Source organism: Balaenoptera ricei, chromosome 11 (genome assembly GCF_028023285.1).
Source record: "Balaenoptera ricei isolate mBalRic1 chromosome 11, mBalRic1.hap2, whole genome shotgun sequence".
Lineage (NCBI taxonomy): Eukaryota > Metazoa > Chordata > Mammalia > Artiodactyla > Balaenopteridae > Balaenoptera > Balaenoptera ricei.
The window spans coordinates 86184540-86472897 of NC_082649.1; the positions used below are offsets into that span (position 1 = coordinate 86184540).

Here is a 288358-nt window from a genome sequence, read left to right on the forward strand (position 1 = left end):
CAATAATTATAATCTCTAGCCATTGCCTTTGTGCTTTTAACAGGCATGGTCCTTGGTTGAAATGTATGGAGCTATTGATCTTTATCACCTTTTTAAAAGAAGAGGCATCTACTCCTAGGGTTTAATTCACTAATGAAGAGGGATTACAGGGGTCATCTGCCAGGAGCCATCCCCAACTTTTTGTTACATGAATTAATGGTATGGAAGTCCACAGAAAACTGTCCATTAAATGGAGTAAAAGGTTTTTAAGGTAATTACTCAAAGCTCTTTTGGTTGCAAGTGACAGAAGCGTAAACCAAAACAGTTCCACCAAAAAGAAAAAAAAATTTTGGTTCATATATCTGAAAAGTCCAAGGATATCTGGCTTCAGGTATGGTTGGAACAGGGAGCTGAAACAATGTTATTGTTGTTTTCTATTTCTCAGTTTTGCTTGTTTCCGCTTCTCTTTGATTGTTGATCATGTCTCATTCTGTCTCATTTTTGATCAGCTTCCCTTTGGGGCCATAAGTAATAAGCTCTAGCTTTCCTTCCATCCACCACTGTGCTTCCAAGAATCAGACAGTCTTCTCCAGTTGCCCCAGAAGAAAAGTCCCAAGGAGGACTTCTAGTCATGTTAGGGTACTGTGTCCATCCCTAAAGGAATCACCATGGCTAGGAAAATGGACCCATTGATGGGTCAGGACTAGTCACATATCCACTCCCACTAGGTAGTGATGGCACTGTCATGAATAACCCTACTATAGGTAATGGAAGAGTAGGACGAACCAAGAGTAGGATGAGATCAGAAGAAAAGGTGTTTGGGAAAAAATGACAGCTATCTCTGTGTACCTCCAGGCAAGCTTACTTAGTTGGAGCTAAGTTCAGGTGTGTTAGCTTTTCTGACAGTTTTTTCCCCTTTGGGTTTGGTCCCTTAGGTCTAGCAGGTCACTACTGGATATAATGACAAAATGGACTGTTTCATTATAGTTCTAAAGAGCTTATAAACTACAGTTCTAACTGAAGTCCTTGATAGCCTTTAAAGGTCAACAGACCAAAATTATGCACAAGAATCTTGTTTTCATCTACATTTTCTGGGGAGAGGGTCCATAGCTTTCCTCACATTAAAAGACTTCTGGTGAACCAAAAGAGTAAGAAGACTCCAGTGTTTCTCAACGCGGGTACCAATGATATTTGGACAAGACAGTTTGTCATTGTGCAAGATGTATAGCATCTCTGGCCCATACCCCTTAAATGCCTGTAATACCCCAAAGTTATTATGATAATCAACCCCTTCTACCACATTCCAGCCACCTACAGTTGAGAAACAAGATGAGACTAGGAGTCTAGACTCAATGTTTCCTGCATGTTTTACATTTCCTCTCCCTTCTGGCAGAGAATAACACTTTTTTTTTTTTTAACTTTTAACATCTAATTTCTAGCAGTCTCTATCATGGAATCTGGGATCCCATATTCATGAGCACAAAAAGCCTATTTTTCTTAGGAAGGTTCAGGTTCTGTCATATTTTAATGGTATGGACCTAATGTGAACTTAAAAATGCCTCATGTGAGGCAAACTAGCAAACAGCCAACTCCTGGGAGGTGCCCATCATAAGTCTAGCCTCCGTAGAGTTTTCTCACAGGGTGATCATTTAATTTATTACTTTTGAAAGGACAAATTCACAGATGAAGTGTTAGTCTGAAAGGAATATCTTCAAGATCTAATAAATAAAACAATGACCATTGAGCAGCATTTTTATAGATTACAAATCACTCTCTTGCATTTGACCTTGCAACAGCTTCAAAAAACAAGTTTGCCAATCTCCTCCTTTACAGATGAAGAAATTGAGGCTTCTAGGAATCAAGTGACAAGCTGACGATTACACAGCACTGTAGAGAAGGACTCGGGATTTCAACTGTGGGTCTTAGAACTTTAAAAGCCACCCTCTAACTCTCTACTTCCTCCCTGATGCCTCAAAACACTTTTAAAAGGAGGAAAACACCCTACTGGAACTAATCAGAGGGAAAGACTGGAAGTTCAAACGAGCCATAACAGAGCCTGTTAATCTGTTACCTAAATGAGTGCCGGGAAGGTGGGGTGGGGGTGGGGGGTTGACGCTTGTACATTTCATGCGCCCCACAACTGCACTTCTGAAATGTCAGGACAATCTCATTTGAACTCCCAGTCAACTGAGAAATTAAAAGCAGTCAGTGACGACGCTGTTTTGTAACTTCGTGCGTTTTAAAATTAACCACACCTTTCAAGTACCGCTTTAGATTAGAAGTGGCTAATTGGATAAAGGGGAGAGTCATCCAGATGGATGAACAGTATTGTAAAAGCCCAGATTGAGTTAGTTACGGAAAAGGAACGCGCAAGAACACTTTCTACAGTTCTGTTTTACTTACAAAGTGAAGGAAAGTTCCTCCACTCAGTTCCAAACCGAGGACAAGTTCATTTGTTGCAGCAGCGCTGGGAAGCATGTAGCCTGATATAAAGTCTGGTTATTTTAAGGGAGGCTTGAAGGCTGAAACTTTTCAGTGTCAAAACCCTTTTTTTAAAAAAATAAGGACTTGGCGTGCCCTCGCGAATGTGTGAGCTGGGAGGAGGAGTGATGGTAGGAGAGCAGGGCTGAGTCCGTTCTTATTAATATTAAATAGCCACGTCTGTACCCTTGAAGCAAGTAGCGAGAGAGGAGGGACAGGAGCTGCTGACATTGACAATGAATCCAAACAGGAGTTGCACTAGCGGTGTCTACCACGTTGCCTCTGCCCTCGCTTGGCCTTCTGGGAATTGTAGTTTTCGGGGCAGCGGCTTTCCTGGCAAGCCGGGAGTGCCCCGCCCGGCCGGGACTACAGATCCCAGGCGGCGCCGGGCAGCCGCCCCTCCCGCCCGGGTGGGAGTGTAAACTCCGGGCGCCTGGGCTGGCGGCCGCGCGCGGGCCAGCGGGCTGAGCTCTGCACTGCGCGGGGGCGCACCGCTCGGGGACCCAGGCCCCGCCACCTCCCCTCCGCCCCCAGGCTCGGTTCTTACTTTGGAGCAGTGGGACAACGGGAAGCGGGAGCCATGCAGTCGGAATCGGGGATCGTGCCGGATTTCGAAGTCGGGGAGGAGTTTCACGAAGAGCCCAAAACCTATTACGAACTCAAGAGTCAACCCCTGAAGAGCAGGTGAGTGGTGACAGCTGGAGGGAGGCGCGGCCGGCGGCTAGGGAACCCTGCGCCTCCCACCCTGGGGCGAGGAAAGCCGCTCGCCGGGGCTCTGGGACAAGGACCCCGTGCCCTTGCCCCGGGGCAGAGGGCGAACTGATCCCCGCAGTTGGGGGCCGTGACCGCTGGGCCGGTGCGCCAACGGGGTTCTCCGCCCAGGCGCACTTTGGGGGTGCGGCGGGCAGCCCGGGACGGGCCGCGCGGACGAGGGGACCCTCGGTTGGGGATACCAGCTGCTGAGAGCTGTTGGGGGCTGGGGAGTGCCGCGGCGCGGAGGTGGGGGAGGAGGAGCGCCGGGCCCGGACGCTGTCCGGGTGGGAAGGAGGAAAGAGTTTCGAGTGAACCCTTTTCCTGAAGATCCCAGCGGGCTGAGCACTTGGAGAGGGAGAGCTTGGGGTGGATCGAGCGGGATGTTAGAGGGAAGCAATTAGCTCCTGTGTCGTTGCCTCTTAGGAGTCCGATCCCTCTGGGAAAACCCGCCCCAGGCGGCCTCCAGGTGAGGTTTCCCAAGGCCCGCCCCTCACCTTCCCGGCCGCTGCACCCCAGCGCGGGAGGGGCGGGGGATGGCGAGCAGCGGTGGGGGGGGGCCGGGGGCGGGGGGGGCGGGGGGGGGCGGGGGGCGTGTCTCCTCGTCCAGCTTGAACTCCCCGGGCTATAGGGTCCCGTTCAAATGCAGGCCTTCCCTGTAGGGGAAGAAGCTTTCAGATGGAGGGTTTGGGGAGTGTCCCCTGTTGGGCAGCGACAAGTGTTTAATTCTCTGGGGATTTCAAAAACTTTTTGGGAGAGGAATGAAGACACCTGCTGCTCTGGCGCCCCACCACCCCTAGTGCCCACTTCCTATGCTGCCTCCATTTCCACTCATCCGTCGGAACGGGTTGGGTGTCTTCCTTTCTCTCTGCCCTGTGGCTACTCAGGACATTTCCAATGTTTACTAAGAGGGAGATGGTCATTTGAGGCCGTGAGTAGAGAGGGTTTAGTTCCACTTCTCTCTGTTGTGAGGTAAGATGAGGCTGTAACTGGAAGGTTCTGCAGTGCTTCTGCACCCTTCTCAGACCTCCCTTCCCGCCCCTCTCGGTGGGTAGGGCCTGGGTGAAGGGGCCTGGCTGGCAGAGGGGAGGAGGGCCCAGAAATCAGGGTGAATGAAGAGAGACAGCTGAATCAGGAGTGAGGTGGTGTGATCTTAGCTGCTGGGGCACATGGGTCTGGTACTTGATCCAGTGTAAAGTGTAGCCAGGTTTGCTTCTTTCAGGGCTGTGTGAGACTCTGAATCCAGTTCGGGGAAGAAAATGTGGGAACAGCGCACCCACTGGGTGGCTGAAGCAGCCTCTTGGCAGACGCTTAACAGAGATTGGAAGGAAACCTCCTATGCAGTTAGTTGCCTAAAACCAGCCTTTAGTTGATGGTTTCTCTTCATAATGGCTGTTTTGTGTGTGAGCCTAGATTGTGTGCATTGGGGGTTGGGGGTGTGGAGTAATAGTGTGTAAAGGGTATTGTTGGTTATGCTCATTGGGGCTTTATCTGCATTCGGCTGAAGGGACCAGTGTTTTACCGAGCAGTCTCTGCTTTTGCTTCTATAAGCAAATGCTTACATGGCCAGAATGAGGGTGTGTGTGTGTGTGTGTGTGTGTGTAGTCCTGAAAGAAATGAATTAACCGGACTGTTTGGAACGTTTTTGATGGTAGCTGATAAATAATATAAATGAGTTTCAGAGAGTGAGGAAAATACCATCTGGAAAAACCCAAATGAATGTCATGAAATTCACGTTGGAGGATTTGGGGCCTGTTCTTTTTCAGAGTCGGCAAAAAAAAAAAAAAAAAAAAAAGACTTGCAAGGGTTGAACGTCCTCAGGAGCTAGCTTGCATGTGTAAGGAAGAATTCGGGGATGTGGGAAGCTCTAGCTTCACACGTTGAAGCTGGAAACAGGTGCGGGACAGAACTGGTGTGCAGAGGAAGGCTAAATTAAAAACGCTGTAAAACTTGTCTGTGGAGCAGACACATGCTCTTTGAAATAAACCAGTGAAATAAAATCTGTGAATAAATATATGGGGTTGGCAAAATTTCCGTATAGTACTGTTTTCCACAGTTGTCTAATGCACTGTCATCAACATCTGTTGTATGACTTTACAAGGGCTGCACGTTCAGGGCCTCCTCGTGGCTTTTTGTCCTTAAGTCTTTGCCGAGGCATCTCCCTTCTTTGAATTTTGCTTGGAAAAAGTTGAAATTGGAAGGTGAAGACTGCTGCAACTATTTTGTCTCTCAGTTTCATTTTCTGGATTGTCTCTTGGAGTTGAAAATATGTCTAGAATCTGCCCACTTGTCACCAACTCCTCTGTCTCCGCTTTGGTTCAAACTGCCGCCCACCCTCACCTGGGTGACTGTCTCTTACCTGGTCTCCTGCCTTCATCCTTACCGGCTTTCAGTGGTTTTTTCACACAGGAGCCAAAATGTTCCTGTTAAAACTGGTGTTCAACCTAGGGCTGATTTGCCCCCCAGGGGTCATTTGGCAATGTCTGGAGACATTTTTGGTTGCCACAATGGATGGGGGTTGCTACTGGCCTCTAGTAAGTAGAGGCCAGAGATGCTGCTAAACATTCTCCAGTACTCAGGACAGCCCCACAATGAAGAATTATCTGACCCCAAATTGTCACTGCTGAGGTTGAGAAACCCCCTGTTAAAATGTGTTACATCACGTCATTCTCTCCTCAGAACCCTCAAAACACTCCAGTAGCTCCTAAAATCAGTAAAACTCGAGACCCTTAAAATGGTACCAGGCAGATTGTATGGGAAAGCTTCTGTCTGCTCTCATTGTATCTCTTGCTGCCACTCTCCTGGCTTCCTCTGCTCCAGCGGTCTCCTCACCTTTCCCGGAATACTCCACACCCTTCCACCTCTGGGCCTTTGTATGTTGCACTTGCTGACCCCTCTTTCTCTCTTTGTCCAGAGAGCAATAGCATTCGTTCCTTCCCCAGCCAACTTCACATCTTCCTTTAAATGTCATTCCCACCAACCCTACCTGACCACGCTCTACGCAGTGGCTGTCCCTCCAAACTCGCAGTCTTCCTTGGCCTGCTCTGTTTTTTTCCATAGTACTTACATTATAACCTAGTCTATACTTTTCTGATGTGTTACATTTATGATATGTTTCTCCACACTAGACTGCAGGGCCCAAGGGGGCAGGGATTTCTGTCTCTTCCTTGTTTACTGTGGTGTCCCCAGAGCCTAGAACAGAGTTTCTCAACCTCAGTGCTGTTGACATTTTGGACTGGATCGCTCTTTGATGTGGGGCTGTCCTGGGCATTGCAGGATATTTAACAGCATCCCTGGCCTCTGCCTGCTAGAGGCCAGTAGCTCCCCTCCCTCAGCTGTGACAACCAAATTCGTCTCCAGACACCACCAATGTCCACGGGGGACAGACTCACCCCTGTTGCAGGTTGACTGGCCTAGGACAATGCCTGGCACAATAGTGTTTTGTCGTTTGAATATGTGTTGCTTTCTCCCTTTGCATCCCACTCAGGATGGGGTGTTTGGTTCTGGTTTCTTTTAAAATAGCTATCCACCAGGGTCTGTCCAAAGAGGAGTTTTATATTCTTCATTTGGGCTAAGCTCAGATGTGCAGGTGTTTGATGAGGAGAGACAGTTTCATTCCTAACCCAGACCTCCTGGCCTTTAGGAGTGTGAAGCTGATGGATTTAGATGATGGGAACCCCGTTTTGCTCACAGTGACTGGCAAAGCTGTGTCGTACGTTGGAAGACACACACTATGAGAAAAGGTTCTCATGAAGAACTGTTTGCAGTTTGGTTCCTCCCCAAAGGTTTTTGAAACGTTTGTGTGTTCTTCTGGGAATGAGCCCTGAATGGTGGGTGGCAGAGGAAGAGTGCCGAATATGAGGGGGTGAACCCAGAATTCACACGTTGGCACAGTCAGGTCAGGGTCAGATGTGGAACTGTTGAATGGGCTCCTAGCAGGGAAGGGACTCTCTGTAGGGCTTTGGGTCCTGGAAAAAAAACATTAAAAAATATGGTAGCATCTTTCAGGTTCATGGTTCTTTTGTTTCATTTATGCGGTGCTAAATTCTGTGATTTTGTAGCTGCTAATGCCCTTTTCCTGGGCAGACTTCAGAATTGGCTTAATCTAATTCCAGTTTCTCCTCTACTCAAAGTTTTAATAATGGTTTAGATAATGGTTATTTAACTTCCCACAAATAAGAAATGGGAATGAAAGTGAGTATTAGGTTTATAATGGCAGGACGAGATACAGCAGTGGTTCCCAAATGCTGATTCAAAGAGGTGTGTGTGAAGCTGTCACAGGTTTGTGTCGAAATGAGAAAGAAAAAGACTGTTGTGTCACATGTACACTCACACATGTATTTCTGTGTAAGGCTACTGTCATTTCTTGGACTTATTCTGAGATTTTTCCCTCCTGTCTTCCTACTAAACATACCCTTTCGTTTATGAAATGATAATCCTTTCTTGGCAGGACAAAAGTGTCCATCTTTTATTGATTTCTGAAAGTTTTCTTGATTTTTTTATCTGTCCAATCTGCAGGGAACTGCTTTGCATGGAGATTAAGAGCATTGTTCTGGCATTTCTGTCTGTCCCTAATAAGCTGGGTGACCTTGGGGAGGCTGGGTGACCTTTAACCTCAGTTTCCTCATCTGGCAAGTGGGGGGCCTGCCTCCTAGGGGTCTTAAGGACATTAACTGTGTTATTGACTATGGAAAAGTATTAGCATGGTGCTGGGCACATGGCAAGTGCTCGGTAAATGTTAGCAGATGTTGTTCTTGTTGTTATTTCTTTATTACTTAGCAGAGAGTCCTGACCTTCCAGAAAGTGTTCACGTTTGGTTGACTCTGGCTTTCTTCTCTAAGGCCAGTGTTTTTATGCAATAAAATTACCCCAAGTTTGGTAAAACCCTTTTTGCTTTCCTCCTAATGAGGTGCTGCAGATAAATCTTTCGCATTTTATAATTTTGATCCGGTCCTTAACAGTTCCTTTATGCTGGTTAAAAAAAAAAAACAGTTGTGGTGTCAGCACATACATACAAATTCATATTCAACATATATCTATTGAGTACATGCAAATTAATACCAATAAACCCAACTAACATTAACTGAGGCCACACTGTGTGCCAGCCTCTGTTCTAAGTGTTTTTATGTGTGTTAATCTTGCAAAACCCACATCAAATGATAATAATAAATGAGAAAAATAGTGTTGTTAATTATAATTTTGAAAACAGGTAAAACTTATGCAGTGCTTACTACATGCCAGGAATGATTCTGAATATTTTACTTCTATTAACGCAGTTAATTCTCACTTCAACCTTTGGTGTATGTATTTTTATTATTCTCATTTTACAGAGAAGGAAACTAAGGCATAGCAAGTAGATGGGCCTGGATCTGGCTCTGGGCCCGTGCTCTCATGAGCTAGGCTGTGCTGCCATGTGCAAGGCGCGGGGCCTGCCCATGGGGAATCAGGCTGCACCTTCTCCAAAACTTGCCTCAGTGGCGTGAGGGAAAGAGAACATGTAGATCCAGCCAAACAGACAGGATGGGGTGTGATCACCGTGGGGCGTGGGCATCAGCAACGGGAATTTAATACAGGAAGGGAAATTGAGGCTCAGTCTTGTCAGTGAATAAGGGTATTCAATTAGGCCTTGAAGGTCGAGCAATACTCAAATATATTTCTTTATAACATTAAATAAAACGTTAGATGCCTTGGAAGGCATAAGCTTAAAACAGACTTCTAGGATTTCTGGTTGCCTTTTATATGTCTAACCAGAATCCCAGCTCTTCCTTGTGGTCTTTGGGCACCTGGGGTGGCAGAGACTGGATGCATGTGGACAGGTTCAGAAGTAGCTGTGCTTAAGTGCTGTGCCCACGGCTTTGCCACTTAACTCCCGTGTCTGCGTTCAAGACAAGACGCTTAGCCTCTTCGAGTCTCGATTTCTTTACCTGTAAAGTGGGATCAGTAGAAGCATCCTCTTAGGGTTGGTGAAGTTTTTTTTTTTTTTTTTTTTTTAAGCACTTTTCTTTTTTATAGCTACTTTATTTATTTATTTAATTTAATTTTTTTTTTTTTTGGCTGTGTTGGGTCTTCGGTTCATGCGAGGGCTTTCTCTAGTTGAGGCAAGTGGGGGCCACTCTTCATCGCGGTGCGGGGACCGCTCTTCATCGCGGTGCGCGGGCCTCTCACTATCGCGGCCCCTCCCGTCGCGGGGCACAGGCTCCAGACGCGCAGGCTCAGTAGTTGTGGCTCACGGGCCCAGCTGCTCCGTGGCATGTGGGATCTTCCCAGACCAGGGCTCGAACCCGTGTCCCCTGCATTAGCAGGCAGATTCTCAACCACTGCGCCACCAGGGAAGCCCGGGTTGGTGAAGTTTTAAATGTGAGAAAACACATGTAAAAGTGCTTTGCAGGGTGCCTAGCACATGTTAGTAAGTAATATCAGTTCCTTCTCTTCTACTTTACCATGATTGCAATTTTCCCCCTCCTCATAACAACAATAAAGCATGTACAGAATTACGTATCTGAAGCAAAATAGACAAGATTGGGGTGCCTTAACTTGGCAGATGTTCAGATCTTATTATGCAAATTGCTTGTGTGGTATGATTAGATGGAAAACTTGATTAAAGTGGAATTCTAAGTGTTGGTTTTGTGTGTTATTGGAGATTTCCTTTTCCTGAGTACTGCTATTTATAGAATTATTTAAGTGTATGTATGTGTGTGTGTTTTTAATTCCCTTTGAGTTCTGCAGGGCAGTTTGCACAGGCTGATGTTTATATCTGCTCCAGTTGTGCAAGAAGTGGAAAATATCCTTTTTTTAGAACAGGTCACATGTGCTTACTGTCAGGAATAGGACCTCAGTGTAAAAAAATGTATCTTGGGACAAATCAAAGTTACTAAATTTCTGCTTCCAACTGCTCTGTTTCAGAACTGGCGGTATTAGGATAAATAATAGGGGAAAAAAAAACTCTGGCTAAATGTTTTTTGTCATTTTTCAAGGACAGTAAGCAAGAGTTTCATTTGTTTTGTGTGTGTGTTTTAAGTATAAAACGTACTTTGCTGTTAGGTCTGTCTCATCGAACTAAATTATAAAAATATGTTTGACTCATCTCCAAATATGCATTATTTGAAGAAAATAGTCCAGAAGGCGGGTCAAAGATAGTTAATGTAGTCACTACAGGCTTTTGATATTGTAAAGACAAATGTGAAGTTTATAAGGAGGACTTTGTGAGTCTGGTGAACACTGTGTCCTTGAGGGCAAGGAATTAAAGCAAGCCATGAAGTCTGCATCTTTCCTGAGGCAGCTGAGGGCTGAGGGTGAGAGGACCTGCAGGCAGGTCTGGGATCTCTGTTGAAACTCCCACACCTCTTTCTGTTCCTGAGGACTTGGGCAGGAGGACCAGGCTCCTCATTTCTCTAGGTTGGGTCTTAAACATGGCTTCCTTCTTTCTTTGCTGCGTCTTTCCTTCTGTGACCTTTCTTGCACATCATGAAGAATAAAGACGTACACCTTTGGAGTGTTTACACAGAAGTTGAACCCAGGGCAGGCTGAGAGAGATGCAGTGCTTTGGGGAGTGGTGATACTGGTGAGAGAAAGACACACAAGGATATAAATGGTACCTCAAAGTCGTGAGCCCCTGTTGTCTTCCCTAAGTCATTTCTAAAACGTCCCTCAGTCACTTTCAGCAAAGGCAGTATCACTTTGGGGTCAGAAGGACCTGGATTTGTTTGTTTTTCTTCTCTTCCTTCCCTTCCTCCTTTCTTTCCCTCCTTACAACATTTATTTATTAAGTGCCTATCGTGTGACAGCTTTTCACCAGCTGTAGGGAATCAAAAGTAGAACCAGACAGAGTAGGTTCCTGCTAGTATGGTGCTCCTGTCTTGGAGGTGGGGGCATAGCTAATAATGAACTAAATAGATGAACAAGATAAGTTTTGGTGCTATGAAAACTAAATAGAATGTTACTGATAGAGTGTGACTGGGAAAGAAGGGGCTTTATTGGGTGGGTCTTTAGGAATGACCTCATGGAGGAAGTGATTTTGAGGCACTGAATGTCTGAGTTAAATGTGCAGATCTTGGTGCTGTCACTCATTAGCTGTGTGACTTAGGACAAGTTGGCCAACCTCTCTGAACCTGAGTTCCCTCCTCTGTAAAATGGAGCAATAGCTACCTTGCAAGGGTGCTGTGAAGATGAAAGGTAATGCGTGTAAAGAGTTAACAGTAGGCTTGACCTTATAGTTGCTCAGGAAGACACATAGGACTGGTTTAAGGTAATTTTAAGGTAATATATGAATAGTAGAAGAAGAAATGCAGACATTAATCTTCCCCATAAGTGTTTATAACTTGGTCTTAAGTGTTTTCCTGATGTCAAGTGAGTCAGAGATATATACTTGTCTTCATAAATCTACCCCTGGACTAAACGTGGAGATGGGTCTTGTTATTTTTATTATCCTTTCTTTCCTCCAGGATCATCTTACTCGAATTGTCCCCTTGCTCATCTCACTGTTGTTGCATTGAGATCATTCAGGTCTGAGCATACTTCCCTTATGTTTAGTTTAGGAATGATTTTTGGCTGCATTTTGAATTACTTTTTGGCACAAAGGAGAGGTCCAAGTCATCTAGGATTAAACAGTAAAACCTGAGATTGATTTCCCCAAAGACGCACACCACAAACAAATGACCCATGTAGAACTCCTGACTCCCAGTCCTGTGTTTCAGCCTCTAGATCACACGCTTCCTGTCTACACTGATGTGAAAATGTCAGCGTTGGTGCAGAAAGGAAAAGAAGCCTCTTCTCCCACACACCACTTCGACCTTTCACTAACATTGACATCCACAGGCAATGGTGTGTTTTTAATTCGACCCTTTACGAAAGAAATCTTCAAAACATTCGAATTTCAGTAGCTGTGTTCTTTGATTGAAGTGCCCACGGAGTGGTGACTTTCCAAAGGAAAAAATCCTGGGTCATGTGGGAACAAATATTTAAAATCCAAACGTAGTGAGTTGTAGGTTTAGGGAAGGCACTGGTAGAATCATGTCTTTCTATAAGAAAATTGTGGGTTATTGAGCAATTTCAGGAAGGCATCCGTGGCCTGGGCCCTCCCCGCCCCCTTCCCAGAGTGGGATAACTTGCTGACTCATTAACACACACATTCCCCTATTTTCCCACGTGGTCAAGGGCAGATGGGAAAGGTGCTTGTCCCCACTGGTGGGAACATGTGTAGCTGTTGTTTGTAGGATAGGTTTTCCTTCTGGGAAGCTTAACTTGCTTCCATGGGAAGAAGATTTGAGGCAGAGAAGATTTATTTAGCCTGATGGTTAAGGGTGTATGTGAGATAAGGATAAAACAGACAGACAGGAATGCTCTATTTACTTCGGTACCTTTATTGTGATATGTTCCTAAATATTAACTGGTTCTAAAAAGTATGTTTTTCAAAACATACATTTATTTTTATAACTGGTGATTTGAAACTTGGTATAGGGAAGAGCACACAGAAATCCTAAAGATGATTTTCCTGTTTAATTTGGAATCTAGTGCAATCTCCATATAGTCTACCTGGGCACCTCAGTGAGCTGTGGCCACCTTGTTCCTCTTGCATGAGTCTGTCCCAGACAGCTGGAGATAGTATTCACAGACACACCAATATTGTACAATCCCTTCTCCATCAAAAGGACTGGGTATATTTTTGTTCTATTTTTTTTGCATTTGAAGTTTTTCACCAATGATGAAAAGGTATTATTTCAGGGTCAGCTTTGCTCTGTGGTATTGCTAAGCCTGCATAATCACACCACCTAAATTTAGAATATTGGCACCTCAGCCAATAGAACACTTTGCAACAAATTTATAATACTTGGGGCAGAGAATGACTATGAATAAACATTAAAATAGTATTGGCCAGTTAGGGTCATTTACTTTCAAGGGAAAAGGATGACATCAACTATGCATTCTTGAAAATTCTATTTATTTTTCAAGGTAGAGTTTACAGTAGCTTATGTAAAACAGTCTCTAAAAATATAAGCAACTGGCACTCTTCCTGGTGACATTCCAAATAAAAGTTGGCCCGTTTGCTGCAAAGAAATGTGCTTGGAGAGTAACTTGGAGAGATTGGCCACTGGCTTGTGGTGTATTGATAATCGGTGGGTAGACTTTTTGGAACCACATCTTGCATCACCTTGGCATGGTCATTAATCCACTGGTCTTTAGGTGGATAAACACTAATCATGTCTTATCTAGATAAAGGCTAGATGTATAAATGCTAAACGATGGGGTCTTGGAATGCAGTTCTAATGATACTGATTGTGTGTGGATGCTTTAAATCCTTGTTGATTCAGAAATGAATGAGAGAGAGGATTTGATGGTGCTTGCTTGGTCATAGTATCATAGTCACTAAAATGCATGCTTTAATGGTAGGGGGCTGAGTGGCAAGCACAATTAATTGGGATTTGTTTCTGGGGTCAGCGATGCACAGGTCACTCTGCTGGCTTAGGGTATCCCTCTTTCTCACTCTTGGGTTCATATACCTGACATCTTTCTAATCAGATCTCACTGGCAGCCAGCTTCCCTTTCCTTATGCATTTCCCCTAGTGGACAGTAGAGGAAATGTATTTTGCCTGCCTGTAATCACTTTTCCAAATTCTTACAACAACCCCTTCCCACACGCTTAGCCCACGTGCTTGAGTGTCATGGCTTTGGGGTGGAGAATTTGACACAGACTTAGCCACTCTTCTGTATCACAGGGGTTGCTTTCAGGGAGTTACACATTGACTATGTCACGCATCCCAGGGATTTGCTTGGGTGCTAACAGAAAGAGAGTCTCCCTTTATTTCCGTTGATCTTGAACTTGGGAAGGTGTTGTGCTCGAGAATAAAGCCTTATCTTGGAGGCAGAGAAAAACAAAGTCCTTGTATTGGGTTAATGTTAGTTGCTATAACAAAGTGGCAGGCGATAGTCACATAGGTAGTAGTTCCTGGTTGGCAGACAGCTTTCCTCCGTATGACAAATCAAGAACCCAGGCTCCTTCTATCTTCTGGTTCTGCCACTGCCTAGAACCCTGGCATCTTTTGTGTCTGCTGGTGGAAAGGAAGAGGAGAAGGCACAACTAAGGTCCCAAAGTGACAGGCATCACTTTTGCTCACATTCTTCCGGCAAGGACCAGGTTCATACCGAGATCTGGATGCAGGGGTGGAAACTGGGGAATAGAGACCCCAGCTGGACATCAACACCACTGTCCTAGAAAAGAGAACACCCTTCTGGTGGATAGCTAACCATCATTGCCATGGTCCTAGTAGTAGGGTTTTGGCTTCTGGATCAAGTTGTGCCTATCTTTGGTTAGGTTTATCTTTGGAATTTTCTGTTATTTTATCAATAAATTCTTTTTCTGAGTAAATTCGGTTAATTTGGATTTTCTGCCACCTGAGTGGGGGCTGCCCAAGCTGATCCGTTCTCAGAATCCCACCTCTATGCAGTGCTTCCTGTTCCAAGTTCATGGATTAAATCACTGCCTCACTTCCCAACAGCAACAATACATCCGTCACTACCACCACCACCTTAGAGCAATGGTTTTCAAAATGTGGCCCGCAGACCAGCAGCTTCAGTGTCACTTAGAAACTTGTTTGAAATGCACATTCTCGGACCCTACTCCAATGCCTCCTGAATCGGAAACTGTTGGTGGGGAGTCCCAGCAGTCTGTGTCTTTTAGCAAAAGCCCTCCAGGAGATGCTGATGCACACTCAAGTTTGCAAACTACTTCCCTAATGCTTTTACCATAAATCCTTTGTCTCCACATTAAATTGTTCCTGTTTTGGAATGAAAAATATCCTGGATTGTAGTGCATTTCGTAAAAAATGGCGTGTTGCTTGTTATGGTCAGGCTAGAGATGATCATTGATAATAATCACTCACTGATTAAAAAAAAAAAAAAAAAAAAAGGAAAATCCCCTCTAGAAAGTTAGCTATCAGATTTAGGTTAATGAAACCAGGTAGGATGCTTGGTTGTCCAGACGTGATCTCTAAGAGACTTGGAGTTAAGCTAGCTGTACTACCATAAGGAGCCCTGGCCCAGATCTTGGAGGGTTGTAGTTTAATGGAGACTCACAAAGTGTGAAACTTGAAGCACACTGCAGTCACTTGACTGAATGATTTGGTGGAGAAACAGGGTAATGGTGGTTATGAGCGTGCCCACATGACCAAATTGTTTTTCACAAAACTTCTGCTGAATAAAATTTGAAATACGACTGTCAGCCTGTTTTCCCTTCTTAATGAATTCCAGACAGTTTGTAGAGTGTGGGAGCTTCCAAAACAGAGGGGCGGGGTGACTGCGACCAGGCAGCCTCTGTTTTGTCACATGTTAGGGTGTCCTGACATAACAGATCGTCCCCCTCATCCTGAATCTCACCAGGCCATCCTCATTTCAGGTGGAGAGGGAAGGGCAGGGTCAATGTTGTATCAGACAAGTAGGACCTATAGGGCAATTCTGGACTCCTTACTTACCAGGAAATTCAGCCTACTCTTATTTTTAATCCACTAAAACCCAAGCATTTTTATTTTTTTATTTTTTTCCCTTTTGCTGCATGCTGACCTTCTCCAGACAAAAAGCCCTGATGCTTTTTGGCAAAGAATCTGTTCTTATTGTAAACTGGTTAAGAGCTCTAACCAGTCTAAGAAGTCTAGAGTTCTGGGTTTAACCTTCAGAGAGAAGAAGGATTTTTAACTTAAATTTCAATTTGACCACTTACTAGCTTTTTTCTCTTTGGACAAGTTATTCTTGTAGCCTCTATTTCAACAGAGGACTAAGTGGGGTGAGTGGATAATAGTATGATCTAAGTTGTAGTTAATTGTGTGGATTGAAAGAAATACTTGAGTAAAATCCTCAGCCCGAAGCCTTGGCTCTTGTGCTCATAACCGGGCCCTCATTCTGGTTCCGTCTTTGCCCACAGCACCAACAAGGTTTTTGACTTGAAATGACTTTTTAGTTTTAGACACTGTCATTAAGAGAAAACAGCTCAAAGGCAATCAGCAGGAAACAAGAGGGTCCATAGAAGAGAAGGGAAGTAGGGCCAGATCATCCCTTGCTTGGATGATCAACATCAGGACCTTTGGGAGTGGATGCAGATCAGATAGTGGTGAACTTTGGGATGCCTAACAGGGAGGTATTTAAAGACAGCATGTGCTATTTACAGGTAAGGCATTACTTTTGTTGCCAGAACAGTCTTTGTCTTTATCAACATGTTTCCTTTCATCGTAATGATAGACTATAGCTAGGTGGAGGAATAAATAATAAGATGCACTACCTGGGGTTTCACAACACCGTGCAGGGTGGAAGCCGAGCTCCACGGCTGTGTCCACACGGGCATCTGTCATTCCTAACTGTCACATTTAAACTTGGCCTGTAGTGAGTTCCTGCTTTATCTTTTCACATTTCACAAGACAGCCTCATTATACAGTTACCTCTATCCAGTATAAGCCATAATACCCTGTGTTCTTGAATCTCAAAATCTTTATATCTTTCACCCTTCTAGGATTTTTCCCTCCTAGTAGCACTGCGTAGCGAGGCTAGGTACCCACACCAACACGATAGCTTGCTCTGCTTTGCTTTTTTCCAACTTTATTGAGGTATGATTGACAGATAAGAACTGTGTATATTTCAGGTGTATAACTTGATGCTTTGGTATACATATACATTGTGAAACGATCACCGCAATCAGATGACATGCTTTGCTTGAGCTTCACAAAATTTCTCCCCCAAACCTGTGGCTAAACCGATCCCTGGAAAGCAGAAAGGGGGATTAGCTTGAAGAGCCACAATCTTTCTTAGAAGGAAAATTCCCATTATCTTGCACACATAAGTGGATGTCTTCATCAGTTACAGCTTAAGACGCGTTACCTCGGTAACGAGGGTCCCTGCCTCATTGGCTGGCTGGAAAGATTCAGTGAGGTAATGAGAGTACTATCTGTAGTTAAGGGCGCAGTAGATGCTGCTGCCCCAATTACCGCTCCACCTGCTGCTGTACCTGCATTACTGCTGCTCTCTGCCTGCTACTGTACCCAGGGGCTACTCCTGGGGTCATTGCCATTAGAATTCAGGGGTTTACGTAGAATGAAAGAAGTGGTTCATCTGTGTAGGTGCTGCTGACTCTACCATTGTTTTGTCACTCTTAAGTACATATAGTCAGTTCTCACATGTTTGGGATTTATGCAGTGAGTTTTCAAACCTGGACTTGGACTTGGCTGTCACCCAGCAGTCTTCCAGACCACTTCCTCCAGCTCTCAGCTGTTGTGTGCAGAGGGATGGGAACTAGTTTGATTACCAATTAATGGGAGACATTTTCTACCAGAAACCATACATATATTCATACAAGCACATACAGGATTCTCAAAACAGTATTTTTCAGAGTATCTTCAGCTTTTCTGTGGTATTGTCCTGACTAATTGAAATTTGGTTCTTGACTAAACAGTTCCTTTCCTGAGTTTTATAACGAAACAGGGAAAATGACAGTTTCCCTCTTTCCATGTAATTGAAACACCTCTGCTTCCTCCACACCCCCCTAACCACACACCCCCACACACACAGAGGTGAAAGATGCGTAGAGTTAGATGCTTTAGGGTGAGATCCAGTGTGCTTGGGGAACTCAGGAGCACAGGACAGAAGGAAGCCTGAGAAGGATGGTCAGAAACCACCCAGTGTGATGGGTTTCTGAGCTCTGTGTTTTTGTGAGAGAAGAGGATCAATCAGCTGTGCAGGCTGGAGTTAGAATGAAGATACCCATAGCTCAGGGAAGAGGAAATGGACAAGGCAGTTTGGGGAGTTTTCAGAGTAGATTTATTTCTTGGATGTCTCAAGAGGTGGACGTGAAGAGATCTAACTCTCCCTCTTATTTTTTCAGTCATGGTTTGGGAACTATTTGGAAGATCCTTCGGTAAATTTTCCTTGCCTATGAAGTAAAATGATATTCAGTAAATATTTATTGAGTCTACTGTGGAGTCAGGAGATAATGGTGAACAAAAAGGGTCAACCGTAAACTGCCATTGCTTTTGGCAGATGGGTGGCTGCCAAGGGCTGGCACGGAACCCAGATCAGGTCATCAAAGGCTAGAGGAGCTCTTTCTGGGGGAAGAAAAGAGCCCACTTGGTTGTCACATCAGTTACCCTGTGAAAGAAATACATTTAAGTGATTTATTTATTTATTAAATAAGAGTAGTATGTTATTTAATCCAATACATCCAAAATAATTCCAAGTCAAAATGTAATCAGTATAAAAATTATTATTATTTTTATGGAGGTGTAATTGACTTATAACATTATATTAGTTTCAAGTACACAATGTAGTGATTCAATATTTGTATATTGTATACTTATATATTGTCATGTATATTGGGAGATGATCACCACAATAAATCTAGTTAATATCGGTCACCATAGTTACAAAATTTTTTCTTCTTGTGATGAGAACTTTTTAAAGATTTATTCTCTTGGCACCTTTCAAATATGCAATACAGGATTTTTTGTTTTCTTCTGATTTTTATTTAAAAAATTATTTTTTAAAAATTGAAGTATAGGTGATTTACAATATTATATTAGTTTCAGGTGTATAGTATTGTGATTCAGTATTTCTACAGATTATAGTCCATTAAAAGTTATTGCAAGATAATGGCTATAATTCCCTGTGCTATGCAGTATATCCTTGTTGCTTACTGCAATACACTATTATTAACTATAGTCACCATGCTGATTACATTCTCATGACTTATTTATCTTATAACTGGAATTTTGTATCATTTGAGTGCCTTCAGTCTTTTGCCCACCCCTAGTCCCTGCCTCTGGCAATCACCATTCTGTTTTCTGTATCTATGAATCTATGAGGTCCTTTTTTTTTTCTTTTTTTTTTTAGATTCCACATATAAGTGAGATCATATATAATGTAAGAGATCATGTATAGTATATGTGAGAACATATTTTAAACTGATATTCACTGAATACAGCCTTTAGCTCTTACCTTGTTTTATGTGTGTTTCTGTTTAAAGACACTTTATTTAATAATTACTGACTCATTAACATTGAACTCATGGCCAACAGTACTGTAAGTCATGTCTGAGGGAGCTTATCTGACACTTGCGCTTTTCTCCGTAAGGCACCTCGCAGCCGTCTCATGCCCAGCAACACTAGACTGCACTTCAGCACTAGGTAGGCTTGGAGGTCGTCAGTAAAGTCACCAACAAAAAATACAGAGATGCAAAAAGCATAGCACTAAATGGACCCCCCCCCGCCAGAGGACACTTGTTTACCATGTGAAAACTGAAACAAGGAGACACAGGATCGCCTTGTTTGACCTCGGTTGGGAATGCATGTTGTGGGTGGCTCAGATTTCTCACTTCTCTGTCCACAAATGACTGTAAAAATGCTGCATATATTAATTTTGGGGTTACAAATACATTTTAGTGATAGGTAAATTTGAAAATAGGGAGTCCACGAATAATGAGGGTTGACTGTATTCAAAATTGTTTTCTTGTGCCTGTCTTTCTCTGGCAATTCTTTGTCTGAGCTAAAAAACATGCTCACTGGGGAAAACATTTTTAAACACCGTCTGCGTCAACATTGTTGTGGACTATACATGAAGCCACAATAATCAAGCTTTTCCAGATACCCAGTCTTCTATTTTTACGAGTTTATTTGCCAATAAAAATGACCCATTAAAAAAAAAAAAAAAAAAAAAAGGCCCATCACTTCCAGATCTTTAAAGTTGAATGGGGCTGTTCAGATATGTTACTCTTTATTTTGGCATAATTTCTACTGTTCTTTAGAAGGTGGAGAGTGAGAATGGGGACCTGGGGAAAGAGCACAGAGAAATTGTGGGGATCACTGCTGAAGAATCCAGCAGAAAGCAGTAAAATGGCTTAGAAATTCTGGTGCAGGCAGTTTTTGAAGTAACCAGGCTCAACTTACTCATGGCCTAGAAGATAAAGGTGATGTTTTTGACTTCTCAGTGTATTGAAAATTAGCATATTATAATTATAAGCCTAGTCATTATTGTAAACATTAACTGAGTACTTCTTTAGAGTGCTTGGAATTCTTTTAGGAAGGAAGGAAGAAAAGAATTGTTTTCAGTAGGTCCAGTAGTTTCGAGTGACATAGCAGATAGATCACACAATTTAATAACAACAAAGAAACACAAACAACAACAATAATAACAGCAGCACCTAGCATTTCAGAGTCCTTACTACAGGCTGTGTCTTGTGTTAGTGCTTTAATTTCTTCTGCATTTTGGAAACCGAAACCCACTGGGGTTAAAGTGATGAAAATTATAGAACATTGGAGTTAACGTATTGAAAGTTGCGTCTTTTTCTGCCTTGCATCTGTACCTTTTGCATTTTCATAACGTATCCTTGTGTATTATAAAAAGAATGGCTTCTTCATTTGAAGCAACATGGATGGACCCTAGAGATTGTCATACTGAGTGATGTAAGTCAGACAGAGAAAGGAGAAAGATTGTATGATATCGCTTATATGCGGAATCTAAAAAGAAATGATACAAATGAACGTATTTACAAAACAGAAACAGACTCACAGACTTAGAGGACAAACTTATGGTTACCAGTGGGGAAGGGTAGACGGAAGGGATAGTTATAGAGTTTGGGATTGACATGTACACACTATTATATTTAAAAAGGATAACCAACAAGGACCTACTATATAGCATGGGGAGCTCTGCTCAATGTTATGTGGCAGCCTGGATGGGACGGGAGTCTGGGGGAGAATGGATACCTGTATATGTATGGCTGAGTCGCTTTGCTGTGCACCTGAAACTATCACAACATTGTTAATCGGCTAAACTCCAATATAAAATAAAAAGTTAAAAAAAATAAAAAGAATGGCTTCTTTACTTTGTATGTGTATGTATATATGCATGTGTGTGTGTGTGTGTGTGTGTCTGTCTGTCCATCTGTCTTAGTCCTGGGATAAGGAGGGTACCTATGTAATTTTTTTTTCAGATTTTTCTTGTGTTAGAAAAGTCAAGAAGCTGAAACAGCAGGAATGAATAACTCAGATCTAGTTGAATTACAAACATATTAAGACATGTACTAGGTACATTTCAAATGCTTTGTATATTTAATTCTGTGAGGTAGGTAGGATCCCATTTTAAAAGAAACTGAGGCTGCGCCATCTTAAGTCACTTGCCTAAGGTCATTCAAATAAGGGTGGAACCAAGACTTAAACTGGAGGACTGTCTAACTTCAAAGCTTACCCTCTTATCTGCCCTGCTGAAGTGGTTACTGTATATATTGGGGCATGGAAGGGGGAGGCAGGATAGGAAGAGATCAGGGGCAACAACTCATGTTAATTTTGGAATAGAAAGAGGACTAGGTGTCTGATGAAGTAAAGGGAGACTCTGGGTATGGTTGAACATCTTAATCCAAGATAAATAGATCTATTAAAGGTGCTCACAGAGTGCTTGGCTGAATAGTCCTTTGTTTTCAAAGCTGTTTCTGATGATTTAAAGGAGGTAGGCTGTGAAGGCTTCAAGAAAGGTAGCAAAAGATGGGATGGTGGATGCTTAATTATTCACAAGGGTGTGGTATTAAGTTGCAGATTTTCCTCATTCCTCATTAAAGATCTTTGAATGGCCCTAGTTGGTGACATCAAGAAGTCTTGTCTACATACCCATCCTTGTGGGCTACCATTGAACATGTAGCTCCTAACATCTTGATGTTTTCCATTCATCTCTCTATTTTTCCCCTCTAACCTGAGTTGTTAATTGCTTTCCCTGTATGTCTTTATGAAGTCGTAGCCAGTCTATTACGTTCTGGACTGTTTATCTTTGAATGCCAAAGGTCTTGAAACATCATAATGTTGTGTAATGAACATAACTTCTGCCTTGACACGTGGGCGTTAAGAACATTAGTCATTGCAAAGTATTGAGTTAAATATTTTCAATAATAGGATATAATGATCTAATAGAGAAGGAGAAGTTATAAAAATACTAGATGGTGGCTTTAACGATGAGTCGTATATATACTCAGTGGGTTCCAGCAGTGATAGGTTAGACATTCACCGAATGAATGTAAAGGCATTCTTACTTTTTATTAGTGGGAAAGGAGAAAGACCAACACTTAAAAAAAAGAAAACACTTAATTCTCATGCATACTAAGAAAAATGTAAACCATTTGAGTTTTCAATGCTTCTGCTCCTGATTTACTACCTCACATGCATCTTTAACTGCCACGAGAAAAGTTGGAGATTTCCATGAGATATTATCAATAGGGACTCCTGGGCTGCGTCTTGTCAGGAAGCCCTTAGTCTTTCAATGATCTGTTTTTTGTAGACCATCAGGTAGGTCATCCTCTGCAACACCATCAGAAAGCCAGGGATTTCCTGAGTGAATGAACGAGGTGGGTCTTTACTTGTGGAGTTGATTTTATGAAGAATTTTGGTCAGCATTAGTCGTTATGAAACTATGTGCCTGCTGCCCTGGTTTATCTCTCTAGACATCTCCCCATGGCAGAAGATGGAATCCTCGTCTCTCCATGTCTCTGGGCATCTAAAGATGTTAGAGCTTCATTGGTCTATTTCTTGCTAGGGAGTGTTCAGTAGATACTGGTCTTCTCTGAGGGAATATTGTCTAGTTGAGTGTTTGGTAATCAGTACTCTTATTTCTTGGGGTTGGGAGGTCTAAACTGGAGATACTGGGTGCTAACTGTCCTCTACCTTGCCAGAAATCTTCAGTCATACCGGTAAAAAACTTCTGAGCTAAATACCTTTTCTTTCCTAGAGAGGTTACAACCAAGAAATTGTTTTAATTTCAGACTAGAGAGCGTAAACTGTGCCTGTGGCTGCTGTTAAAAGTTTCTTAACAGCCTGGTTATTTTCAAAGGATGTCCAAGTCAAATATATCACTTATGGGAAAAATGTTCTTTTCCAGTATGACATCATGTACAAGTTGATAGTTATCTTCATGATCAATGTATGACATTTTGGGTGTTGGAGAGTGTGTGGAAGGGAAATCAGGGAAATCTGTGGTAATACTTCTGGAAGGATTATTGATCTCTTAGTCCTCCTGTATGTGATTTTCAATTTATTTGCTCTCATTATTAACTGAATGTGTAGATAAAGAGGTAGTTTTGAATGGGAGCCAAGTAACCTGTTGATGTAAGTCTTTTTTACCTTTTATGATTCCCATTGTTAGCACCTCCCTCTTTGCTGGCTGGATTCTCTGTCATTTTAAGTAGGCAGCAATTACTGGTTTGTTCAAGAAGCTGGCTCCTGCTGCCAAGAATCCTATTAATTATCACTCCATCTCTCATTTAGTCTTCCTAGTGTTGAGAGAAGGTGCATGTAAGCGTGTGGCAGAGCAGCTACAATCGCATCTTTGTAATCATCTCCTTTCTGAGACGGTTTAGTGTACTCAATGTTCAGCCAAAGGGCTGAGGCAGCCATGGTGAGTCTTTTCAACTCTTCTATAGGTTGTTTGGTCAGTCAGGTTTGGTGTGGTTTTCTTCTCCCTCTGACTCTGACATGAGTAAAAGGTAATGGTTGGCATTTATATTGGGAGTTCAGACCTGTTCCAGGTCCATCTGTGAACTCAGATGGGACACCTTGAAATTACTGCAATGGTTTTTTCACGAGCTGTTTTCTCTCTCTGGGGAAAAGGAGACCATGGAATTGACTGTCTTCAAGAAGGTAATGCAAGTAATAACCAAAGTAACTCAGTTTTTACAGGTTCTCGTATAGCATATGTTTTTTTGAAGAGTGACAATCTTTGTATAATATTGAATCTTTGGTTCTTGTCATTTACAAATGGTTAGATTGCTTTCTGTCTGTTTTCAGAAATGTTTACTTCACTTATTTCAGCGACATTCTTTTTTTCAGACGTTCCACTGGGTCATTTGATTAGGTTTGGGGTGCTTATGCTTCCTTTTCCACTTTTTCTGTTTTTTTTTTGGCAGCGTTGGTGTTTGAAGCTGTTGAAGTGATTCACTGCAAAGTGAATTAATTTTCCACGTCTTCAGATGTGTTTTCCAGTTGCCCCCAAGTTTCTTTTCCCCCCTCTCATATGATTCTGCATTCGTAGTTCTGTCATTCTTGCTGGATCCAGTATAAACGCTGATGTCACTGAATTTCTTAAATTACAGCTGGTGGGGATTAACAGAAATTGTAAGAGAATACCACTTCCTCATTTTGCTGTTTTCTTGACTAATTATTGTCCTTTCAAGTTCTGTAGGAGGATGGGGGTTTGGAAGTAAGTTCTCTGTCTTGAAGTTAAAACAGCACTTTTCTGTTAATGTTATTCTTCAAAAATAATTTGGTTTTCACGATGCTACCCTAATGTGCTCTTTAATAACCTCGGATATACTTACCCCACTTAGGATTTTGCACATCGAGTTGTCTTCTGTCCTGGGTGAAGGGTTTTGAATACTTCCCTTAAGTTTCCTTATATAGAATATTTTTACTCAACAGCCCTTCGCCAGCTCCAGGCTGTTAATGGTAGTAGGTGAAGTGTTGTGATTCATTTACGTTTTTCTCCAGAGCCTTTTGTTCTTTAAGGAATGCCTACCTCTGTCCCCATTGTTTTCTTATTTAGAATCTGAATGTTCTTGGTGAGGGTTCTGGTTGCTCGACACCTTCAAAGATTAATTTTTCTGGATTTCCAGTGCTTGTTCTAGCAGTTGGAGTCTCGGGTCCAGACTTTCTTGTCACTCTCTCTGTGGCTTGATTGATGGCTCCCTGAACCTTGTCTGGGAGTTCTCTGGGCTCTCTGGGTGGGACATTGGAGGCCACCTGGAAGTGTGCATAAATGGCGGCAGAGCTCTGCAGGCGGCGGTATTGATTGAATTGCAGTCCATGGAAACAGAAATAGAAAGGGTTCAGCATTTGCACTTTCCTCTGGTGGTGTTTTTGCTTATTTTGTGTATTTGGAAAAGGCAGCCGTATGCAAACTGCTGACTTACTATTTTCCCTGGAATGGAAACCATTTGGATTATTTCAATGAGTTTTAGCTAAGATTTGTTTGCTCACAGTATTAGTTTTGTTTTCTGGTGTCCTCTTTAGAATAAGGCCAGAATGTGTCTTTTTACTCTATGGAAATAAGTGTTCCTTGGTGCCTCGGGATTTTGCAGACCATGAATTTGAAAAATCATGTGTTTACTCCAGAGTCAAAATGGAAACTCCTTAGTGAAAATTATAGGTACATAAATATATCTTTTTGGGTCAGTTACTTTCTTCGAAAAAAAAATTTTTTTTGGCTAAATTATTTAAGATTTCAGAGCAGTCCCTTTTCCTGCTTACTTTTCCCACAAATTATTTTTTCTCATTTAAAAAAGAAATTTATTTATTTTATTTTTGGCTGTACTGGGTCTTTGTTGCCGCACCCGGGCTTTTCTCTAGTTGAGGCGAGCAGGGGCCACTCTTCACCGCGGTGCTCGGGCTTCTCATTGCGGCGGCCTCTCCCGTTGTGGAGCACAGGCTCTAGAGCGCAGGCTCAGTAGTTGTGGCGCACGGGCTTAGTTGCTCTGCGGCATGTGGGATCTTCCAGGCCCAGGGCTCGAACCCACGTCCCCTGCATTGGCAGGCGGACTCCCAACCCCTGCGCCACCACGGAAGCCCTTTTTCTCATTTTTAAAGAGAAAAAGATGAAACTGAAGAATTGCAGACCAAAAGCATATGTACTCCACTATTTGATGTAAGATGGTGACTGGTTCTTTTCTGTTGTCTTTGATGATGCAGTGGATTTAGTTGAACTTTTAGTGGTAAGATTCGGATTAGGTTTAAAACTAGAATTTCCTTGCTGTAAGAACTATTAAGCACTCGTTTGAGTTCCTCAGTATAAAGATGATTGTTCAACCTCTGGAAAATGTGAACTATAGGGTCTCTATAAGCTTAGCTAACACTTCCTTCTAACTTTGTGATAAGTTCTTTGATGATAAGATCTGGGAATGATATAGCTATCTGAAAAAAATTTCAAATATCACTGTGGAGTTATTGGTTAAATGTGAGTTTTTAAAAGTTTGGATAAATAGAATGGGGGGGAAGAATAGTTATGAATTGGTTGAATTGTTTGGAATTCGGTATTTTTTTAAAAACAGTTTTTTTTTTTTTCTGGGCAATGTCACTACATATAATAAAATGGGAGTTTTATAGTGGGGAGGTGGGAGTTGGAGACATTATGAGGTAGTAGGAGGAGCTATGGATTAGGCATTGAGGAAACTGAATTTCACTAGGTTGATGACCATGAATATTTTTGTTCATCATTTTATCTCAGCATATGGCACTATGCAGGACCTAATAGTCACTCAGTAAATGTTGAATGAATGCACGTATTGGCCAGCTGTGCCACTCACTAATCATGTGACCCTCAGCTAACCATTTCTGAGGTCTCTCTCCTCTTATGTTCAGTGAAGGGGAGGGACTAGATCAAGGTGACTGTGTGGTACTCTACTGCTTCTTCCCCCAGCTACACCACTGTAGATATTGCCTACAGTCATCTCCCTTTGTTCTGTAAACCCAGGAGGAGCCTTGGGCCCTTCTGAATTCATTGCTCCAGGCTTCCACGTCTCACCATGGACATTAGAGGCAAAACTTATTTGCTATCTCAGAAGTATCTTCTTTCTGAGGTCCCTTACCATGGGTCCTTGATTTTGGGTCCTTTTGTTTTTGATACCTCAATCCCAATTACAAGTAGGCAATATTCTATGAAGTTTCTTGCTCAGCAGGTGTTCACAATAGCAACAACAACAGGACACACCATTGTCCCTCCTTTCATTAATTTTTCTGGTAGATAGCAGATAAATATAGAACTTAATGAATGGGTCCAGACAATATTCCTCCAGCGCAGTAAGAGATCAAGAAATGATTAGCTTACCAAAGTTTTCCACTTTTATTTTCCAAAACCCACTTATCCATCAAGGAAGGGATTATTCAACACCTACTACATGCCAGACACTGCTAGTGATAAAATGGCCAGTCCATAATACATGCGCTCTGCCTTCTTGTAACTCACAGTGACATGAATGTGATGCTAGGTCTGTAATTACACCTTTAGGGTGAAAAGATGGAGGGGTTGGTTCCTCTGAGGGGAGAAGGGAAGAGTAAGGTCTCATAGAAAAATAAAGTTTGAGTTCATTATCGAAAGACGATTGCCAAGCAAATGAGAGGAGAGCCTTCGGGGTAGACGGGAGCCTTGGAAGTACAGCACAGTATGGTGCCTTTGGGACAGTGTAAGCTTTTGAGTGTGGCTGGAGCACCAGGGAGCATGGCTGGATTTAAGCAGAGGAATAGTACTCTGGCTGCCAAATGAAGAACAGGTTGGAAGATGGCCAAGGTCTAGTGTCACAGAGGCCAGTTAGGAGGGTGCCAGCTTAATAGTCTTTGTGAGAAATGATGATACACATGCACTATTCAGCCCTGAAGGGAGGTTGGGATTGCAAGAGGATACAAGTCTTGGTTACAGATTTTAAGGGCAATGAGGCCAAAAGTAAGATTGTGTGCACACTGCTTACTGGTGGCAGTAGTGGTTGCTCATTCATTCATTCATCCTATCACTGGGTGCCTGTTTTGTACCATACACCAGGGAAGCGCAATGGTGAATACAACAGGTATGGTCCCTGCTCTCAAGAAGCCTATATTCTCATGGGAGACACAGTCAAGACAGTTTTAGATTACTACGTAGTTATAAGTTACATGAGAAAAATTCTTTGTGTCCATTCTATCCACAGATAACCCCCTCCTTTTCTTGCAGCTAACTCATGTTCTGAGCAACATGCCCTCTGCTCCCTATAGGAAATTTTGAGGGGAAAGTCACGTAAGCATTGTATTGTATGTGCCTTGTATTGCACATGCTTAAACACACACTCCCTCTCATTCTCTCTCTCTCTCTCACTCTCTTTCTCTCTCTGATTAAAGACATCTGTCTTCATTCCAGAGGTAGACAAACACCTAAAATAACACATATGAGGGTTCCCGTAGGCAAGTCTGCTCCAGGTAAAGTTCTGGATAGCTTCTGATATTTTCTGAACTCTGATGTTTTACATGCAGTAATGCTGGTTGTTTAGTTCCAGATCCATGCAGAAAAATCTTCGCTCTTGTGATCTTTTCACACATAATTGGATCTTGAAGGTGGCTTTGGTGGCCGGTTCAAATTGGCCTTCCTGTCTGTGTTCCAGGTTGTAGCCAGTGTTTGGGATTCATGTGCAGGAAGAAGAATTTGTCTCCAGGCAACAAGACTGGTAGGCATCAGATAAGTGGCTTATTTGAAAGAGATGTTTGGTACAGAAACGACAGCAACAACAAATTCTTCCCCCAAATAGAACTCTTCTCCACATTCCCCATCTAACTCAGGATAACCTTTAGATTATAAGGAGTCGAAATTCAGCTGGATGGATCTGATAAGAATTCCGAGGAGGCCATTCTAGGTTCAAGCACTGTTCTTTGAAGATGAAGCATTCTGACTTATGACAATGGTAATCGCAGCTGGTTTAGGTGGGAAAGGGACTTTCCCCACTTGGCATGACTTGCAGAGGTGATGTATTGTTGGGACTAAGACTCTGGATTCAGACTCTCCTAGGTTTGAATCCCAGCTGCACTGATGAGCAGCTGTGTGTCTGGGCAAAATGCTAAGATTCTCAATTTCTTCACCTGTAAAATGTGGTAGCCGTTAAGCACGTTAAGCCCTTTTGTTAAACCTGCCTGGGTTTGACTCTCCACTCTACTAGTCTGTGACATTGCGCAACTTGTTCACCTTGTATCTTGCTTTCTTTGATAATAATAATAATAGTAATAGTAATAATAAAAGTTCCTACCTCATGAGGATGGGCTAAGAATTAAATGAGATAAGGGTTTGGAATAGTACCCAGCACATAGTTAGTTTAGTACTCAGTGTACTTCACTTTCTGTTTTTCTTGCAGTCATTATATCGAGCTTTCTGAAATGTTCTATAATGCTATAGATGACTTATTGTATTCTTTCTGAAAATTAAACCTTCACAAAATGCATTCATTGCTCTGTGCTTTCTTTTTTCTTTCTTTCTTTCTTTTTTTTTTTTTTTTTGTAAATACAATTTCTGGGTTTGGAGTAGTGTCGGCAGATAAAATACTGGATGTCCAGGTAAGTTTGAATTGCACACAAAGAATAAGTTTTTAGTTATACTAGAAAATACGTGCCTCGAATATTTCATGGGGTGCTTATACTAAAAAAATTATTCTTTGATCATCTGAATTTACATTTAACTGGGCATTCTATATTTTTATTTGGTAGATCTGGCAATCCTAGTTTTGGGGTAATACCCCTTTACCCTCTGATCCTTTTTTTTTTTTTTTTTTAACTCACTGAGAAGTATGTGGATGCTTATGCAAACACAGTGAATGAAATCCTTGGAACATGAGCATAGTAATAGTTACACAAATTTGATGGGACATTTCTTAGTGTCTCTAGTAAATATGTCTCCTAATTCATTGTGAGCAGTGGGGCCATCACATTGAGATTATGTTGACACCTGAGTACTATGTAATGAGGAGTTGCTTGAAAATTCTGAAGTGCTCTAGTGTCATTTCTACCCAAAGTGAACTGGGTATTAATAATGACACATTAATGGGGAGGTGTGCATTCCAGAGAATCCTGAAAATCTCATCATCTTTGAAGGAGATTACCTCATTATTCTTAGAGTTGCCTATCTAGGGATGGTCATACCCAGTGGCTGGCCTGTTTTTCCAAACTAGGAAAATAAACACATCGAGTGGTTAAGTTAATTACTTAGAGTGATTTCATTGTACTTAAAACTTAAGTTAATTTTTAAGTAGGTTTGGTTCTTAAGCTGTTAGACTAGTTGGAGACGTTCAGAGAATTAAATACAAGACTGAGATTCTTTCCATTCAACCAGTATTTATTTAGAGTATCTCTTGGGTGTAAAGCAACTGCATAGAGGTAGAGAGGAATTGAAAGGATAGTTCTGGTCCCCCAAATCCTTAGTGTTAAGTGGAGCAGTAAAGCAAGAAGCCATTATGACACAAGACAAAATAAATAAAGTCAGGGTCTAAGGCAGGTAAAGCCAGGTCCCAGATGGCTGAATGTAGGAAGTGATTAAATCTGAAGAACAGATGGAGTAGGAATGGATTACACTGTATTAAGAAGGGCTTCTTGGAGGGTCGTACTGGAGAGAATTTTTCAAAGATGAGAATGATTTCATTGGGGAAATGAAGTGTTCTGGGTGTAGTCTTAGCCTGAAGGTGGCCACATTTTGAAATGAATATGATATTTAGACCTGACGAAAATATACGTAGCACCATCACTGCCTGTGACCTCTTCTCTCCTGTGTGACTGTTCATGGTCTAGAATTTCCAGATCAGGAACTTGACTTTATGTAGGAGGAGCTGGGCTCATTCCATGCTGGCTTCCTAAATATTTTTTCATGCACCTGCTGTTGCTATGTGTGAGGCGGCCCGAGAGACCTGGGCAACCTTCAGAGACTCTTCGTTAGTCACTTCAAACCCACTGAAAGTCACTCCATTGAAATGTGGGTTTTTCCTGAAATGAACATTTCCAGTGATCTCTGATTTAAATTGGGCAAAATCAACAGCAGAAGAATTTAATGAGAGGCTTTTTGTGAGGTACTCTGACCATGGGAATATTTGCTTAAATGACTTTGAAGGCTAGCTTAACTCATTTCCTTTTGGGATGACACTTGTTTATTAGACTTGACCCAAGTCAGAGTTTATAGCCTTAATAGTTTGGAATGGTCCCCAATGTTTCTCCAGCTGTGTGCCATTAGCAAGTGGGGAGGTTTCTACAGATGGCATATAATACACAAACATCTGCTTCAGCCGTTGTAGTTTTAAGAGAAGAGCTATCCCCATCTTAGATTTAGCTATGGAAACATGGAGTACTGGAAAGTTAGAGTTACCATTGCAGTAAATGCTAGAATATTTTTCAACAGCCTTTGGCTCCAGCATTTGAAACTTGTAGAGATCACCCCAAATTCTCCAGGAAATGAATTAAAATGTAACAGGGAGTTCACATTGGTCAATGGATAATAAGGCATGTCATGAGGAGTATTGGATTGGGTAGCATGTCCATTGCATGGGAGGGACCACTGATAGTGGGAATGGAAAACTCTAGTTTTCAATTTGTCTATTTGTTGGGCTGTCAAGGTCTAAATTAGACTAGAAATTAGCAAGGCATTTAGAGTTCCCTGGTATTTCCTGTTTGTAAATTAGGCCTAGCTTGTGTCTTTCAAGTTCAGACAGGTAGCTCTTTGTGGATGTTTTTGCTATTTCAGGTGCTGGTGGGGTGAGATATAGCCTGGATGTAAACCTTCATTGGGTTCTTAGACATGAAAGACCATAAACTGCTTATGTTAGTTTGGGTCTGTCTGAATGTTGTTGTTGTTGTTTTTTTTTCCTTGATGACTGGGCCAAATATTACGTAGTTTTAATATCTGCCCTTGGTTCCTACTGCCTTGTTTTTGGCTACTCTTAGTATCTTCCTTTATATATCTGTCACTAAGGTATAATTGAAGCTTGGTGTTTTATGTTTAGAACGATGCATGGAGGTTCAGCTGTGCCAGCCATTCAGGCTTCATAGCAAATGTGGGTTCATGCCAGTTTTTGAAAAGTTTTTGAAATCTCGTCTCTTTTTTGGGATGTCCAATTTGAGCAAACCATCCCCTTCTACTTAAGCTGAAGGGCACAGGGAAGCAATTCAGAAGTGATTTCTGCATCTGGACATGTAAGAGGCATCTTGTTGCTGATAAAAAATATTGGCTTGCTAGTTGCCTCTCTAACCAAGAGTCATGAAGCCTCAAACAGGATTGCTTTGACAAGTCTTCATATCACTTCATTCCTTAGTTTACTGTCTTTCACCCAGAGTATCAGTGAATGCCAGTTCTGGAGTGGGCACATAGTGATGGTAGATGACACCCAGGCCACAGGCTGTTTCTCAGGGGCTGCCAGACTCTGTCAGACATTTCACAGCTCTTAAATTCTCTGGATTTGAGCCACTTTTGAACTCCATCCATCAATCCATATAACTAGTTATTCAACTTATATTTACGAGGTTTTACTGTGGGCCAGGCATTCATCTAGTTTCGAAGAACAGAGCAGTGAACCAGATGGTTGAAAATCCTTGTATTCATGGAGCATACGTGGTGGGGAAGGAGAGAGTTGTAGAAATAAATATATAAATAAGTAAAATATACAGTATGTTAAATGGCAATGTGTGCTATAGAGAAAATAAAGCGTGGATGGGTTTGGGGTGACATGTGACTTAAAATTGAGTGGACAAGGAAGGCCTCACTGAGAAAATGACATTGGAGGAAAAATCTGAAGGAGATGAGAGAGTGGGTCATGCCAGTATTTGGGGGAAAGGCTCAGCAGACGGAGGGAAGGATTAGGACATAGGCCCTGGGCAGGAGTGTGCCTGATTCAAGAACAGCACAATTACCACAGTGGCTGGGACAAGCTGAGCAAAGGGATAAGTGGTAGAAAAGGCATGAAAAGAAATGGGATCCAAGTGGAGGAAAACCCTGTAGGGGTTTGTACACACTTTGCCATTTACTCATGAAAAATGGAGAACCTTTGCGGATTTCCAACTACAGGAGTAACATGATGTGACTAATTCAGGTGGCAGCCCAGTGTGGTGGGGAAAACAATGATCTAAGAACATGGAGATCATTTAAGTCATGGTTTTGTCACCAGGTAGAGGCATATTAGTTCAGCATTCTGAGCTTCAATTTTTTTCCACCTTATAAAGCAAAGCTGGTGGAGTAGATAATTTTAAATGACCTTCCAGGGTTTGATACGGCCTCTCTGCATTCACTGATTCCCCCCCCCACCGAATCTCAATGTGTTTGAGTATTTCATATTTGTGGCTGATTTCATTTCTGTGTGTATTCAGAGCAGGACCTCAGGTGTATGAAATCTCATACTGCACTTTAATTTTTTGTAATTTTCCATAAACATCTCACACTGAAAACCTTGCAAACTATGAAGTAATTTTATGTATTGATGTTAAAGGTTGCTCGCAGACTTATTGGTCTAGATCAACACAGATTATAAAGCTTTTGTCTTATAGTCTTAATACTAGTTTTTGATTATCTGACATAGAGCTAATTTATCGATAGCTCACTGCTACAGTGAGCTATCAATTGGGATAGAGTGGTAAACAAGACACAGCTTCTGCCCTCAAGGAGTTGAGTAGGAGGAGACAGGTCTGGTTAAGAAAGTACCACACGAGGCAGTGTTCATGGCAGGAAAGAGGGCAGGAAGTCATGGCCAGCCTGAGGCCCGTGGGAGTCCTAGGCAGATTAATCAGGTGAACTTTCACACCAGTATTCTTTAAGTATGTTTGCACCATCCATTTAGACCTAGTGCTATGCAAGGTGTGAGGTGTCAGGAGCGCGGCAGCCTCTCTTCTACAGCCCCGAGCAATTTGGCTCTGCCCCAAACTTGCATCACACTGTTTAGTACATCAAGGTCCTGCAATTAACCCTCTTGAGGAGGCAGTGTAGGGACCATCTTTTATTACTTGAGAATGTCCTTTGGGCATCTCAATCCTCTCCCTTCCATCAGAATGTTTCTTCTGCTTCTTTTGACGTTTCAGTGCCGCATACAGACTGGTGCCCCTGGGAGGTGCACGGCTGGTCAGTTCCTCTATCTCCCTTGTGGAGAAGTATTGCCCTACCTTTGCCTTATCTCAGGCCTTCCATGTGAACTCTTTTGTCAGGAGTCAGTTGGAGCTCCAGTCATTTTACCCACTGACATAATGTATTCCTCGTGTTCTATTAACTGGCCTTGTCTTGGGCAGCCTAGAGATGTCATAAGTTTCCAGGTGGATGATTCTGGACACAGCTTCCCAGGAGGTAGCAGGGCTGCCACTTGGCTAGAAACCTTTCCTCCTTCACGGCTCCTTCCCACTGGCGCAGGTCCCGTCCCTATTCTTTTGTCTCTGTTATTTCTTTTTTCTTTTACCCTACCCAAGTACGTGGGGATTTTCTTGCCTTTTGGGAGGTCTGACGTCTTCTGCCAGCGTTCAGTGGGTGTTCTGTAGGAGCAGTTCCACGTGTAGATGTATTTCTACTGTATCTGTGGGAAGGAAGGTGATCTCCGCGTCTTACTCTTCCGCCATCTTGCCCCTACTTGCCACTTGGCTAGACTGGCCCTTCCACCGAGTCTCCTGGCATGTTTTGGGGAGTGGGGTGCTGGAGGCACTGCTGCTAGTGGGAGTTACTATGGTTCCCGCCGCCACGACTCTGAGAAGAATGAGGCCAGCCCTTTAGCACTTAAGCTGTCCTTGTGGCAACACTTAGGAGGCCATTGACTGTGCCAATGAGTGCTGTTGGAGCTGGAGGGGAAACTGAGGCCTAGAAAGGTTGAAGGACTTTCCCAGGTTAGTGGTTGAGCTGGAAATAGAGCCAGGAGTTCTTGACTCCCATGGCATTGCCTCCTTTTAATCCTTTTCTACCTTAGGCCTTTGCACACATTCTTTCTGCCATCTTGAACGCTTTCTGAGCACTCTTTTGTCTACTATCTACTCCATCTTTCAGTCTCAATTTAAAGGTTGCTCCTTGCCCCCTCATCTGAATTAGCTTGCTGTGCTATTCTTTTATGGTTTCCTGATCTTTTCCTTCATACTAGTTACTTACATACTCAATTACTTACATAATTATCCTATATTCATCTATGTCTTCACTGTCTGTCTCCCAACTCCATGAAGTCAGAGAGTGTGGCTATTTTGTTCATCATTGTGTTCCCAGAGATTAGCCCACAGATAGACACTGTATAAATATTTGTTGATTAAATGAGTCTGTAAATGAAAGAATGATTAAAAGGCAGACTCTGCATTTTCTCTTGTCTATTCATATTAAATGTCTGTGCCTATCCTGGCCAAGGGTAACAACTGTTACTGACTTTGTATATTATTGTGGATGCTGAAGATGTGATTTTTGTCTCCATATGACTCTGTGGCCTTGTGGAATTCTATTAAAGTTGTCTCTGCAAGAACCAAAACCCAGTGACACACACCAATCAGCATTCTTTAGTTGGTGTGGGCCTGACATGTTAGGCTTTGATTTATCAATTTATTTTGCTGTAGTTGCATTTTTTATTTCTTAATACTGTTTCCAGAAGTGAGCTTTAATTCTTTTTTAGATCTTACCCATTTCTTTTTATTAAAAATGAATAAAGAAACAATTGCTTTTTCTTAACAAGATTCATAATGCCTTTTTGGAGAGATTTGTTTAGGTTTAAATAATGGGACTTTTAAGTGGATAGGAGTAGAAAACTGAGAGGAACTTTCTCTAGAAGAAAGAGTAAAGTTTCATACTGTGTATGAAAAAGAAAAGCAACAACAGTGGACTTTCTTTTTAAAACTAAATTGTCCTAAGTGTTCATATTGCACAGATGGTCTTTTCCCAAGCTGGGTTGGCGTGTTTAATCTATAGAGAAAGCATGCATTGTTCTGAAGTGTGCATTGTGGTTGCACTGGCTCCCAGTAGATTAACTGAAAGGTATCTATGAATAGTTACACCCTAAATTACACGAACTGAATGGTTTTACAGAGGTGGAAAGTCTGATGCATGCTGTTTCCCAGCCACTCATGCCTCAGGAAAGGAATTGGGGAGGTAGGGAGCGAAACCCTACTGTTGCTCTTTATATTTTCCAATGTGGCACTTGGCTGTGTGACCCTGGGCAAGTGACTTAACTTCTCTGAGCCACAGACCCTCCATCTGTAAAGTGGAGATAAAAATACCACCTACTTCAGAGTTATTCGAGGATTTCATGAGGTAATGTATGGAAAGTTTCACAATGCCCAGCACATGATAAATGCCCTAGAGATGTTATTACTTGGGGGATAGTACAGTGGATAGGGCGGTAGTTTAAAGGTACATACTCTGGAGGTGCTGGCCTCGGGGTACATCCTGGATCTGCAGCTTACTCTCTGGACCATTTTGACCTCGTAACTTGACCTTTCCATGTTGGAGTTTCCTCATATGTAAAATGAGAATAGTAATAATACCTGCTATGTAGCGTTGTTGTGAAGATTAACTGAGTGTCAAATCCTGGTACATGATAAATGCTATGTGGATGTTTGCACTTGTGATTAAGAAGCCTGGGTTCTGCAGAGGGATGGCCTGGGATCATAAATCAGTTTCCATTATGTACCAGATGTGTGACCATGAAGAAATTGCTAACTTCTTTTAGCCTCAGTTTCTTCTTTTTGTAATATGGGGATGATTCTAGTTGTAGTGCCAGGTTCTGTGAGAGTTCAGTGAGGTAATGCATATGCATAGTGCTTAGCATAGGACCTGGACCATGGAAAATACTCAGTAAGTCATAGCTACAGCAAAGACTTTTGTTGTCATTGTTATTACCATCACTAGGATTGTTTCCGTTTAAAAAATTTTACTGATAGTATGTCTCTGTCTTATATAGAATGTATATTCTAAGATGGATTCCACAAACCCTCTTTGGAAATCAACATGATTAATATGTGGAAAATGATGTTGAGGTCCATTGTTACAGTTGATATATTTATATAAATGGAGCTATTTCAGCAAATTGAAAATACTCAGTAAAAGCTTTATAATCATGCATTTACAATTTTCTGTGTTGCAAAAGATCAAAGTTAGTCAGGGTCAATGTTAGGTGGACAGTTTTATATTCATGGAAAATGACTCATAGGAAACGTCAGGAACTAAACTTTCCAAAATAAAAAAATAAAAAGCCATCACATGAACCATGTTTAAATCAAGTCTGTGTCTATTTCATATCTTAACGGGCATTGTGTTCATGAAGTTTTGACATTGTTTGAATTTCTGCTGTTAAATCTCATTTAGGACTAACAACCATGCATCATGACCACACATCACCGGAAATGGATAAGCACTGATTCCAGTGTTAGTAACATTTTCCACTTCAGTCATCTGGGTCACTGGGTCTACAATATCCATATTTAAACCTTTATGTTGTTTTGCAATATATCTTTAAGTTCAACTTCCTTTTTTTAAAAGGAGAAAAAACCCAAAAAAGGTAGGGAAGCAACAACAGCGATTGTAATCCAGAGCTATAAATGGCGTTTGAGAAAAGCCGGGTTTTGTCTTGTGATTGACCCGGGAATCCCCTGTGTTTTAATGGAAGGTGGGAACTTGCACTGAGCCATTGGGTGTGCAGAGAAGTGCAAATGGTCGTACCTGGGTTGTAGAAACTCACAATTCAAAATATGGAAGTGCTGATGGAATTCCTAGATTATATGTCATCCTGGAAGGATGAGTAAAGCTATTCAATCAAAAATATGTGGGAGAACTTCCTCCAGGCATGTGCAGATATCTGCGGAGATGTGGGTTGGTTTGAAGGCTGGAGCTTGGAGAGAAAGTTAATTTGAGTTCAGTGTCAATGGAGGACCTTTTCAGCCATGATTAGGAGGGCAGGCTTTATTCAAAGGCCAATAAGAAGCATGGAAAAGTTTTAAATAGGAGCCGAAGGATCCTGTTTGTGTTTCTGAAAGATCACTGTGGCAGGGGCACAGAGAATGGATTGCAGAAGGTGGTGGCAAAGAAGACCAATGAGGAGCAGTGCAGGTAGGAGCTGATGCCCTCCTGGACTTGCATGGTGGTTGTAGAGATGGATGGGACTGAGAAATACTGGGGATGAAGAAGCACAGCCCTGGGTGATTGGTTGGACTTAAAGTGGAGAGTCAGTGAGGAGGGAAGGATGGCTTTTAGATTTCTCACGTGGGCAGGTGAGTAGAACAGTAGTGCTGTTTACAGAGATGGAGCGCTTGGGAGAGAAACAGGTTGGGGAGGGTGGATATTAGTTCTTCTTTGTACATGGGGTGTGAGGTGGAACAGCTGTCACCTGAGAGAGCTTTAGGGCAGGCACGATTCTGGGGGTAGAGTTTGTGTTTCAATCAGGTTTACATTTTCACGCATGAAACTCAAGAGCCAACTAACAGTTGCCTAAACAGATGGGGATCCATTTGTCTCCCATACAAGAAGCACAGGGCTACGTGACCACTGCCATTCTTTTAGTGGTTCCATGATGTCAGAACCATCCTTGCAGTGCTTTGTCTTGGCTTATTTCTGATGCTTTTTACCTTGTGGCTGCAAGACGGCTGCTGCTCCTCCAGGCATTACATCTGCTTTAAGAGGAGGGGGAAAAGAAGAGGGTAAGACCTGTAGCAGGAAAACACAAGTCTTTCTAGAAACCCCCTGTAGGTGTCTCCTTGCATCTCATTGGCCAGAACTGTGTCAGGTGGCAGCTCTTCACTGGGCACGTTGCTGTCCTGAGCAAATTATGGTTCTGTTAGTAGGAAGCAAAGGAAGTGGAGCTTCTGTATGCAAATGGTCGCCTGGTTTGCCTCAGCCAGGTTTCTGGTAAGGGATGAAGGGGTATGAAATGTTTGAGGACATAGAGGAGTTTAATCACATGGATGAGAGCTTTCAATGGACACGTTTTCTCTTAACTCTGTAGTCAGCCCCAAGCTATCATTTCCTATTAACATGTAAATTATGAGGTGTGTTTAAACTTCAACTATATTTTTGTTTGTTACCTTCAAACACGTATAACTCTGAATTGTCTTTAAAATATATTAAACCCAGCTTTTCCCCTGTCTGATTAAAATTCTCAACCTGCAGAAGACATTTTTTTCAAATTTATTCCAAATCTTCCTTATCCATAAGCTCTCTCTCAGTGGATCCCTTTGGGATTAGAGCAAATGAGGAGAATTCCATTTGGTGTTCACTTACTGATATGCATGTAAAAGCAGGGCTGGAAAATGTCATCCCCTTTACTATGACTTTTGTATCTGTGAAGGATATAATTATTCTGTGTTTAAAACTAGGGAGAGGAAATATTTGTTCACTGTTTTTGAAGGTAATGTTATTCAGGGTATCGTAAGATGCAAATATTTGTCCTCTATTCCAGTTTAATTCAGGAGAGTCTCCCCACCTAATGTATGCGGAATTCTCTTAGTGACTGTTTTAGCTGAGAGTGGTTCTGAAGATAAATAATTTTTCAGCCCCTGAGGTAGAGCGGAAGGAACAGAGATTTTGGAAGGAGGCATCTCAAGCCTCCCACTATGCTGTGCGATCTTGGGAATATAATTTAACCTCTCTGAACTGGTTGATTCTATGAAATTGGGATGAGAGCAGGCGATAGTTTTATGGTCCCTATCACATACATATAGGAAAATACCTCTGCAACAAGGGTGGCCGGGGCACACTGAAGATGCAAGTAAAATCCAAGGGGGTGTAGGATAAGGAGAGACTAATTTCTGCTGGGAGACTTTAAGAAGGCTTTTGGGAAGAGAGGGTTTGAACCCCATGTTGGAGAATGCTGTAAACCCATGAGGGTTTAGGGTGATGGAGGATGGCCCCAGGCTGAGCACATGCAGGGCATGTTTGAGGATTTCAGAGATTTATTGTTTTTAATAGAGGACAAAACGAGGAGAGCCTTGAAAGTCTGGCTGAGTGAGTTTGAACTTTGTTTCACAGGTGGTGGGGAGCAACTGAAGACACTTAAAAAATTTGTACAAATTCAATTTTGATAGAAGTGGATATAATTATGGGTCAACGAATATGTACATTTAAAACTTTCATAGATTTTAAAAATTAAACTTTGTATTTGAGATAATGGTAGATCCCTGAAACACATGGTTTTAAGAAATAATACCCAGAGAGCCCAAGTACTTGCCCCGTTTTCCCCAATGGTACCATCTAGTACAGTATCATAGCCAGAAAGCCACTGAAGACTTTGGAGAGGAGTCCACAATGTGCCCGAATCTGTGTTTTAAATGGGTGATCCTAGTGGGGATGGACTGGAATGGATTGGAGGGACAGCCTGGAGGCTAGGAGACCCTTTGGAGCTTCTTGCAATGATCTAAGAGAGGACATGAAGACCATGGTGATAGGCTTGGATGGGAAAGGATAGCCAAGGTAGTCAATACAGGATTTGGCAATCATGTGGGAGTGATAAGAGCATTTGATGCTTGGTGCAGTTGCTCAGTAAATAGGTATTGAGCACTAGTTGTGTGCCTATCACTCTGCTAAACCTCGGGTTAAAAGATGATCTGACAGAGACCAGGCACTGTGATTGAGGGGAGGTGGGCCCGGTGAAGCTGTGTTGCACTGGACAGGACAGTGAGCCCTTTGTAGAGGGGGTAACTGCTATTCTGTTGCTGCTGGTTATGACCATGTGAGAATGTAGATCCAGTGTGGTGCGTGTTCCGGTTTCTCAGAAGCCAGCAATCTAGATTTTTATGTGAGATCTCCCAATTTTTAAATGTTATGTAGTACAACTTAAAAAAAAAAAAAGATGCACACTAATTAGCACTCATCTGTGGGCTTGGTTCACTTCATTATTGCCAGTTCCTAGGCTCTCTTTTCTCAGTGGAATGTTTAGAGCTTCTTTCAGGAATGTTTAGGGTTTATTTCAGTTATCCACTGCTGTGTAACAAAATCACCCCAAACTTAGTAGCTTAAAACCATAACTGTTTTTACATGTTTACGTTTGGCTGAGTTGCTTTGCTGTGTACCTGAAATTAGCACAACATTGTTCATTGGCTATACCCCAATATAAAATAAAAAGTTAATAAAAACACATATAACTTTTATTAATTCTCTCTGTTCTCAGGGTTGACTGGGCTCACCTGGGCAGTTCTTCTGCTGATCTTGCTTGGGGTCCCTCATAAAGGTAGAGTTGTAGGTAGATGATGGCCAGGGCTGGAGAACTCTGGAGATCTGTCTTGGGCCCTGATACAATTGGGATTTTGTCTTCCTCCATGTAGTTTCAGGGCTCTGATGGCATCTCCCTGTGGTCTCTCTAGCAGGCTAACTTGGTTTCTTATATGGTGGCTCAGAGATCTCCAGAGTGAATGTTCCAGGAGGGAGTAGGTGGAAGGAAGCTAACAGTCTCCTTGAAGCTGGGTCCAGAATTGCCAAAGCATCACTCTTGCCACCTTCTGTTGGTTAATGCAAGTCACAGGCCAGCCCAGATTTATTGTGGGAGAAAACTACACAAGGGCATGAATACTGGGAGGCCTGTTTTTGTTCATTGACTACAATCTTTGGAGACTACCTACAACTGAAGTCTAGGTGTCTGGATATTGGTGACATTGTTGATCAAGATAAGTTGGGAAGGCAGGGCAAATTCTTACCAGCCCATGTTACTCTGAAGTTTTTGAGAAGTGTCTGATGCTAAGTTTTTTTATGCTGTCTGTGATTCTGGAGAGAATTTAATTTTCAATACAATGATGTCCTTTGGAAACATAACTTATTTGTAGTTATTTGCTTTCTAGTCCTTTAAAAATAATAATACTATTAAGTGATGAGGCAGACTGATTCTGGTTTTGGTGAGTGTGTGTTTCTCAAATATGTGACCAGGTTATTAATTAATGTTGGATCCCTAATCATGTATCCTTTCAAGAAGCAAGCCCTCAAATAAAGTCTGTCGAATAAGAATCCCAAATCTTTACTGGCCCCAAATAGGTGCAGCTGTCCATTATTGTGGCACTTTTGTATTCCTAAGTATTCCTAGAACCAGCTACATAATTGGGAGGGCCCAGTACAAAATGAAAATGTGGGGCCTCTTATTTAAAAAGTAAGAATTTCAAGATGGTGACAGCAGAGCATGAAACCAAGCCCAGGCCCAATGCACTGCATGTCACACGCCCACCACGCTGGCCCTGTTTAGACCCTTGAACATGTGTGCAAATGTTGGGGTAAAAGTATGTTTTTCCAGTTGAGGGCCATTGGCTCTAATCAAATTCTCATTCGATTTTGACACCCAGAAAAGTTTTAGAAGCACTGCTTAGACAGATCAGAGAAGGCGGAAGCTTTGTGTTTGAACAGTCCTCCGCTCCCGAGCAAGCAGTACGCCGTTGGCCACAGCACCTGGTCTTGGCAGACATTAGGCTGAGCATTCTGCTGTTCGTCCTCCTGAATTCCAGCGGCAGCAACACAGTAGGGATGGTATATGTTGCCGAGCCTTTGATTGGTCGTCTCCGGAATGCACTTGGCTCCCTTTTTACTGAACTCTGTTTCTGAAACGTACAGAATAGATTGCCTGTCCAGTTGATGGGCATTTAAGTTCATTTGGAACAGACAGTAGCACTGTTCGTTATGCTGGGGATTTGGGGATCAACATTTCTGGAAGGCGGTTGGTGGACTTCAGATAGGTCTGCCGCATTGCCCGACTTCACAGGGTTTATTAGTTTGTGAGGGCTGCCAAAACGAAGTACCACAAGTGGAGTGGCTTGAACAACAGAAATGTATTGTCTTACAGTTCTGGAGGCTGTAAGTCTGGAATCAAGGTGTCAGTAGGGCTGTGCTCCCTCTGAAAGATCTAGGGAGGGATCTATTCCAGGCCTCCCTCCTGTCTTCTGGTGGTTCCTTAGCTTGTGGCGACATAACTCCAGTCTTCACATGGCTTCTCTCTGTTCAAATTTCCCCTTTTTATAAGGACACCAGTCATATTGGATTAGGGGCCTGTTCTACTCCAGTATGTCTTCACCTTAACTAATTGTATCTGTAATGATCCTATTTTCAAATAAGGTCCCATTCTGAGGTATTGGGGGTTGAGACTGCAACATAAAAATTTGGGGGGGCACACAATTCAACCCATATGAGGGGTATTTTCAGATCGTGGTTTAGGAATGGCAGGTCCTGGCATTGTGTACCGCTCAGCCCAAGTGGCCCTACACAGAGAGAGGACTTGCCCTGTAAGGACCTCAGTCTGCTATAATAATTTAGAGAGGTGTTTGTGGAGCTGGTTGGTTATTTATTTATTTATTTATTTATTTATTTATTTATTTATTTTTGGCTGCATTAGGTCTTCGTTGCTGCACGTGGGCTTTCTTTAGTTGCGGCGAGCAGGGGCTACTCTTCATTGCGGTGTGCTGGCTTCTCATTGCGGTGGCTTCTCCTGTTGCGGAGCACAGGCTCTAGGCACGTGGGCTTTAGTAGCTGTGGCTCGTGGGCTCTAGAGCGCAGGCTCAGTAGTTGTGGCGCACGGGCTTAATTGCTCCACGGGATGTGGGATCTTCCCAGACCAGGGCACAAACCTGTGTCCCCTGCATTGTCAGGTGGATTCTTAACCACTGTGCCACCAGAGAAGCCCCTGGAGCTGTTTTTTTAATAATACATGAGCCACTTTGAATTACTTGTTTGGGCCCTTGACCTGTAGCATCATAAGCTCTTAAATTATTTTTTTAATCATCCCTGTCAGTCAGTAGATGCCAAGGTCAAATTACTGTCACGCCTACATGCCTGACATTTATAATAGAATAATAATAAGCTAACATTTATTGAATGCTTATTATGTGCTAAGAACTCTGCATGCATTATCTAATTTTATCTTCACAACAGCTCTATTATATAGTTGCTGTTTATCTTCCATTTAACAGGTGCGGACACTGAGATCACGTATGGTTGTATGACATGCCCATAGTCACATAGCTAATAAAGTGGCAAGCTGAGATTCAAATCCAGTTCTGTCTGATTTCCAAACCCAAGCAACATTACATTGGATGTGCCCTGTATTTTTAGAGGAATGTTTGCATATGACAGTTCACCATTCAAAGCCTGTTTTATCATGGGCCTTTTCTTTTTCTCTATATCATTCCCTGATTAAATATTCTCCACCTATGTTTATCTCTCTCAGGATTCTTAACCTTTTTCAAAGTAACCACCAGGCTTTCCATAGGTTTTATTGCTATCTACTTCAATAAATCTAGGAATGTTCATCTGAATTAATTGAAATTACAAATGGTAAATGGGATTGTGTTCAAGTTGTGTGTTTTACAGATCTTTAAGAGAACATAGAAATTAACTAATTTCCTTGACACAGGTAAGAATAGAGCCTTAAACATTGCCAGAGAATTTCCTAGTAGTGCTAAGGAAATTTACTCTCATCTAATTTATACTGCTTTCAGTATAGTGTGCTATATGATAAGAGTGAGGAGACCAATTCTCTCGAAAAACACCTTTTTTGCTTTGTTCCTTCTTGCCCAGGTAGCAACTAGAATTCTCTTTCTCCATCAGAGTGATAGTCCAATTAAATTCATGCAGGTGAATAGATAGGTTCTTCTGCGGTTGTGTGAACAGTGCTGGTTTGGAAGCAGAGACTGGGTATCCTCTGACGGGTTATGGGTAAGTTCACATGCCAGAAATTATATTTTGCTTGGATGCTTCTTGTCTCTCTTGCCCAGCTGTACAGTATTAAATTGCAGACAGTATGATAGAGTCATCTTTTTTAAAATCCTTGTTATTCTTGACTATTAGTTTATTTTGGGCAGGTAGAAAAGAAAGATAAGGTGCTTTATTTGACTGTAATATACTTAGTCAAATATGTATACAGAAACACATACATATATGTGTATACAGGCACACACACACACACACACACACGCATATATACACACACATACATCCACATAGAGCCTTTGTTAAAATGGCGTGTCAGCTTATGTTGCTTTCAGCACAATAAAAATTGAGGATTTCCCTACTCTAACTGAAGTATTTGCCAGGGGCTATGGGATAATTTATTATACTTATTTGTAAGGTTCTGTAAAGGATGTTTTGAGTAACCCAGAACATGTTTTTTCCCCCTATGTGTCTAAAAGGAATGTTTCGCAAAGTGTAGTCCGAGGGTCACCTGTGTCAGAATCATCTGGGAGCACATTAAATATGAATTTCTGGGTCCTGGGACTCCAGCCCTACTGATTTCGAGGTTTCCAGGAAACTGCATTTTGCCCATCTCCTTTGTGATTATTTGCCACACCATCCTTTGAGAACCGTGGTCTGATATGTATCAACAGGAGAATAAAGATTCAATTTCATTTTCTCCTTTTTGGTTTACTTTTCTCTTGTCTGTCTTTCCTCCTCCTCCCCTTCCCTCAAATATATTAAAACTATTTCAAGAGTTATTCTAATGGCATATATTTTTTATTGTTCATGAAAGCCTTTTGTTAATTTTAGCAATATCACAATTCCATCTTTTCCTTTGTGGTCTATATAAAAGAAGCCATTGGGGAAGAGAGAGAGTATGTGTGTATGTGTGTGTGTGTGTGTGTGTGTTTAAATACCCACTATTCTTCATAGCAAATCTCCAGGAAGGAACAACATGCTGTTTGTTCTTTTCTCAGGATGAACCATGGCTTTCTTTGCAAAACTGGGTATTGTCATCAGTGCTTTTCAGCAACTTATGATCCTTCCTTTTTATAAATCCCAGAATTTAGTGCAGACATTTAAAAAGTTTCTAGAGGCTACTTTTTGGGGCGGGTGAAGGGAATCAGAATTCTCTGAGCAATCATTTCGAGGATTTTCTGGGATCTCAGAATAGGCAGTAAAGACTCCCTCAGTGTATAGTGTCGAGGACTTTGAGGTCTCTAAGTATAGGAAACAGTCATAAAACTAGAGGTTTTAATGGATTTTTAGAAATAGGAAGTTTTTAACCAAAAGTATTCCTGACAGGTGAATTACGTCACTTTCTCCCCCATATTAGAGAAATTCCTTTGTTGAGAAGCTGAACTAAGATTGTCTCCACTTTAATCCACGGTAAATAACTCGTTGGATTTCAAGAGATTAGGAATTTTCCAGGTGACTTGGATGGATGCTTCTAAAGGTATATTAGTCCAGACAATGATTTTAGGGACAGATTCTTCTTTATAAAAGGATTTTTTTAGCCTAGGAAAATCATAACTTAAGTATTATAAAGTTAAGAAAATGTGGTGGTGGTTTCTTCTGAAGTGTCAGATCCAAGGTATGCTTTCTCTTGGAGACCCTCAGGTCAATCTCAGGCGTCCTGTATTCCAATCTGGAAAGGTTGGCCTGGATTGTGGGCTCCAGCAGCTAACTGTTTTTTGTTTGTTTGGACTGGTTAATACAAGTGAGAGTCTGTTACGTTTGCCTATGTGCTGCGGTTGGTTTTTTTTTTTTTCCCAAGTGGTACAAACGTCTTATCTTCCCGCTGTGTCTCTTCCATGAAAGCTTTGCACTGGCAGAGAACCCCTGGCTGCAGAGCTGGGCTGATAGACGTGGCACTGAGTATAATTCGGGTTATTCTGAGAGGGGCTTGAACGTTCTTCATGAGGGCTGAGGCTGGCTGGCTGAGTGGCGGTGATGTGCTGGGACACTTGTGTCCTGAAATAACAGCAGCGGCAGCAGCAACAATTTAATAGCAGTAGCTGGCTGATCATTTATTGATGCTTCCACTGTGCCAGGCACTGTAAGTGCCTTCCATGCATTATCTCATTTAAATTGGCAATAGTCCCATCAGCTAAGCACCATCTTTAATCTCCATTTTATAGATAATCATCTCAAAGACAGGAGACTAGTAAGAAGTAGAAGTGGAACTTGAACTCTGATCTCTTGGGTGCCCACATGTGTGCATTTAACAGCCACATTGCATTCTCTCTGACTGAAGTACACATTGTTACCGGCTTTTTTTTTTCCCTCCCCTTAAATCACATCATAGTTTTTTCTAAGTAATTCGTACTTAGTAATCTAGGAACCTGAAGACTCTCTTTCCTTATTTTTCATGAGTTGAGGTTTTGAGTGAGTGAGAAAGTTCAACCTTGGGAAACTGAGCCTGAGCATGGACATTCAACCTGAGACCATGTCCATTTACTGAATGCTGGGATAAAAGGAATCTTGGGGCGGGGGAAGGGTTGGGAGGGTTGGGTAAGAGAGAAAGAGATAGGTGGACACATCCAGGGTGATTTTTGTCTTCTTAGAGGAGCAAGAAGGATAGTAAATATAATTTAAGAACTAGAGTTCAGAGGTCAGCCAGGTAATAATGCCGTAGGATGCTTTATGTAAAAAAAAAAGTTGTGTCATCAAGTAAATTTGGTAAACTACCTTCTAACATCCAATTGGAGGGCGCCAACAACCGAAGCACCCATAGCACCTAACACTTATTGAGTGCTTCCTGTGTGCACTTTATATATACCAATGCTATAAGGTAGGTATTATTTTGATCCCAATTTCACAGATGAAGAAAGGTTATCCTGCTATTGTGTGGCAGAGCTGGGATCCTAACCAAGGCAGTATGGCCTCAGATACTGGACTCCTACCTACTAGTGCCTCTTTTGTGACATCTACTGAGCACGTATATATGTGCCAGGCCCCAGTCTTAGTTCTTATTTATGCTTACTTTTTAAACTTCTCAAGCATCATAGTGTGCATCAACATATTAAAGGTTCTGAAATGTCCAGCAATCAACACACTTGTTTATCTTTGTCCAGTTTTCCTCAGATTTACTTGACTACAGAATTCTCCTGTCTTTGGAGGGGAGGAGGAGTGAAAGGAGAATATCTGCCTATGTGCACTTGGGGAAATGATGAGCAAGAGAATCATTTTATTCTGACTTTGCTTCCTCCCAAACGCAGATTTGAGACATGATTTATTTTCAAAACAGAGCAGATTCACTGAGAGTCTGGCCTCATTCTATAACTGCGCAGTGTCTGGTGACCTTCATCAGGGCTCCATCTTGCTGACCCCGGGGCATGAATACCTGCTTCTCTCTACTTTATGGGAATGTTGACAGTAAATGACTGTGAAGCTCTTTGAGCTCCTTAGAAGAAAGAAGCTATTGAAGTCCAAGGTCTTTGTAATGTCATATCAAATATCCAGGGTTCCTTCATTTTGGTTAACATGGAAAAATGAATGTATGTCCTAGCAGGACAGATTAAGTAGTGTTCGCTTACTCAGGGGAGGGAAGGAGATATATCTGGAAAATGTTTACTGCTCCCTGGAGTCAAATGTTCAGGCTCTTATAGGCGGCACGGAGATGATTGCTCACAACACTTGAGTAACATTAATGTTGAGTTCCCTATAAGACTGTGGGAGCCATAGAATTGTTTGTGTTGTCTTACTCTTTTGAGGTACAAATATCTGAGGCCAGAGACCCAAATGCATACATCTGGGCATACATGCTTGGAAGTGTACACTATTTTAAAAGTGTTGCTTTAGCGTTAGAGTTTGATCGGTATATCAGGTAAAAATCCATTCAGTTGTAAATGACATAAAATCCAGCTCGAGCAAGAAAGGAGATTTACTGGTTCATTGAGGTGAAGAGTGCAGGTCCTTTCAGGGTTGGTTTGAACTTCAGGATTGTTTTGACTGAGAGGCCTGGCGTTAGTATCATGGGTCTTGCTTCTGGTACCGTACACTGCGCCTTCACGGTGACGTGTCACCTTTAGTCTGTTTTTGGTTCTACCTCATGTCCAGATGTCTGCCAGATATTCCTGAGGCCGCTTGTCCCTTCCACATCCAGAGAGAGGGAGTGAGAGAGGTTGAGAGATCAGATATATTTCTGGAGGCTCTTTCAGAACAGCAAGGAAGAAGATCAAACCTTTCTTATTAACCAGACTTAAATCGTGTTCCCGTTCATGAGCCAGTGCCTCTGATGAGGGAATGGGTTTAGGCTGATTGGCATAGACAATGGCGCCATGTTCTACTCCTAGATTCTAAGGTGGCGTGAGCTTTGCCAAGGAGGTATGGAAAATCAGATGGTTTCCAGAGTAAGTGAGAATGGATACAGATTTAAACTTTTGAGACTCATGGCACAACTTACCTGACTCTTTTCTCTTATACACTCATGTGAGCAGTTACATGTAAAACTGGCCAGTTAATGAATAAAAGACCTAGATCAAGATTTAACTTCTAAAGGATTTAGTTTCAAGCTCCTCTCTTTCTTAGTAGTACAGGCTACACCAGACCAAACTCACAGATTCTCTTCCTTTTAGCTTGTTGGAAAGTGTTGGTGTTTTAGTTTTGAATTTGTAAAGCATTAAATTGAGTTTCTGTCTGGCCAGTGGTTTTCTTTTTTTTTGCCAGTGGTTTTCTATACCAAATGCATTTTGGATGAGTGAATCTGAGGTTTCATTAAGGAAGTATAAATTACCCTAGCTTTATTACTCTCTTTGTATTAATCTCAGCATGACTGCTCCTTGCTTCTGACATTGAGCTCCTGTTTTACTAAATAAAGGATATCTGTTTCCACATTGGTGTCCTAGATGCCTGACATTACATTTTATTCCATAAAAATTATGCCACTGATAAAAAGAAAATCATTAATATAGAGAGGCATAAATTCCAAGATTGATGGTAGTAGTCAGAAGTGGATTGAGTGCTGACTGTGTGACAAGAAAGCACTGTGCTAAGTGCTTTATATGCATTGTTCTGTTTGTTCATCACAACAGCCCTGGGAGGTGCTGTCATTACTTCCATTTTATAGATGGGGAAACTGAGATTAAATAATATACACGAGGTCACATAAACAGGAAATTGTGGAACCAAAACACAGATCTCTTTGACTCTGAGTCTTGTCCTTTTAATCACTATTCCCTCCACTATCAAAGCCAGGATATTTAGATGTATCTGCTCCATCTAATGTTAAGTTTGGAATTCCTGGGAAGTTGCATTATGTCTTTAAATCCTTCTGAAGTTAGTGCTTCTATATTCTAGTAGTGGTAGAGGATTGAAAAAGAGCATTTACTAGCATGGATCTTGGAAAAACCTGACCTAAGAGTCTTTCATGAAAAATGTGCATTTTCCCTGATAGCCAAAACAGTTTTGAAAAAGGACAGAGTTGGAGGACTCACACTTCCTGATTTCAAAGCTTATTACAAAGCTACAGTAATTTAAACAGTATGGTACTGACATTAAGACACACAAATAGACCAGTGGAATAGAATAGAGAGCTCAGAAGTAAATCCTTAGATATATGGTCAGATGATCTTTGACGGGGGTGCCAAAACCACAAAATAGGGAAAGGACAGTCTCTTTAACCAGTGGTGTTGGGAGATATCCATATACAAAAGAATGAAGTTGGGCCCTTATCTTACACCATATACAAAAATTAACTCAAAATGGATTAAGATCGAAATATAAGATCCAAAACTATAAAACTCCTAAAGGAACATGGTGGAAAAGCTTCATGACATTGGACTTGGCAATGATTTCTTGGATATGACTCCAAAAGCACAGGTAAGAAAAGGAATGATAGACTAGTGGGACTACATCAAACCTACAAACTTTTGTGCATCAAAGGACTTAATCAATAGAGTGAAAAGATAAGCTGTGGAATAATAGAAAATATTAGCAAATCATATATCTGATAGGGGTTAATCCAGAATACATAAAGAACGCCTCAACTCAACGACAAAAAATCAACTCAGTTAAAAAATGGGCAGGGGTTTCCCTGGTGGTCCAGTGGTTAAGACTCTGCCCTCCCAATGCAGGGGGCCTGGGTTCGATCCCTGATCAAGGAACTAGATCCTGCATGCCGCAACTAAAGATCCTGTGTGCCACAACGAAGATCCTGCACACAGCAATGAAGATCGCACATGCTGCAACTAAGACCCGGTGTAGCCAAATAAATAAATAAATAAATAAATAAATATTTTTAAAAAATGGGCAAAGGACTTGAATAGACATTTCTCCAAAGATGACATACAAATGACCAACAAGGATGGGAACAGGTGTTCAGCATCATTAATCATAAGAAAAATGCAAATGAAAGCCACAATGAGATATCACCTCTCACCTATTAGGATGGCTATTATTAAACAACAACAACAACCAACCAACCAGCCAACCCAGCCAAAACAAACAAACAAATAAACAACTCAGAAAATAATGAGTGTTGGCAAGGATGTGAAGAAATTGGAAACCTTGTGCACTGTTAGAAGGGATTGTAATATGGTGCAAGTGCTGTGGAAAACAATATGGTGGTTCCTCAAAAAATTAAAAATAGAACTACCATATGATTCAGCAGTTCCACTTCTGGGTACGTATCCAAAATAACTGAAAGCAAGGTCTCGAAGAGATATTTTCACACCCATTATTCACAACAGCCAAGAGGTGGAAGCAACTCACGAATATCTATTAATGGATGAATGGATAAACATAGAATGGAATATTATTTAGCCTTAAAACTGAAGGAAATCTGTTACATGCTACAACCTTGATGGACATTATGGTATGTGAAGTGAGCCAGTCAGAAAAAGGCAAATATCGTATGGTTCCACTTATATGAGGTCCCTAGAGTAGTCAAATTCATAGAAACAGAAAGTAGAAGGGTGGTTGCCGGGGGCTGGGGGAGGGTGGGGGGAAAGGGGAGTTTTTTTAGTGGGTATTGGGTTTCAGTTTTGCAAGATGAAAAAGCTTTGGAGATTGCATAGCAATGTGAATGTAATTAACACCACTGAACTGAACACTTAAAAGATGGTAAATTTTATCATATGTGTTTTTTTAACCAGAATTGAAAAAAAATTGTATTTGTCTCCTGGTACTAATTTAACTACTTAATTGAGTTATTTGAACATCTTCAAGTTGTAAACCATGAGCCTACAGGCTGAATATGGACCACAGACATATTCAGATGGATTCATAATCTTTTTTGGACAAAATATGAATTAGTGATCAACATTTTTAAAAAATTAGGAAATTTCACATCAAAATCTCTACTTCTAGCTTCTCTTGGAAAACTGGGCCTTGTCCAGTCAACAAATGACTGGAACTGAGGAGTAGCCAACCTCTTTTTAGACAGGGCATGAAGCAGACTACATTTCTCTCATCCCCTGTTTTCTTATATCAGGTTCAAGGCCCTCATGTACAGTTGATCCTTGAACACTACAGGGATTAGGGGAACCCACGCTTCTCAATCCATGGAAAATCCACATGGAAAATGCCCCTCTGCATCCGTGGATTCATCCAACCGCAGATGGTGTAGTACAGTAGTATTTACTGCTGAAAAAAAATCTGAGTATAAGTGGACCCATACAGTTCAAACCCATGTTGTTCAAAGGTCAACTGTACGTATACTAACTTCCTGGCCTATTTGTAGCTTTCAAATACTAAACGCCTTAATTCCTAATGCCTTATTACTAGTGATATTGCCCTGTGGGTGCTCTGCTGGTCCTATACTAACTAATTAGGGTCTGTCATCTCTAAGTAGCCTCTTCTCTTTTAGGTCTGGGAGTTCTGATCTGTCTTTCTGTAGGAGCAATATAGACTCAGTGCTTTTTTTTCTTTTTTTCTTTTGCTGTTTCACTTGCAGCAAATGTCCTACAAGTCATGTTCTAAATATAGATGTGTTAAATTTCAAATGTGAAAGTTTTTGATGGGTCTGAAGCCAGTTTGCTAATCAGGGCAAATGCTATGATTGGCGCCAGTGTTTACAGACCCTGGGGGTATTGTGAAATCCACCCTCGCCACTGTGATTCAGCTCTGGGGTGGAAAGAAGCTCCTTGACCCCTGAAGAGTTCCCTAAGTTGTTTTTCTTCTTAACAGTGTGGTGGTTAGTTGAATGTCATAACTTAGAAAAGAAGAATATATGTTCCTTAGTTCATTTTACTAGTGCTGGATTAACAGTACAGTGATAAATCATTTTTGCAAGCAAAAACAAATCATTTTTTTCTGAATTTTTTTATGTGCCATCAGTAAGTAAATGCCTGTCTATAGAAAGAAATCCAGAGACCCCAGGGCCTGCCTCTTCATATGAAGTTAAAAATAGTTACTTGTGCAAAATGTAAAAATCTTGGCTATTTGAAAGTTCAGACTGGCCAAATTTTTTATCTTGTATCTTTTAAATCTAATTACTTACTCTTTCCAGGTAGGGCTAGTGCTGTCCATTTGTTAAGTAGCAGCAAAATACTGGAGAAGCAGCAGTTTCAAAAAATTTTCAAAGCTACACAGTGCATGACATTCATGTGTGTGTGTGTATGTATGAGGCGTTATTAGAAATGCCTGTATGTTTCATGATGGGTCTATTTCATTTGTGTAGTAGAACTTGGAAAATGCATTTTCATGCATTGAATAATAGCGACCAACAGTAGAGGAGGGCTTAGTTTCTAGTACTGGTGGAGTAGAGGTATTTGGAGAATTTTCTGGTAATGAGACTTGGGTAATTAAGTTGCTGTGCCCTGAGAGTTACTCCTTAAAGGGGAGCCTGATGCTCTCAGTCCTTATCTTCACTTGCCAGAAGTTGAGGCTGTCATCTAGCGAAGTTGGTGTCTGAAATGAGATATGACTGTAGTTGATCCCATCACTCTCTGGTGCAGAATTTTTCAAGATGAGCAGCGGATCAGAGAAATCAAACAAAACAAGCCAGTTGAACCAAACTGTGCTTTGCTAGCTGAAGGGACCTGAAAGTGAACAAAGTGACAGGCATTTGGAGTTGCTTTCCCAAATTTGGTTTTGCTGCTTTTATCCATTAAATTGGTCAACAGCAGCACTCACTGGTAAAAACAGGAACAACAGACTCAAGTTTTGCTGTCAGCTATTACAGTGATGTTCTCTCTTTTTTCTTGCCCCTCTCTTCTCCTCCTCCTTCCTTTCTTTGATCCTTCTCTCCCTCCCTCCCTTCCTAAGTTCAATTTTCTTTATAAAAATTTTTTTTAATTCCAAAGGAATAATAACATAAAGAAAAATTTGTTAATCTTCCTCCTCGCCATCCCGAATCCTGCCCTACTAAAGAAATCAATATTAATAATTTGTTTTGGATCAACAATCATTCCCTTGCTCACGCAAACAGGATCTGTAGACAGAGAAATTTATTTGTTTGAATTTTTACAAAAATGGACTCATGTTGTATACTGTTACTTTCTTTATTCTCCTGACGCTATTTTGTGGCCATCTCTCCAAATCAAGACATTAAGCTAAAAATCGTTATTTTTAATGTGGAAATATTTCATAGTATGATTTTATCATTTCTTCATATAATCCCCTGTTGACTGATTCTGTTTACAGATTCCTCCCCACGCCCCCACTAAAACAAATAGTTTTGCTTATTTTAACTGCATTTTTTTTTAAATGATGATGAAAGCTTGGTGGTATTCACATTGCTTAATTTGTGTCATGCTTTATTTATTTATTTATTTATTTATGGCTGTGTTGGGTCTTCGTTTCTGTGCGAGGGCTTTCTCTAGTTGTGGCAAGCGGGGGCCACTCTTCATCGCGGTGCGCGGGCCTCTCACTGTCACGGCCTCTCTTGTTGCGGAGCACAGGCTCCAGATGCGCAGGCTCAGTAATTGTGGCTCACGGGCCTAGTTGCTCCATGGCATGTGGACGCTTAAAGGGCTTTTTACTTTTCATTGTGCATCTATTTATTTTCTATACAGTTTCATCTGGTTTTATGAGTTTAAGTCTTTAGCTTTTCTAATTTGCTAGTTTACCTCTCGGAATCTTTGCATTTTGGTTACCTATGTTACAGTGCTGGGTTTCTCACCGTCGGCGCTCTTGTCATTTGGGGCGAGGTAGTTCTTTGTTGGGGGTTCCATCCTGTGCACCATAGTCTATTTTAACAGCATCTCTGGCCTCTACCCCTCAGATTCCAGTAGCTTGCCAACCCCCGCTCAAGTTGTGAAAAATGTCTCCAGGCACTGCTAAATGTTCCCCAAGTGGCAACAGGGCGAGAACCACTGCTGTAATGTAGAGTGTATATAAAGTATGTGGCAGAGCTTTATTTTCCTTATAGGTTCATCTGTACTTGACAACATGAGTCTCGTGTTACATAGTATTGTTAGAAATTAATTTCAGGACTTCCCGGGGGGGTCCAGTGGTTAAATCTCTTCACTCCCAAAGCAGGGGCCATGGGTTCGATCCCCGGTCAGGGAAGATCCTGCATGCTGTGTGGTGTGGCCAAAAACAAAAGGGGAAATTAATTTCCATCTTGGGTTCCAAATAATTTGGAGTGAACCTCAGTTGGCTCATGTATACAAGACAGCCTTGGACTCTTCTTTAGCTTATGCCGTTTTGGTGTCGTACGGTGGTGCGTCGACATAGGGCCCTCGCTTGTAAGCCACGCTATTTTCTTTTTCTTTAACATCTTTATTGGGGTATAATTGCTTTACAATGGTGTGTTAGTTTCTGCTGTATAACAAAGTGAATCAGCTATACGTATACATGTATCCCCATATCTCCTCCCTCTTGCGTCTCCCTCCCACCCTCCCAATCCCAGCCCTCTAGGTGGTCACAAAGCACCGAGCTGATCTCCCTGTGCTATGTGGCGGCTTTCCAATAGCTATCTGTTTTACATCTGGTAGTGTATATATGTCCATGCCACTCTCTCACTTTGTCCCAGCTTACCCTTCCCCCTCCCCATGTCCTCAAGTCTATTCTCTACATCTGCGTCTTTATTCCTCTCCTGCCCCTAGGTTCTTCAGAACCATTTTTTTTCTTTGAAGATTCCATATATATGTGTTAGCATATGGTATTTGTTTTTCTCTTTCTGACTTACTTCACTCTGTATGACAGACTCTAGGTCCATCCACCTCACTACAGATAACTCAGTTTCGTTTCTTTTTATGGCTGAGTAATATTCCATTGCATATATGAGCCATGCTATCTTAATCAGATAGTTTGAGTATTTCTTGGCTGCGGTTGGGGTGACACCTACTCAAATTAGGGAAGCATGGGAACGAGACGGGAATGCTGTTTGAGTCTTACATCATTTTATTCCACTAGGATTTAGGTACTTCTTATGGTGCACAAGGTCCTGCCCGTGGCCCTCCAGATATTTTATGTGTGTGGGAGGCAGTCGCACCCACAGAGCCAACCACGAGCTGCCCCTCCTTGTCCACCTTCTACAGAGTCTCCCTAACTTCTGACCTTGGGCAAAATAGCCCCAATTGGGAGGATCACGGGGGAGCTCCCTATTTTCCACATATTCTATAATTTTTCTCTGCAAAGAGATGCATTGTGTAGTGCTTTAAGTAGCTTCCCATTTTACAAGTGACTATTTATGGATGATTTATTGAATTAACAGGGTGTCTGTTACTATACCTGAACAAGGCTGGGCATCAGGCCCTTAATCAGAAATGTGGCCCCTTAGTGTGAAGTATTGTTTTTTGTGTGTTTGTTTTTTTTTTGTTTTTTTTTTACAAAAAGTCAGATGGCCTAGTGTTAGTTTGACTTAGTGCCTTTTTCAGATAGGTGATTATAAGGATTACTGATGTTTCTGTGCACTGGAGAATAAGCCATGTGCATCTCCCTTCTTTTGCCTTAGTAATGAGCTAAGATGACTGAGATTTGATTCTCACGTCCTTGGTTGGCGTTTTAGTTGTGCTAGCTTTTTTTGGTCAAGGTAATAGACAAACATTAAAATTTACATGCATTTTAAAAAGTTGTAATGTCATCCAGACTGCTTTGCATCTGTGATTTATTTATTTATTTATTTATACACACACCTATAACCTCCCGCGCACCCACACACACCCATGTGGCTATTACCCAGATCAAGAATTAGAACGATTCCAGAACTGTGGAAGGTTCTCCCGTGTCCTTCTCAGCCAGTAACCACCCCCCAGAAGAAAAACCATCAGTCTGACCTCTATCGCTCTGACTTAGTTTTACCTATTCTTGAACTTCATATAAATGGAATCATTTGTATTTGTTCCTTTGCCTCTTCTTAAGAAAGCCTGATATAGAACACTTCAATTAAAAAAAAAAAAACTATGTAATCACTCTTCATATTATAAAAAGATCACCTTTGGTTTTAAAAAAATAGTGAATTTTCCTTTCTTGTTTAAAAAATCAATCTGTTCATAAAATTCAAATGTATGTACATAGCACGTATCTTAAATCAATCTTACATATTTCAAATACACATAAAATTATAAGGATATGATACATATTTTTAGATTATCTGTGATTTCTCTTAATGTCAAGTATGCTTTTTATTTTTATATTTATTAAACAATTTTTAATTTCATATTGGGGTATAGTTGATTTACAATGTTGTGCTAGTTTCAGGGGTACAGCAAAGTGATTTAGTTATACATATTCATATATCTATTCTTTTTCAGATTCTTTTCCCATATATGTTATTACAGAGTATTGGGTATAGTTCCCTGTGCTGTACAGTAGGTTGTTGGTTATCTATTTTATATAAAGTAATGTGTATCTCTTAATCCCAACCTCCTAATTTATCCTCCCCACCACCTTTCCCCCTGGTAACCATAGTTTGTTTTCTAAGTCTGTGAGTCTACTTCTGTTTTGTAAATAAGTTCATTTGTATCACTTTTTAGATTCCACATAGAAGTGATATCACATGATATTTGTCTTTCTCTGTCTGAATTACTTCACTTAGTATGACAATCTCTAGGTCCATCCATGTTGCTGCAAATGGCATTATTTCGTTCTTTCTTATGGCTGAGTAATATTGCACTGAATATATGTACCACATCTCCTTTATCCATTCATCTGTCAGTGGACATTTAGGTTGCTTCCATGTCTTGCCTATTGTAAATAGTGCTGCAGTGAACATTGGGGTGCATGTGTCTTTTCGAATTATGGTTTTTTGCGGATAAATGCCCAGGAGTGGGATTGCTGTATCAAATGGTAGCTCTATTTTTAGTTTTTTAAGGAACCTCCATACTGTTCTCCATAGTGGCTGTATCAATTTACATTCCCACCAACAGTGCAAGAGGGTTCCCTCTTCTCCACACCCTCTCCAGCATTTATTGTTTGTAGACTTTTTGATGATGGCCATTCTGACTGGTGTGAGGTGATACCTCATTGTAGTTTTGATTTGCATTTCTCTAATAATTAACGATGTTGCGCGTATTTTCATGTGCTGTTGGCCATCTGTACGTCTTCTTTGGATAAGTGATTTCTCTTTATTTTTGCTCATGTGCATACCATACCAAATTATATAGGACAGGGGTCCCTTACATCATAAATCACATAAAATCCTTTGTTTTGAAACACAATTTTAATTTTCTGTTGTTATTTTTGAAGGCTGGGTTTAGTTGGTATTCCTTCAAGGAGTATGGCAGTAATTCTTTTTGATGGAAAAAGGGGATATGATCTGACAGGATTTTTTCTTTCAGTGCCTGTGAGGAATCTTTTGAAATAGTTTTCCAGGTAGTAAAACGTTTAATGCCGTTTGGATGCACTGTAGTTTGTGAAGCTGACAAGCAACATCTCTTTGGAGTGGTTGTGAAACAAATCCTGGGACAGATTGACTTGTTACTTAGTCCACATCTGTTGCCTAGGCAAAAACTAAACATTTCAAAATACTTGGGCAAATGCCACCAGCAAGTGATGCCTGGGGATTATGCTATTAAAGCAGAAGCACCAAGACCACATTTAGATGATAAAGGTTGCAGAAACAATATCCACTTAGTAAGAGATTTTTATTGTAGGTTTTCTGAGTCTAATGTACGGTAAATGCGTTAGCAAAGAGAAAGTCTTGTACTCTAAGTTTAGAAATTATTTTTACTTGCAATAGGCAGCAATTTGCATTGTATTTTGGTCTAAAGGGTATACCCCTTATTATTTGGCTTTCATCAAAGCAATTTAGTGCCACATGTGAATGAAAACTGGGTTAGATCTGTCGTAGTAGCTGAAGGTTAGGGTGACACAGGGAAACATAAAATGCCAATCTTTGTGCCTAAGTGTTTTTTGTTTTTAACCTATGTTCTCACATTCTTTTTTTTTTTTTTGACATTAATTTTTACTGCTTTTTCTCTTACTAATGGTAAGAGGGCTTTAGTTGGTTTTTTTTAATGTATAACATAACACATTGATTTTTTTCCCCCTTTATTTATTTATTTATTTAAGTTTTTGGCTGTGTCGGCTCTTAGTTGCGGAACACAGGATCTTCGTTGTGGCATGCGGGATCTTTTGTTGGCGGCTTGTGGGCTCTTTGTTGCAGTGCGTGAGCTTCTCTCTAGTTGTGGCACGCGGGTTTTCTCTCTCTAGTTGTGATGCACGGGCTCCTGAGTGTGTGGGCTCGGTAGTTTGCAGCAGGCGGGCTCTCTCATTGAGGTGCCCGAGCTCAGTAGTTGTGGTGTGCGGGCTTAGTTGCCCCACGGCATGTGGGATCTTAGCTCCCCAACCAGGGATCGAACCCGCGTCCCCTGCATTGGAAGGCGGATTCTTTACCACTGGACCACCAGGGAAGTCCCTCATATTCACAGAGGTATTTGTTGTCTGGTTGGTGATATCTACAAATCATATAAAGGAATATTTGTTATAGCATCTCCTATTATACTAAGGATCATTCATTACATAATTTTGGGGAGTGAATAGGTTATAGGAAAAAAAAAAAAGATTCTTTTGGCCAAACTGGAAGGATTTTCTATTTTGTTGGACTCAGTGGGAGGAAAAAAAAAATCCTGTTGCCGATTTATGTATTTGAAGGGGTACAGGTCATGATAGTTGAGAAATTAGGAATTCAGGGAGCCTCTTTCATTCTTTTCTGTTTTCGTGAATTCTCATGATCTAACATCATCCTCTTTGGCTGTAAGTGACATTTATTTTCAGTCTTGATTTTGAAATGCTGTTACTTTAATTATATATATTGTGAAAAATAATATAATTCCCCATAGATGACTTGATTGTCAAAGTCATTTCTTCTGCCCATCTTGGTGGAAATACTCAGTATTTTTTCATCCATAACCAAGGTTATCTTTATCTTTATGAGCTGTCAGTGGTGTGGTGACATATGTAGTGATGCAAATCTGGGACTCCCAATGCTGTGGGTTAGAGATTACAATAAAAATACAAAAGTGAATTTCAGAAGCAACATGCATTTAAGATTTTCCAGAAGGCTTTAAACAGATTATAGGTAAAGTGTTGACGCATAGTTTTAGTTTTTAATCAATCTGTATCTTGATTGAAAAGGAAAGACCCTCCAGAACTTTATTGTCTTCATTGCATTCGAACCCCAGTTCTATGACTTACTGAGTCGGGAACTGTTAATGGGCCCAGTTTATGCCTCTAGCTGACCTGGCTCTGCCTCAGTTTCCCCATCTGTAAAGTGGGGCTACTGCTGCCCATATGACCCAGTTGTTGGGAAGATTAAAAGCCCAACTAATTTTCAACATACTAGCCCAGTTCCTGGCTCCATAATAGTTGGTACTTTTATTATTTTTATGCTAAGAACACTGTGTTGTATTAGTGGAAGCCAGGCAGACTTTATTCAGTTCCTGTTATATCACATATCAGCTGCATGGGATCTCGGCCAGGTCACTTAACTGACTCTGAGTCTCAGTTTCCTCGATTGTAAAATAGGAATCCTAATATTTACCATTCACAGTTGTGAAGAAAAAACAATATATTTATAGTGCATAGCATAGGTCTTGGCACGTCATAAGCTTTCAGCAAATGATAGCTGCTGTTGTCATTATGGTTTTTGGTATTATCATTTTTATTATTATTTGATGATGTGTCTACATCGCAAAATTTCTGCTGCCATTTCCATAGCCCAGCTACTGTTATCTCTCTCTGGATTATTGTAATAGCCCTTTAACCCTTCTCTCAGTGTTGGGATAAAGACTCTAGATCATGATCTGTCCTTTGCCTACCCCCCTACCTCTCGCCCTCATTTTCCCACATTGCTTTCCCATAAATCTTTCTGTGCTTTGACTACCACGGACTTTGTTCATTTCTTCCAATATGTTATGCTACTTCTTTGCACAGGGCCTTTGCATATGCTGTTTTTTTTCTCCTTGAAATAGGCCTGACCTCTTTTTCCTTTCCCTTCTACTTCTTCACTTCCCTCCCTATCCCCTTATTAAATACCCTCATAGGTCCTTGTGCTTAATTCTTTAAGTCACTTGTCATGTTAATTTTTTTTGTGCTCACTTAATGAATTCCATGCCCCTCCCCCCCCACCCCCCAGACTATAGGTTCTGAAAGAGTAGAGGTACTGTCAGATTTGGATCACCACTGGGCCTTCATTTAGTTCCCCTCCACACTCATTTGTTATGGGAGGGAGGGAATGACTGGATGCATGACTGAGATGGGAATAGAAAATAACTGGGTAACATTTGAGGAAACAGACGAGGTAGTGGGGTGTGAGGCTTATCACTGGGGAATGCAGAAACAGGCATATTAGCTCATGGTCTGGCATGCCGCAGAGGAAGAGTGGTGTGTTTGCGCAGGAGGAGAAACTGTGCAAATGAAGAAATGCAGGGAGGAAGGAAGAAGCTTAGCAGGAAATAGTTGTGGAGGATTGGAAAGAGGAAATAACTGAGAAGTGACTTGATAGAAAATTGTGCATTTATTTCCTCTGCTGTAGCTCTTATTTTTCTGGTGTACACATTTGACACCTTTGGTTTTTTTGTTTTTTTGAGTCTGATTTGTAGTAGTCTCTTTTTTTCCCTCCTAGGATGCCATGTCCATTTATTTATACAAACTGATACACCAAAAATGAGCAAACAGACAATGGCAATGTAGCCTCCACGTTGTTTTCTCTTCCTAGGACAAACTCTTCCTCCCCTTTGTCAGTTTCTTTCCCTGTCTTACTAGTTCTTCTGTCAAAAGTACACTTTTATTTTCTTGTGGTCCTCTGCTCTGAAATGGATTTAAATCCCCTTCCCCTGCTCCCCTTACCGTTTATAATGTTTAAAGATTCAACATTGGCGTCTCATTTCAGCTGTTCATGTCACTATAATGAAGTGGAGGGGGGGTGGATTTTTCAGGGCAGAAAGCTCTTCGAGACCACTGTCAGGTGCTGGGTGGTTGCAGGGGGTGAAGAACTAACTGCACACCTCTAATTTGAGTGTTTTTCTTTTTTAGTCTCTAACCTTTTCTTCTAGCGTTATGTTAAATTAAGATGTAATTCACAGAACATCAAATTCACCATTTTGAAGTATATAATTCGGTGGTTTTTAGTTTGACTTTCTTGTTCAGTCATCACTATTATCTAATTCCGGAACACTTCCATTACCTCCAAAAGAAGCCCTGTACCTTTCAGCAGTTAGTTCCAACTCCCCTTTCTCCTGTCCCCTGGCAACCGTTCATCTACTTTCTGTCTTTATGGATTTGCTTCCTGGATATTTCATATAAATGGCATTATGCAACATATGGCCTTTTTTTTTGTCTGGCTTCTTTCACTTAGCATGAAGTTGTCAAGGTTCATCTTTGTTGTAGCGTGTGTCAGTACTTCATTCCTTTCTGTGGCCAAGTAATATTCCATTGTAGGGCTATTCCACATTTTGTTAATTCATTCCTCAGTTGATGGACATTTGAGTTGCTTCCACTTTTTGGCTGTTATGAGTAATGCTGCTCCAAACATTTGTGTGTAAGTTTTTGTGTTGGAATATATTTTCATTTTTCTCAGGTAGTTACCAACAAGTGGAATTGCTGGGTCATATTGTAACTCTATGTTAAACCTTTTGAAGAACTTTTAGACTGTTTTCCATAGCAGCTATACCATTTTACATTCCCACTAGCAATGTACTAAGGTTCTAGTTCCCAGTTTCTCCATATTCTTGCCGACACTTGTTATTTTCAGTTTTTTAAAATTATAGTCATTTTAGAGTGTGTGAAGGGTCTTTATGTCTGACTTTTTACATGGTGGGACTTGATTCTTCCCCCCACCTCCACCACTGCCTCTTTCATTTTAAAAAATGGATATTGGTCTTGTCATTTTTATTAGATTTTGAAATGAGCCTTTGCTAAGACTGAGGGAATCTTGAATAGTATTTGAAATACTACTTTATGGTTGGGAAACAACATGCTTAGAGACAGTAACTGGAACAGAAAATAGAAGTTATGGCCTACAAATTAGGATTTTTTCTACCAAACTAAGCCTCAAGTAAATATTCTCATGTATAAATTATAGAAACCTATCATTATACGAAAAAAGTCAAAAAAGAAATTTGGTAATAAAAATTTGTGTCCCTCTTTGGTTTGGTTTCTTTTCCTTGTGTCCCGCCATGGTTTGGTTTCTTTTCCTTTGGTTTCCTTTCTTTCCTTTTTCTTTCTTTTTTTTTTTTTTAACTTTAAATACTTTTTTGGCCGTCATATGCTATTTCCATGATGATTAATAAATTCATTTATAGACTAATCTTGTAAGATCTTTTAAATCCTTTAGAAAAAGCTCTGTTAACATTAGCCAACCCCATTTTTATTCTGTTGTTTCAAGTGGAAACATCATGGCTAAGGGCCCCACATTAAGAAGCTTGAACAATTATAGACTCTTTATCTTCCCATTCATTAGATATAATTTAGTATTTAAAAAAATAAAATTACTCAATTTCAGTTGAAGTTTAGCTGTCTTAACCCTTTCTAATATTCTCTATATGGCTTTTCATTGTAAACCCTGAACATGTCAAATCAACAGCAATATATTTTTGTTACTCTCTAGTATAAGATCAACACTATCACCCATAAACATGTAATGAGCACTTCTATTATGTGTGGAAACTGATCTCTGATCTTTAGGAGCTTACAGTTGAATACAGAGAACGTTGATGCCAGTAGATATTATGGACGTAAAGCATTTCCTCTTTGATGCAAGAGGCAACTATGATATAATTGACATGGGGATTTTAAGGTATCATTTCCAGATTTCATGCAGTAGGGAAACACACTGAACTCTGATTATTCCAGGGAAAGAAAATTAGGAAAAATGTTGGAAGGAGACAAATATTTGTTGACGACCTACTGAATGACAAGCTGTATTTGGAGATTGATTATGTAGAGTATGGTGGGTGAGAGCTCGGGCTCTTGAAATCAGATGGCTTCAATTTGAATCTTGGCTGTGACAACGCTCATTTGTGTGATTATTGTGAAAATGGGAGTGAGTGCCCACAATCCATAAGGGTGTTGTAAGGATTGGAAGGAATCAATTTAAATGACTCCTCTATTCAGTGCCTGGCACATAATGGGCACTCAAATAATGTTTATAGTCTTGTTGTTGTCAGAATTTTTTGTAATTATAGTTATTTTAAATTTAATTATTATGACCATTACTTAAGAAAAGTGGTATTACATACATTTTTAAATGAGAAAATGAGGCTTAAATAATCAAGAAATTTGCCTATAGCAATGGTTCTCACCTGGGGACGATTTTGACCCCCCAAGAGACATTTGGCAACATCTAGAGAGATGGCCTAGGTTGTCACATCTGGGGTACACGGTGATACTGACATCTAGTGAGTAGAGGCTGAGGATGCTGCAGAACATTCTACAATGCACAGGACAGCCTGTACGACAAAGAATTATCCAGACCAAAAGGTCAGTAGTGCCAAGGTTAAGAAACCCTGGCCAAGAGCCATGGACCTTCTAGGAAGAGGAGTAGGATTTGAACCAACTTTTCTCAATCATATGTTTATGTTTTCCCCTTGAAACCATTTCATTTCTTCATGAGAATCCAAGGAGTGAAATAAAGTAAGTTTTGACAAGTCCCTTTAAGATAGTCTAGTGGCTTGGGACTCAAATATGGCTTCATGGAGAGGGTGACAAACCAAGTCCAGAGAAACTGAGATGATTTATTCTTTCACCATTCATTCAGTCATTCATTCATGTATTGATTTGCTATTCATGTTTTAATTCATGTGTTGATCATTAAATTCTCCACACACTTAGTGAGCACCGACTCTGTGCTAAGTAATGGTCTGTATTCTCATGAAACTTCTATTCCTCTAGCCAGACAACTCTCAGAAATGGAAGAGAACATTTCTGAAATGTAGCATAAGAAGTGAAAAAAAAAAAAAAAAAGATTCACTATAAGAAAATCTAGTTTATGAAGTTGTCTCATTTGAATCCTCACATTAATCTTTGTTCGTTTATCCATTGACTGCTCAAATGTATGTATGCATGGTATCCTCTGCTAGGAACTGTGTTAGGTCCTGGCACTGTATACACAAGGAAATCTGTCTTCTGTTGAACTTTGCATAAATCCTTATATAGCCTTCAGAAAGAAATTGCAGTTTTATCATTCTCATTACCAGTAAAAATCTTTTTAGAAACAGGAGCTATATTGGTCTGTGTTTCAGATGACTCCTGAAATGAGGTTAATGCTTGGAAAAGAATCTTCCTTGGATATTGACTGAGCCTTGTGGTTTACTCTTAATAATTATTTTAGTATGAAAGAGTATGCTGGGTTTTGTGGGAAGTATCATAAAATACCTAATTTTCCTAAAAAAAAAAATGCTTGACTTATAAAAAAAGATTGGAATACAGCAATTCTGTTTTTTAAAAAAGTCTCTATTCTGATAGAAATTCCTTTAATGACAAAGAGCAAGTGCGCACATGTATACACACACACACACACACCCCCTCAAAAAGATAAATCAAAGGCCTTGATTCTTAACAGTTTGTACTTTTATCCCATGAAAAAGCAAGAATTACTACTCATATTATTGTTATTATGAACTTCACTGACCTAATAGCTCTTTTTTTTTTTTTTTTTTTTTTTTTTAAGTAACCACAAATTTCCCCATAGTGAGGAAGAGGCAAACAGTTTCCTTGATGCTGGGAAGTCCCTTTCTTAGAAATGTATATTCATCATGGATGAGCTAGGCTAATTTTTTTTTTGGTTTGTTTGTTTGTGTTCTAATTGAAATAGAAGAAAGAGTTTGTGAGGCAGATATACCCTGTGCTATCCAGAAGGAAGGACTGAGTCAGCACCACAGATCGGTTTCATCGGTCACTCTTGTGTAGTCCGAGCCGTTTAAACAGTTTAAAAGTACATGCACTGAGAGGCTTAATTCTTTACTATGAGACAGCCAACTCTACGATCTTTCTGAAGTTCTAAAAATATATATAACCATTTGTCATGACAGATAGTATTATATTTTGCTCCTTGATCAATTTTTGCCAGTTTGGTTTGTCTCCCCTGCCCCTCACATCAACAATTAATCTCTCTGAACCCTCTGCACACTTTTGGGGTTGAGGCCCCCCCCTTTTTATTCTGGCTCCCCTCAACCCTTTCCCCGTTGTTTACCACTTACATTTTTTCTCTATGATTCTTCCATGTCCAACATTGAAAAAGTTTTTTATGTTTAAATCTCTTTAAAAAATACACATTAGCACTTGATATTTTTGTGTTTATTTTTTAACTGAAATTTTGGAAAGTTTATGTACACAAGCGCACTTACGAGTTGATAGTTTCAGGGCTTCCCTGGTGGCGCAGTGGTTAAGAATCCGCCTGCCAATGCAGGGGACACGGGTTCGAGCCCTGGTCTGGGAAGATCCCACATGCCACAGAGCAACTAAGCCCGTGCGCCACAACTACTGAGCCTGCGCTCTAGCCTACGAGCCACAACTACTGAGCCCGAGTGCCACAACTACTGAAGCCCGTGCGCCTAGAGCCCATACTCCGCTGCAAGAGAAGCCACCGCAATGAGGAGCTCCCACTCACTGCAACTAGAGAAAGCCCGCGCACAGCAACGAAGACCCAACGCAGCCAAAAAAAAATTAAAAAAAAAAAAGAAGAAAAAGAGTTGATAGTTTCAAAATGTGGTTTGTGTTTGTAGTATATGACGGCAAGATTTTTCATTTGGCACTAATGCGTTATCCTCGCGAATTCGTTTTCTTCTGCTTTTCTAGAGCCTCTGAAGGCTCTCAGAGGGGCCCCGAGAGGCAGAGACCATCCTGAGGGAGGGAGTTCTGAGTCCAAGGAGAACCACGGGTGTTGGCTGACTTGTGGTAAGCCCAGCATGATGTAGTCCTAAGACTTCACCATGCAAATCTTGTCCCTTGAATTTGAAAAGCTGTGAAACAATTTTGTTCTACTCATTAGAAGAGTGAAACCACGGTGGGGTATATGTGGAGGTCTTACAGCTGTAGTACACGTGTACTGCTAGTGATTCTAAATCTAGTTTTCAAAGAAAGCTTGCCAATTTCTGGATGTCTTTATAGAGACAGATGTTACAGGAATCACTCTCTGACTTTCACGCTTGTATTTAAGCTAACAAGAAACTGAGTCTATAAAATGACACAATTTTGTCTTGTACTTTTTTCTCACCTGATAATTTCCTTTTGCCGTCTTAGCTAACCAGTTCAAATTAGAAAATTAATTCCTCTATTGACACATGTTTCTTAACATCCTCTCCATTTTTTCCCGATTTGAGATATTTTGTCTTGTTAGATAGAAACTAGAATTTTAAAGTAATGTTTTAACAAATATTCACTATTTTACCTAAAATTTTGAAGATAACTTGGTATTTTTAAGGCACTTCAGCTAAAAACAAGAAGCTCTCTACAGTCACCACTAGCTCTGATTATTTAAAGATTTGTTCTCTTTTTCTGGGGTGGAGGGAAAAAGAGTGAGGCCTTCCCTGACCACCTGATGTTATACTAAATCACAGCTACCTGTTGGTTTCTTTCATAGTGATTAAGAACATCCGTGAGCACATATTTTCATCATTTGCTTATTTGCTTGTTTATTGTCATCTTTTCCACTAGACAGTACATGCTATAAGGGCAAGAAGAATATTCATTTTGTTCACTATACCTCAATACTGAAAACGTTCATGATATATAATAGACACTCAAATATTTGGTGAGTGAATAAACGCATTTTTAGAAGCATGGATATAGAGTTATTTAGTCATTTAATGTGAACTAGTTATGTGAAAAACTACCTTGCAAAAGCAAATTTGGGGTTCAGGGTATCTGTTTGAAGTAATAAACTTATTTTTTTTTAAACTGAGGGATTTTACTATTGTTTTAACTGAGAGTGTTTTTAGAAATGAGGAATTCATTTCATAATAAAATGTTCTTAACATTGAGGGTCAAGAGCCAATTTATAATTTGAAGCTAAGGATTCTTTTCTGGAAAGATATATTTAGCCCATTTTAAGTTAATGTATGTAACAATAAGATTTATGGAACTTTATAGGTAGGCCCTTGAACCCATATGCTAAGAACTCAGGCTGTTCTCTCTGAAGCTTTGTATAAAGAACAAATCTCTGAATCCCACTACTGGGCACATACCCTGAGAAAACCATAATTCAAAAAGTCATGTACCGCAATGTTCACTGCAGCTCTATTTGCAATAGCCAGGACATGGAAGCAACCTAAGTGTCCATCGACAGATGAATGGATAAAGAAGATGTGGCACATATATACAATGGAATATTACTCAGGCATAAAAAGAAACGAAATTGAGTTATTTGTAGTGAGGTGGATGGACCTAGAGTCTGTCATACAGAGAGAAGTTAGTCAGAAAGAGAAAAACAAATACCGTATGCTAACACATATATATGGAATCTAAAAAAAAAAAAAATGTTCTGAAGAACCTAGGGGCAGGACAGGAATAAAGATGCAGACATAGAGAATGGATTTGAGGACACGGGGAGGGGGAAGGGTAAGCTGGGACGAAGTGAGAGAGTAGCATGGACATATATACACTACCAAATAAAATAGCTAGCTAGTGGGAAGAAGCTGCATAGCACAGGGAGATCAGCTCGGTGCTTTGTGACCACCTAGAGGGGTGGGATAGGGAGGGTGGGAGATGCAAGAGGGAGATATGGGAATATATGTATATGTATAGCTGATTTACTTTGTTATAAAGCAGAAACTAACACACCATTGTAAAGCAATTATACTCCAATAAAGATGTTAGAAAAAAAAAAGAACAAATCTCTGAGAGTTTAAAGATGGAGCTTCTTTACTTAAAACTCTGTGAGCCTATGGACTTGTAATTAAAACCGCAGTTATTGTTAGATTGGTTCCATGTGTAATTAAGACAGGAAAAAATACAAGCCAGTAAAATGAGTAATGCAAGGAAATTCTGATGCACTGCTTCCTTTTTTTACTTTTTTTTTTTTTTAATGTATTTTTTTAAACGCATTGTTTACTTTGTTTATTTATTTATTTATTTTTGGCTGTGTTGGGTCTTCGTCTCTGTGCGAGGGCTTTCTCTGGTTGTGGCAAGCGGGGGTCACTCCTCATCGCGATGCGCGGGCCTCTCACTATCGCGGCCTCTCTTGTTGCGGAGCACAGGCTCCAGACGCGCAGGCTCAGTAATTGTGGCTCACAGGCCTAGCCGCTCCGTGGCATGTGGGATCTTCCCAGACCAGGGCTCGAACCCGTGTGCCCTGCATTGGCAGGCAGACTCAACCACTGCGCCACCAGGGAAGCCCCACTGCTTCCTTTTGAAGAGGTTTTTACACATTCATCCCTGTCTAGTTCTCTGTTGAAAATTCTTATCTTGGATGCCTAAATTGTTCAGAATTTTCATCATAAAGGAAAACAGTTGAAGTGGCCTGCCTTTTCTTGGGGAAGCTCTCCAAGAAAGTATTTCTAGCTGGGCCAGATTCTCTCTTAACTTATATGATTTCCCCCAGCGTGTTGGTTGGTGGTCTTATTGCCCGATTTCTCTTTTATTTAAAATTCCTGTGTGCCGTTGTAGCTTTCTGGAGCTATATTAGGGATGACCTAGCACACCTCAGACCTGAGGAATGCTTGGATGTTATTTTATGGCCTTTGGCAGTCAGTGGATATCTTACTTCTTTCTGTCTGATTAATGGGGAATTCAGAGCTATAGTTAGGAGATAGTTCACCTAAACTATTACTGCTTTGATGGATTTAATGATAAAATGTTGGCTAGTGCCCAAAGCAGATACGTGAACTGTGCTCTATTTTACATTTACCTTGTCAAAGGCAGTTATGCAACAAATGCCATATATATATATTTTATAACTGGTGGCTTTTATTAATTAATTGATTTTTGGCTGCGTCTTTGTTGCTGCACGCGGGCTTTCTGTAGTTGCAGCGAGTGGGGGCTACTCTTGGTTGCGGTGCGCGGGCTTCTCATTGTGGTGGCTTCTCTTGTTGTGGAGCATGGGCTCTAGGTGCGTGGGCTTCAGTAGGTGTGGCTCGTGGGCTCTAGAGCACAGGCTCAGTAGTTGTGGCACACCGGCTTAATTGCTCCATGGCCTGTGGGATCTTCCTGGACCAGGGATTGAACCCATGTCCCCTGCATTGGCAGGCGGATTCTTAACCACTGCGCCACCAGGGAAGTCCCTACAAAAGCCTTTTATATTGATTAAAGCCAATTAATAAATGGAAATGTAATTTAATTTGTTCCTCACCTATGGTTGAATGTGATGAGTCTTGATTGCCTACAATGACATTTATACAGGTAACACCTTCGTTTTCTAAGTGCAATAATTAAGGCAGAACATTTTTTGCTGCACCTCTGTGGTGGATAAACCACTTTGATACCTTTATTTGGGTCAAAGTGTTCTTTATACAGCCTTTGAGGTACTGACGTTATCAAAGCAGTTGATCTTCCAGTGACCCATTTTGGAATAATATGGGCACAATGGTGCTTCTCTAGAGTTGATCTAAAGTATTGTGTATTTAGTAACTAAGCAAAGTTATTCTCAGTGCCAAAGACTATTAAGACTTGACTATATATTTGATGGTTCCCCTGTTTAGCAGTTTGGTATGTTGGAAAGCTACTTGGTAGATCTTTTTTTTTCTTGATATGAATACATATCAAGATTATATTAGATTTTATACTCATCAATAGTTCAGTCAGTATTTGTTGATTACTTTATAGAGCTGCTCTAGCAGTAGTTACCAGGATTCAGTGATGAATCAAAACCAGGAGAACCATATAGGTTTTAGTCTAACTGGGTATCTTTTGGAAGGCAAAGGTGGTACGCTTAGTAATTATTCTATGACAACAAGTGTAACCTTGGATTATTCCACGAAAGTTAGGACTAGTGGGTCACTTTAGTTAACACAGGCAGGGTCTCTGTCCTCATGGAGCTTGTAGTCAATGGAGGAGATGGAAGTTAATCCAATAATCAGATAATCAGACTTCCCTGGTGGTGCAGTGGTTAAGAATCCACCTGCCAATGCAGGGAACACGGGTTCGAGCCCTGGTCTGGGAAGATCCCACATGCCGCGGAGCAACTAAGCCCGTGCGCTACAACTACGGATCCAGTGCTCTAGAGCCTACGAGCCACAACTACTGAGCCCGTGTGCCACAACTACTGAAGCCCTCGTGCCTAGAGCCCGTGCTCCGCACCAAGAGAAGCCACCGCAATGAGAAGCCTGTGTACTACAACGAAGAGTAGCCCCCGCTCGCCGCAACTAGAGAAAGCCCGCGTGCAGCAATGAAGACCCAACACAGCCAAAAATAAACAAACAAATAAATATATAAAAAATAATCAGGTAATAAATACCAATTTATAGTTGTTAAAAAATTATAAAAGGCCATATAATAAGGGAATTTGACCTGGCCATGGGGTTAGGGAAGGCCTTCCCAAGGAGGTAAATTTTATGCTGAGTTCTGGTAGAATATTTCAGAAGGAAAAAGCATGTGCAAAAAGCTTTAGGGTGGGAAGGGAGTATGATGTGTTCCAGGAACAGTAAGACAGGAGTGACAGAAGCATAGACCTCAGTGTAGAGCGTGTGGGGGATGAGGCTAGGAAACCACACCATGCAGGGCCTTAACTGCCCTAGAAGGGTTTAGATCTTTACCCTAACCGAAATGGCAAGGCATTATAGAATTTAAAGGGGGGGGGGTGGTCAAGTAGGTGGAAGGGTCACATGACCAGGTTTGGTTTTTGAAAGATCATTTAGGCTGCAGTGTGAAGAAGAGATTGAGCAGGGGTGGGTGGGATAAGACAGGGCTGGGGGCAAGAGGAAATCTGGGGAGAGTGGTGAGATAGTTTTTGTGTTAGTCCAACCAAGAGACAACGGTGACTTTAACTAGGATGGTAATTTATGGTGGAGTTAGAGCAAATGACTGGATCTGAGAGGTATTTAAGAGCAAAAGTCAAAAGGACTTGGAAACAGGGTCTTATGGAGAGTGAAGGGTGTTCAGAATTCTTTTGTGCCCACTTGTGATGATACGCAGTTCTCTTGTATCCACTCAGCCTGTTTCATAAATTAAAAACAGCGGCACTGAGCAGAAACCACAGAACAGATAGAACTAGGTTCACCGACTTCTGAGAAGTGACTGGAGATGGTTCCTGAGAAGTCAGAGACTCAGAAAATATCTTAACTATTTGGCATCATCAGCATACCCTGTAGTGTGTGGTGGAAATATAGCACAAAGAATGAGCTGTGTCGGGGGGAGAGTACAGCTCCTTACGTTCTTATGCAAGAGTTGAACTGTAGTATGATCCCAACCAGTATTGCTGTGTGGTTGATTTCTTACCCTGATCTCTCCTCAAGTAACCTGTAGGGCAGCATGACTAAGGTCTCATTTAGGGTGCTAAAACAATAATTTTCTAAATAATACCCTGGTGCATTGAAGGGGTTAAGGTAAGGATGCCCAGATGCTTCATCTGTGATCAGGGTGCATCTTAGACATTGGACCCAACTGGTTTATCACATGGTTCTTTCACAAGGCTGTTGCTCATATTAAAGTGTGATGTAATAGAACTTATGAATTAAAAATAAAAACCCACAGGGTCACGTGAGTGTGGATAAACACTAGGGAACTAAGTATATCTTTCTTTGTAGAACATAATGTTGTGGGTAGAAGACTTTTGCCTTTGCACGTGCCATAGCATCAGGCCGACATTAGTACTTATGTATTTGCCTGATGATGAAATAGTAGTTGTTAGTAGCAGTTTGCTTTTCCCTATAGTCTGGATTATGTCTCATTCATTCTGCCTCTTTGCTGACATGTGGGCATACTTTTTAGCACCAGTTGAACCAGGCCTGTTTCTGGGGCTGTCTTGCAATCTTAGCTCAGATACTGTACTAAGAACACCAACATTTATATTAACATAAGAAACATTCTGTTTACTCTTTAGATATGAAATACCAATTTTATGGCATTCTGAAATTCTTAAGTGTATTTTAAGTGTTCTTCCAAAAATATTGTTTCAATTAGATAAGAAGAAGCACAGGTTCTTTCATGGGTTTCTCTTCACTTCTTTTGCTTTTAGCTCTTTAATCTCGGTGAATTATGAAATTCTAACCCAGTTTATACATAGAGATCCAGTTTGCATTAGCAGTCTTTTTTTTGGCTTGACTGGAGGTGAGGAAAGATGTTGTTAGGAATTTTCATTTTCTTCTCCTGTCTCCTCCTTTTTGTTTTTCTTTTATTTGTAAAGCTTAGTATTTTAAGCAGGCTCATCTACCTTTGGTCCTTCATCTTGAGCCTAGCATTGGCTAGTTAGGAGAATTGGATGTTGTTTTCCAAAAGCTTAGTACAGATTTTGATAGCTTCTTGAAGGATTTGGTACTGAGAATGACCAAGGCCAGTGTTCAGGAATAATTCAGGTGGCTTTGAATATTGCTTGCCAACTCATTGCTTTACTAAGCTTTGAGTCATATTTTAGATTAAATGTGGTTAACTTTTTCCATTCAATTCTTAAAACTTTACACACTGAGTTAGATATGTGGCTTAAGTTTAAAGTGTGTTTGCCATAAGTGGGGTTCCTATATTACTGTCCAGTGTGAATTTGAACAGTCCAAAGATTTATTTGGTGGCAATATGCTCAGATTTTGGAATTAAATAATAGAGATAATATTCAAAATAACTTTTTTCTAAAATTAATTAATTAATTAATTAATTTATGGCTGTGTTGGGTCTTAGTTTCTGTGCGAGGGCTTTCTCTAGTTGCGGCAAGCGGGGGCCACTCTTCATCGCGATGCGTGGGCCTCTCATTATCGCGGCCTCTCTTGTTGCGGAGCACAGGCTCCAGACGCGCAGGCTCAGTAATTGTGGCTCACGAGCCTAGTTGCTCCACGGCATGTGGGATCTTCCCAGACCAGGGCTCGAACCCGTGTCCCCTGCATTGGCAGGCAGATTCTCAACCACTGCACCACCAGGGAAGCCCTCCAAAATAACTCTTTTTAACACAGCAGTTTTTTAAAAAAAAATTCTTATTGAAGTATAATTGATTTACAATGCTGTGTTAGTTTCTGGTGTATAGCAAAGTGATTCTTTTTCATATTCTTTTCCATTATGGCATTACAGGATATTGAATATAGTTCCCTGTACTATACAGTAGAACCTTGTTGTTTATTTTTTATAAATTTATTTATTTATTTATTTTTGGCTGCGTTGGGTCTTCGTTGCTGCACAGGCTTCTCATTGTGGTGGCTTCTCTTGTTGCAGAGCATGGGCTCTAGGCGCACAGGCTTCAGTAGTTGTGGCTCACGGGCTCTAGAGCGCAGGCTCAGTAGTTGTGGCGCACGGGCTTAGTTGCTCCACAGCATGTGGGACCTTCCCGGACCAGTCCCCGAACCCGTGTCCCCTGCATTGGCAGGTGAATTCTTAACCACTGCGCCACCAGAGGAATCCCTGTTGTTTATTTTATATGTAGTAGTTTGTATCTGCTAATCCCAAACTCCTGATTTATGCTCCCCCACCCCCTTTCCGCTTGGTAACCATAAATTTGGTTTCTATATCTGTGAGTCTGTTTCTGCTTTATAAATAAGTTCATTTGTATCATATTTTAGATTCCACATATAAGTGATATCATGTGATATTTGTCTTTCTCTGTCTGACTTACTTCACTTAGTATGATCATCTCTAGGTCCATCCATGCATTGTTTCATTCTTTTTTATGGCTGGGTAATATTCCATTGCATATATATACCACATCTTCTTTATCCATTCTTCTTTTGGTGGACATTTAGGTTGCTTCCATGTCTTGGCTCTTGTGGGTAATGCTACTATGAACATTGGGGTGCATGTATCTTTTTGAATTATAGTTTTGTCCAGGTGTATGCTGAGGAGTGGGATTGCTGGATCATATGGCAACTCTAGTTTTTTTAAGGAACCTCCATACTGTATTCCATAGTGACTGCACCAATTTACATTCCCAGGAACAGTGTAGGAGGGTCCCCTTTTCTCTATAGCCTCTCCAGCATTTATAATTTGTAGGTTCTTAATAATGGCCATTCTGACCATTGTGAGGTGATACCTCATTGTAGTTTTGATTTGCATTTCTCTAATAATTAGTGATGTTGAGCATCTTTTCATGTGCCTGTTGGCCATCTGTATAAAATACCAGTTTTGATCTTTGATCAAAAGATCAGTTTTGATTAATTCTCTGAAAAGACGTGTAACTTCAACATTCTCTGTATGATAAGTGGAGCGCATGCGTTACTCTAAGTTTATTAGAGTTTTTCTTAGCTTAAAAATCCTCATTAGTGACAAGGAAATAATAATGCCTACCTTCAAGAGCCATTATGAGAGATAAATAAGAATATTCATTCATTTGTTTGATTAACAAACATTTGTTAAGCATCTACAATGTACAAAGCACTGTACTAGACATTGGGATATGACAGAGAACAGCATGAGGTCCTTACCTTCATGGAGCTTATGATCTACTTCATAGTTGTAAAGCACAGAGATGAGCAGTAAATGATAGCTCTAATTGTTGCTGTCCAAAATTTGTGTAAATCTTGTGATCTAAAAGATGTTAAATTATTTGAGAATTTTCCTGATTTTGAATTTGAATTAGAGATGTTAAAGAATTTCTATAGATATATTTGCATATTAATTTTAAGATTCTAAAGCAGTGATTCTGAACTCTGACTGCACATTAGAATGACCTGGGGAGCTTTTAAGAAACTATAGTACCAGTGTCAGGAGGCTGTCCTCAGGGATTCCAATATAATTGGTTTAGGGTGGGACATGGGTACTGGCCATTGAGGAGCTTTAAGAAGCTCCTCAGGTGATTTTAATGGACATGTATGGTCGAGGTGTACTGCTTTAAAGGTAATAATATTTCATGAGTATTTACACATTGTGGTTAATGGTAGATTTGCTATTGACATACCAGGATGTTTAGCTGATAGGTTTGATGTTTAGATGATAGGTTTCAGAATAAAATATATGGCTTCAAAGAATCAGATATGTGGACTGTACGTATGACTGCCATGGTGCATCTGTGTCACCTTAGGTAAGTCACTTTACCATGCAGACCTCAGAATTCTCATCTTTAAAATGAGGGATTTGGTTAATGGCAATACTAGCATTTTGCTCTGTTATAATGTATTATTTTAATGTCCCAGTCTATGAATTACCCTGTTACCAGGATGATTTCCTGGCCTGCTGTATTGTTCTCTCCCTTTCTCATAGCTAATCAAACCAGTGGTGGACATCCAACCAAAGTCTGTCCGACCATCATCTGGCCAAAAGACAGCTAACTCACTCTTGAGAGAGTTGGAGTAAAGATACAAACTTTATTACAGTCTGTGAAGCATGGAAGAATGAGGAAGGGGTAGGGGGGTTTGATGATAACCTTGGACCACGTCTGGACTGAGGCCGACGGTGTAAAGAGAGACTAACTAGGGTAGGTGTGTGAGGCGAAGCACAGAAGCCATGAGAATGCAACAAGATGACCCACGAGAGAGACGGCAAGGGGGGCTTTGACTTTGACCTCATCCCAATTCCAGTCCCCAGGGTCCCAGCTGTAATAATTAATAATAATAATTCCTGTCCTAAGACAACTGTGAGGTGGCCTGCTGTGTCCTTATCATTTCTCCTTCGTTGTACCCCCCTCAGTGGGTTTCTGTCCTTTGCAACCCCATATGCTTTGAGTCGAACATTAGGTTAGTAGAAACTTTGGAGAAACAAATGGGGCAATGATAAAAATAGAAATGGGGTAAGGAGAATAAGCAAAATAGTGCCATATTGTGGAAAGAATGAGGATAGTGAATTAGAGTCTTAGCTCTGTCCCAAAATAGCTCAGTGACCTTATCCAAGGTGCTTGACACTAGCAGGCTGGTCTAAAATGGGAATGGTGCAATCTCATAGGGATGGTGTAATGAAAAATTAGATTACAGTTGTAGAAATGCTTTGAAAAGGTAAAAGGGTATGTCAGTGAGGGGCTCGCCTTGTTAACGTATCTGGAGAAGGCAAGTTTTGAGATGTTTGCTCTCAGAGACAGAGACAGTAGAGAAGAAAAGCAGAGTTATAAAATATGCCTGAAGGACCAAGTTTTTAAGTATTGATTTAACTCTAAATAGACTATTTCTTTCCTTCTGTCAATTTTTAATTTTCACAGCTTGATTTTTCTTTCACTGGTTATTATTTCATTCTTAGAACTTCTAGTTGTTTGTTGCCTAAATTGTCTCATAGGGTTTTTCTGATATATATTTTTAGATACAGTTCACTTTCTTTCATGAAGTTCTGTTGCAAATATGGGTAATATCAACAGAATTCTGTGTGTTATGAGTTAATGATAAAGTTACTGTTTTTCTTGGGCTTCAGTGAAGAGTAAGGATTGGGTCATGAGTGCAAGCGATTTCGCTCGTTGGTTTCCTTCTTGTCCTCAGTTGACACATCCTAAAATCATTTTGTGGTCTCCCACTCAGTGGGCTGGGCAGACAATGGGAAACATTTATGATTGGAATCGTAAGGGTGTCCAGAGTTCAGGACTGAGGGAAATTGGCCCAGCAGTGAACACGCTTAGCATTTGGAAACCTGACTCAGACAGGATTTTCTCATCCTTCTGCGTTACTCTACAAGGTAACTTTTCATTGACACAGTTGGGTAATTAAGAAAGATAACGTAAAATGAAAGGAAAATCTGATTGGTCAGTAGGTAGAATGTGTACACAGTCTTTTCTATCATTTATGCATTTATTTACACCGAGTGGAATAATTTTTCCCTCCTGGAAGTGCTCTTATATTTCTTAGTGTATTTGGGCATGAATATCATTCCGTTTCTTGGAGCCACTTACAAATTCAGTTTATATCAGAGGCACAAGCATAAGGATTTTTTAAATAGATTTTACCGCTGGAAAGACCTAGGCCATTTTTCCTTGTGTTCCAAATTGTTTTCTGTTGCTTTAACGGAAAAGGAAGATTATCAAATGCTGCTCGTAGATCTGACATTGGACCGCGGGTTTCTTGAATCATTAGCAGCTTTTATGGAGTTATCTAGCAGCCAAATATTTAAGATTTCTTTAAAAGGTATGAAGTTTATTATGTCCAGTGAAGTATGAATGGAGCATGCAAAACTGTTCTTTTTAAAAACTTACTGACAGGACTTCCCTAGTGGCACAGTGGTTAAGAATCCGCCTTCCAATGCAGGGGACACGGGTTCAATCCCTGATCCGGGAAGATCCCACATGCCATGGAGCAACCAAGCCCATGTGCCACAGCTACGGAGACTGCTCTCTAGAGCCCGCGAGCCACAACTACTGAGCCCACACACCACAGCTACTGAAGCCTGAGTGCCCTAGAGCCCACACGCGCCACAACTACTGAAGCCCGCATGCCCTAGAGCCCATGCGCTGCAACTACTGAAGCCTGTGTACTCTAGGGCCCGTGTGCCGCAACTACTGAGCCCGTGTGCCACAACTTCCAAAGCCCATGCGCCTAGAGCCCATGCTCCGCAACAAGAGAAGCGACTGCAATGAGAAGCCTGCACACCACAACGAAGAGTAGCCCCCGCTCACCGCAACTAGAGAAAGCCCGTGCACAGCAACAAAGACTCAGCACAGCCAAAAATAAGTAAAATTATTAAAAAAAAAACTTACTGATAAGTTGATTAGAGTTTATAGAGTTAAGTACAGTGGAAAATCAGTAATTTTCAGAGGGTGCTTTTGTTTTTTTTTGGTTGGTGTTATGAACAAAAAGTGAAAATACTTAAGGATCACAGGTAAAATTCTGTAATAGGGCACTGGAAGAGGGTTGCTGATCCGTTCTTTTTTAGGGACACGTTAACTACAGAAACTTAATGGAGGGTGATTAAGTATTTAATTTAAGTGTCCCTGGAAGATATTATATGCTTATCAATATTACGATTGAGTATTGTTTCGTTTAACCTTCTGTCGGTGGGTTAAATGGTATATGATTGGCTCCTAGAAACCAGGAGAAGAGCTACGTACCCTTCGTCAGGTAATTGTGTGAAAGGGCAACTTCTTGATTTCCCTCTCAAAGAATCAGTTCTCCACAGACTTTTGATCATCTTCCCAACACGATGCATTCATAGTGTCTGATGACCCAGGCTTATGGTACGTTTTATAAAGTATAACTTAAATATTGATTCATCGATTCATTCAATAAGTCTTTCCCCATTCTGTATTTTTTTTTTTTTAACTTTGGGTTTATTTATTTATTTATGGCTGTGTTGGGCTTCATTTCTGTGCGAGGGCTTTCTCTAGTTGCGGCGAGCGGGGGCCACTCTTCATCGCGGTGCGCGGGCCTCTCACTATCGCGGCCTCTCTTGTTACGGAGCACAGGCTCCAGACGCGCAGGCTCAGTAATTGTGGCTCACGGGCCTAGTTGCTCCGCAGCATGTGGGATCTTCCCAGACCAGGGCTCGAACCCGTGTCCCCTGCATTGGCAGGCAGATTCTCAACCACTGCGCCACCAGGGAAGCCCCCCATTCTGTATTTTTAACCCGTCAATTTTACAGCCATTTTTCTCTGTAGTCTGAAATTTTGGTATCTTTATATCCAGAGATGTGCCAGCTATTAATTTATTGGTTCATGTAGAAACAAGTGCAATACTTTCAGGTGTCCCTTTCCAGTGGAATCACATTGGGGTTCACTTAATTTTCCAGCAACAATGTGTAGTAGCACATGGAAAGTGTTGCCAACCGAGGATGTTTACCTGAGCCTTGCTACTCTGGAATTTTTTTGAAGGTCGTGTCATGCCCCTGTGACTGACCTTAGCTGCTCTTACTGCACCCACTCCCCCACCCCTTTCCCACCCAGCAAAAACAGCTATTCACCCTAAATCACAAAAGTGAGGAAAAGAGTTTAAAAAGGTAACAAAAGTTAGGAAAACTTTTCTAGGGTAAAGTTTTCTGGTAAACTGGTACAGCATGGCCCAAGGCCTCAGGCATACAGAAAGAGATCTTCACCATAAGACAGTGTGGCTCAAGAGCTCAAACATACAAAAACACTCTTATCAAGCAGAATATTCCAAGGGCTCAGAGGTTATCGCCTAGAAGCCAATGAAGGTCAGTCCTGAAGACAGGCCTACCTTTGGAATGTGCAGGGTTTGAGCAACCCAGGCCTGCTGAGTCTTTCCTGCCCACATATTTAGTAATATTTTATTAGATGATGATCATTGTGAATATTATGCTATTGTGTCTCTGGATTTTGTTGCCTTCCTTTAAGAAAGGTTGAGTTTTCTCCTGGCAGGCAGTTAGTTTACTTCAGCTTGATTCTTTTGAGGTTGTTTTTATTTTTTGTGAGAGTGGATCTTGTGTAGTCTTATCCTAGGCCTGGTTTATCCCTATTCTCCACAAAGGCCATACCTTTCTGGACAGTAGGTATGGCCTTTCTGGAGTCTCCACGGAATGCTGCAGGTGTTTAATGAAGTCTCAGGCAGGTTGGACTTTGTCTCCCTGCGCTCTGTGAGCTCTGAAAGCTGTTCTGCTTATAGCTTCCCAGTAGAGGTTTTTTTCCTGGTAGTCATTCTTCTCTGGTAGTTATTCTTTGCCCAGCCTTGCAGAGTTTCACCCTCTGCATTTGTGTATTACTATTGAGCTAAAGACTCAGGGAGACCCATAGGAAGATTTCAGATTTCTTTTTTTTTGCACAACTCCTTCCTTTCTTGTACTCTGTCTTACATATTCTAACTACCTCATTCTCCCCAAATTCCAACCTTTTCTTCTCAGCTCACTGAGATTGCTCTGCTCTGCCTAGGTTGCCCCTCTCTGCCTCACAATCTGGAAAGTACTTCTAGGCAGAACTCTTAGGTGGCTATATTGCTCATCTCATTTGTTTCTCTTCCTTCAGGGATCACAGTCCTGAAATGCCTATTGTTTAATGACTGAAAACTGCTGTTTCATATATTTTGTCTAATTTTCTAGTTAATTACAGTGGGAGAGATAATGTGGTAGCAGTTACTCTGCATGATTAAAAGTGGAATTTTTTTCTAATGTAATTTTTATGTAATGGTTAAGATCAGAGGTTGAGATTCAGACACGTGGACTTCAAATTTAGTCTCCAGCATTTACTATCTTTTGATCTTTGGCAGTTGGTTAACGTCTCTCTGACTTAGTTGCCTTATCTGCAGAATGGCCATAGTAATATCTAAGTCATAGGGTTTTATGAGCGTTATTTTTTATAGTGCAAGTAAAATGCTTAGTGTAGCTCCTGACACATGTTAAGGCTCGTTCTATGTTGATGAGGATGACGACGATGACAGTAATGATAGTGATGGTGGTGGTCGTATTTGGCTGTATTTGCGGCATTAAGTGAGGATGTTACATGGGAAAAAAGTGCTGTTAGGTTAGAAAGTCAAGGTACCACATTTCTTGTGGCAGTTAATTGTCCCCGAAGTGTGATAGGATTAAGGAGAACATAGACATTTTCCGTTCCTCTGCTTGAAGAACTGTCAGAGAAGTTACAGAAAAATTCACTAATGACTTCCAGGCATGGTAGCCAAGAGTTGATGCTTGTTCTGAAACTACTCATATAGACTTTAGGCATGCAAAACTCCTGAAGACTGTGCAAAATGCCTTTGAAAATCAACCTGATTATATCTTTAATGTTTTGTTTCTTATGCTGTGTGATGGATGTGTTTATTATATTTGTCCTCGTTCTTCTTGGTACACCTGAAATGTTCCATAATTTTAAAAACCTGTCTTACCCCTTCACATAATCCTGATGTGCATGTTTAAAAAAACTATTGAATTAAACATACAAATTGCAGTATGATGGGTAGGATAGGTCTCACTTAGGTTAAGTTTTAAAATATGTGTAGAACATTGCCATGTACTCGTAATGACTGTGTGTGTGTGTGTGTGTGTGTGTGTGTGTGTGTGTGTATGAAAAAGTTGGTTTGGAAAGAAACAGCAATTTCAGGAAAGCAGTGTCTTTGTGAGGAGAGAAATAAATGGGAGGGAGAACAGGCAGGGGTACAAAAAGTCTTAAATTGAGTCCCTGATATTTTATTTCTGACAAAAATTGAATTAGAAATTTGGAATAACATCTTAAGATCTGAATGGTGCTTACATGGGGATTTGTTATCTTCTTCTTTGTATATTTGATATATATCTTAAAAACAAATATAATAACAAGTGTTCAAGTTGGGAGTAAAACTCTTTGCTTCAGTGCCTTGGTTCATGTTATATCAAGACTTTTGGGGATGTTTCCAGGAATGTGATTATAAAATTCGGTATTGTCTTACTCCAGGACAGTTGTGGAATATAAAGTTATGCCTCAGGACCAGGAATACTGCTCCATCTGTATATATATTTGCAGCAGTTATTATTAGGATAAAACTTGGTGGGTGGTCTACCTCAGTTTGAGTTTTGGGAATCAGAGTGCAGGTACTATCTCCTGGGCGAGTCTATGCTCTCCATCTAACTTCCTCTCTTCTGAGCCATTCAAATCTTCAAACTCCGAGATGGCTTCTCACTGCTAGGACGTAGTCCGTACAACTTAAGGAGACCTATGAAGTACCCCCTGTTGTTCCTCCCAAACATCAACTACTCTTTCTTTTTGCCATCCAGCCATACATACTTTGCTTGCTTTCTTCTTCTTTTTTTGTTTCCTCTCAGATTTCCTGTTCATTCGCTGGTTTTCGTTCCAGGTGTTTCCACTTGATTTCTCCCTTCATCTATAACTCCCTCCCTGCTTCCCTCAGTTTTTTTGGCTGACTTTCTTATCATGCATCAAACCTGAGCTTCAACAGCCCTGCCTATGTATGTATGTATGTATTTATCTGTCTGTCTGTCTGTATCTATCTCTCATTTCTTCCCTCCCTCTTTCCTTCTCTCTCTCTTTCTCCTTATCTGTCTGTTTTCTACAATTACCCAATATTAATGCTCATATTCTTACAGTTATTACTTACTTATCCATCTTCCAGCTTAGATTTTAAGCTCCGCTAAGGAGAGACCATGTTTCTTTTCCTTTCCCCAGCACCTCTGTAGTATGTGTGTAGTGTCTGGTATAATGTAGGCACTAAATAAATATTTGTTGAATGAATACGTGAATGAAGTACAGTTTGAGCTTTTGACTTCCATATTCTCACTAGATATTAAGTTCTTTAATGGAAACTACTGGATTTTAATAAAACATTTGGGAATTTTATGACTATTTTCATAAAACATTAAGAGCATTTGGAGTCAAAGGTATATTTTAAAGTCAGAAGTAATGTTAGAGTCTGTGGGCATTAAAATAGGTTAATTTTCTTTTAAATTGTTTTAAAATTTTCTCACAAGGAGCACATAGTTTGGGAAAAAATCAAAGAAGAGTGTTTCTTTTTTTTTTTTTAAAGCACTTTTTAAAAAAAAATTATTTATTTATTTATTTATTTATGGCTGTGTTGGGTCTTCGTTTCCGTGCGAGGGCTTTCTCTAGTTGCGGCGAGCGGGGGCCACTCCTCATCGCGGTGCGCGGGCCTCTCACTATCGCGGCCTCTCCTGTTGCGGAGCACAGGCTCCAGACGCGCAGGCTCGGTAATTGTGGCTCACGGGCCCAGTTGCTCTGCGGCATGTGGGATCTTCCCAGACCAGAGCTCGAACCCGTGTCCCCTGCATTGGCAGGCAGATTCTCAACCACTGCGCCACCAGGGAAGCCCCAAAGAAGAGTGTTTCAAATGAAAATCACCATTCGTCAGCTACACTGTTTCTAATCCTGTTTGATTAATAGCTTAAAACTTCAGTAGGATTCACCTTCAAGAAGAAAAAGATATATACATATGTACATCAGAAGACTGTAATGTTTTAAGAAAAGCAACTACAGTTGTTCAGTTGAGACTATGATGGGAATAAAAGGTTCATACTGAAGGGACTTTTAAAGTCACAATTTGTTTTTTAAAAAATGGCGTATGGGGCTTCCCTGGTGGCGCAGTGGTAGAGAATCCGCCTGCCAATGCAGGGCACACGGGTTCGAGCCCTGGTCCGGGAGGATCCCACATGCCGCGGAGCAACTAAGCCCATGCGCCACAACTACTGAGCCTACGCTCTACAGCCCGTGAGCCACAACTACTGAGCCCGCGTGCCACAACTACTGAGTCTGCGCTCTAGAACCCACGAGCCACAACTGCTGAAGACTGTCCACCTGGAGTTTGTGCTCCGCAACAAGAGAAGCTGCCCGGGCCTGGCAAGGAAGAGTGGCCCCCTCTCGCTGCAACTAGAGAAAGCCCCAAATGAAGACCCAATGCAGGCAAAAATAAAATAAGATAAATAAGTTTAAAAAAAAAAAAAAAAAAAAATGGCGTATGAAGGGCACAGTGTCTCTTCCAGTGTTAGCCAGTGTTTCCTTTAACCTTCTTCCTCAAAGGCCCATCCTAAAAAAAGGTTCAGCCTTGGTTTTCTTTCCTCTTTCAAAGACAGTATCTCAAAAATGGTACTAATTTAAGCCCTGCTAAATGTCCAGATGCAGCACCTGGGGAAAATGAAGTTCAGAAGTGCAGGATTTGGAACTGCTTAAGCTAGGAGAATCTTCTTGCTGCGGTTGCATGTCTGGTTCTAGAAGCTGGTAACTTCTTTCAGGTGGGCATTGATCCATTGTAACAGATGGCCCCAAGTGTGGATGTCTCAGAGAGTGAGGCCTGAGTGTGAAGTTGTCCAAGAAGTTGAAACACTTCTCAGAATGTCTTCTTTTCCCGATGACAGCTTTGTCATTCCAACTAGAACTTTCTGGGTTGGAAGAGTGAACTTAATGAAGCATAAGAGAAGCCTTTAAGCTGTGTTGTCCAATATGGTAGCCCTGGCCACATGTGGCTATTAAACACTTGAAGTGTGACTAGTCCAAGTTGAGATGTTCTCCAATTATAAAATGCACACCAGTTTTTGTATGAAAAAAAAAATGTAGAATATCTCATTAATAATTTTTAATTTTGATTAATGTAGAAATACTCTTGGGCACACTGGGTGAAATAAGATAAAATTGATTTCACCTGCTTCATTTTTTTTTTAATACAGTTACTAGAAGATTTAAATTTACGTATGTGGCTCGCTTTATATTTTTGTTGGGCAGTGCTGTTTGGGGTAGAATCTTTACCAGGGATCTACATGAAACTTGGTCCTACTTATACTTTGACATGACTGTTTACTTTGATACATGTCAGTTCAGATCTGGAATGAAAAGCTTGAACTTTCTAAATTAGTTTCTTCATAACTTGCCATTTAAATGGAGCAGTAAAAGCAAGAGTAGGATTTTTTTTTTTCCAGTGGTACAAGAAATTTCTAGAAACTTCAGCTTTGCAGAGCTAAAAATTCATTCCCATTGTTTTATTTTTAAGCTCTATTTTAAGTTTCTGCCAGGACGAAACGTTCATTCCCTTTTGGGTTCTGATGGCCTGGTAAAACTTCTTTGTAAACCCAGGGGATGTGATAGAATTGGCACAGGAGAAAATTAATTTGGTTGGGATCCACGAATGGAATGGAGGTAATGTGCAGGGCTTGCAGAGTCCATTGTCATCCCTCACTGCAGAGGTTCTGCGGCGATGCCGGGCTGCCCCGCACGCTGTCCTTTGGGCAGCAGCAGGTCAAGATACCTTGTTCCCGAAGAGCCCTGCTCTTGTGCGGTAGAGAAAAGCGTAAACACAGACTATGTGTGCAGTTATAGGCCGTGTATACACACATTCGGTATGAGTGCTTGGCATCTATGCCTGTGTGTGTGGGTTTTTCTGGAAAAAAGTTAAATGGGGTTTTCCATAACTTTTTTTTTTTCTCTTAAAGCGTTTGTTGTAGGATATTTTCCGACCCTACATTTTTCCAGTAACTGAAGCTCAAAGCTCATAGCAATGAGGTACTTTTCTTGTCGAAGGTGAGTCAAAAACAGGAACCTTTTAATTCTGTCACATGATGGCGGATGTCATAAAATAGTAATAGCACGGAGTTCATTTTCTTCCCCCTTCAGTCGTCAGACTTTTAGCTGCTTGCCTTCTTCACCATTGCAGAAGCCAGGAATTCAGAAGCGTAGGTCGGATATTCGCCGTAGAAAATGCATTCAGGAGCGTACACATTAAACGGGTTATAAATAGTATCTGCCCTGACAATGCTGGAATTTTCTCAACTTCTGGAGACATTGAAGTCTTTGTTCTGTGGGTCGCTGCCCTCTCCCCACCACCCCCTAAGCTTGAGTCATAAAGCCTGAAAAACTAATGAGGTTGCTGAAACTTAAAATCTAGTGAGTAGCATGTATGGGAAGCAGGGAGACATGGCAGAAACTGTACGCTTGGATTCAGGGTGGCTTCTCTCTTGCAGTCCTGAACTTGCTTACCTTGTGTTTCATTGTTTCAGGCCCTTGAATTTATTGTTTTCCTTCAGTAGGATCAAATTAGACTGAAAAAATTAAAAGAAAACGTAAGTAGATAGCAGCAAAGCTAATATTAGCTCCTGAATATTCTGTTTAGAATAGGAAAGAAAAAAATAATCTATCCATGAAAGCAGAAGTACAAGCCAGATTAAGTTGATTTTGTGTGTGTGTGTGTGTGTGTGTGTGTGTGTGTGTGTGTGTGTATGTATATATGTATGTATGTATGTATTAGCCATAGAACTAAGAATGGTTTTTACAATTAATAGTTGTTTTCAAACACTTAAGGTAAAAACAAAAATAAAAACAAAAAAACATGCAACAGAGACCATATGGGGCCCACCAAGCCTAAAATTTTTACTGGCCCGTGGTTTAGAATGTGCTTGCTATGTAACACTTGATACTCAATATATAATCAAATAAGAGTTCCTTTCTTAGATTTTGTTAGTTCACCCAACAAATATTTCTTGAGTATTTGTTCTGTTCCTAGCACTGTCCTAGATACCGGGGAAATAAAGTTAAGAAAAAGAGAGACATTTCTACCTTCAAAGAGCTCAGCTTCCTATGGAAAAAAAAAGTCCAAACCTAACCAAATCGAATGGAAATAAGAAACTGGAAGGTTAAGTCCCAGGAAGACAAAGCAGCTGAGTGTGAGATAGAGAGCAACAGAGGGGGTTCTGTGCGTCTCACCCTCTATTCTTCCTTCCTTGGACTGTGCTGCGAAACGGTGACTAAGTTTTTTCCCAGATTTCAAATTCACCCTCTCACCCGCCCACACACAAACACAGAACAGTGTTTGCTTTTCCCTGTGATTTCCTTATTTTTCTATTTTATTTCTTTTCCAAAGTCTCTTTTGGCCCCAACTGAAATTCATTCATTATTCAACTCAGGCTTATTGAGTCCTAAGTTAGGTTGGTGTTCACAAGGAATATTTCTTTACTTCCAATAACATTTTATTTTATTTTATTTTATTTAGTTTTTTAACATCTTTATTGGTATATAATTGCTTTACAATGGTGTGTTAGTTTCTGCTGTATAACAAAGTGAATCAGCTATATGTACACATATATCCCCATATCCCCTCCCTCTTGCGTCTCCCTCCCTCCCACCCTCCCTATCCCACCCCTCTAGGTGGTCACAAAGCACCCAGCTGATCTCCCTGTGCTATGCGGCTGCTTCCCACTAGCTATCTATTTTACATTTGGTAGTGTATATATGTCAATGCTGCTGGGACGAAGTGAGAGAGTGGTATTTTATTTTATTTATTTATTTTTGGCCACACTGCATGGCTTCCGGGATCTTAGTTCCCCACCCAGAGATCAAACCCGTGCCCCCTGCAGTGGAAGCGCAGAGTCCTAACCACTGACTGCCAGGGAATTCCCAAGGAATGTTTATTTTCATTCTACTTTTTCAGTCAGTTTTTCTGTGTCCTTCTACTTAAGGTTAGTTGCTTATATGCACCGTATAGTTGGGTTTCGAACCTTAGTCTTTTATGCTTTTTTTCCTCTTTTCTGGAAATATGGATTATGATTATTTTATTTCTTTTAGCATCAAGGTCTTTCCCCAGATCTGATCTTTCTAAAAAGCCTGCGTTTTGTGATCTGTACCAAAGTGACTTATTGACCAGTGTTTGCTTGTTTATTTTGGATCTTCCCTGTTGTTGGAATCCTTTATGACACTACCTGATCATTAATCCTGCTCTCCTAGCAAATGAGTAGTTGAATATCATTTCTTTTCTGGCTCCAAAGATGCCCTCCAGCCTGCATTTTGGTTAGCAGAATGACCAGAGCTTGGACAAAAGACCATGAGTGACACACACAGGCCTGAAATTATCCTATTACAGAACAATTACCACATTCGTGTGAATGGCTAAGCAAAGGTCAAAATATGAGCAACATTATTTATGGCTCAGTGAGTGATTTTATATTCAAAGTCTGTCATCGTTTGTCAGAAGACTGGTATTATCAAAGCTGTGCCAGGCTAAGGACCATCTAAAAAGTGATTTGGGACAAACTCAGCATACAGTAAAAAGAAGACAGTTTAGATGTATCCCAGGAAACAAGAACCCTGCCCCTGACTTGGAAGTAGTTCTGTTATTCCTGCTGTTGTCAGACTTGTTTGCCTCTTGAAAAGTGGATTTTCCTCCCTCTAAGTCAGTGTTGTCAGTGCGTGTTTCCCGCAGTGCCTGTGGCACTGAGCGGTGGGTGTTTCTCCAGTGCCCGGTTCCTGTAGTGCGTGGTGGCCAGAGCTGCATGTAGTAGCCAGCAGCTTCCTCTGGCATTCTTACCTGAGGACATTTGGAGCAGCGTGCCTCTGGTGGGCCACCTCTCTGTGAATAGCCTTCCCTGGCACCCTAGAGGATGGAGTGCAGTAAGTTCCACAGGTGCGGCACCGCAGTGAGTTTCCTGCCGTGCAGAGAGCTCAAAGGACCTGGATCTCAGCCCTGGGGAGGAAGACTCTGAGCCCTAAGAGTAGTGACTGCTCCTTATATCTGCCATTCCTATATTCTTTAGAGTTTTGTTTACTTCTTATAAGCTAATTCCCTGCTACAGTTAATAATTCCTTACATTAAACTTTCTCCATTCAAATTACTGTGTGGTTTCTCTCTCCTGATTGGACCCTGACTAATACAGGGTCCCATCAGCAGCATTAGGTTTCTGTTCTTGCATTGCAAGAAGGTAAGAGAGTCTAATGGATTTGTACAAAGGAGCATGAAATCAGAATGTATTGCAACATAAGCTATTGTATATTTCTCTGCGTTTTTCTGATTGAATGACCAGATCTTAGGGAAAACTGGAAATATGCAGTTATCTGTGGTAAAGGTGGAGGTTGGTGGTGCTGATGACCCTAGAGTAAAAAAATCCACAAAAGATTTTGTCTGACAACTTGACCATTCTGCTTTGTGTGGGACCTTCAGGGTATGTGAACCAGGCTGCTGTGAGACCCAGTGGTGAGTGATATAATTCAGTTTCTGAGGATTGTCTGCAGAGCTGTACTATCTTACATTGATAATCAAAGGTTGATTAAATGTACATGTCAAGTTTGTTTCCTTCTACCCTTGTATCATGTGATGGAGTTGCAAGCAGTTGCTCTTTTGTTCCCCTTTTCCGTGTGAATGCTGCAGCAGTGTGATACGAGCAAGTGTAAGGCTCAGAAAAAAAGACTAGAATGAGGTGCCTTGAGGATTATTGGGTCTGATTCCTTCAATTTTTAGATGAGGACACTGACCACAGGTGAGGTTAAATGCCTTCCTCTCAAGCGTATGCACTTAGAGAACAGAAGAATACACCCAGACAGATTTTTTTGACTCCTAGTCAGTTGTTTTCCCCCAACTCCAGTCTATTTAAAAATCTCTAATGAGTTTTATTTTTTATAATTATTTTTTAATTTAAGTATAGTTAATTTACAATGTTGTGTGAGTTTCAGGTGTACAGCAAAGTGATTCAGTTATACGTATACATATATATATATATTCTTTTTCAGATTCTTTTCCATTACAGGTTAATAATATATTGAGTATAGTTCCCTGTGCTATACAGTAGGTCCTTGTTGTTTATCTGTTTTATATTTAGTAGTGTGTATATGTTAATCCCAAACTCCTAACTTACCCTCCCCTCTCCCCCCGCTATCCCCTTTGGTAACCATAAATTTGTTTTCTATGTCTGTGAGTCTATTTCTTTTTTGTAAATAAGTTCATTTGTATCATTTTTTAAGACTCTACATATAAGTGATATCATGGGATATTTGTCTTTGCCTGACTTACTTCACTTAATATGGTAATCTCTAGCTTCATCCATTTTGCTACAAATGGCATTATTCCATTCTTCTAATTTATTTTCTTACATTTGTACTTAAGATTTGTAAAGCTTGGGAAGATATAGTATGTGCTTTATTAAAGAATATTTGAGTCTAAATACATTAAAAGGATAAAGTAGAAAATGCCTTAAGTAGGTGCATCTTCTTTTGATTAAAAAATATTTTATTGAAGTGTAATCTATGTAGAGAAAAGTGTGCTTATTGTAAGTGTATAACATGATGAGTTTTTTATAAATTGGACTCCTATCATCCAGCTCTCAGATCAATTAATCAAATGACATCTGCACCCCAGATGCTCCCTTCCTGTGGCCTTTAGTCATTACCCCTCCGAACGGTAGCCACCGTCCTGACTCCTAACAGCATAGATTAATTTTGCCTGTTTGGGGCTTTATAGAAATGGATTCAGTCATACAGTCACACATAGGTACTTACCTGTGCCTGGCATTTATTCATCACGATTATGTTTGAGGAATTCATCTATGTTGCTGTGGGTAGTTGTAGCTGATTCACTTTCATGATTATATGGTATTTCATTGCATAAGTTTTTTGAGATTTATTTGTCCATCCTCCTGTTGATGGGTATTTAGCGAGTTTTCTAGTTTGGGGCATTTACAAATAGTGCAGTTATGACCATTTGTCATCGTTATTATTATTTTTTAATGTTTGGACATTGGAAGACAGTGAGATGTGAGGTTAAGGGCACAAGCTTGGAATTAGACAAACACATTAATCTAATGTGTTTGACTTTAATCTCAGTCAAGTTATTTACACCCTTGAGCCTGTCTCCTTATTTGTAGTGGGCGTACTAATTCCAGTCTTGCAGGGTTTTGGAAAAAATTGCATGAAATGATGGATGCTCTGCACAGTGCTTGATACATAGTAAGTTCTCAAAGAATGGAAGTTGCTATTATTTTTCAAGTTAAGCTTTTCTAAATTGTAACAAAGCATCAGCATAATTCACTGTCTGCATTCTGTTGTTGTACACAGTGTTTTTATGTTTTTCAGAGCTTGCACTTGCTTTGTTTGAATCTTCTTTATCTTCTCCCTTCCTCCAATACTACACTTATTACCTGCCTATTATAATCCAGGTATAGGTGCAGGTATTGAAGAAGAGTTTTTTTTTTACCGGACTTCATTCTTGAGTTAGCTTCTCAGTTTTTGCTGTATAGGCGCACCATTATAATACCATTTGCTTATTGTTTTTTCTTATTTTGCCTTAATCAGCTCACTGTGTTTTACTTTGCTTTGCCCAAAGATGCAAAATCCTTGCAATAAGGGGTTTGTATATCTGAGCCTCAGTGACCTGTAAGAAATGAGGAATCAACAGTTTCCTTCTGTAATTCAATAATTATTTACTCCTTCTGCCAGATGGTGTGATAGAAGCTCTGTAGGGCTTGAAGGCAACAGTCTTGAATTCTACCTCTAGAAAATTCATGTTATAAGTACCACCAGGAATATCCTTGCCTTTATTTACAGTTGGCCCAAAGCTAGGATTACTTGCCTGGGTGCCAGCTAAGAAGTGAATCAGTGAGTATTGACTCTGTGTTCAGCCTCAAGCAGGCTTTCCTGTGGAATGCACGTTTAGTTGGACTGTGAGGAAAATCATTAACTCATTCCGACCTAAGGAAGCTTTGTGAATGGCTAGAAATTTCAGGATTATGTTTATATAGTTTCAGAGGTTGTATTTTGGGATAAAGGATAATTTAAAGAAAAAAGAAAAGGACAATCTGTTTACTTCTTAGAAGAGTCATATGTTGGTTTTGTTTATAAATTATATTTAATCCAATTTTATTTAGGTTATATATTATATAGGATAATTTTCAAGTAGGTAATGTTAACAGACTTAGAATAGGTAAAGGAAAATACTTGTGGTCCAAGCGTATATCATTTTAGTAGCATTTTAAAAACCTCTTTATACTAGTTTGCACAATAAATATATTTCTGAAAAGCTGCAGATGTATAGATATAGGAGGTAAATATATAAAGACTACATTTTATAAATGGATTAATATAAAATCACCATCATAAGTAGATACTTAAAATATATCTCATTATAATTATTCTACTAAATGTAGGATCTGTTATAAAATGAACAATCTGTTCCTAATTTCTATGCTTAAATCTTGGGATAATTTGAAATGAGGTGTAGTCAATATTTTAACATATTCTTGGAGTTTGATTTAATGAGCATCATGGAGTTGATAATTTTATCCCTAGATAGTTGAAATAGGTATCTGACAGAAATGTAATAGAAGCAGAACATTATTTTTCTCATTATGAGCTGGAAAGCAAAAGCATTAGCACCTGAAGTGAATGCTGGAATCTCCAATATACGTGTGTGTATATGTGTGTGTGTGTGTGTGTGTGTGTGTGTGTATGTGTGTGTGTGTGTGTGCGTGTGATCTGAGTCATGCTACTCCAAGTATGATTCATGGACTAGACTGTTTCATGAACTATGTGTCCGTCAGCAGTGAGGTATGAACAGATACTGAGTGTCCAGAAACCTTTATAGCAATTGGACAGAGTGATTTTTAGGTCTCCTGAATCTAATACAAATTTGGGCTTGCATATTTGTGTGTCTGTTTTGTTTTTCATTTCATTTGTCTTAGAATTCATTTTTATTATGTTTACAAAAGTATTGATCTGTGTTGGATTTGAAATTAAAAAAAAACAACAGACATACTGATGCAAACCACATATTACAAATGGTTTGAGAAGCATTGGTGAGAAACTTGCATGACTGAGGCAGAAAGCTAGTATAATTTCTGATCTTCCCTAGGCATGTTTTATGACATGGAATACTGTGCTTGTGTTGCATCGAGCTTTTCTAATCCCTAGTTAACCATATCCTTGAACCTTTCCAACGTAACTATTCTGTCTATTCAATTGTGGCATTTTGATCCACTGATTTCCTAGAGTGATTTGCGAAGAAGTAATTCTTTGGATTTATTCATTCATTCAACCATTATTTATTTAATGAGCATCTAACTGTGGGCCAGATACTGTTCTAAGCACTGGGAATTCAGCAGTAACAAAATGAAACAAAACAAAAAACAACCTCTGTTCTCTTCTAGCTTGTATGAAGAGAATTAAAATATATAAATATATGTGTACATACATACGCGCACACACACACACGTATGAACTGCAAGGCGGTAGATTGGGTCCACATGCATCCAGTTCCCCTTGGGCTATGACTGCATGCATTCCTCTACTCTTTGGATGTTAAGGTCACTAGTGATGTAGCTTTGTGTCTGAACCCTGTGACGAGCAAAGAGTCCCCAGGTGACGCATGTAGTTGGCTTCCCTCAGGGCTGTTGGTGTTTGAGCATGACCTCCCTGAGTTGGTGAGGACATTGGAACAAGCAAAGCCTCAGAGACTGGAGGAATCTTGGTGTCCACTGTCCTGAACTGCTGTCTCCCTTTGGGATGTCATTAAATACAAAGTTAGATCCAGGGTGTTTCTTTGGTTCAGCTGGAGGAACTATGATCTCCTCTAGGATGTTGTTGAGATCCTGGGAGTCTAGCAGGGAGATGTCAACCCTCTGAAATTAGGACAGCATTTTGGGTGTGCGCACTTTTTGGGGTGAAGGCTCCTAGCTTTCATCAGCTTCTACGAGTAATTCATGACCTTCAAAGCTGAAGAATCATGGGTATCCAGTGAGCAAAGAGCCTTTTGCAGTTTGGCTTCTGTTGTTTAATCTGGTTGTATCTCCTGTTTTCTCCCTTGGGCTTCCCTGTGGCAGCTAGACCTGCCTCCTCGCTCTTGCTCCGGCATGTCAGGCATGGCCCCATCTGGGATGCTCGACCTCCAACCATCCACAGAGCTCCTCTCCTCACCTCCTTTAAGCCTTTGCTCCATTGTCGCCCTCTGGGCTTACCCTGACTACCGTATTTAAAATAGCATTCCCTTCCTGCCTCTATCTTGGTCCTTGGTGCTTTATTTTTACCCTAGCACTTGCTGCCTTTAACACCTTAGATGGCTTAGTTATTTACTAAGTTTATTGTCCATATTCCCTTTCTCACCCTAATGTTCCATAGAAGTAGAGATTTTTGTCTCTTTGTTCACTGCTGTATCCCCAGCACTTCAAACAGTGTCTGACACATAGTAGGTGTTCAATAGGTATTTGATGAATAAATAAATGAATAAATGAATGAATATGGGCTCTGATCCTCCCTTTCAAAGTGTACAACGTGGAGCTTAAATTCTGCCAGTTTAGCTGAGATTCCTCGTGTTGTTCTGTGTGTATTTCATCCCATCGGTCGTGGTTTCATGAATCTCAGTTCTTATGTTGCCATAAATTGACTTCCAATATTTTCAGTATTTTATTTTTCTTTCCATGTTTCAAGTATTCCCATGAGGCATTTTAATCTTTTTCTTATTGATTTTCACCGTTTATTGACTCTTACTTTATCCTAGACCCTCAAAGTGTTCATGGATAAAACCTAAGGCAAGTTAGCTGGCCTCTCCATCCCTCAGTTTCCTCATCTGTAAAATGGGAATAATAATAATATCTACTCTTGCAAGATTGCTGTGAGGGTGAAATAAGATGATGCTTGTAAAGCAGATAGCACAGTGCCTGGCATAAATATTGGTTGCATTGATGCTGATGACAATGTAAGCATCTTATGGCTCAGCATAGTGTCTGCACGTGGCAGTCACAGAGTAAATGGCAGTAGTTACAATTATTATGGTTTTCCCTCCCATTACCACCACTAATGATATGGTCCCAGACAATCATCAGAGAGTAGGGCATTAACAGAAAATTCTAGAGAAGGTTAAGGGTTGTCCTCCCTTCCCTTCCCTTCCCTTCCTTTCCTTTTTCTCTTTTTCTTCCTCTTTGTTTTCTATACACTGTTACTCTTCCCTTTCCATGCAACAGAAGACCTTTCAGGTTTGAAATTTATTCTTCACTCTGCAAATCTGATCTTGGTTGTCACCATCATAACAGTACTCAGTTTTTTTTTTTTGGTGACATTCCATTTGAATGGATAGCAGTAGGTCCTTGAGATGTATTTCCACATATGTATTTCACAACAATCAGGATTTCTGGCAATGGTTTAATTTTTTTGGAGGACATTTCAAGGAGCTGCCTTGTAAATCTCTGAATGCCTGGGTTATTTGCTTTCTGTCTTTTCCTCCTCAGTGCCAAGTTAGTAAAACTCTCTAGATTTGAATCTTACAAGTAATCAATCAACAAATGTTTATTAAGTTTATATATGAAAGACTTTTGGAGCAACCAAATGGCATGGTGAAAGGTGAGCTTTAGGAAGATCAGTCTTGGGGCTGTGTGTATAATTGGTATTGGAGGTGTTGCAAATCCAGCAGAGAAGGGAGGAAGGGGTTGTATTGTGGGAAATGGCGAGAACCAGAAGTGCAGCAGTGCCAGTGGGAATGGAAGCTGGGCTGGTGCTCGGGATGTATGCATGTCTGGCTTTCCTAGGTACCACCAACAGTCTCCCAAAGCAACTGCCTCAATATACATTTCCACCATCAGTGTCTGAGAGTTCTGGGTGGTCCCCATTCTTGCCAACACTTGGTTACTATTTTTGCATAACGAATCATACTAAAACATAGTGATTGAAAATAATAGCTATCATTTCATTATCTATTGATATCATGGTTTCTTTGGGTCAGGCATTCTAGAGGCCTGTGCTGGGAAGTTCTCACTCAGGATCTCTCATGAGGTTGTAGACAGATGGTGGCTGCCAGGCTTTCTGAAGGAGGAAGCCATTGGTGGTCCAGGTATACTATACCCCTTCTTATTATCTTTCTGCATCCCAAGGCACAGGGCCAGACTAGGGTGAGCCAAGAGATGAAGTCCCGGCCCTTCCAAGGAATGAAATGAACATTTATTGAGCATATACTATGGACTAGGTCTTGTGCAAGCTGCTCTACTATTATGAGGTTTTTATTTCCTTCAGCATGCTCTTTCTCTCAGAGTTAGCTTCCTAGACAAGCCTTTCCTTAAGAGCTCTGTATTTAAATAATATTCTTCTTTATTTCCATCTTAATTGCTCAGTTTATCACCTTCATAGCTCTTTTTTCTATTTACACTGTGTATGTAGTTGTTTGCCTATTTATTACCTGTCCACCTACCTTCCTCCACTCCCTAGCGCTAGACTGAGGGTTCATGACAACAAGGACTCTGCCTCTTTCGTGCAATGAAAATATAGGACACCCAGTGAAATTTGAATTTCAGATCAAAACAAGTAATATTTTAATATGTGTGTCCCAAATGTGGGACATTTAAAAAGCATAAGCATATCTCAAATACTTAAAAACTATATCCGTAAAAATGTATGTCTCAAATGTGGGACATACTATACTGAAATATTTCTGATTTATTTGAAACTCAGATTTAATCTGATGTCTGGTAGTTTTATATGCTACATCAGGCCACCCAAATACCTAGTATTTAGCATATTGTGTGGCATATAATAGAAGCTCAATGAATGTTTGAATCAGTGAATGAGTAAATGAAAGAGTTCGTATCTTTTTCGGGAACAGTTTTGCAAGGTGGATATTATTATTTTAAAACAGGTATAACTTTCTACCTTGTTTGAAAATAGGATTTGGAAAAGGGAACCCTCCTACACTGTTGGTGGGAATGTAAATTGGTACAACCACTGTGGAGAACAGTATGGAGGTTCCTTAAAAAACTAAAAATGGAACTACCGTATGACCCTGCAATCCCACTCCTAGGCATATACCCAGAGAAAACCATAATTTGAAAAGATACATGCACCCCAGTGTTCATTGCAGCACTATTTACAATAGCCAGGTCATGGAAGCAACCTAAATGCCCATCAAAAGAGGAATGGATAAAGAAGGTGTGATACATATATACAATGGAATATTACTCAGCCATAAAAAAAGAACAAAATAATACCATTTGCAGCAACGTGGATGGACCTAGAGATTGTCATACTGAATGAAGTAAGTCAGACACAGAAGGACAAATATCACATAATATTGCTTATATGTGGAGTCTAAGAAATAAAGGGTACAAATGAACTTATTTACAAAACAGAAATAGAGGCACAAATGTAGAAAACAAACTTATGGTTACCAGGGGATGTGGGGAGGGACAAATTGGGAGATTGGGACTGAAATATCCACACTACTATACATAAACTAGATAACTAATAAGAACCTGCTGCAGAGCACAGGGAACTCCACTCAATACTCTGTAATGGCCTATATGGGAAAAGAATCTAAAAAAAAAAAGAGTGGATATATGTATATGTATAACTGATTCACTTTGCTCTATGCCTGAAACTCACACAACATTGTAAATCAACTATACTCCAATAAAAAAAAAAGAAAGAAAATAGAATTTATGTTTGCTTTAATTTTTTAGTGTGCCCACGGAGTATTGAGTCTGTACTCCCAGGAGGCATTCAACACATGAGTGAATAAAAGCTCGATTCTCTGTGTGGTGGGATTTTACAGGTGACTTTAATTTTATTCATATGTATTTTAAAAATTTCTTATCATGAACCTTTTTAATAAAAAAAAGTTTTCAAAACTTGGTAAGTAACCGGGAGAAAAATGATAGGGCTAAAATCCCTTATCCACAATTCCAAAATTCAAAAGTTTCTAAATGTTGAATGATTTTTTAAAAAAAATCTCATTTGGCAGAATTACCTGCCCTGAAATGGCACGAGGCTATTTATAGTCTTTATTATCCCACTTAATTGAATATTCATGTTTTCTGGAAGAAATATTAATATGGTTGATTATGAGCTGTTGCCCTGATCTCACTAGGGATATTGCACTCTGTATATACTTCATTATTGTTACAAAATCTAGAAAATTCTGATGTCTGAGACTCCTCAGCCCCCAAGAGTTTTTCTGAAGAATGTTTGTGTGTGTGTGTATACATACATGCATATTATGTACATAGAAATTTCGGGAATGATACATTGAAAATTGTCAACAGTGAATACCTCTAAGAGAAGGGATTGGATGCGGAGACAGTGAGAGATGAATTTATGCTTGAGTATTTCTTATTTTTCTTATTCTTTGTATTTCTAATAAAATGATTGCCTTTTTCAATGAAAGAAAGAGTAGAATTGGCTGGAGGGTTTATTAAGGAAAATAGTGGTGTTATTAATGTTAAAAGACAGTTTATCAAGCAGACTATGCCTTTACATATTAGTTCAACATTTCTGACTGCTGACAAGGACCCAGAAAAAGTTATACACACACCAGGGAGCCTATTGCCTTTTGGATAATGTGTGCATGGTCTAGTGGCAGGGAATTTGCATCAGCAAAAACACTCATTTCTCTTAAAAAAATAAAATCAAGGCACCCAAAAATGTGATGAGTAAATGAAACTACTGTTACTAGTGATGGGTTTGGCATGTTTTACGAAGTCTGAACGATTACTCATCCTCTGTACGTTTGCAGAAGTGCTTTAACAAAAGCCAGATGCATACGTACTAGCAGGGGTTAGTAGGTGGATGAGAGGATTAAACCCACTGAGTTTCTGGAGCCCTGGTTTGTAGCTGTTTTTGGCTTGTCGACAGGCTATGTTTCTGAGTCAGCTTATAGGATGGCTTCCAAGGGTAAGTCTGATTTTGCTTTTCTGGGTTTAAAATATAAGTGGTCAAGGAGATGTGACTAGTTGCCTTTTGCATTGGATTCTCTTCATTAATAGTGCATGCATTTCTTCTATGAGAAAGACGTTTATCTTATTCCAGCATGTTCTGGTGTGCCTGCTACTGATTTTTATGGCTTTACCTCACCTCCCCCTAATTTTTAAAGTGAAATGTGTGAGTGCTGAAGGGATTTGCAAGGGGAATTGCAAAGGTCATATGTAAGTTCTACGGCTGGCGTGTGGAGAGCAGTGTGATTGAGCCAGAGCCCTCTGTGACCCTTTCTTTTAAAGAGGATGTTTCTAATAAATTAGTGTAGCGCGCCGTACGTGCTTGTTTATGACCTTAAAAATGGTTTAGTTCTTGCTGAGTGGCTATTACTGATGCTTTACGACATGTTATCATGGTTTCAACTTGCACATTTTTTTTTGGATTAAAACAATGTCATGCATCAGTCAATGTGAAGTTCATTTTTCTTTTTTTCTTTTAAAGGGACTCAGTAGAACTTTCAACATTAGAATAAGCCCCTGGATTCTGACTTCAGAGAATGTTGGTTCTTGAGGTCAGAAAAAGTGAGGATTCGCCAAGCTCTTACAGATGAGCTTTGTAGTAATTGCTGATGAAATTATAAAACACTGCTTTTCCCACTGGATACTAAATGCCCCTTTTCATTAGCTACAGTATGGGGAGCAAAATCATGTGATTTTTTTTTTTTTTTTTTTAATGTTTAACCATAACTACTTTCAAAAGGCAGTTTTCATTTTGTGGCTGCTTTTTTTTCTTCCGGTGTCTAGCACAGTTGAGGACTTTATCTTTTTTGTATCTTTTTAGGACACTCTGGTGAATGACGGGGTCTGAGTAGCTCTCTAAATGGAAGAGGGTGCCAAGGGGCCTGGGCTGGAGGGGCAGGAGGAGCCTAATTGCATCTCTGCCAGGCGTGCTTGTGGATATATTGCCCTTCTCCCTTCCTCTGCAGCTCTCGGGCTGAAGGAGGTCACTGTGATGTGAGGACTGGGGCATGTCGGTGGCCGGTAGCTTTTCCGAGTGGCAGTGACATCTCTGTGGGCTCAGAAGGGAACTTGCCTCAAGATTTCCGTTCATTCATGTTCAGTACCCATGAGGGAGAAAATTGATCTGCTCTAAATGTAGTCCTTCCTCAAGAAAGACTGATAGATAAAAAGGAGTAAGGGAATTGCTGTTGATTTTTTTAAAAAAGAAAATACATACATCAGGGCTTTGAAAAATCAAAACACTTATGTTCTTAGTGGAAGTCTGAAGCCCTGTGCCAAAGACTGCATGAAGCTGGAGGTTAATGTGGCTCATGTGTTTTTTAGAGCATCAATAGTTCTTGACTATTTGGGGTAGGGGTGGAAAAGGCTCAATAATTCAACTGGTCGGTAATTTAGGAACTGTTTCCTGCTGATAAAAACAAGGGTAGGGCTTCCCTGGTGGCGCAGTGGTTGAGAATCTGCCTGCCAGTGCAGGGGACACGGGTTCGAGCCCTGGTCTGGGAAGATCCCACATGCCGCGGAGCAACTGGGCCCGTGAGCCACAACTACTGAGCCTGCGCGTCTGGAGCCTGTGCTCCGCAACAAGAGAGGCCGCGATAGTGAGAGGCCCGCGCACCGCGATGAAGAGGGGCCCCCGCTTGCCACAACTAGAGAAAGCCCTCGCACAGAAACGAAGACCCAACACAGCAAAAAATTAATTAATTAATTAATTAATTAATTTTAAAAAAAATCCATAAAAGCAAGGGTATATTAGAGAGTAGAATGTGAGGTGAAGTGTGAGGCTGCTAGGAGACCTCTGCCTTGCTGACGGTGAATTCAGACCACACTCCTAGGCCTTGCTTCCAGGGCTCCTTGCAAGGATGTGGCTCCTCTGCTGAGGTGTGCTTTGGCGGAAAAGTTATGGGGTTCACTTTCACCCCTTCTCAAACGCAGCATTTCCAGAACTGCTTCTATGGGTACCCAAGGTGAATTGCTGTGAGGTTTGAGAAAAGCTATTGCCCAGGACGAGCTGGAACACTTAATCCACCATGTCACACACACACAGGTACTTTGAAAGGGACAGGAATCTTGACCGAAGGCTTAGCTTCCACCTGGAAATTGTTATCATAATAAGACAGTGGTCTTTTTCAATGAGAGAGAGAGAAGCATAAAATGTGGTGGAGGCTGGCACCTGAATGGCATCTGAAGATGTAACCCTGTGACCTTTGCCAGTGTTCCCTCCCTCCCCTGGTTTGGAACCTGAATAATGACTTAGCTAAGTAGCTTATTTAAAATTTTTTTAAAATTTATTTTATTTGAAAAAAATTTTAAAGAGAAGAGTAAAATAATTTATCAGTGATTTTAGAGCACAATATTATGTGTCTAGATTATCTCACCTCTTTTGATTTTGTCCTTATTGCCCTCATTTCTTAGTGTTTCTCAGCAGCTCATCAACTGGCAAGAGAAGATACAACCCCAAACAGCTTTCTACACCTAGTTGTTTGTTAGCCAATTTAACTTAAATATATAGAATGACATATATATTTCACATTTTGTAGAAAAGAAAATTCAAGAATATATATATATGAGCCCAGTCTTTGATACACACACAGACACACACACACACGCACACACACACACACACACACACACACCTATATATATTTATGTGTATCTATATCGTCCACGTAATTTACTAAACTCTTAAATCCATAGTCACACACAAGCAAAATAAAATCTTAAAATAACCTTGCTGGAACAAATAAAGAGGGAAAATTGGTAGGCAGACTTCATGACACTTTTTTTTTTTTTAACATCTTTATTGGAGTATAATTGCTTTACAATGGTGTGTTAGTTTCTGCTTTATAACAAAGTGAATCAGCTATACATATACATATATCCCCCAAAATGTGGAACACTTCACGAATTTGTGTGTCATCCTTGCGCAGGGGCCATGCTAATCTTCTCTGTATCATTCCAATTTTAGTACATGTGCTGTCGAAGCGAGCACCATGACACTTTAATATGTGTATTTACTGCTTAGAAATATTCAAATACAGCTTTGTTTTGTGTCGTTAATTTTGGTTGTACAGTATTTGAAAAGGTGACGGATAAAAGGGCAGAATGCAATTCTTGAAGCTGTAATTTGCAGGCGGCTGATAATACAAGTCCATTTTCTTTTCCAAATGTGCTATTTATGTAATTTATATTTTTAACCAATCTTAGAACTAGAATGAAAATAGTAATTAATCTTAAGGGCAAGAAATGTTGCAACTAGGCCAAATTTGGAAACTTTAAGAAATTCTCTAGGTGGTTAAGCCCGGTCTGTTGAATATTCTAATTCGCACGTCACAGAGCACAGTGCTCAACAGGTAGTACGTGCTCAGTTAACGTTAAATGACTGGGTCAATTGGACAACAGTTTTTTCTTTTTTTTTTTTTTAAGAAATGTAAGCATATTTGATTTAGAAGTGGCAGGCCAATTTAAAGCCAAGATAAGATAAATAGACCAGGCAAAATAGTGCACATGGCAGGGATAGTGGTGTTATATGTACAAAGAGAAAAAACTGAAAGGAAGAACATCAAAATGCTTGCATATTAAGATGATGAATGATTTTTATTTTTTTATGTATTTTCTTGTTTTCCTTTCGTTTTGCAAAGTGAACACATGCATCCTTTGAAGTGTAGTCCTTTCATGACACAGATTAGGCTTTGCATAACAATTTGTTAGATGCCGAGTTAGTTAATTTATAATGAAAATGATACACATCTTATATGACATGAATGGTGTCCCCTGGAGTTGGGGGAGCAGCATGGTAGCTTCGAGGAGAACTTACATTCTAGTGAAATAATTTTCTTGCAAGTAACATTTTACTTAGTATCCCAGTATTATCCGTTCTTCCCTAACACAACATACACGTTTCTAAAAAAATCACTAGATGATGGAAAATCATGCAATAGATGGCACAGAGTCTACAGGAAAAGTGGGGCTGAGGCACAATACTCAAAAAGTTCATCAAGAACATAAAAAAAGGAAAGCTAGGAACCTTAGAAAAGCAGTAGAGTTTTACACTTGCTAAATGGTTTAGCAGTATGCAAGTACCACATAAACTTGGCGCTTTGCCTTGAAAAGACCTAGTGTTTGCTTGTAGAGGTGGCTGAGGAGAGGGCGGCAGCTTGTAAACTGTGGTGAGGTGGTGGAAGGAAGCTGGTCTGAAACTGGGTGGAAAGTCGTAGCAAAGCTGTGGGTGGTTGCGGTGTGCAGCACGCGTGGTAACCTGAGGGTAGCGGGCAGATGTTTGCGGTGTCTAAGTTTTGTGTATTTCTCTACTGCTTGACTCAGGTGGCTGTGGTTTTCTGTGTTCACCTAGTGTTCCCTGTGGACCAAATCATACATAAGGAAACTCAAGTTCATGTGGGTTATGCTCATATTCTCCCCTGATATGTCAATCATGTTTAAACAGATTTGCATGCTCAAAACAAGCGTTAGAACTAACTCTACATGAGACAGATGAAATAAAGTTGCACTAGTTCTAGGTATGTCAAGAGCCCAGTTTGGAACCCAGCCGCCCTTTCAGCACCCCAGGGATTCCAGGGATCGTCACTGTGTGTCACCGTGTAGACTAGAGCTTGCTTGTCCTTTTGTTCGTGACCTGGAACAGATACAGAACTTTTTTTTTTTTTTTTTTGTGGAGACGTTTGGTCCTACCTTTGTATCCTTCCTTGGCTGGTGACTGGCAGGTTCTTTGACATCCACAAAGTTCAATCCTACTGCTAGATGGACTGTCCAGTAAAGCAAATGGCTTTGAACTTGATGGTCCCTTAGAATACCTCACTCCAGATCCTCGTCAGGGGATCTAACCTTGCATCTGGTTCTACTCAGTACTTCTCAAATGCTGCTGAGAAAAACCAATATTTATGGATTACTGTCCGAAGGATAATGGTTCATCTGTTATTCCGAATACTCTAATAAAACAATGAGGAAAGAAGCCAATGTCATTTGAAAAACCGTTTTCCAAGGTAGCTTTTACTCTGATTTCTCAAATAACATTAAAGAAAGGCGTGAGGATTTTACATTTATCAAAAGTGCTCACTGGTTAAAAAATAGTTAAGGGAAATCTACAGTAAAATCTATACCTGAAATAATCCAGACCAGCAGAAATCTCTAAACCTGAGAATTTGCCCCTACCCCCCAACCCTATTTCCCCCCAACCCCAGCAGTTAGTTTTATTACTACACTTAATATTATGCTCTCAGTCTCCGTGGAAGGTTATCAGGAGATAGAGCCCCATGAATCCTGATTGTATGGGGTGCCTATCTTGTGGATATTCCAGTGTCTCCTTTATGAAGATCCTTGGGAGAAGTGTCTCTCTGGTTTTGATACCACAAATGACTGTACTTCTACTCAACTTTGGGTTTTTATTTTATGGATATAGTTAGTCATGTAACTGATCATGTCTTCTTCCTCTTTATGGCCACAGGCATGTTTTCTTTAACCCATACTTTTTTTTTTTTTTTAAACCAAAAGAAAACTAGTTTGCCAACGTTGGAAAATGAGAAGATTTCGCACAAGTGTGTTTGAATTTCCAGCATCTATTGAAAAATCAGATCTGGCAATGCTGGGATCACATGTCTCCATGACAACCATGGGATCCAATAAAGTAATGCCGTTTTCCTTAAAACAAAGCGTGCACTCTTCCCTTTGTTTTACCTCCTTACTTTAACTGCTTGGCCCTTGTAGACCTTGGACTCTGTGCCCCGTGGCTTAGAAAGCAATTTGTGACTCACCTTTAGAAAACGGGCAGACTCTTATTTGCCTTTTGTGAACTAATATTATCCCTAGGGTCATTTAATTCTTTTTTTTCTTGAATTGTCTTTCATCCTGTTTGCTTCACCTGCGCATGTTAGTTTTCTGTTGTTGTTTCATCTTGGGGTGTTGTGTGCTTTTACATAAGCTGCTTTAAGTTTTTTGGGGGGAACAAACAAGGTATACATAAAGAAAAATAGGAGAGTGATTTTTTTTCCCCCTCAGATCATTTTATTTTTATTTTTTGCCTGGTAAGAATTTAAAACAATTACAGCTCTTTCTCTGACCTATTTTAGAGTCTGCTTGATTCTAGTACCATCCAGAGCCCTGCAGTTTTTTGCTGGGGTTTTGTTTTGTTTTGTTTTGGTAATTCTTCATAGAGACTCTGAGAAAACATTGTCTTGTACCTAAGATTGGTTGGCGTCCCATGATCTCTCATTAAGAACTGAAAAGTTTCTGTTTTGTAAATAAGTTCATTTGTATCATTTTTTTTAGATTCTAAAACAGAAACACACTCACAGACTTAGAGAACGATCTTATGGGTACCGGGGGAGAAGGGTCGCAGGGGGAGGGATAGATTGGGAGTCTGGGATTGACATGTACACACTGCTATATTTAAAATAGATAACCAACAAGGACCCACTGTACAGCACAGGGAACTCTGCTCAATATCCTGTAATAACCTAAATGGGAAAAGAATTTGAAAAAGAATAGGTGCAGGTATATGTACAACTGAATCACTTTGCTGTACACCTGAAACTAACACAGCATTGTTAATCAACTGTACTCCAATATAAAATTTAAAAAAGAAAGTACTGAAAAGTTAAGTCAGAATATTTGTTCATTCAGTTCTAGGAGGGAAGATTAGGAAACCATGAACCTTCTTAGAGTTTATATGCCAATTGCAAAGACCCCCAAGAAGACATCGTTCAGTGCCCTGCATGTGGCACTGCTGTGACTCCTGGGGACAGGGTCAGAGAAGACAATAGCTGCTGCTGGTCTGGGACCTTCTATTCTGAATGGTGCTGTTAGATGTTACTGTAGCCTGAGTAGTGTTGAAAACAACTCTCAATTGATCAAAATGTGGCATCATTAATTTTTATATTCTCTTCAGGATTTACGTATTCTTTTTAAAAATCTGAAGACTCAACAAATATGGGCCAACATGCGCCCTTGGATGGGTTTGTATCTAGTTCACCACACCCTCCCACCACCTGTGTCTGCATGACATTGAGGCTGAATGTCATGTGCCCTGTGTCCCTCCATTTCTCGATACGTGACTCTTGTTACTTAATGCCACACTGGTACACCACCCTAACTCATCTGCTCTTTCGCATAAACCACACTTTGGCATATTTTCCTACTGCCGCAGTCACCTTCCGCATGCTTCCCAGCCACTCAGCTCTTTCCATAGCATTCACGTTTCGTGAATTGGATTTCTGTCATTGTCCCTCTTCTCTGCAGTCTCGGGGTTGTAAGCTTCCTCAGCAGGAGTGACATGGGTGTGCCTAAGGGTAGGTCAAAAGAACACTGTGCTTATTCACCCAACACATGTTTATTGAGCACCTACTCTGTGCCAAGTGCTGTCCCTGTGCTGGGGATAGAGCAGTGAATAAAATGGGCAAAGATACGTGCCCTATTGGAGTTAACGTCCTGGTAGGAGTGGAAAGTTCTATGAAGAGGAATAAAGCCAGGAGGAGTTCCTATTTCATTTGAGGCTCAGAGGTTAGACCTCGCTTCTGAGGTTCCTTTTAAACGGAGATGTGAATTAGCTGACTGAAGAGTAAGTCATGCAACTGTCTGGGGATGAGCGTTATAGGCCAAGGGGACAACAGGAAGAGTAAAATCCCTGAGGAGGGGACATACTTGCATTTGGCATTAGGCATGGTTTTTAATTCAGTGCTGCCCTGGGGCTTCCCTGGTGGCGCAGTGGTTGGGAGTCTGCCTGCCAGTGCGGGGGACACGGGTTCGAGCCCTGGTCTGGGAGGATCCCACATGCCGCGGAGTAGCTGGGCCCGTGAGCCATAATTACTGAGCCTGCGCGTCTGGAGCCTGTGCTCCGCAACAAGAGAGGCCGCGATGGTGAGGGGCCCGCGCACCGCGATGAAGAGTGGCCCCCACTTGCCACAGCTGGAGAAGGCCCTCGCACAGAAACGAAGACCCAACACAGCCATAAATGAATAAAATAAATAAATAAATAAATAAATAGTGTTAAAAAAAAAAATCTGTAAAAAAAAAAAAAATTCAGTGCTGCCCTTCCTAATGGTATGAATTAGGGTCAGTTGCGTTTGCCCTCTGGACCACGTCTGTGCACTCATCTCTAAAATGTAAGATTCTATATGGGATTTGCAGACACAAACTACTATACATAAAACAGATAAGCAACAAGGATTTACTGTATAGCACAGGAATTATACCCAATATCTTATAATAGCCTATAATGGAATATAATCTTCAAAAAAAATGAATTGCTATGCTGTACACCTGAAACTAACACCAGTATTGTAAATAAACTACATTTCAATTAAAAAAAAAATCTCATTAAAATGCAAGATTCTACATTGGAGAAGGACCATGCCTTTCTCACTAGTCTCTACCCAGGGTCAAGTCTGGCCTTTGGCTCTTGGTAAGTGTTGGATAAATATATATGCAATTAACAGATGGACACATAAGGTGTTGTAGAAGCATATGAAGAATCTCAAAGGCAGGGTCTTAGCTAGGTGTATGTCACTAGTTCACAGATTAAAGACAATAAACGTGGCCAGCTCTGAAGCCCATGTACTAGGAATTTTTCCTTAATGGTGACTCCACATTCTTTATGCTCAGCAAGCTGCATCTCCAAAGCAGCACTGAGGAATATATGATGGAGGAAAGGGGCCTGGACTGTGTCTTGGTTGCTGTATCTGTTGTTGGTCGTTGGTATGTCCCAACTTCTAGCAGGGTACCAGTGGGCTCAAAGTAGAAACTTAATGAATATTTGTTAAAGAGTGAATAAAATCAAAGCAGGCATACATTTTCATTTCTTTCATAAAGCAATGTTGGAATCACTCTGCAGAGATATCCATTCTGCCTGTTTTCTGCCCAGGAAAGATACACTAGGACTAGATAAGATGAGAAAGATTAAAATGGTGTCAAGGCCAGGCAGAACATGAAAGTCTTACTTGCCTTATCCTCATTTACAGATGGAGAAGTTAGAGTTAGTGGCAGATGCAGGAAGCTTGAGTCCAGGGGTTGTGTTCTTAACTCCTGGAGTGTGTTGCTTGTAGAGAAGGATAACTAGCTGGTATAGAAACAGAGGTATGAAAAGAATTAAATTCCACTAAAGGGACTGTGCCTGTGGCATTAGTAATTGATGATCCTTAATGTTGATTGAAGTTTCTTTCACATATGACACGTTTCGGATGGAGAGAAAGGTCTGATTTGTAACTTACACTTCTCCAGTTTATGTATGCCTCAAAGACTGCTTTGGTTCAGTTTCTTGAGAATTGATCAGGGTTTTCTGAAAGCCATGTGGGACTATTTCCTAACATAAATCTTTGTTTTGTTCTGGTAAGACATGGGTAAATTCTAAGTGCTCCGATTACATTCCATATCCCTCACATTCGAGTTTAATGACGCGCTAGCAACATTATCCTCTTGTCAGCCTCGATTCCTCCCTTCTGTCCCCAGCTCATGAACAAATTCTTCTACTTTATTATTCTAGGACAGTTGGGTTTTCTACTACTTTTTTGCATTTTCGATGGCGTGAACTCATTTACTAACTGCTTTTGCAGGAGAACAAATTTAAAGGTGAAAGGAAGCCTGGTGAATTTCTAACAGTCTGTTGGGTTCGGGGAAGATCATTGGAACACCTTTGTTTTCCTTTCCTGTGCGTATGTGCTTTCAAGTGAGGGGGACGTTGTGATTTTCGTAGCTGGTGTCAGCCTCTGTGGCACAGGGAAGCAGATATCCTGGCCATCTTTCTGGGAAAGATGACAATGGTTGTGTTTTCTCATGACTTTATTTTTCCAGTGCTGACTATATGGCAGTGTCATTCTGGCAAATATTGGCTGGCCATGGAACATTTTTAAGTACAAGGGTTTCATGAATATTCTGTCTATTACCATGGCTGAGGAATCAAAACAAAATACTCTGCACACATTTCACATTTCCTCGAGCATTCATGGATGGGTTCCAGTGTATTACTTTTATGTTAGCTCCTAGACTGCGTGAAGAACCTAAAATAAAATATTACTGAAAACACAGTGATTAAGAAGAATTGGGTATAAAATTTTGTACCATTTTCCTTTTCTACGTAGTAATGCCATGAATGGTGACATAGATGAACTGGGTGCAGAAAGGCTTTGCAAGAATTTATGTCTTTAGACTCTTGTTATGGACATGATAGTATTGACAATAGCATGTACTGTCTGTCTAGCTCTTGATAATCTCTATTCTCACATAAGAGAAGAGCAGACACTGATGATATTAAAAAATACCCGCCCCCTCCGATATCCTAACGATTGTCATAATTTGTTTTCCCCCTACTCTAGAGTGTGCTTTTAACATATTTACGTGATTAACGAGAATAAGTAATTGCGTGTGAGTGTACAAGGAGTTTACAAGGAGAGTATTTTACTGGTGACTTTTTGCACTGGGGCTTTATTTGGACAAGGATCCTTCCACGGTGCCTCATGGGTCTAAGAATGTAGCAGATTGGCCCAAACATGAATCAGAGAGTTCTTTTCTGTGCAGTTTTGGAGGAGTTCTTTTGGGGAAGCCATTTAGCATCAGGCCAGGGTGAAAATGATGGCGGTGATGATGAAGTTGTTAATAATAATGGCTACACAGTATTCAGTGCTCACACATATTCAGTGTGTCAAGTGGGTATCATGCATTATTCCATGGATGGTCTTACAACAGCCTGTGAAGCTGGGGCTCTTCTTGTCCCCATTTTACAGACAAGGAAACAGGCTTAGAGGGGTTTAATTTTCCCCTGGCTGTATAGCTAATGAGGGGGGGAAGACCTTGGATTTGAACTCAGTTCTTTCCTTCCTTCCTTCCTTTCTTTTTTTTTTTTTTTTTTTTAAAGATTTATTGATTGATTGATTGCTATGTTGGGTCTTTGTTTCTGTGCTAGGGCTTTCTCTAGCTGCGGCAAGTGGAGGCCACTCTTCATCGCGGTGCGTGGGCCTCTCACTATCGCGGCCTCTCTTGTTGCGGAGCACAGGCTCCAGACGCGCAGGCTCAGCAGTTGTGGTTCACGGGCCCAGTTGCTCCACAGCATGTGGGATCCTCCCAGACCAGGGCTCGAACCCGTGTCCCCTGCATTAGCAGGCAGACTCTCAACCACTGCGCCACCAGGGAAGCCCCCCTTCCTTCCTTTCTTCCTTCCTTCCTTCCTTCCTTCCTGTCTCTCTCTTCCTCCTTCCCTCCTTCCCTCCCTCCCTCTTTCTTTCTCATTGCAGGGGACTTAATAGGCACATCTTGTTTTATTGCGCTTCAATTTATTGCATTTTGCAGATATTGCCTTTTTTACAAATTGAAGGTTTGTGGCAAACCTGCATCGAGTAAGTCTATCAGCACCATTTTTCCAATAGCATTTGCTCACTTTGTGTCTATATGTCACATTTGGTATTTCTTGTAATATTTGAACTTTTTCATTATTTGTATATTTGTTATGGTGATCTGTGATCAGTGATCTTTGATGTTACTATTGCAAAAAGATTACAATTTACTGAAATTCAGATGATGGCTAGCATTTTTTAGCAATAAAAAATTTTATAATTAAGGTGTATTTTTTTTTAGACATAGTACTATTGTGCACTTAATAGACTACAGTATAGTGCAAACATAACTTTGATATGCAGTGGGAAACCAAAAAATTCATGTGATGGTCTGGAACCAAACCCACAATATCTCTGAGGTCTACCTGTGTTTATATGTTTTTTTATTGGTTTATAACATGTAAGTTTCATATGTACAATATTATATTTCGGTTTCTGTATACACTGCAGTGTGCTCACCACCAAAAGTTTAGTTTCCATCTGTCACCACACTGTTGACCCCCTTTACCCATTTTGTTTTCCCCCACGCCCTTCCCTCTGGTAAACACTGCTCTGGTCTCTGTATCTATATGTTTGTTTTTGTTTGATTTGGTTTGTTCATGTTAAAAAAATTTCACATATGAGTGAAATCATATGGTATTTGTCTTTCTCTGTTTGACTTATTTTACTTAGCATAATATCCATAATATCCATCCATGTGGTTGAAAATGGTAAGATTTCATATCTTGTTATGGATAAATAGTATTCCATTGCACATATATGTAGTACAAGATGTGAACCCAGTTCTTTCTGACCCCAGAGCCTGGACTCATACCTCATTCTCACCACATCCTTCCTAGAAATAGGAAACTCTTGTCTGGAATATTTTAGTGATCTGCTACCTAATTCCCTGCTTCCCTCCTCTTTCCTCTTTAGACCTTTGTCCTCCCACCAGCTTTCTGAAACATGCACCTCTTCCTTGAAGTCCCCCTTCCTTCCTTCTTTGCCTCATGCATTCTCTGTCTTCAGGACTTCCGTACCCTGAGCTTTCTCCTTTGAGTTCTCACAATACTTCGCTCCTCTCTTAATCAAAACCCTTTGCAGCTAGTAGTCAGCTAGTTAAGTATTCCAGGGTTTCCTAGGCTGTGGCTGCAAGCATTCAACTTTGTGTGTCTGTGCCTGTGTGAATTTTTTCTGGAGGCAGTCCGTAGTTTTCATATGAGTCTCAGAGAAGTATTTGACCAATAAAGGTTAAGGTATTATTATGTACAGGATTCTCTGCCCTTCTCCAAGTAATGAGCACCTAGAGGGGAGGAGCATATCTCATTCCAATTTATTTCCTTTGGCTATAATAATATAATATTTTTTGAGTAAATAACGAATAAATAAATGTCTCTATAAGTAGAGCCATGGGGATAGCCTGTGGGTTAAGAACACAGGCTCTAGAACCAGACTGTGCCTTGGATTGAATTCCTTCTCTGCAAACTCTTCAGCAAGTGATGCAGTCTCTCAGACCCTCACTCTTCTCGTTGGTAAAAGGGACATCATAATAGTGTTTAAGTTAGAGGGTTGTTATTGAGGAATAAATCAAGGTATGGTATGTAAAATGCTTAGCACAGGAGTGCGTAGCATACCTCCCATAATTAGCTGCTATTATTATTAGTAAGAACTTTTGAAAGAGGCTGGAGGATGAGAGTCTCATGATTTTTCTAGTTACTATCATGGAGATATTACAAAAAGATTTATCATGCCGCTTTGACTTTTCAAAGCTTAAAACCAACGTGTTTTCTCTAGCCAAGGTGGCAGGTGCAGCTCGGAGACGTCCCTGAAAAGTTGTTCTTGGACATTTTCTTTCCCTGTGGCCTCGACCCTGGCCGTGTAGTGGCTCAGTCTTCATAGATGGATACCCTGAAATGCCAGCTAATGGAAATTTTGTGATATGGTCACTCTGCCCCCGAGGATTTGGACATATGCTTTTTGTGTTTAAATCAACAGAAAAAAAGTGCAGCTGTAGCCATCCTTCTGCATAATCGTTGAAGTAGCCCTTTTCCTTGCATGTTGTTGGAGCCCCTGAGTGCCAGGCCTGTCACTTACTGTCCCCTCTGTGCAGCGCAGGTGAGTCCAGTAGGTCAAATGAAAGGCAGAGGCCGGCAGGGCATAATCACTTGTTTACGTAGCACTGATGAATAGCTGTACACAGATCAAGGCATACATGTTATTTATAGTAGTGCAGCCATAGGGTAACATTGGCAAGAAGCAGCCTCTAGAAAAGTGCTTTAGTTGGATAGTTATGAACTCTGGCTCATTACTGTGCACTAAATATAGAAAAGGGAGTTTGAAATCTCTTTACGGAAAATATATTGTGAGCTGGGTTCATTGACATAAGGGGAAAAATTGTTGACTCCTGTTTTCCCAGAGCTTTTTACGAGCGTATACCGTTTCTTTTCATCACTGGTAAGTGTATGACCTTTAGTAAGTCGTTTGCAAGTACTCTTTAAAAAAAAAAGGTCTTTAAAAAGTATAGCAGCTTTAATCACCATCATCAAAAACTGGAGACAGCCCAAATGTCCTTCCACTGGTGAAAGGATAAGTCAGCCATGGTTCGTCTATACAATGGAATATTAATTTGCAAATAGGTACCGATACCTGCTGCAACATGGATTGATCTCAAATATACTTGCTAAGGGAAAGGAGCCAGACTCAAAAGTCTCTGTATTAAATGATCCCATTTATATGACATTCTGGAAAAGACAAAACTATAGGAATAGAAAAATAGGTGGTTTCTGGGGGATGGGGTTGGGTGATGTTTTGACTCCCCAGGGGCAGCCTAAGGAGTGTTCGAAACGATGGAACTGTTCCTGTATCTTGATTGTGGTGGTGGTTACATGAATTTATGCATTTCAAAACCTCTAGAACTGTACAGCAAAAAGGTGAATTTTAACGTTGTATAAATTAAGAAAAAAATTTTTAAAAAAGAATGACAGTGTGTACCCAACACACTGAGAGAGAAATGTGGACTTGCTTTGAAAGGGGCAATGCATGTCATTAAAATCCCATAAGTATCTTTTGATTAGCTACTAGAAGTCAGTGCTTTATAGGAAATCAGAAAAGAAAGTACTGGTCTATATGCTCAGTGGCGTAACAGTCAACTTTGGTAAACATGCACAAAAAAATAAAAGGGAACGTTACATTTGTATTATGGAAATTTAGACAGAGGAGAAAAAGGCATCTAGCTGGGATCATGGATGATTTTTGTTAAAGTGAGGAAGGTTTGTCAAGGTATTAATATAATCTTGAAGAATGGGTCGATTCTTAAAATGTTTTTTAATAAACTTTTAATCAAAGTATAACATTCCTACAGAAAAGCATACACATCTTATGTGTACTGCCTGATGAATTTTCATGAAGTAATCCAGTCTGTGAGACAGACCATTACTAGCATCCTTGCCCCTTCTGCTAGTCAACCCTTCCTCAGGTATAATCACCATCCTGACTTCTAACATAGATTAATGCTGTCTGGGTGTTATTTAACTTTATACAAATGGAACAATACAGCCTGTACTCCCATGCCTGGATTCCTTTGCCCAACATTATGTATGTGAGATTCATCCCTGTTGTCATATGTGGCAATAGTTTATTCCCGTGGAATATTCTGTTGTATGACTATATCACTATCTCTTCTGCTGTTGACGGGCATTTGGTTTGCCTACAGTTTTGCACTGTTATGAGCTGTGCTGTTATGAACATTATTGCTATATGCTTTTTGGTGAATATGCATGTACATTTCTGTTTGCTATGTGCCAAGGAGTGGAATTATTGGGTTATAAAGTATGCATATGTCCAGCTTTGGTGAATACTACAAACCGTTTCCAAAGTCTTTGTACCAATTTACACCCACAGCAGCAGCATCTGAGTGTTCCAGTGGCCCCATTCCTCGCCAACATTTAGTAACACACCTCTATTTCATTTTACTGAAGAATGTGTAGGATTTTGGTAGAAAGGGATGGTGAGTGCATGACGGGTATTCCAGGCAAGAGGAACGGTTTAATCAACAGCATACACCTGGGGTTAGAGAATGAGTGCAGTAGTTCCCTGTTATCCACAGATTTAGTTATCCATAGTCCACCACCATCCAAAAATATTAAATGGAAAATTCCAGAAATAAACAATTCAGAAGTTTTCAGTTGCACACCATTCTGCGTAGTGTGATGAAATCTCGTGCTGTCCTGTGCCGTCCTGCCCCAGACGTGAATCATCCCTTTGTCCAGCATATCCAGTCTGTTAGTAACTTAGTAGCTATCTAGGTTATCAGATTGACTGTCGTGTTCAAGTAGCCCTTATTTTACTTACTGAGGGCCCCAGAGTGCAAGAATAGTGATGCGGGTGATTCAGATATTCTCTTACTGTGCATAATTTATAAATTGAACTTTATCCTAGATATGTATGCATAGGAAAAAGCATAATATATATAGAGTTCAGAACTACTCATCCATTAGGGGTCTTGGAAAGTATCTTCCGTGGATAAGAGGTGGGGGACTACTGTATGTTGTTTGTAATGGTTGCACTAGTTACAGTCGTTAAGACTAGAAAGATAAGTTGGCCTTGATTGTCAGTCTAAATAAGGCATTTGAAATTCATTCATTCTGTGTTGATAAACCATTAATTTTATTAAAGTAGTAGCATGAAAAATGAAATACTGCCATTTGCAGTAACATGGATGAACCTAGAGATCATCATACTAAGTGAAGTAAGTCAGACAAAGGCAAATATCATTATGATATCGCTTATATGTGGAATCTAAAAAAAGGTACAAATGAACTTATTTACAAACCAGAAATAGAGTTACAGATGTAAAAAACAAACTTATGGTTACCAGAGGGAAAAGTGGGGGAAGGGATAAATTGGGAGATTGGGATTGACATATACACACTACTATATATAAAATAGATAACTAATACGGACCCACTGTATAGCACAGGGAACTCTTCTCAATACTCTGTAATGACCTATAGGGGAAAAGAATCTAAAAAAGTGGATAAATGTATATGTATACCTGATTCACGTTGCTGTATAGCAGAAACTAACACAGCATTGTAAATCAACTATACTCCAATAAAAATAGAAAAAAGAAATAAAGTAGTAGCATGAAAGCAGCAAAGCCATGCTTTAGGAAGAGTTATCTAGTAGCAAGTGTAGGATGTATTGCAGGGAGTGGGGAGGGCAACTTAGCAGTCCAGGCCAGAGCTGGATCATGGCAGAATAACTGTGAGGGCAGAGGAGATGCAGTGTGGTGTTGACAGGTAACATATGATAAGTGACCAGACAGTGGAGGGTTAAGGGCAAAGGAGAGTGAGAGATACCTCTGACCTGATGGTATCTTAGCCAGATAGGTCAAAATTATCCTTAATGAGTGGACTATACTTGTTATCTCTATATCTTCACTTTCCTTACACTCCTTTTTAATCCTTCATTAAAAATGTGAACTATACACATAGAAGAGCACCTAAAACCTATCAGTTAAGTGAAGAACAATGAGATGAATAACCATGTCCCCACTCTTCATCCTGAGATATAAAACACTCTAGAAGCCTCACCTTTGATTACATCCTCCTCTCTGCCCTGCCCCCAACTGAGTTCACCACCACCCTGAATTTTATGCTAATCACTCCCTTGATTTTCAGTGTTGCTATCTGTGACTGCATGTCTAAACTAGACTTTGAACTGTAAACAGTGGAGCCATATGGCAGTATTCTATGTGACTTGCCTTTTTCAACATTGTTTTTGATTCAAAAAATGTAGAGGCATATAGCTGTAGTTTATTCATTTTCACTGTTGTGTACTTAATCCATTGTGTCCATAATCTTCAATTTATTGATCTATTCCTCCTTAATCCTTACCCTCTGTGCTGTGGCTTTAATCACTCAACATAATTTTTACACGTTGACAAAATACTGTGGCATATGTAACTCAAGTATGTCAGTGTACTGTGTCCCACTGACTTTAAAAGCTGTCTGATAGACACACTGAAGTTTTTGCTTATTTATTTAACACTTACAATGAGTTAGAACTACTCTGTCTCCTGTATGGGAGAGCTGCTTACTTTAAAATAGAGTTTCTCACATGCAGCACTATTAAACATTTGGGGCTGGATAGTCTTTATTGTGAGGGGCTTGCTAGGCCTTGTAAGGTGTTTAACAGCACCCTGGTCTCTGCCTCTAGATGCCGATAGCACCTGTCTCCCCATCTGTAACAACCAAAAGTGGCTCCAGAGATTGTCACATGTCCCCTGAGGACAAAACTGTGCCGTTTGGGAACCACGATTTTAAAGGATTAGGATTCAATGAAAAGGCATTGAGTTACCATGACTGACAGGAGAGAATCATCAGTGTAACCTTCCTCTTACTTCCCTGCTGCCCCATCCTGGCTCCAGGTTAGAGGTATATTCTTGTCTTTGGGCAGTGGACCTTCCCTGGTCCTGGAGATCAGCCATTTCCTCTTGCAAGTGCCTTGGCAGTTTCACTCCATGCTGGTGACTGTTTTCTATATTCTCTCTGTGTCTGCCACTGTCTTTGCTCTGATCCCACCTGCCCTAGAGGTAGTCTTTACTTTATGGGTCTGATGAGAGAATCATGCTTATTGCATTTATAAATTGCTTCCATTCCTCCCAAAGCAAAGGAAAAGAAATATTTTTTGAAATTGTCAGTTTAAAAAACTATAATAAATACATGTTAAACCAAAGTTAAAAGTGCCAGTGAACTATAAGATGATCATATTTCAAACGTTTTTACAGCATTATTGATAGTTTGATATTAATTTGGGTTTAGGAGTTATGGAACATATGCAGAGTGGTAAAATGATGGGACCTTTTGATCTTTAAAATGAAAACTTTGATCTTCAAAATTTAAATTAAAATATATTTAAGTGGTAGATGGCTCTCCTATAACTTTTTGTGTGGGTTTTTTTCATGTCCAGCACAAACCTGTATGTGAATCCCAAAGCATTATAAAGTTGGCTCCATCTAGTGTATAAAAATATTATACAGCTAGGGAAAAAAAAAAAACCCAACAACTCTACTGGGAATCTCTTCTGGTACTTTATTATGAAATTAGAAAAAAGGCAAACCAAAACAAAACTGGGCTATAAGCTACATTTGTGCCCCAGGAGATAACACAGGCAGAAGTGACCTTCACAGCGTGAGAGGAGAGGTCATTATATATTGAAATACAGCATGCCTAACATTTTGTTCTAACAGCCTTGCCTTTTTTTTTTTTTTCTGGACGGAGGTCTTGTTTACAGGCGCTATCAACAATCGTGGCGTCACTTCCATTGTGATATTCTCGGTCCTACTGGCCTGGCCCCTAGTTTTCCTGTATGGAATCATATCTGTCAGTCATGTTCACTTTCCACAGTTAGGAAGTGATTAGGGCTAGGCCCACGTACTATGATTTCAGAGCCCTAGATGATTTTCTTTATCAGACTGGAATTCTTTGTAGCTGTTCGCTTCTCACTGCAATAGAGTAGCCACTATTTCTGGGCTGTGTTTAATCTTGTTTCCACTGAAGGATTCTGGTACATTCTTCATTTCTCTCAATCAGGGTTCCCAAATTTGAGCCATGCTCATACTAACTTCATGACCTTTGCCCCCATATTCCATATGGAGGCTTAAATAAATTAAAAATATATATTTAAAGGAAATGCTATAATAAATGGCAACTACAGATGGATGTATGTGTAAAATAAATATAATGAAATTGGAAGAAAACTGTTAGATCCTGACTAGGTGTGTGGTCTAGAAGGGCCTGAGTATGAGATCTGAGCTGCTTTTGTTACAAGAGGCAAGTGTTGCGAGATTGAAGACACATTAGCATCAAAAAGACACTTTTCCTGGGATGAAAAATTGGAAAGGACCTTTCTCACTGTGTAATTCCATGGTCATTGAACGTGGAGTCTGTATGTCTCCATTTGAGACCATCCTGTATCCCACACTTTGAGAAACTTTGCTCACGATTTACCATCTTTGCCAAAGGAAGTTTGTCATGCTACCCCAATCTCCAAAGGCCTTGTTTCCCATCGAAAGCCTTTTGGAGTAATTCTTTCTTTTCTGAGTACTTCCTTACTTCTCCCATTAAAAAGTAGAAATTGTGCTGATATTTCACATTTTCTCCCTTTTTTTTTCAATTAGATTAAGTTATCTGAGAACAAACATTGTGCGTTTCTTTACGTTTCTAGTGAATGCCATTAATTTAACTCATGCTTGGTATAAATATTCAGGGAAGCCTGCTTCATTCCTGTTTTTGTTTTTTTGTAAAGGTAGATTACAGTCAGAAGTGACCAGAAAAAGCACCATGGTCAATTCATTAATCATTTAACCCATTGACAAATAGTTACTGGGTTCTTTCTCTGGGTCTGGAATTGTGCCTGGTTAAAGAATGAAGAGGTGAACTAAACAGACATGGTTTATGCCTCCATGGAATTCAGACTCTAGTGTGGGGTGTGGGGAACAGACCACTAAAGAGTCGGCTCCAGTGCAAGGTTCTAATTTTAGAATTAGTTTGCTTCTGTGATTGTTGAGTGGCTCACAGAAACTTGGCACAGAGAACCCTAGCGAGAGGCGTGTGGGCTCTGGAGTTTCAAACCCCAGATCTGCAGCTCATCAACATCTTGACTCTAGGCAAGTTACCTCACTCCTTGTCCCTGTTTCTTTATTTAAATAAAAAGAGATTAAATAAAGGTACAGTTATCAGTGTGATGATATGATGAATTCTCTGTCTTCTCTCTTCCCCCCTCTTTTTTTTTTTTTTTAAAGAGGCAGAGACACAATCTCATTTTTTCAGATTTTCAAATTCCCTGCCTGGCACACTAGGAAATGAAAACACACTGATCCTTAATCCAGTATTAGAAAGCAGATGTCCGTATTAATGGGAATATCATTGTGGATGGCGCTTAAAGATGGCAAATTCATGCAACTTCCAAATTGACTGTTTAAATTAATAAATGATTTGAGCATTCAGAGTTACTCCAAAACATTTCTGTCTTCAGAGTCTAAGGGCTATGATATATCATTGATGGTACCTCAAGCATGTTGAGTAGTGCCTGGGAAGTAGTAGGTGCTCAATAAATATTTGTTGAATGAATGAGTTTTAATAAAAATCTTTCTATTTTTCTATCTTTTACTCATGATTTTGTCCATATGTTTTAAAAATGAGCCAGCGTTGTTTGATATGAGGAGCTTATTAATAAGCTTGAATGGGAGTGGTGGTGATTCTCTGCAGCTCCATTACCAGCCTCATCTGTAATAGCTGACAGGTAATAAATACTTGGTAAATGTCAAAGCGAGAATTAGGTAGTTTTGTTAGGCACTTTTTTTTTTTTTAAGGACATATAGCTTAAGTTTTTCAAGCAAAGATTTCATTTTTATGTCACTGCATAGCAGTATTACTTGAAATTACAGAGGCTATTAATTTAAAATATTGGTTATTTTAACATTTTACTATCAACATAAATATACGCTTTGATTATAGGACTCCCTAGCGTGTAAATTAGATTCAGAATGCTAATGTGTATCAAGTTTATGAAGATTGATTAGATTTAATCAACAGACAGGAAGGATTTCTGTGCAAATATTATTTTTCTCATTTCAAATCCTATTTGCTCAGCATAACTGAAACAGGATGTCATTAATATAAGAGTGAGTATTGAGATGCTTTAGAAGTTTGGGAAACTTGATTATTGACATAAATTTAACCTATGGTGATCTTTTGAACACAGAGAGGTTTGATTTGTTATACTTTTGCTTATTTAAATACATTATTTCCTGCTTGACTTCTGCGTATGTTTATATAGTAAAAATACAAATTAAAAACATAACTGACACATCGAGTCAGAGCTGAAGGTTCCCTGGGCTAGCAATTTTGTCTGTAGCTAAGACAGTCATTGAAAAAGCATTGATAGTTGTCCACTATCAGAAGTTTCAGATCGCCATCAACATCTTAGTTTTTAGTTCTTCACTATGAATGAATATGTTATTCACAAGTATCTCTAGACCTTTCCTGAGCTTACATTTATTTTCACACTGCATAACCTCTTCAAATACCATGTTTCAAAAGCATTTTCATTTTTGTCTCCTAATAATAACTTTTATTTGTCCTACAACTTGAAGTTCTTTGAGACTCTAAGGGCTGACTTTCCATGCCCTACAGGGTTCTGAAAGTGTCCTTTTTCCTTGCATAACATTGATTGAGTGCTGTTTTTTTGCAGGTACTGTGCTGGGTACTTTTCATACCTAACCTCATTTAATCACATAACCTGTTAAATAGGTAATATAAATATCTCCATTTTACAGATGCAGATCTTGAGACTCAGAAATGAAATGAGTTGCTCAAGGTAAAGCTACGAGGTGAACACAGTGCATGGGGTATGTGTGTGTCTACAGTACACCACCACACTATGCTGTCTCCAGTTGAAAAACGGTGCTAAGTTTACGTCTGTAAGAGAGACTTACCAGTTGTTTACTTATGTATGAAATAGTGGACCTCTCAGAGGTTTTCTGCTCACAGGCCAAAGCCACTGCCCTGGATTCTTACCACATGCTGTACAAATGAGAGCTTTCACACCTGACACACTTTCGTACCACCTTCCACCATAGTATTGTGATTTTCCATGAGAAACAGTCTGTCTCTACCTTCAGCTCAGTTTTTGGAATACAAACATGGGATTTACGTGAATGGAATAGAAAGTCTAACTGACAAAGTACCCTTCTTCTTTATTTTCATCCCTTTTCCAGTTCCCCCTTGGACCATAAGGGATTAGGTGGTTCTTGGAGCTGCTGATGCCTTGGTGTCTCAGAGAGGGAAGCTGGGGAAGGATGGATTCACCTGCCCTGTAGCCAGAACCTCAGCTAAGGTGGTCTGTGGAGGCCACTTCTAATAGCTGAATATTGTGTTGCTTTAAAATACTTTAATATCTTGACTCTTGCTTGGAAGAAGAACGAAACTGATGTCTTTGTTGATGACGATGGGGTTGCACTCTCCTGCTTATGGCCTCAACACTGTTAGGAGGATGGCAGACACACCCTGTGTGCTTATTTGCTCTTCAGGCTTTAATTACTTTAAAAAAAGAGTTACAACAGTAAGAGACAAGTCCACATTTTTCTTTTTAAATAAGTTAAAAGTCCTGAAGGCGAAGATTTCACTTCTTATAATAAAGTCCTAGTGTGAATAACTTTGTGCCCCCCCCCATGGCAACAGCCTTATCTTTTCCTATTTATTTACCTAGATAAGGAAAGTAATTGCATTTTTAGTAAATTTCTCATTTGAGGAAATGCCATCAAAGTGGCATAATCTCAAATCAGTGTTTCCCTCCTCAAGTTTGTGTTGTCTCACAAACTTGGTTTATTTTGTAGATTGTGGTCTGCTTATTGCAAATACCCCGCTGCCATTTATAGAGAACAAAAAGATAGCTCCTGAATCGCCTTAAATGCAGAGCAAGTATTTCTTTTGAAGTGAACTCTAACAGATAATATCAGAGAGCTCAAGGTAAGGAACTAATCTCTCGTATTGATTATTTATGAAAGACCAAGCTATTATTTCATCTATTTCTCCTTTCATTAATTGCTTAAAAATTTACTTTGACAGCATTGGAGATGTCTCTTTGTAGATTATATCTGTATTCTCAGGACAGAGTTTTCTAAACAGTTTTAAAAAAACATTATTTTTTTCTTCTGGATATTTGTATAAGCATCTAATATTTCTTTCATAATGTTGACATGAGCCTAGATTAAGTTTACCTGGGGTCATCCTGGTCTTGTCTGCATTTTCCTTTTCAACCTTAAAGGGCTTCTTTGTGAGCCAGGTACAATGAGCAGTCTTTCAGAAGATGCTGTACCATCGTTGTTACAGGGAGATCTGTTCCTGGTAGTAGAAAAAAAAAAAAAGAAACAGGATGAAAGAGATAAACGTTATTGAGTGGTACTGAACACTTATTTCTGCAGGTAAGTAGTCATTAAAAATTTCCCTCAGTCATGCTGTGAGGGGTTCAAATTAGAACTGCTGGGCTGCCAGTTCCTTGTAACTTTGTATCCTAATACTTTATCCATGAAAGTGAGTTGTGTTCAGCAGCTAAAAGCTTCCAAACAAAAAGTATACAATTGTGAGTCCCACTTACACCTACTGACTTCCTAATTAATTAAATGCCATCATCAAATTATATTTCATAGCTCCTTCATTACCTGATCTTTTTCATTTTGTCACTCATCCATCCATTGTTCCATCCATTCATCCATCCATTGTTCCATCCATTTATCCATCCATCCATCCATCCACCCACCCATCCATCCATCTAGCAAAAATTTATTGAGCACTTACTTTATCCCAGGCACTGAGAATGAAATAAAAACAAAGAAAGAACCCTGCCCTCAAGGATGAAAGACAAACAAATAAAATGATTAGAAGTTGGAGTAAGTGCTATAAAAGAAAGAAAAAACATTTCCTGGGAGAGTAAATAGCAGAAGTGGGTGTTCCTGCTTTAGGTAGGATAGGGGGCAGGGGAAGCCCTCCCTAGGGAAGAAACAGAAAACCTGTGAGACGTCCTCTGAAAGGTGAGAAGGAGCCACCCTGGGAAGGAGCTCCTGGAGCAGCCATTCTGTCCTTCCTCCTCACTCTTACCATGGGCCTGTGTACGTGAGTTTGGGGTTTCTCTGGGGTGAGCCCCAGAGAAGCAGAGCCTCTTGCATCTTCCTGTTTATCTTCCCCACAGCACTTGAGAGATGTCTCTCAAATGCTGGGTGCATCAATAAATGTTTGAGTAGAAGGGCCTTTCGGTGGCATCTTTTTCCAGAGCGTGAACGCGATGGCATGTGGGGAAAAGAGGGGATGTGTTTGTTACTCTGGAGAGTAGTTTGTGAGTTTTGTAATCACTTTCATGATACTCGTTAATCAAGGCTTTCACTCAACATTCAAAGCATATCCATTGAAACTCCAAGTGAACACTTTAATATATTGAACTATTCAAGTAAAGTCTTCTTTATTCAACAAATAAAGGGAACTTACATTCTTGGGTGTTTTTCTGTCACTCTTGGAGAGATAATTTACATAGAATATATTATATATAATTATGTATATTATAATATGTTATATAATGGTGGTTCCCAGGCCTTACTTCACATTAGTCTTTTATGAGAATCTTTTTAAAAATATGGAATTCAAAACCATGCCTTTGGAGAGTCTCAATCATTTGTTTGGGGAAAGATTCTTGACATTTGTATTTTTAAATGCTCCTGAGTTGATTTTAAGGAGATGGAGTGGGGAGAAATGTCCCCATGTGCTTCTGATAGGAATACAGGTTTGGGAACCATTGGCTGGGATCACAATAAAACATGATGGGTAGGTGCTTCCTAAATTGTATGTAGGGGGTAGTTCATGCGTCAGTATAGTGCTTGGCATGTATTAAGTCCTCAAATGTTAACTATTGTGAGGGTGGTGAGAAGAAGTAGTTTATTGAAAAGAGCAATACCTATCAGAAGGAAAGATATAAGAAAATGATGTGCTTTGGGGGCAATAAAACATTTGATACCCAAATAAAACAAGAAGAATTCTGCCTGTGATAAAAGAGTGGTTCTACTTTTCTTCAGCTGAGTTTTGGACAGGATAACAAGTAAAACCTCTTATCTCTTCTCTAACATGTTCAACATAGTGATTGAATTTTTCCTTCAAAAAAGATTGAGGCCCAAATTTAGCCAAAAAAAAAAAAGAAAAAGAAAAAGTTGGCTGTCACTTGGATGTTTGATAGTTTTAAGTTCCATTTTAGTTACGGTTGTCTTTGAAAAAGGTCAGTAAGAATTCTGATGACTCTAGTTGATTTGCTGGAATTTGGGGCAAGGAGTAGTAATTAAGATTTTAATTGTATTGGAGTACAGGTAATATTTTTATTCTGCATTCAGCGTTTTCTGTTAAAAAATAGTATCTTTCTTTTTCCTCTGCTACCAAACCTTAGTTTGTGTTTAAATTTAGGGTTTATGTGTATATATGCATTTATGTATATATGTGTGTGTTTATACATGTGCATTTATATATGTATATGCACTTAGGATACATATCTGAATAGTGCAAATGTGAACAAGAGAGTTGCTTACACATTATAGATTAATCCATTTTAAACATATGGATATCAGCCATGGACTATTTTTTTTTTAAGCATCTTTATTGGAGTATAATTGCTTTACAATGGTGTGTTAGTTTCTGCTGTATAACAAAGATAATCAGCTATACACATATATATATCCCCATATCTCCTCCCTCTGGCGTCTCCCTCCCACCCTCCCTATCCCACCCTTCTAGGTGGTCACAAAGCACCCAGCTAATCTCCCTGTGCTATGCGGCTGCTTCCCACTAGCTATCTCTTTTACATTTGGTAGTGTTTATATGTCCATGCCACTCTTTCACTTCGTCCCAGCTTACCCTTCTCCCTCCCTGTGTCCTCAAGTCCATTCTCTATGTCTGCGTCTTTATTCCTGAACCATGGACTATTTATTCTACTAGGTTCTAGGGATACAATAGTAAACCAAACAGACATGGTTCCTGCCCCTCAGAAGACATTTGTTGAATAATTGCATGACTACTTGAGGGGCAGTATCGTGGAAATGTATGTAATGTTTCATGAATTTTGTAGATGGTGTCAGATGTGTAGGTCAAGCTTTATTCCATTTGCCAGTGGGTATTTCATTGCTGTGTTCGGGGAGATCCCCCAAGAACATTAGCATAATATAGATATTTCTGAAGTACCATGAATAAGTTGAACACGTGCCCCTTTAAGGTAATTTTACTTGGACACTTATGTAAATGGTCAATAGTTAGCCTCCTTGGGGTGGTAGATTGTCCAGGACAAAATGTCAGGCGATGTCATTGGCGGGACACGCCAAGGGAGCATTTGGCACCACATTCTGTCCCTGCTGGAATGGCTGGAATTGATTCCATTGGTTTCGTGATCAACGTTTGAGAGCCCACGGAGGGTACAGATTTTCCCTGTGTGTAAGAATGTAATAAATCAGGGTTTCAGTTGTAAAACTTCCCCGGGTGCGTTGTAACTTAATGCAGCTTCAAACAGTGTCCAAGGTGGGAGAGAGTCCAGCTTGGTCTTTTAAAAAAATCATCCCTTTGAGGTCCTGATATGGTAATTTCCTACCCTCTCTGTTTTCTTTGATCTTCCAGTTTCTTTATGGTTTTTTTTCACTCTGTTGCATTTCCATTGGTCAGTGTGCATCCAGAATAGACAGTTCCAACTACAATCATAATTGTAAGAGCTATTTTTTAATTGAGAGCTTACTATGTGTCAAACTGTGCCATACACGTTACATATATTGTTTCCTTCAGTTTTAACAATAACCTACAGGATAACCATTTATCATTTCCCCTTTCTCAAGTGAAGAAACTGGGGCATGGAAAGTTTAGTAAATTTGCACAAGGTCACAGAATGAGTAAGTGGTGGGATTTGAACCTGGGTAATTTGACACCAGAACCTGTGTTCTTTTTTTTTTTTTTTTACTGAATTAATTAATTAATTTATTTATGGCTGCGTTGGGTCTTCATTGCTGCATGGAGGCTTTCTGTAGTTGTGGTGAGCGGAGGCTACTCTCCGTTCCCGTGCACAGGCTTCTCATTGCAATTGGCTTCTCTTGTAGTGGAGCATGGGCTCTAGGCGCGTGGGCTTCGGTAGTTGTGGCTCGTAGGTTCTAGAGCACAGGCTCAGTAGTTGTGGCGCACTGGCTTAGTTGCTCTGAGACATGTGGGATCTTCCCGGACCAGGGCTTGAACCTGTGTCCCCTGCATTGGCAGGCAGATTCTTAACCACTGCGCCGCCAGGGAAGTCCAGAACCTGTGTTCTTGATTTTTATGCCAAACTGTGCTAGAGGCAGGAGAAGTGAGGTGTGGAGTAGGTTAGTAAGGGGAAAAGTGTAGCATCTTAGTCATCTGTTAAACCTAGTACCCAGCACAATGCCAAGTGTGTAGAAACTCCTCAATAACTATTGTTAATGAATGCAATCATTTGCATCAGGGACGTGGATTCCCCACCCCACCCCCATTCCTTCTGTTTATTGGTCTTTAGCTTTACCAGTAATCTACCCACTTTAATCCACTTCTCTCCACTCTTGTCCCTTCTCCCCTCCCCCTCCCCCATAAAGTATCATCACCTCCTACCAGGACTATTGCAGTAGCCAGTCTTGCTCCTTCTCTAGGTGGTTCTCGATATAGCAGCCAGAGGGACCTTTCTAAAAACTCAGATCTGAGCCCATCACTTCCCTGCTTACAACCTCTCAATGGTTTCCTGTTCATCTTGGAACAAAATCAGTGACTCTTCTCTGGTCTCCCAGATTCTGATGGTCTGGTCCTAGCCACCGCTTTAGTCTCACAGATGCCATGATTTCCCTTACTCTCTGTCCTCCAGCCACAAAGAATCTTCCTTCTAACTCCCCACTTCAGAATTCTTGCACATGTTGTTACCACTGCTCAGAAGACTCTTCTCCCGTGCCCCCCTCCACACCCGTAACCCATGACTGCTACCCCCACTCACTTCTATGCCCAGAGGTCCCTGCCTAAGGGAAGCCTTTTCTGACCCTTTACATTTTAAGCTTTCCCAGCTCCTTGTAGCATTTACCACATTTCATTATATATTTGGGTGATTATTTAATATGTGTCCCACTAGACTGTAAACTCCAAGAGTTTGCACAGTGCCTGGGACGTAGTAGGTGTTCCATAAATATTTATTCAACAAAAGAAAAAATGAAAAATGAACAAAGAATAAAAAGAGCCAGAAATCGCTTGTCGGAGACCCCTGGCTGGATATTTGCTATTATTAAAGGGAAATTAAAGAAAGATAATTTCATTACATTATGAAATTCAAGTTGGATTATGGCTTATAGAGCCTGCATTGTTTTCCAACTATGTACTTCGGAGACAAACTCTTAGGCACAGAGAGGTGAAGTAACTTGCCCAGGGCACACAGCTAGTCCATGTCAGATGTCTTTTTTCTGACCTCTGAATTGTGTGTAGGGAGAAACAGACATATTTTCATAACTGTGCAGAACATCTTTGGTGTGCTGAGTCTGTAGGAGCTGCATCAGTATTCGATAATATTGACGTCATGTCAGAATTTTAAAGCATCTTTTGAGAGCATGTATTATTATTTCGGCACGTTCAGAATTTAATTAGATGACAGTCTAAGAATACACAGATGTATGGCCTAAAGATGTCCTAAAAGATAGTGGCCACAGTTGAAGCAGCTTGTGTTTGACTTCCACCAGGACTGGGCAAGGGTAGCCCTCCATATATTCTTGGGGTCTGAGGGTAAGGAATGTTGTCCAGATCTCTAGCTTGTCAGCAGTAGAGCACGTTCAGTAATCAAGCTCCAGTTCCCCAAATGCCTGTGCATGATGCAAGGCAGCTAGAGGTGTGTGATGAGCTGAGGTCTCCCCAGTTGAGAAGGGGCACAAGCTGTCCCACAGCCCTCCTGGATTCTGTGGCTCTTTTAAGTGTTAGAAATTCACCGGTATGTGAAATGACCTCAGGTTTCACGTTCTCTGTAACGCACAGCCACTGCAAGCCTCCACCGGTACCTGTGCTCGGGAGGGCTAAGTAAGCATCCCAAGGTGCCGTCACCTGGCTGCCGGGTTGGATTTCTGGTGGAGCCTGTGTCCTTGCGAAGCCCCCGTTGCAGGGTGAGGCAGCATTTTTGTCCTGCAGGTACAGTAGGTACTGGATTAAACAGGTCTGCTGTTTCACACAGACACCAGGCACCGCTGTAGCACGAGCTGTGTTTGGATTGGAGTTTCCAGGGCCTTATCAGGAGCCACCCCTAGTGACACAGCCGGTGCCAGAACTAACTTTGACTTTCACTCTTCACCAAGGGCTTGCAGAACACCTTAAAGGAAAAAAGATGGAGGCGCTTAGAGTCCAGATGTTCATGCCTTGTTCCTTTGAAAGCTTATATCTGTAAGTGAAGTTTTATTCTGGAAGTAATCCTGGGACCACTTGACAGGAGTTTTGTTTTTGTTTTCTGTTTTTGCTTTTTAAGGGGAGGACAGAGAAAGGGGCGGTTCTATTCGGAGTTAAAAATACTGGAACTGTTACTCTGTGACTGTGGGTTTAATCGGCTTCAGCTGTAACCTCTAGTAGGTGGCTATGACAAGGATAACGACTAATTTGTGGGGGGAGGCGGGATTGAAATGCTAGCCCATTAGCTCTGCCTTCTCTTTTGAAATGGAATGTTGGTCTTAAATTAATCATGCCAAAAATGACTGCTTGAAAAATCTGAGTGAGAACAGAGCTTGATTTATGATTACTAGGTAGACTGCAGCCCAGCTTCGTGATGAATAAAAAAGGGTTTTCTTCAGGAAAACGAGCGTGCTTAGTGACACTGGTCAAAATTGCCCCATTGCAAACACTTTGGATTTTTTGCTTTCTCCCCCCCTGCCCACCCGCCCCCCCCCCCCCCCGCAACTGTGGAGTAGTAACAGTTGCATTAATAAACATCTCGTTTGCATTTCTGCATATTGATTTTTTTTTTTCTCTTTGAGAGGAAAACAAAACATCCAAAATCAGAATCATCTGTCTGGCATAGAAATGTAGAACAAGCTTGAAATTGGCACTTTCAAAGAAATACTAGAATGGAGAAATGCTAAATGGATCATAGCCCTCCCCTCCCACTCCCCCATTTCCTTCAACATTTACTTTCAATGTTAGGTGATAAGATTTGAAAACAATACTAAAAGCTGTGTCCCTAAGTGAATAAGCATTCAAGCAAATCAACTTAAGCAAAAGCCACCTCTGGAGCTTAATAATTATTTACTGAACGTTCCTGGGTCATGAGAGAGGTTCTGATTAAGTCAGAAAAGCATTATGTTCAGCAGCTTGTGAAGGTGTGTTTAAAGACGGCAAGAATAATGGAAAAATACTAAGTGTAGCAGAACTATTTTGGGAATTTGATTCTGAAAAAAATAAAATTCCCATAAATGTAATTGTGGTAAAAGTTCCTAATGTTCAGTAGGTAAATCTTTAAAAGGTTTTACAGTAGCTTTTAAAATTATTTTTAATTTGCTATTTTTGCTCTATTGTTTGCTTTTGTAGATGTTTTTTCATTGTATGTCATTAAAACAGTTTAATTACTCATTTCTCTAAAATGAAAGAACATTTTATGAACAGAGTATATACATAATTGTGTATTTAAAATGTCATCCTGTTAGAAATGTTATAATTTTCTGCTTTGTAAATCAGATACTAGTTAGGGAGATGATGGCTATTCTTTGTGATTCATTCCCCACAAAAATGCCCTCTATAACTTACTAATTTTTGAAATATTATTTTTAAGCAAATTAATGGATATCATGATTGGATAAAACATGCCATTCAGCTTAAGGACAGTAGTGGTGTCATCCTTGAATTTACACCCAAATTAATTCTTAATTTCAACTACTTTTGCTTAGTTGATTTTGAATTTTTTTTTTTTTTCTGGTTAACTAAACTACTGGCCACAGGAACATGCTTCCTTTATGAACTCGCAGAATGAAATTCTTAGCACACATCTTTGACAAAACTTGTTCACTGAGCTGTTGCCCATTAACTTCTTTGTGCCTGCTCTTTTGGGGAGGGCACACACTGTGAATTAATTGTTTCTATTGTATTTTCCTCTAGGAAAGCAAAGAAACAACATAGCAGAAGGCAACATTGTAAGAGATTTGGCTTCCTAGAAAATAACTTGTCAGTTTTCACTAGTTTAAAGTTACTAGGCGCCTCAGAGGGTACCAATCCAGGAATTGAAGTACAGCACAGAAGAATCCATTGCCTATTACTTATTGATTATTGTCTGCAGGGTGTGCTGGCCACTACTCTAAGAATCTTACTTGCATTAATACGTTCAGTTCTCATACTTGCTCTATGACAAAGGTACTTTTTCCTACCTCCATTTTGTAGATGACAAAATGAAGGTTTGGGCAGGTGAAAGATCCTGCCCATGTCATATAGCTGAGAAACGACAGAGCTGGGATTTCGACAGAGGTATTCTGGGCCCATGTCTTGTGCCTTTCTCTGTTCCGTTCTGTGGATTCTCATTTCAGATACTGAATGAATTGATGTTTCTTCCTCTGCCTTTTAATTGAGTGTGTATCTCCGATGCTCAGATTTCTGAATTATCCAAACTATAACTCCTTTGAGCTTTTGAGTGGCTATGATTAGTCCATTGCCACAGTACTTGTCTATCAAATGGATTTCCTTATATCCAATTCAATGTTGATTATAAGGTGACTGTTCGGGGGAGATGAAAACTCTACTAAATGTATACAATGATTATATGACCTATTCTGACTTGAGAACTCTTAAAATGTGGAGGGAAAGTTTGTCTTAGAATTAAGGTAATACAGTAGGTCTCTAGAACTGAGCTTTTTGGAAAAAATGTGTTCTCTGCCACTGGATGACTCAAGCAAATGGTTTGACTAAAGGTCTTCCAACACTAAGGTTTTAGTGTTATCTGATTTTAGGAGGTGGGGTATTTGTTAGAAGAGAGACACCAGATTTACTCTTTGGATAGATATTTATTTCATCCTACTATATGCTAAGTATTCTTTTAGGTGCTGGGGAATTTATATGTGAATAAAACATAAATCTCTGCCCTCATCGTGCTGGCTCTGTCTGGTCATGAAGGGCCAGGAACATTCCAGCTCTGTCCTTAAGTCTGGTTCTCATCCTTGTGGTCCAAAGTGGCTGCTAGTCCTGCAGCCATTGCAGCTAAATTCAAGGAGACATGATGGCAAAGATGGGTATCTCTTTAGGGAGAATTTTTGGACGTACCACATGATCTTTCTGCTTACGTCTCATTGGCAAAACTTAGGCGGGAAGCCAACCTAGCTCCTGGAAAGCTGGGAAATGTTGTGAGTGGCAGTGTACCAGCCTAAACAAGGAGAAAATAGAATGGATACTATATTGTTTGAGTTGTAGCTCTTAGGCTGAAACATTGATTTTTTTTTTTTTCTTTTTTGGAGTAACTGATATTTTCTAAAATGCCACAAAAATGAGCTATGGTATAACAGAGCACATCCAACTGGCTTAAACAGAAATGGAGATTGAGAGTCCCTTGTAAATCAATATCCTATGTCCAGGGTTATCAAGTCTTCAGGGATGGTTTGATCCAGATGCTCTGTGTCATCTAAACACTGGCTCCTTCTTCATTCTTCCTTCTTTTCAGGCTTCTGTTCCCTCTTTCAACTCACATCACTGTTTCATTTAGTTTGGCTTTCTTTTCACATGGGTCCAGGAAGTTCCAGATTTATATCCTAGCATCTTTCCAAACATTAGTATACATAGAGGTCTTTTACCCCAATATTTCTAGTCAATATTTCTATTTCTACTCAGCATAGGGCTGACTGTTATTGGACCATTTTAGAGCACAAGCACATTCGATGGGTATGCTGATTGGTCCAACTTACGTTGTGTTTCTATGTCTGGAGTTGGCAGCACCGCCATAACCTACCTCGTGAACGGAAAGTGAGGAGGCTGATTTTTCAAGGTGAAATCAGGGTACTTTGCCAAAGAAGTGGGACAGGATGCTGGGCAGGCTTAAGTAACATGTGACCACCATAAATCATTACCACTATTTGTAAGGCTGGCTTTTAAACCGTGACAGGTGCACACATTCACTACTCCTGAGATCACAATTGGTACTTTTGTCTTGATTTCCACACAGTATTGCAGACTTTGCATCTTGGTTGATATGTTCTAGACATGCAGTAATTGTTAAGCGGTTAAGGCTTTTGAATCTTCTCTGACCTGTTGTGACGTTGTCTAGACAAGTGGTCAGAGCATGCCCTGTGACTGGGGCAATTATTTGAGTAGAGATAGAAGGCTTTTCTGTCTTTAAAAAGATCCTTCCAATTACTTTCACACTCACGTCTGAATTCTGTCATTAGATTGTCATAGTTTTGGATAAAAAGTTCTTTCTTTTGGGGCTTCCCTGGTGGCGCAGTGGTTGAGAATCTGCCTGCTAATGCAGGGGACACGGGTTTGAGCCCTGGTCTGGGAAGATCCCACATGCCACTGAGCAACTGGGCCCGTGAGCCACAACTACTGAGCCTGCGCGTCTGGAGCCTGTGCCCCGCAACGGGAGGGGCCGCGATAGTGAAAGGCCCGCGCACCGCGATGAAGAGTGGCCCCCACTTGCCGCAACTAGAGAAAGCCCTCACACGAAAACTAAGAGACCCAACACAGCCATAAATAAATAAATAAAGTATTAAAAAAAAAAAAAAAGTTCTTTCTTTTAAAATACTCTAAGTGGGATATCTTGTCATGCCATATCAATTACTTACACCTTATAGGTGAATTTTTCAGAGCCTTTTAAAGCATGGCGTCTAGATATGAATGAGATTCCATAGTCGGACAGTGTAAACAAGAATTCTAGAACATGGTCTAGTGAAAGGCAGCTTGATAGGAGAGACAAGAAGCGTGAGTGTGGGACCCTCAACTTTATCTGCTTTATAGCTTTTTGATAGTAGGCTGACGGAAATAATTTCTTTGAGGGGAATTGAGAGTTAGGAGCATGGAAACCCATGGGGGCATCTGTGGGAAATGGAGGACAGTCATGGCCTTAAAATGAGGAAATGGCACCCTCATATCCTTGTTTGAAAATATCTTTTAGTAAGAGATTCTCCTTGGTTGGAGTGTATAGAAGTGAGAAACTCTCTTTGGGAGGGGTGAAAATAATCAACTTAAAAAAAATCTGATGAGAAACGTTGCCTAGAAGAACATTGGTCTAATATTACAGAGGTCTCAACCATTTTTGGTCATCCCTCCTAGTTAAAGTAAGGTTTTTTTCAAGCAGACTCTCTCAACGTGTTTTTATTTTACTTATAAATTTTATACATGTGCCACTATACTAATACTATATTATAATATACAACATACACAAAAATAGAAAATAGAAATGATGGATAAATTTTACATAAATTTTAATCTTTTCTTCCTGCACTCCAGGGTATCATTTTTTTATACCCTCTTTTGAAGAATATTGATATATTGGGAATCTCATTATGTTTCTCTTTGATTGTGATATAATCAATTATTGAAATTACTCTTACTGGCATCTGTCAAAGGTCCAGCTTAAAGAATACTAATCCTGAGTAGATACAGAGAGACTACGATGTTTTCAAACTAATTCGGGGTCCAGGTGTTGAAAAGTAACAATTCTAGCTTTTAACTTGCGTATGATTGGTGGTTCTTGCTTTTTAGAATGCTTTCCTCCTTTTGTACCATGGAGAGTAAAGAGCTCCAGAGGACAGGTGTTCTGTCCACTCTGGACACCATGCTACCCTCACGTCTGGCAGAACCCGGCCCTTGGAAATGCTTTGCCAAAGCATTCAAATATTTGTTGAAGGAAAGAAGAGGAGGAAGACAAGGTGCACTTTGCAAGTCTTTTTATTTCCTCCGTGCCAGAAACCTGTAGTATTTATTGTCTGAGCTGGTAATGTTACCAGAAAAAGCTGGATGTTTGGCATGTTTTCATGTTTTTTTCTTGACCACTAAAACCAAGGTTGGTGATGCCTGAAGTCCACAAGATCTCAATTTTTGAAGCCAAACTGTGAAATCTGGTACTTTCATGTTTACATGAGTTATATGCTCAGTTATTTTAAGTGAGATATATATTTATCATATATATCATATATACCATATATCAGACATACCATATATTTCACATATATATCACGTAGACAAGTAACAATGTATTTTCTTATTGGTACTTGCTTCCACCATTCATGATGAAGAAGTCATCTTTACGCTTACAAAGCGATGACTTTGGAAGGAATGGAAAGGTTAAGATAATGGAAGTACTGATCATTCTAAAATGTTAGATACCCAGACTGCCATTTAAAAAGATATGTCCATTTACTGACTCTTATTTCGGTGATTTACGCACTTGGACTTACTTTCTAAAGACTCTTAAAAATTTCTTTTTGCTGACAGAACAACATTTTTGTAGATTCAACCTGTGGATTTTTTCCTTATGATAGAGTAGTTGTGTTGTAACCATGACGATCCATTGGCAGTATCTGCACAAATGTTTTTGTCTGTTTGATTTTATAGCCTGTTTGGCAGGAGTAAGTAGTCCTTCCCATTTCATTCCGTTCAACATGTTGGGTTCAGTATCAGAAGGACTCTTCAGAGCTCTTGTGAGGGTTACTGGAGGTGGGGAATGGAATGTGCATTTCCTCAGACATGGAAGAAAGTGTTCTCGTCTAAGAATTAAAGATGTGGGTTCATGTCCCAGCTCTCCTACTAAACAAATGGATAATCTTAGGTGTTCTAGTTTCTAAACATGGCATCCGAATCAGGAGCAGAGTTTTTGTAGACACATTGATTCCTAGGCCTTACCTAACCTGAAGTCAGAATTTCTAGGGATAGAGCCTGGGCTTTTTTTTTTTTTTTTTTTTTTAATAAATTTATTTATTTATTTTTGGCTGCATTGGGTCTTCGTTTCTGTGCGAGGGCTTTCCCCAGTTGCGGCAAACGGGGGCCACTCTTAATCGCGGTGCGCGGGCCTTTCACCTCCGTGGCCTCTCTTGTTGCGGGGCACAGGCTCCAGACGCGCAGGCTCAGTAGTTGTGGCTCCCGGGTGTAGTTGCTCCGCGGCATGTGGGATCTTCCCAGGCCAGGGCTCGAACCCGTGTCCCCTGCACTGGCAGGCAGACTCCCAACCACTGCGCCACCAGGGAAGCCCCGGAGCCTGGGCATTTTGACTTTAGACAGCAGATATTGTGGCAGCCAACCTCTTGCATTTGGAAACCCTGGTAGCTTAACCTGTTCTCGGTATAGCTTTCTTACCTGTGCATGAGGTTAATTATCATGCCTTCCTGCATCTCCACTGTGTATGTGAACATTAGCCATTGTGCTTTCCTGGACATAATTACATTATATCCAGTACAGGCAAATGCTAGGCTTTGAGCTCTATCACCTGAATGATTATAAAGAAGATTAGTTTTTCCTGGAGAAAAATGCTAGGATTTTTACTTTATATCTGGTGAGAGAACTGCAGGATAAATTATCTTCCCTCCACTCCTGCAAAACTTTGTCAGATTCTCTGAATTAAATAGGGATTGCCTAGACCTTAAAAGGCAGATCTGCTATGGTCCAAACTTGCATATAGGCTTATGAAAATTCACTTTCTTGCATCAAAAAAGAAGTAGCATGTTCATGGTTTCATATTTTTTTACTACTAATTTTTGAGCTCTGTTCCAGTTTATCTGACCTATGTTCTGGTTATTGTGCTAAGCTTTTTACATCTATTACAAATTTTAATCCTCCTAACAATGCTGAGAGGCAGATATATTAAACAGTCTATAAATAAGGAAAACCGAAGCTCAAAGAGATTGACTGACTTGGCCATGGCCACAGGTTAGTAAGTGTCAGGGCTGTACTCTGCCTGAGGAATTGAAGAGAGGAAATGCAGGGGAAAGTGTATCAGCTCCTTCCGCCTGAAAGGTAAGTTTCAACTGACAACCAGATTCGTGTCTTGGATGACAATGATATGGAGACCAAAGACTGATTCCTAAAGTCTGGGGAGGGGGTATTGGCATCACTGTTAAAGGTGAGGGGTGGTCAGGCAGGTGTTGTTTGGATGGCAAGGTATTGGATTTCATGGAATTTCTGATACATTTAAGTGGTTGATCAAGGCAGTGGAATTAACTCTGAATTTAGGAATATACCAGATAATTCAGAGCACATGTCCACATACCTCTGTCATCACAGAGAAGAGGCAGACTTTGAAGGTTAAAAATGTAAATTCAGCCATCGAGGTAGGAACTTGAGTCACATTTATGGCTATATATGTAAGTGTCCATATTCTAGCTGCTGTGTTGAGCACTTTAACTTAGCTCACTCAATCACTGCTGTACATTTAGGGGGTGGGATTTGGAGAGGCTCAGAGAGGTTGAGTGGCTCGTTAAAGATCAGATTGCTCAGCAGTGACTGAGCTAGAACTTGTGTCCAGTTGATGGCCGTCCTCCTTGAGTCACCACTGAGCAATTCCCACTTGTCAGGGAGGTTGCACGTCTGGCTTCAGTGATTCGGGTAAGTGCCAGTAAAGGCATTTGTCTCCCCTTCATTTGGCTTTCAAAGGGTGATTTCTTGTGGTGAGATGTATACCTTCCCATGTGGAACTAGATAAGAGCCAGATAGTCTACGTAATTGACTTAATTTTAAGGCATCATAGAAAAATTATGTGACCCTGGCTTTAAACTCTATGAGATTAGAAACCAGGTGTTCCCAGCACCTGGCACAGAGGAAACACTCAATAACTATTTGTTGAATAAATGACCTTTACATAATCTGATTAAAAGGAATCAGACTGATGGAATTAGGATTATCTAATGCAGATTGGGCCCTGGATGAGTTCAGTTAGCTTTTAAAATTAAATACATTGGGACAACTCTTCTTGCTTATTATTAATAGTTTAAGCATCAGGTCCTCATTTTAAAAATAAGCTTTTGGCCACCTGTAATATTGTCACATAAACCTCGACTTTGAGTTCAAAACATTATGCTCACTTGACCTGCCAACATTTTGAAGTGTAGGTATCTTCATTTTTGCCAGCAAGGTGATAATTGCCCATTCAATTATTTCTAAGAGAAAGCGATGTTGAAAAGATCGAGAGTAAAGCTGAGAATCTGAGAGTCATCTTTAACATGGAAATATCCTGCAGGGAGTGTGTGTAGTGAAGTGACTACTTTTTCCTTTTTTTGAGAAGATTTATTAAAATGTCAATTAGCTGAGCCCTGCTAGATTTTCTTTTGTGGGGTTTTAATTTATTTATAGGGGTCTACCATATAAATATGTATTTTTTTTCCTGATAGGCTATTTCAGTACATGCTTTAAATGATATTGTTGTTGACTTTAAAGTCTGCAGCCTTAGTGTGGTTGATAGCTAGTAATTTTAACTTAAGATGTCGCAAGAATGCTTTACTGTTAATTGAAAGGATTTTCCCCCCTGTATCACGGCCAATGGCTTGTCTTGAGCAGCTAATTAGTGCGATTTTTCCACAGCTGCATTTGCTACGGCACAAAGGTTTGCTCCTGATTTTATCAAAAGGATCAGTCTCTCTGGGAATGTTTTAACCTGACAGGCTTTGAATAGTAAGACCATCTATTTATTTATTTATTTTTAAATAGCCTTCTTTTCTGGGTTTAGGAAAGTACATCTGAGCTCTGAACACATACTCAAAAGTGGGAAAATGCATTTTCTTTTGATGTCCTTTTAGCAGAAACTTACCAGGTGAATGGATTATTTTTGAGGAATGGCTAGGTATTTTCATGGTGCGGATGAATGTATGCTATAGAAATAATAAACAGAGTATTTACATTGTTCAGTCTTTGTACATCTGTAGGAAACTATAAAGGAAAGAGGGATTAAGTCTTCCGGGATTCTGAAGACTTCCAAGAGAACCAGTGTGCTGGATATAAGTCAGTACTTTCCCATCTTATTGTCAAAATACTGTCTGTGATGGATCCAGTGTCTTCTAGCCAAACGGTGACTTTGATCACTCAAGTTATTTCTTCATGCTTGTGAATTAGTTCATGTTCCTCATGTTCTTAAATTAGTGGCATATATTCTGCCATTGAAAAAATATTATGGCTTTATTATGGTTTGCAGGGGAAAAAGTAAAGAGAAAGAAATTTACCTATAATTCCACTCCCACAGTGGCAACTATGATCGTCTTGCTAGTCATGTGTGTATTTGTGTACATACACACTCTGTCCTTATTTTAAATTAGAATGTAAATCCACTTTAGATCCTACTTTTTAATTTACTCTTAGGACATGCATTTCTCACTTTGTAGTTGTGCGATTAAAAAAAGGTATATTATCAAATCTATGTATCATAATTTACTTTTTTTTAAACCTATTTTATTTTAAAATCTTTTGAATGGTTTTATTTGTTTCCTCAACTTTACCGAGGTATAACTAACAAAATTTTTTAAGGTGTATAATGCGATGATTTTTTACATGTATGCTTTGTGAAACACATTTATCACCTCACATGGTTACTATTTATTTTCTTTTTTGTGGTGAGAACACTTAAGATCTGCTCTTTTAGTAAATTTCAAGCGTACAATACAGTATTATTAATTACAGTCACCGTGCTGTGCAGTAGATCCCCAGAACTTACTCGTCTTATAACTAAAAATTTGTATTCTTTGACCCACATCTCCCCTCATAATTTACATAATCCTGTTCATATTAAGGGACAAATTTAGGTGGTTCACAATATTGTGCAATTTGTCAACAGCTTTGTAATGTCAGGTTTTCCACATTTTGAATTTTTTTCTTAGGAAAATTATCCATCAATGAAATTTCTGAATCAAATTGATAATACTGTTATTTTCTTTTTTTTAATTAATTAATTTACTTTTGGCTGCCTTGGGTCTTTGTTGCTGCACGCAGGCTTTCTTTAGCTGTGGTGAGCGGGGGCTACTCTTCGTTGTGGTGCGCGGGCTTCTCATTGTGGTGGCTTCTCTTGCTGTGGAGCACGGGCTCTAGGCATGTGGGCTTCAGTAGTTGTGGCGTGCGGGCTCAGTAGTTGTGGCTTGCGGGCTCTAGAGCACAGACTCAGTAGTTGTGGCTCACTGACTTAGTTGCTCCTTGGCATGTGGGATCTTCCCCGGACCAGGGCTTGAACCCGTGTCCCCTGCATTGGCAGGCAGTTTCTTAACCACTGCGCCACCAGAGAAGCACAATACTGTTGTTTCCTTAAAGGTTTGTGATAATGTATACTGGCAATGGCTCAGGATAGCATTATCTTTGCACTTATTCTTCTAGTGAACATTTTTTTAAGTTGAATCCTACCTTGAATACTTTCTTGCAGCTGGGTTTTCTAAGGTTATTATATTGTGTAGTTTTTATTCACACCCATAAATATATCTCTACACCATTTTTAGTGGCTATATATAGTGTTATAATATATTAACTTATCACAGTTTATTGAACCAGTTTTCTGTGCTGAGTAATGAGTTAACTGCTAGTATAATTTTTATTATGTAATTTTCTGGAACTATGTGAGGGTGAAATGCAAACATTTCTTCATCCTTTAGCATGTTTTTTTACCTGTAGAGTTTGAAGGTTTCTATCTTTAAGGAGTTTATAAGGCTGGTCTGTGATTTAACGGCTTTATTTTGCCTTTGTTAGAAGATAAGGACAATATTGGGATTTATACTCAAGGAGGGAAGCTTAAAGGTGCAAATACTTCTTTTGAAGAGTAATTTTGGAGTGAATATTTTGTCAAATGTTACTCTTTTTCTGTTTCCAGTGCTAGTTAAATTTTATATTCTTTGCCCTCAATAGGGATTTTTTTAAAAAAGAAAATGATATTACTGGAAACAATTAAAATTTCTAGATAATAATAATTGCAACAGCAACATTTATTAAGGCAGTACTACATAGCACTCATTAAGGGATTTGTGTGCCTTATTTCATTCATTATTTTATTTAATCCTCACAAAATCCCTAAGAGGTAGGGCTTTAGCGTATAAATGATGCAAAAGACATTTAAAAAACATCTCCCATTTTAATAAATGGGTAAGTAAGAAAAATTATTGTTATTCCTCTTTTTTGGATATGGTAACTAAGGCAGAAAGGTTTAATTTTTTGTTGATGTCATAGAGCTGGCAAGATAAGCAATAGAAAACCATATTTAGGAAAATCAGGAAGTCCTTTCTTTTTGACTTACAACAAGGGTTTAAGCTTTTTAAATAATTTTGGGTAGTATAAGTACCAATACCATTAGAGGTAGACCTCATAGGGAACTCACAAAGTGTGTGTAGGATAGGGCTTGCCAAGGTGAATCAGAAGAAAAGACAGTATAAAGAAAAGCAGGGAAAGAAGAAGTGGGTTGTCAAACTAGCTTGTCTTCTGCCCTCTTTCCTGAAGACTGAGGTCGAGTTCAGTGTTAACATTCTGGTCCAAATGCTTCTTTCATTCATAATTTTTACTTCCTGTATCATAGAAAAATTTCCCCATGACAAAGTTCACCTTTTCTTTAAACTATTCTGTGTTAGTAAACATTTTAGATATCTTCAAGGAATTTAGATGGCACGTAGGAGTAGTTATTTGGTTAGATCTGGCTATAAAAAAGGAAATCAAACAATTTATTTTTAAATGTGGAAATCTGGGTGCCATTAAGACGCCTCTCTTCTTGGCACTTCATATGGTGGCACTATATTTGGTGGTGATGAGTAGTATGCAGTATAAAATGTCAAAAAAATAAGCGTATGATAAAAATGCCTAGATGCAATCAAGCTGACTTATTTTAATTCAACTACTCATGACTTAAATCCTGTCAGCTCTTGATTTTCAATTAGGTGGAATACTACTCCGCGATCTGATTATATTTGCCCAGGCTCATGTCATAGTTTGGTGCAATTTAGGATACCCCAACATGCAAATGAAGGGTTTCATTAGGGAACTGAATCTGTGTTTTTTTGGTTTTCCCACAGCAGTTCCGAGGAGCATCCTGGGGCCTCCAAGCCTCCAATAAGCTCCTCCAGTATGACATCACGCATCTTGCTACGCCAGCAACTCATGCGTGAGCAGATGCAGGAACAGGAACGCAGAGAGCAACAGCAAAAGCTGCAGGCGGCCCAGTTCATGCAACAGAGAGTGCCCGTGAGTCAGACACCAGCCATAAACGTCAGTGTGCCCACCACCCTCCCCTCTGCCACCCAGGTGCCAATGGAAGTCCTTAAGGTACGTGAGTGTCACTCTTGCTGGTTGGGCCAAGCCTTCTTCTTCTTCAGCATTTTCCATTTTCTAGGTGTTGTATTTATCTCATCGTGTATTTGGTTATATTGACCCATGTGAATCATATCCATAAATGTCAACTCCATTGATTTCTACATGGCTTTGTATTTCCAAAGAAGGATGCCAACTAGCTGGAAATTTACTAGTAACCCTCACTAAATGGGGGAAGAGTGTTGATGTTTCATGAGAAATTACAAGCAGGAATAGATGTCTGTTATAAGGATATCTTCCCATCTTTCTTTGGGAAAGTTTCAAAATGTACAAGTTATCTGAAATGAGCTGCTTCTAATAGCTTGCATATATTTTTTACCTAAATACGTTCCATGGCCATTCTTTAGTTTTCTTCTTTCTTGAGTAAATAATCTTGGCTGTAGAATCTGATTCTTTTAGAAAGTCTCTTCAGATATATATAAAACAGTAGAAGCGCTTTCTACGCTTTAATAACCAGACTGCATAATCCTTTAACTGAAGTGAGTTGTCTGTTTTGGGTCCCTTTGATTTCTTGCTAGAGTAGAAACTGCAGGAGCTTGTTAGCGTCATTCTATTGGGGACATATAGCTTCCTAATTACCACGGAAAATTGTAACGAGTCTAAGAATAGAATTCCATCTCACACATGGGTCCTCCACATCACATTGGGAGTTACTCCTTGTTTAAAGATAAACACTCCAAGATGTTAAAAAAAAGAAATTAGGTTAGATTGAATTTTTCATTATCATTTCAACAAAGTGCTATTTAAAAAATTAAAATTTGAGAGAAAAAGCAAATTGAGCAATCTTACTAATGAAGAAAAATGTGTCTTAAGTCAAATTGGCAGTACATATTTTTTATTATTTAAATTTAGAAAGATATAGCACATTATTTAGATGTTTATGTTAACGTCAAATGTTTGTTTTAAAAAGAGTATTGAAAAGTAAAATAAAATAATAAAAATAGAAAAAAAAAATAAACATTCCAACTCTTAAATGTGACTGATGCAAGTAAAGTTAAAAGAAAAGTAAGGGGACTTCCTTATTTTTTAATATTTTTAATCCCATCACCTAATTATTTCATTCAGAAGTGTCCCAAGTATTAGTGTTCATTAAACAATGTGAACTTCACCCTCTGGTGATTGATTGTTGGGCTTTGTATTCATTTCTGTGCTCAGAAAAAGGCCATCTCCCACTATTTAAAGTTTACTATGAAAGCAAATAGAGAGGATGCTGTGTTATAATTGGGAAGCAATCTATGATTCTTACCAGGAAGTAGGAAAGGGATTCTTTAAAAACAAATTTTAAGTCAGTTGTTTTCTTATTTGCAGAGACTCTTAAAACGTAGTGATGAAGTACTGAAACTCTTTCATAGAGAAACCAATTAAAATTCTGTTAGAGTGGAAAAGATCCAAATGGTTTAGCATCAAATTTTACTCTAATGTGATTGAAGTTCTGAATATTGCCACAATTAATGGGTATTTTATGCATACCCTCTCCCCCCCTCTCCCCCAAGTAAAGGCAAGGTTTTCTCTTTTACATTAAATCTTTCTGTTCTGCTTGGGTGAAAATCGACAGTCACTAGGTTTTTACAGATCTAAGATTTATCTAAGATTTAAGTTGTCTGGTGTTCACAAGAATCATAATTGTTTTGCCTATACCTTAGATTATTTAAAGTTGTATGAGTTAAGTAATAATATAATAAAATGTGGAGAAATATGTCTGTTTTACTTACTATAATAGTCTATTTTTTTAACCTGAAGGACAAATTTTGGAAGAGATGACATGGACTTGTGTTAGTAGTGGTTTATGTTTAATTCAAAGGTAATTCTTGATATTATATTAAAGTATATTAGCTGAAATCTATATTCCTATTAAGGCAGTTATATCCAGTGGAAGAGAAATTACCCAAATATGTTGAAAAATCATTTCCATATCATTTTAAAAAGGGACATCGTTTTAAAAAGTTTGTATTACTTAGAATATGTAATCGTGAAATGATTAAAATTTAAATCTATACTAATTGGTTTGAATAATATACCCGTTTTTCCTTATATATTACTATGTCCTGGTAACACTGGCCTTAGCTGCAACCCTCAATTTAGTTATGCCAGAAATATGTCCTAAGTTAAAGCACGAATAAATTGTTAGAACTGGGAGACCTAATCTAAATAAAAATGAACAAGTGGTAAATTTATATTTCATACTGAGTTAGTTTAATCTCTATTTAACTTGTGCATTTTTATACTTCATTTATATAAAGTAGTGAAGTGTGTCATATAAATGAAAAGAAAGAAGTGTAGGCATAGCAATGTGGATAGGTTTGGTAGCTATTTAGACAGATTTTAGTATCCTTAGGTAGGTGAAAGATCAAATATAAATATATGATTTCATATACGATGGCATTCTAAGAGATTCAAATTACATTTTAAAGGAGAGTATCATAAATGATTACTTCAAATACTTAAAATACTTAGTACTTTATGAAAATAGTTTGCATATTTTCAAAAGTTTTATGTATGAAAATATTATGAATTATTTATTACGGAAAGGTAAGTGAGAGAAATGTTTTTTTCTTTTCTCTTTTTTAGTTTTTAAATCATAAGCATATTATTATGAAGTAAATGGTTAATAGAAAAACAGTTAATTTGCTTAATCTTGGCCCATTTTTCTATGAATATACGTTTTCAAGGCATAACACCGAGTGTACTAATTTATACATAATGATACAGATTATTTTGAATAAATATCCTTTCTAATAGTATAGTCTGAGTAAATTCATCATTTAATTTTTAAAGATTTAAATTGCTAAAATAGAACATACCTGCTTCTCAGTGGAGGTAGATGTGTACAGTCAGACATGCTAGCGTGTGCTGGAGAATCCTGGGCAAATCTCTCCTTCTCCAACTGGTTTGCAAGAACTTGATAGAAAATCACACACACAAACTCATGTTACCAACATTTTGCTGCCAGTGGGTTGAATGACTGATTTTGAAAAGCTAAATTAGTGTTTTCTGGTTAATCCCTTTTCTTTTGTAGAGTTATGCTTAAAATATGAAGCTTTATAAAACATGTTTTAAATTGTTGACAGCTTCTAGTAAATTTAGGACTAATCTTTGGAATTCATAGGGATTGGAAATTCGCATTACTTATTCCTCACATGGTCGTCATTCAGCCTATAAATTCATGAAGCTTTGCAGGATTAGCCTCTGGTTTCTACATTGATTTAATTAATTTATGACTTTATTCATACTATTGATTTTTATGTTAGGCGACATGGAATGATTAATCGTATTGCTATGTATTTACATATTGGAGATATCCTTTAGGTTTCTTAATAACAGCCCTATTCAATTGGGTATTGTAATCTAAGGATGCTTCTTTGTCGTAAATGAACCAGTTCCTGGAGTGCATAATGCATTTTCCACAGTAGTGAACAGACTCTGTATGTCAAACTGCAAATGAACAAAGTATGTCATTAAGAACCATTAATGGAAGCGGTTTCTTCCACAGGTGGGTTTTTGACTTGCAAACCTGAGGTTTGAAATTTGATCTATAGCTTCTTTCAGACAAAAGCAGAGGAACCAGGGACAGGCCTTGTGGCCACATGTGAGGTCTCATGGCCGAAGAAGCACCACATGGTAACCACTGCATTTTTGTCCGCACAGCCGTCAAGCATGCATTTTCACTGTCGCATCTCTCTAGGTCTGATTGATTATAGAAACACCTGGTTGCTCTAATCTTGGACCGGCAGGTTCGTCAGAATTCCTCCCCCTGCATGGACTCTGACAGTGTATACCTTGAAAACATTAGTTTATAGTTTGAAAATATTTCTCTGTTTAGAAGTATATAGGAAATTGCAAAGGATTTCCCTCTCTACTTCCCTTCCTTCCTTTCTTCGCCTTGGAATTTAAAAATTTAAAGGCAAGGTGTTTTCTCTGGAGTAAATTGTATGTTGAATTTTTCTTTCTCCTGAGGAGAAAAAATTATGTATTTTTGGTAATTTTAGGATATCTTCTTTTAAGTAGTTTGAAGGAATTTATTTTTAAATTTTTCCTTTTTTCCAAATCATCTCAGGTAATCCAAGGAATTAGGCAGATTACTGCAGAGTGAGAAAGGACGCTTGCTGTTCATCAGATACCAAAACACATTCTGCCAGGGCCCTCTACATTGTAAACTAAATTTACATTGGCATTTATTTGGTGGTTATCTCATGGTGTGGCATCCCATTTAGATAGCGATTCTAACAAGTCAGGATGGTTGGATGTCCTGTTTTCTTGTCACCATGTCCGACAACCAACATTCCATGAGATTTCACTGATGAGGGAAAGGGTGGGTGATTGAATTGCTGGCCTTTCTCTGTAATTTATGAAATTTACCTGATGTTGAATTGTCAAGGTGTGGGTTATGCTTTAGGTATAATGCAGAAATAGGAAGAAGGTGTGTGGAGTTACAGGTGAGTTGGTGCGTTACAAATTAGAAGAAGGGATGGCTCCCACACCCCATTATGCATTTGGTTTTCTTCCTGGTTTAGGCAGGAATACAGAACCTTAATAGCATCACATTGGCCAAAAGAAGCAAGAACAGATGCAGCATGTCTCAGATCGGCTTGCCTTGGTCCCCTTAGTTAGGGGACCTTGCTGGAGGTGCTGACCCCATAAGAAAGGACATCTGAGTATTCTTTTAATCCCATAGTCCATGGGCCATCATATATTTTTGTTACCAGTCAGTGTGACTTACACAAACATTCAGTGAGCTTTGATTTCAGAATTGTTTATAAACTTCGGTGTCCTTTTGTTTTTGAATCAAACACGGTGTTTACAAGGCCACATCTTCTCTCGGGGACAAAGGGATTCAGTTTCCATGTTCCACAAACATCTTTTCATCTTCCTAGAGACCTTGTTTCCCTATAGGGTCTTTGCATCTCTCGGTCGTATTACTTTGATGTGTTCAGTGTCACATATAAGGTAATTTTCTTTCCCTTTAAAACTTATTTTTATTGGAACTCCACTCAATACTCTGTAATGACCTGTACGGGAAAAGAATCTAAAAAAGAGTGGATATATGTATAACTGATTCACTTTGCTGTACACCTGAAATTAACACATTGTAAATCATCTATACTCCAATTAAAAAAATTATAGACAATACTTGTTAACTTGGGACCGATTTAAGCAGCGTGGAAGGAGAATCCAGCAGAACACTCTTCCTCCCTTCCTCCACCTCTTCCCTTTCTGGAACTCCTAGGAGGGAAGCTGTTGTTAACAGTTTAGGGTGCAGCCTTCCTGACTTCTGCTGCTTTCCAACTTACAGTTCCCTTTTGTGGGAGCGAGGTCTGAAGAAATGTATTAGGCAGTTTCGATCAGGTAGACGTAAACCCTATCTTTCTTTGTTCACCTTTTCAAATGCCATGAAAGAAATGGTTTCTTCTCTTTCTGGGTTGTCTGTACTTCTGAGAATATTGCTTTAAACTCCCTGTTCCTTAGGCAGAATGGGAACTTCTTACCCTGTGTATTGGAAACACTTAGATCATTCTGGTGCTACAAGTGTGCACCAGTTTGCCTGGGCAGTAACCGGTGGCCCTTTTGCTTCCCATGCAAATGGGAATGCATACCTTCATGGGTAAGGGGTTAGTCATCTCAGGGCTGTCACAAGAAAGTGCTCCGTAGAATTGTCTTACATTGGTGAAATCTAACTCTAACTTAACCCAGGCTAAGTAGTGCACGCATCTCAGTAAATGTGCATTGATGAATTTCAGACGTCTTTTTCTTCCTGCACTGCTTTTAGTAACCAGGAACTAGTAATGAAGTGCTGGCTGAAGAAAGTCATCTTTGCTTAGATTTCTAGGCCTGGTCCACTTGAGAGAGCAGCCCTGTGGGGAGCAACCATCTAAAACAAAATAGTCAACCTTGACATTGCTAAGCCTATGAATTAATTCCACTTTTCTGGAAACACTGAAATATCAGCTGTAATTCCATGTTCACTTGTTAATAGTGGCACACAAACTGGAAATGATTTCTCCCACTATGAGCACATGGCCATTTTTATGTGGCCAAGGGGTACCATAGAATCGAGGTGGTGTGATCTCCTCAGGTAGTGGATCGGGTCCGCTGTGCTCAGTGGACACCTGAGCCATGCAGGTTTAGGAGGGTCACCTTCTCTTTAGGGACACGGATCTTTATCCTCTTCTCAAAGAGCGACTTTGCCATCACTGAAGTCACCTTGTGGGTTTACATGAGGAGCGGCTGCTCAGCTCCTCTTTTTCTGTTGTTAAAAGAAGCCATACTGATAGGTGCAGTCTCTTCTCATTTACACAGTTCTCATAATCCTATAACTGGAGGTCAAGGTAACATCTTAAGGAGAGTACTAAGGTCTGGGGCCTAGGAGTGAGGACTGAAAATTGGAGTGAGCCTCTGTTTTTATCTGGCTTTGAATGGTAATTTCTTTTCAGTGTGATGAAAAGAACGTCACATTGAAGAATGCATGTGACCTATAGCACCTGCATTCTTAACAGGGGTTACTGTCCCCCAGGGGTGCAAAAATTGGCTCTTGAAGGCCAAAAGAATCTAAGATGTTATAATGGTTTGTGATCCTCTAAAGGGCCACAGTACATAAGCAGATATACAGTATGTGTACCTGTTACAATTTCCTGTGGTTGGGGATGAGGGAAGAGGTAGTTAGGGGGAAAAAAAAGGTCTAAAGAGGCTGCTTAGGGGAGGTGATGATGGAAAAAAAAAGACTTGAGAAACATTCCTGTTTCTATGCTGAATCTTTCTTAACTCCTCTCTTTGTGTTGTGTTTAGAGAATAATTAGGCTCTTATAGATGTGCCACCTGCCTTCCAGCTAGTCTGTACCTCCTGGAGAACTGTTAGAATAGTAGTCATGGTTGGCATGTCCAGCACTGGACAGTTATTATTAATGTCCCCATTTCACAGATGTGGGAACTGAGGCGAAGGGGTCAAGTAGCTCATTGGAAGTCGATGAAGCAAGTGGTACATTCAGGATTTGAACTCACTCAGTTGGACTCTGTGGCCCCAATTTCTTAACCATTGGTGGTAGTTCCTCTCCTAGAGTGAATGACCTGAGAAACTTTAGGAGGCAGAAGTAGCAGTGTTTAGTTTCTCAACTGACATGGTAAGCTGGGACCTGTAGCAAATGTTTATTACAGATCTTCAGGCCATAGCTTAAAATTTTTATAGAAATTACTGGTATAACTGTGGTACTGCCTAAAGCAACTTCGAGGAGGACAGGTGATGACTGCACAGACATTAATTACTGGATGTGTTGGGTTGTAAGCTGAACCCTTCATATCTTTTGTCTATGTGTCCCTCTAGAAGCCCTGTGAGATAAGTACGATAAGCCTGATCTTCCGCAGGAGGAAACTGATGCATAGAGAGAGATAAGTCACTGAAGTCACACAGTTAGTCTCCTCAGCCTACTTTATTTACTTATAACCACACACCCTGCTTCCTCTATGTTTTCTACATAGCTCAAGGATAGCCTCTAAACATTTCTAAAAAAATCACCAGTAACAGACTATGGTAGAGCAAAGTGGGAGGTCGAAGAGAAACTACAGAGGAGTCTCACAGGCTTAATGGAAGGATACTTGATCTTAAGCATTTGAAATTAGTAAGGGGCCATCCATATTGAATAATTAAAGTGTGTCCCTGAGTCTCCATGATATGCCAGATGGAAGACCTGGATGCGTTCTTGCTGTATAAAAAGACCGCCTAGCCACATTGACCACTATGGTAATTTATGGTTTAGTTATAGTCATCATTATTGGTCAGAAAGCACTACAGTGAAAGTTTCTGTAACAACATCCAAAAATCATAACTCAAGATGACTTATGTTCTAGAAATCCTATTGGCCCAGGCTATTACAATTCATATGCTTTATAGTTCTATACATTTCAATAATACATTTGTATTGTTGTAAATGATTTTTGAAATACTCAATTTGGTAGACTTAACACATGTTTTTTAATATGCATTTTCTCCTGAGATTATGGTTGCATTAGAATTTTTCTTCCCCTGCCCCACTGCAGTATGTATTATAACTTTTGCTGTATTTTAGCACTTAAAGCTGGAACTTTTTCTGGTTTGCTTTTAAGTTAATAATGTCAGCTGTCATAAATCTTATATTACTGTATGAAAAGGTCATGAATCTTCTTCACAATGTTACCTACATAATCCCAACAATTAAAAGAAGGACTTAGATTTGAAAGACCACCTTCTGTAGGTATGCTCTTGAACAATAGAGATTGTGGACATGTGTAAGCAAAATCTAATTTTAACATTGCCCTAGCAAAATAAGTGGGTGGGATCTGTGTTTAAAAATATGTAAAGTAGTACAGTGGCTTTGCACAAGGTTAGAGCTGCAATCAGTACTAGTATATTGGCTCTTGCCCTGAATATGTCTCTTGTTATTGACGTCTTTGAGCATCAGTCTAAACTTTAAGGAAAATTTAGCTCCCAACAATACCCTAGTCTTTCAGACCTCGTTTATAAAGTTAGATGTTTTTGCCTATTAATTTATAGCTTTGCAAAAATGAGATGAATCAAAATTGGAGCAGATAAAATAGGAGGTTATTAAAGTAGAGAATGGTCCTAGAAAAAGAACTGTTGTAATCACTGTTTTAAAAACTAGAGAATATTCTAGAAAAGGACCTAGATGAATCTCTACCAAACTGTTCTTACTCATTACCTCTGGAATGGGTTTGGGCATTGGAGATGGTGGTGGTCAAAGGCTTTATTTTATTTTTTTAACCAGGAGAGCATATGCATACATTTTTCGTATAATTAAATGGGCATCTCTTAATGCATTTTATTAGGAGTCTTAGCAAAGTTTTTTCCACCGTAACTCTTTTGAGCAGCCGAACTCTTCCATCGGGCGAGTTTACTAGATGTGTGCACATTATGTAAGTCGAATGGTCTTCCTTAAAGGAAAGATAGCAAGGTGTAAGCGTCCTGAAAATTAAAAATGAATAAAAGGATTTGAATCACCAGGTTATGAATAACTTATTTTTTGGAATTTTTGAATTTTATTTATTTTTTTATACAGCAGGTTCTTATGTGAATAACTTTTTAAAGTTGTTAAGAGGCCCAACGTGAAAAGCAAAATTCAGATTTCTACTACCTTACCACCAGGCATAGCTTTGTTGTAATCTCCCCTGTTGGCCCTGAGTTTCGTATAATTAAAATTTAGGAGCTAGAAATTTTGTCGAGACTTAATTAGAAGTGACAAACCAGAGACATTCCTGCTGGTTAGGAAAGGCTTAAGAAATTCTTATTGGCTAAATTACAAATATGTAACATTTTTTCAGAACACTGCATGGTAGTTCAGACTGCCTAAAGGTGACAAGATTAGCTCTGTTTTTCTAGTGAAGTAGTAAAAATTAGATTAATAAGTACCAGGCAAAGAACCTTTTCTTTTTTTCAAAAGGAATCTTACCTTGAGTACTTCTGGCTGTGGAAATCGGTGCCTTAATTAGCCACATGTTCTTTTTACCTCCTGGGAAATAAGTACGGGATAAAATTGGGGATCAAGACGTAGACGCACATTGACTTAGCACACGCCGCTAAGTAATTCATCAAGGAATGTTGGTAATTAGTCCTGCCTCTTTCAACTCTTGGCTTATTTCATAAAACCAGTTGATTTAAAATAATGCCTGCTGATTTATTACCAACACGTTTCAAGACTGAGACTTGGCTCTTAAACAAAAGCAATATTGTGCAGTGATGGAAACGCGCCCTCTTGTTTTAGTGTTTTACAAATTCTGAAGGGCATCTATAGTCCCCTATTAACTTTGTTGCATTTTCTTTTACCCCATTCAGCATTTTCTTGGGCTTTCTTTTGTCTCTTGGTGAAGAAAAAGGGGGAGCAAATTAGAAAAAAAAAATTCCAAGCTCTTGGAGGTTTTGGATGTGAGGTGCTTGTCAAAGTGTATTGACTCAGTGTGATTTGATGGAATTTAATTTGAATCCTTCGTCTGGTAAGACAGGCTGTCGTGATGGCCTTTGGTCCTCCTGCATTAAGTGTTTGGTGATATTAATGACAGCCAGGTTAATCTTAAAAGATTGAATTTATGAGAAGTACAGAACCTTATGACTTCAGCCTCGTAGCCTTGGTATCCAAGCACTGCACTAAATTATTCTTTGGATGCCAAATTCTCCTTAATGCCAACTGATGTGCTTCATTATGCTTTGAGATGCGACCATAATCAGCACCCTCAGAATTGGAGCGTATGAAGCAGATAAAGTAGTCTCCAATACTTAACTGGGTGACCTTAGGGACATTTCCTCTTCTTTCTGGTTCTCAGTGTCCTCATCTGTGAAATGGAGGTAATAGTGTCTGGCCTGGAGAATTTTTGTGAGGGTTCAATGAGATAATTCATGTAAAGCAGCACTATCCAATAGAAATAGAATGTGAGCCACATATCTAGATTTAAATTTTCTAGTTAGTCACATTAAAAACAGTAAAAAGAAACAGGCGAAATCAATTTTAACAATGAATTTTATTTAATTCAGTATATCCAAAATGTTATTTCAATATATAATCAATGCAAGAATTACCAAGTTTTTGCATTCTCTATTTTTTCCATATTAAGTCTTCAAACTCAGGTATGTATTTTACACCTATAGGAACATCTCCATTTAGATGCTAAATTTTCGTTGAATTACTCAATCTGTGTTTAGATATTAGGAGATTTACAGTTGAAAAGGTAGATTCATATCTACCTATCAGATTGTTTCAAACACATTTAAAAGATTTCCAATAACTAAGTTGAGTATAAGTCTTTAAATTCAAGTTTAAATGAAGTAAGAAGTTCATTTCCTCAGTCACACTGGCCACATTTCCAGGGCTCAGTAGCACAGGTAGCCTGCGGCCTCTTTATTAGCAAAGATCAAAAGCATTTAGCACAGTGCTGGGTTGCTAGAAAGTGCTCAGTAAAGGATTCTGCTTTGTTGTTGTTAATTATGAAAAATATAAATATAGTAATTATTATTATCAAATCCAAATTCCCATCTTCATTTGCTGCCATTATACCTACCCAACACGACTGCTTTCCTACTGCCTTCCTCCCCACCAAAGAAGACCCCAAATTTTTTAGTCATTATTTTCTTTGTCACAACCCTTTGGAGCCCAGTTTAGTTGACATATCTTATGTATGGTCAATATTTCCTGTCAAAACACCCTTTCCCAGGAGAGCACAGGAGAGTCACCCTTGGTAAGGTGGCATTTGGACCCACCTCTGCCAACAGCCTTCCATTCAGGCCTGAGCAGTGACAGCTCTTAACTCGTTAGTCACACGTCTTACTCATACTCTCAATCCAGTTTCTTCTCAAACCTACACATATCACACTTAAATAGCACCTGTGCAGCGTGTTAAAGATGACTAAAGCCTCAGGAACATATAAGCACCTCATCAATGTTCGTGGTGCAAAAAAGACATTGAAGGAAAAGGAGATCAGTTAATCCTAGTTCTTCTTTAAATATGTATTCAATAGTAGCTGAACGAACATGTTGGACATTGAAACCTACTTTTTTAAAGGAGTTTTATATATAATTTTTATTTGTGCTAATGTTGCTAAGGCAATTTCTTCCCTCAATTAACTTGCAGTATATTTTTAGGAATTTTCAGCACAGCTGATAATTCCATGAAACAGTTTTTCCTCCTTTTCTTATTTACCAGGCACCCAAGTTTTCTGTTTCATACTAGTTTTTGACCATTTATTAAACCAGAAATAGTACACCTAAAATGACATTTATATTTTATTCGATACCTTGTCATTCTTAATGCAAACAATGAGTTGATTGTAGTAGAATCAGTAAACTATGTTTGAAAGACTTAATGTGTTCTTCATATAAACACTAAGAGCCTTAGAGTTGCATTTTTGTCCAATTACAACAAGCGAGAAAACCAAGGGAGTAAAAATATTAACCATGCCTTAAGTTCCAGAAAGAAAAATCTTTCTATTGTTAGATTTTATGATTTCCTGAGTTTGGAGTTACATATTTTCTCAATGTTTATTACTTATTTTATTATCATCTTAAAAATAATATAAGTTAATAAATATGCACACCATTGTAAACTTGATTTCAGTTTTCCCAGTAGCTTTCCAAATTTATATTAAAATCATATACCTAAATAATTTTTTCAGCTCATTAATTGGCATAACATTGATAGAATTCATAATACAATGTTAAGAGTATGAGACATTGTGCCCATTTATACTGACACCTAGGACCACTGATATAGACAGGGGAGGAAAAACAGAACATTCTGGAAGGACATTTAATTGTGATGTAAAATCCTCAGTCAGCTTGACTTGAAGCTTAGGTGTGTAGAACTTAACTCCAAAAGGTGTTTCTGGGAAAGTTTTCTGTAGCTCAGTGGTTCTCAAAACGTGGTCTGGGGCCTGCAGCCCCTGCATTACCTGGGAGCTCTTTACAAATGCAAATTCCCTGGGTTCACCTCAGACCTACTGAGCCAGAAACCCTGGGGGTGGAGCCCATTAATTTGTTTTAGCCAGCCCTCTGGAAGATTCTAATGCAGGCTCATGTTTGAGAATCACTGTTGTAGAAACCTGGAAGTTAATTTGTAAGAAACATAAGTAAAATGGGGAAATGCTAGTGCAAATAAGGTCAACCTCTTAGACCTAAAGTAAACATATAAAGAGTTATGGAAATCTCCAACAGTGGTACAATTGGTAGGCACTTTGTTTGAGGAGAGAGGGGAAGAGGAAGACAAGCAAAGGAAATGTTGCTTTCGGGTAAAATTGATCAGTGGAAGTTGCAAAATATCCAATAGCTCTTTAGAGCCTTTTGGTACATCCCGTTACATGCAGATAATTATGCAAAGTTGATAAAAATAGATTAATCCTGCCAAATCTTGGGGAGATGAGTTGGGGATAAAACAATAATAAGAAACTAGAATTATACAGTGGTTCCCACTTTAAGTGACAGAAACCGCTGTGCCTTTGTAGGAACTCTGAGGGATCGATGAATCCATTTGTCTGCAAACATTTATAAATTAAATATCCACCTTACTTAACATATACATCTCTTTTTCAAATAAATGTTGATGCTGTTGGAATGAACAAAGTACAAATTAATACCAAGGCCATATATTTCATTTTATTCCTTATCTTTACACATTTTCTTAATCAACAAAAACTAAAAGCACAAATCCTAATCAAACAGGGCCTGGAAATATTTGACTTATAAAAAAGGTTAAGAGCTACTTCTTTTTAGGAAACTTTTTCTTAAACTATCAAGTGTTATTTCAATTCTACTTCTAGAATCTACTTTCCTCTTTTTCAAATTGGATTTAGTTAATGGTAACACAGAATGCCCTTTTCAGAGTCCCAGGGACCCTAACATCTATCATTTTGCAAGCAGCAGACCCTTGATGGTCAGTCTCTGACATCAAAGGTCTTAACTGAAGTGGCCATAGTCTTGGCTTGGCCTTTTACACTGGAGCATTGACATCAACAGAAAGTGTTTTTCTTTCTTTTTCTTTTCAGTATTAGTTTTCTGCTGGAAGGCAGTATATCCAGTGCATGAGGCCAGCTTGCCCCCAGGTTGGAATAAAACAAATGTTCATTTTTGGAAGCTCTATGGAAGGACCAACTCTTTTTGATGCTGGAGTCCTTAATTTGCACACCCAGCATGCGGACCCAAGTACAGCCTTAAAAGAGGCATGGCTCACATAGGAGCCATGAAGTGCCCTTTTCTTCCACCAGAAGACATGAATTATCTTCTTACCTCCCACCTAGTAAGAGAAGAAAATCAGAAATAACTCAAAAGATGCCTCTTGTGAACTTCTGCACTGATCATGAACCTTGTTTCCTAGACCTACGTTGCTTTTCTGTTAGGGTTTCCACTTTTCAGTTAAAATTCATTCAAAAAACTCTTGCCCCTAGGTGTCTGATTATGTGTCACACCTGCCCTCTGGTTGCAGCATACATGTTTAAGGACATAAGCTCTGGAGTAAGATGCGCAGTGCCCAAATCCTTTCTGAACCCCAGTGCCCTTGTCTGCATGACAAGGATAATAAAAGTCCCTAGCTCAAAGGGTTACTATGAGAAATAAGTGACATGATGCTTGCAAAGCACTTAGCACTGTGTCTAGCACAATACTTATTAATGTTGATCGCTGCCATCAGCATTTCAACCAGAGTCACACACCAAGTCCATGGTGATTGAACCACACAATGGGTTCTTGAGAAATAATCAAAACGTTAATGTTTTGGCAAAAGGTGAGGGAATTTGATTCTACATACAATCCAGAATTAATTTCTCCAGATGTGTATGGAATATATAAAGATTCATTTAACCAATAACTATTGAGTTACATTTCAGCAGCAAGGAATTTTTATTCTTACAAATCACCTGACTATGCAGGTTCCCTTAACAGTGACTTTTTTTTGGAGGGGGAGAGAGTGATGCTTGGCCAGTTTTTAACTTCTCCCCAAATTATACCCATTACTTAAAATTCTTAGAATTTGTTTTGATGATGTACAGCCAAATTAGGCAACAATTAAATCCCTACCTATAGAAAACTCTGAGGAAAATGGTAAAAATTGGGGCTAATTTTCAAGAAACATTAATAGGTGTCAGAGGCTGTCAGAATGCTCTGATTCTGAAATTAAACCTTACCTTATAGGTTGGGAAGTCAGCAGTTTTGGATCTGGATCTCTGGTTAAAAACAAGTGACCATATACAATTTTATTAGCTGTTCACTTTTGTAAGCATTATTATTTTTAGGCAATTAGAGATTCAAAGTACATTTAATCACAGCCTCTCATCTCCGAGCCCCAGGGCCCACTCGGTAGAGCCAGTCAAGTGGTGGCGATCATTATCTATGTTCAGAAAGTTTTCATTGCTAACCAAATTGCATAATTATATAGTCTGCAAGTGCTTTGACTCATATGCTCTGGGATTACTTGACTTCTTCTTTACATGATCCGCCCTTTTTTTTTTTTTTTTTTCTAGTTTAAGATCCTGCTGCCCAACTCCTATTGCTTGTAATTTATATAAAATTTTGACCTTTTTTTAGTTTTTACATTTCAGAAACGTGTCACCTTGAGTATTCTGTACTCACTAGTAACTACTTGCTGACCTTATTTTTGCTATTAAACCATTTATCTTATTTCTGTACTCACTAGTATTCTGTACTCACTAGTAACTACTTGCTGACCTTATTTTTGCTATTAAACTGTTTATCTTATTTCCATGATCCGTACTATCTTGAGATAAGACGAAAGGCCATTCCCTTCAACCTATCACTACTTCAACGTCCCTTCAACGTCCACTACTTAACAGTTGATACTACCTGAAATCAAGCATCCATGCATAGTATCCATGCCCAGGCATGGACCTGTAGTATGACCTTGGAGAAGTTGCCTTTCTGGGCCCCAGTTTCCCCATCTGACTAGGTGGTCTCAGAGTTCCCGCCTAACTGACATTTAGTAAACCGTCTCTACTTTTTCCTTGAGAGGTGACCACCTACAGATTACTGAAATTTCATTCATGATAAGATGAAGAGGACAAAGGACTTTAAAAGCCCTTGAAAGAAATGTTAGGATTGTTTTAAATATTAGATACACAGAACAGTTGTCATGATAAAGAGCATCCAGTGTATATATTGCTTAGAGTTCCATGGTAGTTTAAGTTTCTCCTTGAGGGTGGCAGAAGGTGGTTTGGAAAACCTCTTTTTTGTTATTTAGTTGTCTTATTATTTTGTCTTTGTGTGTTTTGATAATAATAATAATATTAATAATACTGGCTATCACTTACTGCATCTCTGAGACTTTACTGAATACCTTTTAAGCAGAGACTGAGCACAGACTTATTAGGAGTAGATGATGAGGAAGTTGACCAAACTGCCATGAGTTTTTAATACAAACATCTTAAAATCCATATTAAATATTTAATTCTCAGGTTTACTAAATCTCTAACATGAAAATTTATTTCTGACCTAATTTGTGGTCACAGAATGTTCTATAGCTTTTAGTTCTTTTCCTTATTAAGAAGGAAAGGGGTTGAGGCTAAGGGTGTTTATGATTGATGAGTGAGTGTGAAGGCAGGAGCACATGACTCACTTCTATATATTTTTTGTTAATTTTCCTTTAGTTTACATACTAATACTCATTTTAATGAGAGAGAGAGAGAGAGAGAACTGACGTGTTTTCTCTCAAAGGCTTTCCTTTTTCTTCAATTTTTCCTTTTTTCCTGCCTTGGAGTACACCTTTGTAGATGTTAATCTCCCACCCTGTCGCCTTCCCTGCTTTGCTTTCTGCTTTCCTCCCTCCCTTCCCCCTTCCCTCCTTCCTTTCTTTCCTTCCTCCCTTCCTTCCTTCCTCCCTTCTTTCCTTCCTTCTTCTTTCCTTCTCTCTTTCTTTAAATGCACAAATCTGGAATTACACAGCTTGCCTTTGAATCCCAGCTCTGTCATTAGGTAATATTGGGCAGGTAATTTAGTCTCTAGTCTAAACCTTAGTTTCCTCATCTATAAAATGGGTATAGTATCAGTACATCTTATTCTGGTGTAGTGTGTTTCTTTAATGTGAACACCTCCAATCTTAATGGCAAATAAAGAACTCATGCTGTAACATGGAATTCCTTTTGTTCCTTTTCCACAGCATGTAAATGTTTGAGGCAGTCAAGGGCAAGATTTACGATATTTAAAGAGAAATCCTTAGCCATAGGTGAAGACTTTACAATAAGCCAAATATCTACAAAGCATCCACCCCTCCTGCAGGTTTAGTGGCATCTAGGCTTCAAGAACTGCTTACCTTTCCATGGTGCTCCGCTCCTGCAGAAGATTTGAGTGCAGAGGAAGAGCTGTAGAGACGTTTCTCTCTGAATTAGCACAATGCACTCACAACAAAGGCTATATCCAGGATCAGATTTTAATTTTTAAAGAAATGATCTACATTAGAAGCACTTAATATACAGGGTCTACCTTTTGAAGGGTGGAAGCAGGAGACTCAGGGTTGAAAACTGTCCGTGAAGCTGGCTGCAAATGCCAGTAGAAATTTAACCAGCTGGTGTTGAATTAGGATATACTGATTGTTGTTATTCATGCTCTGGTTAACAAAGCCCCAGAGGTCTAGAGGGGTTGCCCCTAACCTTCTCTTTTCCTATATGCCTCGTTATACATAGTGTGTGATTCTGCAGAACGGGGCCTTTTCTCAGGACTGTATAGATGGAGTTAGAGCAGAAACACCTGAATCAACTTCCCAGTTGTGATAATCCAATGAATTAATGTATGTGAAGTACACAGCATAGCTACTGAGGTGGTTGCCTTTGCGTGGAGTCTTGAAGGACAAGTAGGAAAGCACTGCACAAATGTTGGCTAGTGCCCTTAAAGCCTTCGAACACTGCAGTGTTTCCTTCTCCAACGTTGAAGGCAGTCAGACTGCCTTGTGGGGTGGTGCTGTGGGCACATAGAGGGACTGCCTCAGTAGGTGAGGAAAGTATCCCTGGAGTGGTTCATGTTGAGTGGAACCGTGAAGAACAAGTAGGGTCATTCCGGAAGGACTAGGATAAGGGAGGATGGCCATTAGGAGAGGAATGAACCTACAGTGCATGTTCTAGATTCTGGTGTGAAGCAGTGAAATGCAAGATAGTAGAAGGTGAGACCGAGAGAGTGTTGGGAGGTGACGGTGGTCGTGTGAGCAGCAGCCAGGTGATAAAGGGCCTGTACGTGACCCTGAGGAGCTTGGATCCAATGTAGCGGGTGTTGGGTAGCCACTGATGACATGTGTTTTTGTTTGTTTCCATGTGTTTGTTCATTTATTTTCATTTTAGAGGAGAACAGGGATGGTCAGGTGGATATCTCTGGGAGCTGGTGGAGGTGGGAGATCTGTCAGTTTTAGAGGAATATGATTGTAGGCAGGGAGGGTGTCAGACTAATTGGGGGAATCAATTATGAAAGAATTGACTCTAGAAGTCTTAGGAGACATAAGAAAGCATTAGTTAAAATAAAGGGTAAAGTGAATGGAAACTTACTAGATTAAAAGGAGAAGGAATAAAGCATAATACTATATCCATTTTACGTAGAAGAAAATTGAACATAGAGATTAAGAAATCGGTCTACACCTGGAGTTGGCAAACAACGTCCACAGGCCAGGTTCTGCCTACTGCCTATGTTGTAAAGTTTTATTAGAATACGGCCATGGTCACTCATTTTCATATGGTCCGTGGCTGCTTTTACACTATGATGGAGGGTCGAATAGTGCAACAGAGAATTCATGGCCCACTAAGCTGAAAATACTTACTCTCTGGGTCTTTCTAGAAGAAGTTTGCTGACTGATAGTCTCTGTACATGGTTAGTAAGTGGTAGACCTAGGCTTCAAATCTTCCAGAGTGGGGATTGTATCTCTTTTGTTCACCTCTGATGGTGAGCATTTTACATTGTATCCAGTATGTAGTAAGCCCTCATAAAAAAAAAAAAAACAAAAAAAAAACCTCTTATTGAATGAATAAATGAATGGACAAACTAGCAAAGTCAAATCTACTTGATTTATAGCTTGTGCTATTCACCATTATTCTGTACTAATTCTTATAAAGATATTAAGTGGGAGTTAATATAAAAAACATACATTTTATTGAGTGCCAGCAATGTCCAGGCATTGTTCTTGGTGTGAGGATTTTTATGGGCCCTTGTGAATCTCACTGCTAACAGAGGAGGCAAGTGCTAATCAGATCATCACAGAAATGATGTATAGCTGCGGTGTCGACAGGTATCAGACAAGAGAAGGGCACAGTGCTATGGGAGCTGGGAGGATTTGATATAAAGAGTCAGAGAAGGCTTTCCTATATTCACCTAGCCCGTGGTCTGAAGAGTGCATAGGTTTCAATTTGGTAGAGAGAACTACCTGTGCAAAGGCCCTGTGACAGCAGGGAGGCAACAAAGAACAAAGAGAAGGCTGGCCATGCTGAGGGTGAGACTGGAGAGATGGGCAAAGGTTTTGTGATCAAGATATGGGAATCCATCTGCTCCTAGAGCCAAGTCTGAACTTGAGCCACACATTTGGACCTCAGTAGTATAGTATTTTAATCCAGAGAGAGTATGAGGTCACCAGAGAGAGTGTTGTGAGAGAAGATGTGGGCCTTGAGAAGAACTCTGGAACACACCACTAGAGAAGGACAAAGTATGGAGAACCTATGAAGAGATGCAAAAGCTAGGAACAAACCTTGGAGAACTTGATGTGATAGAAAAGTTTGGAGGTGGAAGAACAGCTGATCAATTGTAGGCATGACATGTGTGTCCCAAGAAGTGAAGGATTGAAATGTGTCCATTAGATTGTTCCATTGGGAGGTCACTGTGACCTTGGAAAGAGTAGATTGAGGGGAAGGAAGGAGGAAAGTTGGAGCTGCCGATTTGTAGAATGAATGAACAGAGAGGAAAGGGAAATGAGTATATATTCTTTCATTTATTGAACAAATAGTTATTGAGCATCTGTGTTTGAGGGATCCAGTGTTGATTAAAACCAAACGTAGACCTTGTTCTCCTCCCCAGAATTCTCCTCTCCAGACCCCTTGCCCTTTGCTTCCATGGCTGGCTGACCCCTGTCTTGACACGCCCACTCCTTCTTTGCTATTAATACATTTAGGCAGCTAGATCTAGCCTGGTTGGCCAGGAGACATTGTGACTCTTTAGGGCAACTTGGGGAAGCTTACTGTAAAGTGGGGGAGATGGACACTTAGTCACACAGTTTTCACAGCACCACCCCAAAAGGTGAATGGACAATTTAAAACTCAAGTGTGTGCTATGAAGGAAAAAAAAGAAGGTTCTGTGGGAATACAGCAAAAGGCAGGGGAAGAGTTTGTGTAGGGAAGAATTCTCTGAAAGTGATCCTGGAGCTGAAGGAAGCGTAGGTGTTAACTCTGAAGTCTGTGGGGAGGTGACATTTCGGGGTGTAAAGAAAAGCATGTGGCCAGGGCCCTGCAGTGCCAGAGGGTTTGGCAGCTCCAGGAAATAAGAAAATAAGTCTGGGTGGTTGTGGGCAGAGAGTGAGAGTGAGAACTGTAGAGTCCAAGGCTAAAAGGTAGGCAAGAGCCAGAGCCCCCAGGTCCGTGCAGACCGTCTTTAGGATTCATGTCTTTATCCCAGCAGCAGTGGGAAGCCATGGAAAGGTGTTGGCCAGGGTCACCAGACTTAAGTCTTAGGAAGTGTTGTGTGCTGTTTGTACAGAGAGCATGAGCCTGTTATTCCTTTCTGAACCATCATGGGCGGGTGATCTTGCGAAGAATTCTCATCTCAGGGGGGTGTCAGTCCGTCCTCTGAGAGTGTGCGCACCAAAGCTCTTCAGGGAAACACCAACTCCCATACAATCTCTGCTACTTTGGCCTGACAGCATGAAAGTTTCTCCTGAAATCACTTGGAGAAAATTCACCTGAGGAGAATAATGTCCTTGTTGACTTTGTAAATTCAGGAGACCCGAATTTCTGGTTCAATCAATTGCAGGCAAAAAGAAAAAAAATGCAGGTGACTTCGTACAGAAATGATTTTAAGGGCCACTGGCTTTATTTAGGCTTGAGTTACCCCTGGGTGGTATCTCTCCTTGGGGTCTACCTGGGAACATGACAGTAAAGCAGACACGTGTTTTCAGAGACTTGCCCACTTCTGTACTCCTGTTTTTAGATCTGATGAATCAAGAAAGCCTTGCTGAGAGTGAGTAACTTACATGATTTCCCCCAGGAAGTCTAAATGTATGTTAAGAAGACTTGACTTCTGCTGGCATGGGAGTGGGGGGGGGGGGGCGGAGAATGATCGCTTTTCAGAGAAAATAATGGCTGGCAGTGATGGGGGCTTTCTCTGCTACCCTTCCGATCGCAGTGGGTGGGTGGCCCGTTCCTCTGCTCCCAGTTCAGGCTCACCTCACCCAGCCCTGTTGCACCTGGTTTATTTTTGCCTCAATGATAAATAACCTTTCTCCCCAAAATTAAAAAATGTGATACTTCCCTGTCTTGTTCTTCCCTATCTTCTCCTGTTTCTAAACGCTTTCTGTCTCTCTCGATCTCTTTTTCCAAGAGTTCCTCCTTAATCAGTTTTGTATTATATGTGTGGTACCATTACTTGAATTTCTTTTCATCCTTCCTGGTGCTGTTTATCCAAACACCTCCCACAGCTTTGTTCTCTGTGCTTATTACTGATTGACTCATGAGGTGACACTGACTAGTGACCTTCTTTTTGGGCTGGAGTCGACAAAAGCTGATAGAAGAGGATAAAGAGTGGATGGAAGCATGCAGCCAGCTCTTTCTTCATTAAGGAAGAAGCAGCTTATATGAATATAAGAGGAAGTTATGTTGTGAATATTTGGGGAATATTTGACTAGATAATTTGTTCAAGAACAAAAGGAACATAATTAAGGCAAATAAAGGAAGAGGGGCAATGCTCCCTAAGGGAAAAATGCGACAGATGGACAGAGTATTGATAAAAAGTGATTATACAGTGTCTACTTTGGAGATATTACTTTGTGCAAGTCCTGGATTTGTTACTATTAAAATTAGAAGAATTTGCCTGGGAAGGTAATACCTACATAGGAAAAGTGGGTTTAAAATATGTTAAGCACTGGAAGTCCCCCTTTGCACATCTCCCCAGAAAAGTTGTTTCAATTCAAAAGAAGAAGAAGAAGAAAAAAAAAAAACCTGTGAGGATGGAATGACATATGTGTGGATCGATTCATGTGTTGATGGATGAAGTTGCTACAGTGTAACTTTATGTCTATGACTTGGGTTTTGATTGTAATTTCAAGCAGCATACTCCCAGATAAGCTAGATAAAAGGAATTGCTCTTTAACTAAGTTAGCAGTGATATGAACCAAAGGGATTTTAAAAAAATTTATGGTCAATTAATCTTTTTTTTTGTTCTTTTTTATATGATTTTTAAAGTTTACACTCTATTTACAGTTATTTAAAAATATTGGCTATATTCCCTGTGTTGTACCATACATCCTTGAGCCTATCTTACACCCAGTAGTTTGTACCTCCTACTCCCTACCCCTCTACTGCCCCCCACCGTAACCATTAGTTTGTTTTTTATATCTGTGAGTCTGCTTCTTTTTTGTTATATATTGACTAGTGTGTTGTATTTTTTCAATTCCACATATAAGTGGTATCATACAGTATTTGTCTTTCTTTGTCTGACTTATTTCACTTAGCATAATGCCCTCCAAGTCTATCCATGTTGCTGCGGATGGCAAACTTTTGTTCTTTTTTATGGCTAAGTAGTATTCCATTGTGTGTGTGTGTGTGTGTGTGTGTGTGTGTGTATAACCACATTCTCTTTATTGATTCATGTATTGATGGACACTTAGGTTGCTTCCGTGTCTTGGCAATTGTAAATAATGCTGCTATGAGAATCAAAGTGATTTTTTAAAATCCAGTAAATCTTCAGTAATATTTTTCTTCTGTGTTAAAATTAGTAATATTTAGCTTCAATTAGAGCATTTTTTCCCCTAAATATGAATAGTCTGCGATTAATAATGCAAGTGTTCTGGCTCTTTTTTTAAATTATGTTTTTATATCAGTTTTTACAGTTTCCATTTTGTCAAGGTTTAGATAAATTTCATGGGTTTGAGCACAGCTTTCTATTTACACACCCAAGTTTTTAGCCATTATGCCATTGATACTACTCTTCTATTCATCCTCCATCCCTCTCCCATGGTTCAAATTTCTTTACGAATGCCTTTGTCAGCATACACTTAGAATGAATAGTGCATGAGCCCGTGGAGGTTAGCTATTGCTCAATTATTTTTCTCCCAGTGGCTCATGGTCTAATCACCATGTTTTGAGATAGGACAGTTGGTCCTATTTTATGAGTTGCTCCATACTTCTTTATAGGTTGTAACCAGATGAAGAAACTGATTAATACGATGGTAAATTGTGAAAACAGGCATTTAACATGTCACCACCTGTCTCATTCAGACAGTTGCAGAAAAACTTGGGCGGTACTTCGAGTTTCCAAGACATACTGTGTTTTGAGTATAGCTTCCTATCCTATGTCATTAAGAGCTCGTGGTGTAGGCAGTTAACTGACCTGTTTATCCCAGCATGAGTCTATCTTGCAAATGCGCGTGCTACAGACTTGGAGTTGGCCCCTCTGTGCCTGCATGGGGGTAGTAGAAGGAAATGGAGCCCTGGCCCAGTCTGGCAAGGTTGGGGGAAGTGGTAGAAATGCCATTTGCTTTAGAACTGTTTGCTTTGCATTGGAAATTGAGATGTGGCCCCCATCCAGCTGGCAGTGAAGAGGGGGCCTGACTCGTAGATTTTGTCCCCCATGCTTGGTGAAAATAAAAGTGGGTAGGTGGCCATCGGTGAAATTGAAACCTTTTACAGCAGAGTCATAATATCTAATAGGAAGAAATACTTTCGTGTTTTGTGGTTGTTCCTTTTTCTAATTTTTTCTTTTGTTTCTCCAGTGATAGGTTATTTCTTGTGCATCCTCAATCTTTCCATTTATATAAATTTATGAGCCTTCCATACTTAATATATTTATTCTTAAAGTTCAGTTTTAACTTCATGAGGACATGGATCTTGGCTTATTGCTGGGGCCTCAGCAAACAAAATAGTACTGGGACATACTGTGGGCTCAATAAATGTTTATTGAAAGGAATTGCAGTTTAATCCATGACTCACTCTTCACCCCTTGATTTTTCTGTTTGACTGAACTAGCTGTCCAGTGGGCTTGTGAGGATGATTTATATTTTCCTCCAAATGAAGGGTGAAACAGAGAGCTCATAGGTTATTCTGGTATAAAATAGACCCCTTTGAAAACCAGCCTGAGGCTTTTTTTTTTTTTTTTTTTAACATAGGACACACTGGTTTGATCTTCTGACAAAAATACTACTTCTAATTACTGTGCAGTCTTTGTTACACTTATAACCTCTGGAACACTGAGATGGCAACACATTCAAGTCTTTGTCTTTAAAGATCTTGCCTTTTGAGTTGGTTATTGGCAGTTCATATTTAGCTGGAATTGCATCTGTAACATTTTAATATGTACTTTATATTTCAAGGTAAAAAACACCAAAAAAAAACACCCCAATCCAAAGGGATTTGTTTTTGAATTTTAAAATTACTTTTTTTTTTGTTTTACAAAAATATAGAATAATTGAAATAATGCAATAATGGTATTTTCTATGAAGTTTCATCATTTCCAGTTTTGTTTGTAGAGATTATAAGCTGTGGTCTCTTAGTCTTCAAAGAGTTTAGGAATTAGATTTCCCTTTTAAGTTGACCACATTTCATGGGTTTTAGTTTCAATTATTATGAAGCCATAGAGATGAAAATTCAATGTGTATGATAAGAACAGTTTTTTCCCTGGGAAGTGGGTCTAGTTTGCAATTGAGTGTAGTGATTTCCAAACTAGCTAATCATTGGGATACCCTGGTGAGCTTTTAAAAATAAACATAGCTAGACACAGACCTATACTTTGGAAGTGCCCTTTCTATCTTTATTTTTTTAAAAACTCCCTCATAGTTTCTGATGATAAGCAAAGTCTGGTTTAGAACACTGGATCAATGAGTTCAAGGTAATGAGTACGATTTGTCTATTGCTCTATTGATAGTACTTACTCTCTTCTATGACCTGAGACCTGCTTCTGACCATGACCAACTCTCAGATGATGAGGCAGGTAAGGTCCTCTTCTCTGAAGACAGCTCTTTTTGTTAACTACGTCAAGAAGCAGGCTTGTCTCTGGGATCTTCTTTCTTTTTTTTTTTTCTTTTTTTTTGGATCGATGGTCAGTGGAGGGGTGTTGTTGAATTGCCACTAGTTGAGACACAGTGGTCCTTTCCAGAATTGACTGGAGTTGGAATTCAGAAACTCAACTCACTTCTAGACATCATAGCTTCTACCTCTGCCTTGGTGTAGGAGGTGTTTCAGGAGTGTGTGAGCAAATGGTCCTGGAATCAGATCGCATGGGATTCTGCCTCTGCCATGTCCTATATGTGTTTTCTTGGCAGCAAAATTTTAACTTCTGAGAGCTCCTGTTTTCCCATTGGCAAAATGGGAAATATGTTATGGCAGTCTTTAGAGAGGTAAAACTGAAACTTTGCTTTGTCACTCTGGTTAATAAACGCCATAAAGCAATAATAATAATAAGATAAGGTTGTTGGAGATATGAGATAATGCCTATGCAAGCAAAAAAGTAAGTGCTAAGTAAATGTTAATGGCTGGTATTTTTACTGTTAATATTACCACAAGTTTTGAATAAAAACTCTAGAGACAACTTGCCATGATTGATTTGAAGCAGTATGGCTCATAATTGTTCATTACTTCTGTTCTCTAGAATTTTTATTCATTTCACAAATACTGACTTAGTTCTGACTATGTGCCAAACAGGGTTACTGCGCACTGGAAATACTGTAGTGAACAAAAGAGACAATACATAACTGATAGTTTAAAAATTGACACTTCATTGCCATTTGACATCCTCACCATTTAACCATACTGAAGACCAAGAGAAAGGCTGAGATACTTAACCAATTTTAGATTTTGTGTATTTGCCCACACCAGGCATTGACCAGCATGAAAAATAGCAGCAGAAGTCCTGACAGTTTGCTCATAATATCTTCTGCTGGTCTGCCCTCTGTCTCCATCTGTCCTCGGCCAATTGCTTTTCCAACCAGTAAGGCCCAGCTCAAACACTGCCTTCTCTGTAAAACATTCCTTGACTTTTCCTCCCCTCCCCTCCCCTCCCCCCCCTCCCCCTCCCTCTCCTTCACTCTCCACCCACCTCCTTCATGGAATTTTGCTTGTATTCCACTTACAGCACTTACTACCACTTTATCCTTTCTACTACCATTAGTTATTTTCACCCTAATAAGCTGTAAGTAAGGAAATGACTTCCAGATCTTTGCATGATCCTGGCTCTTAGGATAGTTCCTAGTACATATTAAGTAGTTGGTATGATGCAGAGTTAATTGAGAGAGAAAAAGAAATCTCAGTCTACATTTCTCCACTGCTCTGTAAAACAGGAGTAAATAATACCTACCTACAGGGTGGTAAAGATAAGTGAGAATATATATATATATATATTCATATATATATATGAATGTTGGCACAGGACGTTCATGTTATTGAGGCATAATTGACATATGATACACTGCACATATTGTGAAGGTAGGTATTTTGATAAATGTTGATATATTATACACCTGCAAAATGACTACCTCCGTCAAGACAGTGCACACATGTCCTTTACCCTCAAAAGTTTCCTTGTGCCTCTTTATCATCCCTCCTTCTCACCCAGCTCAGCCCTTCTCCCCTCATCACCAGGCAACCACTGATGTGATTTCTGTCATTATAGATTAGTTTGCATTTTCTAGAGTTTAATAAATAAGGATTTATACAGTATGTACTCTTTTTTGGGGGCAGGCGGTCTGGCTTCTTTCAACCATAATTAATTTGAGATTCAGCAGTGTTGTGGCATGTATGAATAGCTTGTTCCTTTATATTGCTATGTAGTATTCCTTTGTATGGATTTACCACAATTTGTTTATCCAGTCACCCTTTAATGGACTTTTGGGGTTGTTTCCAGTCTTGGAATATTACAAATAAAGCTCCTATAAACTTTTGCATACAAATCATTGTATAAATGCATCCTTTCTCTTCTCTTACATGAAGACCTGAGAGTGGACCAGCTGAATCATACAATAGGCATATATTTAAGAAACTTCCAATTTTTTTTTCCAAAGTGGTTTCACTACTTTCTATTCTCACCAGCAGTGTATGAGAGCTCCATTTCTTGTTTGCATTCTCTCTAACACTTGGTATGGTCAGTCTTTTTAATTTTCTGGTAGGTGTGTATAGTGATAGACATGTAATGCTAGCTCATTGTGGTTTTAATTTGCATTTCCCTTTATGACTGATAATGTAGAACATCTTCTCCTTTACTTATTTGTTATCTGTATACCTTCTTTTGGTGAAGTGCCTGTGCAAATCATTTGCTCATTTTAAAACTGGGTTGTTTGTTGTATTTATTTTGAGAGTTCTTTATTTCTTCTGGATCTAGAGGTCCTTTATCAAATATATGCTTTGCACAGGTTTTCACCCAGTTTGTGTTTCGTCTTTTCATCCTATTAATAGTGTCTGTTGAAGGGCAAAAGTTTTGAATTTTGATATAGCCCAATTTATTAATTTATTCCTTTACTGTCATTTGGTGTCATTTCTAAGAACTCTTTGTCTAACCCAAAATCATAAAGATTTCCTCCTAATTTTTATTCTAGAAGTTTTACAGCTTTAAGTTTTATGATCCATTTTGAACAATTTTTGTATATATTGGAAGTTATGGGTTGAAGTTCATTTTCTTGCATATGGATGTCCAGTTGTTCCAGTATCATTTGTTGAAAAGACTGTCCTTACTCCATTGCATTGCCTTTGTACCTTTGTCAAAAATCAGTTGTTCATGTATATGTTGGTCTGCTCCTGTACTCTCTGTTCAGTTCCAGTGATCTGTCTTGACACCAATATCAAAATTTCTTGCTTACTGTAGCTAGTAAGTCTTTTTTTAAAAATAAATTTATTTATTTATTTTTGGCTGTGTTGGGTCTTCGTTGCTGTGCACAGGCTTTCTCTAGTTGCGGCGAGCGGGGGCTACTCTTCCTTGTGCTGTGAGGTCTTCTCATTGCGGTGGCTTCTCTTGTTGTGGAGCACAGGCTCAGTAGTTGTGGTTCGTGGGCTCTAGAGCGCAGGTTCAGTAGTTGTGGTTTGTGGGCTCTAGAGCACAGGTTCAGTAGTTCTGGCTCGCGGGCTCTAGAGCATAGGGTCAGTAGTTGTGGTGCACGGGCTTAGTTGCTCTGCGGCATGTGGGATCTTCCCGGACCAGGGCTCGAACCCGTGTCCCCTGCATTGGCAGGTGGATTCTTAACCACTGTGCCACCAAGGAAGTCCGCTTGTAAGTCTTGAAGTCAGGTGGTATCTGCCCTCCAACTTGTTCTTCTGTTGTTATCTTTTAAAGTAAAATTTAATGGTTAGTAGTTGTGTATATGGTGACAGTTTTTAGAGAGGTAAAATTGAAACTTTGCTTTATTACTCTGGTTAGTGAATGCAATGATCTGGCATTCTGCTAGGTGTCCTTCTCTTAAGGTACTTTAACTGAAGCATTTCAGAATTCTCCCAAATAGCAGAGGGGTGAGTTATGTATAAGTCCATTTGTTTAATCTTTAATTTTTTCTAAGTCTGATTTTTCATGGTCTTTAATTATATAATTATTTAACATTTAGGAAGTGACTTCAGAGTGCTTGTCACAAGACTGATTAAACCCTGGTAGCTTCCGAAGTGGATTGCAGAATCTGTCCAGGAGGAGTGTGATTGAGTTTCTTTTTGCTTATTTTATGAGATGCCTAAGTGGAAAGGGTCTAGAATGAAGACTGGCAACCATTAGACTGTTGGGTGTGATTTAGAATAGATGCTGTCAACACACTGCCTTTTCTACTTCTTTGCTCACAAGTACACAATAAACCAGCAGCTTTTATTTGTTGGCTACTTAATATATACTGGTCACTGTGCTAAGTACTTTACATAAATTGTCACATTTGGTACTTATGTTGTCAGTGTGAGGGAGGTGCTGTTAATGACTGGTTTGCTTGGAAAGAAGTTAAACAATTTATTGAATGCCACACAAATAGGAGTGATGGAGTTTGTATTTGATCTTCTCCCCGTGTCCCCAAATAATCTTATGTTGCTAACCACTATGCTGTAATACCCTTAGTATTGATACTTAAAGAATGAAAGGGATTTAAAACTTGAAATATAACTTAAATAGGCTATTTATCTCTGGAATTTTTACTTTCTATGTCCAAAACTTTCCTGTATATGATCTCTTTGGAAGCATTGGATGAGAAAATCTCATCCAATATTTAGAGATGGGGCCCTGTGGGTCAATCTGCTTGAATGAATAAATGGGTCATTTATTCGTTGAGTAATTCAACACAAATCTGTTAAGTATTTATGTGCCAGGCACTCTTAGAGGTGCTGAGAAAACAGCAGCAAAACAAACAGAAAAACAAATAAAAAACCACAAAGGTCTTTCTTTCATGAAGGTTGTATTCTACTGGGGAGAGACATCATGGACACCTCTGAGATTATACGGATGAAGTTAGTCTACAAGTGGATGTAGTATTCTCCTCCAATCCCAGTCTAAAGGCCTGGATTACAGTGACAAAACTTATAGTTGAAATTACCTTTGATTTCAGACAGGAGACCCAGCCTTCTGTCCCTGTCAGTTTTGAGCACTATCTAGTTTGGGTAGATCATCTGCTTTACCTTAGCTTAGGCCATTGGCTGTCCTTTCTAATATTGAGTTTTCCTCAAGACCACTCATCTCTCCACATACTCTTTAAATGTATGAGAGCAAACTCCCCAAAACTTAGTCACTGCTCTTGAGAATAAACAGTATCTGAAAGAAAGAAGAAACAAGATATTTCTGCTGGGCTCAAAAAGAGTTTCTCGAAATTGTCTCAGGAGAGGCTTAAAAATAGTAAATATTTATTTGGCTTGAGTTTCAAATTGACTAGTATTTCCCTTCATCACCTTCTTCCCATTAAAAATAATTACTAAGTAGTTGAAGTTTTTAAAATTTGACAATTAAAAAATAGTTGCACCTTAACAAACATAACAAAATCATTATTGTTAAAAATCATATTAAAATAACAGTATTAAATAATACCAAATAAAATAATGGTAAGACTTTTTTTTTTTTTTACCACATTGATATTTGTGTATTTGTGGTTTGTTTACTACATTGCGATTTAATCTCTTGCAGTGTGTGGAGATAATAATGCTGATAATAATGCTGATAATAATGCAAATTGGTGCAATTTTTCTGGATGAAAATTTGGCAAAATGCATGAAAAGCTTCAGTGTTTTGTTTATGTTCTTTTATTTCGTAATTCCACGCAGGATTTATTTTTCTCCTTAAGAACAATCTGAGAGCTTTTCTTCCTATAGGAACAAACACAGTTTCTGAAGATTTGTATTAGAGTTAGTTCCTTTGTACTATCAGTTTTGCTTTTAAGTTGAGATTATTTATGTGATAAAATTTATTTAATATAAGTCCTTAGAAAATATGTCTTTGATGATTATGATTATAGGAAAAGGTGATTTTCTTTACAAGCTGCTAAATTCTGTTAAGTTTAAACCACACTTTTAGGAGATGATATTATAAAAGTTGAGACATTAATGCTGTGATTATTTGACTTTTAACATGAAAGGCAAATTGAGTTGCCACAGAGGTGATTCTTAGTTATCATATAAGGTTTTAATCTTCTGTATTAAATATGAATATCATTGTTAGTGATGTATTTAAATAGTGAATCTATTTGTATACAAAAGTTCTCATTTTAAAAAAAGTTGATTTTCCAATCTTCAGAAGCCAATGTTATAGACTGACAATTTAACTATAATGTTTATGGGTTAGTTCCCTAATAATATTATTAACAATAATTTTCTCTAAAATAATTTTAAAAACAGTTTATACTTTATTTTTTTTAACTTTTTCATTTTACTTTGGAAAATTAATGAAGCACAAATGCAAATGGGACAAATGAAAATGAAAGATCTCTTCCTATGGCTGTTATTCTTGAACCATTTTCAAGGAAGGTAGAAGTAGTTAAATAGAAACAAAACTAAAAGACAAGCAGTAAATAGGAAAATAGTATCGCTAACATAAATGACAGGCATAGGATTAGTAGCCACAATATATAAAGAATTTCTAAAAATCAATAAGAAAACAGTGGGTTGAGAAGAAGGGCAAAGAAAGACAATTTACAAAAGCTCAACCCGATTTTTAATTAGAGAGCTGCAAATTCAAACAATAACATGCACTATTTTATGTACAACCAGATTGGCAAAAATTAGAAAGCCTGATAATACCATATTTGGACAGAACAGGGAAATCAGAACCCTTATATGTTGTTAGTGGGACCATAGATTGTTCAAACACCTTGGGAACAATTTGGCAACATTTAATAAAGTTTTCAATGTGCAGAACCTACCATCTAGCAATTCCATTTCAAGGTTTATATCCTAAAGAAACCACAAAGGAGACACAGGAGTGTTCACTGCGGCATTGCTTCTGATTGCAACAAATCACGATCAAACTAAATGTCTATCAGTAATGGGATGGGTTACATCATAGCGTCAGGAAAATATATGAATTAGATGTGTATATGTTATTGTGGGTAGATCTGAGCAATGTAATTATCAAGTGATAAAAGCAAGTTGGTTCAGACATACATATGGTCAACGTTTGTGTTTCTTTAAATAAAATCATCCAAAATAACACAGATGCTTTATAGGTGCTACATTGTAAATGCATAAAACATGGACTGAATGGATACACAACAAATTCTGTGCAATAGTTGCCACTGGGGAGGGAGAAAGGGGAATAAGACTGGACGGGGGAACCTAAGGGACTTATTTTTATCTCCAGTATTTAATCTAAAGCCAACATGGCGATATTTACATTTTTTTCACGCTGGGTGCTGGAAGATGGTTATTAGTATATCATTCTTCCCAAATTTTAAAAATTGAAAACAAAAAAGGAGGGATCACTTTGAGGTAAAAAAAAGTCATGAGTCAATCCCAACCTAAGAGACTACCAAAGTGCTTTATCATAGAAGCTTATCATCACTTTGCTTAGTTAGCTTCCTTGGGTACGGTCTTGGGTATTTTTTAGTTGTCTTCCTTGTTGCAATTTCCCCTTACGCTGTAATTATCTTTAAGGCGGGAGCTTTACCTATGATTTCTTTGAAGTCAAGCGTCTTAAAGTTTCCTAAAGAAAAGGTGACACTCATTCTTTAAGCTGCTTGTAAAAATTGTTAGAAAGCTTCTCAAACCTGTTGGAGTCAGCGTTGGGGAGGGTGTGGGTAAGAGGCCACTCGGATCCTCTTTTGGTGGGACTGTAAGTGGAACAGCCTTTTGGCAGAGAGTTTGAGCAGCCTCTACCAACATGTAAAACAGGCACTCTCTTTGCCCAACCATCTTCCACCTTAAAGATTCCAGCCCCCACAAAGATCATATAACAGTGCAATGTGTTCACGAATGCAACAATATCCAATTCTGTATTACTTACTATAGTAAAAATTGGGAACCACCTAAATGCCCTTCAATCTGGGAATTATTGAAAAATATATTAATAGAATGGAACACTAGGTGGGTGCTTTTAAAAAGGGAGATAGATCTAGTTGTCTATAATATAATAATACATATTTTTTAAAAAGCAAACTACGAAAACATATGCATCACACAGCCAAATGTTTATTCTAAATGCATATATTATACACTACCAAATGTAAAATAGCTAGCTAGTGGGAAGCAGCTGCATAGCACAGGGAGATCAGCTCGGTGCTTTGTGACCACCTAGAGGGGTGGGATAAGGAGGGTGGGAGGGAGGGAGACTCAAGAGGGAGGAGATATGGGGATATATGTATATGTATAGGTGATTATCTTTGTTATAAAGCAGAAACTAACACACCACTGTAAAGCAATTATACTCCAATAAAGATGTTAAATTAAATAAATAAATGCATATATTTTATATATGTGATTATATTTTTATTTAATTCTATTTGAATTAGCCTAGAAATATAAAAAGTACATGTCAACTCTAAAATTGATTAAAGAGTAGAACTCAAAGAGAGGAATGAGATGGGGCATTGTGTTCTAGATTTACGTTTGTCTCTATTGTTTTAAGATTTTTTTTTTGAATTTTATTTTATTTTTTTATACAGCAGGTTCTTACTAGTCATCCATTTTATACACATCAGTGCATACATGTCAATCCCAATCGTCCAATTCATCACACCATCACCCCCCACCGCTTTCCCCCCTTGGTGTCCATACGTTTGTTCTCTACATCTGTGTCTCAATTTCTGCCCTGCAAACTGGCTCATCTGTACCATTTTTCTAGGTTCCACATATATGCGTTAATATATGATATTTGTTTTTCTCTTTCTGACTTATTTCACTCTGTATGACAGTCTCTAGATTCATCCACGTCTCTACAAATGACCCAATTTCGTTCCTTGTTATGGCTGAGTAATATTCCATTGCACATACGTACCACATCTTCTTTATCCATTTGTCCATCGATGGGCATTTAGGTTGCTTCCATGACCTGGCTATTGTAAATAGCGCAGCAATGAACATTGGGGTGCATGTGTCTTTTTGAATTATGGTTTTCTCTGGGTATATGCCCAGTAGTGGGATTGCTGGGTCATATGGTAATTCTATTTTTAGTTTTTTAAGGAACCTCCATACTGTTCTCCATAGTGGCTGTATCAATGTACATTCCCAACAACAGTGCAAGAGGGTTCCCTTTTCTCCACACCCTCTCTAGCATTTGTTGTTTGTAGATTTTCTGATGATGCCCATTATAACTGGTGTGAGGTGATACCTCGTAGTCTTGATTTGCATTTCTCTAATAATTAGTGATGTTGAGCATCTTTTCATGTGCCTCTTGGCCATCTGTATGTCTTCTTTGGAGAGATGTCTATTTAGGTCTTCTGCCTATTTTTTAATTGGGTTGTTTGTTTTTTTAATATTGAGCTGCATGAGCTGTTTATATATTTTGGAGATTAATCCTTTGTCCGTTGATTCGTTTGCGAATATTTTCTCCCATTCTGAGGGTTGTCTTTTCGTCTTGTTTGTAGTTTCCTTTGTGTTTTAAGATTTTTAAATGAACTTGTTTTACCATTGTTTAATGAGCAACATAGTAGTGTTACTGGTATTTGCATGACATTTCGGTCCAAATATATGAAGGAAGCATGTTGTGTATTGCATTTCATGTTTTATGCCATTGTTTTTCTTTAGGAGATAACTTCTTCCTTGAGAGCTCTCATTTGCCTTACGTTTGTAATATAAGGTTTTTCTAAGGTTCCAAAGAAGAAGCTGAAGTAATGGAGCAGTGACATAGTTGAGTCTGCATGAAGGTGACTCAGTTTTCAGCCCCTGAGATACTTGAGCACCAGGCACGGTGATGAACTGCATCTCATTTATGATAATGCAGTCGACTCTTCTTGGATATAAATATTAGCACAGCTCATTGGACAGGAGGGTAGAGCCAGGCATTTCCACAGGTGTCACCAGCATGTAAACTAAGCCAGTGATTTTATATCGTCATAACAGACGTGCTAATACCATGATAAAATGCATGCCCTTGAATTGTTTTGGTGCTAGTACCTACTCAGCCTTTCCATATCCAGGAGGACAGAAAGATGTAACTGGCTTTCGTGAATGCAATATAGATTTGATATTGCACTTTTTTTTAAAAAAATTTTTATTTATTTATTTTTGGGTGTGTTGGGTCTTCGTTTCTGTGCGAGTGCTTTCTCTAGTTGCAGCAAGCGGGGGCTACTCTTCATCGCAGTGCGCGGGCCTCTCACTGTCGCGGCCTCTATTGTTGTGGAGCACAGGCTCCAGACGCGCAGGCTCAGTAGTCGTGGCTCATGGGCCCAGTTGCTCCGCGGCATGTGGGATTTTCCCAGACCAGGGCTCGAACCCGTGTCCCCTGCATTGGCAGGCAGATTCTCAACCACTGTGCCACCAGGGAAGCCCTCTGCACTTTTATTGACTGTGACACGATGGATTTTGGCACTTTAAATAAGAAGGGGAATTCTCCCTCTTTTTGAAATGTGAATTAACAAAATGCTTATTCTTGGGAGAAGTTGGTTTTGTGGCCTTCCTCATTTGTTTCCGTTGTGGTACCCCTTCTCCTGCTCCTTTATTAGACAGACTTACACACAGTTCATACTCATCAATGCTTGCTATCAGAATTGAACAATTTTGTTTTCAAAGAACAATTGTGCATTTCAAAAGATATTTAAACTGGAGCATGCAGTGGACACCCTCCAGCAGATGAACTTGACGCTGTTCTGTATTTATTGTCTGTCTGTGCAGAAATGGTTACTTCTTCCAACTTAGGGATGCTTCATCCACTTGTGAGGTGGCAGTAGTGGACACTTACCTACCCCATGGGGGTGTTGGGTCAATGCCATCACTGCGCAGTGTCAGATGAGTAAATAAGTGAACAAGGGTGACTGCTAAAGGCTGGGACTTTTTGCAGGGGTGGGCTGTAATAGTTGCCTGGTTGTTTTTAAGTAAGAGACTAAGAAGAGGAGCCCTGAGCTTGTCTTCCTCTAGGGGACCTGAACCTGTAAAAATAATGAGCAGTTCAGGATAGTTCACTGTCCATTCAGTATTTGCATATTTATTGGATACCTGCTATGAACAATGTGTACTGAGCATAGGAGGAGATGGAGAGCCTAATTTAGTAGGTTCTAATGGAATGGAAACATCGTAAAGTAAGTGTCCTTTTTTTATAGAACAAACAGCACTTGTATTCCGTGGATCAATCACTGTGCAATATGCAGATCCAAACATGGATTTTAAACATCGTCAGTTGCTCTTTTCTGCAAAGTTGAATAGAGATACTTACTACCTGCTTCCACAGACTACATTTAATTGTAAGGTGTAGCCAGAGAGAAATGCTAGCAGCTCATTTCACTTGTTTCCATTGGGAAGAAATTATCAGAGAATGCATTCATTTGTGATTTTTCCACACCATAGAATTCTTTTCTAAACCAGAGCTTGTATTCCTTTAAATGCAAGAAGTGTACATCACAATCAGGCATAATAAAAATGAATCATACCATATAGTTCTTGTTTGTGTGAAAAGTTCCTAATACTTAAAAATTAATAAATGAACACCCCCCCTTATATATATGTACATAAGTATATCTGCATACATAAATGCATATATTCATATATATTTAGGTATGTACCTATTTCTATAATCAATATATATATATATATATATATATATATATATATATACGCATCTACATATATATTTATAAAAGTAGCCAAACCTTAGCCCTGTATCAGAGTTTTTAATAGCTAGCAACATTGGTTAATTTTAAAGAGATTTGTTGACAGGATGTTGGGATACCTGCAGAGTTATTAGGTAGGTAAGAGAACTAGGCTTGGAGCCATGAAGCTGAAACACCTCAAACCACAGCATGGAACTGGTCTGCAGAACAACCACTGAAGCCTGCTCTATTGCCCCTACTGCACCAGAAACCCAGTATTCCCGTACCATGACCATCCTCAGTGGTGCCCACTGCTTATCTCTAGCACATGAGTCCCATGCAAGTACATCCGATTGGTGGATCCTAAGTCACTTGTTCTCTCCTGAGCTGCAAGGGAGGCAGGAAAAGAAATACCCATGATTCTCTACTTCTCTAGTAGAAGGCTGGCTCTGCAGCAAAAAGAACTTGGCAAATTGTTATAATCATACCAGAAAGTTTGAAAGGTAGAGAAGATGAAAATATCATATTCCGTTGTTCTGATATAAAAGTATTTTAAAATACAATTTTCTTAGTTTTTAAAAAATTCATGTTTTTCTGTCAGTGCAATTATAGCTTTTATACTTTTATATCTGCATTTTATTTTCAATATCATGTGTTTTTATATTGCTGTATATGTCCCATATGTATCATTTTTAATAGTTACATAATAATACAAATGAATGTACTTTGTCATTCTTCTAATGTTGGAGATTGCTTATACATTTTCATTATTATGAAAAATAATGTGGTGGATATGTTCATATCTGAAGCTTTGGCATCTAGATGTTGGATTTAGGGGTTAAGAGCCCAGAGAGAAATCTTATTCACTCTCCATTCTCTAGTAAGAAAAATCAATACATGTAACTTACACCTTTCTCTAATTTCAACATAGACACACTCCTGACTCCTTTTGATGTGAAATTTTATAGGTTCATAATTGAGTGAGTTAAATTTGAGGCTGTTTAAACCTTCAAAAACATTTTATGTAGGCAAGCTATATTTGTCAAGCAAAAATTTACTAAATAGCACTGCTTTTTAATTTAATATTAGGAGAACAGATCTATGACCAAATAATAAGTATCCTGTATCTAGACTAGGTAATTTGATAGACATCATAATAAGCTTATGGCTGTCATATGACTATTAACATTTAAAATGAAACATTTCCGGTTCATCAAGATCACACATTTTGGAATGAAATTCTCCTTACTTTGTGGATGTTCTGAATCAATTACAGTATTTACAAGTATACTCTTTTAGAATTAAATGATATTATCATAAAATGGACATACCATGGTTTATTAGCCAGCTCCCATGGTAAATCTGTCAATCTACTATTGCCATCTTTAGAAGACTTGCTCTCTCCTGTAGGATTGTGGCTCATGCAACGTATTGTTTATTAGAAATAGAAACATGTAGTACAGTGCACTAAGCCAGACACTGTACTAAGAACTAGGGGACAAGAACAAGAAGGCCATCTGCTCCGCCGTCAAGGAGCTCACATCAAGAAGGTGGTTTTATAGTCTGGAAAGATATGTGAATGGATACTTTTGAAAAACCACAATAGACTGTTTTGGGAAATAATGACCAAAAAACTCATTTGTACATTTTTAAGTTGTTGGCATTTAGGTCAGTGTGCATGATCTGGGGACTCAGGTCTGGAAAATTGTTAGGTATTGTTCATCATTTTTGACTTTGAAATCTGGGGATATTTGACTTGATACAGTTTCTGCCCTCTTTTTTTTTTTGCCACTGTTGGTTAGCCCTTCAACAGAGTCTGGGTTGTAATTCTGCTCTTAGGTGAGGGTGGTTGCATGTATGGCATGATGTAAAACACATTAGTGTGGTGAAATTGGAAGGGTTAGGAGGAAGCATAGGATTTTTCCACATTAAGTCTTTCCTTCTATCATATTCCTTGTATTCTTCTTATTGATGATTCCATGTCTACTCCCTTGATACCTGGCGCAGGGCTATTTGTAGCTCCAAGTATTTCCTAGAATTGGGACCTTACAGCATGTAGTTAAAGAGTAGGGGAAGTAAAATATAATTTAAATTAATAATCCAAATCAGAGCTCTACTCGCAGAGATTAAATTGGATGTGACTTGCAGGATCTTGGTGGGTCGGTTCGCGAGTATGTTTTGTGTTTTAGAGATGTGTATAAATCCTCCTTTAGGGAAGACAGAGCCTTGGTCTTTTTGAACAAGATAACTTTTGTTCCAGTCCTGCTAACCTTGCCTGTGTCCACATTAAAATTCTACTTTGATCAGTAGAAAGATAAATACTATAATGCTGTCAGGATTTCTCTCTCTGTATAGAATTATTTCTGTGGTTTTTTCCCTTCCCTTTCCTCATCTTTATTTTCTAAATTTTCTCCAAACATATACTTTACATTTCTTAATAATAAAAGTCATAAAATTTTTGTTTCCTCCCTAGTCTTGAGGGCACTAATAAGTTCAATAAAATTCCCTCAGTGGTTTTTCTCTGATACATTCCTTCTTGAGGTGACAATTTTGGAGGTCTTTAAATAAGCACATTTGCCATATCACTTGTAGCACAGCATTGGTGACTCCTGAGAAGTGAAGCCTCGATGAATCCTTCGTATTTTGGTTGGTTTGGAATCCAGCAAACTTGGGTTTAGATCTCTGACAGTGTGAGAGCAGGCAAGTGACATTGGACTAGTTATTTAACCTCTCTTTTCGGTTTCCTCATCTGCAAACCAGACTAGTGATAGCACTTTACTATTGCTGTGAGCATCAAGTAAGGTTCACATCTGTAAAGGCCTGAGCCTATGCCTTATACAGAGGAGATGCTCAATAGAAGTTAATTTTCTTCTGTAATTTTATTTTCTTTAAACAGAGAGGGTAAAAATTGTGTTAAAACTCAGTCTCCTACCCTCTGATGACCATTTTGAATATGGATAATTACATGGCTTGTTGTTAAGTAAATAATCTTGTTGTATCTAAAGGAAAACCAACCAAGAATATTGCATTATCTGGCTTTTCATGACATGCTTTTCCTTAAGGAAAAAGAAATCATTTCTATTTTTTCTCTCTCTCTCTCATCATTTTATATCAAAGGATAACTTTGTAAACATATTCAGTGGTAAAATATGCATCATTGCATATTTCAATACTAAAGGGAGAGAACACTCAAATTCAGCTATTGCAATGCAATAATTTTTTAGAGTACTAATTAGATAAAACACAGAATATAAGGAAGCTTCAGTTTAGCAGTTGAAATTCACTTATCATTTTGCTAAAACTAAGAGCCCATTTATGGTCATTTAGAGCCACACTCCAGGCATCATTTGAGACAAAAACTTTTTGAGATGATATTGTTTAATTAGTGCAATTTCTTCCACTTTAGCTTTTTGTTTGTTTTTCCTTTCTGAGTGTTTACAGATTTTTTTTCTCCCCCTAAATGTAGAGGATGGGGAGGCAGATAGCAAAATAAAGCCAGAGCTAATATCTTTCAGACCAAAAAGAATTTGCCATTGAAATAATCAGGATTAAATTATTTTATATAAACACCCAAGGCAGCATTTGTATGTGTGTGTGTTTGTATGTCTAAGAACTGTTTAAACATTTTTTTTATGACTTTTATGATGGAAAATTTGCAAGATACATAAAAGTAGGAAGAACAGCATAATAAGCCTCCTCAACCCCCATCATTCAGCTTTAACAGATAGCAGCATTTGCTTCACTTCTACTTCTACTTTTTAAAGCAGTTAGAAAATAAAAATCTGTGTGTCATATACAAAATTATAAATTAATGGCTTTTAAAGTTGTTAAAATATATTGAAAAAATAATTCCTTTTTTAAGATATAGGAAATGAATTGATGAAAACTTGTTTTGTTATTGTAGTTTGGGAGAGTAAGGAGGATTTATGTGAAATGTAAAACTAAGAACTGACGTACTCTGGCTTTGTTTGCAAGTACAGTAATGTTCCTTTAGTATTTATCAGATAGAAAAGACTTTTAAGTGGTATTGCCAATGCCCTCACAGTTGCCAGTGCACTCAGAGATGCCAAAGCAAGTTCCCAGTGTGCTTTTTGAATCATTAGAATTGTTTGGTTTTGTTCTGTGTAGTTTTAGGGCACAGTTGATCATTATCGTGTAGAATTGATAATTCTCAATTTACTTTTCCCACCCACATCACTGTCCAGAACTCAAGATACAGGATCTCGGAGTTTGAATTAAGCTCTTCACAGTGACAATAACATTTCCTCCTCCTTCCGTTGAACTAAAAGGTGTCCTTTGCGTGTTAAGACCAGGCCTGAAATAACTATTGACTATGAAACTCAGATACATGTGGAAGCGCGTCAGGAGTTGATGAGGTATCTACGCCATTCCTTTGGCTTGACTGGTTTTGTTGCCTTTTTTTCTGAAATCTCCCCCAGAGAGGTTTGGGGTGGTGAATTGACACAGTATCTCTTAGCGTAGGGCTTCTCCACTATCGAGATTGGGGCCGGGTTATTCTTCGTAGAGCGGGCCTGTTCTGTGCCCTGTAGGACGTTTGGCATCATCCTTGGTCTCTACCCACTAGATGCCAGTAGCAGCCACACGACTGTACCCCCAGTTGTGACAACTAAAAATGTCTCCAGACGTTCCCAAATGTTCCTCAAAGAGCAAAATCGCCTGTGGTTGAGAATCACTGTTTTAGAGTGTAGGACCATCTTACGTGTAAATTTGTGTGTGGGTTTCCCTTTCCTCTGTCCCCATCCTAACTCTCCATTTGTAAGCTCCTTGAGGAGAGGAATGAGGGGGTTTCTTTCACACTGAGGTCCCTCTTTTTATCTACTACACGTAAGATAAAGACTTTTGGGGACTGACTAAACCACTGCCTTTTGTTTTTGTTTTTTTCCAAACCATGTAGTGTATTGGGCCACTTAACAAAAGAGTAATCTGGACACTTCTCTTCCCTAACTTTTTTTTTTTAAATTGGTTTACCATTAGGTATATGGCGACTGGCATTTCAGTGATAACAGTGGCTCATTTTCTTTCTTATAAAAGACGTTACTATACTGTACAATGGTTTAACCTTTCCTTTAAAAATCCCATGATACAGATGCTTTTGGTTAACAAAAATTCCTTTTGAGTCAGGAAGATTCTGTTTGCCTGCCGATCCCACCCCCTCCCCCAACACATCCCCTGCCTCCCCCCAAAAAAGGAAGAAAGTAAGAAGAAGCATCAACCCTTAAACTACTCAAAGTCCTGAGGCAGCTTTCCCATAACAGATGTTCACATTGACTTCTCTTTTGTGAAGTTCTGTCTTCATTGGCCCACTGCTGGCCTGAGGGCTCCTTCTGTTTGCTTAGGAATGGGGTCGTGCTTTGGCTTAATGCCTGGTGTCCACCCAGTTGATCATTATATATTAAAGAGAGACTATTTATAATGAAAGTGTGAAAACAAGTACTCAGGAGAAAAAAGTATTCCAAAGGGTCTCTACAGTTTCACAATCAGCAATACTATGCTGAAGTATAAATTCTACAGATAACTCATAACATGGTAGTATTTAGTGTAGTGGTTGGGAGCCAGCCTCAGATTTCTCATCCCTAAAATGGGACTAATAAGAGCCCTTACCTCATAGGGTTGTAGTGAAGATTAAATGAGCAAATCCATTGAAAACTTTTAGGAAAACTACCTGGTATATGAGTTCTCAGTAATTACTTCATTTTCACTTTTTAATTATTTTTCTTCTTTATGAGAAACCCCAGTATGTTCCCATATTCTTATGTCTTTCAAAATTCCCATTTCTGTTCTCAAAAGAAGTATTTTGTCCCTTTCCTCTTCACACATTTTATCCATTATTTTTGTCACACAAAGAAATCCACATGGGGCTACCTCAGTTACATATATTGATTTTGTATAGGTGTGTCCTACCTTTTTACATTTTTTATAGATTTGCAGCAAATTTTAAATCCCTCTGAGAATTTGCTTTGTAGAGTGTGATAAATCTTTTTTTTTTTTGCAAATGAACAGCTTTTTTTTTGATCAGGAAAACCAGAACTCCTCCTAAATGTCTTCATCAGCTCAATTTCAGATGACTGTACTTTTTTCTGTGACATAAATGTAGATCATCAGCCACTTTGTTTGAAAGAGGTTGTCCTGATTTTGATCCGAAAAGGTCCATATGAATTCAGTTTTGTACACTCTGCACAAGTTAATAAATATTTCAGGGCTTCCCTGGTGGCGCAGTGGTTAAGAATCCGCCTGCCGACGCTGGGGACACGGGTTCGATCCCTGTCCCAGGAAGATCCCACATGCTGTGGAGCAACTAAGCCCGTACAGCACAACTACTGAGCCTATGCTCTAGAGCCCACGAGCCACAACTACTGAGACCGTGTGCCACAGCTACTGAAGCCCACGTGCCTAGAGCCCGTGCTCCCAAACAAGAGAAGCCACGGCAATGAGAAGCCCTCGCACCGCAACAAAGAGTAGCCCCTGCTCGCCGCAACTAGAGAAAGCCTGAGCACAGCAATGAAGACCCAATGCAGCCAAAAATAAAAACAAATAAATAAATAAATTTATTTTAAATATATAAATAAATAAATAAATAAAAATTTCATTTGTAGCTAAACTACATACTCCTGATTCTATCAGTGAGAACACTACATGGGCAGATCCAACTTACTTAGTTAACAAAATGTGTCTCTGAGAGGCGATCAGGCTGACAGTACAGAGGAATGACCTGGAGCATATTGAATACAGCGATCAGTTCATGCAACATCAAGTCAGCTCCTTTAGAGGAAAGCTTCAGGCAAAGACCGAGAACAGTGAGCAAAAAAGCAGACATTTATGCTTGTGGTAGGTTATTAGATTGACCAAGTGCTTACTTAGTAAATATGCTACCATAGGACTTTTCTTTTTATAGAAAAAGAAGATAGAAAATGAATATAAATGAAGTATCTAGAATGTAAATGTCTATGCACTGTATGAATGTGGATAGGTTGTTTCAAACTTAAATAAAATCAGAGAGAATAATATAATGAGCCCCTCATATACTCATCACCCAACTTCAACAGTTATCAACTCAGGGCTCATCTTGTTTCTGTATATACCTCCCTCTTACCTGCAAATTCTACATGTAATTTCATCTTTAAATGTTTCAATATGTTAGACCTCTTCCTAGAAAAATGCAGAGTCAAAAGTTTTCATACAATTTTCAGGAGTTTCCACTTTCCCTAAGGCCCAGATTAAGAATAAGTAGCTGAGCTAGCTCCTTTGGAAGTGGGAGAGAAAAAAGATTTCACAAAGCCTTCTGTATGATACTCCAGCTAACGAGTGTCCCATGCTCTATGATTCTTGTTTCTCCCCTTTTACTCTTATCTTTGGCATCCATCTGTGATATTTGAGTCAGCCAAAGAGAAAAAGATAAAAGGATACCGAAAGAGGCTGAACTGCCCCCCTCCTTTTTGCCCTCTCCACTCCTTCAAGGTGACCTCTTTTTTTTTTTTTTGAGATGGATGAGCTAAATGATCTAACAATGACCTACTTGGATGTGAAAACAAAAAATCCAGGACTAACAATAATAGAGAGCATTGTTAATTTATTGAGCATTTACTACATACTAAGTACTTTTCGTGCATTCTATCACTTAAACTAATCAACAAGATGAGCAACTACTAGGTAAGTAGTATCCATGATCCCATTTTACAGATAAAAAACTGAGGTTCAAAGCAGCTCGCTTAGGATTTGAGGTCAGATCCCTCTGAAATTCTAGCCAGATACTGACAAGACAAGGCTGCCTCTCTCCATTGCACTCTGGCAGTTGGCCATACACTTAGCTTATGTGTTCCAAGCAGGTATACATGGAATATTTTACAACACTGTGCGTCATTCATAGTTACTTCTTGGTGTTGGTGTGAGACATTTCAGAGCATTGTGTAAGAAAGTCCTTTAACATATGTGCTATTCTTAAATTAGTTTTGATGGAAGCCAAGAAGCAGCCAGAGACAAGAGCTAGTAGCATGTATCTCATATCCAACTGCATCTTAATATTTGAGTCCAAGGCATCAGCAGCTCTCATATATGTAGCTACGGGAGCCTCCTAATTGTTTCTCCTGTGTCCACTGTTCTTCCCCATCAACATCAATCCCAGAGTGATATTTGACAAATGTTCATCAGGTCTTGTCCCTTCTCTGCTTGAAACCTCCCAAAGGCTTCTTATAAGCAGCAGAGAAGAAAAATCAAATTCCTTTCTGTGTCCTGCAAAGCTCCATAATATCTGGTCCTGACCATCTCTCTCAGTTTATGCACTGACCTGGTCACTGCTCCAGCCCCGCTGGCTGGGTTATTGATGTCATTCTTGTTTTTCAAAGATGCCAACCTGCTTCCGGCTCAGGATTTAAGCTCCTCTGATTCTCAGCGCACATGGCTTCTTCTCATCATTTGGGTTTCAGCTGGAATGTCCCCACCGCAGAGTAGCCTTCTTTTCTCCCAGTGGCTTTCTTTCTTATCTTTCCTGCATTGCACTGGTGTCACTGTATGAAGTTCTTTCTTTGTTGATTTGTTGCCATCGTGTTTGTCTCTGCTTCCCCAACTTCAGTATGGCTTTTGCGGACTCAAGAACTCTGCTTTAGTGGCTGCTGTATCCTCAGTGCTTCCATAAATGCTGGTTAAATGAACGGCTGGGTTGTTCAGTGGGGTAGTTACGATGTACCTGCATGTAAAACTCTCAGTCAGAAAGTGCTTGTGAGCTGCTACAGTTATTGTTGGAGTTGTTAATTCCAGACTGGAATTTCATTATCACATAGTCTATACAACAAGTTTTAGGAATTGCCCAAGACAATGCATTTCCTCAAAAACCAGGAGGACCCCTCAGTCTCATGATCTAGGCCCTAAAGTCTGTGTTATTATGAGGTGGCTGCTTTTGCCAGTTTTCGGCTCATGTGGACTTGACCTTCAAACCAGCAGCATTCAGCTCTCATTTCTGACTGACCTTTTACTTAGGCCCAGGGCAATGTTTTCATCTCTGACAAACTTGACCACTGCTAGTTTCTTAAGAGTGTCTGTCCTTATGAAAAGGGATTTTGCTGCCTGTGTCATAATGATCTCTAATACCCGATAAACTGCAAACAATAGGGGCATTTTGGGGGGATGCTGAAACAAAAAGGCGTCTGCAATTCTGAGGCAGTGCTAAACTGGGGCACGTAAAAAAGTTATAGCATGTGGAATGCTGCGCTCGCAGCTCCCATCAGGAGGGGGGAGAACTCGACGGTCCTTACAATGAGCTATTATTTTAAGGGCACCATGGAACCACGTAATTGCGGCCCTTTACAAAACCATAAAAATGTGTCAAACATTGTACCAACTCAAACTGTCTGGGCTTGAATGTTAGACCAAAAATTTAATAAATAACGAGGTCTTCTTAATCTGATCAAGTATTTAATGAAAAAAATTGAAATGAGGCAGATTTCATCATTATATAACAACTTCATAGGTTTATTTGTGGTTTTCAAAACGTTCAGTAGAGGAATTCTGCCTGAATATATTTTTGTTTGTCCAGATCCACAGACTTTAATTTTTGTGGAATTTATAGATTTTTTTAAAAAAATTACAAAGTTAGTGCCATATACATTATAGAAAATATTAAAAAGAACCAATAAGGTAGCAGCCACCTATAATTTAATCATCCTGAGACAGTCATGAAGAAGATTTTTGATGAATGATTTGTAACTGGTTTTTGTGTGCGTGTATATGCATATGTATAAACAACATTTTTAAGCCCGTTTAGGGTCACAGTGTATGTAGTGACTCTAACCTGCTTTGTGTTCCTACTTACATGATGAACTTTCCCCTTCATTTAATAGTTTTATAAAATATGGACTTCATTCACTGGATTGTATCCATCTATATGGGGGCAGTTCCCCTCCCCACCCCAAGGACATTTGTAATGTTGGAGACATTTTTGGTTGTCAAAACTGGCATTGGGGGGCTTCCCTGGTGGCGCAGTGGTTGAGAATCTGCCTGCCAATGCAGGGCACACGGGTTCGAGCCCTGGTCTGGGAGGATCCCACATGCCACGGAGCAACTGGGCCCGTGAGCCACAATTACTGAGCCTGCGCGTCTGGAGCCTGTGCTCCGCAACAAGAGAGGCCGCAACGGTGAGAGGCCCGCGCACCGCGATGAAGAGTGGTCCCCACTTGCCGCAACTGGAGAAAGCCCTCGCACAGAAACAAAGACTCAACACAGTCATAAATAAATAAATAAATAAATAAATAAATAAAAGAACGTGAATTTCTAAAAAAAAAAAAAAAAAAAAACTGGCATTGGGGGGAAGGTGCTACTGGCATCTACTGGGCGGAGACCAAGGATGCTGCTAAATATCCTATAATACACATGCAACCCCACAACAAAGAAGTACCTGGCCATAGGGTCAGTTGTGCTGAGATAGGGGAACCTTGAACTTACATGGCTCCCTCATAATTAATTGAATGCATTGCTTTCTATTAGATATTTGTTTCCAATATTTTGTTATTAGAGATTAATGGTTGGCATACTTTCTCTGAAGAGCCAGATAGTAAATATTTTAGGCTTTGGAGGATATAAGGTCTATTACTCAACTCTGCTCTAGTATTGTAATAGCTTGAAAGACTATAGACTATATGTAAATGAATGGGTGTGGCTGTGTCCCAATAAAACTTTATTTACAAAAATAGGCGGTGGGCACTAGGGTAGTAATTTGTCCACTTCTGTTTTAGGCAATGCTCTGATGTACCTCTGTGTTCTTAAATCTTTGCCCTTATATCTGATGATTTCCTTAGAAAAGTTCTTGAAAGTGTGAATTGCTGGATGAACATGTATGTACCTTTTAAAAGTTTATATCAATTTATTATTTTTTTCTCACTCACATCATATGAGATTGTTCATTTAGTGCGGCTTATTCTAATCCCACTTATGCCACCATCATTCCATCAGATTTGGAACTACCTCCTGGAATGTGGAGTGTGAAAGGTAAAGCAGGGTTTGCCAATTTAAATGCCTTCAGAAGTCAGGCAGATTAATGAGTAAATCAGGCCAGTTGTCAGTGTCAGAATAAGGAGTGGTAGGAATGTAGCAAAATGAAGAACAAGTGTCCCATCAAAAGAGGGAAGCTGCTTCTCAACTCTGCCCCCTGCTGGCCCACTAGAAGGTGGTTCATTGTTGCTAGATCTTCTGTTTTATCCAGAGAAATCAGAAATCCAAATTTTAGTATGATAACTCCCAGTTTTTAATTAAATACTCTGTAGGCAATAAGGCATACCTGTGGACTGTGCCCATGGGCCACCAGCTTGAGGACTGCTGCTTTAACTGTGACTTATCAAGGGGTCTACAGTTTAGAGATGGAGACAGATCTCCAGGATCCTGGCCCTAAGCATCGTGGATGAGAGCTATAAGAGTTGGCAACCTTTGGGTCTGTCCTCATAGAAAAGGAAGCTTTATAACTCAGACTAGGGAGGTGCACTGTGAATCAACGGCCTGGCTTGGAGATATTATCTCCAGAGATTTCTGAATTAGTTAGGAAGAGTGAGGGTCTACCACTTCTCCATCTCCTCAGGACGCTTCTAGAGGCTTCAGGATCCTAGCCTCCAACCTGTACAAGGCCTTACACAATCTGACCCTTTGTCCTTAGTTTCTAGTCTCCCCCCTCATTCATGCATTTCAGCCACACTGCCTCCATTCAGTCATTAATTATCCAAATATTTGCTGAGCTCCTACTATGTGCCAGGCCATGTTCTGGACAAAGTAGAGCAGGGTATGTATGGGGATGGAGAGCACTGGCAGGGTGGGAGTTGGGGTCTCTAAGTTCTTAGGATGGTTGTGGGAGATAAGATCAGAGAGGTCATGACCCCAGGGTGGAGGGGGAAGGGGGCACAGTAGGCTGGAGTCTTCAAAGTTTACTGTGCATAAGAATCTACCTGGAGAACTTGTTAAAACATAGATTTCTGATCCTCACCCAGAGATTCTGATGCGTTAGCTCTAAGATGGGGCCCGAGAATATGCATTTCTAACAAGCCCCATAGGTAGTTCTGGTTTAGGGACCTGTAGGCCATTGTAAGTAGTTTGTTTTCTCTCAGACATAAACAGGGAGCCATTACAGAGGGGTTCTTTTTGCATAGGAGTGACATGATCTGCCATATTTTACAAGGATCACACAGTGTATTGATCATAGGCTGCAAAAGAGCACAGACAGAAGTAAGTGGAAGAGTCAAGAGGCTTTCAGTCATCCAAGTGAGAAATCATGGTGGCCTGGATCAAGTGGTAACAGTAGAGATGGTGAAAATTAGTTAAATTCGGGATATATTCTGAAAAAGAAGGCAGTACTTCTTGATAGAGTAGATGTGGGGTGTGAAGGAAAGAAATGAATCAAAGATGACCAAGGTTTTGGAAATGAGCAACGAGGTTGAACCAGATGAAGGTCATTTTTTTGGTAATTTCATATGTTTTAACCTAATGGAAGAATGGGGGTACCATCTACTACGATGGAGAAGACCATAGGGGGAAGAGGAGGATGGACACTTTAAGTTTGAGATGTCTGCAGTCCTCCCAATGGAGTAAGCAGGTGGAGCTGAGTATGGAGTTCAGGACATCTAAACAGGCTGTTTAAATCCAGGAGCCTGGCTTAGGTCACCAGGGCTGTGCGTGCAGAGAGAGGAAATCAAGCTCTGAGCCTTGAGGCGTTCTGACATTTACGAGGGAGAGAAGAGGAGAAAACTAGCAAAGGCCACTGAGAAGAAATGTTGAAAGAGGCAGGAGGAAAACCAGGCGAGTGCGGTCAAGAAGCAGCCAAGGGAGGAATGTGTGTGAAGAGCCTCCTTGCTGTTCCCTGAGCATGGGAGGCTTCTTCACACCTAAGGACTTTTGTACTTTGCTGGGTTTCTCTTCCCACCCATCTGCCTGGCTCATTCTCTTCCCCAACTTCAGGTCTGTGCTTAAATGTCATCTTCGGGGTGAGGCTTGCCCCAAACAGCCTGTGTAAGATGAAGACAGTTGCCTGGCATCTGGTTGGTACTCAGACAGTATTTGGTGAATGAATGTGAAGATAGAACTCTTTTGATCGGGGCAGAAGTCCAGGTGAAAACCTTGCACTCAAGGTGTGGTGTGGTTTGTGGACCAGCAGGGTGGACATCCCCTGGGAGCTTATTGGAAATGCAGAACCTTGGGCCGCACCCCAGACCTACAGAATCACACAGCACTTAACAAGATCCCAGATGATTTATATAGACATTAAGGCTCGCACCCAATCCTGTATTTAGTTCTTTTTGTATTTGGTAAGAGGACGACTGGGTATACTCTCTGATGGTAACAACTCAAAATAAGAGGTTAAAACTATGAAAATCCAGAGTCCATAGTTCCTTCTGTATTCAATCAGTTGTCGTCATATGATCTTTAAAAATTGTGAGGAGAGGCTTTCAAGAATACTTTGTAGGCTATCCAAGTGATTTCTTAGTTTTATTTTGAATTGACCTAAGCTAGGAGTGAACATATAAAATGCACATCATCAGGTACATGGTAGACAATTTTGAGTGAATGAATGCTAATTGTTTTCTGTGTTTTAAAAAATCTTGGTACTTATGACATATCATAAGTAGGAGATAATAAGCATATCCTGTGTTCTTATGTCCAGTTATATGGAAAAGCACCTATAAAATTATTTATACATATACTATTTCTCTTTAGAAAAACCACCTGATTCTTCAAACCTTGCTAAAGCTTCAACATAATAGGAAAGCTGAATTCTAGATTGGTAAACCTTTCTTACAGAGCACTGGTTGACATTTTCTGTAAACAGTAGATATTTTAGGCTCTGGGGGCCACGTGGGCTCTGCTGCTGTAGTGTGGGCGCAGCGTGGACAACATGTAAACGAATGGACGGGGCTGTGTGCCAGGAAGCTTTATTTATGGACACTGAAATTTGGATTTCATAGAATTCTCATGTATCATGAAATATCATTCTGCTTTTGATGGTTTTCAACCATTGAAAAATGTAAAATGTATTCTTAGTTTCTAGGCCATACAAAAACAGGGAGCAGGCCTGACTGGGCAGGTGGGCAGATCCCTGTGATAGAGAAAAGGACCTGGGCATATCAACCTTGGTCGCTTCTGACTTTCCTTTATTTAAGTACTCATTGTTTTTGCTTTTTGTTTGCATATGACTTTTTTTTTTTTTTTGCATATGACTTTTTAAAATTGAAGTATAGTTGATTTACAATGCTGTATTAGTTTCAGTTGTACAGCAAAGTGATTATTATACATATATATATCTATTCTTTTTCAGATTCTTTTCCATTATAGGTTATTACAAGATATTGACTATAGTTCCCTGTGCTGTACAGTAGGACTTGTTGTTTACCTGTTTCATATATAGTAGTGTGTATCTGTTAATCCCAGACTCCTAATTTTTCCCCTCCCACCCCTGCTTTTCCCTTTGGAAAACCATAAGTTTGTTTTCTATGTCTGAGAGCCTGTTTTCTTTTTTGTAAATATGCTCATTTGTATCATTTTTTTAGATTCCGCATGCAAGTGATATCATATGTTATTTGTCTTTCTCTGCCTGACTTACTTTACTTAGTATGATAAACTCTAGGTCCATCCATGTTGCTGCCTATGGCATTATTTCATTCTTTTCAATGCCTCAGTAATAGTCCATTGTGTATATATACAACATCTTCTTTATCCATTCATCTGTTGATGGACATTTAGGTTGCTTCCATGTCTTGATGATTGTAAATAGTGCTGCTGTGAACATAGGGGTGCATGTATCTTTTCAAATTAGAGTTTTCGTCTTTTATGGATATATGCCCAGGAGTGGGATTGCTGGATCATACAGCAACTCTATTGTTAGTTTTTTGAGAAACCTCCATACTGTTCTCCATAGTGTCTACACCAATTTACATTCCCACCAAAAGTATAGGAGGGTTCCTTTTCTCCACGCCCTCTTCCAGCATTTATTATTTGTCTGCATATGATTTTGATTCTTCTGTCTTAGGTCAGGATTTGTATTCTTGTTGTCCTTCTTTTTTGTTAGGGAGACCTTTGTACAGGTTGTACAGCAAACACGACGGAGTGAGAACATGTGTTCTGGGCTGGTGTTTTCTTTCGTGGTAGTGTTACAATTGTGGGACTGAAAAGAATCTTGGCACCTCTCAGATGTGACCCTGGGCAAGACTTTGCTCAAATTATTTCAGAAAACTAGCTTCCTCTGTTTCATCATTTTCTCAGGGATGGTGATTGCATCGTTGACCGTCTCTGTACATAGTCCTTTAAAAAACAGAATGAAAAGAATAGTGGTTTGGGAGTGGTAGTGGATAGCAATTGATTGAATTATAATCCTTTTACTATTTCTTTAACTTGCTGAGCAAAAGAACACATTCTCTCTCTAAACACAGAATGAGAAATCTAAATACTTTGTTGACTTGTTAAAAAAGTAAAATCAATTATAAACTAAAAGGATAATGGGAATCTTCGCTCAATTTTATTTTTATTCTGGTTTACAAATAGTAGAGGGAATAGAAGGACGGTGAACATCAGATGGGGATTTTTTTTCCTCCAGTGAATTCTTTTGTCAGCCAATTTGATAGTATCTGCAGGCACCATCTTACCTTGGGCTCCAGGATCTCTTTAGAATGAAACTGATGGAAAATAACCTGTCAGTGTCACCTGGGAAGTGGCGAAGCTAAACTGTGACAATTAGAATGTGATTTATTCCAGTTCTCTTGCTATCAATTCAGGATCTGAATGAAGAAAGGAAAAAGGGCAAAAAGATAGTAGTAGTAATAAGGAAGAAAAGTTTCAAAGCCAGTGGATTTTTGCCCTTGATCCAGATAGCTAACATACTTTATTTATGTGAAATATAAGTTACGTCAATAAAAGACTATATTTCGATAGAGTAAGAAGTATTCCAGCTTTATTTTGTGGTCTGTGCTTCTAGTGCTCAGCAATACCCAACTTTTGGTATCCGAATTCTGTGGTATAGTTGGTTTCAAGGTCAAAAACATGAAAAAATTATCAGGAAATCATGTAGATGTTTAACACCACGTATGTTTTCAGTTGCATGCTTGTTTGGCTATTTAAAAATTAATGAAAGGGAAATTGCTCACTAAAAAGCTATGGTTTAGGATGGTTGAACACAGAACATTATATTTATATGGCTTTTAAAATATTCCAAGGACTGTAGTATAGAGCCTCATAATAATGCTATGAGAAGTTAGGGCAATTAGTGTTTCCCTCCAGCATCTTTTGGATATGAGGGAAGCAACACACACAGAGGTTGTGTCACACACCACCACCACACAGTGGGGATGGCATGGCTAGGGATGGGGTGGAGATAATGCAACAGTACTAACTGTTCCAGAGCAGCGCTTCTCAGAGTGTCTCAGAGAGCCCTGGGGGTCTCCAAGACTCCTGTAGTTCTGTCAGGTCAAAACTACTTTCATAATAATACCAAGAGGTTATTTTCCTTTTTTCATGCTCATCTCTCAAGTACAGTACTATGCCACTTTATATTAGGGACTTGAGTATCTGTGGATTTTGCTATCTGAAGAGGTCCTGAAACCCATCCCCATGGATTCTGAGGGATATCTATATACAGAAGAGTTTTACAGAGGCTACATGATGTGTTAAAATGTCATTGTTCTAATGGCCAGTGGACTATGTGCTAGTGGGTAATCTTATGTTTTAAAAATCTCTTAGTTTTAATTCCTAAGATGAGAAATATGGATGGATATAACCCACATAAACACAAGAAGTTCAAACAGTTTAAAAGGGTCCTAGGACAAAAAAGAAAGTTTGAGAATTGCTGTTTGAGATAGGTTGCTAAGCCTGGTAGAGGTGTGATTTCATTTAATACTGAAAACACCTCTAAGAGGCAGGTTCTATTGTCATTCCCATTGAGCACGTGAGGTGACGAAGGCCTGGAAAGGTTAATGACTTGCAGAAGGTCATAAAAGTAGTAAGCTGCAAAGTCTGAATTTGAACCCAGGTTTCAACTTCTTAATTCTTCTGTTGACTGTGCTGTCAGGCATGATATCCCTGTCAGAGAAGCACCAGGAATGCTTGGATTCGATGCTAAGTTCTAAGAAGAAGAACTAACTTCTCAAAACCTAGGCCATCCCCCCCAGGGAATGTAGATAGGAAGGTTCTCCTTGTGGGCATTATAGAGCAGAGACCACATTCTATTGGCTTGTAGGCTGAGTCCAGCCAACAGATTTGTTCGATTTGTCTTCTACAATATGAAAAATCAAACAATTCGGTGTCATTTTTGTAATCTGGGAGATTTCATTTAAAAAACAAGTTCAGATTGCCAACTAAATTGAAAAATTGGAAGATCTAGCTAGACTGGAATAGTTTTCCCATATGGCCACAATCAGTTGCAGTTTATGTTAGCTATTCCTTTTAGATGAAATATCCGCCCTCTAGTTTGCCACAGACTTCACCACTCCCTATTACACACCACAGATTATGACCTCATTTATGTTACCTGTTTTAGGTGTTTGGAATGGAGACATCTGGAGATGTTCTGTCTTCTCCATAGTGTTTATAGCCAATCTGTTCTCAACTTACTTAAAAGGACACTGACAGTAAAAGGGCAAAAATACATCCCTCTCTGACTACCCCAACCTGGTTGCAGTTAAAGACCTCACTGACAGTGCCAAATAGAGAACAAGTTGCTTTTTTCCTTACTGAAGCTTAAAATTCTGATTCATTAAAAATAAGGATCTGCCAGTGAATTAACATTTATTTTTAAATGTGCAGCCCCTTGTGTTTAAAGTGTAATAGTGAAATAAGCACATTACACCCATTGCCCTCATTTTATGTTTATTTTAGAATTGTCTATTGTCCTCATCATTATCGTGTCTGGACCCTTTATGAAACTTAAAATGTCTCTGTGAACCTCTGTGTGCATGTTAGATCAGTCATTTGAAACAATTTGAGGTTGTCAACTAAAGGACTTCATTATCCTGGGCATTTGGATGGAATTATTGAATTTCAAATTCTTGTGCTTAAAGTATCTCACCAATTCAGCAGTGCATATCAACCATTATCATAATTTTTAGATATATATTTGTTTGCCTTTTATCTTCCTTTGCCTCCCCCCAGACTCTCAGGGTCATAAACCTGGCAATTATATCTACTTGCTCACAATGTGTATTCTGTGCCTTGCACAGTGTTTAGCACATAATAACAGTAAATAATGGAATGAATAAATGAGGAAGTATATAAATGCATCAGTTGTGTATATGATAACTCTTATTCTTCTCTAGCCCCAAGAATTATATTAAAAGATTTTTTAGTGAAAAATGTTATGCTTCCTAATTTGAGGATTAAATTGGGGAGATGTGTATTTCTTATTTTCCACATAAATATATAACCAAAACTGCCTCTGTATGTATGTATTTTTCCTTTTCTATTTAGAATAGCTCCCCCTCTTCCGGATGCAAGGTCAGTAGGAAATTTATATATCTGTCCAGCTAAGAATGAGATGCACATTGAGATCAGGATGCAAAATGAGGCTGTTGAACTTGAAAGTTCATCAGAGACTCCCCCATACTAAAAGGCACTCTTTCTGCATTTGGAAGGGCTGAGTTGTTCGGCCATTAGCAAAGTCTCATGTGTAGCTTTTAGGCAATGTTCTCCAAAGGGGGCATCTAGCTCTTAACCTATTGCTGAAAAAGAAATACCATTGTCTATTAATACTACTGGAACTAAAGATGAATAGTGAATTGGCCTTGATCTGACAGTGAGTTTGACTTTGATAGCTCATCCCTTAAAAAGGTTCTTTTATATTTATGAAAAAAAAGTATGACGTCAAGCTGGGTGGGGTGCGGGGGGGTTGATATCAATATTTAAGAGCAAACTCGTAGGGCTTCCAAAAAAAAAGCCCTTTGTGTGAACTTTTTTTTTTTTTACATGCATAACTAATTAGCTTAGGTTATTATAAGCAGGGCTGCTGTGATAAAGTTTCCGGTGGTGTCTCGGGATACCTTGTTTATAGTACTTTCTCTATGCCAGTCTACGAATCGGAGTTACAGAAAGTAGAGGGAGTGAATAGTCTACCGTTATTTGTTGGATTGGGGCCACCTAAAACGTGGTTATGCTGGAAATGCTAGAATATAATCACTATCAGGTGAGCTTTATTCTTATATTTAGTCTCTGAAATGTAATCAATAAATTGAGCGTTTCACCTTTTCATGTTATTGTAGTAGACACAGTTTTCAATAAGTACATGTCTTCCCATTTAATGCTGTTTATTGTTTGATACCATAATCAGTAATTCAATGTAGTTTTGAATAAAGTAAATATTAGTAGGATTTTTTTCCCCTGTTGCATGGCTGTGCTCTCTCCCTCAGCTCCTGTTCATGGCTCTAAGATTAAATTGTGTTTATCAAGGAAAATGTGACTAAATTGAGTACCATTGATTTTTTTTTAAAAAGTTCTTATTCTCTATTAATGTCTATAAGAAAGAAGGAAAATAATGTTGGTGGCTTAATATTCATGCCTTTAAAAACATATACATAGAAGTGCTATGTGTTTGAAAGAAACTGCTTAATGTGGAATTGCTTTTTATGTTGAGTTTAAGATCTTAATTAAAATGTTGAACAATCATGTCCAAGTGCAAGTGGGAGGAACTGATCCACAACTAGTTGATTTAATCATCCGAATGTTTCTGTTTCCGTTCTACAACCGTTTTATAGTTGTTCCTTAAGGAGGGTTTTTTGTGTTTTTTTTAAACAGAAAGCGGTTATGTTTGCCAAAGAAAACTGAAATGAATCAAGTTATGCGCCTTCTTCTAGATTGTTGTTTTGATCTTAACAAACTCTTTCAGGTGTGTTGGGGAAATTTTTGCCCTACAGATCGTGGCAAATTTTTAGTCATCAGACATGAGAAGAAGGGCACAAGGTTTTAAAGAGATGATGGACCGCCAATTAGCAGGGAAATGAAACAGGGCAGACAGAGTATTACCCCAAATCCTAAGAGTTAGCCTTTAAACTTCAGTAATATCAAAATCCATCAGCACAGTGCCTGGTACCTAACAGGGGCTTAATAATCTATTCTGTTGGTGGACTGGCCCGTCTCATGCTTGTGCCTGAAAGAAGAGCTGTCCGAAACTCACCAATAACAGCGCTCTCTTCTCTTCCCTCCGTGGCTATGTTCAGGTGCAGACCCACCTCGAAAACCCCACCAAGTACCACATACAGCAAGCCCAAAGGCAGCAGGTAAAGCAGTACCTTTCTACCACTTTAGCAAATAAACATGCCAACCAAGTCCTGAGCTTGCCATGTCCAAACCAGCCTGGCGACCATGTCATGCCACCAGTGCCCGGGAGCAGCGCACCCAACAGCCCCATGGCTATGCTTACACTTAACTCCAACTGTGAAAAAGAGGTAATTCATGTCTCCTCCCCTCTCCTTTTTCTTACACTGAATGACTGTCTGTTGGATCTCCCTCCCGCACTTGACCGTGGACTCCAGTCTGTCCGCGTGGCCACCTTCGCTGGCCATTGTCCCCGATTCCCCATTCTAGCTGTCACCCTCCAGCCTCTTCTCCCTGTCACCATCCCCGGGTTATTGGGTTATGGCTCCTGGCAGGGGACCTGGCCCCCTCAGGGCAGAACCTAGACGCGAGGACGCTTTTTCTTCCACCCTGTTTCTGCTTCGTTAGCTGAGTGTTCTCTTCCATTCCTTTCCGTTTACAGAGCAGTGAAAATGCAGGGAGAGAAGGAAAGGTGGAAAAGGGAGAGTAAAAATAGAAAAGGTGTCGGACAGGCGGTTTAGAAGTTCCGCTTGCTGTGAACGTCTGGGATGTTATTTTTATTTCTCCCTGAGTTGGAAAGGAAAATAAAAAAGCACAGAGTGTGCATGGCTGGATTGGAAGAATATAGCACTTGAAAATCTAACAGAAAAGCAAAGATTTCCTTGCTGGGTGAATTCGGTTTCCTAATAAAATTGCCACTGCTGGTGAAATCTGCTTTTTGTAAAGGCTGGGTTGGAGACAAGACTCAAACGTACCTCAAGCTAATTGTTGCATCAAAATTTGAAGCATACCTAACAGGAGAGTTGTGATTTAATACGTTATTTCCAAATATGAGATGATGAGCTTCATTTTAGTGGAGTTTGTCCTCTGAAATATTCATGTGATTCAGAGGTGACTCTTCTGAAGTTTGGTTGATTTTAATTTCTAGAGGGACTAAGTCTTCTCCCTTTTGCCCAAACCAACCATCTTATTCTTCTCTGTCCATGTTTGTCATCTGTCAAGCTGATTTACTGGAAGAAGTTCTTCCTTCATTATTTTGTTTCTCGGTCAGATTACACTTTATCGGAAAGCTTAGTTCATCTTGTTGCCGCGCCGTCAGCCTCGTATGAATATGTCATTGAAAAGTCATTTGCAAATCCAGATCATAGGCTGATTTTGCTTGTGTTTTTGCAGGGATTTTATAAGTTTGAAGAACAAAACAGGGCGGAGAGCGAATGCCCAAGTATGAACACGCATTCACGAGCGTCGTGCATGCAGGTACTGAATGACTCAGCAGCCCAAAGATGTAACGCTCTGTAATGAGGATCTATATTTGTGACTCATCACACTTTCCTGATGACTTAAGGGTTTTTCTTCCCCCCATTGATTTTTTTTTTTTTAATTGAGGAAGCTATGAACAGGGCTATTTTCTTCATAATGTCTCATGATTAAAAAATTACTAGGGAAATTATACCTAAAATGCATTTTTCCCTGAGTTGCTGTAAGTCATTAAACAGTGCTTAAAATACATAAATTTTAATAAAATGGAATGTAAGCTGTTGTACTTCATTTAGATACCATCACCAAAATATGTTATACAAATTTATAGGTTAGCAACTTTGACAGGATATTTGTAAAACCAAGATGTTCGTGTGTGTGAGATCTATATATTGTTTTATAAAATGGAGTCTCATGGAAAATATATTTTGAAATTTTATTTATTCATTTAATGATAAATCATGGATATTTTCCCAAGTAATAAAAAGTTCTTCTATGACATCCTATTTAATGGCTATATAAATCATGCTACACCCATTTATTAATATATTTATATATTTTTAATGTGTGTATATATATATATATATGAGAAAGAAGAATAAGCAACAAAAAATTCTTATTTTTTGGTTTTCTCTACTGCCTTTTATCAACATGTATGACTCTTTTCATAAGAGAAAAAATTCTCTCATACCAAGCCCAGTAATTTCATTTCCCTAAAAATAAAATTAAAAATTTACAAAGAAAGGTTGCTCAAGTCTTCTGGCCCATTTTCCAGTTTACCAACTCATTTAGAAAATCACCTCTTAAAAACAAACAAACGAAACAGATACAACTGGTGTACCTGGAAAGGAAACAATGTGCTGACAGTTATTCAAAACTGACCTCCAGTTATTCTCAGGGGTCACTTAATGCCACTCAGTTTTTGAATGTTTACTATATTCTTGGCACTGTGAGCACTTTATATGGTTTGTCCTGAAATCTCACAAGAATCCAATAAGGCCATGAGTATTATTACCCCCATTTTACAGATTGGGACACTGAGGCTTGTAAAGATTAAGGGTGTTGCCCCAATCCAGAAAGTGGGAGAACTAGGATTCTGACAAGCCCCATGATGTTGGAGCCTGTCTTCTTTAATTAGAAAATGGCAAAAAGACACAAAGGAGCATCCCTCTGAGTTCTGAGATTTCATTGTGTACTTGTGAAGCACTATTAAGACCCAAGCGTGTGTGCACACATACACACCAAGTAGCTCAAATATATAAGGTGTTTGCGAAGAAATGTTTTCACAGACTTGTCTTTGCAACTGCTGCAATGCACATGTAATCACTGTTGTTTATTATCATAACTAATGTTTTGGTACTACAGGAATAAAATTGATCTGGAGGGAATGTCAGCTCCACGACTGTAATGATAACCTCATCCTGGTGTACTCCTCTGGGAGTGCCAAGCACACTGGCAGCTGTACAAGGAGAAACTTATTTTAAAAGTCCTTGTAAGATTAGTGCAGGGATACCCAGTGGCCTGGGAGCCACAGTGCCCCACACACCCCTGTGGGAGCACAGGGCTGAATTGCCATCTGTGGTTTTTTATTCCAAGGAGGGTGTGGGAAAGGTACAGGGCATAGTCTTTAGAGGAGAAAAAGAAAAGGCAGCTATCATTCAAAATGAAATTTCCTGGTTCATCTTTCCTGTTTAAGGCAGGGAGTTTTGCATAAAAGTTCAGAGCATGGTTCAAACTGTGGCTCTAACCCTTCTTCGACGTGTGACTTTGGGCAAGTTGCTTCTCGTATATCTCACCTGGAAAATTGCTATAATAATAGCACCTACCCTGATAGGGTTATTGTCAGGATAAATCACCTAGCCCATAAAAAGTCCTGCGCCCAGTGTCTGGCACCTAGTAATCACTCACTAAGTGCTGGTTGCACATGTCATCCTCATCACCCATTAGTGTTAATGGTCTTCAATAATATTCTTACTTGGGGAGGAAGAGGACAGTTACCTCTTAGAATCTAACTAAAGAATGTTATTGCTTTGGGTCAGGAAAGACCATGGATTTCTTTTTGGGTTGCTTTGCACAGTTTTTGCTTATATCTGTCTGTTTTCCATTGCCTTTTTCCTTCAGATGGATGATGTAATCGATGACATCATTAGCCTAGAATCAAGTTATAATGAAGAAATCCTGGGCCTGATGGATCCCGCCTTGCAAATGGCGAATACGGTATCGGTGACCTTTTTTTCTAAAAGAAAATCTTGTGACATTATTTCCAGTGTTTTCTCCCTTTTCCTGAATTTTCAGTTTATCTTTGCAAGTGATTCATTGAGAGATGTATTGATGATGAGGCAGAGAAGTATCTCAGCATCACAGATAAATGACTTAGACATCAGAAATTAAGAATTTCTCATGAGTTTATCAGTAACCCCATGATGAAGCTCTGCATTCCCTGGAGTCCAAGTCCACTTTCAGTAGCACGTTAGATCTTCCAGTTGCCCTTGACATCTGATGCCCAACTTAGAACACTGCTGCCAAGGGAAATACTCTGGACTGTGTTATTTACAGTGGTTTTCTAGTTGGCCTGAAAAGTTAATGCACTTTTTAAAGGAGATCCCTTATTATTCACAGGTGATAGAGTGACATTCAAGTTACCCTTCTTCAACAGCAAATTTATTCCAATTTTAGTTAATTAATCAGGGGTCATGTTTGCTCTTCTCTGTTACTTATTCCTCTCTGCAGTTTGGAGCCTTGCTTGTAGAGTTTATTTTCTTTCACTCCTTCCATTTTTTTCTTATTTGGTCCTTGCAGGAATTCCTTGGGTCATTGCCTTCCGTTTTAGGGTTAGGAAAAGTTAGCTTGTGTTGCCCTAGATTACACAGCTCGGATGTGTCAGAGCCAGGACTCCTCGGTACATCTTTGAATGCCTAGTCCCATCCTCTTCTGTTTTCTATATGAGCAATGCCATGAGACTATCATATTCTTTAGTAATTAGTATTTAAAAGACAAACTTCCATGGTGGTAAGGGGGTAAAAGGGAGCTGTTGTTAATGGGTATAGAGATTCAGATTTGCAAGATGAAAAAGTTCTGGAGATGTGTTGCCCAACAATGTGAATATACTTAACACAATTGAACTGTACACCTATTGCATTGGCCCAAAAGTTTGTTTGGGTTTTTCCTGAAAACCCGAACGAACATTTTGGCCAACCCAGTAAAAATAGTTAAGATGGGAAATTTTAGGTCATATGTTTTTTACCCCACATACACACAAAAAAGTTTTAAAGACTAAATTCTAATAGTAAGTTTCCTTGGGAAGGGAATGTGGTAGCTCTTACTTATTTATACCAAAATCCCTAGAAAACCAATTTTTTTTTTTAATTTTTACTTATTTATTTATGGCTGTGTTGGGTCTTTGTTTCTGTGCGAGGGTTTTCTCTAGTTGTGGCAAGCAGGGGCCACTCTTCATCGCGGTGCGCGGGCCTCTCACTATCGCGGCCTCTCTTGTTGCGGAGCACAGGCTCCAGACGCGCAGGCTCAGTAATTGTGGCTCACGGGCCTAGTTGCTCCGCGGCATGTGGGATCTTCCCAGACCAGGGCTCGAACCCGTGTCCCCTGCATTGGCAGGCAGACTCTCAACCACTGCGCCACCAGGGAAGCCCCAAACCAAATTTTTATAGTTAAGTTTTCTTATCTATCTTGATCCAGTCCTTTAAGTCATTTACTTGAAGTCTTGAGGGTTAAGGACGACTCCCCTTGAAACCTCTAAGCTTCTTTTGGGATGGTTAGTTTTGTCAATTTACTGTCCATTTAAACTCACCCCCTCGTTTTGAAAGAACTAAATATTCTTTCTGACAAATGTTTCCCTGCCAAACTCTTCCCAACCTCTTGGAGCCCTTGGTTGGCTTCTGTGGAACCCTCTTGCTTCCAACTTTTGCGCATCCCGTGAGGCAGACTGCACTTGTCAGCTGTCAAAATCCTAGGACGAACAGGAGCAAAAACTTTGGAGGAGCTTGCACTGGGGAATTTATAAATATACCCAATGCCCTAGCAGTACTGATTAGCAATGGCCCAGTCATCTCAAAAGAACCTTGCTGGCGAGGGTGGTCATTTTTCCAATGGCATCAAGGGGATACCTGAGCACACTCAGGAGGACTGTAGAATTGGCATGATTTTTAAAAATTATTCCTTTTTAAATTTTTCCCCAAAGGTGAGGACCTTGGGTGTCATCTGATCCAACCTAGTACTTACTCATTGCGTTAATCTCCTCTTGCATATCCTTTGTCTTCCCCACCAAAATATCAGGCATTTGGCTTCTTAAAAGCCTCTAGTGAAAAATATGCACTCACTTACAAGTGAAGCAGTAAAGCACAATGGTTGGGAGTTGAAGATTTATGATCAGACCTGGATTCAAATCCTGAGTCTGTCATTTACTGTCTGACCTGGCACATTACTTTGCTTCTTAAAGTCCTCCGTTTCCCCGTCTGTAAAATGGGACTGATCACTGTTTCTACCTCACATGGTCATCTCATAAAGTATGTACAGCATTTAGCGTTGGAAACATAGCTTGTACTCAACAATATCTAAATTATTAAATGTAATTTATTATAGTTTCAAGTAATTTTGATAGCATTTTTTCTGGGTGTTATTCACTCAGCACCTGTAATGTGTGAAGCTCTACGTTAGAATAATATCATTCTCGATAATGGAAATATTTCTCATAGTGAGTCTCTCTGTGAATTCCAGATATGGGTCCCAGTTTGCCTCATGGAGAACTCGTCCTTGTGACAACCCTTCTGGAGATGTGACCTTTAGACTGAATACCCGTGTCTCCTCAGTCAGTCTACATTAGAGTAGACATCCTAGTCTTTCATTATCCGATTGCTCCTGAACTCATTTTAAGATTGATTTAGCATTTATTAAAGGCCTCATATGTGACCAGTGCTGGGTAAGGTGCTGTGGATGCAAATGACTCAGGTCTCCTTCCTGGTCTCATTGGGCTTACAAGTTTAGAAAAGGAGACCACTTCAGACCTTGAATGGAAAAGGATAATTCAGAAGCAGAGAGGCCATCTCAGGGGAGTTCCCAGATAGGAAAGAACCCCCAGGTAGACTTTAATTAATTCCCAGTCAGGAGAGGAGTAACCTGCAGCCACCCTCAGGAGTCACTGACTTTGTCCCAGCATCCGTTTCTCTTCTGTGTTCCCCCGCACCAGAGCTTTCCCACAACAAACTATTTTAGCATTTTACTACGGGCAGAAAGACACTGTAACATAGAGGTTTGGAACACAGACTCTGAGCCAGACATCTGAGTTCAATACATACTCTGGAGTGAGTTATTTGTCTTCTCTGCCTCACTTTCCTTGTCTGGAAAATGGGGACAATAGTAGCATCTAAAACAATAGAAGCCATGTGAAAATTATAAGAGTTAATCTACAAAAAAACATTTAGGACAGTCTTGCCTGACATGCTCTCACTGAATGTCAGTTACTAGCTCGTATTCATGATAAATTTGGGTTTTAATTGTCAAAATTAAATAACAAAGCCACTACAACTTACTAATGTTTTAATTTTTTTTTTCCCCACAGGGAAATTTAAACTTAATGTTCTTTATGTTGGGCATTTTTCCTTTTATTTGATTCTTTGAAATGGTCTATTTCAAGTAAACTACTTTAAAAAATAAAGTGGAAGGAACACTTAGAGAGGAAACTATCCTAAGGGAATTGGAGTCTAGAAATAACTATTCTGAGAGCACAAGGGCCCTCTTGTACCATCACAAACAAAGAATAAAAGTCCCAGTTTACTCGTGCTAACAGTAGTCAATTGATATTCAGAGAAGGGGACCATCCAGAGAGAAAAAATAATAACATTTTACAATTATCATTTACTTGGGAAAATATTCGTTTTGGTAGAGCAGAACACTGAAGAACTTGATTCAGACCAAGTTTAGGGCACATACCCATGTGTGTCTACCTTCTCTTTATTTGTCCTAATTAGGTTGCGGCTTTCATCTGTCCATTGTGTAGCTTGTGCACTGGAAGTGAAATCTTGTCCATCAGGTTAATGTGCTAGATAAAAACCCAGCAGAGACACAATATATCCATGTTAACAGAAGATGCCTCTTCCTCTTCCTTAGCTCCAAAGGTGTTATTTTGACCTAATTTTGATGTTAACCGTGTTTATGAGGGGATTTTTCTAATTCAGAAGAGGAACCACAGAATCATTTCTTAAATTTGCATGGCTAGGAGACTAATTTCTAATTAGAAAGCCATATTATTTTAATCAGCCTTCCTCTGAGTAGCTTCAACAAGTAACAGTCATTAATACAAAGAGCATAAGCCATCATTTAGAACAGAGTCTTTCAAACTTTGGTACTGTTGACATTTGAGATGGATAATTCTTTGTTATGGAGACTGTCCTGTCCATTGTAGGATGTTTAGCAGAATCCCTGGCTTCTACCCACTAGATGTCATTCGCACCTTGCCATCCCACTATGACAACCAAAAGTGTCTCTAGACATTGACGAATGTCCCCTGGGGAAAGGGGCAAAATCACCCCCAATGAAGAAGATTTAGGGTAGTGAGTGGTCACTTTAGCTCTGCAGATCCCCTTATTTCTGTGCTTAGATCTGCATTGCAGTCCAATAAATTGGTGCAGTGGTCAACGGGATGCTTGGCAATTAACATGGCAGATAGTTTTGTTGATCAAAGTGAAAATTAGCTTGACTGTCCAAAAACTGTAGACTGGGTATACGGTACTTTCCAGAAAACTATATCACTACACGTAGCAGTTTATCAGTCACTTAAGAAGCAGGTACTCTGTTTCACCTACTTTTATCTCGTTTACATTTTACAGAACCCTGTGAGATGGGTGATATGATGGCCACTTTTCAAAGAGGGACATCTCACCTCAGAGAGGTTAATATCATGTAGCAGGTCAATGACAGACAGGTTCTTACCTGGGTCTCTGACTCCTAAGCCCCTAAGCCCAGGCTGTAAATGACTGTACTGTTAATTTCTAAATTTGAGTATCCACACTTGGTTAGTGAGCAACTGGGTTTTTATTTGCTCAGGTTCAGTTGGAGATTAAATGAAAATTGCAGTTTCTAATTGGTTATTATCAGCAGGTTGATCCTGCCCCCCAACTACTACAATTAACATGCAATGTGAACCTCCTGTCAAAAACCTCCACTCAGACACAGCAAGACTTTCCTTTTTGTAAAGTCAGCAAGATAAGCTACACAAAGTGCCTTTCTACTTCTGTGCCTGGCTCAGAGTAGGCGCCCACAAAATTAAATTTTCCCCAGCAAAATACTCCAGCAGGCTCTACGCTGCCCACCCTAACCAGCAAGTATTGGAAAAGCAGCCGAAGCGGGAAATCTTTTAGAGAACTCTCCAGAGGGTTATAAGCTGCTTTTTCAACTGGAAGTAATGAGGTTTGACCTCAGTGGAGTGCCCGATACGGCGTCTTGTTATCGAGATTTTAATTCCTCTCTCTTTTTGGCCAGCACTGCTGTCAGTCCAGGCAGTCTTCTCTAGTTTTTAACCCCTTCCCAATCTATTTCTTTCTGGGTTTCCCCCACTTCCACCCCACTTGTCCATCCATCTCTCGCCCCATCTTGGGTTTGTGTCTCTCTCTTCCTGTTTCCATCCTGCCCCTTGTGTCTTGGTCTCTGTCTTATTCCTAGTTTTTGAGTTTTTCACCCTCTTTTTCTCTTTCTGTGAGTCTGCATTTATTAAATATATGTACATATAACATCGTCCTTTACATTGTAGTTAGAAAATATATTCTTGTCCTGGAGAAGCTTATAATAGAAGATATCTGTTCAATAAAGATCCAGTGATGACTTAGAGGGTTTTTTAAAAAAGCTAGTTGCATTTATCACTTGCCTATTGTTTATCTCTAACAAATTATCATAATAACACAATTGCATGTTTTGCATACAATTTGCATATGAAGCATAATACATATGATCTATATTTCTCGAGCCATGGAAACAATTGTTTTTAGCTTGTGGCATTGACTCTGAAGTCACATTCTTGGTTTATTAATACCTGGTAGTTCTTCCCAAATCTAAAATTCCAGAAGGATAGGAGGATAAAGCTTTGGAATCTAGAAGGGTTACCAGATGTCATACCAGCTTTGTACGTTTTGACTCTCTGACTGTACAGTGCTGTATTGAGACATTTGAGCACCTTTCACTTTGCTGTATTAAGTTGGACAAGAATAAAACTGAACACACACAGGGCAAGGCTGACCCTGAGAAGGTGACCTATTTCGTATAAAACCACTAAGTGAAATGACAGCTAATAATCAAAGTCACTTTTTTTTATCAGTTCCTTAGCTAGAGGCCCTTGAAATGTGGTTCAAGGGCATTTTACATTATCACAGTGCATTGTTCATATGCATATGTATAGTAAGATACGTGTAATCCATTTTATGTACATGATTTAGATGCTGTCTTCACAAAGGAGCAAAAGACTGAGTGGAGAAGAGAGATGTGCCCTGCTGATCTGTCTGTGCTACCTGCCCCCAGCCCCAATCGTATCAGAGCAAATGTCACGTTAACGTGTTGGAAAATATCTTATTCTGTGCACAGCCCGCCCCCATCTCTCTAGCTAGGAGTTTAGTTCATGGAGTATTTATTTAGAAGCCATGATAGGAATACAATGGCTGATGGCTACCAATAAGGGGAAACACATTTGATTCTATCTTTATTTCATGGTATAATTTCATCTGTATGTTAGTGGTTATTTGAAAGAGTGAAATGTGTTGTATTGTGGTACAGCCTTTACCAGGTACCTCTTGACTACTAAACATTTTAATCATACTTAAATGTTATCTAAATTTACTTTTCTCAGATGCAGAGTAAAATTCAGAGTGTATAATCAAGTAAGGGAAGGGCTGAATGACATAAAATCTCACCTGGTAATAATAGTTACAGAAATTATTTGAGTCAAGCTGGAAATGGGAAGTTTCTGCCATGGAAATAGTGAAGCCACCTATTTCCCAACAATTAATATTTAGAACTTTATTTCAGGGAGTGGGAAGAGGAAATGTCTTGGATCTCTTTCATCAACAAAAACGGGTGCATCAAACTCATGACAGTGAACTAGTTACAGGAAAATGCATATGTGGCAAAGGGAAGTCATTGTTGGGAAAAAAACAGGTTCATTACTTGAAAATGTTCAATTCAGAATGAGAGACAAACACTCTTAAGATAGTTTAGGAAGGCTAAGTATTTCTTTCATTCTTTTTCTTTTTTTTTTCAAATGTAAAGTTTTGTTCTTTTATGAAAGCCAGTGGGCTCCCTCTTGTGGCTTTGTGAAAGATTTCAGTTTCAAGGAAAATAGCTTTTTGGCAGTAAGGATGTCATTTCTTTTCCAATAAGAAAACACTGTTAATTGCTTTTCCTTATAAAGAGAGAGAAAGAAATAAGGGAGAGAGGAAGAGAAGGAAGGAAAAAAGTTGACTTTGATGAAAAACGTGATTTGGTAACAAAGCCATGCCACATGTAACCCTACCTATAATAATAGCCAATATTTACTGGGTGTCTTCTATAAGCTACTACATGTGCTAAATAATGAGTTTGCACATTATCCTTTGTCTCCATGCTCAAAATAAACCTATAAGCTGGGTAGCAGAGTGATTTTATGGGCATGAGATTCTGCCTCCTTTCCTGTCTCTAAGGGGAACCCCCTAAGGAGACCATATATCTGTGAATGAATGAAAAGGTAAACATCTCATCTTTTCCTATGTTAAAAAATATCTTTTTACATCAAATCATTTCTTTTAAATAAAGTCTGGAATAGGATATGGGTTTTAGCTGAATAACTTAGGAATCGTTCAACAATTCATTTCCATTACTCTTTTTCTCTCTCTAGTTACCTGTCTCTGGAAACTTGATTGACCTTTATGGAAATCAAGGCCTGCCACCACCGGGCCTCACCATCAGCAACTCCTGCCCAGCCAACCTTCCCAACATAAAAAGGGAGCTCTCAGGTAAATACCCAGCAAACGGGCCTCTTACTAGAGATTTTCTGTTAATTTTCTGGTAAGCAAAGTTATCCAAATAGTGACCTCCAGAAGTATTTCCAACTCGCAGACATACTTTTTTAGGTCTATGCAGTGGTCAAAACATTGAGCCATATTTTAAGATAGAGGATGTATCCTTGAAAATCTTTGTTTCCAGTATTTCTTGAGATACTGGGAATCAGGCTGCCGTAACTCCATGACACCCATTATTGTGTCTATGGCTGCTGTCTCTTTGGGGTGAGGGCAGCAGGCAACACTTTCAATTATGAGATGTCTCTCCCCAGTCTGGTGTTTTCCTTAGTTGCTCGGCCCCTAGAAGCCTTTGAGTTTGAGAACCCTGGTCTGAATTTTCCTTTGACACACATTCAAGCCCACAGTTGGGATAGGGTAAGAATATATTTCTTACATCTTCAGATGCCTCCTGTTATTTTTGCTGTATCATGTGCAAAAGATTTATTACACGGAGTGAAAAAATAAATCATCAGATGGAGCAATGGATATTGTTTGTTCTTGAGGCAAGTGTGAAATTACCTCTTTTGCCATTTTTGTTTAACACTTTAGGGAAGGCATTTGGCCATTAAAACATGATGAAACTGTATTAGAACTGGTATTCTACCATGCTGGGTTTTATGGCCTTCACCTCATCCCCCTTTTTGTTATTTGATCCTTGCATCCTACAGGATTGGGTGATTAGACTGAGACTATGGAATATAGATTTGGTGCAGAAAATTCCTGTTCTGTTCGAGGGTGTCTTTAAAAAAAAAAAAAAAACTTCAGAAAATTGTGGCAGGAGAAAGAAATTTTTTTTAAAAATCATTGATTTGGTTTAAAAAAGATGATTAATTAATACATAAAAACCATCAAAAGCCAACAAACCAGTAGATACCGTACAGGAAGGAAAAGTACAATGAAGTCTTAGGAAAGATAGCTAAATGAAATCTGTATTAAATAATGATAAAATATGGTTAGAGTGACATGTATAAAGTTCCTGAGTGCAAAGTGGAGTTTTGAATTATGTATATGATTGTTTCTTCAAAAAGAAAAGAAAACAACAGAGGCTGTGGGTAGGAGGAAGAAATAGATGAAAGGGATATACATTTATTAAATTTGTAAAAAAGCGGATATAACAGACAATATACTTCTAGAGTCACTGGTATCTTAGAAAATGCCCAGTACAGACTGGACAAGGGTAAACCAGCAGGAAAAGGAGAAAAGGGACAGGAAATGAGGTTCAGACCACTGATAGTTTGGGAGGCAGCCTAATGTAGACAAAAAAGAATAGGCTTGGGAGTCAGCAAATCTGATCTAAGAGGAAAAAACATTATCTTTATGAAGTCCAGCTTTCCCACCTGAATTAGGGTCCAGTCAGGAAGCAGAAACCACACAGGGATTGGAACAGGGAAGGTTTAAAATAATTATCAGTCATGTACAGGCAAGCAGCTGCTAAGAGAGGAAAAAACTAAAGAATACCCTAAGCTGCAGGGGAGTGCCCAAACTTGGAAGAGAACCCTCCTCCCCAAGGCCAAGAGGCCAGCCTCAGGGGGCAGGGTGTGGTTGCTGCCACTAGGTGGCAGAGACGTTCACTGGTTGCCTTGACCAGAGCTGGTCCACAGTTGGTGGATTGAGGGTGACAGGCAGAGAGAACCACAAGGTGGGGTGGGCAAGCTGAAAAAATAAAAAACAAAAAAGAAAACAATAAAAAAGTTAAGCTACTGAAGCAGAGGGTGTGTGAATAAAAGCTGTCTGTCATGCTTCTATGTGAGAGGTAAAAAAAAAAAAAAAAAAGGAAATGATTTGGATTGATCTTCCTAATTGAAATAATTCAGCTTCTGAATTATTTATTTATATATCTATCTATATATATAAATACATATAATAATAGCCATATAATAAATATATGCTATAAGTAATGCTGAAAAGATTTCTATTTTGAAATAAAGTTCTGAAATGATAGTGTGATATTTTGGATATCACTTCTGAAAAGAAAATAACAGAGGTTCCTGAATCCTGGGATTAGTGAAGTAACATTTTTTTTCTTGTTTTATTCTGCTCTCTGTAAGGCGGAAAGTAATTCCTTATCACAGAGATCTCACCAGAGTTGCTATGCAAATAGACCTTTCCAAATGGAGTTGCTACTAAATGCCTCTGTACCCTATGCCTATTTTTGTTTTTATAAACTCAGACTAGTAAGTAGTTGCCCCTAAGAGTCATTGAATCATTTCATTCTAGCAGGTTCTGACAGAACCTGGCTCCAGGTTCTTAAATAATGAGTTCATTTCCATGAATCAGTTAGAGATCCAGTTTGGAAGCCTCTCGGCTTAGTTTTCATACCTTCGTAACATACCAAAGAAAAGACTGAAAAGATCTATTGCCTGAAAAGAAAATTTGACTCCTGATAATACACTATCAACAGCAAATTCCCATAGTTTCTAGTTATTTATTTTTTTCTTATTCTTACCTGTATGTTTACAGCTTGTCAGACATCTTTGTTACTGGTCTTTTGCCATTTTGTAGAAGCTGAGTTTTTGCATTTATTTGATATATATTGCTTTTGGAAAAAATGCAAGCCTTTTAGAAGTCAAAAATTTTAAAACCCTATTTTTATTCAAGTCATATAAGTGTCCATTTCTTTAGAAAATAGGTGTTTTGTAATTTACACTATTGTATGCCTTGAACAATTGTAATTTCTAATGACTTCATTCACATGCGCAGCGCATATTTTCCCCACAGAGTCTGAAGCAAGAGCATTGGCCAAAGAGAGACAAAAAAAGGACAATCACAACTTAAGTAAGTTGGTTTTATGTTCATTATATTGGAGTTGATGTTTCCCCTTATATCAAAAAATTTCCAGACATTTTGGAGGAAAATTGGTTTCACCTGTTAAAGGTACATTTTATGGAAGAAAATTGTTTTCTGGAGAGACCAAAGTATATAATTTTCCCTGTATTTTAATCTCAGATCAAATTGAATTACACACACACACACACAAGTTTTCAGTATCTTGAGGAGTTTGTTGTTTTGTTTTTTTGGGGTTTTTTTTTGGTAAGAGGGAGTCTTGATCCCCAACTACCCAAATATAAGTTGCTCACACTGGAACTTATTTAAAAAAGGGGATTATGGGATCACCTTCTCCAGTGAGATTTAAAAGAAAAAAATTAAACATCTGGAGGGGAGTCATTGGGTGACATGAGGTAGCCTCCTAAATTTCTGACTTTACCTGTGACTTAAAAAAAGAAGTTTTCTAACATTTAAAATTATTTTTTTTACATGCTTAATTTACTCTTGGTCACATCTTTAAGCTTTTTCCTATGAAAAGTTAGGATTTTTTGTTTCATAAACAAGTGAAAGAGGCTGAAAATAAAAAAGGGATTGGGCTTGGAAGTAGAAAATAGTTTGTGTGTGTATGAATTTCTCATCTCTTGCCCCCTATCCTTTTTTTCTTAAATTGATTTTTAAGGATATAAGTTATGTATAAATACTTTGTCCTTATAAAAATGATAGAATAAGGCCAGAGTTCTCTGATCCCTAAAAATAATCATTGTTGGGTTTTTTTTCAATTTGCTGTTTGTCTTTCCAACCTCTTTCCAAGTTTTTAAGAACATACACCCTTACACTTGCATGCAGAGGTTATAATAGAATGGTTTTGTGTATGAGTTAACACAAACAGTATCGCATTGTCTGTATGTGTTACTGCCTGCTTTTTTACTCACCAGTATGTCCTGAAAACCTTCTGCTGTTATTCATCTAGATCTATCTACTTTTAAAAAACTGTTGCGTAGTATTCCACAGTGTAACTTGTGATATTTCATAATCTTCCTACTGCTAAGTGTTTATGTTGTTTCTAGTTTCTCCCTATTATAAACAGTGCTACAGTGAACATTTGCAGACACGCCTCTCTGTGTACAGGGGAGTTTGTTTCTCCAGATTAAATGCTAAGAAATGGAATCACTAGGTCCTTGGGGGAAGGAGGTTGTGTGTGCATTTCTTCTTTTAATAGATCCTGCCCTTCCCAGTCCCTGTTTCACTTAGAAGAAGCTTTCCTCATCTTTTAACCAAGAGATTTCAACTAATATTTCTAAGGTCTCCTCTGGCTTCAAAGTAATTTTACTGTAAGATATTTCTTCTTTTAAAATACCTTAGAAATGAGATAATGATAATTTCTCCTAACTGAAATGTGGAAACTAAGTTGGATGCTGTCAAAAACATAATCCGCCTTTACTTAGTCACCTAAACGCTCAAGTTCAGGGTTGTCAGTAAAGTGTAAATATGATCAACTCTGAGGGCTATAACACAACCTTAAGATCTCATTGAACTGTTGGAAATTAATACTCAAGTTTCAATTGCCCATTGGCATAGCTTTTCCTCTTCTAGGAATTTATCTTGTAAGAGTCCTTGCCAAAATGGGCAAAAGAATACATTCATTTATTCACTCATAGCTACTTTTTGAGCCCCATTATGTACAAGGCACTTTTCTACAGAAGTGAACCAGATAGACAGGTCTGCCACCCTGAGGAGCTTACATTAGAGTCAGGGGCAGACAGAATAGATGAGCAGTCAGATACACGCAGATGGTTTTTACAGCATAGGATAAGTACTGTGATAGGAGTAAAAAGTACACGCGAGCGTTGGCAAAAATAGTCATTATACCTTTGAAAAAGAGGGAGAAATTGGAAATAGTCTAAATATTCATCAGTAGAGGATTTGTACATAAATTATGGTACATCCTTATGAGGGACACTCAGTGCCTCTTAAGAAGAATGGGGTTGGTCTGTTTTACTTGTCTACAATGTATTACTGAGTGAGGAGAGCAAACTGCAGAATAATATGTATAGGGTCCCATTATGTAAAAAAGAAAACACTGTATGGTTGTGTGTGTGTGTGTGTGTGTGTGTGTGTGTGTGTGTGTAAGAAGATCTAGGAGTCAGCCTTATCATTGACAGTTTCGTCAGGCAAAAAATGTTGGGTGGTGTAAAGAGTTTGCTTTTACTTTTTTCTGTATACACTTTTGCATGTTTTGCAAATTTTTGCAAGCTCATACCACTTTTATAATTGGGGAGGGTAGGCACTGAATTAAAAATAAAATGCAGTACATACAAATGTTGACGATGAAAGGTGTCAACAATATGCTGTCGAGTGAGAAAAGATAGATGCAGAATGGTTTTTAGTGTAATTCTGCTTTAACAATGTCATTCTTTATTCAATACATTGTTGGGGGCCTACTGTGTGCTAGGCTCATATAGGTACTCGGAATGCCTCAATGAATACACATATAAATAAATAAACAGACAAAAGTATGCAGATCTTAGATAGTATAGAGCTCTATAAATGAATGGAAGAAAGAAGTATGTAGATGTTAGGTGGCAGAAAGTTCTTTGAGGAGACATACTGCAGACAAGGGGGTCAGGATGGGAAGTGGTGGTTCACTTCTAAATAGGTACTCAGGGAAGGCTCATGGGTAAATTTGAGTCACCTCACCTGAGGGAGGTGAGGGCCGAGCCATTCACGTATCTGCGGGAAGAGTGTTCCAGGCAGGTGGAACAACAGGAGAAGGTCCTAAAGTGGGTAGTGTGTCTGGCTTGGTTGAGGAAGAGCAAGGCCCATAAGGCTGAGGGTGGGGGGAGCACAGGTGAGTCACCATAGAAAGTGTGGTCACAGTGGGAGATGAGTAGAAACGAGGTCAGAGAGATGGGAGCCCCCAGATCCTTGGAGGACGCCTTGAGGACTGGGTGTTTGTCTAGGTGAGAGGGGAGGCGACTGGAGGGTTTTCAGCAAGAGATTGACAGGCTCTGACTTATGTTTTAACAGCTTCTGTGTTGTAGTTAGACTAACGGGGGTAGGTAGTGATGGGCATGGGTGAAGCAGAGATACCACTCAGGAGGATTGCAATAATCCAGGCAAGAGATGATGGCGGCTTCTATTCAGGTAGCAGTGGAGGTTTGAAGTGGACGGTTCTGGAAATATTTCGAAGGTAGAGCGAGCAGATTTTGATGATGGATCAAGTGTGGGATGTATTGATTAAAGAAATAGAGGTACAGAATTGATGCCAAGGCTCTGGCCTAAGCAACTGGAAGGACGGAGTTACAGTAAGTGAGCTGAGAAAGCCCGTGGGTGGAGCTATTTGAGGGGGGAAGACCAGGAGCTCAAGTTTGGAATGCTGGGGCTGCCTGTTGGACCTCCATATGGAGACATCTAGTAGTCAGACTTATGAGTCTGGAGTTCCAGGGAGATGCCTGGGTTGCAAATACAAGTATGGGAGTCATCAGTGTATATGTGGTATTTAAAGTCATGAGACTAAATGTGGTCACCAGGAAGTGAATGTAGACTGAGTAGAGTCCTAAGAACTGTGTCCTGGGCGTACATCTAGGCCACGTGTGTGTTTATTCTTAGAGCATAAAAATAATCACAAAGGATATATAACAGATTTTACAGTGGTGGTATCTGGATCATCGGGGATTTTTATTTCATGTGTTTCAGTATTGTTTGTTTTTTTTTACGATTATCATATTCTTGGAAAAAGTAAGAAAACATGTCCTGCTTCAGAGTTTTGGGGGAAGTTAGCTAGAAGATCAGAGGTCCAAAAATTTCTTCTTTGGAGCCATTTAGTATCACTTACTGTTTCTATTTTATAAAAGTCTGATAATAAGACAGTATTATACATAACTGATTTAATCATAGAAATAATCACTCAGCTAAGAAAAAATGCAATATATATTGAGAAAGTAGTGAATAATATTATTTATCTAAGTGTGCAGAATATTAGTGAGTCAAATATAAATATATATTAGGTTTTAATATGTGTAAAGTAAAATATATCTTTAATCCAATTTATTAGACTTTAAGTTATTTGGAATTTATTTGTCAGACTAGGTAAATGAAAAACATTTATTAACTCATATGCCTACTATTTCACCCTCCCGTAAGAAGATCATAATTTAGTTAAACATACAGCTGGATTTATAAAAGAAGAATGCTGTTAGGATGCATGGTATAGTTAAAGATGCTTGACTTCTAGGATTATTTTATTCAGTACTGTAACCCCTGGACACATCTGCCTATTGAGCACTTGAAATGTGACTAGTCCAAATCGTGGTATGCTGAAAGTGTAAAATAGACACTGGATTTTGAAAAGTTAGTACAAAGAAAAGAATATTAAATATCTAATTTATAAATTTTTATATAGTTTACATGTAGAAATTATAATATTTTGGATATATTGAGTTTAATAAAAATATTAGGGCTTCCCTGGTGGCGCAGTGGTTGAGAGTCTGCCTGCCAATGCAGGGGACACGGGTTCGAGCCCTGGTCTGGGAGGATCCCACATGCCACGGAGCAGCTGGGCCCGTGAGCCACAATTACTGAGCCTGCGCGTCTGGAGCCTGTGCTCCGCAACAAGAGAGGCCGTGACAGTGAGAGGCCCGCGCACCGCGATGAAGAGTGGCCCCCACTTGCCGCAACTAGAAAAGCCCTGGCACAGAAACGAAGACCCAACACAGCCATAAATAAATTAAAAAAAAAAAAAAAAATATATATATATATATATATATATTAAATTACACCTCTTTCTTTTTACTTATTTAATGTGACTACTAGAAAACTAAAAATTACATATGAAACTTGCATTATATTTCTCTTGGGCAATACTGGGCTAGAGGAGGGGTTTTTGTATGACCTGTAGCCTAAGGATGTTTTTTACATTTTTGACTGGCTTTAAAATATCAAAATAAGAATAATATTTTGTGATATATGAAAATTATATAAAATCCAAATTTCAGCATCCAATGTTTCTTGCTAGTAAAATAGATACAAAAATTGTATCTAGTTAATATTAGTACATTTTGAATTTTGTTAACACAAAATTTGTGGAAATCTGTTTTCTCTCTTGCTGTGTACGTACCTAATAATATGCTTAATTTTGCTATTTGGCCCACAGAGTACTCACAATCAGACCCTTTGCAGAAAGCTTGCTGCCCCTGGTCTGGAGGATCAGGGTTGAGTTCAGGCTGTTCTCCACTTATTGCTGGGTGTCCTTGTCAGGTCCCTAATATCACCAAGGTAGTTTTGTCATTTGTAACTGAGGATGGTAACTCCAATTTCAGGAGTTACTAGAGTCAAATGAGAAATTACAGCCTCTGGGCTTCGTAAATGATAAAGTTCTATACAAAGCTAGCTCATTTTTAAAAGGGCTTTATCCTCAGTACCAGAACTAGGAAAATAACCAGGAAATACGGATTCAAGTTTCTGTTGTCCTGACCCAGCAGAGTTAATATGCACATGCCTTTAATGAGATATGCTAAATGCGTACATGTCACCATTACTAATAGCCCTTTCCTGTGCTCTTTTCTTGAAGTTGAACGAAGAAGAAGATTTAACATAAATGACCGCATTAAGGAACTAGGTACTTTGATTCCCAAGTCAAATGATCCGTGAGTACAATTGCATTGTATATTTTTTCGTACCTTAATGTTTTTTCATATGTTGCAAAAAAGCACACAGTTATAAAAACTAAAGAAGTACCCCCTCTCCCTTTGGTTCCATTTGTGAATACTTGCACCTTTCTTTTGGTTAGTCTCATCAAACTGAAATTTCAAGAGAAATGAACTGAATTGTTCAAAAGTATTATTGGACATGAGCTGTTCAGCTTTGGATGTGAGGAGGTGACTTCCTGAAATCTGAGAATCCTTGGCAACTAAACACCGAACTACTAAAAAAATTCTTTTTATCAGTTCATGCAGGACAGAGATTTCAGTAGCTGATAAAGCAAGATTTGTTAGCTATTTGTTTGCCAACAACCTCATACAATATCTGTAGGCACGGAGAGCTGATACTGGAGATTTCAAGTTTAACAATATTCAGCAGACAGAAGGTCAATTTTTTTCCCCAAAATTACATGCCCTTTGTTTTACCAATCTAGGAAAAAGTAATTTTTAATCCTCTTATAAGCACAGGTCAGCTAATTTGGATTTCAACTTTCAGTCTCTCATGCCACTCTTTCAGAGATAACGGTTGTAAAGATAATTTTCCTACCAGCAGTGTCAGCAAATAGGACAACAAATACACAATTTTTATCCATTAGAAATTGGCCCATTTGAAGTAAGGGGCTCTAAGATGTATACATTTTAATGGCTCCCACAGGCGGTCTATGAAATTAGCCTTTGAATATGACCTTTTAGCTACCTAATAAAATGTAAAGATGAAATCAAGCATTATTCATGCAAGGCTTATTAAATTTGCTATTCACATTATTGTCAGGGAATTTGTGACAAAATAAAATAAAACCATTGCCCATTCTAAGGTGGTTTTGATGAATGTTCAAGCGCAGTCTCCATCATCAACATTTCGCCTTCCCAGGTTTCAAGGAAAGCTGTTTTGAAACTCAAAACATTCAAAAATCTCAGTTCTGCAGCACAAATGCATCCTACGAAGGGGCTGTGACCTTCATTTCCTATAGTCAGTCTTGCATGATAGTTGAAATTGAATTCCCATTTTCCTATTCTTTATCAGCTTTCACTTTTTAGCATATTCTTTTAAACTGCAGCACGTGGACCTCTTTAGCAACATATTATGAAATTATGGGGCTGCAGTGGAAGCCTCTATTTGCATATCTTCTTTCTCTGTTGTATCAGAATACTTGTGTGTTTATCATCTGAACTGATAACAATCTTTAATTGTAGGCATTGTTTCAAGCTGAAATGGACTGCAATCTGTATGGGGGGTTTCCTATACCAGGTTTCTGGAACAGACTTTGGGGCTGCTATAGAGACATAGTCTAGCTGATCACGGTCTCGGCCCCATCCCCTCTCCTGCCCTAGAGTAGATCTGCTTTTATTGACTTATATATTAGGGATCTGTTTACACTTCTGTGTAAAAAAAGGGTCGCTCTCGTTGCAAAAAAAAAAAAAGTTTGGAAACCCCAAAGCATAATTGATTAATTGGGTCTCACAAGGAAGTAAAACCCAAGAAAATTGGTTGGAATAGTCTCTTCTTAAAAACGGAGTGGCTGCTTGCGTGTTTCAGTACTGGTCTCTCACCTTACTGGCCTAGTGAAGGCATCTTTCATTATAATTTTATTTCTCTCTGGCGGCTGAAGTTTCTGTTATTCTCTTCTTAGCCCTGAACATTAAGCGGGTTGCCTTTGTGCTCACTCTGAGTATCTCAGGACACCTCCCTGGGTTGCCATCTTTGGTGCCCAGACCCCAGGGATCAACCCCTGGGAATTCTCTGGGGGCTGTAATTCAGCATCCCATGGGAGAGCTTCTGTTTTGTTCGTCGTCTAACCCATATGAGGATCAATTACTTGGTGGCTTGTTTTAATGGCCCTCCATTCACACGTCCCAGCTGATACTTCCGATCTCCTTTTAGCAGCTATAGGTTATGGGGTAGGAGGTTTTCCATACATTAAATTGTTTTTGTTTTCATCATTGTCATTAACATCATGAATATTTTCTATAAAAGAGCTCAGGTTAATTTAAAGCACTATAAAAATATTACTATTAGCTATAATTCTATTCTATAATTGTTTTCTGGGGTGCTCTAGACTTTTCAAGTCATTTTTACCTACATTTTAATGGCATTCTTAATGTTCTCATATAGGAATACAGTAGCGCTATAGTGTTTAAAAACTGAAAGGCACCAAGCTCAGGCTACCTGGGTTTGAATTCCAAAACAGTCCCCTACTAGATGTCTGTCTTGGGGAAGAATTCTCATATTTCATTTTTCTCATCTGTTAAAAAAAAAGGGGGAAGGAGGATCAGAATATTCCTACCTAGTCTAGTTGTTTTGAGCACTCAGTCACATAAGAGGAAGAGTAGTTTAGGGCATGGGGTCTGGCACCAGATTCTTCAGGCTTCCTGGCTGTACCACTTCCAGGCTGTGTGACTTTGGGCAAATTACTTAACCTCTCTGTGCCTTTGTTTTCCAGTCTGTAACATGGGGATAATATTAGTGCCTACCGATTAAGGTTGTTATGGTTAAATGAGCTGTAAAGCACTTTGAAAAGTACCTGTCATGCAGTAAATGCTGTTTAAAGATAGCTATGGTAATTACCACGTTAAGTCCTTAACACAATGCCCGCTCCATTGTTTGAACTGCATTCTAAACTTTTCCCAGCATATTCATAGAAAGTGCCTCCTTTGATTCTAACAACATACCTATGAGCCTGCTCATACAAGCATGGTATCACTGTTTTGTAGATGAGGAGGTGGAGATCGGAGAGAGGTTGATATTCATGGGAATATTCATGATAAAACCCAAGGATGCCATTTTTATGCCGCATACAATCAAGTAGTGGGATCTCACAGAATTTTTTTTTTAATCATAACTTATTCTATCTGAGTGAGTTAACTTTTATAGTCCTAGAAATCTATAACTACTGAATATAGTGTTTAAGAGTATTGACTTTGTCATCAGCAGACCTAAATTTAAGTCCTGACTCCACCTTCACGTAGCTCTGGGACTGAAGGCAAGTTGAATCATCTCTGATTCAACACGTGCACAACGTCCCTCTGACTCCAGGTGCCTGTCCGGGTAAAAGAAGGTAACGTAGAAGTTATGGGTGGACGGTGTCCAGCGCGTTGCCAGCACTCAATGAATGATAGCGATTCTCAACTCCTAATTGTTATCTCATCTTTAGAAACTGAATGCTCTGAATATTGAATTTTCATGGAGCCTCCAATCCTAAAACAGTCTGTTTCCTTCCATTTTCATCCCAGAGACATGCGCTGGAACAAGGGAACCATTTTAAAAGCATCTGTGGACTATATCCGGAAGTTGCAACGGGAACAGCAACGTGCTAAAGAGCTTGAAAACAGACAGAAGAAGCTGGAGCACGCCAACCGGCACTTGTTACTCAGAATACAGGTACCAGGCGTGTGCAGGGTGAAGGTGACTACATGTTAGTGACTTGAAGATGGGAGAAGAAGTATAATGAGCCATGAGGGAGTTGATTTATGTGATCCTAATACAGTCTGTACTCATTATTTGTGGATTCCGCTTTGTGATTTTTGTTTCCTCGTAAAAATTTATTTGAAACCCCCAAATCGACACTTGTGGCACTTTCACACTCATTTGCAGACATGTGCAGCATGGCAAATGTGACTTGGCTGGTGCGTTTGCTCCTAGTTAAGGTTGGGCAAGGCGATGCTCTGTCTTCTTGTTTCAACTCATACTGAAACAAGTGTCCTTTTTTGCTGTCTATTTAGTGCCATGTGTTTCACATTTTTGTGGGTTTTTTGGGTGATTTGCTGTTTAAAGTGGCCTCTGAGCATGGCCCTGAAATGCTTTCGCATCTTCCTAAGCACAGGAAGGCTGTGATGTGCCTTATGGAGAGAAGTTTCATTCAGGCATGAGTTGTGGTCCTGTTGGCCTTGAGTTTAATATTAATGAATCAATGATATGTAGTTAACAAGGTGACTTTAAACAGAAACACGCATAAAACAAAGTTACATGTTGATTGGTTGGTGAAATGTTGTGCGCAGATGCTTGCAGGACCCTAATCCTCTGTTTCCTCCAGGAACAATGGTTTGGCATTCACTAATTCAGTGTTCATAGCAACTCTGTAGCACGTCTTTGGCCATTCATGCTCCTGTGACAAAAACACCATAGACTGGGTGGCTTACACAACAAGCATTTATTTTTCACAGTTCTGGAGGCTGGGAAATCTATGATCAAGGTACTGGCAGATTCGTTGTGTGATGAGGGCCTGCTTCTTAGTTCATAGATAGCTGTCTTCTTGCTGTAACTTTACAGGGCAAAAGGGGTGAAGGACCTCTCTGGGGTCTCTTTCATAAGGACCCTTATCCCATTCATGAAGGCCTCCCGCTTGTGACCTAATCACCTCCCAAAGCCCTACCTCCAAATACCATCACATTGGGAATTAGGTTTCAGCATATAAACTTTGGGGGGCATAGACTTCAGTCCATAGCCATAACTACTACAAATCATGAGAATTGAGAGTAGTTGTTAAATACAAAGATACCTTAGTATTGAGTGGGGTGCAGTCCATGGTCAAAGCTCATGTTTATAGGGAACCTGGGACACCCAGAAGATCTTATCATCAGGGTATAAATTTTAGAAATAGTTACAGATAATGAAGTTATCCCATATGTATCTTTAGCTTACACACTCTTAAAGGGAGAGATACTAATTTTAATTATACATGTAATTCATCTGTCATTCCATTTAAGGAGTGTACATACCAACGTAACCATGAGATGGGGGATCCCTGCCATATCAGCTCCTGGTGCTTCGTCATCACTTGGCTTTTCATGCTGAATATAAAGATGCAACTTCCTCTGGAACTGTCTTGAAGAAGAGAAAGAAAAACTGACTCCTTGCTAATGACTAAAGGAGTTGGCTAGGGTTATTTTAATTTACTTGCTGACTTTGAACACAACCAGCCCGTAAGGGTCGATGACGTTGTGTCTTCTTCTTAAGTAGATGGACCCACTTGTACCCAGTTTCGCCATAGAGCAATGGTTGATTTTCAGGTTTCCAATGCAACTAATGATGGAGTGGCAGCGTAGAGTATGGCACTTTAGAGACTGCCTGGTGGTGGTTATTCCCCGATGTTGAACTTATTTAACAGAGTCGTTGACTTCTGGTTTCCAAGCTTGTTAATACCCCACAACACTGTGGACATTTCTAGATGTCACATCTCTCATGTCATGGCAGTGATCTTCAGCCCTGGGTCAGAGAGACAGAAGGTGGTTCTCCTCTAGGGGGTGCCTTTTGGAATCTTGGTAGTGAAACAGAGGTTATGTGTCACTTGAAAATCCCCCTTCCCTGCTTTCTCCTTTTTTGGCTTTTGCTGCTGGTTTTATGTTCCATCTCTTCAGTAATCAGCCACGGGTCTTTAGTCTCTTGTACTTAGTATATATACCTATTTATAAAAGCAACTCGTACTAATGCGTCATTTCTTTATACAAATAATAAAATATAATAACTGTTTTGAAAGACAGGCTAGGTTTTGTTTTAAGGTTTCAAACGTATATATTCGTGTGAAATACGAATACCGTGAAAAATATGAATTGGAAGTTGCATGGTGACGATGTCTTGGGTTTCTTCCAATGTCAGTGAAGCAGCCTTTAGAACTTCTGTGTATCATGGAAAACATTATTAATTAGGAAAGCTGTGCTGTGCAATGAGCCTGAGTTCTCTAGGTGAGATCTATCGCATTATCTAGCAATCTAAGTAACACTTTATTCAGCTGGTAAACATTTTAAATTAAACAACAAAAGATTAGAGTGAAGATGGATGCCTCTCTTAACCCAACTCTTTTTTTATTTATGACACACTACACGTGTGAGAGCGCTGTTCTTATTACGTGGGCGTAGGTTTACAGTTGTGCATGTGCTCAGCTTGGGCCTAAGGGGTTCCTTTCATTTTCACCCTAAGTGATACATGCAAAACTGTTCACAGAATAAAGAGCATGAAGCCTTACTGTCACTGGGACTGCCATTTTATTAAGCAGCCCAGGGCTTTGAAATGATGCCCAAGGAGACTTGCGTGTCTGGAGACTGTGTGAAGGAACATGCAGATACTGGTGTGACATCTCAGCCTCCCATCTCTTGTACTGCATCTCGAGGAAGACCTTGCTAATCAAACATCCTTTAATACAGGCTGAACACAACTTTTCAGGAACATGTGTTTCTAGGCTTGTGGGCAAAGGTTGAAAGGTTGTGTCCTGTTGGAGAGTACATTTCCCCCTCTCATGACGCAAGGTGACTTGCTTCAAATGTTTATTCTGTTATTTTTATTGTACCACAAACTATAGGAAGATGGCATTGGCTTGTAGAAGCAAATTGCTCTTCAGGATCAATTGGGGTCTTTACGGTTCATTGTAGGAGGGTGGTCTAGGCATACTCAGAAAGGGAAAAGGAAAAGAGCTTGTTTGGAAGGTATTTGAAATGAGGCACTGGGGCAAGTCTCTGACACTCAGGAAGTGAATTAGGCACCTAGGGCTGCCATTACGAATACCACAGACTAGACAGCTTACACAACAGAGATTTATTTTCTCCCAGTTCTGGAGACTAGAAATCCAAGATCAAGGTGTGGGCAGTGTTGGTTTTTCTGTGGCTTCTCTCCTAGGCCACCTTTTCCCTGTGTTTTCCCATTCTTGTGGCTTTTCCTATGTGTGTGTCTGCGTCCTCATCTCCCCTCACCGATATTAGATGAGGACCTACCCTAAGGATCTCATTTTAACCTAATCACCTCTTGAAAGACACTATCTCCATGTACAGTCACATTCTGAGGTCCTGGAGGTTAGGATTTCAACATAGGATTTTGGGGAGGGGACACAATTCAGTCCATAATAGGAAGGATGTGAAGAAAGTGTAGGAACAGATTGAGGACTTTCTTGTGGAATTTAAAAAAAAAAAAACAAAACTCCCTTTGCCTTGGTGAGATGGGTTAAATGATGCATCCCAAACTTCAGTTACTTGTATGGAATTTTCATCACTTTTGCCATTACTGTGCAATCGTTATTAGTTCCCAGTGCCCTTAATATCTTAGTAACTTTTTCATTGCACCTTAGACCAAAAAAATTCCTACCATTTCCTTGTTAGGTGCTAACAACTTAGTAGCCATTTGAAAATATAAAACATATAAATTGAAAGAAAAATCGCATTTTAATTTTATTTTTAAATAACCACGTTACTTACTAGTGAGATATGTGTGCCTGTGAGGCACTGCACAGCTCCTCCAACCCTGGAGTCAGACTGGACACTGCCACCCTCGTTTCCTATTCCACACTGATGTTCATGCAGGAGTTGGTTTTTTCTTTTTTTCTTTTTTTTTTTTTTTTTTAATCACAGCAACTACCTGAGACCCGGCTTTGTGTTGATATGATGTGATGGAAACAATGTAACACAACCTAATACTAAAACTGTAAAACTGTCTTGAGTTTGATCATTCTCACAGTAGGGTGCATTCCCCTTGAAACTTTAAAAATATCCCCAGTGTCCTGGGAGTTCATTATAGTACCCGTAGATATCTCTGCACAGTGTAGGGACCGTAGACCTGTACTATCTACTGATTATTTTCCTTCAATCAGGTCACATTTTGACATTTTATTTTTACATTTTTTAACTTATCCTCCCTGTTAACATTAACATCTATGAGAAACCGTCTCTGTATTTCATACATAATAAAATCCATATACCACCTAAAAATCATTTACTGTATTACCAGTGATACTCTACGTACTTTAAGAAATACGCTGTTTATTAATTTGAAAGAGCAAAAAAATTTTATTTTCACCATTTATTTTTTTGCAAACGTATGATTTTTTTTAATTAATTAATTAATTTATTATTTATGTTTGGCTGCGTCGGGTCTTTGTTGCTGCGCGCGGGCTTTCTCTAGTTGCGGTGCGTGGGCTGCTCCTTGCGGTGGCTTCTCTTGTTGCAGAGCATGGGCTGTAGGCGTGCGGGCTTCGGTAGTTGCAGAGCACGGGCTCAGTGGTTGTGGCTCACGAGCTCTAGAGCGCATGCTCAGTAGCTGCGACGCACGGGCTTAGTTGCTCCGCAGCACGTGGGATCTCCCCGGACCAGGGATCGAACCCGTGTCCCCTGCACTGGCAGGCGGATTCTTAACCACTGCGCTACCAGGGAAGTCCCTGATATTTTTAAAATACTTTTTAAAGCAATTTCATGTTCAGAGCAAAATTGAGCCGAAGGTGTGGAGAGTTCCCGTATACCTCCTGCTCCCACACGTATATAGCCTCCCCCAATATTAATATCCCCACCAGAGTGGGGCATTTCAACACTAGATGAACCTATAGTGACACATCATTATCACCCAAAGTCCCTACTTGACATTAGGGTTCACTGTTGGCGTTGCACACCTTCTGAGTTTGGACGAATGCATAACGACATGTAACCGTCATTATAGTATCATGTATTGAACAGTAGTTTCACTGTCCTACAATCCTCTGTGCACCACCTCTTTAAGTTTCTGATTTTTATTTTACTTTTAGGAACTTGAAATGCAGGCTCGAGCTCATGGACTTTCCCTTATTCCATCCACGGGTCTCTGCTCTCCAGATTTGGTGAGTCGGATCATCAAGCAGGAACCCGCTCTTGAGAACTGCAGCCAAGACCTCCTCCAACAGCACGCAGACCTAACATGTACAACGACCCTGGATCTCACAGACGGCACCATCACCTTCAACAACAACTTTGGAGCTGGGACCGAGAGCAGCCAAGCCTATAGCGTTCCCACGAAAATGGGATCCAAACTGGAAGACATCCTCATGGACGATACTCTCTCTCCTGTTGGCATAACTGATCCACTTCTTTCCTCGGTGTCCCCTGGGGCATCCAAAACCAGCAGCCGAAGGAGCAGCGTGAGCATGGAAGAAACCGAGCACGCTTGCTAGCAGGTTCTCCCTGCTCTGCATTCTCACAAACTGCTCCCTTTCTTGATTAGCAGATTTAATAATTTACCTGAAGGGGTTTTCTTGATCATTTTCCTTTAATATGAAAAAATTTTTTTTCATGCTTTATCAATAGCCCAGGATATATTTTATTTTTAGAATTTTGTGAAACAGACTTGTATATTCTATTTTACAACTACAAATGCCTCCAAAGTACTGTATGGTAGTGTACAGTATCTGTGAACTGAATTCACCCCAGATTTTGGCTTTCAGAGCAAGAGGATTTTTGCATCAGAGAAATTTCTGTCCATTTTTATTCAGGGGAAACTTGGTTTGCTCTTTGCATGCCTGTGACTTCCTTGGAAATGAAATGTAAAGTTTAATTGAAAGAATGTAAAGCAACGAAAAAAAAAGAGAAAGAGAGAGAGGAGGAGGGTGGGGAAGAAAAGAAGAAAAAGAAATCCATACTAACACTTTTCCATTTTGTAAATGTATTGATTCATTGGTACTGCCTTAAAGATACAGTACCCTTTTAGCATCATTTAGTCTTTATACTGCAAACTATTTAAAGAAATACTATATTCCATAAAAGAAAAAAAAATGCAACCATTTTCATGTGTATTGTCTGGTTAGAAAATGTAACTGATACCTTAGGTGCAACTGAAATTGAAGGGAGATATAGACCAAGGCTCTGAAACATGGGGTCTCATCTTGTTCTCATTCATTCTGTGCTCTGTTACAGTTTTCCTCATCAGGGAGTGTGATTCAATTTTTCATAAGATATATTTTATTTTGAAATGGAAATTAATGTCCTCTCAAAGTAAAATGTTGAGGAGCACTGAAAGATTTCCTCTTTTTTTTTTTTTCCTCTTCAATTTCGCTTTTGATAAGAAAACCAAACTGGGCACATTTCTAATTGGCTTTACTATTTTTATTTTTAAATTATGTTTTACTGTTCATTTGATTTGTACAGATTCTTTATTATCATTGTTCTTTTCAATATGTTTGTATTAATTTGTAAGAATATGCATCTTAAAATGGCAAGTTTTCGATATTTTTACAACTCACTGGTGGTTTTCCGCATTCTTTGTACACACATGAAAGAAAACTTTTATGCAAGGTCTTGCGTTTAAAGAGAGCTTTGTGAATATTTTGTATATTACAGTCTCCCTCAGAACTATTTTCCACACATTTAAGCTGTAGTATAAATAGGCTAAAACCGGCTTTCTAGAGAGAAACAACTTACATATTTATTTTTAGTGATATTAAACTAGCAATATCCTTGGAGAATGATAACCATAGCGTTAATATGCCCGTTATGGTCATTTAAATTGGGGTTTATTTCAGCAAACCTGCTGAATGGTTTTTAAGGAGAGAAATACTGTATTGGCCAATTACTGTTACTTGATAACAATGTTTTAACAAACAGCAATGTTATAAAGTTAGTTTCAGTGCATTATCTACTTGTATAGTCCTATGCAATAACAGTAGTGTTACATATATTCTATCAGGCCTAGATGTTTTATACAGATGACAAATGGTGTTAAGAGGCAGGCTGTTGAATGGAGTTTCTCAGTAGCAGCCTACAGTTGAATAGCAAGTGGCATAAAGCATATCCATTCAGAATGAAGTGCCTTAAATATAGCAGTAGTCCCTAGCACTGACTGAACTGTAATGTAAGAGAAAGTTTCAAGATGGTATCTATAATCAAGAGGAACGTGTAGCATGGTGCCTATGTAGACAATATAAGAGCTTCCAATTTTCCTTCATATATTTTTAATATGAAATATATTTTAGTGACAGAGTGCCAACTTCTTTCATCAGGAAACCTTATTCAGGAGGTATTTTTTTGTGTGTGTGTGCTTTTTTAAAGAAAAACAGTTTAAATGTCAACTGTGAATTGGTGATGGGTATTGGAGGGTTCAGAGAGAAGGACTGTCAGATGTATGAATGGATGGCTTACGTGAAAATAATCAACCGCATAGTTACCATGCACGGTGGGCAATGAGAATCCTTGGAAACGTTGATGATGCTATCAGTTTTACAGCTTTATGACTTAAGGGGCTAGGGAAAATTAGTTCCCATTCTTTCAACCCCCTTAATTGTACAGCTCTTTTCCTAGAATAGTGATGCAAATCTGCATGAACAGCTAATTGTACCATAGTGTTCATTGATACAATCATAGCAGTGTCTATTTTTCTCTTCATATTTATATGGGGGAAGGGGAGCTGGGCGCAAAAGTCGAAGATCGCGATGGTATGATGCTGGTTTTCCTTAGCTGATTTAGAGAGTTCTTAAAAATAGAGCAGGTTTGACTCACCCATGGCCCAGGGAATTTGGCCACGGTTAAGCCACCTTATAGAAAGCTTTGTTGAAAGAAAGCATGGCATCTTGTACCACTGCCCTGATGCTCGCAGCTCCTGAGCTCACCATTGCCTGCTTCTCCATCCCCTTCTTCTTAACAGACAATTTCTGGGAGGGGGCAGGTGAGCAAGCTCAGGAGAACGCTGCAATCTCTGGGGCGGTTTTATTTATTTCTTTTTTGCCAAATAGAGTGTGGATGCGTTTTAGAGACTAGCTAAGCCAAGAGGCGGTGGTTTGAGCTCACTGTCTGTGACAAGAAGAATGGTCCACACCACTCCCCCCATCCCTGGGTGCAGAATTGTGACTTGGGGTTGGGCCTCCATATGGAGTGACCAAAATGCCAAACTTGTCCACCTGCCTCTGGGGTATGGCAATGGAAATACCAAATCTTCTGACTTTGCCAAAAAACCATACAACCAACCTGGTCATACATAGGATGACAAAGTTCTTTCTGGTTGTTTTAAAATACTAAAGCAATAAGAACAAATAAAATACATAGGAAGTTAAAAGATATAAAATAAAGCACAAAGGAATGCACTTACTAATATTTTTTTTAAATGCACTGGGGAAACGTTGATGTTGATAACAGTATATAAAAAAAACCCTATTTCTTGAAAAAAAAATGACAAATGACTGTCTCTTGCGGACGCTTGGTACTGTAATGTTAATACTAGTCACCTGCTGTTGGATGCAGCAATAATTTCTGTATGGTCCATAGCACTGTATATTATGGATCGATATTAATGTATCCAATGAAATAACTGAACTGTTGTTCTTGATAGCCTCATTAAAGCATTTGGTTTTTCACTTAGTGGTGGCCAATTGTGTTTAGTTAATGCCAATTTTGAATATTTTTTGCTTTATCAAAAAATAGGAGCACACATTTTCTTCTGATTTAATGAATAACAAATTGCATGAAAAATTTTTAGATGCCAGTAAGTACTTTTTTTGTTTTAAATGCCACTCTAAGATACTACTTTTTGGTTTTAAAGATTTTTGATTACTTTATGACTTGCACTGAGATGAACTATAATTATGCAGCTTTTCCCCCCTCTGAATTTAGGGAGTTTTAAAAGTCCCAAATGCCAAGAATTCATTTTAGATATAGGAGTTTTATTTTAAATGTTTCAGTGAGAGGTCGCTTTACAAAGAGAGAAATTGTCAGAGAAACTCTTGCATATTTACGAAAAAGGTATTGGGTTTTTAAAATACAAATTTGTGATAATGAAAGCTTAATATACCCAGGTTGCCAGCTTCTGGCTGTTTTTTTTTTTTTTTTTAAATACAGTACTTAAGAATCATTTGATAAATGTTGGATTTGAATTGGGAAGTGTCAGACAAAACATGTCTTTATTCCCTAGCTAGACCTTAAACTTCTGCCCTTTAAAAAAAAAAATCATCTGGTTTAACCTCTGGAGAAAATGAGCAAGAAACTTCCCATAACATTTCTGATCTGATTGTCAGCTTTTTCTTAGGCATGATTTTTTTTCCCCTTAAATTGTAATATACAATAATTGAGCCTTTTCTTTTTCAGAGTTAGTTGAATCATTTATATTTCCCATAGACATGTGATTGTGTGATGTCTTAAAAACGTGTACAAGTAGGAAGATTTCGTATCTGAACAAGAGAATTTTCTGGGCCACACAGAAAGCAGGTAAGTTGAAAGCTGGGGCTTTTCACCTCAGGGGGTCTGTACCAGGACTTTAACCCAAGTTTCTGACCTGTTAATAAACATTCACTTCACAGTCTATGAGGATCTTTAATCTCTAGCTCCCCGCCCTCCCAAACTGTTACCTGAACATCAGACATTGGCCTACAGCTTGTATGATTTTATTTCATATCCATAGACTTACCTTTCTTAAATTTTTTATTAAGCAAACTCACTTAAAAAACAAACATATATATCCCTGGCAAAGCATGGACTTTCAGCTAAATGTACTGATTTTGAATCTCATCTCTGCCCGTTTCCAGCTGTGTGATTTTGAGCAATTTACTTAGCTTCTCTGTCTCAATTTTCTTTCTGTTCATTGGAAATAATAAGAGCAGCTACCACAGAGTGGTCCTGTGAAGACCATTCAAATTAATACCCTAGGATTTTTGCTTGACAGCACATAATAAATCCTCAGTAAGTGTAGCTATTTGTATATTATCATCATAACCACTTTCATTATTAAAATAGAAGAACGTTCCCTGGGTCACCTAAAACCATCATATGTATCAACAGAAGCATGCACGTGTTGAGAAACACTGCATTTTAGTATATGACTAACGTCTGTGTGAATTGGCAAGGTAACAGAAGCCACAGGCTACTTTGGAGAAGAGGGCATCGTTGTCTCTAGGATCCAGGATTAAACTATTTTAAAGAATTAGTAATAAATCCAATTTACATTGTAAAAATATCTTCAGCACAAATGACCTAAAATTTAAATTGTTTTAAACCTTTTTACTCTGCATGTATGCCTCTGCCATGAGAACTATTATATTATTTCCAGAAAATTTGTCTTGCTGTAGCTGAAATCTCTATTATATTCCTTAGAGAGTTAAATTTTTTAATCCTTTATGATATACAGTGATGTTATGTATCTGAAGAGTGGTGTCTTGACTATATCCTATCCGTTCACTTTTCTATCAATATTTAAATGTTTTTCAGGTTTTTATTTTCAATTATACTTACATTTGATGACTTCTTTAGAACACCATCTGAGGAGTTAATCTTCATAATCCAGCCAACATAAATGAACCTTTAGAACTACCCTGTTTTTATTTTTTTGTGTATGCCAAGATTTAATGCATAGCCAAGTAGCATGAGGAAAGCTCATTTAGGAAGAGTGTTGTAAAGTTAGATTTTCATTATATTTAGAGAGAGATGGTGATGATCTCTTAATTCTTTGCTGCCACATCTGAAGCTCAGTAGCGATGGTTTCATGTCCTCACCCATACTAACATGAATCTGTAATATACAGCTTATGCAGAATATAAATGAAGAAGTTTCCATTCCATTCCCAGTTTTCCCAAGAGGAATGTTACCTGCCACCCCGCCACCCCAAATACAGAGTACATTTGCCATATTAAAATTGTCAGACTTGTTTGTATATAAAATTTAGACATGGCTAATCTTATTTGTGTTCAATATTTATAGGTCTTTGGAGCCTATTACCTATACCAGATATACTGGAAAGTAATACGACTGTACCCAAATCCAAATAAATCTCAGCAACATGTCTGAATGGTAAAAGGCAGTTTGCTTTTGAAAAATTTGCATTTTAAATTTCTAATTATGGAGTCAGCTGAAGTTATATCCAAATGGGTGCAATTGTCACTCAAAGTTCCTTACATATTATTCAGACAGCAAAATCTGTGTAGATAGAAGCCACTAAACTACTGTTTCCCAAACTTTGCTTTGTGGAACTAGTTCCACGAGCTGTTCCGAAAGTTGCTTTGGGGAATGGGGGTTTTGGAAGTTGGGGTAGGAAGCAAAATGCTATAGTTAATTTTCAGAGAGTTAACTTTGGGAAATACTGGGTTAATCCAATTTAAACAGGTATCTACTGCAAGACTTTTCACATTCTAAAATATGCAAGTGTGCATTGAGAGTTTTCGGGACTGGGAATAGTATGTAATGTTTCCCAATCTTTTTGCTCACAGGAGCACGTGCGTGTGTGTGTGTGTGTGTGTGTGTGTATAAAATACCTGTTAATGGCTCCACAGAACATAGTTTGGAAAATTCTGGAGATTTTGCAGAAATTATATAGTTAATAAGGATAATTCCTTTTGTTTTCCTAAGGTAGGTGTGCTTACATTTGTTTATTGTTCTGTAGGAAGAAAATGATGTCATTAAAACATTATTATTCATGAATAAGCATTTTAGCTTAGCTTTTCATTTCCAATGAAAATATAAAATTCTGGTTAAGGAAACTATTGCCACTAAAATATCATTATTCCTGAATTCAAAAAGTAATTTGTGTTTTGATTTTTAGTGAACATATAAATTCTGGTTATGCTCATATTCAGTGTACCTCTTCTATAAGTGGTAAAAAAAAAAAGCCTCTGGACACCTGATATTTGGGAAGTTGGGTGGAGGTCCTGGGCACAGTACAATTGGTTTATAACTTTAGGTCCTGCTCATTGGTGTTTTGATGGAAGGAAGTTGGGAAGAATTGCATGAGGTTCAGAATTTACAGAGTCTTGTCAATGATTTCTTTTTTTTTTTTTCTTAAAGTCTTTATTTATTTATTTATTTATTATTTTTTTTGGCTGTGTTGGGTCTTCGTTTCTGCGTGAGGGCTTTCTCTAGTTGCGGCAGGCGGGGGCCACTCTTCATCGCGGTGTGCGGGCCTCTCACTATCGTGGCCTCTCTTGTTGCGGAGCGCAGTCTCAGTAGTTGTGGCTCATGGGCCTAGTTGCTCCGCAGCATGTGGGATCTTCCCAGACCAGGGCTCGAACCCGTGTCCCCTGCATTAGTAGGCAGATTCTTCACCACTGCGCCACCAGGGAAGCCCTCAATGATTTCTTTTTTTAATGCAGGCAAATCCTAACTGAAGGACCAGGTTAAATCTCAAAAGTTCAGTTACTAATTGGTTGTAGGCCAACCCAGAAAAGCTATGCTAATCATCATGTACCTGAAGTATATTATAGTACTTATTAAGACTGCTCTAGAATGGAAATACCCAGTATTGCAAAGCCTGAGGGAAAACACATTAACACATCTTTTGCACTCCTTACAAATGAGATCAGAGATTTCTTTCATTCATATTGTTCAGTTCCCACTCTTTGCTTGGAAATAAATGGTGAACAGAGGAACTTCTCTCCAATGGGAAAGAGGAATTTATTGGCTCATATTACCATACAGTCTAAATGGTGAATGTAACTTCCTGTGTGCCTGAATTCAAGGGCTTCAACAAGGTGTTCTCTCTGCCTCTCTGTAGTTTTCTTGACTCTGCCCTCCTCTCTGCATCTGAGTCTTCTCCATTGAGGACTCCTCTGGCAGCTTCAAGGTCCAGTTGAAAGCCAGCACCTCTTCTCTGTTGCTAATACCAAGTCCCTGTATTAGTTCTCATCAGGCCAACTTGAGCATGACCACCATGGCCCAAAGATGGAACATGCCAGTTGGCCCGGTCTGGGTCATGTGGTCCACTCCGGTATATTCAGTGATCGGCCCCTAAACTATGTGGACCAAGAGAAAGGGAGGTGAGATTCACCCAGACTCCAAAGGGTGAGGCTGCTCTAAAAACAGGGAGGTGAGGACTTCAGGAAAGCAGAACAACAGATACTCATCTCTGTACCTTTGGAGAAGCTTGGGCAAGCTCTACCTTTTCCCATCTCTTGCTACTCCCAGATGCATCCATTTAGGATTTTTCTTTCCTCTGCCTTAACCACAAGATGATGGAAAGGGAGGGCAAGAAGGTATTAAATCCCTACATCTGTATCCCCCTCCTCCTTATCATTCATGGCTAGGTCTTCGTAAATTATTTTCCAGCTCTCACCCCTGCGCCCCAACATAATCCTCTACCAGATGGAGATCCTAAGACCCAAGCTTTTCAATAAGATGTTTAGAGAATTCACTAAGCACACGTTCCTCTAAATACACATGGACTTTTCTGTCATTTCCAAAGCCCACTGAGTTGTCAGGATGTTTTCAGTTACAGGACAGAAGCGAAACTCCATTTGGCTTAAACTGAAAGGGGGGATTTACTGATTCACATAGAAAAACTCCAGGATTGAGAGTTGGAGTGGTGACTTCAGATGTTCAAATGACACTTCCTGAATCGGTGCCTCTCTTTCTTTGCTCTGCTCTCCTCTTTGTGGGCTTCATTCTTAGCCAGACTCTCTCTGTGAGGTGGCAAAATGGCCGATGGCCCCAAACCACCCTTGCTGTTTACCAACCAGCCTGGAAAACGTGTTTCTGTCCTTCCAGAGTCTCCTTGGCCTGAATTGGCTGGTAGGCTTATTCCTGGACCAATCACTGTTGGCAGGGGCGGGGCATAGATGGGCCGCACAATCATATTTCCACCTTGAACCAGGTGGACTCAGTCCTTCTGGAGGGGAAGGGGCAGCCTTGCAAGCTGGAAGGTGGTCCTCCCATGGTCCTTGTTCAGATGTCCTTTCTGCCGGTGAATGTCTAATTTTTGCTCTTCCAACAGTTGGCTCCTTATTTACATTTCAGATTAAAATTCACCTCCTCAGAGAAGAGGGCACTGACCACCTTACAGAAAGGAAGCTCCACTTCTGTTTTCTTAACACACCATCTTATTTCCTTCCTACCCTATTTTTTCTTCCTCTTCTACTGCTTATGCCTCTTCCCCTGTCCTTGCCCCTCTCCCTTCTCTCCTCCCCTTTCCCTTCTTAAATCAATTTGAGCTAGTTTCCTGCCACTTGTGTATAAAATAATCATATCTGTGACCAGTAGACCAAGACTGGCAAGTTTTGCCACAATATTGTCAATAAAAATAGTCTTGTTTAAAACAAACATAAAAACATAGATAACATTGGAAAAAAGTTGTAGGTTAAAAGAATCTGTTTGCTAGGACTGTGGAAATATCTGTTTACAAGCACATGCTATCACATCTTATTTACATGAGTTCTTGGGAGATGAATTCAATTATGAATAATTTATCTCTCTAAATGGCCAAAAGTTTCTCTTCCTTGTTTTTGATGATAGACTTTCTCAAGTGTATTATTCTCTGCCTCTTGAAACAGAATATAAAGAATATAATTTTACCTGTGCTTGATGGTACAGGACCATCACTTCATTGAGCTGTGATGCAGTGGTGTCCTTGGGGGCTTCAGAGATGGAATGGAGGTTGAGGTCTTTATCTTAAGAGACCTTAGAGAGCAGTGCTCTTACCCTGTCTCCTTTCCTCCTCAACCCCTTCAGATTTACAGCTACAGCTCTACTGTGGGTTTGGGCAAACTGCTAATCCAGTTAAGTCATTAACAGTTAACAGAATTGTGCCTTGTACGAGGAAAATCTGGCCTGTGTGAAGATCTGGGTGTTCTCCTCATGTGCAGTGCATGAACTTTAGTGCTTTCATGTGGGCTGTACAGAAACTTTTTTCTCCCCTAGTTTCCTGTTTTTTTCACTGGACCTTGGCTCATAGAAGTTGCTGGGTTTGTGACCTAGTTAAAGAGGTTTTGCTATGATTAGAAACACAGGCCAGACTCCTTGGGGTCATGGGGTTCTGTTTTGCTATGCCACTTGTAAGCCATTCTTCTTTCTTTGCTTTGCAGGAATTCCACTAATTTAGTTCAGCTCAGACCGGGGTCAACAAACTTTTCTGTAAAGGGCCTGATATTTAATACTGTGGACTTTGCAGGTCAAGAGGCAAAATCAAGGAAATTATGTCAGTACTTGTATAACAAGAGAGAAAACAAATTTCCACAAATTTTTCATTGGTGAAATTCAAAGTATAATAATAATAATTCAGCACCATGTTTGTAACTCAGATCTACTCATGAAAAGAAGGGAATTATTTTTGAGGGGAATAACATTTGGCTTAGCTGGGGTTTGAAGTTAGCGTTTCCTAACACTAACCTGATTGTAAATGTTGATTAAATTGATTGTAAATGTTCATTTGTAAAAGTCAACTCACAGGCTGTTCAGAAGCAGGGGACAGGTCATATTTGGGTCATAATTTTCCAACTTCTGGACTATGGCATAGATGGATAATTGTCCCTATTTTCTCTTCTTCCTGTTAATAATAGAATGCTCTGAATTTTAGCTCAGCACATAGCCACATTGCTCACTTCCTTTTTTTCCAGGCTCCCTTGCAACTAGGTGAGATCATGTCATTAAATTCTGGATAATAGGATGTGAGCAGCCCTGTATTTCTTACTTCCTACGGGCTGGAAAACAGTGAGAGCTGAAGCAGCCACTTGGAACCCAGAGACAGATGCCCGACACTGACTGTGGCACAGCTGCCCGCCAGCCCTGCACCTCTCCTCTCCAGACCGTATGTGAAAAAGAAAGAAATTCATTTAAAGTCTGTAGTCTGAAGTCTTTTGTTACAGCTTAACTGTGCTCGCAAACATATGGGAAGAAATGTTTTCTCCTCCTCTTCCTTCTCCTCTTTTTCCTCTTCCTCCTCTTTATCCTTTTCTTCAGTGATGTTATTTGAGGATTTTCACTATTTCTTACTGGCCTACTACTCAAATAATCTAAATCAATGCATTTTTTCTGCTTAAGCAAAAGCAGATTAAATTCCTCTTTATAGCTTGGATGAGAATAGTTGAATTAGAAGTTAAAAGCTATCTCAGTATTTTTGTATGTTTCCTAAACAAGGCTTATGAGATGTAGTTGTTCTTTTGTAATAGTAGGAAGGAAAAAAAAAAAAGCAAACCGAAACGTGAGAGGTGTATCTTACTTTGGTTAGTGAAAACTATTTCGCAGATTTTATCTCTTTATTGGGATTATGATAAAAGACTAGATAACAGCCTTGAGTATTTATTTGTCTCTGTTGTCAGCTGAACTTTTTCTTTAATCATACCTAGTCTGAGATGAGGAACTGCTAAATAGAGACTGTTTTATATATATACACAATGCCAAAAATTGAAAATGATACAAGACACAATGAAACTAGTGCAAATGCTATTGTCTGTGCTATGATGCACTGTGGGGAAAGAAGCCTAAAGTGGCATTTTTCTCACCATTTTTTAAGGTTATGGGATATGTGATAACTTCTCGGGCAAATAATTTTCTCTCCAGTTGTGTTTATACTACAGTGTTTTGTTTCAAACAATAGTTGTCTTTTCTCCATATAAGGTAACTCTGTTATTAGCCAACATATCTTAGTGTCTGTAAAGCCCAAACTGCATTTGGCCATAGATGGTGTGTGAAGTAGTAAAAGACATCCAACTTCTTTTTTGTGTGTTATCTTTTAAGTAGACTTCCTTGAGAGAAAAGACCAATCGTTGCTTTTCTTTCATTAAAAATGCTAATAGGATCTTCTCAAATAGGTGTGCAGATTGTTCTGAAGGATCCACACAAGTTCTGGGCCACACCAAGCTCTACGATGTAGTGCAGAACATGGATGCCAGAGGCAGAATGGGTTTGAATTCAGTGCCCTCCACTTACAATTGTATAACCTCAGGCAAGAACCCTAACATCTCTCTACCTCTCTTTCTTCTTCTGTAAAATGTCAATAACTAGTATTCCTTACCTCAGACAGTTGCAAGGCTAAATGAATGAATACATGTCAGAGAACCTTGTCACAGACTAACATTCAAATGTCAGCTCTTGCTGTGCCCTAGAGGCTGTTTTTTTTTTCTTGGACCAGCCTTCCAGTCTAGCGATGGGCAGCTCCAGCTCACTGCCTTGTTCTTCTTGTTTCTGTTTCCCAACTCTTCTACCTACCTCTTGCTGCGTAACAAACCAGCCTGAAATCATGGCATAAAGCAAAAGACATCTTATTATGCTTATGGATTCTGTGGGTCAGGAATTTGGACAGGGCCTAGCCAGGATGGCTTGTGTTATCTCTGCTCTGTGGTGTCTGGGGCCGCAGCTGGGAGGACGCCGACAGCTGGCCATGACTCAGCAGCTGAGGGCTGGACTCGTCGGGAGGCTCCTTCGCTCACAAGTCTGGCGCCTAGGCTGGGATGACTCAAAGACTTGGCTCAGCTGAGGCTGTTGACCACAGTGCCCACACGTGGCCTTTCCATGTGGCTTGGGTTTCTCTCACCATGGTGGCTGGTTTCTGAGAGGGAGGAAGCCAAGAGTGAATGTTTCAAAAAACCCGGACGGCACCTGCGTGGCTTTTTATGACCTGGCCTCACAAGTCCAAAAGCATTACTCCCACTTCTCTACTGATCAGAGCAATCACCAGCCCTCTCTGATTCCAGAGGAGGGGACGTGGACTCCCTTCTGGATGGGAGAAATGTCAAAGACTTGAGGTCTTTTTCCTTTTTTTGAAAACTTTCTTCTTATAAATTTGGCTCTGTTTCATCGTTAAGCACTTGTTACCCAAGTTCTTCTGGCTACTGGTCCCTGGTCTTCCTCGATTGCTGTGTACCTTTGACTAATCCTAACCCCTAGAATTTGTACCCTAGAGCATCCCTCTGTTAACCTTCACTTGGCCCTTCCACAGCCCAGACAGCATTCCCTGTCACCGCCCACTCGCCACACCCTGCCTCTCACCTCCTTTCTTGGCTCCAACTCCATCTGCCCACCGAGAACTTACTGGGTAGAATCATATTTCTGTAATACTAACCAAACTTTCTCTCAGTATTATAACTTCCTCCTTGGTCTCTCTACAACTTCATGAAGTTAGTTTATTCTATGCTCATCGACCCAGAAAAGGGATGTTACTTCAGAAAGTGGAAAACAGAGGAGGCTTTTCAGAGTGAAATAGAAAAGACTCACAGCATAGGACAAATACTTGGATACAAAAGTTTCCTTAACAGACTGCGAAAAGATTCCCATTTAGGGGTGAAGAGAAGGTCGGAGGGAGGGTAACGGGAGCAGAGGTGTTGATGGGCACCAGAGAAATAGGCCCTCCGCACTGTTACTTAGGCCACAGCCTGGGGAGGTGGCAAAAATCTCAGGTAGTTTTGTGGGATCTGAGAGCAGAGAGGACAGGAAGGTCTCCCCAGATAAGTTCCCGGAGAGGCAGCAATATCTAGAGGAAAAAATGACTCCTGGTGTATCTAGGTAGGATGGAGCCTTAGGCAGCATGACCACTCACTAGAAAGACCTGGAATTAAAGATGGAAACAACCAATCGTGGAAGGACCTTGCAGAGAAGAATGAAGGAAGACTCATCAGTAGCCCAGATGGGCCCATCGCCAAGGACCAGAGATGGTGACATTAAGGACCTGAAGCCTTGCTTCCCCCAATGCCTCTTTTCTACAGACTCCCCTGAAACTGAAGCAAAATCCCATGGGCAAAGGAAGAGAACCTCCAGTTTCAAAGATTAGTCTTCCACCTCCTTAATAAGAGGTGGTAGACTCCAATTAGAAATAAAGTCTAATTTTAGAAAAATAAAACAAGTTGTTTTTTTTGCACACCTAAATGTGTGTACTGCAATCCATGGTCACCGCGTACATGTAATGTTTCATATTGAGATAGGTTTCCAGAGGGAGGGAGATGTATACAATAGAATACCATATGGTATTGGTTTCTCTATAATCGATTCTAATTTCTGTGGTCTTGGAATTTTATTATATACTGGATTTCTGTCAAACACTTTGGTAAGGACTTAAGAGAGCTGTTGAGTAAGTGGAAATTGTTGTGAATGAAAGTTACCATTCATTCATTTAAACCTTACTGAGCAACTGCTATATGTCAAACATCGTGTTAGGTGTTGAAGTTACAGAGGTAAAAAGGACATAGTCTTTGCACTTGAAAATGAGGCTCACATTCTAACAGCTTTGGAACAGACATGATTTCTTGGTGCCATAGACTAGGTCTTATGTTCATAGCTAGACGCATTAAGATGTGTAGGGAATCTGGTCAATTTAGAAAAAGTATATTCTTGGAGCTTCTTCTTCTTCCAAACTTGTGATAGTGATCTCCACGGCAATTCCCCTCTTCTGTGGTTTGGTCAACAGACTCAAGAAGAAGGCTTAAAACACACGTATACACACACACCATCTCTGTATTCTGTAGTAGGGCATGATGCCATTGAAAGATATATTTAGGCAAAATTCACTGGCTTTATAATGATCTTTGTTCACATGAAATCTACAGAAATAAATAGTATTACCGATTCCTTTTTTCTGTTTGATGTCAGTGTACGATATTCTTTAAGAAAATTCACTGGGTGTGATGTTACCTTAATTACAGGATGGGAAGGCAAATTCCCCTTTATAGCTTTAGGCTTTCATGCCACGAGGCTCTTCTGTTTATTCCAATGAATTACATTCTGGCACCCATGGAAATCACGTAACAAATGCATAACGAATGTGACACTCGCACAAAACATCACATTAGTTCCATACTATCAGTTCTATTCCAGTGAACACCAAACCAAATCACATTATTGTAATGTGAGTTGTGATTTAATACCCTAATTTGTAAGTGGTTTTGTCTGAATCTAACATGTTATTTACACCACTCGTGGTGGTTTCTAAGACATACTAGATGCACACTTATTCAGCTTGGCTACCTCATCCCCACCCTGGTAGACGCACCCCTAAATAATATATCAAGTAGTATTTTGTTACTAAATATGTTCTCAGCTATCTTCCTACCAGGTTCAAAATTACAGGTGACAGTGGTTGTCTGTTGCAATAAGCTCAGAATTCCCATAATGTAACATGCTTTGAGATTTGGACAACTAAGAATTAGGGAAGAAAACGGATTATCAGTCAGCTCAGGAAAACTTAATAGTTACAGAATATTACTTACAAAATTAAGTCAAAATCATTCTGTGAGCAGAAGTCAATCTATTTTGAAATAAGACATTCTTGTTGCCTGAAGGCCTTTTCCTCCAGTGTACATGACAAGGTCACTTGCATGCTTTAGGCTTTACCTCAGCTGTTACCTCCTGAGTACCCTATTTGACGACCCTATTTAAAGCAGCCCCCTCTGTATCAGTTACTCTGTGTCACGTCATCTGGTGTGGCAATGTCTACTACCTATCTTCATCTGCTCTCCCTGTTTTTTTAGTAATAGAATTACTGCCTAATTTCCAGGTGGGCATTTGACCACTTAGAATGAAGGCTACCTGTTCTAGCTCCCCTTGCAGCCATGGACTATATTCTGGTTATTAGGATAAACACTAAATTATCCTCAAGTGGCAGAGGTATGGCTCTCTTTTCACCTTTGTTCTTCATGTAGATGTAATGGCTGGAACCCAAGCAGTCATCTTGGATCATGAGTTGGAAGCCATGGTGAACAACAGATCTAGGTCCTTGGACTTGCCTGGTGGTGCAGTGGTTAAGAATCCACCTGCCAATGCAGGGGACACGAGTTCAATCCCTGGCCTGGGAAGATCCCACATATCGTAGAGCAACTAATACCGTCTACCATAACTACTGAGCCTGCGCTCTAGAGACCGCGAGCCACAACTACTGAGCCCGCATGCCACAACTACTGAAGTCCACATGCCTAGAGCCTGTGCTCTGCAACAAGAAGCCATTGCAATGAGAAGCCCGCTCACCACAATGAAGAGTAGCCCCTGCTCGCCACAAGTAGAGAAAGCCCACATGTAGCAACGAAGACCCAACACAGCCATAAATTAATTAATTAATTTTAAAAATTGCCATCTCTCAAGTTACCAACAAAAAAAAAGTTAAAAAACAAAACAAAACAAATCTAGGTCCTTGATGAATTCATGAAGCTGCCTTAACCATTATGAAGAAACTTCCTTAATGTGAGAGAACGAAATAAACTTTTTAAACCATAATCAATATGCAACATACATACAACTTGTCCAGCATATGAATCTGAACCAACCAAAGAGAATCAGGCACTGATCAGTCAGAATAGATGCCAATTTAAAAAAATTGTTGTAACTACCTCAGTACCTACTGGGCTGAATCACAGCCTTGGTTAAAGCCAAATGATTTTGAATCTTCTGTCACTTGCAGCTAAACATAATCCTAAGTAATATACTTTATTTCTTTTATAACCCTTGTTATAGTCTGTGATTATTTTTTCATTGTTTTACTTATTTATCATCTTTCCCTTCCCTTAAATCTCTATGAGGGCAGAGAATGCCTTTGGGGTTTGCTGCTGGAACATGACTTTGTTGAATGTTGAAAGAATGAATGGACTAATTCTTTAATTTTTTATCGTGAGATATAATATTTTGGGAATTGCAGATCTGGAGGAGTGAAAAGAATTCTATTTGGAGGACTAGGGTTGGCAGTGCAATTGACAAAAGTTTTTTTTTTTCCCCTCTGACTGAAAAAAAAAAAACCATGATGAAAATAGTGGTAGATAAAAATTCATTTCTAGCTTCTAACAAGGAATCACAAACAATGGAGGACATATAAATAGAGTAGCAGCTTTATTAATAATCCTTTCCTACTCCATTTGTGATCTTTTGATGACAACCCTACCAGAGGCACTCTTTATCAGGCACTAAAGCAATTTAGATGCTGTCATATGCCTTTCTTGATATATACGTATTAGACATAAAGCAGTCTTCTGTTCTTTAGCTTATTTTAGTATATAATTAAAACTCTGACTGTCTGCTACTAAGCAACGGGGCATGGCCGAGGTTGATCACATCCTATCACAAAGATAGAAAGAGGAAAAATAATAAAAATAATCATACACATTCCCGTAATCAGTCTTCAGATCTTAATTATGTTTTAACTCCTTTGTTATGCCAAAGGCAGTGCCTATGGGCATTTAAAGGACACTCTCACTTTCCTGCCTAAGTTCAATCTAGTTCTTTCATTTGGATCCTCATCCATTTATGGAATCCTTCGGGGGTGTTTGAGGTCACAAGGGGTGATAAAAACTGAGATAGGAGTCAGGAGGCTTAGGTTCCATTCAGCTCCCAAACTGGTCCAGTGGAACTCTGGGGAATAGTGGCTGGGCTGGGGGTGCGTATAAGCCTGGAGGAGGGGGCAGGCAGAGGGATGCAGGGTTTGCACCACCTGCAGGTGCCAAGGACACACGTACCCCAAACAGCCCTCTCCTACCTGTCTATCTGTCTCAAGGTATGACCTCTGAAGTTTCAACTGTGTATTGTACTCTGCTTCCAAAGATGCCTTTTCATCAGTCTTAACTTTCATATTAACAGTATTTCTTTAAAGTTGTTGAGAATGCACCCACTTTTGAAAATAGGCTCAGAGGGAATAGCCCATGCTCGGCTCTGACGCCTTCCTCCTTCAACTCCCCCAAAGACCTCTGAATATGATCCTTATTCCTTCAATTGTTTATTCGTTCATTCACTCAACAAGTAATTTCTGAGCCCCTATCTTGTGCCAGGCACTGTTCTATGTTCTAGGGCCATCACGGTGGCCCTTGGAGAGCCTCCATTCTGTGGTGAAAGACAGCCAATAAATAAGAGAAGCTCTTTTAAGAAAAGGAATGAATGGCTGCCACGTTTTGAACTCTTGCTACACCAGACACAGCATAGTCTTGTGAGGCCATTAACTCTTCACCCAGCTAATGAGAGAGGTTCAGAGGGTAGATAGGATGGTGCATGGGTATGAGATGCCATCCCTGGGCGTGATTCCCACCTCTGCAGCTAGCTGGTTGTGTAATCTTTTTTTTTTTAATTAATGAATTTATTTATTTATTTATTTATTTATTTATTTATATTTTTGACTGCGTTGGGTCTTTGTTGCTGTGCACAGGCTTTCTCTAGTTGCAGCGAGCGGGGGCTACTCTTTGTTGCAGTGCGCGGGCTTCTCATTGCAGTGGCTTCTCTTGTTGCGGAGCACGGGCTCTAGGCATGAGGGCTTCAGTAGCTGTGGTGCACGGGCTCAGTAGTTGTGGCTCTTGGGCTTAGTTGCTCCGCGGCATGTGGGATCTTCCTGGACCAGGGATCGAACCCATGTCCCCTGAATTGGCAGGTGGATTCTTAACCACTCTGCCACCAGGGAAGTCCCGCTGGCCAGTGATTTAATCTTTACTTGCCTCAGTTTTCTTATCGGTAAAATGGGGGTTCTATCTTGCAGGAGTTTTGGAAGAATATTTAATGTATCTGTAGCCTTTAGAACAGTGCTTAGTTGTATTGATAAATTGGTCCAATTTTACAGATAAATAAATCGAGGCATGAAGACGTTAAACAACTTGTCCAAGTTCCCATGTACCTAATAAAAAGTGGGAATCAAAATTCCAACTCAAGTCTCTTTTGCCTCTACAGCGTGTGCTCTTACCCACAATTATGCTTTGTTCTTCTAGCAAAGTCCCTTAAACTCTTGGAGGATCAGTATGTTCATCTGCAATCTGTGTGTGATAATAGCAAACTGCCTGTTGTGAGATTCAACTATGATAAGGTATTTGCAAGTGCTTTGAAAACTATAAAGCATTGTGGGAAAATACAAATTGCTATTATTACTACTATTGATTTGTGTTTTTATATTCAGCATTTTAATTTGCCTGTGATGGGTCTGTTTGCATATTTGTCAGATCAGGCTTTCTGTTTACTCTCCCATGCTTATTACAGGACCCATTTTAGCCATCCTGGGGGTCTCTGTGTTGTCTCCTCAGAATTTTTTGTTTGTCAATCCACCTTTTGAAAATGGTCCCTTCTGTCATTTCTCCTCTAAATGGAAGAGTAAAGACAGAACATAGGGTCTTGAAGCCATCTACAGTTCTAGATACTTGTTGGATTTTCTGTGAAAGTTTTGGTTGTTTGGGTGGAGGGTGAAAACACTCAAACTATTGGCAAAAAGCATGGGGACAGAATCTGACACACGTGAGCCTGTCAGAGGAGTTCATTGAAATGATAGAGGATATCTTGGCAAATCCAGAGTAGCCAGCCTTAAGGAAACCAAGTTACTCTCCTTGCTTGCAGGGGTGACCTCCTGTGAGTTCCAGATAACCTAAAAGTGGCCAGTGCTGTCATGTAACTTGGGAAATATTTCATCTTGGAGAAGCCAAGTGACTCCACGGGAGGAAACAATGTGATGTCTCTAACTCTATTCAATGGATTACCTGTTGACCAGATTTGTAGAGATCAACACAAGTCCTTTCCTCCATGTGCGACACTGAGAGGAGTTATTTCATGTCCCTCTTTACCAGACTCACCTATTCCCTGACATCCATGGAACTGCACCACCAAAAGATGTCTGACTGTATTAGATTTTCCAGAGCCCAGACCTACATAACTTTCTTTTGGGAGGAGTCTATGGAGGGATGATGATGGATAACTATTAAATCATATAAGACATGGAAGAGATCTGGAGTTAGGGGAGGCAGGAAGAGTTGTCCTAAAACAATTAGCTACATTAGGAAAACCCAAAAAGTGCATTTATATGTAGATGTCTCTACACTTAAACTATATAAATTCTTGGTGGGGGTGGGCAAGAGGAAAGATTCCTTATGTGTTCTGGTGGCCTGTTTCATTGTTTTTCTTCTTAGGTTTTTATCATCTTCCTACATCTTAAGAAATTAAAGCTGGCAGCATGATCTCTTGTCTTTTTCTCTCAACACCTAAACAATTCTTCTCCTCCACCCAGGCTAACTCCTGTCTCTGTTTAGTCACCTTTTTTTTTTTTTTTTTAAAGGACAAATCAATATCTTTATTTTACACACAAACATTGATTAGATAATAACTTCCTTCAGGAAAGAGTCTTTTTTTTTTTTTAATAGACCTTTATTGGAGTATAATTGCTTCACAATACCGTGTTAGTTTCTGTTGCACAACAAAGTGAAACAGCCCTGTGCATACACATGTCCCCATATCCCCTCCCTCTTGCATCTCCCTCCCATCCTCCCTATCCCACCCCTCTAGGTCATCGCAAAGCACCGAGCTGATCTCCTTGTGCTGTGCTGCTGCTTCCCACCAACCAACTAGTTTTCATTCAGTAGTGTATATATGTCAATGCTGCTCTCACTTCGCCCAGCTTCCCCCTCCCACCCCGTGTCCTCAAGTCCATTCTCTATGTCTACATCTTTATTCCTGACCTGCAACTAGGTTCATCAGTACCATTTGGGTTTTTTTTGTTTTTTTTAGATTCCATATATATGCATTAACATACGGTATTTGTTTTTCTCTTTCTGACTTAGTTCACTCTGTATGACACAGACTCTACATCTATCCACCTCACTACAAATAACTCAATTTTGTTTCTTTTTATGGCTGAGTAATATTCCATTGTATACATGTACCACATCTTCTTTATCCTTTCATCTGTCGATGGACATTTAGGTTGGTTCCATGTCCTGGCTATTGTAAACAGTGCTGCAACGAACACTGGGGTACATGTCTCTTTTTGAATTACGGTTTTCTCAGGGTATATGCCCAGTAGTGGGATTGCTGGGCATATGGTAGTTCTATTTTTAGTTTTGTAAGGAACCTCCATACTGTTCTCCATAGTGGTTGTATCAATTTACATTCCCACCAACAGGCAGGAGGCTTCCCTTTTCACCACACCCTTTCCAGCATTTATTGTTTCTAGCTTTTTTGATAATGGCCATTCTGACGGGTGTGAGGTGATACCTCATTGTAGCTTTGATTTGCATTTCTCTAATAATTAGTGATGTTGAGCATCTTTTCATGTGCCTCTTGGCCATCTGTATGTCTTCCTTGGTGAAATGTCTATTTAGGTCTTCTGCCCATTTTTAAACTGGATTGTTTGTTTTTTTGATATTGAGCTCCATGAGCTGTATGTATATTTTGGAGATTAATCCTTTGTTGTTTCATTTGCAAATATGTTCTCCCATTCTGAGGGTTGTCTTTTTGTCTTGTTTATGGTTTCCTTTGCTGTGCAAAAGCTTTTAAGTTTAATTAAGTCCCATTTGTTTATTTATTTATTTAAATTTTTTATTTATTTATTTTTTATTTATGGCTGTGTTGGGTCTCCGCTTCTGTGCAAGGGCTCTCTCCAGTTGTGGCAAGCGGGGGCCACTCCTCATCGCGGTGCGCGGGCCTCTCACCATCGCGGCCTTTCCTGTTGCGGAGCACAGGCTCCAGACGCGCAGGCTCAGCAATTGTGGCTCACGGGCCTAGTTGCTCCGTGGCATGCGGGATCTTCCCACACCAGGGCTCGAACCCGTGTCTCCTGCATTGGCAGGCAGACTCTCAACCACTGCGCCACCAGGGAAGCCCCCATTTGTTTATTTTTGCTTTTATTCACATTACCCTAAGTGGTGGTTCAAAAAAGATCTTGCTGTGGTTTATGTCAAAGAGTGTTTTTCCTATCTTTTCCTCTAAGAATTTCATAGTCTCTGGGCTTACATTTAAGTCTTTAATCCATTTGGAGTTTATTTTTGTATATGCTGTTAGGTAGTATTCTAATTTCATTCTTTTACATGTAGCTGTCCAGTTTTCCCAGCACCACTTATTGAAGAGGCTGTCTTTTCTCCATTGCATGTTCTTGCCTCCTTTGTCATAAATTAGGTGCCCATATGTGTGTGGGTTTATCTCTGGGCATTCTATCCTGTACCATTGATCTATGTTTCTGTTTCTGTGCCAGTACCATACTGTCTTGATTACTGTAGCTTTGTGGTATAGTTTGAAGTCAGGGAGCCTGATTCCTCCAACTCCATTTTTCTTTCTCAAGATTGCTTTGGCTATTCAGGGTCTTTTGTGTTTCCATACGAACTGTAAAATTTTTTGTTCTAATTCTGTGAAGAACGCCATTGGTAGTTTGATAGGGATTGCGTTGAATCTGTAGATTGCTTTGGGTAGTATAGTCATTTTCACAATATTGATTCTTCCAATCCAAGAACATGGTATATTTCTCCACCTGTTTATGTCATCTTTAATTTCTTTCATCAGTGTTTTATAGTTTTCTGAGTACAAGTCTTTTGCCTCCTTAGGCAGGTTTATTCCTAGGTATTTTATTCTTTTTGTTGCAGTGGTAAATAGGAGTGTTTCCTTAATTTCTCTTTCTGATTTTTCATTGTTGGTGTATAGAAATGCCAGAAAGTTCCGTGCATTAATTTTGTATCCTGCAACCTTACCAAATTCATTGATTAGTTCTAGTATTTTTCTGGTGGCATCTTTAGGAATTTCTACATATAGTATCATGTCATCAACAAACAGTGACAGTTTTACTTCTTTTCCAATTTGTATTCCTTTTATTTCTTTTTCTTCTCTGATTGCTGTGGCTAAGACTTCCAAAACTATGTTGAATAGGAGTGGTGAGAGTGGACATCCTTGTCTTTTTCCTGATCTTAGTGTAAATGATTTCAGTTTTTCACCATTGAGTATGATGCTTGCTGTGGCCATATATGGCCTTTATTATGTTGAGGTAGGTTCCCTCTATACCCACTTTCTGGAGAGTTTTTATCATAAATGCGTGTTGAATTTTTGTCAAAAGCTTTCTCTGCATCTATTGAGATGATCATTTGGTTTTTATTCCTTAATTTGTTAATGTGGTGTATCACATTGATTGATTTGCGTATACTGAAGAATCCTTGCATCCCTGGGATAAATCCCACTTGATCATGGTGTATGATCCTTTTAATGTGCTGTTGGATTCTGTTTGCTAGTACTTGTTCAGGATTTTTGCATCTATGTTCATCAGTGATATTGGTGTATAATTTTCTTTTTTTGTGATATCTTTTTCTGGTTTTGGTATCAGGGTGATAGTGGTTTTGTAGAATGAATTTGGGAGTGTTTCTCCCTCTGCAATTTTTTGGAAGAGTTTGAGAAAGATCGGTGTTAGCTCTTCTCTAAATGTTTGATAGAATTTGCCTGTGAAGCCATCTGGTCCTGGGCTTTTGTTTGTTGGAAGATTTTTAATTATGGTTTCAATTTCATTACTTGTGATAGGTCTGTTTATATTTTCTAATTCTTCCTGGTTCAGTCTTGGAAAATTGTACCTTTCCAAGAATTTGTCCATTTCTTCGTGGTTGTCCATTTTATTGGCATATAGTTGTTTCTAGTAATCTCTTATAATCCTTTGTATTTCTGCAGTGTCAGTTGTGATTTCTCCTTTTTCATTTCTAATTTTATTGATTTGCATCCTCTCCCTTTTTTCCTTGATGAGCCTGGCTAAGGGTTTATCAATTTTGTTTATCTTCTCAAAGAACCAGCTTTTAGTTGTATTGATCTTTGCTATTGTTTTCTTTGTTTCTATCATTTATTTCTGCTCTGATCTTTATGATTTCTTTCCTTCTACTGACTTTGAATGCTCCACTGTTTGCCACAGAAAGAGAAAGCAGACGCAGAAGAGATTGAAGTGAGGACAGAGGAAGTATGTAATTGGTCAGCATCAACCAATGAACTGGCTGCAGTGGAGTCAGATGTCTATCCTTGCCCCAGTTGGCTATCATGGGGGCAGGGTCAGCTTTTGAGACTTTTTATCAAGAAAGAAGTGGAGGTTTGGGAAACCTTTTCAAAATTTCTCTACTTTTGGTAGTCTCTGGAATTTTATAAAAATTGAAGTATAGTTGATTTACAGTGTTGTGTTAGTTTCACACGTACAGCGTATCGATTCAGTATTTTTGCAGATGATATTCCGTTATAGGTCATTGCAAGATAATGGGTATAATTCCCTGTGCTATACATTATTTCATTGTTGCTTGTCTATTTTATATATATAGTAGTTTGTATCTGTTAGTCCCATACCCCTAATTTGTCCCTCCATTTTACCCCCTCCCCTTTGGTAAACACAAGTTTGTTTTCTATGTCTTTGAGTCTGTTACTGTTTTGTGTATACATTCATTTGTATTATTTTTTAGATTCCACATGTAAGTGATATCATATAGTATTTGCCTTTTTCTGTCTGACTTATTTCACTGAGCATAATTTTCTCTAGGTCCATCCATGTTGCTGCAAATGACAGTGTTTCATTCTTTTTATGGCTGAGTAATATTCCATTGTGTGTGTGTGTGTGTGTGTGTGTGTGTGTGTGTGTGTGTGTATATATATGTCATATCTTCTTAATCCAATCTTGTTGCTGGGCAGGTGGGTTGCTTCCATGTCTTGGCTATTGTAAATAGTGCTGCTATGAACATTGGGGAATTTTATTTCCACACAGTCTGTCCAACTCCTATTACCTCTGCCCTAAACTCCATGTTACAGATAGTTAAGTATCAGTTATATTGTCATACCGAATATTTATTAAGGACCTTCCTCTATGTAGCAATGTACAGGTTACTTTTTAAAGTAACTATTAGTCTCTTTGTGAGTGGAGTGGCTCAGAATCTTACACCCAAAGGTGATCCCTAGCCATCCAGGAACACCATCAGCTTGACACCTGAAAAACAGATTAACATGTGGGTCTGTGTTTTATTCTTTCAGTCAATCTACCAACCCCGTGGTCCCTCTATACTTAAAGCACTACAAGGAACAACAGAATCTGTGCCCTTGAGGAGTCTTAATCAAGAGTGCATCATGACATATACAAGATTTTAACATTTTCTCCCAGTCCAGCTGTGACATGGGCAACTAAATTGGCCCCTGGAGACAAAAAATTTCCTTCAATAACATCTTCTATTACAATTGCATGTAAAAGTTTTAACTGCTTTCTTCTTAACTTCCTTTCCTGGTGGGATTGTGCTGAGCGCTTGGCTACCACTCAGGAAAGCATTATAACTAGGCACTAGCTCAGCCAGAAGGCCATGTTTTTGCTTTAGGGTAAACTTGTTAAAATTGGGAACTCAACCAAGGTCATCCATCTACGAACATTGTGAAAGCATCTTACGGTTGTTCATCTAGCTACAGTCTAATTAATTTTCAAATGGACAAAGTAGCTTCTTGGGCCACGTAACAAGCATTTTCATTCATTTAAGCAAAGCTGGATTTGGCTCGGAGCAGGGTCACGAGAAATTCTAATAGCTTCCTCTCTTCTTTGTGTGTCCTCAGGAGAGCTCGCGTTGATGTCAACAAAGCAAGATTTGTGCTCTGGGCAGTCGGAATAGAGTCAGTTTCCAGCCAGCTGAGTTCTCTGACTCCCTGAGAAGGAAAGGGTCTGAAATTGAGCATATGGGAAGGCTCTGTAGGCCCTTTTACTTTATTGGATTTAGCTATGCTCACATAATGAAATTGTTGGGATTGTTTAAACCTTCTGCAGGGACTTCTGTTAGCAGAGAAGAAACTTGTACTAAAGCCATAAGAAGATTGTATTATAGATATAATGGAATCCTTTTTATCTTTTGCCTGGTTTAATGTGCAGGGACTGACATTTTTGGGGGCACCAAGCCAGAGGTCTATTTAATTTCTTAAAATTTCACATGGTCACTGATACTGTCCCCACCGATGGCAGTTTCATAAATTAATAAAGACATAGCCATTTGAAAGGTTGTGAATCCTTGCAGTTAACTTCTAAATAACGTTTGGTTATTTTACACAGTAAACATGGTAACGCCTATGGAAACCAGGCTCTACAGTCTTCAGGAAAATGTTTCACTGATATAATCCAGATTTCAGTAAAACATTAAATTTGTTTATCTTTGTCCTGAGACCATATCTATGATTGAATAAGGCTTGAATAAAAATGCAGGTTTGCTTACGTCAAATGAATTATCAGGATCAGTTGAAGTGATATTACTCTTACTTTTATTGCATTTAGAATTTGGGGGCGGTAGTGGCATTTTCCATTTTGAACTTGACATCTTACTTATTTTTATATTTTTTAGGAGTTTTTTGTTTTTGCCAATTTAGAGACAGAATTTGTTTGTTTCTTTATGTGTATGAGAGAGAGAAGACCAAGGCAGCTTCTCATAAAGGACCATCATGATCATTTTTACTGTAAACAGTGCACCCCTTTGAATACCACAGTTTCCAGAAAATTACTGTCATGGAACATCCTCCGCTGCTAGCATCCATTTCAAGAGCACCCCCAGTTTGCTTGCTTGCCCCATGGTGGCCAACCCAGGGCTGCCAAATGTACATATAGAAAGTCATCCTGGCTTCCACAATCCCATCTTAGTAGAACTATTTCTCATCAGAGGCTCTTAGCCTTTCCTTTCTCGTGCTATAAAACTTCCTCTCCTTTCTAACACCCTTGAATCCCCGCTGAAATGAAAGTGACAGCCGATAGGTTCCCTTGCAAGTTTATAAATAAATAGTCTTTGTGAATTTTGTCTCAGGCTCAGTTTTGTCTTTGACGGATGTATCCCCAGCTTAGAGCAATACCCTGCTCATGGAAAATCAAATATTTACTCATTCAACAAATATCCACCCCTTACTACATGTCAGACACTATTCCCAGCATTGAGGTGTAAGATACATAATTTGCCCTCTGTCCAGTTTACTAAGGTTAATCCAAGAATTCCACGAATAGTAGTAATGTATCACTAACAATGCTTACTGAGATGTAAACCTGCTTTTTATAGTTTAGAGAGAAGTGGTTCCTCTTTTATATGTGTAACCGAAACTAAATTGTTTAACAGAACATCATAAACTATTTGTGATAGAGAAATAGTTATTATTGTTATTGCCATCACATCACCTTAGTATCTGCGATTAGAGAAGCATCACATTTTCAAAGAAAAGAGTAAATTAGTTGACACTTTCACAGAAGAGTTTTCTGTGGCTGGTGAAATATACTCTCTTTTTTTAACTTCTAGAACTATAAAAATAATTGTATAATGATACATATTGACAATATTCCTCTTTCACCCACTTTTTATATGTTTTCAAGAGTAAATGAAAAAGAATATTCTCAAAAAGCTAGCAAAAACAATGGAAAGCAAGAGTTTATGCCAAATATAAACATATTTCTGTTTAGCAGATAGCAGGGGTATAGAAAACATTCCCATTTCTCTTCTCACATAACAGAATGTTCTATGCTTACTGTATTAGTTAACAAATTCAAGTCTGTTTGTTTTGTTTGAAATCCCACTTCATCCATAAATTACAGCATCACACAACAATAACACCAGAAGGACAATATCACCATTGTTTGATTCTACAATCATCTCGGCCCACAAAATTCTGTTCCATTGTCAGCTTGCTGTCATCAGGCCATTGTTTTCCTCTTTTCAGGGTCTCCCTCCTAATATCATTCAAATTATTTAGGCACTCAGCAATGTTTTTGCTATCAGTGCAGACTTCTAAAGAGCTGGAGCTCCAGTGTGATGACCAAATAACCCTTGACTGTTTGTATTTCCACAGTCATTGTTCCCTGAGGCCCAGGAGTAGCTGAGTTGCAGTGTGTGTCATGCCGCGAGGGAGCTTCCCCTGCTGAAGCTGGCTTGTTCCACTGGACAATGCAGCCTTTTCTGCTTGACTGTCTCTCTGGGCACATACACGACGACATGGTGCAGGGGAGAGGGGGTGAGGCCGATCATTTATTACAATAATTCCCAAACTTCCTAGAATAAGGAATTTTCAAATACAAAGATATATATATACATATATATATATATATATATATATATGTATATATATATATATATATATAGTAATTACTAATTCTCTTTACCCTCTTCTCTAATTGTAAAAGGATTACAGGTACTTGATTTTAAAAAATTAATGTATGAAGAGTCAGTCTCTCTCTCTCTCTCTCTCTTTCTCCCCCTATGTCTCCTCTTCTCTTCCTTAGAACTACATTCTTTTATTCACTCTGCAACTTTTTATTGTGAGCCTCCTGTGTGTTTGTTGTTGAAAATACAGCCTGGGACAGACACAGTTCTTATTCTCAGGGAACTGAAGGCCTAATGAAAGGTAAAGGTGTTATGCTGTTTCTAGTAGGTTTTTAGTTTTGTTCATTGGCTTGTTTTTAAGAATACCTTCTATACATATACATGTAATATATATTCTCTCATTTTTAAGAATACAAATGGTGACTTGCTATACATATACTTTTATGTTTTGTTGTATTCCTGTAACATTATGTAGAGGACACATTTTTTTTTTTTTATTGTACAGTATTCTTTCTCCCTTACAAATAACTCCCTGACCTTATTTTGTGGAATCACGTCTCTCTCATTTTGCACACTCCTTGTGGGAATGTAAATGAAGTCCTTTGTCCTCTGGTAGCAAAGGGTGAGGTATGCAACCCAAGCTCTCACGCTCTCTCTCTCTTTAGAGTGAATCTCAACCAGAGTGACTGAAGGATTAAAACATTTGAAGGGCACTGCCAACATCCAGAGAGGATGATGGAGTGATACCTGACGTGCTGAGTAGTCTGGGGTTGCCAATTCCTCTTCTGTTCTCCAGCCTCCTGGCCATTCTGTGGACCAACTCCTAATGTTCCAATTCATTTCATTTTTGCTCGAGTACTCCAGAATTGACTTCGGCTGCTTGAACCACAGAGTTTTAATCAAAGGCATACAGTCCATCAGCATATATAGACCTATCTCGTTCTCTGTTAATTCCTGAAAGATGTTTTTTTATATCCATGCATCACCATTTATTTGACCATCCCCTGTTAGTGGACATTGTTAGTGTTCCAGCAACAAATACTTCAGAATATACATCTATACACAATATATATTCTTGTATATCTGTGTTTAGACAGATGTGTGAATATGCTTTGGGAGATAAATTTCTGTAAGTGAAACTGCTGGGTCAAAGGATATGTACGCTTTTAATAACATCAGTGTCTAAGGCCCTCAAATGAGAATAATTGTTCTGTTGTAACTACTGATTGAGAATGTAAATAATGGAAGAACTGTAGTGACACTCTATTTGTAATAACTCTCTGTGGTTGCTAAGTGAAAAGGTAATTCTTACTGAATTTAGAAAAAGTTATTCTTGCTGAATTTATGAAACTGGGAAAATAAATATAAACAAAGAAAAGCCAGCTGCCAAATCACTTATAATTTTCTCACCTATGGTGGTAGAATTACATTTACTCATCATTTTTTTTTTACCCAGGTTTTAGGGATGTTTTTGAATAGGATTGTTCTCAACAAGCAATTCCATCACAGCTGGAAATAGAGGCCACTGAATATATTTCTTAAATTCCAAATATATGAGATTTTCTAATTAACTTTTTGTGTTTTTGATTTCTAATTTAATTGCTAGTAGTGAGAGAACATACTCTGTGTAGTTTCAACCCTTTGAAATTTGCTGGGACTTGTCTCAAGGACCAGTACATGATTGATTGTGGTTACATTTATGTGTGTCTTCGAAGAACATCTTCTCTAGTTTTGGGCGGTATTCTTTGTACTTGCTTTAAACTGAGTTTGCTAATTGTGCTGTTCAAACCTTCTACATGCTTACTGATTTTGTGTACTTGATCTGTGAGTAACAGAGAAAGACACTTTAAAATTTCCTGCGATGATTATGGGTTTGTTTATTTCTTCTTATAATTCTGTCAGTTTTAGCTTCATATATTTTGAAGTTCAGTTGTTAGGTATGTAGGAGAGCAGAAATGTTCCTCTACCCTTCTAGGTTCTTTCAGCTGATATAATAATCAAGTTTATGTAAGATAGATTAACAGGAGAAAAGCAAATTTAATTTTGTAGGTACAGAGGCCTGATAGGTATAGGGCCTAAGACCAAAGCAGGCTGGCTGTATACCTTTTTAGACCAAGAATCAAATTTTTGTGAGGATTTGTGAAAACAAAGGGGTTTTTGGTTGAGATAGCAAAATAATGAAGAATTAACAAAGTCTGTTTCTACAGCTTTCTTGGCCTTGAATTCCCCATCTAGGACAATGAGGATGCCCTCCATCCTCCCAGAATAGGGAAGATACCTTCCCATGGAAGCTTGGTTTCCTGCTTTCAGGGGAACAAAGGAGGGTCAGAGGGTTCTTCTTATACCAGCTATTTCTTAAGTAACTTTAATTCAAAATAATCAATATGCCTCCTTGGTATATTTTGAGGCAACTTGCCCCGAGCCCCAACAGTTACATAGAGATTTAGAATTGTTATATTTTCCTGGTAAGTTAAATATTTATTATATAAATTGTCCCTCCTCAACTCTAGTAGGGTTTTTTACTTAAAATCTATTTTGTGTTATTTCATAGATTCCTTTCTGTTAGTTTGTATGGCTTAACATTTTCTTTCCCTTAAAATCTTTTGCTTTCAACCCATTATATTTATACCTTGTAAACAGCTTGGAATCAATTTTGTTTTTTAATCCAGTTGAGTGGTCTTTGTCATTTAAATGGAACATTTAGTACATTTATATTTAATATAGTTACTGATCTATTACAGAATGTTTTCTATCTGTCCAACCTGTTTTTTCTTCTTTTTCCTTTATTTTTTGGTATTATTTTGGATGAATTGAACTAAAGAGTTCTTGAATGTCTCATATTAGTATTTTTAACCTCTTTATGGATAATCTGAGGACTTTAATATTAGCTACTTTACTGCTATTTATCCACTCCTGACTAATGTAACATCGTGTGCTTTAATTTTATATGCTGCAAAAGCAAATGAAACATTAGTGTTATTGTTTTGTACATTTAATATCCATTTTGACATATCCACATATTTACTGTTTTTGTTGCTTTTCACTCTTTTCTCCATCTTGTTGTTTCATCTGGGATAATCTTTCTTCTATTTAAAGAACCCTCTTTAATATATTCTTTAGTGAGTATCTGCTGGTGACAAATTCTTTTAGTCTTTTAGAATAAAGATGCCTTTATTTTGCCTTCATCGGGAATTAATTTTTTTTAATTTACCAGTTCGAAAGGTGATAATGGTATTACACTGCTTTAATTTGCATGTATTTTATATATTTACTACCTTTCTCTTTCTTTTCTTAGGTACTTAATTTCTTACAAGATTAAGAGCACCTTTTTCTTTTTTCTGGAGATGAGGAGATGCATTATTCACATAACTGAGGTTAAAGTATGACGTATGCTTAGGGTAACTTATCTGCTTCTTGTTCACATACAAAGAAACAGAAACCCACCTAAGTGCTGCCTATGGCTAATAAATTAACTCTTTATATGGACAAGCACATTATTAATACCACCAACCATTCTTGCCAGTCACTCTGATTTCAGATAACAGACTCCTGGGCCAACATCTTTTCCTCAACTGTGTGACACTTTGGGCATTTCTCTCCCTTCCCAGCAATATTTCAGAAGAGGAGCTCTTCTTTTTGAAATAGCTTTCAAGGGTTGAGATAATCCTAGGTAAGCAGAAGCTCACTCATTCAACCAGATATTTTATTTTGAGCACTTACATCAAAAGTTGTATTCATTCCCTTATCCGTGCTGCCTTCATTTAAGTTATCTATTTTTGGATAACTGAGCAACTCAGAACTTAGTGGCTTAAAACAATTATGATTAATTATCTTTTGCAATATTTGCATCAGGAATTCTGGTAGAGCTCATCTGAGCAATTCTTCTCTTCCATATCGGGTGGACTGGGCCAAAAGGTACAAGAAGATGTTGCTTCCTCGTCTGGCATTGCCTCTCTGTGCTTCTCCATGTGTCCTTTCTCTCTCCGTGTGGTGTCTCATCATTTAGTATTCTGGCCTAAGCAGCTTTAGAGCTTGGCATCTGGCTTCCTACATCAAAGGTGGAGGCTCTTAAAGGTCTCTTGAAGACCTTGAACAAAGCTTGCCAAGAGTCACTTCCACCATATTCCAGTGGTCAAAGCAGATCACAGGGTAGGTGCAGATTCAGGGGAGTGGAAATGGAATCCACCTCTTGATGGTTGGAGTGACATGGCCTGCATGCGGGGAGAAGGAATTGATGGGAGCCATCTTTGGATACTATTCACCACTCTCCCTTGGCAAGTATTTCATATTTCTTTTCTGAAGACCAGAACACATTGCTTCTTTCAAACTTGTATTTATTTTAAAGCATAAATTAGAACATGAGTTGCACATATGCTTACCCACTTGGTCCTTTCCTTATGGACTAAAGATAGAACAGACTTGTTCTAAACAGGCTGCAGTTAATGCAAAGTATGTAGGCCACCCCTATAGAAGCTTGGCTTTATAATAAAGAATTCATGTAATGCTTTAGTTTTTCAATTGCTTCAGCCCTCCTGGTATTAGCCAATAAAAGAATTATAGTTTTAATAACTAGTTGACACAGCTGATTTTATCGATTTTAATAAATAATCAAACATGCCTGAAAGCGAAAGCATCAAACAAATGATTTAAATCCCTAAAACCTTGCCTGTGCTAATCATGAAACTCAGTTAAATGACTAAGATAAAAACAGATTAGTGTCATTAGGCAAAAAGAAGAACACGTACCAATTACAGAATATGTCTTATCAGTTTGCTTAATAAAAACCTGAAGTGCGAAATGAGCAGCTGTGCTCTTACCCATTCGTGGAATGCTTCAGGCTCTCGTTTTAAATAGTCACCCAAAGGAAACCAATAAACACAGCAAATGGAGGAGCAAGAGGATGTCAAATGAGTGCCTGCCCTTCCTTCATTGCATTTTCTCTTTTGTTATCCTTACGAGCCCTATAAAGTTTGACAAAGATGGAAACTGACACTCACAGAGATCAAGTAAGTAGTCCAAGGACCCAGAGCTACCTAGAGATGGATGTGGGGTTCAAGCACAGGACTCAGTGCTTCACAAAGTCCATATGAGTTCCTGCTCCCATGCTGACTCTCAACTAGAATAAAATCGTACCTTATCATGAGAAGTGCCACTTGGGGTCAGCCCTGGGCCCATCCGATTCTATTGATGTTCTCACCATAGCGCCAAGGAGAGGATGGATGCTATTCTCATTGATGTCATTCTCATGTCTTATGGTTTCTGTTAAACCTTCCCAACTTTTAATAACCTATTTATAATTTCATCATATATAATCTCTCAGGGATAATTGGTTCCTGAGAGGTGTGTATACAGAGCACTGGTTTTTACACTTTGGAGTGTTACTCAGAGGTTAACCTTTTTTTGTGTTTCAGATCCCTTGAAGGTATGATGAAGACACCTCACATTAATGTTTCTAATTGCAATACAAAGGAAACCAATTTTACTGAAATACAGTTTAACTTATTACCCCAACTTGAGTTAGCTCAAGTGAAAAAGAAAAAAAACATGTCAGGAGTGGGGGTGAATTTATTGGCTTCAAGAACTAGATCAGAGGTTAGCAAACTATGACCCATATGCTAACTCTGGCCCATTACCTGTTTTTGTAAAGTTTGTTTAAAGACCATTATTTTCATTTGTTTGTGTCTTGTCTACAGCTGCTTTCTGAGAAGGTAAAAAATAAAACCAACAAGTCTCCCATTCTCTTATGGGAAGAGCAACCCACTTCTCCCTTGCTCTCTGTGCAAACTCCATTCCAGATTTCCTTTGAATACCTAAGCATTTGGCCAAAGTTTTAAAAGTACCTTCAGTTAGGGTCTAACCAATGGCATTCTGTTTTTAAAAAAAATTTTATTTATTTATGTATGTATTTATTTGGCTGCGTTGGGTCTTCGTTGCTGCTCGTGGGCTTTCTCTAGTTGCAGCGAGCGGGGGCTACTCTTCTTTGCGGTGCATGGGCTTCTCATTTGCAGTGGCTTCTCTTGTTGCGGAGCACAGGCTCTAGGCACACGGGCTTCAGTAGTTGTGGCTTGCAGGCTCTAGAGCGCAGGCTCAGTAGTTGTGGCGCACGGGCTTAGTTGTTCTGCGGCATGTAGGATCTTCCCTGAGCAGGGCTCGAACCAGTGCCGCCTGCAGTGGCAGGAGGATTCTCAACCACTGCGCCACCAGGGAAGTCCCTAACCAATGGCATTCTTAAATGTAGGGTTTTTCTTCTCCCCAGCCCAATGTATTGGTAGGGAGAGTTTTTTTGCTTTTTGTTTTTTTTCCTGTTAGTCATTCAGAATGTATATAATTTGTCTGTAATCTTAACAAAGGCCTAAATTGGCCCATGACTGCTTTCATTTAATCCAAAATTCAAGGGAGGGAAAAGATCTCAGAATTGTATGCAAGACTGAAATGAACATAGATTTAATTTTTTTTTTTTTATTATAGGAGTGAAGTCAATTGGTTAAGAAGTGTCTGAAAAGAAAACTGGGTATTTCACTTCCATTTCTCTAATAGCAAAGAAAACAAAGACTGGGAAAATCTGATAATGCCCATTTCAACATGACCTGGGAGGGAATCCAAGAAAGCAAGCAAACAAATAAATCACTTACTATTATGAAGCGTGGAAAGCACAGTGATCTCAGACCTAAACAAGGAAATAATCACTATTCATAGAGTGCTTTAAAAACACAGTTATTAAAGGGAGACCTGTGGAAACTTATTCTGGATGTAGCAGGTGAAATTAATTCCCGCAGGTGATTGCATTCCAGCAACCATAAGTGGCAATGCTCTGGGTTAAAAGGCAATGTGACTTTTGGCCTAGAAGAGACAGGGATCATTGTGTGAACTGTCTCCACCCCTTTTTCTTAGTTCCCTCCCAGACTGAGCCCAGGGCCTGCTGGTTCCACCCCAAATCCAGAGTTGGAGTAGAGAGATTGGATTGAACACTGACGTCATGAAGTTGAAATTATTTTCTGGAAGCAGTATCTGTTGGCCTCTGGGGATGCTGAAACCTCCTCTGCCTACTGTGGTAAGCAGGGTAATGGCTCCTCAAAGGGGTCCAGGTCCTAATCCCTGGAACCTGTGGATATGATACCTTACATAGCAAAAGGGCCTTTGCAAATGTGATGAAGAACCTTGAGATGTTAGCCTGGATTATCCAGGTGGGTCCAGTGTAATTGCAAGGGTCCTTATAAGTGAAAGTGAGAGGCAGGTGAATCAAGGTGACTCGAAGATTCTACACCGCTGGCTTTGAAAATGGAGGAAGCGACTGCAAGCCGAGGAATGCGGGCAGCCTCTAGAAGCTGGAAAAGGCAAAGAAATAGATTCTCGTCTGGAGTCTCCAGAAGGAACACAGCCCTACTGACCCGTTTTAGATGTCTGACTTCCAGAACTACGAGATAATAAATGTGGGTTGTTTTAAGCCACTAAGCTAGTGATCATTTGTTACAGAAGCAATTGGGAACAAGTACACCTACTTGCCCCTTTCCACTCTACCCACAAGAGGAGCTTGCTATGCCTCTGTCAATTCAGAGGACATATATCAGGCCACAGTTTAGAAGGTACAACTTTTTTTTTTTTTTTTAAAGGGGCTCACCAGCAGTTTTTGATTTAACAGCATTAACAACCACTCTTTTTTTTTTTTTTAATTTATTTATTTTGGCTGTGTTGGGTCTTCGTTTCTGTGCGAGGGCTTTCTCCAGTTGCGGTGAGCGGGGGCCACTCTTCATCGCAGTGCACGTGCCTCTCACTATTGCAGCCTCTCTTGTTGCGGAGCACAGGCTCCAGATGCGCAGGCTCAGTAGTTGTGGCTCACGGGCCTAGTTGCTCCGAGGCATGTGGGATCTTCGCAGACCAGGCCTCGAACCCGTGTCCCCTGCATTAGCAGGCAGACTCTCAACCACTGTGCCACCAGGGAAGCCCCAAGAAGGTACAACTTTGAGTGTGATATAGGGACAGCTGGGGTTTTGCGTAGCAAGTTTTCTGCTTCTCACCTTTAGTTTTCAATGGGAAGTTATGATCGTTTCGGTTTCTTAGAAGTTCTGGCTTCTTACATGGGTGAGATGGCATGAGGGTCCTGGAGCCTTCTACCTTGGAAGGAAGCACTATTGTTCCTTTTCATCCAGGCCAGGTAACGAAGATAGTACATTGGGCAAATCTGCAGACTCTGGAGCAAGACCATCTGGTTTTGGAACATATTCACTGTGACTTTTTAAGCAAATCAGTTAACCTTCATCTCTCCATTTTTAATTAAAGGATAATAGTATCTAAATGATGAGTTATTTTTGTCAAACACTTGAACAGTGCCCGGAACATAATATGATGATGATGATGATGGTGATGAAGATTTGTCTAGGTTTTGATTTTGGCTCTATTCTTAGGTTTGTAATCTTATACAGTGTTCTTAAACCTGAGTGAATCTCAATACTTTTTCATTTATAAACTAGAGATAATAATTGTAACCACCTCAAATGTTATGAGAACTAAGATAATACATATAAAGCATGTGGCACACAGTAAGGGCTCAATAAACTTCAGCCATATTGCAGTCAGCGGGGTTTCAGGCAAAGGAGGCTGGGAGTCAATGCTTAAGCCTCCCTAGGATGTAATTCTTCATCTTCTTTGACTTTTCCTTTCTTTGCCTTCAGGATAGTTAAGATTGAAAGAACTAAGAAAGCACTACTGCATCCTTGTTCCTCAACCAGGCAACCCAAAACGGGTCCTCAGCAGTGAGCCAGGGGGTAAGAAGACACTGTATAAACATGGCACATCTTCTGGGAAAGTCAACTTTACTCAAAGGTAAATAATTTAACATATTTTTCTTTTAAAATAAACATGATGTATTATGAAGGAGAATGCAAATTCTGCATGAATTTTTAAGAATAGGAGTGGATTACTCAGTCACTTTCTTATTGAAGCTTTAGAAACTCAACTCAAACTAGCTTAAGCAGAAGAGACATTATTGCTTCTGTAATCTGAAATTTTAGTGGGCCATATTTCAACGATATAGCTGCATCCAAGGGGCCTAACATTGTCATCAGGAATCATTACTTTTCCATCTTCCAAGTCTGTTTTCCTCTGTATTGGCTTCAGTTGCAAGAAGGCCATCTCTGCTCTGATGGCAATGATGGTCTTTTCACCAGGCTTATTGCCCATGGCATCTACTATTTCCAAAGGGGAGAGAGAGCTTCCCACTCTTAGGTCCCCGTGTTGGCTGGGACCCCAGATTTTATCCACAGGACAGAGGAAATCTATATTGGCTAAAGTAACCTGCCTTCCAATAATGTTAGAGCGTCTTGTCCCCCAAAACATGGAGGTATCTAAAAGGAAAATAAAACACGTTCTTATAACTGAAGAAGGAGAGGATTGTGGGCAAAATCAACCCTTGTCCACCATGAGGAGACTTTGGAGAAATTGCTTGCACCTGGGGACCATGCTTCCTGATTACTCAGGACATAAATTTATTCTATTCTTTGATATGTTAGCTTTCAATCTAGGCAAAGCCACAACTTTTCCCTGAGCCCACACCTTCCAGCCAAATCTAGATGCATCAGTTCTGCTCTGTGGGATAGTGGTGGGAAAGAACACATAAAAGTGGCACCCACCTGTGATCACCTTCTCCACAGAGTCTGGAAAGGTACCACTATGGGAGAAGATGTTTAAGGACAGAACCAATCACCTTAACTTTCTTCCAAGTCCCAGTGTAACTTCTGGCCTTAATCTTCAAGGGTCTACAGTGGAGTTTGTGAAAAAGACTTTTTCACAGAAGTGTGTGATTTTGTATGAGTTGTCCATCTCTCTGTATCTCTCAAGGACTTGTGGTTTTAGTTAAAGATCTGGAGCCCTGCATCCTAAACATCATACCAGCATTCTTAATCATATAAGAATGATTATAGGGTTTCTAAATTCCTCCCGTAAGTAGATCATATGAACTTGGGTTACCAAATCTAAGTAATTTAAGACAAAAAGAGCAAATCAGGATGTAAAACCATCTTGGGACTTCTCCAAGCATTTCCCCAAATGTTTAGGAGACTGCTAATTCCGTGAAATGCTCTGTGCAAAAAGTGTTGAACGATCAAGGAAGTACCTCTCTGGGGAATTTCTGTTCCCTGTGAGCACTTTAAAGGCTCTAAGCAGTCTTGCTGTAAGGGACCTGTTTGGCTTTGTTTGATGTAGCCTTTCTTACCCTGATTGACAGCTTGTATAATGACTATTAAAGTTTGGAACACTCTCAGTGAAGAAATGCTGCCTCAAGTCCGGGAACTGGAAGTCAGGAAGTTCTTACTTGGCTCCTCGATTATAAGCAAAGAGTGTCCAAAGACTTTATGTAACGGTAGAGTCAAAAGTGCACTATGTCCATCACAGCCAAAGGCTGGAGTTTCTGCGGAGCACAAGGTACCGGGCTGAACACTAGCTGTGAGTCTGGGATGAATCCCTGGGTGAATCTTGAAAAAGTGAACACTAAGCACAAAACATTTGGGTCTAAAAGTTGTCTTTATTCTTTTTTATCCTTCTCTTTCTTTCTGTCCCCTCAACTCTTTTTCCCATCAAGAGCTAAAAGATTAAAAAGGCAAGCAAAATTCAACAGGAATAGGGTGATTCAACAGCACCCTGGGTGAAAGAGTACAACTTTAACATGTCACAGGAAATGGCCCAAGGAGTTGAAAGTATCCAAATGCTCTGTATTTGTACAGGTCTCCTTTTACTAGCTCCACTGCTCTAGACTGATGTTTATGTGCCCCACAAATCCCTATGTTTAAACCTAATTCTCAAGATGGTGGTATGAGGAGGTAGGGCCTTTGGGAGGTGCTTGGATCATGAGGGTAGAGCCCTCGTGAATGGGATTGGTGCACTTACAAAAGAGACCCCAGAGAGCGCCCTTGCCCTTTCCACCATTTGAAGATACAGCTAGAAGGAGGTCTGTGAACCAGGAAGTGGGTTTTCATCAGTCATTGAATCTTCCAGCACCTTGATCTTGGACTTCCCAGCCTCCAGGACTGTGAAAAATAAATTTTGGTTGCTTATAAGCCACCCAGCCTCTCGTATTTCTGTTATAGCAGCCCAAACGGACTAGGACACCTGCCCACCAGTCTGGAGACTGTGGCATCTGTGGGGATGGCAAATCAGTCAACAGTCAGGCCTGTCTACAGGCAAACTTGACCAGGAAGTGGTGTTTATCTTAGACTTTTTTCTTCCCCGACTGTAGTGGGGGAACCGAGAGCCCTCAAACTGCCCTTCTTCCACTACTTTCATCTTTGCATTTCTCTCCACCTTCTAATGATGTCTCTGACTGAGCCAGCTTGGGACTCCCTCCTTCCCATTAGCTAATGGGAATAATCATAATCATCAGAGAAGTAGCAGCTTCAGTTTATTGGGGCCCTTGTACAATTCAGGAGGCATGATGCAAAGTAAACCCTTTACAGACATCATTTCATATCACCTCCCCAGTGACTATGTGGAACATGCATTGTTGTGTAAATATCCATTGTTTACCAATGAAGGGGTTCAGATTTAGAACATTTATGCAAATTTCTCAGTTCCACAGAGGGAGACAATGGCAGAACCAAGTTATGAAAGAGTTGTTAATGGTGAGTGAAGTGTTCTCCCCTCCCAGTTGTAATATCTGTATTTTAGCATGGGCGTTCTGGAGATTCTGATGCCTTAGCTTCAAGGAGGGAGCTAAAAGTGGGAATTTTGTTTTTCATGGGAAATGACTAGAGACCTTTCTCTTCACCGCATCTTCGGTTCAAGGAAAGAATTTCCTGTGTGTGTGTGGTGGGTGTGTGCGGGGGAGGGGGAGTGATGGGAAGGGAAGGAAGGATGTGAGGAATCTTTACTCAGTAAGAGGCTACCTAAACACATTTCCTGCTTTTATAGTTAGTATAGTGAGTTTTTGTTTTCAGTTCAAAATGTGCATTTTTTGTATTAAATTTTCATTTACTTCTGTTTGATATGTTTACTTTTCAAGAAAGAAGCTAGCATATCCTCTGTCTTTCAGCCTTGTGAATCGTTTGCTCTTTTTATAATTGTTTACCTTATTTTTTTCTTTCAGTTTTATTGAGATACAGTTGACATACTGCGCTGTATAAGTTTAAGGTATATAGCCTAATGCTGTGATTTACATACATCAGGAAATGACGATCACAGTGAGTTTAGTGAACCTCCATCATCTCATATAGGTACAGAACAAAAGGAATAGAAAAAAATTTTTTTTCTTGTGGTGAGAACTCTCAGGATTTACTCTCTTAACAATTTTCATATATAATATACAGAAGTGTTAATTATATTTATCATGTTGTACATTACATCCCTAGTACTTATTGATCTTGTAATTGGAAGTCTGTACTTTTTGACCACCTTCTTCCTATTCTCCCCTCAACTCAGCCCCCAGCTCTGGTAACCACATATCTGATCTCTTTTTCTATAAGTTTGTTTGTTTGTTTGTTTGTTTTTTGAAGTATAATTGACTTACAACACTATGTTAGTTGCTGTTTCACAACATAGTGGTTTGGAATTTCTACACACTTTGAAATGATCACCACGACAAGTCCAATTGCGATATGTCACCATAAAAAATATTATATAGTTGTTGACTATATTCCCTACCCTGTACATTTCATACCCGTAATCTATTTTGCAACTGGAAGTTTGTACCTCTTATTAATCTCCTTCACCTATTTCTTTCCTCCTTCCACCCTCTTTCCCTCTGGCACCCACCTGTTTATTCACTGTATCTATAAATATGTTTCTCTTTTGTTATGTTCGTTCATTTCTTTTGTTTTTTAGATTCCACATATAAGTGAAATCATACAGTATTTGTCTTCCTATGTCTGATGTAGTTCACTTAGCGTAATACCCTCCAGGTTCATCCATGTTGTTACAAACGGCAAGATTTCTTTTGTATGTGTGTGTGTTTGAGTAATATTCCATTATATATATATAATATATGTAGTGTATATAATGTATACATATATATATCACATTTTTTAATCTATTCATCTATTGACAGGCACTTGGGTTGCTTCCATAATTTGACTATTGTAAATAATGCTGCAATGAACATAGAGGTACATATTTCGAATTAGTGTTTTTGTTTTCTTCAGATAAATACCCAGGAGTGGGATTGCTGGATCATATGGTAGTTCTATTTTTAGTTTTTTAAGGACTCTCCATACTGTTTTCCATGGTGGCTGCACCAATTTACATTCCCTCCAAGGATGCATAAGGGTTTCCTTTTCTCCACATCCTCGTCAACACTGGTTATTTGTTGTCTTTTTGATAATAGCCATTCTGATAGGTGTGAGGTGGTAGCTCATTGTGGGTTTGATTTGTATTTCCCTGATGATTAGTGACGTTGAGCATCTTTTCATGTGCCTGTTGGCCATCTGTATGTCTTCTTTGGAAAATGTCTATTCAGATCCACTGCCCGTTTTCTAACCTGGTGGGCTTTTGTTTTGATATTGTATGAGTTCTTGTATATTTTGGATATTAACTCCCTATCAGATGTATCATTTGCAAATATCTCCTCCCATTTAGTAGGTAGCCTTCTTGTTTATCTTATATTTAAAATTTTTAGTCTATGAAAACTATGAAATTTATCCACTTAAAAAATAAAACATCTGTGACAAAATAAAGAGGTGGCAAAATACTAAAAGAACCAGAAAAAAAAGAGCTGTTAAGAAAAACATAGCTTATTTAAATAATGCCAAATGAATATATACTATACCTGATTATATTTTCTTTACTTTTCAAAACCTCCCTTTGATTTTCTGTAATTAATTGTCATTAAAGATCCAAATCATTTTTGGTGCAATGTCTCAAAGGATTTCTCAGATTGTGGTGATATTAACAGGGGAGAAATCAGCATTATCGTATATTTTATTATTTTGGAATTGTTTTCAAGCCACTGGAGTAATTGGACTGTAGTCTGCTTCAATAAATAAGGTTTTTAAATGTATTTCTACAAATCTGTTTTTTTGGAAGCAGAAATCTTGACCTAAAAAAACTTGCTTGTAGCTGAGGCTTATTGCTCTGCATAGTTAAAGCCTGGGAGGCATTTCTTTTTTAATAATTATTTTTAAAGAAACCTGTGAAATCTTCATCAACATTTTTAAAGAAAAAGTCCCTATCAAGGAGAAGAAAGACTTTGAGATCTAAACCTGTTTAGCCATCATGGTAGGTGACAGAGTCTCAGGTCACCCACTGAGAAGTGGTGCTTGCTGGAAAGCAACACATTTACAAGAAGGGCCATTTGTTTTTGCCAACCTTAAAGATTCTGTTCCTCCAGTCATCTGTTGTCCTTGAGTTGAGGCTGGAATATATGAAGCTTTCTGCAAAACTGATTCTCTACAGAAACTCAGAGGATTCAAATGACAGCATGATGTCCCCCACTGGCCCCCAAATGTACATAAGTTGATTTCAATAAGGAACTGTGTTGTGAGACAGCCAGCTCAGAAGATAGACGACTGGTTATTTCCAATAGTCTTCATTTTTTGTTTTCTTTTGTTTTTTTGGTCTTTCAGTTGGGAACATTTATGAGACTAATTTCATTTCTTACTGCAAAATCTATGTAGTACTCTGGCTTGCAGCATAAATTCCAAAGGGAATTCTAATTGACCAGATGAAGTAAGTACCCTTTGGACTTCAGCATCTCACCATTTCACTTTGTCTTCCCAGGGTGTTTCTCAATAATATCGTTAAAGAATTCATGGATGCTGATTGATCTGGTGCACAGTTAAAGGACCTATAAGAGTTTTAAAGTTCAACTTGGTTTAACTTTCTCATCTTTAAACATAATGGTAGCTACCATCATTTTCAAATAGAATAGCTTCTGTCATTTTTAAATAGTCTTCATTTATTTTTTATTCTGGAGATGGAGGAAAGATTGCATGGATACATTTCTTGTGAAGAAAAAGCTGGGTTGATATCTTCATATGATTGCCTTGGATTAAGAAAATGGGTGGAGGAATCCAAACTCTTTTTAATGTGGCATTCAGCTGGGATCTAAAGCATCTTCTATGACATCAGACTTGCAAAATCTCAACTCATTTCATAATCTCTCTCCTGAAACTGGCTCCTTAAATGTTGTTAATTTCAGTGGAAACTACCAAATAATTTCCAGTCTTTTGAAGCAAGGTCTTCTCCCCATTTCCAGCTGTCACCATGCTCAGTTCTGTCTCTGTCTCTCCACTCACATTGAGGCCTCCTTCTAGGATGCCACACTTTTTCCTTCTGCCTGTCTCAGTCTGACCTTCCCATTCAGGCTTGGTTCAAACGCCTTTTTTCTATCCTCTTCCCAATTATTGTCACCCACACTAGTCTGTCCCTTGTTTCAGATGTGCTTCAATCACCGACAGGTCCAAATTCCGTTATTCTATGTCTGTCTTGTTTCCTCCACCAGATTTGCAGCTCTTTGACTCAACGAACCAGGTCCCTTACCTCTTTTGTATTCCAACAGTGACTGGCAAAGTTTAGACATGTACTAGGTGCTTAATATTAAACAAGTGTCTGATTAAGGGAACCAATGCATGATTGTCCAACTTTCACTGATATACCATGGTCAAAGCACAATAGTTTGCTGTATCGTTTTAATGATTTATCCTCTTTGTTTTTCAAAGCTACCTCTATTTGCCTCAAATTAAAAATGAGGCAGACATATCCTTTCTGATTAGAATAGAAGCTAGAAAATATTAGGCCAGCATGCCAAGAATAATAGTAAAATTAGCAAATATTCATCCACAAGTTATCATATACCACCAAATGAAATGGAAAAAGGAGAAAATAGGATGTTAGCCCAAAGGCACGGAGCTAGAAAGCAGTAAAGCCTCAGATGCCAGAGGACCACTGAGCCATTACACTCTGCTGCCTCCCAGCTGAATTTTACTTTGTCCTAATCTCTTGTTCTCCACAAGGTCCCCAAGAGATATATGTGGGGGAAGAGGTAAAGGAAAGCATCAGAATGCTCTTTTGTTGGCTAGGACTTTGACTCCAAACCTCAGTGTAGAACTTTGCCATTTAGGCTGGTCCCAGTGACAGGCTGTTTTGTTTTCCAGAGATGAGAGCCTAAATCAAATCATCTGCTTTGCCCTATGTCATGCAAATCTTGGATCTTAACATTGATGGCAAAGAAAGAAAGATATAGCGGAAAAGGAGCAAGGGAGGCAATAAATTCGAGAACATCTGACGACTCAGGTTTGCTTAATCAGTTATGGGCAGAGGTGTGAGAAAGATGGCCTGAAGTCTTTTGTGGTCATGAACTTGTCCCATTCTTGGTGAAGGGGATGAAGGAGGGGCTGGAAAAGGCCTTGAGCTTCCCACAGAGGACTTCATGGGCTAATATCTACACTTACGTGCAGGAGACATGTTATTTTAAAATGAAATCAGCTGAACTCCATAGTTTTTGAGGGTTGGTGGGCATGGTAAGGTTTTGAGACATACTTGCTTCAAAGGGTTTGGAGGAAAGGGATCTTGGAATAAATACGGAGTTTTATGTTAATACTGAGCCTTCAGTTGTTTTTGTATTTAATAAGCTAACAGCCACCTTGAATCAGAAATCCTATTCTCAGAAAGAACTTAGAAAACAGGAAACAGAGAGGAGAGCAAACTAGTATAATGGAAACGACAAACAGTGAAAGTTTAGTAATTCATCAAAGTGAAAAAGGAAGAAATAGTTTTGGAAAAGTATTCAGTGACACAGTGATATGTTCCTTAATTAAATATTTTATTTTGCCAAGGTTCTCTCTTTCACGAAAGGAAATAATGTCACTGGAAGATGATATTCAGCGCTGCTCTCGAGGCATTGAATAGATTCTCTTTTAACTTCTAAGAATAGGATTTCTGATTTAAGATAGGTGTTAGCTCATTAAATATAAACCAATTTGAGGCCCAGCAATTTATTGCTTTTATCCATTTCTTTTTCATTTCTTCTTCCCTTCTGCCACTCTCTCTCTAGTCTCTCTGAATTGTCTGTATCTCTTTCTGCCTTTTTCTTTCCCACCAAAATCAAGATTTCCTGGTGGTTTAGTAAATCTGTCAGAAATAACATAGGGTATTGCCTTGTCAGAGACAAAAGATGACAGACTGCAGGGGCATTGAAAACATATCAAGTCCCTGATCACCACAGGCAAGTGGTCTAGACTAAGGTTTTTTCTCCCCCCGACACCTTCCTGTGGGAGGAGAATAGTTTGCTGGTTAAGGCCAGTTAATAAGACAGTCTTACAGCAGGCTGAGAGACATGGAGAGACCCAAGTCTCTCTCGAGCTTCATGTTGCTGGGCGTGGAGTCAAAGGAGCTGGACTCTTCCAAGTTCATCACTAAGATTCTGAACTGGTTGGCATGTTAACATAGTTGGAGGAAATACACTAATTGAACATAATGGTGAGATGGTGCATACATGGAACTTTTTAAAAAATTAATTAATTAATTTGTTTGTTTATTTATTTTTGGCTGCATTGGGTCTTTGTTGCTGTGCGCGGGCTTTCTCTAGTTGCGGAGAGCGGGGGCTGCTCTTCGTTGAGGTGCGCGGGCTTCCCATTGTCGTGGCTTCTCTTGTTGCGGAGCACGGGCTCCAGAGCGCAGGCTCAGTAGTTGTCGCGCATGGGCTTAGTTGCTCCGCGGCATGTGGGATCTTCCCGGGCCAGGGATCGAACCCGTGTCCCCTGCATTGGCAGGCGGATTCTTAAGCACTGCACCACCAGGGAGCCCACACACATGGAACTTTATCCTCTCAATCTTTTCTTTTTCTCTTAGCATAGGGAGTATCGATGAACTCCAGTTAAGGAAGCATCATTGAATGATGGGATTCAGTAGCAAGTTGGATTGGGGCATCACTTTATCACTGATTCCTGGAGGCACAGTGCTTCAAATGGGCAAATAGGACCAGTTTCCAAACTGTGCTGGGAAGTTTTTAAAGTGGGCACTTTGAACACATTTTAACAAAGAAGTCTGTGGCCCTGCAGGTTACTCTAGCAGGCTTGGATTGAGCCATGTAGGTATTTTCATTTGCCATCATTTTCTTTGAGTTTGAATGTTCATAATGATTTATTTCAGTAGTTAGCTAAAATATTTGTGTCCTATTTAGGCAAAGTAATGGAGGGGACAGCATTCTGGACTTTGAGGAATGGAAATGGGAGAATTGAGCTTTGGAAAAAATGTATCATCAGCCATGTAGAAAGCTAGAATTTGGTATAGACGAATTAATTGTGACTCAATTTTTGTTCTCATACCCTTGAGGACATCAGACGTTAATCTCCTCTCTCTGCTTTGGAGAATCTACTGAAAAATTTAAGTGAGCGAGAGGTGGACTAAATTCGAGTTTTCCTGAAAGCCATGATTGAAATTTATCATCAAGCTTGGGCTAGGTTATCCCTCAATGTACCAACCCACTAGTTTTAGAAGCCTTCCTTCTTTGTCATGAAAAATCAATTTAATGTCATGAATAATTGTTTTTTTTAAATCAGGGAAGTTATAAAGATTGTTATGAGTGTTTGAGGGGTTGGTTGAGAACAACAAATACTGGTTTATTTCAGACTAACACTACCAAGGTGGATCTATACATTTATTCTCTTAGACCAAATCTATTCTTAGACCCATTCGTCTCCAGGTGTTGCCATCTTCGGAGCCATACATCATCAGAGTGAGGTGCTTGTATAATATATTGCACTAATACATTGTGCGAAGGACAGCACTGATGATAAATTTCTTAAATGATGGTGCTGTCTAAGGCCAATGACTATCCGAGCAAATGCAAGGTAATGCAGTGATTTCTTTTCAGTCCCCAGCAAAGAATACAGAGGACATCTTAAAACCATTTTCACTTGGAGATAATATTGAAATAGATGGTATTTCAAGGTCTTTGCAGCAGACAGTTAGGCAATATCAAAGCAAATGTAAATGGCTTTGCATTTTCAGTTAAAACCCATTTAATGCTTTCCTTCATGGGAGTTAAGCTTTTTTATTTTTTAATTAAAAAAATTTTTTCTGACATCTCTCACCTGACGTTGTCTCTCTCTCTCTTTGTGGGTATGATGTGTCTTATACTTTTTGTATAGGTAGTGTTTACTTTGAGCTCTTTATTTTGAGCAGGAGATATGTTCCCAAGACTGTTTTTCCCATGATTGCAGCCAGAGGGAGGGACTAACTGGCAGAATTTGTGGCTGGCAGATTCCTGTCTGGCCAAAGATATGTGGGTGGGTGAGAAATTCCTGTGTGTGCCACAGAGTTGTGTCACATCCATGCCCAGAAATTGTCTGGTTATTCATTAGTTGGGAAAGGAACAACCCTAAATTTGAGCAGGCAAGATGAAAGATTTAATGGAATGTTTTGGTAGAAGTCATTCCTTTGGCCAGTGTGGTGTTATTTGTTTGTACTAAAGACAGCAAAAACTGTGACCAAATCATTTCTCAATACTTGGAAATGAAACCTCTCTAGATAGTATCATTGTCATTCTTTAGGCATATCCAAAATAAGGTTATCTAATATTTTTCCAAGGAAAGAAATGTAGGTCCAAATATCATCCACACGATAGATAGAGTTTCCTTCTTGAATAGTAATAGTAATCATCAATAACATGTATTGGGCATGACCAGCCCCTGCTCTGAGTGCTTCCATACGTTGTCCCACTGAATTGAGGTGGGCACAATTTTTATGCCTGTTTGACAGAAGAGCAATTTGGCCTTGGAGAATATAAGTTGCTTGCTCATAGTAGATCCGGCATTTGGACCATCCAACTCTTGAGGCTACGAGCTAAACCATTAAGCTATATTGCAGGCTGATGTGTTTTAAAACTAATCCTATGTCTCCTTCCCACATCACAGTGTGAGATAGGATCAAGTCATAGACTAGATCTGAAAATGGATAATTTCCTTGCCCAGTTCATTGACTTTTACCAGATGATAATACGTTTAATCCATTCTTCTTTCCAGCCAAAGAGATCCACAACAGGAGTCAGTTCTTTCCTCTTGAGCTGGATGCCATACCAAATTCTGAGAGTTTTAAAATGCTATCACTCTTAGCCTTTCAACAATGGATGAGACCAATGTGGAATCTTTCCTTAGTCTACTGTCCCAGCAAAGGTCTCTCCTCTCTGTTAAGAGCTAGAATAGTAGTTCTAAACTTCCCTTTCAACCAGAAGGAAGCATTATATTTCTATTAATTATGCCTTAATTTGCTGATGAAAATAGTTATGTGTTGAGTTAGGTGCTTTGGAGTGTGATTTTAACTTCTTATAATAGGAATATTTGGTTGAAATCCTTGCTTTTTACTGTTTGTGAATTACAATACAAATGATTCTTTATCTGTTTGTTACCTGATAGCTTCTCACTTCTAGAATTGTTTTCTTGAATCCATATTTATTGCAGATCCCGCAGTTGTAGGGAAAGAATCCAATTTTAGTAATCTTTTAAAATGAGCTTAATTTTGGTTAATACTCTACAGAATATTTATCTTGTGTGAGTGCCAGTAAGAGGGGATATGGGATGACAATATAGTTTTATTTGATATTTTTGCCAATAAATTTGAACAGGTGTGAATAAGACAAAAAAATTACTACTTATGAGTGCTTAGTTTTAGATACTGAGTCAAGTGTTTTACAAACTATTTTTTTTCCATTTAATACATTATTTATTTATTGTCCTAATAAGATTTTCCTTTTTGGAGCTTAAGTGATTGAGGGACTGGGAACAAGCCTCTAACTTTAGCTTCCGTCTTTATCAGTTTCCTTTAAGGTGGAAGGATACCGCCGGCCACCTTCAGAGACTGTATAAAGCAACTAGTTCTGATGTGTGATTATTTGCTACACTTTCTACAAAATAACCAGAGAAGATATATATATAGCCTCACCATTTCCCTAAGGATAGATAACTAATATTTTCAGAATGCAACTACATTTGTTCAGTTCTAACCACATGCTACACATTCTACTAAGTGATTCTACATTACTACCTCATTTACCTCTTACAATACTACTATGAAGTGGTTATTAATAACCTCATTTTACAAACAAGGAAACTAAGAATTGGGTATTTTATGTAGGCTCCATAGACTAGCAAACATGTGTTTGTCTAATGCCAAAACCCTCGATGATATTTCTCAGTGTTACCAACTTCTTAGATATGTTTCAGAAACGTCAGCTAAGGATAATGGCACAAACTCTATTCATTTTTTCTTTTGTTTTGCAATGCACATTTAATAAAAATGTTTTATTACGTTTATGATGTTTTAAACATTTTATTAATAAAACGTTTTAAATGTTTAATAAAAATGTTTTCAGTCAGTGCATTAAAGTTAAAAATTTTGTAATGTTTTGATGTTGGTCATGTAAGAGTAATGCAAAAAAATGTTATAAAGAAACAATAAAGTCTTTTTCTTCATGCTTTCTACGCCTACCACCCACAGTTGGCATCCTGGTATCTCTTCACCCAGCAAATCGCAAAGCACTATTAAAGACCTGTTCTCTCTCTCTCTCTGTCTCCCTCCCACAACCCCAGCATAACTGAGATATTGACATATTACATTGTGTAAGTTTAAGGTGTGTAGCCTGATGATTTGATACAGGAATATATTGCAAAATGATTACCACCATGAGGTTAGTTATTATCTCCATCACCTCACATTATTTTTTGTATGTGGTGAGAACATTTAAATCTACTCTATTAGCAACTTTCAAGTATATAATACAGTATTATTGACTATATTCATTGTGTGCTACATTAGATTCCCAGAACTCATTCCTCTTATCATTGGAAGTTTGTTTCCTTTGACCAACATTTGCCCATTTCCCCTACCTCCAGGCCTTGGCAACCACCATTCTACTTTCTGTTTCCATGAGTTCAGCTTTTTCATTTCACATAGCATTATGCCCCCAAGGTGTATACCTGTTGTCACAAATGGCAGGATTTCCTTCTTTTATATATATATATCTCATTTTCTTTATCCCCTCATCTGCTTTCCACGTCGGGCTATTGTGAATAGTGCTGCAATAAACATGAGAGTGCAGCTATCTTTTTGTTTTAGTGATTTCATTTCCTTATAATATATACCCAGAAGTGGGATTACTGGATCCTTTGGTAGCTCTCTTGTTAGTTTTTTGGGCACCTCCACAGTGTTTTCCATAGTGGTGGTACCAATTTATGTTCTCACCAACCCTGCACAAGGATTCCCTTTTCTTTAATCCTTACCAATGTAGATCTCTTGTCTCTTTGGTAATAGCCATTTTAATAGATGTGTGGTGGTATCTCACTGTGGTTTTGATTTGTATTTCCCTGATGATGGGTAATGTTGAACATCTTTTCATGTACCTGTTTGAGCCACAGGCTTCATAGTCTCTTCACTTAAGGAAATCCTGGCCATGAACTACTTCGATGATTTTCTTTGCTTTTCATAACAATTTTTCTTTTTATGGTTTTTGTTCGTTCATATATTTGTTGCCAGATATGGTGATCAAAGGAAAACATCATATTCAATATGAAATTTGAGATAGCTGAAATGCTTTCATTTCTTTTCTAACTTTAATTCTGGGTCCAGGGAATTGCATGACTTAATCTGAACCTGCGCCTGTTTACAGAATCCCTTGGCTAATTAGTGATGGATTGGATTCATCTGGGCTACAGAGTCAACTATCAATAAATGCAGAAGTGAGGACCCATCATTTTGAAAGGTAATGCCATTTGTAACTTCTAGCCACAGATTCTAGAACAGGTTTGTTCATTAGTGAAATTATCCAGTATGGTTAAAAGACCTTCCTACTGAGACCTTCATTCCTGAGTCATTGTGAGATGGAGATCACTGCACCAGGTGAATCCAGTGAAACCTGTCCTTACCTTGAAGTGAAAATGTGAGGAAATGCTCCTTTCTTGCTCGTGTGTGGCATGAAATATTTAGACCTGGAGCTACATGATAATTGTATTTGTATATAGTATCTGACTTTTTCAAAATAAGGAATCTAAGCAACGTTGGAAAATACTGTACTAAAAATCTCACATTTTGTGCAGTGTTGAAGATCATTGCTCTTTACAGAGTGTGAAATTAATTGAATTATTGCTCTCCAGTGGTTATTGTTCACAACTGACTCATTGAAACTACATTTAAGAGACCCCCCTCACATATATGGTCAACTGATTTTCAACAAGGATACAAAGTCATTCAATGGCGAAGGATGGTCTTTTCTCATGTGGCGCTGGGAAAATGATATCCAAATGCAAAAGAATGAAGTTGGACTCTCACCTTAAACCATATACAAGATTTAACTCAAAATGGATCAAAGACCTAAATTTAAAAGCCAAAACTATAAAATTCTTAGAAGAAAACAGAGGGGAAAGTCTTCATGACTTTGGGTTTGGCAATGACTCCTTGGATGTGACCCCAGAAGCACTTACAACAAAAGAAAACAGATATGTTGGCCTTCATGATTAAAAACTTTTCAACATCAAAGGACATTATCAAGAGAGTGAAAAGACAATTCACAGAATATATATGTAATATATATGCACATCATATATCTAATAAAGGATTAATATATTGACTATATAAAGAACTCCTACAACTCAACAACAACAAGAAGAATATTCATGGTAAGAGTGTAAAACAGTGCAGCTGCTATGGAAAACATTTGGCAGTTCCAAAAAGGTTAGCCTAGAAGTACCATATGATCCAGCAATTACACTCCTAGGTGTATACCTGAAGGACTTGAAAGCAGGAACTCAAAAAGGTACCTACACACCAGTGTTCACAGCAGTGTTAGTCCCAATAGCCAAAAGGTGGATGCATCCCAAGTGTCTGTCAACACATGAACGGATAAACAGAATATAGCATATGCATAAATGCAATATTATTCAGCCCCCAAAAGCAATTCTGCTACATACTATAATGTAGATAAACCTTGAAAACATTATGCTAAGTGAAATAAGCCAGATACAAAAGGACAAATACTGTGTGATTCCATTTATCTGAGGTACCTGGAATAGGCAAACCCATAGACACAGAAAGTCCATAGAACAGAGGTTACCAGGGGCCGGGGGAGAGAGGAATGCATAGTTATTGTTTAATGGGTACAGAGTTTCTGTCTGGGATGATGAAAAAGTTCTGGAAATAGAGGTGATGACTGCTCAACATTGTGAACGTATGTAATGCCACTGAAGTGTGCACTTAAAATTGCTAAAATTATAAATTTTATGTTATGCATATTTTATACATACATATATATTTTGTATATGTATTCTATATACATATATATGTATATACATATATACATATGCAGAAGTGGGTAAAATACTTCTGGGCAAAAAAAAAAAAAAAAAGACTAGGTGAGAACTGGAATGTAAATCTAAGTATAGAGTTTGGTTAAAATTGTAGTGGCTATCAGGTTTAACAGATGGTAAACATTTTTGAAGGGAAAAAAATTCTTTATTTTAGGTGTATTAGTTATGTAATAGTTTGACAGCAGGGCTGTAGATCTTAAACTTCCTATTAATGAGTTATGTCATGTATCCCACATTATTAGTGGGATATCAGTTAGCTTTGCTAAGTGGAACCTACTTGACTTTCCAAGAGAGTTTGATGATGAGCTATTAAAACACTGTGGACTTTTGGAGGCTGACATGGCAGAACGGTTCTGTGTCCCTAATAATAAATACATCTACCAGCACAGTGCCAGCGCATGGGATGTGCTAAGCAAGTAGGTATTGAATGGTAAGTTTAACTTTACCAAAAGCCAACAGCAACATAATAATTCAACCTTTAAGGATTATTTATGAGTTGTGTATTGCACATTTTTGGGTGCAATGCACATTTTCCCCAGCCATATGTTTTATAAAATGGAAAAATAATGCAAACTGGCATGCTCAGTCAGAGGCACTGGAATTCTATTTTAAATTTATAGGAATTTGCGAGCATGATTCTTTTAGGGATGAGAGCTGCCCAGAATTAGGATGAGACGGTTATTGTGATCAGCCTATTAACATTTCTAGGCTGCCCCTCTGAACAACCACCCATATTTGTATTGAATTTATGTCAGGGCGCATCAAGCAAACAGGAGGAGAAGGGTACAGAAAAAAAAAGTCATTCGAATTAATTTGAATGAGCCTGGAATAGAAAAAAATAGAGCTACTTGCTTAAATTATTTTAAAGGCAACTTTGTATTGATTAAGTTTATAACAACAACATTTAAAAAATATAATAAAGATGTATTGACTAGTGACTTAAAAAGTATCTATATAAAATTTTAAAATTTCTTCAGCCTGGAGGATTTTGCTCTCTTGTCTCCTTTACTTATTACTTTTAAAATTACAAAAGCCAGGAAGAAAACAACTTTACTGTACCATTTTGAATTGAATCTAAAGTATTTGGTCATAGTTTGACAGCAGGGCTGTAGATCTTAAACTTCCTATTAATGAGTTGGTAGCTTATCTTTTTATCTGTGTTCAAAATATGTAGAATTAGACATTTAGGATCATGGAATGGCTTAGGAGAAGCTTTAGTTATTGATTCATTTAACAAATGTTTGAGGAATTCTAGAATGGAGCAACTTCTCTACTAGGAGAACATACCCTCTGGGAGCTCACAGCCTAACGGGGGCAAGAAAGTGAGCAGTAAACAGTCACAATAAACTCCAGAAGTGCTGCAGTAAGGACTAAACACAGAGGGCTTTTGAAGAATTCCTGTTGTTGGAGGAGCGGGGGAAAGCTTTGCAAAAAAGATGTAGCAGATGCTCTGGGGGCCTTTTATCACCTCCCCTCTGTCCACCTCTGATTCCGTTGCTTAGGCAGTGGAGAGTTCCCACACATTGAGGGTGTGAGCTGTGCCGGCCAGCTTTGCTGTCTGAGGTTTTTTTTTTCTTTTTCTGAAGCATCAGGACCTGGAAGTAGAGTGCAGAAGTGCCCAGGTAGTTAATGCCCCCAGTGGCCACCTCCCACTGATGGGGCAAGGAAAGCCAGTAGATCAATGCCCCAGTCTCCCCACCTTTAATAAAGGAACAATTCTAGGAAGGATTCATTGTGGTTTTCAATGGTCCTGAGATTGCCAATAGCAACCACCTTGTTACTGCAGCTTTATTAACTTTTCTTCCTTTGCTTCCTCAGTCTTCCCTCTTTGCTCTCCTGCTTTCTGTGAATAATTTCCAAGTTAATCACCTGCACACAAGTCCTCGATTCAGGCTCTGCTTTTAGAACCCAAATGAAGACAGAATGTGACATTTAAACTGGGAGTTGAATGATGTGAGTAGAAGTTTGTTGAGGGTGAGTGTGGGCCAAGAGGCAAGTTACCTTCCGGGCACATTGAGCAGCTGGTGTAAAATCACTAAGGACCTGGAGTGTGTCTTGGAGGGCCTAAAGATGACAGGATGTGTGGGAACGATGGGAAGGTCAGAGTATGGGGGCTGAGGGGTCTGGGAAGGGGGAGAGGCTAGAGAGGTATGCTGGGATCACTCATGAAAAGCCTTCCGATACATAGGAGGGATTCAGTCTTGTAAATGACCTCGGAGAACATGATCTCCAGGGATGCAATGATCAGAGGTGAGAGGCAGGAGGCAGGGAGACCAGCTAGGAGATGCTTGTAACTGTCAAGATGAAAGAGGATGAATAAGGGAGACTCTGATGTGAATGAGCAAGAGGGGATAGATTGGAAGGATGTGGGAGCAGTTCACTCAAGGGACTTGGTGACTCCATGGAGGCTGAAGGAGAGGATGAAGTTGAAGTTTTCACCCTGCTTTTTAGCTAGGTCAGGTGAATGATGATGCTTCTATATGTTGAAAACTAAGCCCCAATGTGATGGTATTTGAAAGTGGGGTCTTTGGGAGATGATTAGGTCATGTGGGTGGAGCTCTTGTGAATGGTATTAGTGCCCTTATTAGTGCCCCAGAGAGCTCTCTAGCCCCTCCACCATGTGAAGACACAGTGAGGAGATGGCTGCTTAGGAACCAGAAACTGGTCCTCACCAGACACTGAATCAGTTGGTGCCTTGATCTCGGAATTCCCAGCTCCAGAACTGCAAGAAATAAATGATGTTTAAGCCACCCAATCTATGTTATTTTTGTTATAGCAGTCCAAACAGACTAAGACACCATCTTGATGTGGAAGGATGGTTTGTCAGGTAAAGTTAATAAAGTTGTGGAGTTCAAAGTGTGGAGGGATTTGACTATCATATTAAGATGTTGGATTATATTAACCTGGCACTCTGTATTGAGGGTTATTACAGTTGAGAAAAACAGGTCAGAGGATATGAGTTAGCCAGTTTAAAATACTAATCCAATTTGCTGTTGAGTGGCAATATATCATGGGTATATGGTAAGTTTCTTATCTGTGGTAATTTCTTGTTAACCTCAATCAAGGGGAATTTAAAAACTTCTTAGGGATCTTAGCATAAAGTAGTTTGTACCAAAAGGCATTCTGGCATCCTGGACCTCAAATACAGCTGTAGAATGAAGGTCCAGGTAACTGTCATTCATTATGAATGCAGTTCCAATAAATGCCAAAAACCTGTGATGGAAATTCATAAGTAAATGAAATTTCCTTAGAGCCCTGGTTTTCAGTTTGGATTCATGGGGCCCCACAGTGAGATGAAGATTTTGTGAAGGGGTTGAGTGAGTAGGGGCAATTTGTCAAACAGACAGGTGAAGCTGGAGTCAGAATAGCGCAATTCATAATAGGAGAACACGTGGAGTGAGACAAACACAAGCAGAGGAGTTGAGTAAACTGAAAAAGTGTGGAGTGATTCAGGAGCTAATCAGGGGCTAATAGAGATTGTCTTGGGATGGTTTCCCCAGAAGCAAAGCCTGAGACAGGGATTTGGTTATGTTGTATGTGATTATTGAAGGACAGCTTCTTATGACAAACCTGTGAGAGAGAGATGGAAGCTGAATAGGGAAGGGGAAAGTCCAAGCAATAATATGATCTCATGTAAAATCTAGCCTCAGTGTGGTCCATAAAGATGTCCTACCTGGGCTCTTTGAATCCTGTATCACTCACTGGCCATCTGAAAGTGGAGGGCCTGGGGGTAACCTCCTGCAGTGGTTAATTTTATGGGTCAAGAATGTTTTTGGATGAGATTAACATTTAAATCCCTGAATTTTGAGTAAAGCAGATTGCCCTCCATACTGTGGGTGGGCCTTGTCCAATCAGTTGAAGGCTTCTCAAGCGAGAAGGAATTCTCCAGCAGACTGCCTTTGACTTCATGTGCACCATCAGCTCTCCTGGGTCTCCAGGCTTCCAGCTCACACTCCAGATCTGGACTTGCTAACTCTATAATAGTGTGAGCCAATGCCTTCCTTATAATAAGTTTCTTCCATACACACATTCTCTTTGTTCTACTTCTCCAGAGAATCCTGACTAAAACACCTCCTGGAAGTCTCTGTCTCGGGGGAAGTGACTGCCATCTGCCAAAGGCAATTCTTTTGCAGAGGTCACAAAATAGCCCTTTGCAGTGGACCTCCCAGCAGCTGATGGCCATATGCACCAGCTGAGAAAGGGGATCTTGGTGAAGCACCAGCCTCCTTCCAGGAGCCTGATTTTGGACATCCCTTTTATGGGGTGCTTCAAAAAATGATGCAAGAATAAAGAGTAGTGAATTACATTTATTTAGTTGCAAGTTAAATTTATGGCCCTTTATAAATCCCTCCTTGGTACTTTGTCAGTTCTTGCAAAGCTCCTTTTAGCAACATTTATTAGTGTGGCACCATAGTATGGTGATTTCAGCTTTCGGGGCCTTGAAGTCAAAGAGCTACATGGTCACATTCCAGCTCCCCACTTACCCGCTGAGCCACACTGACTGACACATGTAACTTAAGTCCTGGCTTTTGATTCCACAGGCGTATGACAGATATTACAACAACTACCTCCCAGATGTGTTGTGAAGGTTAAAATTAAAATTGATATCATGCATGGAGAGCAAATAAATCTCACCCACGAACACTGAACACTTCTGTGCCAAGCAGTGGGTTAAGCAACTTAAAATCATTTTCAGGTTAAGTTCCTACAGCAGTTCTCTAAAGTAGCTATTATTCCACTGGTTTCCTAATGTGGAAACTGAGGTGCAGAAGGGTTAAGACACGTGCCTCAGGTCACCAGGCTGGGAAGCAAAGGAGCGGACATTCTTCTGAGGGTCTATCAGGAGATAAAGCTCTGTGTGGCTTCTAATAAATCGAATTCTAGAAGCTTTGAGGCTTGGCTGTCGTGGAAGCATGAGGTCCTGTTCCCGGGATCTGAGGTTACAGGGAAATTACATTCCCTTGGGCATGCGCAGCAAGGGTGATGAGCGGTGGAAATACCCGGGACTCCAGCCGCTGCGTTCGCCTGTTGGGTGGAAAGCGTTGGGCGTGGCTCCGCCTATTCCCACCCACCTGCCAATCATCTCAAATCGCACGGGTGGCTTGGGGAGGCAGGTCAGTGGAATCCAGGGCAAAATGGCGCTTCTAAGCTTTTCAGCGGGACGCGAATTCACGAACGTCTCGGGGGTGGAAAAGGTCATGAACAGAAAACCTGCCGCACCTCTGAATTTTTACAGATTTCAGTGATTTGGTTCCAATCCAGAAACTATCTCGAGGCAATAAAAAGGCTGCTGAATGGTAACCGAGAAACACGGCTAAACTCTCAGCGAGCTACTTTAACGGTACCAGAGGTATTTAATTTTCATGGTCTCGCAATAAGCTTAAAGGCAAATTAGAAAAGTAAGGCTCAGTTTTGCTAAGGCTCCAATTTATGTGCTTTGGGCTTCTTCTAAGTAGCCTGTGGGGGAAGCTGGCTAAGAGCGTTGAAATTTAAAGACTTTTGCCAAGTGTCCTGCGTGAAAATTTCCAGCGTTCTGTGGAGTTTCCAAGGGCGTCTCGCTGTATACTCCTAGGCCTCGTATTATCCGCAGGTTTGGAAAGTGGGCCTTGGCTGCTGGGACGTCACATTTTAAAGGGCAAGTGCTGAAGTTAGGGAGCAGTTCACTTCGTCTAGTGTATTTGGGGAAATCGCTTAGTTTGTTTCGGTGTTAAAATTTAATCATTGCTTTAGCTTCACAGTTTGCCTTTCGAGGCAAAGGGAGGCCTGCAAGGGAGGTGGTTCGCATAGTGAAAGGAATCTCTGAGCCTCAGTTTCTGTATCTGCAACTCGTGGATGTTAGTAACACCATCTCGTGGTGATGTTCGTTGGCATAAATTCAATAATGATAGCAAAGTTGCCGGTATGTGTTGAGTCCTAATACAGTAATCGTTGACAGGGAAAAACCCTCTGTTCCAGGATGAACAAAATAGTTTGCCATCCGTGAGACTGGGAACTAGAGCAGTCTGTGGGTTTTAATCCGGACGGTAGTTGGATTCAGGGGTGTGGCTTGAATGGCTCTGAATGAAGGGGCCTTTTGAAGGAGAGCAAACGAATGTTCTGTTTACTCAGCGTCAGCTGACACTAAACAGGCCAAGGAACAGTTTCATGGAGGATCAGGGTTCGGTTTTTACAACTGGTCGCACGCGTCCCTCATTTGAGGGTTCAAATGGGTAGTTTAAGAGAGAAAATGAATGTCTACGTTCTTGAAGGCCAATTTGGGCGTGCACATCAGGGATTTGGGATCTCATTGGAAAGTCTGTGTTATTTAAATTTCTAAAACGAGCCCTCCTAATATGACCTCAAGCTAATGTGTGGGTCTGTTTGAATAACAGCTTTGAGTCATTTCTTCCAACAGGCCTACTAAGCAACTCAGGATAAAAGTATTGTTTCCCTTGAATGGTAGAATTGTCAGGAAGGTAACAAATTGCCCTAGACTTCTGTGGGTGAAATAGAATTCAAACTTGTTTCAATTTTTCTGGACTTAAAAAAAAAAAAAAAAACCTTTGAGAGTTGACTGATATGAAAATACTGTGTGCTTGCCGGTGATTCTCCAGATGACGACGCGTCGTGTTACAGTCTTGCCTTCTTTTTCTCTTTCCCGTGTTCCCACCCCCCATCTCTCACCAGACAGCATAGGTGAAGAGGTTGAGTTGTAGATCTCATTTCTCCTGTTTTGCTGCTTGTGAAGTCTGCCAACAGAATCCACCTTGACAAAGTCAAGGACTGTGCGTTTAATGTTGAACTGAGTGAATAAATTATGCATGAAATTGTACCGGAGTCTCTTGTGTGCAGAATTGCTCCTTTTGATATGAAAGGTTAATTCAGAAAGGAGTCCAAAATAGCTGGAAATTGTGGGGATAAGTGGATAGTATTCACTGTTGTGAGCTGTTATTACCAGAAATTGCATTCCCCTCTCTGGCTTCCCAGGAGATTTCGCTTTGCCAGTGAATATAAACTGTACTCAATAGAATAGCATTTAGGAGTAACAAGAGTGTATGTCCACACACAATGAGATATTCTAATGGTGTTTTAAAAAGAAGTTGTACTTTTTCATGTATATCACGCACCCCAAGGAAGAATTTCTATTGCATTTAGGTCAAGAACAAGGCATATCCAACGTTATGAGTTTTGAGCGTATATGGATTGAAAGGGGCTGACCGGGACTCCTACTTTGGAGCCTGGGCTGGTCATGCCACTGATTAGCTATGCAAGCCTGGCTCCTGCTAAAGCCCAAACCATCTTTGCTTCAAGAAGGAGCCGCCCCAAATTGTTTTATCACTACCTCTTACACATCCAGCTTTAGTTTAATCTTTGGTAAATTTATGAAGCCCTTCAACCTGTTTCACTTAAATGTCCTTTTAACACACACCCTTATATCATTTTTATGTTAGTTCATTATTTCCAGCAGAAAAGCATAGTTGTCTGGAAAGCTAAATTTTCCTTAAAATACACATCCACATATTTTTGGAGCTTGTTAGAGACTCCTTTTTGTGTTTCCATCACAAGGGAACAGAATTGTGCCACCAGACTGTGGAAGTTGTTTATTTTTGTCGCTCTTATGTACATTTTCAGAAACCATCTCCTTCTTAATCTCCACTGGGGACCAGTAGTTTTTTTCTCTAATTATAAAGTGGTCTCATTTCTGACCTGGGGTAGTTTTAAATTTTAATTCCTGGCTTGTGTTTATAAACTGTTAGACTACATTATCCTGTTGGGAACATTGAGAGGAAGGCTTCAGTCTTTTGTGTTGGTTTTAACAATTAGATATTCATTCAGTGTCTTGAAATGTATTTTGGGCCAATGAAATATGCATTTTTGATGTCGATTTTTTTCTTTCCGTGTTTCACTTATCTATGTATTTCACATTAGCAGTGAAGCTTTTCAGACTCTGGATGGGTGATGGTGAATTTCTGTTAGTATTATTAAAAATCTAAGAGGCGTGAACACAATTGATAGGGTTACTTTCTTTAGTATTCTTTTTTGGTTTCAAAATGTTTACATGGAAAAAGGTGTAGAAATCGTGGCATAGGGAATATATTTCTACAGATTTTGGCAGGTGCTGGGTTAAAGTTGCTCAAACATCAAGGAGCCTGTGGGTTTTTTTTTTTTCAAAGTGTTATTTTGTTACTTTATGGCATTACTAAGGATCCTTTAAAATGACTAATCCCTACCCGACTCATTAATGCCAGGAGTGTTAAATTTCTTTTTTCTGCTGTCTGTGACTCATTAGTCTGTGTTCTGGACAGCAAATTGGCAAAATGGCCTTTTGTCACTGGAAAGTGTTCCTTTTGCACTTGGAGAATATAATGTACCTGAGGGGCTGCAAAAATTTTTTTCATGCGAACCTGGATGCCCCAGGCTGCTAAAACCTAAGAGTTAAGTCACAAGGAGGTATGGAATCATGCTTAACCTCCTGAGGACTTAATTACAGTGGTATCTACCCTTGTGGTACTAGATTCGATGTATTTTAAAATCTTTGGGGCCAAAGATGCCGTTTTGATGCAGATTTAAATACCTTCAGCAGATTAAACTGAAAAATCCTTGAATAAACAACTTTGTAGCACTGGGGACAGGTACTGAAGGTAGTGAAGATGCCGATTAATGTCTTATTTTAATTTACAGAATTCTGCGAGATTAAGTAGTAGAAGTTTTCATAGACTTCTGTAGAATATGCATCCATGTATGAATGAAACAAAAACCGAAGTTCTTTTAAGAGATGTTCCATCTAGCATTTACATATATCTATGTATGTATAGAATAATACATGTAATTGTTTTACATATAAATCTATAATTTTACATATAAAACAAATAATTTTAAATATTTTATAAAATTTTAAATATATTTTGAATATATTATAAATATACTTTACATATAATTTGAATGACACAAATATATTTTCTATAATTTTAAGTATAACATTTAAATGTTATACTGAAAATTATGGTGACAGATTGTTAACTTCTACCCCAGACATTTTTGCCAGCAAAGAATCACCCAAAGAAACAATTTAGAAGCAAATGGAGACTCTTTTCCGTAAAGTAATTAATACCTTTAAAAGCATGTTTGAAATAACTAGTTAAGCAAGAGAATCAATCTCTTTTAAAAGCTTTCAATTCACCAGAGGCCCCTTCAACAGCACACACCTGCTCACCAGCGGTTCAACACCCTGACACCATCAACGCTTTCTTTATCCACCCTCTTTTTTCTTGAGGGAGGAAAAAGCAGATACATATTTCCTTAAAAATTTATACATCCCTCTACCCCCAAGATCCAAACGCATGATGCATTCAGTTTTCATTATGAAGTGACTAGTGAATATTTAGAAGCCTGCGTTTAAAATTGCGGGTATTAAATGCACATAAAATGAATATATTGTTTGTGAAATGTTAAACACAAGTCCTTTTCTTCCCAGTTGTTAAGCACAAAATGGGTCTGCCATGCATGTGTGTTATCTTGGGAAAATGTGGGGCTTTATTAGCCCTTCTTTAAATCATACAAATTATTCCTTTTAGCTATAAAGGATCTTTTCTTTTGGTAAGTTTTTTTGACTAAAGGTAACTTCACAAAAGCGTATGTAAGTTAACCAGAAATGCAAGGAAAAAGTAACACTTGTTCAGAAGTGATGTATCTTTTTAAGCATCATTTGGGGGCGATAGAAAAGGCAATTTTTAAAATGCAAGTAATCTTTAGGAAAAATATTATGAAAAGGCTTTATTAGTATTATGTTGTATTGTGTTAGCATCCATTTCATGGGAAAGATGTTTCATTTTAACAAGATCCTCCACTGGCAAGAAAATTAACTTTTTTTCTGCTTTGGCACAGCTCCAATCCTTTTTTCTTTTCCTCTCCTAGTGGATGAAATGATCTGAGTGGAAAAAAGGTTTTTTTTTTGGAAAGAACAGATTTACAGGTGAATGTGACCAATGAAAATATTTGAAGTGAAAAAATGAAAATCAAGTGATTGCTGCATATCTTTTTGGTGAGCAGTTTGGAGTTCTGCTGACTGGGTATAAGGAATGACCATCTAACCCAATTGGTGAGAGAGCACATTTTAATCCACTAACGTTGCGTATTGATTTTGGAAGATTTGCAATGTGATACATGCAATAGGAATTTTTGCAGCTGGTATCAAGTATATCCAGTGCTAATATTTATTTTATTATTCATTACGTTCTTGTACTTTACAGCTTTTAGGCAGAAAAGTTGATATTTACCCTTGATATACTTAAAAAAATTTTTTTTATTGGAGTATAATCGCTTTACAATGTTGTGTTAGTTTCTGCTGTACAATGAAGTGAATCATCTATATGTATACATATATCCCCTCCCTATTGGACCTCCCCCACCCCCGCCCCGCCCCCGTCCCACCCATCTAGGTCATCACAGAGCACTGAGCTGAGCTCCCTATGCTGTACAGCAGGTTTCCCTGCTATTTGGAAACCTAGGAGAGATGTTTTCTTTTTCGGTTGCTGTGTGGATCAGTTTCCTATTGCTATTGTAACAAAGTATCACATACAAACAATATAAATTTATTATGTTACCATTCTAGGTCTCACTGAGCTAAAATGAAGGTGTTGGGAGGGCTGCATTCCTTTCTGGAGGCTGTAGCTGGTCATTTGTTTCCTTGGCTTTTCCAGCTTCTAGAGGCTGCTCGCTGGCATTCCTTGACTCATGGTCCCTTCTTCCATCATCAAAGCCAGCCATGTTGCATCCCTCTGACTATTCTTCCATAGTCACATCTTCCTCTGCCTGTTACCTTAGCAGGAAAGGGCTCTGTTGACTCATGTGACTAGGTTGGGCTCATCCAGATGATTCAAGCTCATACCCCACCTCAAGGTGATTAACATCTGCAAAGTCCCTTTTCTCAGGTTAGCTAATATATTCACAGGTTCTGAGGATTTGGATGTAGACATCTTTGGGGGAACCATTATTCTGTCAGTGTGCAGAAGAAGGATGAAGAGAGTCAACAGCAATAGCAATCATTGCCATTGATTTTATTTGGTGCCTCCTTTGGCTATTTACAAAAATGACCATGCATGATGCACAGTAGGCACTCAGTGAGTATTTATTTAAGAAAATGAATGAATGGATTCATTGATTCTTGTCTTTATTCATCAGATGGTATTATTTGGAGCGTGTAGCAGAAGTGAGAAGGCACTTCAGGTTTGGTCAGTAGCAGAGAAATGGAAAGGTTTTGCAGGAATTTATTGATATATATAAGCAAATCCATTGCTTGGTGTAACATTTGCCAGAGGCATGAGGCTACAGGAACTTAAAACTAAGCATCAGGTGCTGGAATAAAGTCACTGCTAGTGCTCAGAAGTCAAAGTACAAATCTGTATACCTGTTCCCTGAAGGACGCAGACAGCAGAAGGTCCATAACTCTGAGTGTGCCTTCAACCCTGTGAAATATACTAGGAGGGGACAAAATAAAGTTCAGCACACACAGTCCACCTAGAGTGATCTGGCATCATGGACGATTCTTCTTGGGCACAGTCAATGG

General features: G+C 39.4%; 1 protein-coding gene and 1 non-coding gene across 7 annotated transcripts; one reads left to right on the forward strand and one right to left on the reverse strand.

Annotated features, from left to right (window-relative positions):
• Positions 1 to 2874: 2874 nt before the first annotated feature.
• Positions 2875 to 228467, forward strand: MITF (melanocyte inducing transcription factor). Of its 6 annotated transcripts, none has more exons than XM_059940169.1 (11): positions 3074 to 3144; positions 127651 to 127735; positions 140269 to 140518; positions 196549 to 196776; positions 197819 to 197902; positions 200024 to 200119; positions 207771 to 207888; positions 210634 to 210708; positions 216269 to 216344; positions 219630 to 219777; positions 224894 to 228467. In XM_059940169.1, the coding sequence occupies exons 2-11, from the start codon at positions 127680 to 127682 to the stop codon at positions 225293 to 225295; spliced, it is 1533 nt and encodes a 510-aa protein (XP_059796152.1). In that variant the 5' UTR covers positions 3074 to 3144; positions 127651 to 127679; the 3' UTR covers positions 225296 to 228467. The 6 variants fall into 6 exon arrangements, with proteins under 6 accessions (XP_059796154.1, XP_059796155.1, XP_059796150.1 ...); XM_059940170.1 differs by having other exon boundaries at positions 210652 to 210708; XM_059940171.1 differs by lacking the exon at positions 127651 to 127735 and having other exon boundaries at positions 2875 to 3144; positions 196549 to 196608.
• LOC132375519 (U6 spliceosomal RNA) lies at positions 101328 to 101434 on the reverse strand. Its single transcript, XR_009506063.1, has one exon. It is a non-coding gene; the product is annotated as a U6 spliceosomal RNA (small nuclear RNA).
• Positions 228468 to 288358: the final 59891 nt, after the last annotated feature.

Coding starts and splice junctions, on each gene's coding strand:
- MITF (XM_059940167.1), top strand. CDS start 3,041: ATGCAGTCGGAATCGGGGATCGTGCCGGATTTCGAAGTCGGGGAGGAG. Junction 197,903..200,023: donor CACGAGCGTCGTGCATGCAG/GTACTGAATGAC, acceptor TTTTTCCTTCAG/ATGGATGATGTAATCGATGA. Junction 210,709..216,268: donor AAAGGACAATCACAACTTAA/GTAAGTTGGTTT, acceptor CTTTTCTTGAAG/TTGAACGAAGAAGAAGATTT.